General features: G+C 36.7%; 1 protein-coding gene across 5 annotated transcripts; it reads left to right on the forward strand.

Annotated features, from left to right (window-relative positions):
* Positions 1 to 14137: 14137 nt before the first annotated feature.
* On the forward strand, positions 14138 to 197690 carry TUSC3 (tumor suppressor candidate 3). Of its 5 annotated transcripts, XR_009538279.1 has the most exons (12): positions 14138 to 14468; positions 75071 to 75240; positions 91335 to 91452; positions 95823 to 95963; positions 99879 to 100019; positions 120174 to 120263; positions 168422 to 168485; positions 179587 to 179661; positions 183200 to 183290; positions 189985 to 190047; positions 196561 to 196710; positions 197080 to 197690. XR_009538279.1 is itself a non-coding variant. In XM_060136534.1 (11 exons), exons 1-10 carry the CDS (start codon positions 14331 to 14333, stop codon positions 190001 to 190003), a joined length of 1047 nt encoding a protein of 348 aa, XP_059992517.1. In that variant the 5' UTR covers positions 14138 to 14330; the 3' UTR covers positions 190004 to 190047; positions 196561 to 197035. The 5 variants fall into 5 exon arrangements, 4 of the variants coding, with proteins under 4 accessions (XP_059992517.1, XP_059992519.1, XP_059992518.1 ...); XM_060136534.1 differs by lacking the exon at positions 197080 to 197690 and having other exon boundaries at positions 196561 to 197035; XM_060136535.1 differs by lacking the exons at positions 189985 to 190047; positions 197080 to 197690 and having other exon boundaries at positions 14142 to 14468; positions 196561 to 197035.
* Positions 197691 to 288358: the final 90668 nt, after the last annotated feature.

Raw genomic sequence — 288358 nt, forward strand, 5'->3', positions numbered from 1 at the left:
TCTATATTTCTATAAAATCAAAAGAGTCCTATAGGATGCCATGAAACACCCCTTCCTCTGTATTGAATGAAACCGCTGTGTTATATGATAACAAACACAATTTTTATTGCATGTACCTGGAAATACAGAGATATGGAAATAATAGAGAAGATTCATGGGTTTATCACTCCATAATTTTGCTCATGCATTCATATTACTCTCTACCTATTTAATTCTAGCCTGCAACCTGCTATTGCTTCTACTCACAGGCAATCTTCCACAAATGCTGTCATATATTTTTTTAAATTACAGTAAGGTTTTACTATGTGCTAGGCCTAGTAGATGTAGAAATGAATAAATGAAAATTCCTGTTCTTATAGTCTTGTTGGGGGAGAAAAAAAGTAAACCAATATTTACAATAAGATGATGAAAGCCATTGCCAAAGCAGAACCTGAAGCAAAGGCTATGCGCAGGTAATTTATTTGGGAATTAATCGCAGGAAATGAGTAAGGGGCAGTGGGAATGAAACAGGGAAGAGAGAAATTCTTTACGAAGAATGTGTCCTCCAGTTGGCCCTGTCTCTTGGAGACTGGCACATCATCCCACTGGACCTTCTGAGGTACTTTACAGATGTGTCTCAAAAATGATGTCCCCTTTACTCTTTCTCATTGGTCCCCTTCCTCATTGGCCAAGGCTAATCCAGGGCTTTAACTTCCCTGAACTTTCAAGTTGTGTGTGGCCGAGTGACTACCTGGTCTTGCAGGTAACCCATGCCACTGGGGCAGGAAATGAGAAATGTGTTCTCTATTCCCACCTCCCTAGCCTCTGACTCCTTCCGCAATACCTTGCTAAGGCATTTCTGGAATCCCCACCTCGTTTACTATACACCATTGTTGTGCCCAAGCTTCAGAGAAACATTTCACCAGTTTTCGGACCAGCTCCAAATGGCTTTACTGGGACATTGCACCCCAAGTCATGGGTAAATGCTCTTAAATTAGTAAATACTCCACTATTAAGACTGTTCTAGTTACTTTGGGCCAACATGCTCAAGCTCCACTCTCACATGCGTTCCACATGTTCCTGGCTACCTGCTAACCAGATGGTGAATACTTTTGGTGTTCAAGCTATTTCCTACCAAAGCAGGGGCTATTTCCTATTCCAGTTATGCTTAGCTCTGATCCAGGATATAGGGCTGGAGGCAGTGAGGAAGAAAGCATCATCTTGTGAAGCTCTGGCTTCAGGCAGGGTTTTTGCAATGTTTCCAGGTAACGGAAAGCTGCTTTCCTTTAGCAAGAGGATGACGTCTGCCAAACTCAAGGGTTCTTCTGATGGCTTAAGATCCTCAAACTCATCCACACAAATGTCCTATTTCAGGGCTTATGTGCAGGCCATTATCTGCGAAATTATTTCAAGTAGCAGGAGAGAGGGACAGTGGAAGTGAAAAGGGAAAGGGTGAAAAGAAATACAAAGATGCATCACCTGGGAGACTGGTGCTCAATCCTCAATCCTTAGGATTTTTATGAAAGACTCAGAATTATCTGCCAGGTTGATGTAATAGGGAACCATCTCTCCATTGTCTCTCATCTCCTGGTTGTCAAGGGTTACGCCATGCTACTAATCCTCCTGCATCTGTGGGTATCTCTACCACAGTATCAGGCAAACCCTGAGTCAGGAAGTGAGAATTATGTGAGACAGTCTGAGTTGAAGCATTGCCCAGTGCATCTGTGTAAACCTGGAGTAAGTAATCACTGAGCGGGGGAGGGTGTGAGGAAATGGAGTGGCACACAGAGGTGTCTGAGTGTCCTATAATAAAGGCATGGGCTCACGTTTACCATTTCCCACTACACGATATACATTTGGCAGTATCACTTGTATTATTACTTATTCCTTACATAACTTTCATGAGTGCTTGCTTTGTCTTCCAAAAAATATGTAAGCTCTCTGAGAGACAAGACTTATTTCATTTATTTTAAATGTAAGATCACCCATCAATGTGTCATGTTCCCTAGAGTAGCATGTTAAATAATTGTCAATTAAATAGTAAATGTATTTCAGCTTCTCAAATATTTTGCTTCTCAGATAATTGACTTTAAAAAGCTGGGTTTTTTAAAGTGTATTTCCTAGTAAACTAACCCATAATCCTAACACGTCAATAAAAAACTTTTTTCTTTGCCTATGTTAACTGCTGTGATCATACCACATACTTAGTATTATGCTCTTGAAAGTAGAAATATTAAATAGGAGTTAATTAGCATTTAAAATAATAGTAAGCCTATTTACTATAAATAATCCCTTTCAACAAATTTATAACCATCCAGCCATAATAATAGTGAACACTGTGGGATAATTAATAGACTTAATTCTCAGTTACCATATGTAATGGAAAGGAGTAAGTTGTGACTTAATTTTTAAGATCATTTACCTTTGAATTTGGAATATATTATGACTTATAACAAAAATAATGTCTTATATTTATGTAAAATCAGTGGCTTTTGCTTCAACTTATATTAAACTTTTTTTCCTTAAATTAAGAATAGACTTTGTGGAAGTTATACCCAGCATTAGTATTGGAAGGAAGTTTATTTGAGATTTAAAGCCACAAAAAGGGTAATCTGTGTTTAAATAATTGTGACCATATATGACTTCTCTTTTCCTTTTACTTTTTTGCAAGTAGATATAGACATAGACAGACCCAATGAAGGACTCATTTTTAGATACCCAAACTTATGCTTAATTCTGAAACCGACAGAATGCATCTTGGGACTTAGCAGAGTGTAGGTTCTGTCTTGGCACAGAAAGAATTCAGAGAGAGGCAGAGTGATAGATAAGCAAAGAGTTTATTAGTATAGGCTGCTTGTGAGAGGTACAACTGGGTGGGCAAGGGAGTGCTGCCCTGAGAACTTAGTGGGCTACAGTTTTAATCACTTAAAGGAATCACTTTATCAAAGGAAAAGTGGGGAAGGGGAGAAGACCACCTTCTTCCTCATTCTCGAGTAGAAGTCATGCTTCCATCATCAGTTCCTCCTCTGTGTTGGGTGGGGGAGATTTCTTCTCCCTACATGGTCAAACTGGGACTGTGATTGGTGCAATGGAAATGAGCAAAAAGGCGGTAACGTATACTAAAATATGGTAAATCATCTCAGGTTTCAGTATAATGTCACCTCTTCCATATATATATATATATATATATATATATATATATTTTTTTTTAGAAGATGTTGCGGGTAGGAGTTTATTAATTAATTTATTTATTTTTGCTGTGTTGGGTCTTTGTTTCTGTGCGAGGGCTTTCTCTAGTTGTAGCAAGCGGGGGCCACTCTTCATCGCGGTGCGCAGGCCTCTCACTATCGCGGCCTCTCTTGTTGCGGAGCACAGGCTCCAGACGCGCAGACTCAGTAGTTGTGGCTCACGGGCCTAGTTGCTCTGCGGCATGTGGGATCCTCCCAGACCAGGGCTCGAACCCGTGTCCCCTGCATTAGCAGGCAGATTCTCAACCACTGTGCCACCAGGGAAGCCCTTCCTTATATTTTTGTTTTCAGTGTGCACGGAGGACCGTGTCCTGGGAATCATTAACTTACTGAGCTCACTGGGCAGGATGTGGTTCTCATGCCACCACTGTTTTATTTTTTGGGGGCATGTCACATGCTTCTATGCATGGCTTTGTTGCTAAGCAAGCCTGCTTGGTTTTGTGGGCAAGCAAACCTGCTTTCTTGAGTGATTCTTAACTTACAGGGGTCTCCCATACTTCTTTCTCTACTTACAATTCCCTAGTGGGATTAACTCTTTAATCACCTACTGTCCCTTTACTCTGTCCCTGTCATTCCATAGCGAAACTCTTTTCACTACCATTCTCTCATGAGTGTGCAGTGGAGTTTTCTAGAAGTTATATGATATCACATCATATATGTGATTTGTGATATCACAACAGATTAAATGTAGAATCAATGTGAGAATACAGCTCTCTTTTATTAAGCCAGACAGTAAGATTGGCAAAAATGTAAAACAATGTCACCCTTTTCACTACTGCTTTTTAAAATAAAAACGTTATTTTATGTTAACAAGCGATTGACTTACTTTTATTGTTAAATAAATTGTTTAAATTTTTTCTCAGCTTTAATTTAGAACATGGCAAACATTGATCAATACAGCCCACATAATCAAAAGCTCTTTGGTTCTGCAATCATTTTCAAGAGGGTAAAGTTATCCTGAGTTCAAAAAGTCTGAGAACTGCTGCAGTGTATCAATAATTGTCCAATGATAGGACTAGGCAGAGAATTCAGAAAGTGAGTTCAAGGTGGACTAGAAGATTCTGTGAAGGCTTTTTGGGGAAATAGGAACTTGCACTGGGTCTTAAATGATAAAGGGGAATTTGAGCTTTGTAGAATAGAAAGGGTCCCCAAAGTCGGGGAGCCAAAGACAGAGGTGCAAACCATGGAGTGGGCGGGGGTAGAGGAATTAGATGTGTTTGGCTCTAAGGGGAAAGCAAGTGGCAGCAAAGTAATGAGAAAAGTAGCAAGAGACAGGTAGGAAAGACAAAGGCTAGAACACGGGACTAGGGGAATTTAAATTTAATCATATTGGCTTTAGGGAGCCAATGAAGGTTTCCAAGCAGAAGGGTGACACATATAATTTTGCTTGGGGGAAATTCATTTTGGTGGTGTATTAGATTCTACATGGAGGGAAACTGGTCAAAATGTAATCTTAGGGGTCCCTGTATAAAATGATAAGGACCAGTGCTAGAGTTTCAGGGTCTGAAGCCTGAGTGATGGGTGAGAATGGAGTAGCATTAAGGAAAACAGAGCACACGGCAGGGATTGGAAGGAAAGATAAAATATTGATAATGATGATAAATCCACCATTTGATGTTGAAGACGCTTCTGGATCATAACTACTAAATGATGTTTGATACAATTTACATATTAAGTCTATTTTTTATCATAATGGAATTTTTAACTGTGTGAATTCATAAGCAAAGTGTGTGAAACATTTAAAAATTAATTTGAGGGACTTCCCTGGTGGCGCACTGGTTAAGAATCTACCTGCCAATGCAGGGAACACGGCTTCGAGCCCTGGTCCGGGAAGATCCCACATGTCGCGGAGCAACTAAGCCCGTGCGCCACAGCTACTGAGCCTGCGCTCTAGAGCCCACAAGCCACAACTACTGAGCCTGTGCTCTACAGCCCACGAGCCACAATTACTGAGGCTGCGTGCTGCAGCTACTGAAGCCCGCGCGCCTAGAGCCCGTGCTCTGCAACGAAGAGTAGCCCCCGCTCGCCGCAAGCAGAGAAAGCCCGCGCGCAGCAACGAAGACCCAACACGGCCAAAAATAAATAATAAATAAATTTTAAAAAATTATTTTGAATAACTGATGATTCTCCATTTTAATCATGCGAGGTCACTGAAAGTTTACTGTAATTTCCACATTGATATCAACTATTGGTCTGTTTTACTTCATAATCAAGAAAATATATTTCTTGTTGATTTAAAGTTGTTAGTTCACGTATTATCAGCCCCTTTGTGTGAGAAGCATGAATGTCCCTGCAGCTTGCTCCTGAGCTACAGCTTCAATATCATTGCACAAAATAAATCCCTGCGTTACAATGCTTTTTGTCTCCTTCTTTAGAAGTTCCATATGCATTCCCCTCATCCTACCCTATATTCATTTACATATAATTTAATGAGTAAAATGACTTTTAGTAATAAAACCAGTGTGGATTAAACCCCATTAACTAATAAATTGGGGTATTTACATTTTGAGCTTTTTGATTAGTCCTGGTTTTAGTCCAGGAAATATCCTTTGACATATTTCTTAATAACTAATTTAGCCCCTAGAATAGATGATGAACTCTTGCAGGAAATCAACTGAATGTGTCATAATATTCTACAAATAAAACTTAATGACTGATTATAATTTCAGCTAAATACTTAATTTTGCCAATATGAAAAAATATATACTTAGCTCAGCATTCGTGGTGTTTTAAAAAAAAAAACTACCCGTTATTTCTTTCCTTGAAAAATGACAGGGTTAAAAATGAACATTTATTCAGCGAAATAAAATTATTGGCATATGAATATTGGCATATAAGGTGCCTTATTTGGTGAGTTTAGGAAATAAATTAGGAAGAAAGCCATGTACCTGAAGATTCAGTATATAGTTTACTCATTACATTTTAAAGTTCAATTTAACCTTTTATATATAATTCAAAAGAAGAGATAATTGAAAAGAGGTAAAAATAAGTTAACTTGGCCACTTGTATCCTAACAAATTACAGCATTTTTAAACCATGAAAACTACAAATCAAAATAATCCTGTTAAGTATTCAGCAGCAAACTCACATCTGTCCATGCTCAGACAATATGTTTGCCATAATAAGGAGAGTGAAATTATCTCTTCTGCTCACCTGGCTTCATAGATTCCTTTCCAATGTTTTCCTGGCTCTGTAGAGCACTTCTTCAATTATTTCAGAATCTCTGAGATACTCTCCACGCACTCCTGTGACCCTCTTGGATTCTTTTCTCTTTAAAAGAAAATTGCTACAGATTGCATGAATTCAATAGCTTCAATCATTTGTCCATATCCCTATCTTCCTTGTATATAATTTCATTAAGATGAATTGCATTGTCTTAGTGAGTCTAGAATACTCTGGAAGCATTCTGCCAAAAAACAGCCAGATTTTGGACTTTGACCTCAGGGCATCTGATTTATAAGAATTTAAGAAAGTGATGCCCTCCCCATTGGTCCTCACAGTGGCCCCCCAGTTACTAACCAATGCACCGTTCTTTGAAATTATATTTCTTGACCCTACCATATGCTCCACTGGCCCCTCCTGATACATGAAACATGCTGAACAAATAAGTGAAATGCTGCTCGAGATAACCAGACAGTCAACATAATTAAATCATGTGCCGAGGGATGTTTCTGGAAACATCCCAAACAGAAACATTAGGTTCTAAAATGTAACTGTACAGGCGCATGCTCTTTAGTACCATAATTCCATTTGGTGGCTCTTGTACTCGACTATTCCTTAACACTGTGTTTTACATATGAATTTATATTGAATTTGATAGATATTCTAGGGCGGAAATCTAACAACCATGAAACGATCATATGCAAAGGATTTTTATAAATGCTACTAAATTATATGAATAAAAGGGAATATTTTAATGCTATGCGAAGTAGCACTAGGTTGAGGTTTAACAATACCTATAAAAATAATCTAATTCCTGTTGATTATGTAGATATAGTACTTCAAGATTTTAGTTACTAAGATAGAGTTTAAAAATAATTGAGTATAATTTATCATAACATAAAAAATATTTTTATTCTAGAATATTTCTAAGAAACGCTCAGCATAGAAAACTTGTTTTAAATAGCCAAGTGTTTGAAAAACACTAAAATTACTTAGATATACTATCTGACGAATGAGTATGTTTAGGAAAATGAGAAAAGGCTGCTAGGATTAAATATTAATGCCTAACGTTTCCAAACTGGTTTTCAAACTGTGTTTCTTGGAGTTCTAGGTGTTTTCTCTTTACACTGTCCTCTGTGTAACATAGCGGCATCTGTATAACAGATCTGGGGGAAAAGGTTTTTATTCTCCTGTATTGCATCACAGTGTTAGGAATAGGGGGCTGAAGTCTCTGTTCACATTCTTGCGCCCTGGTAGTCTATCCTCCACACAGCAGCTAGCGGGATGCTTTGACACCACACTGATCAGCTCCTCTCTCCAGTGGAAACCTGCTGGATATCTAGCCAAGTTTCTTTCTTTCTTTTTTTTTTTATATCTTTATTGGAGTATAATTGCTTTACATTGGTGTGTTAGTTTCTGCTTTATAGCAAAGTGAATCAGTTATACATATACATATGTTCCCATGTCTCTTCCCTCTTGCATCTCCCTCCCTCCCACCCTCCCTATCCCACCCCTCTAGGTGGTCACAAAGCACCAAGCTGATCTCCCTGTGCTATGCTAGCCATGTTTCTTAGGCAAGGACTATGCCTATAGTATCTAGTAGAGTAGAGTTCATATCTGGATTCAGTTAAATATTTATTGAGCACCTAGGACCACAGTGGGAGATAACATAGAGTTTATAATGTTTTAGAATTTACAAAGTTTTAGGTACTGTTCTAAATTATTGGCATGCATGCACTTCTTTCATCTTCATTGTCTTATTCTTATCCTCATGTTACAAATAAAGAAGCTGAGACACAGAGAGGTGATGTAATCTGCCTAAGATCACACAGCTAGTTAAGAAGAAGAGGAAGGAGTCTAGCCCCAGCGCCCATGCTCCCAGGGACTCCACTGTAATCAGTGCAGCGAGTACAAAGGTAAATTAAACACAGTCCTTGTCCTCAGAGTATTTACTATTCAGCAGGAGGGAAACATATTTGCAATGTAATGGTAAAAGATAATCATGACACTAGCAAATATTTATTAAGAATTTATATATTCTGAGCTTTGTAATAATTCCCTTATATGTATTGTTTAATTTAGCCTCACAAGAATCCTATAGATTTTTTTGATTAGGAAATTAAGATAATTTTGCTCAAGATGAGAAGAACAAATTAGCTCCTGACTCCAGTCAGCTTGGATTCCTCTGGTTCTAACAGGTCTTAGTTTTCCTCTGTTGAATTATAAAAAACTTCACAGAACACACCAACCTTGCACAAGGCCACTCTGTGACTGTGACAGAGAAAGACAAAAATGAGTCCCGTTATAATCTTGTCAGAACATAGACACAAAGAAGAGCACATTACAAACCACAAAAATGACCAAACGTTCCCTATCTCAGCTGATGTAAGTGACTCATCCTTTTCTGATCAATTTTGTCTTTAGCTCTACTTTGTTCCTCTAACCTTCTAAACAGAAATGATTAAGACACCATCATGGACTTGCCCCTGTTTCTGACAGTTCCTAATCCAGTGCAGAAACATATTTTAAAAATCCTTCCAAAAATTTTAAAAACAAGCCTAAATCCTATAGCAGTTTCTTCTAACAGTCTTACTGAGATTCCCCCAGTTCCTCATGATGAGCTATCTCCTTTGTTTGCAATGAGCCAATAAACTCAACTTAGTTCCACTTCAGGTGTGTTCTTTGGCTGGAGGATATTAACAGACACTCAGGTTCCACTAAGGTTGGGCCGAGACCCTCACTGTTGGACCAGGACTCTAGACTCAGTAATAAGGTACACACTGGGCCCCTTTGAAATCTCTACCTGCTCAAGTGTTCAAGGTGTCACCCTGGCCACTTATGGGAGGTTAATTTCACTCTGAACTAAGCTCTGATTATTATTTCATTATGATTCTTCAGCATTGGGTTTTTTGTTTACTTAAGAACAAGTTCTCTTGGGACTTTTTTGGTCATATGATCAGATTTATGTTGTTTCTCAGTGAATTGTTTTCTGGCCTTGTCATATTCACTTCTATGGTCTGCTTGTTTATTCTATAAGAAGAAAAGTCTGTAAGGAGGGGATAGACATAGACCTGATAAGTCCATCTTTCAGCCAGTGCTGAAAAAGGAGTTCAGAAGGTGTCAACAGACTAATGTTCTTTGAGTAAAAATGCATTAGGTCACCATTTCAAAAACTTGTAAGGAGTTTTCCCTCAGTCTTGTGAGAAATAATTTATGTAGTTTCATCCCCAGAGTCGGGGGCGGTTTTCTGGCTCCTGATCAGGGCAAGTTTTAGAGATACAAGTTTGCACAAACACCAACGTTACTGACCACTGGAGTTCTCATGGGGCCATCTTGATCTAACTCTGCAACTCTTTCAAGCCAAACCCCTCTTTCCTTTATGTTCTCTAAATATAAGATAGACTTACTCTCTGACTGGTGAAATTTCCCAGAGACGATGTGAAACTGCAATGACTGCTGGGGGAACTTTTGACATTAGCAAGATGTTCATTTGAAAGCTCCCTTGGAACAAAAGAGGAAGAAACTCTCATGGGGAGATTGTCTTGACTACAACAAAGAGATTATTTTATTCAATGTAGAAGACTTATCTTTCATTTCATTTCTTCAGGGTACAATAATCCCTGGCTTTTAAACTGAATGGCTTGATAAAATTGTCAAACACTCTTTCTCTCTTTTGTGTATATATGCCAAAATGTGTTTTCCTGCATCTAAACTTTGTCTCCTCTCCTTGCAAATGAGAAGACAATTAGCTCTTTTCAGTGATAATTTAATATTTGTTGGAAGTTGGCTTCTTCTCACTTATTTTTCTATTTCTGTTATTCTCCCTCTCCTTTTCTTGTGCTTGGGAAATCTAAAGAGTAACAGATTAGAAAAATCATATTTCTTGTATACATGCACTTTGGGGATATCTAGTGCAAACACTAAAAGTTGTTTAAAAAAAAGAAAAACATTATGGTGTTACATTTGTTTTAAAAATTGTAGAGGCTTCAGTGTGCACTTACTAGCCTTCATTACTATAATTATGAGCTTAAAAAAAGATATTAGTTCCAATATGTGAAATAACTTTTGGCATTATTTAAAGGGTCTGTTAGATTTAGTTTACCATATAAAAATAATATTAGCACAATATTTAGATTTATACAAATCAGGGTTAAATTTCACACAGTTTAAATTCCCTAAAATGATTTATGATTTAAGTAATTAAACATATATGTGAAAATATATATGTTTATATATATATTTAATACATAATGAAAACATATGTGTGTATACATATATGTATATATACATAATGAAAACAGTGGACATCTTTTTAAATGTTTAATTTTATGAAATTCTTACAATGTTGCCAATCATGAGGACTTAATGTATTAACTAAGATTATATTCCAGGTTCTTAACGAACTTCAAGACCTTGGACTATTCAGGACAGTAGTGACTATTATAATAGCCACTGTAGCTACTGAAATTTAAATTGCTTAAAATTAAATAAACATTCAGTTCCTCAGTTGCACTAACCACAGTTCAAGTGCTCAGTAGTCACATATGGCCAGTGGCTACCATATTAGACAGTACAAATATAGCACATTTCCATAACCAGAGAGTAGCATTAACAGCAGACTTAGACATATGATTAAGCTACTTAGAAAATAATCTTCGGGTGCTGGGTATTTTTAAGTAAGAAAGATAAAGCAACACTGATCACTGAAAACATTCTGCACCCAATTCCAATGTGTGGCAGGATTTTTCCATAGCACCAGGAATTCTCAAACACTACCCGGGTATCCTACAGTTGAACTCAATTTTGGCACTATTTACCCCAGAGATAGGAGATAGCCTCAGATCTCACAAGTTAAGTCCTCAGCCCTACAAGACTGCACACCTCCCTTCCTCTCTCCTCACACTCCCACCCCTCCTTAGACTCCAGACACAAACCCAGGTTAACACCTGTGCTTCTGACAGTCATAAATTGGAAGTTCCAATGACCTGGGTTCTATTAATTTGCTAGAGTGGCTCAGAGAATCAGGGAAACATTTTACTTATTAGGCTATTGGTTTGTTATAAAAGGATGTAACTCAGGACCAGCCACATAGAAGAGATGCCTAGAGAAATGTATGAGATAAATGGTGCAGAACTTCCATGCTATCTCCCAGTGCATCATTCTCCGCCCCGCCCCCCGCCCCGAGATCTCCACCTGTTCACCAACTCAGAAGCTCTCTGAACTCAAACATTCATTACATAGGCATGATAGATTAAATCATTGACCATCTGTGATTGATTCAACCTCCAGCTCCTGCTCTCCCCTCCCCAGAGGTCAGGTGTTGAGACCGAAAGCTTCAACCCTTTCATCACCTCATTAGTTCTCCAGGTAACTAGCACCATCCTTAGGTGCTTTCCAAATCTCACCTGATCAATGTTACAAAAGACACTTTTATCACTCTCATCACTTAAGAAATTCCACGGGTTTTAGGAGCTCTGTGCCAGAAACAGGACAAATATGGTCTTCAAAATGCTTTGATAACATCCCTCTAAAAGAGTATGGAAGACTAGATACCCTTTTGTGCATTTTAAAGCAAATATCTAAAAATTCTCATCATAAGTTTAAACAGCTGCAAAGAATAAAATTTCCAACAAGTTATAAATACTGACATTTAAAAAATAAGTCACAGCATTCTTTTAAATATTCCCAAAGTATGGAAATGATGGCCGTCATTATCCATTACAAAACTAAAAAACAAGAAGGAGCTCTTCTTTTTAACGGTTGAATATTTTATATTACATTTGTACCCTCCTGAACTTGTATTTCCATTCTATTGCCTCCAAGGATTTTAAATATGTGCTTTTCATAAAATTCTTTATTAAAAAGTAAATTTTGTATTGAAATATAATACACATAAATACATCATAAGTTTCTGGCTCAATACATTTTTACGAAGAATATACACTCATCTAATAGCCAGCATTCAGATCAAGAAATAGGTTGTAAAATATTTTTAGCACCCCAGGGTTCTCTCTTGGGTCCTCTTCCACTGTCCTGACTTCTAATCTGGGATAATAAATATAATGACCAACAATGGCCAGATCATATATAAAAATAGAGCTTGGATCCACAACCTGCAGCAGCCTACCCAGGAAACCAACCCCTTATCTATCATAACCCAATAAGCCAGGCTGCTGTAAGTTGGACTAGTAGGAAGTCAGATTGCTAGCTTTAATAACAATCTAGGAAACCAAACAATAACTTCTGTAATAATTGATCCTGAATGGCTAGGGCTTGATTAATAACTGACAGCTTCCCTAATTTTTGTCCCTGCGTCCAGCTTAAGACCAATTAGAGAAAGCTAAATATGTACCCCTAGACAGTCACATAGGTGCCCCCTTCTGATTAGCCCACCTACAGCTTCCCGCATGTCCACAGCCTCCAGTCATAGGACAGCTGAAGCCTTCCTCTTTTTCTACTACTACTGTTTCCTACCTTTCTGCCTATCTTTGAGTCTTTGCCCAAACTCAGGTGATGGCAGCTGACTCACTTGTTATTGCAAGTTCTGAATAAATGGCCTTTGCCTGTTCTCATTTGGTTGATCTTTGTTTATTTCTACAAATCCCAATATATTTTGTGTCTGGATCTTTATGCTGTAAAATTCATTCATATTATGTATAAGTGTCATTAGTTTGTTTTTACTGATATATAGTGTTACTATATCACAAATTATTTCTCTATTTTACTGTGATGGATATTTGGTCTTTTTCCAGCTTGGGGCTTTTATGAATAAAGCTGCTATACAAATTGGTACCTATCATGTGCTGACTGTATGTTTATGTGGAACTTTTGGGTCTTGGGTAGGTGTATTTAGCTTTAGCACGTACTGCCAAACAGTTTTTCAAGGTGGTTAAACCAATTTACTCTCCCACAGGCAGTATAATCTGATAGAATTTTATCCTAATATATACTTTTTTATGCTTGGAAGTCTTTTATTGATCTTTTTATGCTTCAGAGTCATTCTTCTATGCAGACAAAGAGTTGTATAAATTGAAATTTGATATAAACAAACTTGTGACCATGAGGCTATATTAAAATTTATGTTTTGCACTGAGTTATCGTTATTAGTAGTACCACATTGATCAAATCAAAATAACGTGTTATGAATTTGAGAAAACAGTAATACACAGGAAAATCAAAATTGTATTGGGAAAACATTACTTGTAGAAATAATTAAAGTTTTTAAAAATGAGTTTATGCATCTGTGGATAAGAATTATTTCTAGAATGAGAATATTCGGTATCACTTTCTTCTTATTTTAGATTTTTGTTTATGTTAAGTGCTAAGAAACTATGTTCACAATAATTAGACAGGCATAGAAGATGTCTATTATCACAATATCACTCAGTTCTTTCAACTACTGTTGAGTAAAAATGTCCCAATGGGATCAGATTGCCATTAGCTAGAAGGGCCAGATCCTTACTAATTCCTTAAAGCCCTTCTCCATCATCGAAGAAGGCAATTATGTCTGTCTCTGGTTCCAGGTAAAGTGTTGGATAAACAGGACCCTCGCATATTCCCGAGACCCGGTGTTGGCTTCAGTGGCAGGACAGCCTACGGTTCAGATCGGCGAGGTGGAAAGCCGCGCCCCCCGCTGCCGGGGTCTCCGGATGGAGTCCGGCCGAGGGCGCAGCGCGGCGTGCACGGAAGCTCCGGCTCCCTCGCCACGCCCACTTCCTGCCCCATCCCGGGCTTTTCCAGGTCTCCTCTTCCAGTGAACCGGATGCTCCGTCAGTTACCTCCTCCGCGTACTCCGGTGCTTCCCGGCTCCCTGGCAAGGCCGCAGGCATCCACGCGGGGACGGTCAGGGGGCTCCCGGCGGCTGGCCTGGCAGGTGTAGGGCGCCGGTAGGAGCTGGGCGCACACGGTTACCGAGCGTGGAGGAGACACGGCCCTGCGGCGATGGGTGCCAGGGGCGCTCCTTCACGCCGGAGGCAGGCGGGGCGGCGACCGCGGTATCTGCCCACCGGGAGCTTTCCCTTTCTCCTCCTCCTGCTGCTTCTCTGCATCCAGCTCGGTGGAGGACAGAAGAAAAAGGAGGTAGAATGAATCCTCTGGGCATTCCCGGGAGGGCCAGGACGGGTCCGGGAAGGCGGGCCGCGTTCATAGGCAGCCTTCCCGCGTTGCTAGGCAGCCGGGCCGCCAGGTGTGGGCGATGGCTGTTTTGGGGAGAGGTTGGGAGGCCTTTGCGCAAGTCCTTTGGGCTCCACAGTTTCAAAAGTGGGGTTGCCCAGTGCTTTCTCAAAAAACAACGAAGCATCGTCTTTTGTGCGCCTAGCACCTCACACCTTTAAGACACGGAGCGTTTTTGACCCTTACTTGAAGGCAGAGTTTCGGGGCTGTCGAGTCAGTAAAAAAGAGTGTGTTGGATGTGAAAATACCGTTTAGGAGTATTTCAAACCTATAGGAACGAGTTGTCCTTTGTGTTTATTACCCTGCTCTCTTCGTTATCCGTTTCAGGAGGCAACAGCATATTGAGACCGTGTTTAAAGTTATTTTGTATTTTATATACATTTTTAAAGCTGTATATTTTTCTTTATATTAAACTCAAGGTATAATTGTGCGAATAACCTCATATTTAGGTTGCGCAAGTTTATTTGTGAAATTCAGATCACCTGATTTCAATCTTAGTCCTATAGTAACTCTGATGAGCACGCGGATTGAAGTAACTGACCGTATTTAAAGTAGTTGTAGAGTTATTTGTGAATTTCAGTTATCCATCTCTACCTTGGATGGTTGATCTAGTGGGATTAGAAAAAAAAATACTTTGGAAATGTAAGGTTTCTAATTGTACGTCATTTTAGTGAGAGTGTCTCTCCATATTAATTGCAAGTAGTTTTTCCTGGTGAAGTTTTATTTACATACACGTGGCTCTAATTCGGGTTTCAAATATTACCGCAACTTTCTTGACAGCTGGGTGGAAAGAGTGAAAAAACAGCCTCACACACAAGTAACTCTGATTCTCTTTCTCTTTACTCCTTGCCTGAAACAACTCTGAACTCAGTATTTTGCCTTCAACTTTTTTATTTTAACTTTTTTTTACTTTAACATAAAAATAGGCCTTAGTGAAATTAGTGGTGTTATAGTAAGAGGTTTGATGAAGAACCACTGTTAAATTAAGACTGTATTTACAAATATAACGATTTTTTTGCCTAGCATTTGGTATTTATATACATTTCTTAGATTTCATAGTTTTTCTCTTTTTAAATTTTTTTATCTTAGAACCTTGCCAACATATTTAAAATTTATTTTTATATTTTTAAATTTAATTTTATTTATTTTTATACAGCAGGTCCTTATTAGTCATCAGTTTTATACACATCAGTGTATACATGTCAATCCCAATCTCCCAATTCATCCCACCACCATCCCCACCCCTCGCCGCTTTCCCCCCTTGGTGTCCATACGTTTGTTCTCTACATCTGTGTCTCAATTTCTGCCCTGCAAACTGGTTCATCTGTACCGTTTTTCTAGGTTCCACATATATGAGTTAATATACGATATTTGTTTTTCTCTTTCTGACTTACTTCACTCTGTATGACAGTCTCTAGGTCCATCCACGTCTCTACAAATGACCCAATTTTGTTCCTTTTTATGGCTGAATAATATTCCATTGTATATATGTACCACATCTTCTTTATCCATTCGTCTGTTGATGGACATTTAGGTTGCTTCCATGACCTGGCTTTGTAAATAGTGCTGCAGTGAACACTGGGGTGCGTGTGTCTTTTTGAATTATGGTTTTCTCAGGGTATATGCCCAGTAGTGGGATTGCTGGGTCATATGGTAATTCTGTTTTTGGTTTTTTAAGGAACCTCCAGACTGTTCTCCATAGTGGCTGTATCGATTTGCATTCCCACCAACAGTGCAAGAGGGTGCCCTTTTCTCCACACCCTCTCCAACATTTGTTGTTTGTAGATTTTCTGATAATGGCCATTCTGACCAGTGTGAGGTGATACCTTATTGTAGTTTTGATGTGCATTTCTCTAATAATTAGTGATACTGATCAGCTTTTCATGTGCCTCTTGGCCATCTGTTTGTCTTCTTTGGAGAAATATCTATTTAGGTCTTCTGCCCATTTTTGAATTGGGTTGTTTTTTTAAAATTGAGGTGCATGAGCTGTTTATATATTTTGGAGGTTAATCCTTTGTTCATTGATTCATTTGCAAATATTTTCTCCCATTCTGATGGTTGTCTTTTCATCTTGTTTATGGTTTCCTTTGCTGTGCAAAAGCTTTTAAGTTTCATTAGGTCCCATTTGTTTATTTTTGTTTTTATTTCCATTACTCTAGGAGGTGGGTCAGAAAAGATCTTGCTGTGATTTATGTTGAAGAGTGTTCTTCCTATGTTTTCCTCTAAGAGTTTTATAGTGTCTGGTCTTACATTTAGGTCTTTAATCCATTTTGAGGTTATTTTTATGTATGGTGTTAGGGAGTGTTCTAATTTCATTCTTTTACATATAGCTGTCCAGTTTTCCCAGCACCATTTATTGAAGAGACTGTCTTTTCTCCATTGTATATCCTTACCTCTTTTGTCATAGATTAGATGACCATAGGTGCGTGGGTTTATCTCTGGGCTTTCTATCCTGTTCCATTGATCTATATGTCTGTTTTTGTGCCAGTACCATATTGTCTTGATTACTGTAGCTTTGTAGTACAGTCTGAAGTCAGGGAGTCTGATTCCTCCAGCTCCGTTTTTTCCCGTCAAGATTGCTTTGGCTATTCGGGGTCTTTTGTATCTCCATACAAATTTTAAGATTTTTTGTTCTAGTTCTGTAAAAAATGCCATTGGTAATTTGATAGGGATTGTATTGAATCTGTAGATTGCTTTGGGTAGTATAGTCATTTTCACAATATTGATTCTTCCAATACAAGGACATGGTATATCTCTCCATCTGTTTGTGTCATCTTTGATTTCTTTCATCAGTGTCTTATAGTTTTCTGAGTACAGGTCTTTTACCTCCTTAGGTAGATTTATTCTAGGTATTTTATTCTTTTTGTTGCAATGGTGAATGGGATTGTTTCCTTAATTTCTCTTTCTGATCTTTTGTTGTTAGTGTATAGGGATGTAAGAAATTTCTGTGCATTAATTTTGTATCCTGTAACTTTACCAGATTCGTTGATTAGCTCTACTAGTTTTCTGGTGGCATCTTTAGGATTGTCTATGTATAGTATCATGTCATCTGCAGAGAGTGACAGTTTTACTTATTCTTTTACAATATGTATTCCTTTTTTTTCTTTTTCTTCTCTGATTTCCATGGCTAGGACTTCCAAAACTATGTTGAATAATAGTGGCGAGAGTGGACATCTTTGTCTTCTTTCTCATCTTAGAGGAAATGCTTTCAGTTTTTCACCATTGAGAATGATGTTTGCTGTGGGCATAGTTTTTCTTGAGAAAGGGAGAAGATTTGAAAAGTAGTTTTTTGTTGTGTAGTTTACCAGAGCAGAGGGCATTAAAAACAATGAGGAACTCCATGCAAATTCGGATGATTTATCTCCTAGAGAGATCATTGTAACCATGGTAACTTTCAGTTGGGAGGAAAAAAAAAAAAAGCCCCAAAAAGTCTAAAAAGTGTACATCTTCAAAGCGTCTTAGCATCTCCAATTGTAAGACTACTTTAACATGTGACATTTGTTAATTTAGTGTAATTATAAATTGTGATACACCTATTTCCATTAAATGTATTTTATAAAGGTTATTTTAAAAATGCAAAATTAGGGAGAAAATTGTTGCGGATTTAAAAAGGATGTCTTCCAAAACTTTTATTTCTGTTAAATAGGAGAGCCTGATGATACTACATGGTGATATTGTAGAATACACATATTTTATTTAAGGAAAAGAGCAAAATAACATATAGTAGAAGTTTAATACTTTATGTTAAATATGTTTAATACTTAATTAATTTATTAACATATTAACAAATTAATTTTTAATTAATAGTTAATTAACATTTATTAATTAACATATTAATATGTTATTAATCATATTTAAGTATTAAGTAATTTAATAATTAAATATGTTTAATACTTTACTTTATGTCTCTGAAATGCAGTCTAGTTCAGTATCTGGTACTCAGTTCAAAAACTATGATCTCGAGCTTCCCTGGTGGCACAGTGGTTGAGAATCTGCCTGCTAATGCAGGGGACACGGGTTCTGGGAGGATCCCACATGCCGCGGAGCAACTAGGCCCGTGAGCCACAACTACTGAGCCTGTGCGTCTGGAGCCTGTGCTCCGCAATAAGAGAGGCCGCGATAGTGAGAGGCCCGCGCACCACGAGGAAGAGTGGCCCCCGCTTGCCACAACTAGAGAAAGCCCTCGCACAGAAACTAAGACCCAACACAGCAAAAATAAATAAACTAATTAATAAACTCCTACCCCCAACATCTTCTTTAAAAAAACAAAAAAACAAACAAAAGAACTATGATCTCTTCCAATACCGGAAGAAAAACATTCTTTTTTGGAAATATTGGTCACAAGTGTGTTACTTTTCTAGGGATATTCCAGAGTTGTTTTGATCATATGTGGCGGCTGCTGCTGCTTTTTTTTGCTTAGTTTAGAACCTGTTGCCCAGTATAAGATTTGACACAATTGAGCCAGAAAATATAATAGCTGGAACTTAATTTACTACAATAAATATTACAAACATAAGTACTGGAATAGTTGACTTGGCATGGATTGTGTATTCTTTTGTTCTGGGGAACCCAAACGGAAATCTAAAGTTGAACCTGGAATCAGGAATTGGACATTAGTTGCTTTTAAGGAAGTAACATTTATGACAGTAATAGTTACCACCATAGATTTTTGAATAGAACTGATGGTCCAGTTACAATTCATATCCTATCTAATTGACATCAAACCACTTAACTTCCCTGAATTTTAGTTTTGTTTAAAAATACAGGTATAGGGCTTCCCTGGTGACGCAGTGGTTGAGAGTCCGTCTAACGATGCAGGGGACGCGGGTTTGTGCCCCAGGGTGGGAAGATGCCACATGCCGCGGAGCGGCTGGGCTCGTGAGCCATGGCCGCTGAGCCTGCGCGTCCGGAGCCTGTGCTCCGCAACGGGAGAGGTCACAACAGTGAGAGGCCCGCGTACCGGAAAAAAAAAAAAAAATTAAAAATACAGGTGTAATACTTACATCTCAGTGTTGTCATTGGGATTAAATAAGACTGTATTTAAAGTGTTCAGTGCAATGCCTAGAGCATAACAAATGATCAGTAATTTGGTAGCTGCTATTATGTATTCTTCATTCAAACGAAAGATAGGCATGATAATGAGATCCTAAAATGTAATAAAAAATTTTTTCAAATTAAATTTTTTGCCAAATAAACTGACTTTATAATAATTGTAAATTGTATAGTTTATGGAATAAAATGTTCATTACTTATTTTATTATGAAACACTGAGAATTCCAAACTCTAACATTGCTTGAGAACTTCCCAAGAGGAGATTTTACCTCATGGAAGAATTGGTAGTATTCATGGATTTGTGTATGTGTGTCTACATATATAGGTATATATCTGTTTCTAAATGAACACATTTTCATTCATCAAAAAATAATTTTGTCATATTCTTTATTTAAGAATATAGTCAAGAGAAATAGTTAAATAGGCACAGAAAATTGACGGGAGATTTTTATAGTCAGTTTCCTTAATTACATTGAATAAAGTCATGTTAAGTGATTTTTGAATCCTCATGTTAAGTGATACAGATTTGTGGGAGACTTTAGCTTCTTAGTAGTATATCATTTGCATTTCTGATGCATCATGGGTTTCCATTATTTTGACAGTTTCTCTATTTCTTATATTGTTAACACTTACCAGAATTGTTTTAATCTCTAATGACCTCTTATAGTAGAATAAAAGCTCAAATTCTGTAATGATTTCCAGTGGACTTAATGACTTTACCATCATCAAAAGCAGCTACTGTCAGCCCTTCAAATCCGGGGGTCTTGTACCTGCAGACAGAGAGGGCCGACTGTACCACACTATTTTGTAGCATGAGGGACTCGAGCAGTTTCAGATTTTGGTATCTGCTGGGGTCCTGGAAGCAATCCCCCTTGGATACTGAAGGACAACTATAATATAATAATTTATACTTTCTGCAAAGAAAATGATTAGCGAATAGGCTACAACATGTAGGTAGCAGCTCATAGATATATTTTAAGAGAGAAGTAGTGTTATTAGTTGCCTCTGAGATAACTTCTATAAGCACACTTTACACTGAGATGTATATATCCAGTTACGCTTTAGTGACACAGCCTTGAAATAGAGACTTTAGTGTCTTAGCAAATGATAGGGAGAGGATGGAGGTAAGAGATGGATTTTGATTTTACCTTTAAGCAGAGAACTTAGGTGGAAGAAATAGCTTGTAAACATATGAGCACAACTTAAAGAAACACATAGTAATTATACTTTGATATGTATACACATACACCTGTCATGCTGATGTCAGGCAGCTGTGTCAGCTAAGTTAGGTTTTTGTGTACAGTAACTCCTTGAAGAGTAATTGGGAATGACAGGTCTTACTTAAAATGGCCAAAACTGCTTGTCAATAACTTTGAGGCTTAGCCTGCCGCAGTTTCATGGATAATGGCAGAAGGCATGGGATTCCTGGGTCACAGGCGGACAGGTTATTACAGTAATAGAATTGCCAGAGTATCAGCGTTTGTGCTGGTGATGCAGGCCAGCTGACACCTGCAAATGTAGTGAATTTCAGAGCAGGAGAGGACCTTGAGCTTATGGAACCCAAATCTTTCATGATGGGCAGTAAATGTATTTGACTTCAGCCTTAGAGGGAGTCACTATCTTTATTAAATTGGGAAGTAAACAAACCTGATCTTTGTTCTAGAAGGGACAGTGTCTAGTAGAGCTGTGTGCTACACAAACATCCTTGAACAGATAGCCTAGAACAAAGTCAGTCAGTACTTGTCCTTGCAAGTTTTGTAGAAACCGTGATGAACCGTCTGCCTACGCAAGGGATCTAACCTGGGTCAAAAGGGAACACTTCAGGATATTTTCCTCCACATACACAAAACACCAGCATGTTCAGCCCCTTCTATATGTGTTCTCTTCTACGTGGAAGACACAGAGAAAGGGAAAGGGCAGAAACATGAAACTTGAGCCACAGATTCATCAGCTATTTGTTAACTGTTTTGGGCTGCATTTACTTGTGCATATTCTCTTTAGCCTTAAATAGTCAGTGAGTTTGGATGTGAGTGTGATCAGTATGCCTGTGACTACCTTAGTAGTCTCCAGGTTTGTTTGGTGTATTAGACCATGTGACGATTGCTTCTTTCCATAAGACTCCACCTGGAGCATCATGCTAATTTCACCAAGATAGATTTACCTTTGGCTAAGTATAGGAGTAACTCTTTTCCTGCTAGATCATGAACAAATGTAACACTGGGTGCATGAGTATGTGTGGACCAAATAGGTAGTATTTACGTCAGTCTCTATCCAGTTTTTATTCTGTCCGTTGGCAAGATTTCTGCAGCTTCTCAAATTGAGCCTAAGAACCTGCTGTATAAAAAAATAAATAAAATAAAATTCAAAAAAGAAAAAAAATTGAGCATACCTAAAAGGGAACTCTCAATCCTTTCCTCTGCCCATCTGGCCCATCTGTTTTCTCATTGCTGTCAGCAGTGCTGTTTTATGGGGAACAAATTTTAACCTCATTTTTTTTTTAAGTAATCACTTGCCATATATAATACTATATCTTTGTAGCTCTTATGTTTTGCACGTTGTACACAGAGAGGCTGACTTCACATAATTTCTAGCAGAGTCATACATAGATTTAAGGAGAGCATCTTGCAAAAATATGATTCCTCTATTATATGTAGATATGTAAAACATAAATATTTAGTTTGAATAGTAAAATTTCAAATATATTATTCAGAAAAATAGACAGTATTTTTTTCATAGTAATTGATATCTGTCTATCTCTCTGCCTGCTTGCCTGCTTGTCTCTCTGTTTAATGTCAGAAGGAAAAAGGTCAGTGTCAACAGTGAACTTCTGTTACAGAGTGTTTCACAATGTGATAAAAGTCCTAACTTAGAAGTATAGCATCCTGAAGCCATTAATGAGTTGAAAAAAGTTAAGAATAAAAGGAAGTCTTTACTAGCATTTATTGTTATTACATTTTTGGTTGCTCATATCAAGATACCTAACTAGTTTGACGTTTGGAAGTTAAAAGGAAATTTTCTTTCCTCTGTATGTTACTATGAGAACTCAACCATCTTTAATGAAAAGGGGCACTTGAGTATAGGTTAGATAAATTGTGGTACTGATTTTATTAAATGGAACTGTTTATTTTAGATGTATATTTTTAGAGATGGCTTAATATTGCTGTCAATATGATTTGACTCAACTTTTGGAGAAATATTGTGGTTCAGTGTCTTCTCTGCTTAGAAACAAAGCAAACCATTGGAAAGTTAGTTCGTATGATTTTTGTGGTAAAACTTAAGGTACAAGATTGATTACAAATTGTAAGATCTGTTTACTATTCATATTAAATTTAATGAGATACTGTCCTGTAATTTAGTGAATTTAACAAACTTGGGAGTTGGAAATAAGGCTTATTTCAGGAAATGAAAAAAAAACATAACAGGAGAGTTGATAGAAGATAGACTGCCAGGCATTTCACCTAAATTGTTTATAATCATCAGAGTATCTTGGTGATTGTGACAGAGTTTTGTTTGCCTTACCTTTGTCTTTGTTAACAGTATACCTTGGTTTTATTTAAGTAGTAGGAGCAATTGGGACTATCCCAAGCCCCAAGCAATCATTTTTATTAGTCAAAGATTATCATGATTATCCAGTACCCTGCAAATTATTGGTTTAGGAGTGATCACATGATACAATTATGTGGGGCTTTTGGAAGTTTCCTCCTTCTTCATAAAGGACCCAAAGTGGGGTAATTCTTTCTTCCTGTCTTTGGATATGTGTATGAGAATGTGATGCATTGTTGAACCCATCTTGTAATCACAAAAAGTACAAGCCTGAGGGCAAAACCAGTAAGTTTATGCTGGCAGAGTAGAAAATTGGGAAGAACATGGGTACTTGATGGCATGACTTAACTAGCCTTGTAAATGCTTCAACTCTGGACTCCTTGTTATATGAGTTAATAAGCTTTCTTATTGTTTAAGACATTTCAATTTGAATTTCTGATTTTTTGTATTTGAAAGCGTTCTACTGAGGAAGGTCCTCTTGGATTAAGGGTTTTACCCATGACTGTACAACTTGTTAGTTTACAGCCTTACCCCAAAGAACTCTTTCTACATTATGTTTTAGTAACCGGGCCCTCTTTGTGAATTAGTTATTAAATATTAGTGGAGGACCACTTAAGTATGTATAGCTGTCCCCAGTCTTTAAATATCAGTTGTTAGTATTAGAAGTTTGTGTATGTTTCGGTGTCATTGAAGTGCATTTTCATGTTCCTCTTATTAAAATAACTTTGTTTTTATTGTATGAATTGAAATTCTCTATTCAAAAGTTATGTCCAAAACGTTGTAGGAAAGAAATTGGGCATAAATTTATTATGTGCTTTAAAAACTATTAGCCCAAGAACAGAGTGGAAGAGAGTAAGTATGCCCAAGGTGTATTTGCTGTATGCTTTTTTCTGTTTGAATGTTTTTAAGAAATACTTATTCCTTTTGCTTTTGTGTAGGTAATAGATTGGTACGTAGTTTCATTGTAAAGACATGCGAAATAAAATTCAGGAAGGTACTTAATTTTATTTTTAAAATGATCATGTTTTAATAATGTTCTTTTAGTTAACATCTGAGTTAAGATTAAGCAAAAGAAAAACTGGGACCTTCCTCAAAGATCAGGCTTTGTGCAATGCTTTGTGGAGTGGCTTTGCTGTGTCTTGCTCTTGTTTCCTGTGCATTTTTCCTCTTGGAGCCTTTATGGGGAGAAAGAGTGGCTGAGTCAAGGTGTAACACCATCATCATGGCACTCATTCAGCATAGCTTCCTACGGAGAGCAGCATGAGTCACAGGCTTTGATGTTGGAGCCTATTCCAAACCATAAAGCGAATGTCGTGTGTGTGTGTGTGTGTGTGTGTGTGTGTGTGTGTGTGTGTGTGTGTGTGTGGTGTTTAAACACTGCGTTATAGAATGATAGAGCAGGAAAGTCAGATTTCAGGCTAAATAACAAAGCTGGGACTAGGAGGGAGTTTTCCTGCCTCCAGAGTTGCTATTTCTGCATCCTCGTGCTCAGTAATGCTGTCTTGTCTCTGCCCCTCCCCTCTTTATTACTTTAAGTATACTATCATTTCCTCTGTCTTTTCATGGCTGATCTTTTCTGAACTTCTTCATGGGTACTTGTTTTGTAAACTTCAAAATGATTACTGGTTTGGCAGCTCTAAAACAAACCTATTAATACTGCTTAGACTTGACCCCTTTGAGAACATAATTTATAAAATTAGGCCATCTGTTTCTTTATGAAGCTGTTTAAATAAATGAAATTAGTCTAAGGGAAGCCTAAGTCACAAGAGTCACAACTCTGTAACCTACATGGATGACGAAAGTATGTAAGTTTCTGTTCCACCTGTCTTCCCCAAATAGTGCTTCCTACAGTTCCTAATGCTAAGGAAAGCCTTGTCATACATCTCTTTGCCAGAGCCAGAAATCTGGGCACATTCACTTAGTTTCAAACGTTTACTCAGTCGTGACTTTCTTCAACGCCCCTTCCTTCACCCCAGCTGAAGACGTCCCCTGGGACTTCCTAGCCAATGCTGTCTTGGGGGGTGCTCTTTACATGGCTCTAGGATGCAATCCAGCGTTCTTTGCATGCTCTTGAGTGCTTTTCCTGAGTGAGCCTTTGTCTGACTCTCCTATTTTCTATCTCACCACTGTTACATGCTTCCTTCCAGTGTTAACTTAAGCAGGGTACCCCTTCCCCGGCTCAGATAGATAGATGTCTGTGCTTATTCTTTATGGCACTTAAGTGAATTATTGCCTATTGTCTCTCGTTACTGTTGTTCTACAAGCCCTTTGAGGAGAAGGGTTGTGGGTTTATTTTTGTATCTGTATTTCCATATTCAAGCATAGTGCCTTGTACTTGGTAAATGCTTAGTAAAGTTACTTTGGTCGAGATACTTAATCTCTCTAAATTATCTGTAAAGTGGAGATAGTTTGTTAGTCCCTACTATAGAGTTGTGAGCCTTACATGAGATAATCCTCTAAAGTATACTTAGCATAGTGCCTGGAACATAGTAAGTGCTTATTGAACGTTAGCTTTGGTGCTGATATTGGTGAATCACTGCAGGATGTTCTGTGGTTTGTTTTATGTTTCCAAAGTGAATTTTCATGAGTAGCATAAGTTGATTTGGCATTACAAAAGAAACTTTTAAAGGCATTTGATATGCATAATTTTTCATGAATACTTAATTTTCCTATGTGACAGATTCTGCTACTAAATTGGCTCTTGAGAAAATGTCATCGTTCCTTTCTTCAGATGATTAAAGATTTGGCAGTAACCATTTGATCATGGTTACTTTTCCTATTTGACTTCTTACAGCATTTGACAGGTGCTCAGTGTAGCCCTGTTTGGGGTTAACCTATCTGCAGTCCTTTGGACCTCTTGGAACTAGAGGTCTATTTCTCTCCCCAGGTTTGTGAAGTTTTCAGCTATTATTGCAGTAACTGTACTTTTTGTCTCTTTTTCTTTCTCTTCTCCTTCTGGAATTCCCATAATGCAAACATTGTTCCTTTCATTGTGTCCCATAATTCCTATAGGCTTTCTTCACTCTTTTTCATTCTTTTTTCTTTTCGTTTTTCTGACTGGATAATTTAAATTGTCCTATCTTCCAGGTCACTGATTCTTTCTTTTCCATTGTTGAGTCTGGTTTTGAAACTCTCTATTGAATTCTTCTGATCAGTTATTATATTTTTGTACTTTAGGATTTCTGTTTGGGTTTTTTTTTTTAATTTGTTTATTATACTGCTTGTTTTGTTGATGCATTGTGTTCCTAATTTCCTTTAGTTGTCTGTCTGCATGTTCTTGTAGGTCACTAAACTTCTTTAAGAGGGTTGTCTGACAGTTCATAGATCTGCATTTTTTTAGTATCCATTATTAGAGCTTTATTAGTTTCCTTTGGTGGCGTCATATTTACCTGATTTTTCATGTTCCTTGATTCCCTACATTGGTATCTGCACATTTGAGTAAGTGGTTTCCTTTTCCAGACTTCGCACGTTTGCTTTGACAGATGTAGTACTTCACCAGTCAGTTCAATTTGGGTTTCTGGATCCCACGACTCCTACAGAGGTACTTTTGCTTTTGGATGGATGCTGAATTTTTGTTGTTGAGGGGAGGGAAGGATAAAAATGAGGGCTGACTTATGCTGACATGTTGTTGACTTCACTCCTATATCTTTTTTTCAAAAGCTCACCACGCTTGACATTTGTGACTTGACCCTTACATGGCTTTATACCAGAATGATGGATAGCATAGATTATTAGAACACCACTATTACCTCTACTATTTTTTTTGCTATTGATTTTATTTTATTTTTTATTTTATTTATTTATTTATTTATTTTTGCAGTACGCGGGCCTCTCACTGTTGTGGCCTCTCCCGTTGCAGAGCACAGGCTCAGCGGCCATGGCTCACGGGCCTAGCCGCTCCACGGCATGTGGGATCTTCCTGGACCGGGGCACGAACCTGTGTGCCCTGCATAGGTAGGCGGACTCTCAACCACTGCACCACCAGGGAAGCCCTATTTTTTATTTTTTTAAATTTATTTGTTTTATTTATTTATTTTTGGCTGCACTGGATCTTCTTTGTGATGCGTGGGCTTCTCATTGCAGTGGCTTCTTTTGTTGCAGAGCACAGGCTGTAGGCATGTGGGCTCTAGAGCACAGGCTCCGCTAGTAGCTGTGGTGCGTGGGCTTAGTTGCTCCGCTGCATGTAGGATCTTCCCGGACCAGGGCTTGAACCCTTGTCCCCTGCACTGGCAGGCAGATTCTTAACCACTGCGCCACCAGGGAAGCCTTTTGCTATTGATTTCAGTTGTCACTTTTCTTTGGCGTTTAATGAAGCCTGTGACACTCTGTATAATTTGGTTTGGTCATTTGCTTTCTCATTGTCTTTTTTCTTATTTTACTGTTTGGTAGTCTTATAGAATGGAATTAGAATGAGAAAAGCAGGTAATGTGAATTCTAGCCCCATTGTTTATCTTTACAAATTATCTATTTGGACCACAATTTCCTTCTTTATAAACTAGAGATAATTCCTCGCATAGGGTTGTTTTGAAGATGAAATGAAATAAAATGCGAACTTTACAAAATGTTAAGGGTTTTATGAAAGTTAGCTCTGAAAAATGATACGTGGGTTCCAGTTTCTTTGATATAAACTCTGGGCTCTTGGGCAAGGCACTTAACCTTTTGAAGCATCAGTTCGTTCAACTGTAAAATGAGAACATTGAACAAGATCATGATGTCTGAATCTGGGGAAAATAGGGAAAGTTTCCCATTGACTGTCTGAAATTATAAACGTTTTTCATTTATGGCATAAATGGATTTTTCTGGCATGAGCATCTGTAACGTATATTAGATTTTTAAAATGTTAAAAACTATTGGATTAAACGTTTGCTTAGATCCTTTCTAGATCGTATGATTATATGAAATATCGTAGTAGAATGATTTATGGTAGTTTCTTTGTATATCAAAGGTAATTTTATGTCTTAGAGGTTGAATCTTAGTAATAGTTCTGCTCTTATTTGATTACAGTGTCCTTATCATAAAGAAGCTTAACTAATACTAGTTTTCAACAATTTGAGTTATATGATCCACAGAGGATAACCAAAACTAATTGTGGCAGAGCTATTTCAGTTCTTTTTATTTGCCTATCAGATAGCAATTAGATTTATACTTGCTTTATATTTGCCTGTTTCAAATATGTAATCTACAAAGCCACAAATTAAAACAATAAGCTATTTTTGTACATTGCTGTAGTATTCAGAATACAGCATAGGTGCTATATCTGCAGTAATTCATATAGATAAGAAAACTTAGAAAAGTAGTAATTTGAGTACAATCATTAGCACTGGCCTCTAGTGTTCAAGATACATATTAGCAGAATAAAAGAAACCTATTTCATTATCTAAAAAAGGAATTGGTGAGGGAAATAGGGTGTTGTTTTCCTTTTCTTCGTATCTCTTTTCTTTGTAAAGCTACTAATGTAAAATTAGGTTAGGTTAGCCCTATGGCATTTTCTACACAGATTGCAGTCCTTTGGTTTATGTATTTTCACAGGATTCCATCCTGTCGTGGTAAGTAGATGATCCCAGGGACCTTTCTGTATTGTTTTCCTGATTTGTTACTAAAATCTAAACTTCTTTAGTGTGGGAAGTTCCTAGTCTTACTTGTCTGTGTCATCATAATCATAACAGAAGCCCAAAGTAGATGAGTCTTTTATGTTTTATGATTGTTCGTCGCTTATTGGTTTCTTAAATACGTTGTAAGTGTTTTTCATATTACGTCCATTTTGATTGTTTTAAATAGAAATAATAGTATTGAAATAAATGGTAGAAAATAAGTGTATTTGAGTGTCATCTTCCTAAAATACAGCACCTTACTGAATAAAGGGCCATGTCACTGACATTTCTCTAAAATGTGATCTACCATTCCTTTTTTCCAACAAATATTTGTTGATGAATACTACATGTCAGACACCATACTGGATTTTGGAGGTAAAGTGGTGAACAAGACAGCCACTGTCCTGATGTATCCTATAGCTCATAGTCCTGTAGGAGATTCAGACAGGAAAATAGGCAATTATAGTATGGTGTGAGAAATGCATAAACTGGGAAATGTTGGGTGCCGTGGTGTTATGTTAGCACATTGGGGTCAGCTGAAAACTGAAGATACACATAGGAAATGGCTTAATGAAGGGAGAAGTATTCTAAGAAGAAGAAATAGTACTAGTAAAGGTCAAGAAGTATGAAAAAACACAACAAGTTCAGGAAACTCAAAGTAGTTCGACATGGCTCAGCTTAGAATGCACAGGGTGGGGGAGTGGCAGGTTTGAGGCTGGAATGGAAGTCAGAGTCAAATCCCAAAGGACCTTGCAAGCCATGTTAGAGTCTAGACTTGACCTTGAAGTTCCTGGGAGAAACTGAAGGGTTTTATCTTGGAGGTGAGGATGAGGTTTATATTTAGGAGGGTTGCTCTGGGCCTGCTGTGGAAACTAGCTTAGGTGGGGATGCGAAGTTGGAGGAAGGGCAGCAGTCTGCTCAAGAGGCTACAGCAGAACTGGATGTGAGAGGCAGTGATGACTTGTCGAAGGTTGTGGCAGTGAGAATGCAGAATGATCACTGGAGTTTTGAGTTCTGGGAGCCAGGTGAGGCAGTTCTTGGTGGTTGATTGTGTGTGGGATGAGGGAAAAGGAGGTAAGAATAACGACTACATTTCTTGGTAAAAGGGAAATTCTATTTACTGAAACGGGAAACAGGAGAAGGAAGAGATTTTGGAAGGAAGATAACATGTTCACTTTTAAGGATGTGCGCGATGCCCATGTGAAATCTAAACAGGTGTTTGAGAGGCGGTGGAATGTCTGGATATGGACCTATGATCTGGGCTGAAGATGAAATGGATTTGGAAATCATTAGCATCAATGGGAATTGAGTTTTTGGTGGTGGTTCAAAATCCCCGCGCCAGAGTATACAGAGTGAAAAGGAAGAGCAAATGCAGACCCTCAGGGATGGCAGTATTTCACTGTCCTTCAGAAGGCAAGTTTGCAAAAGAGACCAAGACTGCGCTGCTGGAGAACTAGGAAGAAACCCAGCAGATTGTGGATGTCACAGGAGAGGAATGTTTCAACAAGACAGAGGTCAACAGAGACGAATGGTGACAGGCTAAAGAAAAACTGTAAAGAGTCCTTTGGATTTAGGCGGAGCAGTTTAACTGTAGTGCAAGGGTGGAAACTAGAAGGGAGTGAGTGGGTTAGTGAATGAGTGGGTCGTGAGGAAGCTCTTCTCATGAAGCTCTTCTCATGAAGCACTTTTGCTGTGAATGGGTGGTGAGTTAAGTGAGTGGTAGCTGGAGAAGAGGTTGACATGGAGAGGGAAGATAACTGAAGTAGAGCCAGGTGGCTGAGGATGGGAGCAAGGAGTGGGAAGCGGAGACCAGCAGGTGGAATTAGCTTCATACACGAATGTGGTGGTAGTTCTCATCGCTGTTCACAGGTAGTTTTGGGTTTTCTTCCATGCCTGTGATGGGATTGCACTTTCCTACTCTTGTGAACTCAGGCATGGCCCCAAGACTGACTTTGGCCCATGAGTTGTGAGCAGATGTGTCACATGTCAGTTCTAGGCAGAAGCTCCGAGGGTCATTACATGCCTTGCCATTGTCTTTTTCCCTCTGGCGTGGTGACTGGGAATGTTTGACGCAGTGGGTGCTGTGTCAGCCTGGGTCCTCTAGTGAATAGGATGCGCAGAGTCTCCCTGCCAACCCATAAGTTGGAGAAATCCACCATTATTTTTTTAAATACTGAGATCTGGAGCTGTTAGTGCTCTGTAATTTAAGCTCTTTGGATTGTTCCAAGGAGTATTGACGTCTCTTGCCTTTCAGTGGGAGAAATGGATAAAAGAAGCGGGTGCAGTTGCAGGCACATTTGTTCTTTCGTTGGCAGAGATGGATGTTTTCTCTGTGAAATGGAAGGTAGACTAAGAAGGAGGAATAAGCTGGTAGGGTGGGGAGGTCTAGAACAGTGAATACAGTCTTAAATAGCTAGAAGAGGTATTAGGTAATTTGCCTAGAATTACCCATTTTAAATAGCTAGAATAGGTAATTTTACTCAGAAAACACAGAGGCACTGCTATTATAAATACAAAGGTGGTTTGTGAATGTATTAGTTTTCTATTAATGCATAGTAAATTATTGCAAATTTAATGACTAAAAATAACTCATTTTTAAAAATCTCCTAGTTTCTACAGGTCAGAAGTCTGGGTTCTCTGTTAGGGGCTCACAGGTGTGGCTGGAGTTCAGGTATGGCTAGGCTGCATTCTCATCTGGAGCTCTAGATCCTCTTTTTGGCTTACTCAGGTTGTTGGCAGAATTCAGTTCCTGGCAGTTTTAAGGACCCAGTTGCGTATTTTCTTGCTGGCTCTATTCTCTCGGCTCTTTAAGGCCACCCTCAGGTCCTAGCCGTGTGGCTCTCTCCATGGTCAGTTTAAAACATGGCTGTTTGCTTTCTTCCAAGCCAGTAGGCTCATGTCTCTGACTCTTCACTTACTTTGGAAATGCTCCTCTAATTTGGTCGGGCCCGCTCAGTATAATCTCCCTTGTGAGTAACTAAAAGTTAACTGACTACATTTGTACATCTTTGCCGTGTAAGGTAACATACTTATAGAAGTGCTGTTCCGTCACGTTCACAAGTCTTGTCCATACTCATGAGGAGGGAATTATATAAGGGTTATGGGTCTCTGGGGATTTTTTTAGAATTCTACCTAGTAAAGTAGGTGAGCTTGCACTTTTAGATTTTTCCGTATTTTTAAGTGGTGGCTTATAAAATCAACATAAACAGTTATGGTAGTCAGTGTATAGGACAACATTATTTAATATAAGACTTCTGGTAAGGCTGTAAAGTTGAAGTGATAAAATTGAAGTGATAATAAAATGGAAGTATCAGAGTTCAATCAGAAAAGCAGGAGCTCAAGAAGATGAGCATGCATGTATGTATGTGCATGTATCCATATCTGGATTTGTTACAGGAATCTGACTTTATGTAATGGTGGAGGCTGGTGAAGTAAGGATATTGTCTGCGTGTTTGCTGCTGGAGTTTGTGGTCCAAGAGCAATTGGGAAGGGAGGATGCTGTACGGTGGGAAGAATAAGAACAAGCTGAACCTCTGAGGATGGAGTGAAACCATCAGTGATTTTTAAAGCTCATAGTTCTGAAATTGCATAGTAAGGAGAAAATGGTTATTCACAAAAATAAGTAGTTGGAAATGATGAGAATTACTTTATAAACAGCTCACTCATCTTGCAGCCTCAGGATACCAGTTAAACTGATAAATAAGTTCAAAGAGTAACAGACATTTTATTTTCTTTTTCACATGGGAAACTTACAATTAAAATTAAAAATTAAAAAGAAATTTTCAATCTGCCTAAAACTTAATTGTTTAGTGGAATATATTTTTAAAATAAATTTTCTTCCATTAACTGCTTTATAGAAATGTTTCCCTCCCACTCACCCCATTATAGGATAAATCACTGTTCCTCTCTCAGATATTTACTCAGGGTTTCAAAATAGAAAAATTATTAAGTTCAGATGTTTCTTCCACTTTTATGGCTGTTACTTTATATATCTTTGTTAGCCTCATAGCAAGGGACCCTGCATTTATAAATTGCACTTAATAATATTGTAGAGAATATTGGGAAGATACCTAAATTGGGATAGTCATGTTGTTTCAATTTAACTATCTGCTAAAACATAAAATAAAAGTGATTTCTTGTCTCATTTGAAATATTCATACTAGCACCTTACCTTCATTCAGCTGCTAACAGACTGGTATTATAAAAAAGTAATACTAGGGAATCCATTGTCTACTTTCTCATTACTGAGTGAGAATAGTGTAGAATATCAAGATAATGCCTTAATAAAATTGACAATTTATATGGTATTATCCTATACTGTTTTGAGAGATACATATATCTTTTTAATAGTGACTTGTGTTTGTGCATATACCTGAGCATAGTTGTCAACAGCTTTTAGAGAGCTACTTCTGATCTTGCTTTCCTGCTGTGGCTTTCATATTTTTATCAGATTTTATGACATTTTTTCTAAATTGTTTGTTGTGCCAGAGCTGTTTACCATATCAGTTCTTTCTTCTTCATAGACACAAGCTAGACTACATTTCCCAGCCTCCTCTACATTTACTTAGGGCCATGTGACGAAGTCTTGGTGAATGGAATGTGAATGGAAGTGATGTCTGTCATCTCTAGCCTGGCCTTAAAGATTGCCCCTTGGCTTGTGCTGATCGTCCACTACCCTGTTTGGAAGAGTCATCAGGATTGTATCACAAGCTTCCCTGTGAGGGTCTGTGTTACTTTGCCTCTGCGAATTGAAAGGTAGAAAGGGGGAGAGGCCACTGTTCTTTAGAAGTAGTTGAGGCAGATTCATGGGCAGATGTTTGCAGCATCAGCCAGGAATGTCCTGGACACCATTGGGTTCACTTACTATTGTTACTGTAACAAATTATCACAAACTTACTGGCTTACAACAATACAGATATAGTTCCGGAGATCGGAAGTCTGAAGTCAGTCTCACTGGGCTAAAGTCAAGGTGTGGTAATAAGAATTGTGTTCCTTCTAGAAACTCTGAGGGGAGAATCGATTTCCTTGTGTTTTTCAGCTTATAAAGGCTGCTTGAATTCTTTATGATTCTTACCTGTATCACTCCAACCTCTTGCATGTATCCTTACATCTTATATTGACTGATCCTCTTGCCTCCCTCTTTTATAACCCTAATGATTATAATGGGCCCACTCGGCTAATGTAGGATAATCTCCCCATTTCAAGATTCTTTTTTTATTTGAAGTATAGTTGATTTGCAATGTGTTAATTTCTGCTGTAGAGCAGTGATTCACTTATACATATTGAATATATATGTATATATATTCTTTTTTATAGTCTTTTCCATTATGATTTATCTCAGGATATTGAATATAGTTGCCTGTGCTATACCGTGGGACCTTGTTGTTCATCTCAAGATTCTTTACTTAATCACATCTGCACAGTTCCTTTTACCATGTAAGGTCACATGCTCTGAGTTTCTGGGAATTAGGATGTGAACATCTTGCAGGGATTGGAGGGGAGCACACTGTTTAGCCCATCGCAACTACTCACTTAGCTGTTACAGATGAAGAAACTTGGTGGAAGCCTTCAAGAAATAAATCTAAGAGCTCCAGGTGAGCTCTTGAGAGTCCCATGCTCTGAGATTGTCGGTAGCTGCTTTTCTTACCTTAGTTTCTCCTGCACTTCTCAATGGCATTCTAAGCTTCTTTTTTTTCTTTTTTAATAGATTTATTTATTTTTTTATTTTTGGCTGCATTGGGTCTTTGTTGCTGTGCACAGGCTTTCTCTAATTCTGGTGAGTGGGGGCTTCTCTGTTGTGGTGCGCAGGCTTCTCATTGTGGTGGCTTCTTGCTGTGGAGAACGGTCTCTAGACGTGTGGGCTTCAGTAGTTGTGTCACACAGGCTCAGTAGTTGTGGCTTGGGGCTCTAGAGTGCAGGCGCAGTAGTTGTGGCACGTGGGCTCAGTAGTTGTGGGTCACGGGCTCTAGAGCACAGGCTCAGTAGTCGTGGTGCATGAGCTTAGTTGCTCCATGGCATGTGGGATCTTCCAGGACCAGGAATCAAACCCGTGTCCCCTGCACTGGCAGGCGGATTCTTAACCACTGCACCACCACAGAAGTCCCTAGTCATAGTTCTTTTAACTCTTGACCCTGTCCTTTTGGTTAAGCCACTCTGACTTTCTGGGTCACAGTACTTTTGTTAGTTAAAAAATTAGAGTTGAGCTAGATCAGATATGCCTTTCAGCTTTCACATCTTATCATTCCTTTTAATGAAAGAATTGAAGACTACTTCAGGGCAGTAGGGGAAGCTTTATTTTCAAAAGAGCACTAAATTTAATATTTTTTCAATTAAAAAGAATATTTCCTAACTTATTGTTTCTTTAGTTAGCCACCACTGATCACTCTCCTAGTGCTATCACAGCACACTTTAAAATTCTTCTCTCAAATATTAGCATACTATCCTTTATATTACTCACCTTCAAATCTCCCGTAGAACTTAGTCTAGTATCTTGCTCAGATCAGGTGCTTACTTAAGTATTTGTTTAACACTCTAAGTAGTGGCAAGCATTAGGTATACAAGGTCTCTCTTAACTGAAATTAAATAGTAATTGAAAAGAGGCCAGCTTATTAATCTAGTTAAAATGATGAACAGTATTTTAAAGATGGGAAATTATAAAATTAAAATTATAAAAATTTATTCAATTGATCATATGCTTAAAATTTAGCTTTTAATTGAAAGTAGTCATGATTTATTAGAATGAACAAGGAATGAATAAGTGCTCATATTTTTTGTTGTGAGTTTTCTCAATAAAATTATATGATAGCATAGTCAGACATCTTCAGTTAATGCTTGACTTTTGGAGTATGATTCTGGAAGTCATTTTCATAAAAATATTTTCAGGTTTACCACTTTTCTCAGGGGTGCCTCTCAGTTCTTTGATATTCATATCATTCTCTTTTGAAGTACCTAATGTCATCCTCCTAGTTGGTCTTCTCTTTTCATGTGTTACTCATTATAATTTTGACACTCATTTGTCAGTGGTTTTGCATATAATTTGAGTAGTTCTGCATCAGTTTTAAAAATCAACTTGATGAAATCTTTTGACATTTATAAGATTGCAGTGAATTGTAATAATGACCAAAAAAATAGTGTGACATGGTGTGTTGGGATAGGTGCTGGGGTGAAATGAGGATGGACGTCTGCATGGGCATTACTTTTGTAAACGGATGGTTCATTAGTGAATATACCGTAGATCTTTTTTGCCTCTCTATGCAACTTTGTATTTTTTGTGTGCACATATTGAATACTTAGGTAAGGAGGAGCTCCTGTGGCATACATAGAACAGAAAACTGCTGTGAAATTGCTGAGATGAAGGGCTTGCTTGTCTTTGGGTTGCTGGTAAGAAAGGACATAGTAAAGAAGGTGTGGTGCCTATTTTTTTTTGTCCTCTGTAGGCTGTCCCTCCTTTCCCTCCTCTTTGTTTTCATCTTAACAATCCCCTCTTTAAGGGCCATAGGGGTGAATATATTACCAGGCCATGATGGTCATACCACTCATCCCACTTGTTGTATTTGCCACAGGCTTGGGCGAGTGACCTAGAGTCATTTACTGAGATTTTCTAAATGGCACTGGTAGCTTGCCTTGCTGATTGTGTATGAAATTGGAAGGATGGGATTTTAGGTTGCCTATCACTGCTGGCATGAAAAATGCTAATATACAGAAGCTAAGCAGATAAACAAAGAGATTTTCACAGATTCACTAAATATTTGAACGCTAACTCAGTGCTGGTCTTTGTTCTAGATATAAAAATTGTTGCCCTGCTGTGGCTGGAGGGAGTACCCACAACACGGTCAAGTTCTTGGATGTAGTCATTACTGAAACCAAATTTATCTCCATCCTTCCTTGTTATATGTACTTATACAGTCCCTTTTTGTCCAAGCTAGATTGAATTAGGTTTATGTCATTTTTAGTAAAAGTCATTTTGGTAAATATGAAAGCCATGTATAATTTCAGCTTTCATTAAGAAGATGATACAGATTTTAAAATATATGAATAAATTCTAATTTCTGAATTTGGGTAAACTTTTGTCATGTATTTTTATATTTTTTTTCCCAGTTTTCAGTAAATGGAGATTACCTTATCCTTTACTTTTTTCTTATATTCCGTTCCAGACTTTAACCTCATGGTTTTCTGGTAAAGCACTCTGGTTGACTACTTTCTTTAGTCATTCAGGAAGACGTAACTATTTGTTTAGTAAATATATCCAAGTAGACCTGCTTTAGACTCCACAGTTTTCTTTTTAATATCTTTATTGGAGTATAATTGCTTTACAATGTTGTGTTAGTTTCTGCTGTACAGCAAAGAGAATCAGCTATAAGTATACATATATCCCCATATCCCCTCCCTCTTGAGCCTCCCTCCTTCCCTTTCTGTCCTACCCCCTCCCTATCCCACCCCTCTAGGTCTTCGCAAAGCACCGAGCTGATCTCCCTGTGCTATGCAGCTGCTTCCCACTAGCTATCTATTTTACATTTGGTAGTGTATATATGTCCATGCCACTCTCTCACTTCATCCCTCCCCTTCCCACTCTGTGTCCTCAAGTCTTTCCTCTACATCTTTATTCCTGTCCTGCCCCTAGGTTCATCACAACCATTTTTTTCTTTAGATTCCATATATATGTGTTAACATACGGTGTTTGTTTGTCTCTTTCTAACTTACTGCACTCGGCATGACAGACTCTAGGTCCATCCACCTCACTACAAATAACTCAATTTCGTTTCTTTTTATGGCTGAGTAATATCCCATTGTATATACGTGCCACATCGTCTTGATCCAGTCATCTGTCGATGGACACTTAGGTTGTTTCCATGTCCTGGCTATTGTAAGTAGAGCTGCAATGAACATTTTGGTACATGACTATTTTTGAATTGTGATTTTCTCAGGGTATATGCCCAGTAGTGGGATTGCTGGGTCATATGGTAGTTCTATTTTTAGTTCTTTGAGGAACCTCCATACTGTTCTCCATAGTGGCTGTATCAATTTACATTCCCACCAACAGTGCAAAAGAGTTCCCTTTTCTCCACACCCTCTCCAGCATTTATTGTTTGTAGATTTTTTGATGATGGCCATTCTGACCCATGTGAGGTGATGCCTCATTGTGGTTTTGATTTGCATTTCTCTGATGATTAGTGATGTTGAGCATCTTTTCATGTGTTTGTTGGCAATCTGTATGTCTACTCTGTAGACTCCACAATTTTTTGGTAAATCATTTTTGAAGAGTACTGTATGATTACTTATGTATTGGATGAGCAAATATTGAGAACTAGGAATACAAATTAAATTTCTTAATTTCTTTTATTGCTATTATATATGATTAAGAATAAGTGAAACAGAAGTGTATTTGCACCATTACAATTGTTGAAATATTTTTGTCCTAGATGCCTCTGTATTTTGCACAAGTACTATATGATAGGTAAGCAACTTAATTCTTTCAGTCACTAATTTCTTACCTTCATTTATATAGTCTTTCTTGGTACCTATTGGAAAATGTATGGGCAATTTATTTTCATACAAAATATATACTCCTTAATAAGACTACTAACTGAGGTGAGAATCAGGAAATTTCACTATATGAATTTGAGATAACAAATTATAGCATAATGATAATGAAACAACATTATACATACTCACAAAGTTGAGTTTATCTGTCTCAGAATATCTGTGTAATCATCCTGACATCTGCACCAGGGCAAAGGTAATAGCTTATGGCCAGAAGGAGCCAGGTATTTAGAAGTAGGGTAATCATATAATTTATTGTCCAAACCAGGATACTTGTGAAAAAAGGTACAATTAATAATTTTGGTGAGATAACAGGAGTAGACTGGGACTGTCCCTGCGCTAGCTATGACATGTGTCACCTCACAAGTGGGATAGGGTTTTAAAGTGGATACACAGTTAATGTTTTCATCGATTGATTGGAATTATTTTATAGGAATTTTGATCAAAAAGTTCTCTTTCTCTCTGTATTTAAACACGGTTTACACTCCTGTGTATGATTCATTATCTGTTTTGTGCTGCACAAGGATTTTGTGTATTGATCTGGTTGCTTTAGTGCTGCTTATTTCTCTAATTTTTAAACTCAGATTTAAAATTTTACCCTACTAGTTCTGCCTTTTCATCAGTTAAGCAACTGATTTTCATTAAAAATAGAGGTTTATTTGCATCCATGTATTTGTAAATAATGAACTTTAGATTATATATACAAAATACTGGTGGAAAATTTTTCTTGAAAAGGCCCATAGATATAAAAATGTACCCACATTATCATTACTCATTTATTGTTTATAGCTTGTCAGTAACACTGAAGTCTTCGTAATTTTCTTAGTATGGTGAAACTCTGATTTTGCACATTATATGTCTTCCCTGTAATTTATTTATTTCACAAAGCATGGTAACACATGTTTTAGTCTTTTCCTAGTGTTAAAACAATATTTTACACAGACACACACACACATATTGAGTGCTGAAACACATCTATTGAATGTTCACTCATCTTCATAATGATGCTTTTCGGAAATTGGTTAAAAGATTGTATTCTCTGGTTTGCAGTCTGTCACCTATACTTACAACATATGAAACTACATCAATTAAAATACAGCCTTATGTTTTTTTCTCCCTCCTTTATTAATCTGAAGAAATCTCAAACTTTTCATTGAGCAGCAGCTACTAGTAGTTTTGAGCTTGAAGAAGAAATTTGAAAATTATTTTAAAAACATGTAATTGTTTAGATTTACTTAAAACAGACACTAGTACTTACATTTTGTTGGTATGTTTCAACATAATTTATAATAAAGCAATAACAACTACCGTTTATTAAATACCCACTATATGCCATGTTCTGTTTTTTATATGTATTACCTCATTTAAGCACCACAACAACCCAGTACAATTTTATTTTACAGATGAGCTTAATAGAGTTGAAGTCATTTGCCCTGAATAATGCAGCTAGCAGTTGTGCCAATGTTGAAATTCAGAATTGACTTCCAAGCTGTTCCTTTTAATTAACTATGACTCTATCTGTACTCCTCATACTGAGGCAGAAGAATGGATGTGTTCCTCTGGGGATCTATAGGTGCAGCATGGAGCCACCTGATTTTTCAGTTTGTTTTTGTGATCTTATGTTTTATATTAAAGCACTCTGCAAACTTTGCTTTCTATTCCATTATCTATTAATTTTTTTATTTAAAAAATGTAATTGTCTCTTTTTTGTACTCTCAGTTGAATGTAACTACTGCTTTAGGATGGTGTGTCATGTTTTTCTTGGCATACTGTCGAGTCACCCCTGGGGTGCTTAGGGTTATTCTGTTTGAGAACCAAGAGAATCTGAGCTATACTGCCTTCCATAGCAGCCGCGTCCAAAGTTATGATAGCTTCAGCCATGCAGGGCTTGTGTATGTCAAGCAATTAAATGGTTTCTAGAGAACAGTGTAGTGACAGCTGCTAGGTTGCCACAGCTGCTTGCCACACACTTCCATAGATTCTTCTGGAAGGAGACAGGGAGCTCAAATGGATTTAGGTAGTTTATTACTCCAGCAGACAGTATGACCTTCAGGTTTGAATGGGCTGTCCGTCCCCTTACATCCCATGGGGTGATGCAGAGGTAGGCCTTGGTGGATGCTGTGTACTCATTGGGGCTGTGTCACAGTTGAGGAACCCTGAGTTTAGGAAACTTCTGTCTTTTAATGGGGGAGCTAGCAAACCTGTCCAGCCTTTGCTCTGTAGGAGAAATATCTTTATTATTCTGGTTAGGAAGCAAATCTCTCCTCTGACCCAGAGGGAAACTCTGTCTCTAGCTTCCCAGGCTATTTGTTTTACAAACGTTATTGAAAAGATAGTCTAGAAGAAAAGCTGTCCCAGGACAGGATATACAGAAATTTTGGAGATCTTTCTCCCAAGTGCATGCCATCTTGCAACTTCTTGGAAATTCTAAATATAAGGGATTAAAAAAAAAAAACCCACTTATCTTCACAGTACAAGGTAGAGAATGAAGAAGCTGGCTAAACCAATTCTTAGGTAATTTATCTATTTCCATTGCCATTTTGGGGTGATATTTTGTTTCTGGAAGTTTTTCCAGTCCTTTTTTTTTTTTTGGGGATTCATTTATCTGGCATAGGCGGACTTAGGAAGTTCAGCATTCTCCTGTGAAGAGAGCCTCACTGGCATTCTAGCTGTTAACCGCTTCCTAGTCCTTGTTAGTTTTTTGTGCACTCACTTGATAGCTCTTGTGCACACTCCACCCCCACCGTCAAGGTTTACAGAGATTTAACCTCCTGCATTCCCACTGTTGCTACCAAAAGTGTACGATTATGATTATAAATAAATTTGGTGAGCATGGGAAAATTGCATAGGTTGTAAAATTGTCAAGAGGCATTGTTCTTTCTCTAGTACTCGACTTCTTTTCTTCTGTGTTTCATTGTCATCCTGTTCTCATTTCTTCCCTAGGGTAGTTAGTGTTCATCAGATTGTCTCTCTTGCTCAGGCCCTTTCTTAAAACTGGAGGTTCTTTCCTACACTTAGCAGGTAGGTTAAGGTGGGCCTGGATAATAGATGTGATTTAATGCAGCATTTCACTGCCTCAAGAGTAATTTATATGTGGATAATTCTTCTGGTAACTCTGCCTCACAGAGCTTACTTTAGAGTTTTTATTCACAGTTTTTTCCATAAGAGCTGGAGCTCGTTTTGTGACTAACGTTGTCTCATTCCTCTTGAGAATTTGGCGGATTTATACCACTGCATTAGTCGTTTTGGGGTGCTGTAACAAAGTAGCATAGACTAGGTGGATTATAAGCAACAAAAATTTAATTCTCACAGTTCTGGAAGCTGGAAGTCTGAATAGGTGCCGGAATAGTTGGGGTCCTGGTGAGAGTCCTCTCCTGGGTTGCAGATAGCTGACTTGTCATTGTATTTCCCACGGCAGAAAGAGGGTAGGAGAGCTCTCTGAGGTCCCTTATGTAAAGACACTAATCCAGTTCCTGAGGGCTCCACCCTCATGACCTAATTACTTCCCAAAGGCTCTGCCTCCTAATACTATGGCATTGGGCATAAGAATTTCAACGTGTGAGTTTGGGGGCAGGGGGCACAAATATTCAGTCCTTTGCAACCACCATAGAGAAGTAGATCAATCAAATATTTTAAGCTAGATGTTATACTTTCTGTCCAAATGGGTTTTCATCTAGGTGTAAATTACTTGCAAACAGATGGATCAGCCAGTTAGAACCTAATAAGCATGTCTAATTTCATACAGCCCCCGACTTTCAGTGGCTTGACTTCCGACTTTTTGGCTTTACAATGGTGGAAAAGCGGTACGCACTAGGTAGAAACCGGACTTTGAATTTTGGTCTTTTCCTGGTCTCATGTTACGTGGTAGGATACTCTCTCGTGATGCTGGGCAGTGGCCTTGAGCCTCAGCTCTCAGGCAGCCACTCGTGATCTCCAGGGTAAACAACTGATATACTTACAACCATTCTGTACCCGTACAAACATTCTGTTTTTCACTTTCAGTACCCTATTCAATAAATTATGTGGAATATTCAATACGTCATTGTAAAATAGGCTTTGTGTTAGGTAATTTTGTCCTACTGTAGGCTAATGTAAGTGTTCTGAGCACATTTAGGGTAGGCAAGGCTAAGCTATGATGTTTGGTAGGTTGCGTGTATTAAGTGCATTTTCGACTTATAATATTTTCATTTTAGGATGGGTTTTTTTGGGGACATACCCCATAATAAGTTGAGAAAGGTCTGTACTTCTAGTTGTAAGGATTGTTTCTTGCTCTGGAACTAACTTTCCTAGTGTTATTATATTTTAAGGTTATTTTGAGGTAGAAAAGATAGTTTAACTTCTGGGAGTTTTTTTTCCTACAGAATATTTAGTTTTTATTAAACATTTTAAAAAATTTATTGTTTAGAAAATTTTTATATTTACTGTAAGCTTACTCATCAAAAGCAATTAGTGATTTTTAAAATATACTACATTGTCTTTAAATGCACATTTTATGGGACAGATTGAATCAGCTGAATAATTTTTGTGTGTATATATATACATATCTTTTGTATATAAACATATACTCTATATTAGGAAATAACAGGAATTTTTAACATTCTTTTTTTGTATTTGATTCTTAACACTTTTTAAAAGGACTAAGGCTTCCTAGTAAGTGGCCAATGCGGTATTTAAAAACTGCTGAACTGGAATAATTTGATTTTATTTTGCAGCGCTTATTTAAACTTGTTATCTTCTTAATGGCAATAATCTTTTCATGGCAACTAATTGAAATATTAAGAAGTTAAATATCTAATGTGTGTGTGCATATATTGTTTCATTAAATAAGGGAATAATTTATTTCAAAAATTCCTTTGAGATGTACTTCTTTTACAAATACATAATTTTTGGTGGAAATGATACATATTTTAGACTTTTAAAATATACTTTTACACCCAAGGTTAAAATGAATTTAAAATCTAAGAAAGGGTTATAAAAGTGAATCAGAAATTTATGATTTATGTATTTAAATGGATACTACTTATAAATGGATATAATAGCAACTGAATAAGATTACAAATTTCAGATTTTGAGGCTGAGTGTAGTTTTTCTTTTCCCTGTTGAAATTTAAAAATTATGATTATACTTTGGTTCTTTATTTATTTGAACCTACTTAGCACAAAAGTTGCCATTAAAGCAGCCATCAGAGTCTTTGAATGATATGTGCAGAACTCTTGCTTGCTTAACTGTGGAAGACTGAAGTATAAGTTCGTTTGTTGATGGACCAGCTTCCTTTTGCTAGGTAATTAGGAATCCACTGCTTTTTCTATAAGGGTGTGAAAATGGAGCTAAATTAAATACCCTCTTTTTCCTGAAGAATGAGACTTAAACCAGTTTTTATAAATTCTTTTTTTGTTGTTATCCTAACACATTTCTGTTTTGTTATCTGAGTACCCAAATTGGTTGAGGATATATCTTCATGCTATAAGGAGGAGCATTTTGAACACTTTAAATATCTACAACTCTATCTTAAGTTTCTAAAAATTCATATTAACATTTTAAATGGCAATTAAATAATGAAAGATTAAACAGAGTAAAGTTAAAGATGCTATAAATAACTTGTAAAGGTACCTATAGCTAGGTGACCATATAAGTGAGCATCAGAATTGGAACTTGTTTGGGAATGAAAGGAGACGCTCACAGTAGTTACCCATGGCAACAGAAGTAAACCAGGGCTGTCCCAAGCATGTCTAATGCAAATAGCCTGAATGATGTTATTTCTTAAGGACAACATTAAGTGGTATATTTTAGTTTAGATGCTTTTAAGAAGCAAATTTACCATCTTACACAGTGGATCCTGGAGTTAATAAAGTACTGTTTTGTTTGATGTTAATCAAGTCAGGACAGTTTGCTCCTGCTTAGATTTTTGGAGGTAGAAAACATTCTCTGAACTCTGATGTTCATTTGGTTCTGTTTTAAAGTTTGTTTCTTTATTCTTTATTTGATGAGTTATTGTCATCCTCTTTTTCTTTAATTCTTCAAATGTGTTTTTTTAGTGCTTTGAACATACTTATATAGTTACCTTGACACCTTTGTTCCCACTCAGAGGTGGTTTTTCTCTCACCTGCTTTTTTTTTTTTTTTTTCCTGTTGTGCAAGGGTCACACTTTTCTGTTTCTCTGTATTTCTTCTTATCGAAAACTAGATATTTTAGCAGTTCTGGATTCTGACTACCCCCCATGTCCCCTAGCTTATTCTTGTTCTTTTAATTTTTTTTGCTTATTTATTTAGTGGCTTGCCTGGATTAATTCTGTGGAGTCTCTTTCCCCTGCAGTATTCAACCTCTGATTTTAATGCTTAGTTTTTTTCCTCCTTGTTTTTAGTTTTAAGCTTGGCTACCTAGGAATTGCCAGTGATTGGTTAGAGGTTGTGATTAAGAGTCCAGACCCAGTAAGTCTTCCATCCTTTGCCAGTGGATCTGTGTGTGGTTTGAGGAATGTTTTCAAAGTTAAGGGAGTTTTCATGTCTTCTTTGCATTTAGCCAGGGGTTAGCAGCTGGCAAGTTCTTTTTCTAATGGTTCCTGAGCATGTGCAGTATACTGTACAGGCATACCTTCCTCGTTTTATTGAGCCATTAACTGACAATGAGCCATTAAATGACATTGTGGCAATGCTGCGTCAGATAGGTCTATCAGCGATTTTTCCATCAGCATTTGCTTTTTTTGTGTCTCTGTGTCACATTTTGGTAACTCTTGTAATATTTCAAACCTGCTAGCAAAAAGATTATGACCTGCTAAAAGCTCAGATGATGGTTAGCATTTTTTAGCAATAACATATTTTAAAATTAAGGTATGTGCATTGTTTTTTTTTTAGATATAATGCTGCTGCACACTAAATAGACTACAGTATAGTGTAAACATAAATTTTCTGTGCACTGGGAAACCAGAAAATTTGTGCGACTCCCTTTATTGTGATACTGTATTGCGATGGTCTGGAACCAAACGCACAATATTTCTGAGGTCTGCCTGTATACATGCAGCTTTCCAGATGGTTAAAAGGTGAGTATAATCTTTGCAGGGCTTTTTTTTGGCTGCCTCTTTCCTTGAATCCCTCTGTTAAATTTCTGACCAGTGTATTATTTTTCTCTAATTGCTTGCCAACGTCATCTCTGTCGTCTTACATAATACCTCAGGCTGTGCTGCAGAGCTGGCAGTTCTCACATCTGGCTTCTCTTCCTGATTGGGCCTCTGTTTTGTTGTCTTGGAGCTGGGCTTGGGGAGATGGAGCCTGTTTCTCCCTGAGTAACCCCTCTACCCATGAGTAGGAATTAGTAGGGGAAGGTAGTCACTGGTCTTCTCAGTTTTTCCCTCCTAGTGTAGAACCTTCACCTCATGCCCTGTGAACAGGGCTGGGCAAGGGAAAGGGGCCTCTTCCTTTTTCTTCTCAGACTCGTCTGCCCGGAATAGAACTTTTGCAACACGTAGCTGGAATGGGAATGGGAGCATGGCTGGCTCAGATGCCACAAACTCAGCTTTTCTTACCAGGATTCAGTAGATTATCTTGAAGAGATGCTTTTCAATATTTTGCATGCCCTTAGGTCAATTTCCAGAGACTTTAAATGATTGTTTTTGATAATTTTCACCAGTTTCCTTCTTTTTTGCTGAGGAAGAGAGTCTGCCAAGCTCCTTTTCACAGCCATTCTGGAAATCTTGATTCTAGAAAGCATTTAGAAATATTTTATGCATCTGATAGATGGTGAAATTAACTCATGGAAGGCTAAGTGACTAAATAATGCCATAAGCTAGTTGGTGATGAATCTGACCTTTTTTTTCCCCTTGATTTTAGGTTCTACTCATTCTGTAATTCCCGTGGTTTTCAAACTATCGTTAACATAATATCAAAATTCAGCTTTGAGATAGTGTGGGATATACTGAAACCAAACTAGCTAGGCTATGGTTTATACAGCCGTGAAAGCTTTCTTTCCACCGAATACCAGGATTGATTTGCTAGTCTAGATTGATGTGCCCTCCTCTCCTCCTCTCTCACTGTTCCATGTATACCTGGAGCGCCAAGGTGAATTTTCTCCCAGGTAAGGGAGGTCAGATCTTTGGCAGTTGTATGGCCCACTAAAATGGCTCAACTGAAACTAGTAGTATGTATTAAAATTATTTTAATTGTTTATTAATAAATGGCATAACAATATTAAAAAATTAAAAATAGGAAAGTAGGGCTTCCCTGGTGGCGCAGTGGTTGAGAGTCCGCCTGCCGATGCAGGGGACACGGGTTCGTGCCCCGGTGTGGGAAGATCCCACATGCCGCGGAGCGGCTGGGTCCGTGAGCCATGGCCGCTGAGCCTGTGTGTCTGGAGCCTGTGCTCCGCAACGGGAGAGGCCACAACAGTGAGAGGCCCGCGTACCGCCAAAAAAAAAAAAAAAAAAATAGGAAAGTAACATCCATAATCTGTACCCTCTTACAGTTGCCCTTTTTTTCACATAATATTTCTTGAGTTTAAAGCATACACAGTTGATATGTTGAAGTTAAGATTTTTAACTGTTCTTGAAATTCAATGTAATAACATTTGAAAGACAATCAAGATTACTGAATATATTATTCAAATAATATTTGAAAGACAATCAAGATTACTTTCTCAGGATTGATTTGACTCTGTGGTTTTCTGTGGCTCCATTTACATTGTAGAATTGTTTTTTCTATTTCTATCAAAAAATGCCATTTGGGATTTTGGTAGGGATTGCATTGAATCCATACATCACTTTGGGTAGTACGGACATTTTAACAATATTGTCTTCCAATCTGTGAATAAGAGGTATCTTTCCTTTTGTGTCTTCTTTAATTTCTTTCTTCAGTGTTTTGTAGTTTCCATTATGCAAGTCTTCCACCTCCTTAGATAAGTTTATTTGTAAGTATTTTATTCTTTTTGGTGTTATTGTAAATGGGATTGGTTTCCTAATTTCCTTTTCAAATGGTTTGTTGTTAGTATATAGAAATGCATATTGTTGATGAGAATGCAAAATGGTGTAGACACTATGAAAAACAGTATGGAGGTTCCTCAAATAATTAAGAATATAACTGCCATATGATCCAGCGATCTCACTTTTGGGATTTTTCAGAACAATTGAAATCATAATCTCAAAAGAGATCTCTGCACTCCCATGTTCACTGCAGCACTATTCCCAAACACAAGGTGTAGAGTCAGCCTAAATGTCCATTAACAGATGAATGGATAAAGAAAGTGTGGTGTATACAGTCAGCCTAAAAAAAGGAGTATATAACAACATGGATGAACCTTGAGGATATGCTAAATGAAATTCTGGTCACCGAAAGACAATTACTCCATGATTCCTCTTATATGAAGTATCTAAAATTGTCAAATTCATAGAATCAAAGAGTGAAATGATAGTTGTCTGGCACTGGGGAGAGAGGGAGAATGGGGAGTCACTAATCAATGGGCAGAAAGTTTCAGTTAAGCAAGATGAATAAGCTCTAGAGATCTGTTGTACAACATTGTGCCTGTAGTCAACAGTAATAGAATTACAATTTGTGAAGAGGGGAGATCTCATGTCAAGTATTCTTACAGTAATAAAATTTAAAAAAATTACCCACCCCAACCCCCCCAAAAAAAGATTATTCCGTATACCAATTGCAAACAATTATGAATGAAACAAAGCCTGATGATGATACTGTATTAAGATACATCCTGGGCTGTGCTTCCTCACATCCTTAAAACGGGTTTTATGACTTCCTAGTCAGGAATCATTAAGTAATGTCAACTGAGTAGGTTAACAGCAATGACCATATCTGGTAGGAGGAGAGTCACTGCTGATGTGGTTTCCCTTTTCCTGTGACCATACCATCCTGGGAAGTTGAAGAGCAAAATTTTTTTTTTCTGAATATGCTTTAGAATTTCTCTGTAACATCTCTCTCTGTAAATCTTGGCTTAATTTTTTATTTATTTTATTGAAGTATAGTTGATTTACAATATTGACAATCTAATTATTACTCAAAGTGTCCACCTGTGGTGATCAACTGTCGGGATACTGTATATGCCTTATTGTGTGGGAGTTTTAATTAAATTACATCTACTCCAATGCCAGTTATATTCTTTAGTGAAGGGGAATGGTAATGGATTTTCAAAACAATGGATTTTTTTTTTGTTATCTTTCTTGGACAGTTCTTTAAAAAGTATGTACATGAAGTACGAACCATTTATATGTTCCAAACCAAAAATAAAATTTAAAAAAAGCCCCTCTTAATTGAGGAGAGACTCCTCTTAAATGAGGATACAGTTTTAGGGGGAAAATCAGGAATGGGATGAAGGAAGGGGAGTATTACCTTAGTAAGCAGGTGAGCTGAATTAAATCTTAAAACAAATGATGTAACTAGATTGCGCTCTACTAATGGCAATATTTTGTAAGGAAATGTTAAAAACAGCTCTTCATGGGAAGTGTGATCAGACACTGTGGCATAACTAGTATTTTTGTGGGAATTAAATATACTTAGATGCTTAATTGATGCTAACCTTATTTAATATTTCTTTAACATATTTTTAATTGTGAACCTATTTTAATTGTGAACATATTATAGTTAATTTGAGTAGAGGACAAATATATTGATGTATTAGTGAATAGTTGTAAAATTGTTAATCTCAGAAAAGCATTGACCTAAAGGCAAACTGATCAAGAATAAGGGTGTGTTTTCTTTTTATATTGTAAAAGTGGGAAAAGATTCCAATTACATATAAAATTATATTATAATTCTTTTATTTGTTTTAATTTATTGATCATTCATTAAATGTGTACTAGCACTCTTACAGGAGTTTACAGGTTGAGGGGGAATCTAAAGGTACCTCCCATTCAGAGACTCTGTTTAGTGAGGGAGACATATATAAAAACTAACAAAAACAATATGGTAAGTGCTAGGTAGATTCACTTTATGACCTCGTAAGAATAAGTCCATGTCTCTGCATGGTAATTGAATTTAGTCTTGACTCATAAGGAGGAGCTAGACAAGTTGATGAAGGCTGCAGGTTGGATATGGAGGGAGGGAGTGAGTGACTGAGAGAGAGAGAGAGAGTGTGTGTATGTGTGTGTGTGTGTGTGTGTGTGTGTGTGAGAGAGAGAGAGAGACGGGAGGTGAATGGAGAATCCCGGGTGGTGAGAACAGGATTCACAAAGGTACGATCTGAAAATATAATAAATTCAGGGAATTTCAAATGGTGGGGCCTTTTGCATGTGCAGAGTTAAGAGTTCTGTTGGGATTAACATAGGTGAGGCTGGACAAGTATGAATGGAAACCAAGGCTTTAAGGGTCTGAAATGTTATTCAAAGCAGTTGAAATTTGTATTGTAGGAGATGTGGAGACATTGAAGGATAATATACAGATATGTGAGATACTACATATCTACCTTTAGAAAGATAACACACATTAGTGGAGGAAGGATTTGGGGTTGGAGATGTTTTAAATATAAGACTTTTGGAACAAAGGCCAATCAAGGTTATGAAAATATCAGTTTGGAAAAGATAATGAAAGGCCGCTGGTGTTACGGTAAAAGGAATGTTACGGTATAAGAGTCAAACATTTTAGGAGGTGGAATGGGTACCAGGATATAAGGAATGAAGGAGAATGGGGACTGTGTAATGAATTCTGTGTTTCTGGCTTAGGCAACTGGTGAATTCACTGGCATTAAGAATACAGGTGTGGGAACTGTTAGGATCCACATGGGTTCAACTTTAGACACATGGCAGTTTAGGTCCTTGGCAATTTCATTTAAGGTTGAGGAGAGCAGTGTATAGACTTAGGATCCATAATAGGTGTTATAAATGTTTAAGCTGATAGTTAAAGCCATGAACGTAGATGGACTCACCCAGATGAATTCATATAGAATGAAGAAAGCAGGTGGCCAGAGGAAGCGGCATTCTGGGGCGGGGGGGTGGGAACCAGTGGTGAAGAAGACTGAGAAGTAGTGAGGGGGAGGCATGAGGAGAGCTAGGAGCGTGGGGTGTCTCAAACTAGGAAAAACATCTGAAGGAGGGAATGATTAATGGTGCTAGATACTGTGTTCAGGTAAGGTAAAGCCAGAAGAGTGTCCATCAGATTTGCTCGTTCATCTTTAGTTTGCTGGGACCTTTAAGTGTAAGTATGGGGATTGAATGTTGTGGGTTAAGGAGTGAGGAGTTTTGTTGTTGTTATTTTAAATGGGAGAGGCTGGAACTTGTCTGTAGGGAGAACACCAGAAGGAGCCAGTAAAACAAGATGAAGATGTGAGGGTGGGGTGGTAGGGGGCTAAAGGTCAAGGTCCTGGGATGATTAGGTTCCTGGAACCCAGGTGATTATTCGGTGGCTGCAAGTATTTTGACCCTTGCTTTTAAAGTGTGCCACGTGGTTCTTCATGACATTTTTTTTTCTTAAATTCCATATATATGTGTTAGCATACGGTATTTGTCTTTCTCTTTCTGACTTACTTCACTCTGTATGACAGACTCTAGGTCCATCCACCTCACTACAAATAGCTCAATTTCGTTTCTTTTTATGGCTGAGTAATATTCCATTGTATATATATGCCACATCTTCTTTATCCATTCATCCGATGATGGACACTTAGGTTGTTTCCATATCCGGGCTATTGTAAATAGAGCTGCAATGAACATTTTGGTACATGACTCTTTTTGGATTATGGTTTTCTCAGGGTATATGCCCAGTAGTGGGATTGCTGGGTCATATGGTAGTTCTATTTGTAGTTTTTTAAGGAACCTCCATGCTGTTCTCCATAGTGGCTCTAGCAATTCATATTCCCACCAGCAGTGCAAGAGTGTTCCCTTTTCTCCACACCCTCTCCAGCATTTATTGTTTCTAGATTTTTTGATAGAAATAAATACACAGACCTACTAGAGAATTGACTTGAGGATACGGGGTGCGGGAAGGGTAAGCTGTGACAAAGCAAGAGAGTGGCATGGACATATACACTACCAAACATAAAATAGATAGCTAGTGGGAAGCAGCCGCATAACACAGGGAGATCAGCTCGGTGCTTTGTGACCGCCTGGAGGGGTGGGATAGGGAGGGTGGGAGGGAGGGAGACGCAAGAGGGAAGAGATGGGAACATATGTATAACTGATTCACTTTGTTATGGGGCAGAAACTAACACACCATTGTAAAGCAATTATACTCCAAGAATGATGTAAAAAAATAAATAAAGTGTGCCGCATGGATTAGCAACATCAGCTTCACCTGGGAGCTTAACTGTAGCATCTGAGGCTCACATTCCAGACATTTTCAGAATCTGCATTTTAGCGAGATCCTGAGCACCTTATGCGTCTTAAAGTTTGAGAAGAACTTGAGAGAATAGAATAGGACATGATGGGAATGTGGGCTGATTTTAGTAGACTGATCAATTAGAAATATAGGATGAAGTTTAGGAGGGAAGAGTGTAGTATGGAGCAGAGTTAATTTAACATAAGATTAAAGTGGGTAATTAAAAATTAAATTTTAAATTAATATTACATTTACCATGAGATAGAAAATAAGCCTGCTGTTTCATTGAGATTCATAAGTAGTATGCTGGTTCAGTAAGCTTAATGTTATTACAACCTATATTTATTAGGTCCTACTCAGATTCTGTGTATAATGCCAAGCTCGCAGCCTTAGATCACTTGGACAATACGTGTAAATTTGAATTTAGCTCAAAAGAAAAAATACAGATGTATTTTATTTGCCTCTCGTTAGGTCACTTATCACCATCATCATTATTATCATCTTACAAATGAGGCAAATAGCCTTAGAGAACTTAAGTAATGTAGTTACTGTTCCACTGTTAGTTCATGGTTGAGCCAAGGAATGATTCAGATTCTTCTGGTTCTGGAGCCTCTTGGGGAAAAGCTGGGGGGAAACTTCCATGTCGAAGCAAATGAGTATAAAATCTCACTGTCTCTAGTAAGGAATAGGAAAGGACTAATAAACCTTCGTTAAGGTAAACTTGCTCTTGTTGGTGGGATAGCTTTCACTTCGCAATGTATCTCTTAATTTCTGATTACCATTTAAAGTCTGGATTAGACCCCAGTCTATTAATGTTCTGTTAAAAGCCTCTGACTTAGTACTTAGGCAGTCACATATTATTGTGTCATCATAAAGTAGATGATAGATGACATTCATGGATATTTGAATTTTAAAATTAGTCATCCTGGATTTTCTTTTCAATTTATACAAAAATGTTTTATTACTTATCAGTTCAGGTTCTTGTAAATGTGGTTCTCTAAATCTTGAGAACTTTGTTATGTAATTACTAATTTAGTATATGAACTATGTGTACTAGATGGGGTAGAAAATGAGAGCTACCTACCCTCCAGGTGGTAATTTAAAAAATTTTGTCAGTTTTCCTTCACCCCAATGGTAGTTTTCTTTGTTATTTTTCACAGCTGTTTTCTTTAGATTTTGATATTTTGTTTCTTCAGCTGTTATGGTGATACTGATATGGGAAACAGTCCCACACTCACTCTTTTGGGGACCTCTACTCCTTGACTATATGTGGCTGATTTCTGTATGCCTTTTGGTAGTAAATTAGGGGTATGAAAAGTTACATACCCTCACCACTTCCAAAATACTTCTAGATTATTCTGTTGCTTTCTCCTCTGCAAAGATACATCTTATTATTGATTGATCAAATGAAGAAGCTTGAGATTTTTCCCCCCACCGTTATTAGTGTTTATCCTGATATCAAATTAAAAAGAGTAGTAAATTTTGCCCTTTGAATTAGTTGCATGTGTATTCTGAGAGAACTGAAATTACACATTTTTAATACAAATTTGATTTGGCTGAAGAAGAATTTGTTATTTTTATGGTGGCAATGATAGAGGCAGGACAGAATCTTGGATTTTGTTTAAGAAGCCTGAGCTTGAAAAATGGCTTTGCCATTAACTGACAATGAGGTTTTAGAAAGTTGCTTTTCGTGGTGATGGGAAAACTGGACAGCTACATATGAGAGAATGAAATGAGAACATTTTCTCATACCATATTAAAAAAAATAAACTCAATATGGATTAAAGACCTAAATGTAAGACCAGAAACCGTAAAACTCCTAAAAGAAAACATAGAACACTCTTCAACATAAATTGTAGCAAGGAAACAGAAGCGAAAATAAACATATGAGACTTAATTTAAAGCATTTGTACAGCAAAGGAAACCATCGACAAAATGAAAAGATAACCTTCTGAAATGAGAGAAAATATTTTCAAATGCTATGACCTTTAAGGGGTTAATATCCAAAGTATATAGACAGCTCATACAACTCAATATGAGAAAAACAAATTGAGTTTTGCTGAAATAAGCTCAACTTTTAATATGTCTCAATTTTTGAGTTTGGAGTTTGAGGAAAGGTCAGACTCGGAGATATGGACATTTGGGGATTTATTAGCCTATAGATAATATTAACAGAAACTCTTCATTATGTATTAATGTGCTTTTAAACAATGTTTATCACTTATTAAAATGGTGTAAACTACATTTTCACCAGGCCAGTAGCATGGTCAGAGCATTATTATATACTTCCATAGACATATTTTCTAAAGTTATTAATAGTTATGTATACATTATCATCTGCTCTTTGAGTTTCATTATTTGTTTAAAACCAAAAGCCACTTGAGTTATGATTTGCCACATGTTGTTCCCAAAGGTTAATTTAATAATACAGTTACAATTCCAATGGTTAGATAGATAGATATATATGTATTTTTTACCATAGCTCTACTATCCATACCTTCCTAACTTCTTGCAGTCTTTCCTCAGTTTCCACCATTGTATTGAAGTCACTCTGTTGCTTTTCATTGGTTTTCTTCTTTCTCTACCCAAGATCCTTTTCATCCTTTTATTCTTTATGCCCTGGGCACTACTGGTTATCATTATTTACTCCCTCCTTTTCTGTTCTCATCCTTGCCTTTTAATGACTGTCTCTTTTTCTTTTCTTCTCCATCAGTCAAAATGTTACCAATTCTGAAGATGTAGTGAAAGCATTAAACTACTCTGTGAAGTTGCCTCTTACTACTATAGCCAATACTGATCTTCTTCTTTTCATTATTCAATATTACTAACTTTGTCATGTGCTAATAGTACTATGTTATGAGATGTTTTTGTACATGTATGTTTTTTTCTCCCCAACTTGTATGATTCCTGAGCCCAGAAACTGTAATTTTTTAACTTCCAGAATTTGGCATAGTACAGTATTGTATCCATTGAAGGCACTCGATGAAGAACTTTTGTTAAAGTGACTTATGAAAATACAATAATCATTGGTTACATGTACATATATTTTAATATAATGTTCTGAATCCAGGTTTCCCAACATGGGAAAGCCCTTTTTAAATTCCCCAAAATCAAGGCATTTGTTTATTTTCAGTCGTTTCATGTACTCAGGTAAGAGAAACTCAAGAAATCAAAGCCCTAAATAGCTATGCTGGTATGCCAGGTCACACTTTAGTGATACGTTATTCTTGAAAGGTATGAATGTTAACATGCTATTTTTGTGCTAATGATATTTACTTCAGAATCAGAGTTGATGTGTGTCTATTGACTCACATGTTAAAGATAAGTTTGAGGGGTGAAGGACAACAAACCTGAAAACATTTTTTTAATAGTGAGCTTCATTTTAGAGCCATAAAACTTCCTGATTTGGGAAATTTGGCACAAAGACTTTGGGATTTATTATAAGATCTATATATAAGAAACATTTTGGATGATCATATATATTGTGTCAGTACTTTAGAGATGTCACTCTGCTGTTTTCTCACTGGCATTATTTCCAAACAGAAATCTGCTGTCATCCTTATCTTTGTGCCTCTGTATCTAGTGTGCCTTTCTTTTTCTCTGGCTATTTTTAGGATTTTCTCTCTGATACTGGTTTTGAGAAATTTGTCCTGCGCTTTGGTGTAATTTTCTTGGTTTCTTGTGTTTGGGATTCGTTGCACTTCTTATATGTGCATACGTGATCTTGCACTTCTTAGAATGCATGATTTCATCAAATCTTGGGAAATTTCAGCCATTTATTTCTTCAAAAATATTTTTATCCTTAAAACTATTATTATACAGTTATTGGGCCACTTAAAGTTGCCCCACATCTCACTGATTTTCTGTGCAATCTTTGTTACTTTCTTTTCCCTGTTTCATTTTAGATAGTTTTGTTTCATCTTTAAGTTCAGTAATGTTCTTCTGCATGTGTAATCTGCCATTAATCCCACCCATTGTATTTTTCATCTCAGATATTGTAGTTTTCATCTCTAGAAGTTCAGTTTGGGTCTTTCACATCTAGCATTTTGAGCATGTTGAATACAGTGTAATGTGCTTTTGTGCTAATTTTAACATCTGTGTCAGTTCTGGGTCAGTTTTGATTAATTTCTCTCCCAATTATAGAATGTATTTTCCTGCTTTTTTGCATGCCTAGAAATATTTGATTGGATTCTAGACATTTAAAATTTTACCTTATTGGATGCTGTTTTTTTTGTATTCCTATCAGTATCATTGAGCTTTGTTCTGGGATGCAAGTGTTTTTGATCCTTATGGATCTTGATTATAAGTTTTATTAGGCAATACCAGAACAGCATTCAGTTTAGGGATAATTATTCCTCACTACTAAGACAAGACCCTCTGTGACCCCACCCAGTGCCTTGTGAATTAGGAGCTTCTCGGTGTGGCTGGTGGGAATAGGCACTATTCTGGGCCCTTGTGAGTGCGGCATACTGTTTTCATTATCCTTTCAGATAGATCTTTTTTCCAGGTAATTTCCTCACATGCAAGTTTTGATCAGCCCTCAGCTGAATACTTAGCGGGGCGGGGGCACCTGTAGATCTCCAGGGTTCTCTCTTTGCAGCTCTCTTTAGCACTCTAGTCTGCGATTCTAGCTGCCTTGGTTACCTGCACTTGCAGCTCCTTCTCCGTAAGTCAGGGAGTCACCTGAGCTCCACCTATGTGCCTCAGCCTTGGATCTCTTTCAAGGCAGTGTGGTAGAATAGTCATAGGGCTCACCTTGTTTGCTTCCTGTCCCATAAGTATCACTGTCTTATTTCTTGATGTCCAGTGTCTTAGAAACTGTTGTTTCATATATGTGTTTGCCTTTGGTTTGTTTCAGGTAGGTGGGTAAATACAGTCCCTGTTGGCTTATCTTGGCCAGAGATGGAAGTATTCCATTTGTTATTGCTTTTTGAAAAGCATGGTGAGGTTGATAAGAGAAATTTTTAAGAGAGCTGGTCATTTTTAAGCTGAGTGCAATACAGTGTAGTTCTCACTTTAGCTTTATATTTCCCTAAAGTTATCGAAAATAAGTAGAGGTCTTTTCTAGTATGTGTATGGAAATCAAAGTAGACTTAAATTCTTTTATCCTTACAAGTTGTACTTTACCTATCTTTGCTGTAAGAATTTAAATGACAGTTATAAGTTTAAGGTATGCTTTAAAGAGTTACTGATTTTAGTGAATGACTGTAATTTGACCAATTGGATATTAAAGGCTTCAAGTGTATATCTTTAATATATTTCTCAGGATCTTTAGAATTTAAGTTCTGTGTAAAGTAGCTCTAGGATGATAGTATTCTCTAGACTTAGTTCCACAGTTTTCTAATCTCTCACCTATGGTAATACAACATTTCTTTTCTCAGAAGGAGTTTACAAAAGGCATTTAAATACCTAAGTATTCCTTTCCATTTTATAGTCACATGTTCTAATTGGGAGCATATAATCTATCTGTAATAATGAGATGAAGTTTCTAAAATAGATGCCTTTTTAGAAGTTGATTTTATTTGCATAATTGCTTACAGAAAGAATAATATACCATGTTTTTAAAAGTGTTTTGCTAAAAAAGTATTGACACTTCAATTAATATGCCCTATAAATTGTAACCTTAATTTTATGTATTCTGTTATGCTAATATCTTCATACATCAGTTATAGTTATATTTCCCCTATAAAATCCCAAATTTCATTGACTTGTAAAGAGATTTTGAAAGTGCGATATAGGGTGTGGGCATTGGGAGGATTTACATTACTTTAAATGAGTGGATATAGTTTTATGATTGGGATTGAACATAGTTTTATTATTCATAAATCTTTTTCTCCTGTCCCTGAATGTTTCATGAAATAAATATCTTCTAATTATACTCAATTATCACTTCAAGTAATAGAAGATAGTTTTAAATTTAACATAGTGAATTGGCCTACAGGTTGTGATGGAGACTGTGCAGTAGGTGACAGGGCTGATAGTCCAGTTAAAAGCTTGCTCAGTTAGCAGCAGTTGAAAGTAAATAATTAGTTGTGGAAGGCTAGGAGAAACTGCATCAGTTCGGTTCCGTTCAGCAGAAGAAAGAATTGTTGCCTGAGAATATCACCAGGGGTAGCACAGTAGGAAGAGGTCCAAAACATAATGAAAAGTGACATACGGAGTTGAGGTAGCACCTTGCTCAAGGTCAGAATTATGACGGTGGGAAGAGGAGCTAACTCAATAATAGAGATTTGCTGCAGATTTTAGTGGTGGTAATTTAAGCCTCTCTCATCCAGCCCAGGAGTTGTCTGTACTGATATCGGGGGCTCAGGGGCCCTTGGAGCCTAAGAGATCTGAACCAATATCATTTGGTTTGTCTGCGTATAATCTGGATAACTTTTTTGAAGGTAAACTCTGTACTGTTCTTGAGCCAATTAGGTGCTGGGTTCCTGACTAGTTTCAGTTCGTCACTATGCTTGATATTACTGGATAAATTCATGTTTCTTTTTTTCTTTATTCTCTTTAGCACAGTGAATTCTGAGTTAAATAAAATTCTCTGCTAATTATTTCTTTAAATGATCAAGCCTTATAAAATTGAAATTGAACATTGAAATTACACTGATAGCAGTTAGAAAAACTTTCATGAATGTGTTCTTGGAAAATGAAAACCAGATATCTGACATTGGAATTAAGGACATGTATTGAAAGTTTATGTCTAAATCCTAACTTCTTGCCATCTATTTCATACTTTATCATTTGTCAGAAATAAGTATGACCTAGATTTTTAAAGCAATTGACATTTTAATTTGGTAATGGGGGAAAAAACCTTTAGTTGATACTGAACATTGTTTTTCAATAATAATATATAATTTCAATAATGTTTATTGATCAACATTTATGTATGTATATATGTACACACACACACGTGAGCATGAAATGCTGTGGCCCATCGTTGATAGTTTCGACGTAGTTTTCATATAAGGTTGTTGGTTTTTCTCCGTTTAAGATAATTAATTGCTGTGAGCATCTAGCTATTTCCAAACTTCAAGAGTTTCTGGTTGAAGAGGGGATTCAGAGAGTATAATATAAATTGAGACTTTATGTAATTCTTGTTATTATAATCAAAACCTCATCCCCTCCCCCCAACCCTCCAAATACTAATTAAAAAGTTTTTCTTTTGGCTTTTCTTGCTTGTATGTGTTTTAGGTTCATGATAATATTCCTTTTTTTACTGAAATTTTGATTTAGATGACCTTTACGTTTATTACAACCTAGAGATGTGATATTCTGTTATAAATTTTGCCCTATTTTATAGTTAATCAAAACTAACATTTTGTTCCATTGCACGTTGGACCATAAGTAAAAGTACTGAAGTAGATTTTCCATCCTCTTTTATTTCCATATTTTGAAATAGCTTTGCAGGGTTTTCAAAGTCATTTAATTTAAAGTAAAATACTCTTAACCAGTACACAAATATAATTCAGGATTTTACTGTTGATTTGATATTTAATCTATGCTGTAGGATTTAGGACATCTCATCATGTTAGATGAAATAATCAGTATTTTCCATTTTTTTATGACTTTTTTTTTTCTTTTTGTTATGACTTTTTTTTCTTTTTGTGGGATCTTCCTGGACCAGGGCTTGAACCCGTGTCCTCTGCATTGGCAGGCGGATTCTTAACCACTATGCCACCAGGGAAGTCGGGGTTTTTTTTGTTTTTTTGTGTTTTTTTTTTTGGCTGCGTTGGGTCTTTGTTGCCGTGCACAGGCTTCTCATTGCAGTGGCTTCTCTTGTTGTGGAGCACGGGCTCTAGGCGCGCAGGCTTCAGTAGTTGCAGCATGCGGGCTCAGTAGTTGTGGCGCACCGGCTTACTTGCTCGGCGGCATGTGGGATCTTCCCGGACCAGGGCTCAAACCTGTGTCCCCTGTCCTGACTTTCCTCTTAAAGATGTATAATTTTAGTACGCTAGGACAAGATTTCACACATCTATGCAGGATATATACATCTTGCAAATGTGTTTGTTTTAAAAATTGTTTTGTTAAGCATTTGAGCTATAAAATTCTAACTTGTTGTCTAAATATATTTGCTATTAGAAAACTATAGTTAAGCTGGGACAAAGTGAGAGAGTGGCATGGACATATATACACTACCAAATGTAGAATAGATAGCTAGTGGGAAGCAGCCACATAGCACAGGGAGATCAGCTCAGTGCTTTGTGACCACCTAGAGGGGTGGGATAGGGAGGGTGGGAGGGAGACGCAAGAGGGAGGAGATATGGGGACATATGTGTGTGTATAGCTGATTCACTTTGTTATATAGCAGAAACTAACACACCATTGTAAAGCAATTATACTCCAATAAAGATGTTAAAATAAATAAATAAAAATTTAAAAAATCAACTATACTTTAAAATGAAATAAAAATTAAATTAAAAAAGAGAAAACTATAGTTAGTCCATGGAAGAACATTTAACTGGCAATGGGGGAGGGGAACACTGACATCTGCAATGAAAGTAAAAGAAAATAATAGTGCTGTAGCAATAGTATTTAAGAAAAATGCTGAATGATGGAATTGGGGGAAAAATCCTTGTATTTAAGGATAAGCAAGTTTGATTAGGATTTAGGTAGCCTTAGAGAATATAAAAAGAATGTTATTAATAATTAACTTTAAGGACAATTAGAGGTGGATAATGATTCTTATAGTTTATTTTGTGTATAAATTTGTTTTCCTTATTTTTTATCATTTTTCTTACTCTTAAGTTTGTTAGACATATAGAAGGTATAATTTTATTTCTGTTTGTTTTATCTTAATGGATTATTTTAAAACGAATTGGATAGGCAGTTAGGAGAGAGGGATAAAAACATACATGAATATTTGAGGAGGTGACTCAGCAACGGTTGTGAGATATGAGGTATGGGATATTGTTTTGCTATTTGAGAACTGAAATCACATTCTTGAACCTTCTCAATGAGGGTTCAGCTACCTGCTGTATATTACAGATTCTGAAATTTTTTTGTGTTTGTTAGCATTGTTGAACTTGCTAATAAAGGAATTGTGTCCCTGGTAGATTAGATAAATGGAATATCAGTGTGAAATTGCTTCACAACAATAGAAATGACTAATCTGAATTTCTTAATAATTATTCATATTGAGAGTTTATGTGTGTGGCACTGTGTTAAATACCTTATGTGTTTAGTGGAAATACCTTTTTTTCCCCCCATTTCAGCAGGAAAAACAGGTTTACTGAAATCAAGAGAAGTAATTAAAATTACAGGTCTGTAACACTACAGAATTCTAAATTATAGGTTAACTTTGCAGGAGGTCATTAGTGGATTTGTTCCCATGGTATCCATGGGTAGCAGGCCTAAAGTGGGTTCATTAACTGAAATATTCTTATGAGGATGAGGTCTTAATCTATTTCAGAGGACTATTTTAATAAGCAGTATTTGTATTTATTCATTAATTATAGTGGCTGTCTATATTTGTAAGTGTATAAAATATATTACCCCCCATCCCCCCCAAAAAAAACAACACACAAATGTTTCCCCAAACTATTCTCTGACCAATGTATACTCATAGTAGGGGTGGAAGGTCTAAGTGCTTAAAGAGGTTAGTAGATTGAAGGGATCTGGGGAGAGATGCTAGCCCGTTGAGCAAGAAAGCCCATAGTGGTGATACTCCCCCCTAGTGGTGGAGCCTGGTAACCCAACACTTTAGAGCGAGGCTGAGGTCCCATTCTATGGAGAATTTTTTGTTTTTTTAAAAAATAAGCCACAGGCCACACAACTCATCAGAACTAGAACTTGGGTTGCTTCTGTAACAATTTAGATTTAAATTCAATACTTCCTCTTTAAATTTATTATTGTCCACTTATAAAACCTGTGGTTCTGTAGCAGTGGGGGGCATTGCTTTAATGTTAGCTTCAAGCTAAGTCTGAGGAGACTTTATGAAGGAAGTAGAGAGGTGCAGAGTGGTATTTTGAAGGTAGTGGTGATGTTTGTAATGGAGTTAAGGCTCCTGATGAAGAGAATGCCTGAATTTCTGAAGGAATGATGGCTTTTGAGACCTTGGGAATGATTTTTCTAGATTTGAAGATAAAAACATACTCATATTTCTAGTTCCAGTCATTAAAGTATGAATTTCTTTTAGGATTCATTTATATTTTTTTCAACTGTGATACACAGTATACTAACTGAAACATTTGATTTTAATACACGTGTGAACATGATGTTGGAATTCTTTCAATTTATTACATTGATGTATGCTTTGGGCCAGTTTTTCTCTCTGAAAAATTTGTTTTTCTACACGCACTGTGACTACCTGTAACCTTATAGGAATTGCATTTTGTGGCTTGCTTCATACCAGTTTTTATGAATATATTTGCTTTGTTTGCATATACTTTGTAAGAATTTATTCAATGATAGGTTATTTTTATTGTGGTTTGTTTTTTAGTTTCCAGAATTAACTGAAATGCAGTATCAGTATTTACTTTTACATAACACCTTGGATTATACGGGACTTCATTTACTAGTAATTTTATTGTTTTGTTGCCTGCTGTTTACACAGAATGACTTATTTCCTGTGGAGTCTGTGTGGAATACATGATAAAATTTGATTTCTCTGGAAAAAAACTCCATTAAATGAACTTTAATACAGATATGATGAAAAATATTTACTAGGTTTTATCTCCCCACAATTTGTCAAATGGATTGTAGTTTTTACAGCTTCACATTTTACACTCACTTGTTAAAAGTATTGTTGAGCTTATTAGAGGCAGTTTCTCGTGGTGGAATGAGGAGGTGATGCAGCGTCTCTGATACGCTGTAGAGTTTGCAGTCAGTCAGCACAAGTAGCTGTCTCTGTGGTCTCCTGCAAATTGCCTCATCTTTGCAACAATACACACACACAGGCAGTTCGTAGAGGAAACCTGAGTGGTTAGTAAACATACTAAAATATTAAAATGCATATAATATCTTTGATCATGAGGGATATGAAAACTACAAGAGATGCTATTTGTTACTTACCAGCCTGGAAGAAATTTTTAGAAGTCTGACAGCTGTAGGGTTGATAAAGATGTGGGAAAATAGGAGCTCATACATTGTCGGTGGGAGTCTAAATTGGCATAATTAGTTTGGATAAGCCATTTGGCAATGCCTTACGATTGGTTACTAACTTTTTTATGTGCTGTGGGCGAATTTGACAGTCTGGTAAAGTCTATGCACTTCTTTGCAGAATAATTTTTAAATGAATAAAATACGTAGACATACAAAAGATAATAACCTCACTGAAATACTGTTATCAAAATATAAATGTGATTCAATAATGGTTTTTTTTTGTGAAGTCATTTTATAACAAGAATCTAATGACAGGTCTTATAACTGAGTTCAAAGTAGTGAGGAGTATAAACAATATCTAGAGCTATCAGCAACAAGCAGAATGAAAGAGGAAAATATTCCTGATTTTTATTGGTTACAAAGTCACAGATACTGTTAATTCTGTGCTGTTTGTTGTCTCTATTTATAATTGAAATCATAAATTTTAGTTAGAGATTTGTGAAAATGAAGATATGTTTTCCGTCCTTTCCAAGTTCATGGTTTCCCTGACTTCTAATCAATGGAAGCAGTGGAGACCCAGTTTAAGAACTCTTGCAGAGAGCGTTTATAAACCATGAACGGTGTTCATTGTTTATAAGAATTTTTTAAAATCTTATAAATGGTTAGAATTCTTATAAATGCTCTCCAGCAATGGAAATAAATAGATTACACCTGTATGGGTCAACAGGCATAGGTTTTTAAAACAAAACTTCGACTTAAAAGTTTCAGTATGAAATTGGAAAATATTATGCTAATTTAAAAAACATATAAAACTATATTGCATATTGCTGATGATTTCATGTACCTGTTTTTGTGTGTGTCTCTGTAGATAATAAAGATAGGTTTAAAAGAAATAACACTTTTGCCTAAATGGGAGAGAGGAGAATAAGATGGGATAAAGAGTTCAGATATACCTGCAATGTTTTAAATGTTTAAGTTAAAAAAAAATCTCAAACTTACTCAATAATAATCAGTTACAGATGGCGGGTACATAGGTGTTTGCTTTGTTATTCTTTGTACTTTTCAGAATTAAAACAGTTCTCAAACATTTTAAAATAATGATTATGATGAAATATTTTATTATAGTATATAAATAAACATTGTAATAAAAAAAGAAGTGGTACAGAGACAGATTAGTTGAAAGGGGATTAACTTCTTTCATTTGCTTCAGGTACATATAGCTTATTCCTGTACATAATTGTACTATTGATATTTTGTGACTAATGCAAGTATTTGGTTGCTTTTTGCTTTTCTATTTAGATTGTAAAAGTAAGCCTTTAAATAGCAGTTGATGTTTATGGTAGCAGAATGGAAACTCAGTTAATGTGGTTAGGACTGTGCTACTCTGCAATAACTTAATAGCCCTTAATTTGTCCATTTCTGGCATGTTTTTCACCAGAAAAGCTCAAAATTTTATCTTTCTAGACCCAGGAAAACGGTTTTATTTGTTGGGCTTATATTGGTTTCTTGTATCTCTTCTCTCTAATGGTTCACTAAGTTAGATCAGAAATATCTGGGATTGCTTTCTTCACTTTCTTAGTAAAGAGATACATAAAATCCTGGTTATTGAAGAAGAACTTTTGATAAATACTCCAGGTCATTTTCACTGAAATGAACTAAGGTGTTCGTCAATAAGGATGAATGTAATGGTAACTGCACAAGTTAGAATATAATGAAACGTCTTCATTTTCTCAAATACCAACCTGACCAAAAAGTAAGGATTAGATTGAAGTGAAGTGAACAGAGCTTCCAAGAGCATGGACTCAGTCCATAGATAGGAAGGTTAGTAAGGAACTGCAAAGATGCACAGGGTAACCGAGGCAGTCCCTGGCTGTGTTGCACATTTCTTCCTAGAGAAATCAGAATTTCTTGTCTTTTAACTATTCTTTTTTGGATATCTCTTTCACTGTCTCTTTCCAATTGGCAATAACTGTTGTTTTATTGTTTATAAAGTAATACAGGTAAACATTTCAAATAACATAGAAACTAATAAAGTAGAATAAATACACCCCTGTAATCTTCACCTCTAGAAATAAACCATTATCAATTCACTATATATCCTTTAATATTTAGCATGTATGTAAAATTAATGAGTGAATAGCACATGTTTATTTTTAAAATATGAAATAGTTCTTTACGTAATGTTGTGATAAGTAATCCTTTTGGATTTACTTAAAGGTAAGTTGTGACTATTCCTTTAGTAAGTTTGTCTCATCTTGTTAATGACTATAATATGTTCCATTTCATACCATATTATGATCTAACCAATCTCCTTTTTATGGGCACACATATTATTTCCAAATATTTGCAATTATAAACAGTGCTGCAGTGAGTATCCTTTTGAATAAACATGTGTGCCTTGTCTGATTCTTTCTGTAAGATAAATCCCTAGAAATGGTATTGCTGTACTGAACGGTACATGCATTAAAATTTTGTATGTATTATTAGTGTGACCATGAAAGATTGTACCAATGTATGTCTATATTGTTTACCTTAATATCTTACAGTGGTGTTTTTAATATAACATATTATATTCATATGTGAAGTGGAAACAAAATGTTTTTATAGTATTTTTACCAAATGAATATTACCACTAAACATATGGGACCTTATGTACATACCACTTCCAAGTCTTAGTGATCAGCTTTCATCTTGGGTTGCTGTCTCTGATCATAATAGCAAATGTTTTTAAAAGAGTAATTCTCCTGCCACAAGGGGATGGGGAAAGAGTGTCTGGACCAACGACTATGTTAGCCATGAGAGAGCTATGTTAATTCTGTTTCTGCATTTCCAGTAAATTGTTCCATTACTTAAGTTATACAAGTATTTGTCTATGAGGCAGGCACCAGGCTGGGCACGGGGGACACGATGAATGAGACACAGTTCTGGGCTTTAAGTTCTGGGGTTTATTTTAATAATTTAGTGGTAGAAACTGATAAGTAGCTGATAATAGGCAACTATTTAAAAAACTAGCATTGTGGTTATAAAATGACATTTGTAAAATAATACCCTGTAACAAAAAGCAAAATAGAAATGTTCACAGATGAGAGCAAAAAAATTTCACAAAACAATTTAACCACCTAAAAACAACTGTCATTAATGTTGGATGAATTTCATTTTCCTCCAACATTATGAGTATTTTTAAACCTTTATAAAAGTTGAAAGAATTTTACAGTGAATACTCAAAAATACCCACCACCCAGATTTTACAATCAGCATTTTACTGTGCTTGCTTTATCATGTGTCCAATCCTATCATTTATCATCCATCTTTTTAAAGTAAGTTGCAGAAATAAGTATCCTTCTTTGCGTCTACATGCATAGATTAACTACTATTTTAAATAGTACTGTGTTTTAAAGTCTATATTGATTAACTATGTGCTATAGAAGATGTAGAAACTTTGTACTCTTACATTCCTTCCCAAATTCCCTTTCCTGTCTCCAAATATTTGATAAATTACTTTGTTTAATTTTGGAACATAACGCAAGTGTTATAAATCTTGAGCAACCATATAACGTATCCAGACAAGGATATTTGTGAGAGAGAAAGGAGGTACTATTCATGATTACGCAGGGACAGCGAGTACAGCTTGGGTGCTCCTAGGCAAATGAAGATGATCAGACTGTCTATAACAATAGCTGCTGGAGTTGTTTATTATTCTTAGTTTTATACTTAAGTGTATTTGTATTTAATAAATTAAACACTATAGTCAACATTTAGTTTTTTACCACAGTTTATTTCCTGAGTTCTTCATTTTGAGTCACCTCTGGTTGGATTTTATCCATAGCTTCTCCTTTCCTGAGTTCTTTATTTTGATGTATCTCTTGGTTGGATTTTATCCTCAAGTAGTCCCCCCACCTCTGTGACTGGGTCTAATTTGTACTGAATTCATTAATTTTTTACTTGCTTTGTTACCTTACATTATTTTTATACTTTTAATAAACAATATATTTCAATATGCTATTGTTCTTTTATTATCCCTATAATAATAGGGATAAATGGAACAATAGTAGAGGTATCCCTTATCTGGAAAGGGAGGCACGGTGTGAGGTTAGAATATTGTTTCTAATACTACTCAGTGTTTTCTACGTAAAGCCCCATGTAATTAGTTTCTTTGGAGGTTTTAATGCCCCCAGTTTTGGGGTCTCTGCTAATAATACAGACTTTGGTTAGTAGGTAGCTGTTATAATTTTGATAGTATACTGTTTATATGAAATGACCAAACCCGATCTTTTGTTCTATCCAAAAACTTGGCTTGCTCCTGCCATTTGTAAGTAATTTGGTAGACGAAATTCTACTTAGGAAAGCTTTAAAGTACATTAGAAGCTTTGATTTCCTCTTGGCTTGCTTTCTGTTGGATTCTATTTAATTTTTTTTGGTTTTAGTAATTTTACCATCACAAATTTTACTATCAAAAATTTATATGACTCAAGAATAAACCTGCTGAAAAAAATCGTCTCTTCATTTTGCAATTTATGGAATAATGTTTTTATTTTTCCATATTCTTGTAATAAAACTTTTCTTCAGCTGTAACACATAGTATGTTGCTCTCAATAGTGAAGAGTTGTATACAACCACTTCTAGAACAGAGCAGATTATTTTATGATATAATGCATTATTATAATAGGGTATCTGCTATACTTGTTGATGCTGGTAGTGACCATCCTGCCTGGATCTTTGCTCTCAAGGCAGTAAGGCCCGATGGGTATATACAGTCTCAAGTTGATTTTCTTCTCTGCTCATACAGCTACTCTTATTCTTTGTATCTGGTACCTGTTTTACAGTGGGATATTGATACAAGAATAAATGTCTAACAGAAGGATATGAAGGAGTTCAGGAAAGAAGGTCTCAGAAACTAATGCAATAGTGGAATAAAAATGGGATGCTCATTTAGCCCTTGTCATGATTGTTCCATATTAAAATGACTTCATATTTTGATCCTTCAAGTGAAAACATCATGGTCCCCATTTCTAATGATGTTGTCTCTTGACAGGAGAGTATTGTACTTCAGCAGTTTTACAGTGAAAAAGTCACAAAGACAACCCACGTGAATTTAAGAAAACCTCCTCCCAAACCAAAAAAAACCAAAAAACAAACTGTGTTCACTTTATAGTAAAAAATAAAACAGAATAACTCCCGATTCTAAAAAAGACAGTTTTTGACTATTTACATGACTTTGATTTATTTATCTGTAGATAGTTAGTAGTTATTTAGTTGTAGTTAGTATAAACTTTGCCTTCTACCTTTCCACTTAATGTTATAATAGAATTTTTTCACTAGTTACAGACCACATATATATTATTCTAGTCCCTATTATTTCATTGTTTTAATATGCTCTTTATTTCCTGGCTTTTTTATTTTTATTGCTGTTAATCACATAACTATGTTCAGATTTTTTCCTTTGGAATTATTTTTTAGGGTATGTTAAAGTAGATGTGATTACATCACACTGATAATAATTTATTATTTTGTATCAATGTTTTTGTGTAGGGCCTTACTTTTTGGGGATGAGATGTATTTCCTAGTATACCTGAATTTATATAATTCCATACATTCATTAATCTAGTGTTGTTACTACTACTAGTATCAAATACAAAATATTTCAAAACACCGTGTGATAGTCTCTGTGTTTTCTCTAATAAAATTAAGGTATAATGGCATTTAACGTTAGGAATCTTAAAATTTATTACTGCCATGGGATAAGTTTTTCATGGAACAAAACATTTTGATATTTTTCATTGTAGAATTCATATTCATGTGTTTATGTAAATGCACTACTATTTTTGTGAATTAGGAAATCCTAGAATAATTAAAATTGATATTAAATTCTTGAATTATTAATTTTAAATTTGACCACAGTACTTTTTAAGTTCTTATGGTTATGTCGATTATATATACTATAAATATGCAAGTTCGGGAAACAGTTGCTTTTATAATACTCTTTGCACTTTCAAAGCAGTGAAAAAATAGAGCAAAGAATCTATGATAAACTGAAGTTAGAAATCCTTTTTTTTAAAGTTACATTTGAATAGGAATAATAAATTATAGATTCTTAGTTTATAGCTTAAAAATTTTACAGATTCCATTCAGTAGATACACAGTGTATGTAGAGGGAGCTTCAGGGCCAATCAGGAGCTAGCCATTCTCAGGATGCTTTGAAGGATACAAAATCATGGAAATGTGGATCTTTTCCTAGGGAAATTTTCTGGGGAGAGTTCAGGTTAATAAAGTCACTACTTAAAAGAGTGTCACTGGAAATATTTTTACTGAGTCTCTAGAAAAAGTTCACTTAATTGAATATTGTAGCACCATCAATTGAAGTTCTATCCTTTCTACAAAAGCATGAACGTTTGAAAAAATATTTTCACCAATAACTTTATTTCTACATTTCTCATTCAGCTCTGAATTGAATTAGATACTGTCTTTAACATGTTGGACTTAAAAACTTATGTAACACTCTCCCCCATATAAACTTGTAGCTGCGCTGGTATTGGCCTTAGGTAGCCGGCTGGGTTCCCTTTTCTGTAGTTACACAGCCAGGTTCTCTTTAGGATCTACACTGAGGAAGAATTGGTCTGGGGTTTTCCAGTATTTCTTTCTTTACTTTTAAAGAGCTTGATATTAAATACATCAAAGAACTCTCAGTATGATTAATGTATTTTTGAATCTCTCACTTTTTCACCTTTGAAGTAATGATAGTTGAGGTTTTCCTGTAAAGTGTAGATTACATTTCCTGCAGAGGTACGATGATTTTCCGAGTTCTTACCTAACCCTTTGTTTGAATCTTTGCTCTCTTTATGGCATGTGTACTGTATGCATTTTTTATTTTTGATAAAAATGGTGTATTTGTCCTATTTATTGTGTAGCTCATTGAGGTCTTAAGGCTGAGTGCCCTTAAGGCTGTTGGTGATCTTTAGTGAACACTTTGTAATTATCAATACATGGGGTGGTATAATCTCTGATATTTTGATTTCTGGAAGCATTCATTGCCCCTTATATTTTATTCAAATCTGAGAAGAATGGCATGATATTAAGAAAATGAGTAAGGATTTTGGGGATCAAATAATTGTAGAAATTGAAGCTAACTTTTCTCCCAAATGCAAAAATATGCATCTGGCTGCTTCTCTTTGCCTTGTCAGTGGGCTTTGATTGAACCTCTTGGATATTCAAGTTGTGAAAAGTACAGCTCTCTTTTCCTCTCAGAGACTTTCTATAAAATACAAGGAAGGACAGAAGGGTCATGAAGTTTCTGTGGGTCACTAAGAGATACCTTCAACATGTACTTCTTATTCTCATTCCAAATTTATGTCCTGTGAATTATTGTAAGCAAGTTAGTGTGGCTATTTTTTCCTTCCATTTTTATTGAGATATAATTTACACATGGCACTGTATAAGTTTAAGGTGCACAGCATGATTTGACTTATGTGCATCATGAAATGATTACCACAGTAAATCTAGTGAACATCCATCATCACGTATAGATACAAGATAAAAGAAAAAAAAGTTTTTTTCCTTGTGATGAGAACTCTTAGGATTTACTCTCTTAATAATTTACATATAGAACATACAGCAGTGTTAATTCTATTATGTTGTACATTATATGCTAATACTTGTCTTTTTCTTTTTTTACAGTTCCCTGTGCTATACAGCAGGTTTTCATTAGTTATCTATATTATACATAGTAGTGTATATGTAGGTGTAAATACTACGTAGGTGACTAGAACAGACACATGAATAGCTATCCCTCTGGCAGATGTTTTTTTAAGACAAGAGACCACATACATATCTTTGTTTTGGTGCATCTGGTCATCATTAAAATTTACCTAGGGATAAAATGCTGGAAAAAAATATGAGTATAAAAGTATTAGATTTTTTTTTTCCTGTTTAAGCTTCACTTTGGAATGAACAATTTCATTACATATTGTTTAGTGAAATGTACCATTTCTTTGTATTTTTGTTATGAATTGGTTAAAAAAACATGAATTGAGAAAAAAATTGAGTAATGTCATATGTTGGGGACTGGCATATGTCGATTATGCCAGTTTATTAATAGTGAATTGCCTTACAATTCAGTTTTTATAAAAACATTAAGATAAAAATAGAGGGCTGGGCACCTATAGTTAGTGTGACTGAGTATCTTACCTTCATTAATATGTGGGACCTGCTGGCCCATGATTTTTACAAGGTAACAGGTAAAGACAGGGTTTCTTCCTTGAAGATTCTAAATTTTAGATTTCTTTTTCCTTTTAGAAATGGTAGATATGTGGCATCTGTGTCTCTATTTCCCAGCCTTGTGGCATCTGTGTCTCTATATATGGCATCTGTGTCTCTATTTCCCAGCCTTGTGCCAGCAGCAGACAAAACTCAACGGCTCACTCCCTCTTTACTGATAGTATCAGTGTGGATTTCAAAACTGTGCTTTGTACTGAATTTAAATTAGCTGCTACCAGTCAGTTAGTGTTCACAGAAATAAGATCTTGTGTGTCATCCTTTCCTGAGCTGGCACTAAGCCATTTAACAGCAGAGCCACAGCCGTAACACATCAGTATAAGCAACGTATATTTTTTAAAGCTAGAGCTTATTTGCTGTAAAGCCTTGAGAGTAGGATCTGTTGTACTTTCATTTGCCATAAACTTAGCATAGTGCTGGTCATGTATTTAGTAATCCACAATGCATGTTTAGAAATTTAGCACAATGTTTGCTATATACTAAGTACTCAGAGAACATTTGGTAACTCTTGAGATTAAAGTACTAATAAGATTAAAAAAAACACTCCCTCTGTAGTCATTCTTTTAGCAGCCTGATTGAGGTTGCTGATAGAAATTAACCCGAGGAGAAGGGAACAGAATTTGAGTGCCTGTACTTTTCCGGATGCTGTGCTAGGAGTTTTCCATACATTAACTCATTTAATTTTACCAATTTGTGAGATATTATTTCAATTTTATAGATGAAGATGAGATTCAGAGAAATAATTTGGTCAAGTCACACTGCATGCAAATACAGAATCACCATTTAAACTTGAGCCATTAAATTCTATTTTTAAAATGAACATACGGTGCCTTTTCAATTTTTAAAGGTTGCACTGTGTTCCATATTATGGATGTTTCCATGCTCCCTTCACTACACAGAATTCCCTGGGCATGATTTTGTTTCAGGTTTTATTCTCCAGTGGGAAGAGAGATTCATGAGCATCACTCTCTTCAAGAGACCAAAAGGGACACACAGAGAAGGTGGGGAAGTCTTAAAGGTAGTCCTGGGCAAGGGAAACTGTAGCATGAAGAAAAATTCCCAACAAAGAGGGGTACAAATGGCCCTGAAAAGGGAAATACTTTGAAGGAACAGATGCACCCAACCTTCTCCTTAAAGAAAATCACATGCCTGTCACAGAGAAATGCAACATAGAATAAACCCTATTTGTGGACTGTAGCTCAACCTGTGATTCTTTCTTAGTAGATTTTAAAAGCATGAATTCACATTAATCAGATTTCTGTTCCTTACTGAATATTTCTACTCCATCACCTTGTAACATTTTCCTTTGAGAATTAACTTAACCTTCTTTACAAAAAATGCTCTTGAAAGTTTGAATCAACCATGATGCCCTAAAAACCTACCTTCCTAGACCATTTATTTCTTTTTCTGTGCAAAGGTGACTAGTTCAAGATGCGATGAGGTTTCTCTTTCCTTATGTAGTAGTGTTGTCCCTTCTTCATTATGTAGACTCTTACTTTTTTTTTTTTTTTTTTTTTTTTTTTTTTTTTTTTTTGGCTGTGCTGCTGGCTTATGGGATCTTAATTTCCTAACCAGGGATTGAACCCTGGCCCTTGGCAGTGAGAGTGGAGTCCTAACCACTGGACCACCGGGGAATTGCCTTAACATTTTTATTTTGAATGCAATGTGTTCATTTGAATATTAGGCTATTGGTTGCAAGAATTTTTCTGTAACCTCTAAAACCTGTAAGATTCTGCAGTGTGTATAGATGTTTAGAGTATGTACTTTGGAATAAGACTGGGAATCCCCAGTTCTACCATTTACTAGCTTTATAATCTCGGACAGGTTACTTAATGTCTTGGTGCCTCTGTTTCCTTGTCTCTAAACTTGAAATGTCAATGATTCCCCCATCATAGGATTGTTATGAGGATTGATGAATTCATTATACAAGAAAAGCATTTCGTACAGTGCCTAGCACATAGTAAGCACACAATAAGTGCTAGCTATTGTTGTTATTACTACAGATCTTTAAGGTGCATGACTGCTATGTTTTACAATACCTTTCCCTTTTTATTTTTTTGTTTCTAGACCTGATTTGTTAATATAGTTGAGTATCTTCAGAAATTATTGCTGTTTATATGTTTTTTTCACATGGAAAGACATGTATTTGGTTTATTAAGACTATTTTCTCCACATATAGAAATTATTCATTTACCTCCTATTTAAAATTAGAATGTTTAAGAAAAAAAAAACAACAAAAACCCAAACTAATAAACCTCTGTACCACTTACCATGGTAAGATGTTTTATCTCAAACAATAGGTCAGCAGTACCTTTTCCTCTAATAATGGGGGATTTGAGGCTTGTCAGATGAGTAAAAGTGAGAGCTCACTAGAGATGTCAGTTGCTGGTTTAAGGTAACTGGTGTACTTTTTAAAGTCTGTTGCAAGTAAAACCACTTCAGGGTAGGGCAGTGGCGAGAGCTACCGTTCCTTAGACTTCAGCTTCATCCTCTGTGGATTAAGCTTATTATCGCTGTGCTGCTATGGTTGCTATGTGAGTTTAATAAGATAGCATATGTGATGTCCATAGCATGGCGCTTAGCATGTCTAAAGCGCTTAATATTCTGAGACTGTAACTAGAGAAAGATAGACTTTTATTTGAAAATATCTGATTATTTTTTGTCATCTAATATTTAATCTGAATATAATGTTCTTCACAAGTTCTCCAGTAATAGCCAGAATTAAAACTGTGGTTCTCATGTGTTTTGATCTATATTCAGAATATGTAGGAAATTTGACAGGAAAAGAATTGTAGACTACATATAGGATTATAGTGGTAAAATCACCCTTTGTTATCTAACAATAGTGAAAACAATACTTCTACCAATACTGCCTTGTATTTTATAGTACTTTATAATTTACAGAGGTTTTTACCTATCATCTCTCAGTATATCACCTAGGTATTTCATGGAAGGTCAGATGTTAATAGACGAGTCCCTAGGTTCTGAGAGGTGAAGTGTCTTGGCCAAGCTTTCGTGTGTAGTGACCAGAGCGCAGCCCTTTTTCTTTTCATACAGGACTCTTAGACTGTGCTTGGTGTGCTCAGGTGTCATACGTCTCATCAATTAAGATTTCGTCTGTGCCTAGGTCCTTAGTCCTTCTTGAATGGCACAGTTGAAGCCCTTCTCTTCTGACCACTCATTCTTTCTTGATTTTCCAAGGCTAACAAATTTCTTATAGGAATACAACCCTGTAGAGTTTTTTACTTCTCAGACTTTTTCAGGTAAGATGGACAACCTAAAGATTAAGAGCATTTTGTGCAGAGGCTAGAGTGTTACTTTCACTGTCACCCCACCCTGGAAGAGAATCTTCCTAGCCCCCACCTCCATGGTACCGTTTCGCCTCACTACACCTCCCACCATCCCAGTGCCTGCTGCAGTAAGCCACTATTCCTGACTTGTAGCACAGTAGATTTTTTCCTGGTTTTGATCTTACTATAAGTAGAATCACGCAGTGCTCTTTTGTGCATATGTGTCTTTCGCTCAGTTTCCTCTTCGTGAGATCCCTCCAAGCTGTTTGCATGTTGATGCTTGGAGGGGAATTGAGAGTTGGGTTGAGGCTCCCCATTCTGCCCTTGCTAGCGAGGGCGGTGGTGGAAGGGCAGTGTTTCGTCTGTGGAGTTTGGCTAGACCAGAGCAGTTCGTTTTTGTCTTACTAGGTCACCCTTTTTTGTCCTTTGGGTAAAGAAAGCAGGCTTTTCTTGGTGTTTTTGTTTGTTTGTGTCCATTGGTGTTCTTGGATTGCCAATGTTTCTGGCTACCAGTCTGGGATGGGTGAGGCTGAAACACAACTCAGGGCACTCACCACCACGGTCTCTTCATTTTGGGGTCGCCAGCCAGCCTTCCTTCTTCTTCCCACTTTTCAGAGCCTTCTTATGCTTGTCTTTCATATGACCAGAGTTTTTAGCTGTCTTTAGTGGGGGATTAGGGAAAAGCATATCTATTCCATCTTTCTGGAAGTGAAAGTCTATTTTACTTTTGATATCTATTTTTATAAACTTTTACAATTGTTAGGAAAAATAGATGAAATATTTTATGCATATATGGTCAGTTAACAATGACTGTTCACCAAAACAAGAACTTTTAGCAGAAATGAATTTTAGGTAAAATATAATCCCATGTAATTCTTTGTACTTGAAGTACAAACTGAAGAATTTTAACCCTGTGTAAATTTAAATTCCTGTGTTTATTGCAGAATCTTTTAGCTGAGAAAGTAGAACAGCTGATGGAATGGAGCTCCAGGCGCTCAATCTTCCGAATGAATGGTGACAAATTCCGAAAATTTATAAAGACACCACCTCGAAACTATTCTATGATTGTTATGTTCACTGCTCTTCAACCGCAGCGGCAGTGTTCTGTGTGCAGGTAATGTATGTATTTAAAAAATTAAAAACTATTATTGTATGATTATATGTTTGTTAGAGTTAAGATAAAAGTATATAATAGAATTAAACATTTGTTCAATGTTGTAGTGAACTATAAGTGCATTTAAATGTAAGCTCAAAGTCATTGTTTTCTAGGAAATGACTTTGATAGGCTAATATTTTTATATTGTATAAAATATTTAACCAATCCACATGTAATCATAAAACAGATTTTTTTAATCTTTATGTCCTGTATAAAGGTACATATGTTATAGAATTTGGTTCAAATATTGCCTTGTAGGTCACCTACATATATCTTAGGGGCAATGAAGTAGCCCCCTTAAACATACTCTGATTAAATAGTTTAATCAAGAGGCCATACTCAAGGAAGTCTGTTTACTTTTCAGTACCTCTAATGATGAGAAATTTCTTCCTATGATATAGAAATTTCTTCCTATGATATGATTTGAAGTGAATGAAATATTTTTCAGTGGGAACATACCAAAGAAAGTTTTGGACAAGTATAAATATAATATATATACAACAGTGCTTATTTTAAATTAAACTTTTTAAGTTTGAGATAATTGTAGTTTCACATGCAATTCTAGGAAATAATACAGAGAAATCCTATATACCTTTTACTCAGTGACCGCCCCCCCAATGCTAACATCTTGTAAAACTGTAGCACAGTTTCACAAACAGGATATTGGTATTGATACAGAACAGTTCCATCACAGTAAGAATCCCTCCTGTTGCCCTTTCTAGCCACACCCACCCCATCTCCCCACCTCCTGAATTTATTCTCTATTTCTGTAATTTCATCATTTAAAGACTGTTATGTAAGTGGAATCATATAGTATATGACCTTTTGGCTTTGGCTTTTTTTACTTATCATAACTCCTTCAAAATCCATCCAAGTTGTTGTATTTGTCAGTACTTCATTCTTTTTATTACTGAGTAATATCCTATGGTATGGATGTACTGCATGCAGTTTGTTTAACCATCCATCTGTTAAAAGACACCTGGATTGTTTCCAGTTTTTGACTATTACAAATACAACTGTTACGAACATTCTTGTACAGGCTTTGTGTGAACTTAAGTTTTCACTTCTCTGACATATATGGCCAGAGAGTCCGATGGCTGAATTGCAATGGTAGTTGCATGTTTAGCTTTATCAGAAACTGCTAAAATGTTTTCTGGAGTGGATGTATCATTTTACAGTCCCACCAGTGGTGTGTGAAGGACCTAGTTTTTCCATATCCTCACCAGCATCAGTGTTGTCATTGTTTTATTTTAGCCATTCCATGGGTATATAGTTTTAATTTGAGGTTTTATTTTGCATTTCCCTAGTGTAATGGTGTTGAACATCTTTTCGTTTGCTTTTTTGTCATCTGTGTATCACCTCTTTAGTGAAATATCTTTCATTCTTTTGCCTATTTCTATTTGAATTTTTTTTTACTGAATTTTGAGAGTTCTTTATATAATGTAGATACTAGTCCTTTGTCAGCTATGTGGTTTTTAAATATTTTCTCCTAGTCTATGGTTTGTGTTTTCACTCTCATAACAAGGTCTTTTGCAGATTTTAATTTAGTGAGTCCAATTTATCAGTTTCCCCTTTTACAGATCTTACTTTTGTTGTCAAATTGAACTCTTTGCCTAGCCCTAGATCACAAAGTTCTATTTTTTTCTCTTCTGTGTTTTTTTTGTTCTGTTTTGTTTTGCGGTATGTGGGCCTCTCACTGTTGTGGCCTCTCCCGTTGCGGAGCACAGGCTCCGGACGCGCATGGCTCACAGGCCCAGCCGCTCTGCGGCATGTGGGATCTTCCCGGACCGGGGCACGAACCCGTGTCCCCTGCGTCGGCAGGTGGACTCTCAACCACTGCACCACTAGGGAAGCCCTTCTCTTCTGTGTTTTTCTGAAAGTTTTATAGTTTTATGTTTTACTGTTGATCTGATCTTTGGGAGAAAGGATTCAGTCTTTCATCACTAAGTATGATACTAGGTGTAAGAGTTTTGTAGATGTTCTCTATCAGGTTGAGGAACTAGTTTACTGAGAGCTTTTGTCATGAATGGGTGTTGGATTTTGTCAGATTTGGGGGAGTCAATTGATAGGTTCTTTCTTCTTTAGGATGTTGATATGGTAGATTACATCAATGGATTTTCAATCGCTGAATCAGCTTTGCATTTTGGAATAAATCCCACTTGATTGTATTATATTATTTTTATGTATTGCTGAATTCTATTTGCTAATATTTTGTTGAAGTATTTTATATCTAAGTTCATGTCAGATATCGGTCTATATTTTTCATTATTTATACTGTCTTTGTCCAATTTTGGTATCACGCTGATACCTCATAAAATGTATTGGGAAATGTTCCCATCTCATTTATTTTCTGGAAGTGATTTTTAAAATTACACAGTTTTAGAAATTATGTTAATTCTTCTTTAAATGTTTGATAGAATTCTCCAGTGAAGTCTTCTTGACCTGGAGATTTTAAATTATGTATTCCATTTCCTCAGTTGTTAAGGACAGTTCAGGTTTTCTGTTTCTTCTTGGCTGAACACTTTATCTTTTCAAGAACAAACCCTTGTAGCTCCACATTCATACTCTTCACATTGTATAATCATCTGTAGACTTCAGATTTCTAAACCATTTTGAACTTTAGTGGAAACCAAAATTATTAGTAATATGGGCCAATGAAAACAATAAACCAATTTCTCTCAGACTAGCTTGCAGAAAGGTAATTTCAGTATTCTGAAATTTTCATGAAAGATTTTATCACAATCTAATAATGAGTATATGTTGGGACATAGCTCAAAGTGGGTAGAAAAGATGAAAAGCAAAATATTTTGAAAAACACCATTTCAGATGATTCTGAGTTCCCCTCCTATCAATTTGAGGACCAGTACTTAAGTGGACATTAACATTTATCAGAATTAGGTTAGCATTAAGGACAGGGTATGTTTATGTTTATCTAAGGGGTGCTGAAAAGCCCTCCTGAGGCAAAAATACCATCTTAGTTGGCATTTGGTGTAACAGTTCAGATTCCACAAAAATATAAACCGACCTCTGGCATCCTACAATACCTTATATATTTTAGGGAGATCATTTCTTTGCTTCTAAAAGTTGAATATATTGATTTCCTGTATTCACCACTGTTATGAAGAAATCTATTTAATTGATTATTATATTTTTTGCAACTGTAACCTAGAAAGACTTTATTATCCAAGTATTTATTTTACAGTTACATATAATTGTATATATTTTGATAACATAAACCACAGCATACTGTTAAATGGTATATCCTTTAAGTAATAATTTACTTAATGCATTATGTTGTTAAATGGTTAAATATGGACCCTCAATTTTTTAATGACGTTTAGCTCAAAATAACCTTTATTTGTTTATTACAGCCTTTTTTGTAATAAACTTCTAAATTTTAGAGTACTTTTAGATTTACAAGAGAAAAAGATTGAAGTTATTAGGAAAAGTTAATTCATGGATCAAGATGATGGTGAAGTTGTTAGAGGAGAAAGGAAGAGCCCATGAAGGTTTAGAGGCAAATAAAAAGTGTAGAGCAGATAATGTGCTTCCCATACCTAGACATTCTAGTTTAATTGGTTTTCTTTGCGGGGGTGGTCAACACATTGACATTTTAAAAAACATGCTCTAGGTAATTCTACTGTGCATCCAGTATAGAGACAGGGAAGCAAAGAAGCAGGTTCATGATTCACAGCTTTTTAAAATTTAATTTCGTTGAGGAACAATGGGAATGGATGAAGCCTTATTAGTTATTTGGATGACCATATAGCATTGACAAGGATCCTTTATGAAACTAGAATACTCAGATTTTTAGTGAAGAATCTATAGAATTAAATGATTTCTTCCCCAATACTCAGCAATTTAGGAGCAAGAACATCCTCCATAGGGATTAACCTGTTTGCTTTATTCTACGAAGTGGATTAATCGGCACATATTCTGAGAATGCTAGTGAGAGTATATCTGAAATGTATAACTGTGGGTTAAAAGTTGGTTAGGGGGTCAAAGAAGCCAGGGGACAGCTGATAAACTAGGTGTGATACAATTAAGCTAGATTTTCACAAGAGTGAAGGAGAGGTTTTGTGTGAAAGGAGGACGGGGTTGAAAATTAGGAAATTGTAAAGAGTTGATTAAATAAATGAGTAAATTGCTAAAGTATAATGTAGATGATTGTGGATATAATAGAGAAGCTTTAGGAATGATAAGGCTGGGGTCTCATCTAGATTATAAACATGTATGTCGAAATAACTCAGGATTTTAATGGAACTGGAGAGGAAAAATATTAAGTGAGCTGAAAGAGGGATGTCTTGGAGTTTATTGGATGAGGTTGATAGATTTACATTATAGAGTAATATAAATTTAAAAGGAGGATCTGTTAAATAATTGTGATTGAAAAGTGGTCTGAGATCTACTGTCATTGAGCCAAGAGAGTACTGAATGTGACCCATATGAGCAGAGTGAATGAAAGAGATCTCAAGGGGACAGCCAAGATGGAAAGGTAAAGAGGAGTTTCAAGAAAAATTTTCAAGAAAAAGTATTCATATTATATTCTGTATTATAAATTAAGTGCCTCAGAGGGAGTTGTAGATTCATTGAGAAAGGCACTCTATCATCAGCAGTCATTTTTGTTTAAAAACTTGAATTCTCCTGGGTCCTTCTGTGTCAGTGTAATTTGGGACCACTTCTATAATACTGCTATAATTTTTTTATAATTCTGTAGAGTCATTGAAATGTTCATAGCTATAAGTTTAAAAGATTAGTGCTTTCCTTTGTGAGACTTTTTCTGCTTTTTTCTTTTCTTTAAGAAAAAGTGAAATTTTCTTCTAGAGCTGACACACTTAAAGATTCTCCAGTTGCTTTTCTTTGCTGAATGGCTGATGAATGAGCTATTGGCTTCCTTGTAAGCCCTCTTAGCAAATCATTCTGCTCTTCTTTCACAAAGTCAGTTTCTTCACAAATCTCAGAATTCAATTCTCACCTTCCTCAGTGCACACATCAAACTCCCTGGCCAAATAAAGTTGTTAAATTAGGACTACTCAATATAATTCTCACCTCCCGTAAGTGTTAACTCCAAACTTCCTTTATCTAATTGTACTGTAAGGAATATTCCCCATAATTGCTAAATCTTTTAGATGTATTCTACCACAAAGTTACTTATCTCTACCAGAATTCGCTAAAAATTCTAAGAACAAAATAACCTCTTCTAAGGTTATTACTGTCATTCAATAGATGTAAGAAAAAACATCCAGATGAAGGAAAATCAAAAAGTACATGTGGAGTCAAGCAGGGTGCACATACAATCAAAGCTTGGTAACGTATTGGAAGTTAATATGTTGTTGGACTTCAAATAAATGAAAAAATGATTAGTAATTACAAAGGTATTTTAAAGAGGAGGGAGAATAAATTTTTACGTTGATATATTAGATATTAACTGGCTAACATCTTTTCTTCTCTAACTAAATAAAATGATTGTTTATTATGTGTAAACTATTTGGGCAGTCCTGTGTTAGGTCATTTATATATATAATATCTCATGTCATTCTCATTACTCTAAAAGGTAGGACTGAGAAAAATCCATGTTTTAGATGACAACATCAAAGCTGAGAGGTTGTATAATTTACCCAAAGTCACAGAGCTGATACCTGTCAGGGTTGGGATTTGTGACTCCAGAGCTAGTAAGTTTAATGCTTTCCTTAAGTGCACATATTCATTATTGTTCCTACCCTGTGAACTGTAATTTGCATTTTGCATTCCCAACTAAGATTATTAATCTTTTAGTGCAGGGATCCATCAGCCAGCATTCCTTAAACTATTAGATCATGAAAAGCTTTCGTTCAGATTAGCATTTCATAGCAAGGGTTGGTGAGTTGGAGATAGCTGGCCAAGACCATGTGGAAGAGCTCATCAGCCTTTTGTTTCATTACACTGAAGTCATATCTCTTAGGAGATTCAATTCTGAAGTTAGCACATAATGTGAGAATCATTTGTAGATAAAATTACCGTGTCCATCTCTTAATGCACTGGTAAGTGCTTTCTAAATGGTTTTGGGATTACAACCCTTATCATTTCCTTTAATCCTTGGATAATATTTCTCTATGGCCTTAATTCTTAAGTTTTTCTAATATGTCTGGCTACCTGGACAAAGTATTCCACTTCTTTGTCAAAGACTGGCAAACTCTCATGCCATTCACACATTCTTTGCCTGGCTTGGCTAATACGTGAGGACTGTTTCAGACTTGACTGAATCCATGACCAGTTTAATATAAATGATGTTTTAGGGTTACTGCTGAACGCTGTCTAGTTTAATTATTTTTTTAGGTCGAAGGGATGTGATTTGAGTTCACTGTATTAAATTTCCTCCTAGGTGTGTCTTCCTCAGATTGGATAATCCCAACTCTTTTACAATGAATAAATGGATGTTTTCAGTGAACTTTAATTATCTGTGTGACACTGTAGCGTTCTCTGAGTTCTATTTTCTATATTATTTGTATATAAAGTCCAGATTTAGTCACCCATCTTATAATTTCAAACCTACAGAAAATTGAAACAGTAGTACAAAGACACCAGTCTACACTTCACCAAGATTTCACTAATTATAACATTTTGCCACATTTGATTTTGCTCATTGCCTTCAAGAAAGACACATAAGAGTTGTGAGTTTACATTTTATTCAGGGTCTTACTGGGGACTATATATAGCCTGGGAGACAGCCACTCAGTTAGACCTGAGGAAACTGCTCTGAAGAGGTAGGGGAGGGGCCAGTTTACAAATTTTTTTGGTTTGGAAATAACATGCAGTCTTGGTAAAAGCAATGACACACATCTTGGTAAAAGATCACTGATAATTCCAAAGAACAGGTGTATGTTAATGATTTAGTGCTTTGCTATGTCTGGAAAGATGCAAGCATCTTGGGTCATTGAAATTCTTCCTGAGATATGTGTCTAACTATCTAAGGGCCTGTTTATCCAAAGCACAGAGCGCCTCACCTGTTTTTCATCCTGAACTCCTCTTGGTACACTGTCTGTGGGTGACTGCAATGGTTGTGACTTAACCCCTGTGGAGGTGGGTGATGAGAGATGCTCTTTGTTATTCTTTGTTCACATTCTTTTAAGTATAAGTAAAAAATGAGTCACATACCAGCAAACGTACTTTTAACTTGTAGACACCATGAAATATCACTGCTAAATATTTCAGTTTGCATATTTTAATAAGACATTCTTACCTAATCAGAATACCATTATTACTTTTAAGTGAAATGGCATTAATTCAATGACATAATCTGCTTTTTTAAAAGTACTATAGCAGTTATTTGTGTACTTCTTATTGCATCCTATCAGGAGGCACATATTGTTCTTTCAAACACCAGTGATGAGATTGATCACTTGATCGAGGTGGTGATCATTACATCTTTCTGTTGTACAAGTATATCTTTCCCTTGTAGTAAGTGTTTGGGGAAGGTGAATGGGTTAAGAGGGGGGACACTTTGAGATAACGTGACTATCCTGTTTCTTGGCTCTCTTTTACCCAGTGATTGTAATATCCATTGATCATCTCTGCCTGAATTTGATATTACATTGATGATTGTGAAGGGGTGATTTTTAAACATTCTGTCATTGCTTTAACATTAATTAGTTGGTATTCTTCTATAAATGAGAGCTTTTCTTTCCTCCATTTGCCCTTCTGAGTATCTCAATGCAAAGATTCTTTTTTTTATTTACTAATCTGTTGCTGTGATTATTCTTCTTCAGTGTTCAAGTTGCCCTAAATTTGATCAGTGGAAACCAACTCCTGTGTCATTTACATGCCTCTGTTAGTCTTTGCTTTCTGGCTCAACAAAATATTCTAAGCCTACTTTATATACTTTCCCTGTCATGGAACTGCAAGAAGCATTTTTTTTTTAACATCTTTATTGGGGTATAATTGCTCTACAATGGGTGTGTTAGTTTCTGCTTTATAACAAAGTGAATCAGTTATACATATACATATGTTCCCATATCTCTTCCCTCTTTCAAGGGGTCCTTCATCTTTTTGGTAGGAAGTGATATTTAGAAAGCAAGAACTGGGCAAGTTATACTGTTTGCTGCTGGGATAGTATCATTGCTTGCAGCCTTTTTTAGTAGATAGAGCTAGGATGTGTGTATGTGTGTACCTACACACACATACATACATACATACATATATAAATTATGACTTTAACTGGATCTCTCCTATTCCAAGCTAACACTGTAGGGTTTTTCCTCTATTTTCCCTATTCCATAGTTTTATCTCCTTTCTCCAAAATGAAAACCTGGATCCCAGCAATACTGGTGTATTTGCTCGTTTGCTCTCCCTTTCAGTGCATATAAAATAGTTTTAGAATTACAACACCAGTATGATCTCTGAAAACAAATCATGAACTAGACTTCCTAATTTCTGCACAGTTCCTTTCTTCTTTTAGCTATGTGTCAGTTTTCTTAGCATACAACCTGTTAAGCTTTTTTGTATGTTAGTATTATCATTTTTCTTAAGAGAACAAAAATTCTGCTGACTCATAAACTGAGTTGCTACTATGCATGTTACATACAGTTTAATATCTCTTACGTTCATATACATTTTTGCTGTAATATATGTGTTGGAATCGCAAGTTCACGTTAGAATTGTTTTCCAAAGAAAAAGATAGATGCTCAGAAAACATAGGTGTGATGGACACAGTATCTTTATCTGGCAAGTAGTGAATTATACAGAGCCAGTTACAAAGTGGTAGTTAACTGTGGATTCTTCAGCTCTTCAGAGGCATTGGGTCTATTTAATATATTTCAGTATATTCAGTAGGGTCCTGAATATTTGTAGCACAACCAGAGAGAAATCACTGTTGAAATCTTTGTGCAGGGTGTTGTTTACCAGTTTTTTTCTCTTCAGGGTATCAGAACTGTAAGTAATGGATGGTTCCACTCATACCAGATCTCTCTCTATATATATCACTATCTATAGAAATTGAATAATTTGAGGTTTTATGAAGATACACTTTGGAATATCCATGCAATATATAGTTATATCTATATATAATTTATCATAAAAATATAAATAAGAGGCATACATAGAGATTTTAATATGAATCTTATTTTATAGGAAGTTTGATTAACATTAAAAAGAGAAACCATATTTCTTTAAAAATCCCTTCAAGGGCATAAAAGATAAAAACTATATTCATCATGGGAGCTATATTAAATATATACAACTATGGATGAGTTAATAATCCTTTTTAGTTTTGCATAACCCTTTAAAAAGGATTATAAACTGCTGTAGCATTTGGATTGATTTTTTTCTTGTTTCCATAACAAAAAATTGAGAAGATTTAATAGAAGAGTTTTCCCAGAACCGTGCCCTGCAGTTACTGCTTAGGCCTTCCTGGATGCTTTGCTGCAACTTGACTGCCCTCTTCAGGCTGCATGTTAATAGATTAGGAAAATCTACAGTGTTCCTTCCATTCATAAAGTTACATCTCTAATGTTCCTATGAACTATTAAAACAGAAAGTACTTTTTTAGCTAACAGTGTTGGAAATGTGCTTATTTAAGTGCTAGGAGCATTTGTGGTTTTCAGCTTTCAATTTCAGATGGCAGTGAAGTTTGAAGGGTTCTAATAAGCGTTAATGACACCTTTGCTCATTAGTCTAAGCTGACACAAACATATGCAAGAAGCCAGTCACTTTCTTTGTCATTAGTTAGGCTTCTTCTATCCCCTGTTAAGCATGAAGAAGTTGGAATATGGAGAGATAAGACATAATGGAGTTAAGTTTAGAGAACAGGGTTTATGTTATTGGGGCATATTCCTTCTAACAATCTTTTTTACCCTAAATAGATATCATCAACATTGAAATATGTTTTTCTCAGGCTTATTGAATTATTTCTAGTGACAAACATATCTGGTCTCTAGTCCTATTGCTACTAAATTACCTTCAACGGAAGCAAGCCCCCATTTACCTTGTCAGTAGTAAGTTTTCTCTGAGTATTGTATTTGTGTTGAAAAAATGTAATTTGCTTAGCTTCCCTGGAATTCTTTATACCAACAGATAGATTCCTAACTAGAAGCAAGATGTGTAGAAAATTTTGCTTGTTGCTTTGGTGCTCTAGATTCTAAAGGAGAATATGTAAGAAATAGGTCATATCTTCATTTATATAGTATTTTAATAGCTGCATATATTTTCCTAACTAGACCAGTATAGTAACGTTCTGAGTGGTTTACAAACATTTATTTTCTCCTCCTCTAATACATTATGCACACTGTTGCCAGATACAGCTTTCTTAATTAGTATTTTGCATAATCTACTTCTTTCAAAACACTTGTAGTAGTTATTCACTATTTACAGAATAAAGTCAAGATCTTATTTATCTTTCTCCTGGAAGAGAGCTTCCAGTCTATTCTTTCCTTATTTTCTAATATGAAACTTAGTTGTTATTTGACTACATAATATACATTTCAGACTGGGTAGTCTTTGTTTATACTGCTTCTGTTGCCTTCATATTCTCTTCCTGTCCTTCCTTGATTATTATAATTTTAGTCCTTCCATTCTTTTCTGAATATTTTCACATTCACACTTTGTCCAGCTGCTCAATCCACTGTGATCCCATTCTCTTCTATATGCTGTATAGCATCTACAATCTGCATTCTTTTTTCAATATATGTATCTTACTTGTGTGTTAGTGTGTGTCTATTCTGTTCTCTGACAAGCTTCTTAAAGGCGGAGACTGTGAGGTATACTTTTTTATTATTATAGCATATATTAAAATGCTGAATAAACATCACTGATGATTACGATCTAGATTTTATATTTCATATGAAATTGATTTAGGAACATGATGTTAGGAGATGATTTAGTCATTATAATCTTTCAAATCAAGACCACTATTCCTTTGACAAATAGCATATATTTGTGATGGTACAAAGATTTAAGGTGTTTCTTTTTTTCTTCCTAAGACCACCTATACCGTGAAGCAAACTGGCCTTAAAAGAGACATTAACCTGTGACATAAATGTGACTAAGTGGGCTTTTAGTCAGACTGTCCAGCATTCAAAATCTCTAATTTAGTATTATTTAGTTTTAGGGTATATGTAATATATTGACTCTTCAGGAAAGTATATTATTCATCATCAAACCTTTATTAAATACCTATTCTGGACTAAGGCCTAGCCACCGAACAATCACTGCATAAACCTAGTATGCATAAGCAGAACAGTATATGCATAAAATAAACAGCGCTGCACGGCAGCTGAGAATTTCCATTTCTGACAGTTGGCCGAAGTATTACAGAGAATTGAAGTGGCTTCTGAGGGAGGGGCTTTTTTGAGCAAGCTTTTGAAAGAAGGGAGGACATTTTAAGCAGAGGATTTAATGATTTAAAGCTTAAAGAATGAACACAGGGTGTCACAAAACGGAGAGACCCTTTGAGCATGTGGTATGTTCCTATGGATACAGACTGTAGATGTAAATTGTGGCCAGGGGATAGGGGCTTTTGTCTTCTCTTCTGCCCATGGTCTTCGTTATATAGGCAGTGGGGAACTCTTTAGGACTTTGGAACAGAGGATAGAACCCACAGCTGATTATTAGGAAATTAAACTGAGGAAGTGGATGGTGTAGAAAACAGAGTTTGAAGGCAAAATGAATTCATCCTCTTTGACCCCTCAATATCACTTATCACATTTTCTCGTTTTATTTTCTTCAGAGTATTTCCAGCTATCTGACATTTTGTGTATACTTGTGTGAGGCATCAGTTTCTCACTAGAGTGTATTCTCCTTGAAGTCAGGGCCCTTGAACTTATTATTCAGTCCTTCATTACCTGACACATTGTTGGCACTAATATATATTTGTGGAGTGAATTAATGAGTGAATGAATGTATACTTAGTAGATTCTAATAGGTCTGGGGTAGGTTATAACATTATAAGGGAAAAAAGTTCAAGATTATCCCAGTCTTATGTCATTCCATAAGATACTATACACAGATGTTGAATACTAAAATTTGATAGTATTTTTCCTGTGTTTTTTTCAAAATGAAGCATTTTCATTTCTCAGAGCATCATTATCATAAGAATGCCAGTTTTTGCAGATGTGCCATTTCCCTAAGTTTCATTTTAAAAGTTAAAATGTGCTTTTGTGTAAGATGTCCTTTTGTGTAAAAATAAACTGCTTTCTTAATTGTTATGCTATCATTTTAACGATTTTTTTTAAGGCTGTACTGGTCTCTTAAGGTTCATTAGTACAGAGATGTTCAGATCTACTTAATCGTCAGTGCCAATTCACCGTGTGACATTACTATACATTTTTTCTTTGAAAATCAATGATGAATAATTACCTGTAACATTATATTCCATATGACAAAAATCAACTCAGATTTTAGGGCTCATATTGGTCCTAACTCTGCTTTTATTTAGGGTTCGAAGAAGAGCCGTGAGGCACTGTTTTAAATAGATGAGGGAGGGTGTGAACCATGTAATCCGCGTGTATCCCTCCAGGAGACAGAGAGCATGTTCCCATTTACATCACAGCTTCATCTCTCCAGTACCTTGAAGTCTTTCCCTTCCCAGCCCTCGTGCTTGCTGTTCCTGCTCTCCGAAATGTCCGTTCTCCAGCTCTTTTCAGCGATGGCTTTTTCTCATCCTTGGGATTTGAGCATTAGTGTCGCTTCATCTGAGAAGCCTTTTATGACCGCGTCATCTGAGTAGATCCTCCATTGTTTTCTGTAATACAATTCCATGGAATTTTTTTTCTCAGTGTATATCTTACCTTTTAATGATTTTCATTTGTTTATTTGGTTGTTTATTATATGTCTCCTCACTAAAACGTCAACTCCATGAAAACAGAGACCTTGGAGATTAGCTCACTTCTTGCTGTTAGGTGCTCAGGTTAAATCTTATTTAACCACCAAACTTTTAAAAGTTTGTAATTATTTCATTTGAACAGATTCAGAATGTATACAGTATAGTTTTCTGCCTAGGGAGCACAGTGCAGTCTCAGGCTGATCTTTACAATGGTCGGTTTTTGTACTGTGCTGTCTTAAAACGTGCCCTTAAGGCCTTTATGCTAAGTGACCTCAGATTATAGCCTTGTTCATATTTAGCCCACTTAAATATATTTTAATCATAGCACTGTTATGTGCTCCTTGTTAATAAAAAAGGGCCTAGAATGTCCCTAGCCCTTGCACTCACTTATTTGCAGACTTAGCCACAGGCAATCACTGTTATTCCTTTGTGTTTTTTTCTTCTGGTGTTTTTTTTCATACCTCTAAGTGTTAGTCTTATATATTTCATGCAGTAGACCTGATCTTTACATTTCTGGCTCTAATAGGTGAGGATTTAACTCATCTCACCCCTTACCCTTTTTATAGTTTTTATTATTGTAAACAGTAAATAGCGCTCTTCTATTTCTTGTTCATAAGTGTAAGTGATATCTCTTGATTTCCTAAGTCGAAGATTAGCAAGTACACCTTCTTCCTCCCTTTTACCTACCAATCCTGTATTGTCATAGTTGATAGCTCTTACATTCTGTACTGTAACCATCATTACATCTGTGCTCTGTCTGTAGGTTGACTTATTGTTTCTACAGAAATAGCATCAATTGCAAAGTAGTAGGTTTTTATTATGGTTCCTTTTCCACAGTGCTGTTGTTTATGACCCCCTCCCTGACGCAAAAGAAAATGTTCAAAATGACTGCCTTTTCCCATCACCTAGCAATCAAGATTATGATACATTTTAATTTTCTTCTTCTTTGGACCTTGCCTTTTAGATTCATTTTGTTGTTGTTTTTCCTGTCGCAGGACCACACGTGCCTTAATGATAGTCTGGGCATCGTGCCACTCTTTCTAATTGTAATGGTTGCTTACAATCGGTTCTCTTCATCTTGAAGTCCAAGTAAATTCCTGTCCTGATTTGTATTTCATAGCTTCGTAGTTGGATCACAGCTTTCTTACACATCTTCCACCTTTCCTACTGCATCATATTTCTAGTTGCCCTTTTATCTTCCTTACAGTTCTTCTATCACACTCTCATTTTTACCATTTCTATAAATTATAGCCTAAGGTAATTTCATATGACTTACATTTTTTCAAACGTGTTTATTTCAAACTTAATCGTTTGGCTTGATATACAATTCTAGATTGAAAATAACATGCCCTCAAAACTCTGAAGGCGTTATTCTGTTATCTGCCAGCCTCTAGTGTTGTAAAATATCACAATATGTTGGTCTTTTCTTATTCCTCTTATTCAGAACCTGGGAAGTAATTTTAATTTGAATACCTAGTCTCCTTTAATTGTATTATGTTTCCAGAAAATTTCCTTTGTCTCTTCTCTTTTTGGGTCTCCTTCTATGTGAAGTTTGGGCTTATTGGATTATATGCCTAGGTACCTCTCTCCTTCCTCCCACCAATATTGTCCACCTGTGTCCATTTTGTTCTTTGAATTTTATTTAACTCTACTAATATTGGTGTTTCATTTGAGAAATCATATTTTCTATTTATAAGTGCTTGCTCTTTTACTTTCCTTGTTTTTTTTTTTTTTATATGGCATTGTTATTTTTTTGTGAATACTGTTGGGAAAAGCAACAGTATGATCATCCTGCCACGGGCTTTGATGATCCTGCATGTTCTTGATGGGCATGCCAAGAATGCCAAGGGTTGTGTGTGCGGTGACAGGCCTTAAGGAGTGACATTATGTGTTTCACTGAACAAAGCATGGGGTTTATCATCATGTGCTATAAAAACAGTAAGTCCTCCAAACTCAGTATGGCTGTCCTGTAACACAGTGAACTGTGTGTGCAGGTATTCAGGAAGGGCCTTTTGTGCTACCCCATGAAGTTGGGGGCATGGGGAACTGATGCAAACAAACATGAAGAATAAAGTCCATAAGGTCTCTAACCCAGGAGTCTCATGGCTTCTGCCAGCATCCATGAAACAGTAATAGGCTAGCTCGTTAGCAAGATGAAATCTCAGAGCCAGCATCTCTGCTGCTTCTAATCCAGTACTTTTCCTAGCTTCTCCTTTTACTGCAGTCTTCTCTGGGATTGTAACTTCCTCCATCAAAACTTTTCCACTAGCCTTATGTTTTCCAGATAGTTCTTGAACTCGTTTATCTGCTGCTGACTCCACTCCAAGTCTTTTTGTGACTGTGGGGTTATACCTTTTTATATCTATACTTCTTTTGGGAGAGACTCCCCAGATCTCCTGTGAGTAGTCAACCGTATGGAAGAAGCCCCCTCCCCTGTTTTTAAAATTAAAGTTTTAGCAATCACTGTTGCTTCTTTTTCCATGACTATACCTACATCCTTCTAGCAACACCGTTTCTTTATTTCTACTCCCTGCCTTCACCTAACTATAGAGCTTTAGTATCTGGCATATCAACAAAATGTCCAATAGAAACAAATTCAAAATAGGAGTAAATATGCTCTTAGAGAAGAGCTTGTTTGTGGCATTTGGTTTAGCTACTCAAATTTTTGCTTACTTTTAGGTGTGAATGTAAATGCATTTTTAGATAGATGGAATATATAAAGGTGCAGTACAACTGTATTTACAGTTTTAAAACATATATCCATGATTTTTATTTCTCCATTAAAGTGAATTCCAAAATTCTTAAAAATTGCTCTGTGCCTGTTACTAAAAATCATCAGAAGATTTAAGTTATATGTATAGGAGACGGCACAAAATGATTTTATCCCCTGTAATAAGAGTTGTCGGGCTTCTTATTTAAAGGGTCAGGATGGGCTTTTTTGCCCACACGCTTTCTATTAGAACTCCTCCACTCTGCCCTTATGTAGTGTAATAGCAAACATAGCAGTAAGTAAAGGTATCAGTGTGGCTGTGATGCAGTAACCCTTTATTCACGAATGACAAAGTTTGAATTCTGTATAATTTTTACCTCATGGAATATTCTATTTTTTTACCTCCGTTTAAACTATAAAATCTACTCTTAGCTTGCAGTTCATACTAAAACAGACCAACTCTTGTCCCAGAATTACCTGTTTTATTAATAGCTTTGTTAATGTTTCAATACTGATAATGTTTCTACTCTGTCCCATTATCCTTATCAGGCAAGCTAACGAAGAATATCAAATACTGGCTAACTCGTGGCGCTATTCCTCTGCTTTTTGTAACAAACTCTTCTTCAGTATGGTGGACTACGATGAGGGAACAGATGTTTTTCAGCAGGTAAAAGAGTTTTGTTTTAATAACATATTTAATAGAGTTAGTTAAGATTGCCGCATCTCTGTTTGCCAGATAAAAATACAATTCAGTGCATGCAATGAGTAGTTATTAATTATGTGATATGATTACAATAATTACAGTCAATGTTACCTTTATCAGTACATAGTTTTTGCCATTAGTGAGTAAACACATTTTGACTTTTCCATTATAGAGGAAGTATGTTTTTTCAGCATACAGTGGCAGTTTACATGCATTAGCCTTATTTTGATATATTGTATGTGGTTTGGGTGGTATTTTGCATAAATTTGTGAAATTTTATATAAGATTCAGTGTAAGTTTTACTTAACCTTTATGCTGCTTTGGGGGGATATAAGGCCTTTAAGGGGGTAATTAAAGTTATATGCGGTCATAAGGATGGGACCCTAACCCAATGGGACTCACGTCCTGCTTCCTATAAGGATACCAGTCCTATTGGAATTTGTCGTGATTACATCATCATCGCTAACATTGAGTCCTTATAAGTCCAAGGACTCTTCTAAGTACTTCATGTGTTTTCTTTCATTTAGCTTCATAACAGTCCAAAGAGAAATATGTTGTTTTGTTTTGTTTTGTTTTGTTGTGGTACGCAGGCCTCTCACTGTTGTGGCCTCTCCCATTGTGGAGCACAGGCTCCGGACGCACAGGCTCAGCAGCCATGGCTCACGGGCCCAGTCGCTCCGCAGCATGTGGGATCTTCCCGGACCGGGGCACGAACCCGTGTCCCCTGCATCGGCAGGCGGACTCTCAACCACTGTGCCACCAGGGAAGCCCGAAATATGTTGTTTTTATCTCTATTTCATAGATGAGGAAATTAAGGTATGGAGAGGTTAACATCACTTGTGCAAGGTTACAGAGTTAGTATATGGAGATAATAAAATTAAATGGTGATAGAATTTGAGCTCAGCTGTCTGGCTTCTTGATCCCTGCTGTTACCCTGCAGGTATTAATTTCTTGTATTTATCACTACTTGATCATGCCTTTCAAATGTAAAACTTAGTGCCATACCCAGCATTGATTAGTTTGGGTATCTTGGTCTATTTTATTTTTCTCACATGTGACACTCTGGTGCAGTTCTTTACCACGTCATGGAAAAGTATTTAGTTCTGTAAAGACTCAAGCTAATTGTAAATGGTCCATTAGTGAGTGTTTCTGCTTACTTGCTTCCAGATTGATAATTCATTCTTCTTTGACAGTTTCTAGTTGAATAGAATAAATTCTCTCCTTTTGCCTTCAATACCCTTTACCCTTGGGCTTTCCTATTAGTATTCTTCATTTATTTTTTTCTTATAAATTTATTTTACCTTTTGGGCATGTTTCCTTTTGTCTGTCTATTCAGGAAGTATTATTGAATTGGTGAGAAAAACATACATAGTTCTTCCCCATAAGGAGCTTATAGACTAGGGAGCTAATAATATAAAAATAAAGAAAAACACATAAACATAAATGTGTAATTTCAAATAACCTCGTAAAGATAAATTACAGTACTATAACATCCAAATATTTTTTCATGTAATTTATACGTCTGTGTAGAATCTCAGGAGACTTGGCCTTAGAGATCATCAGATGGTAGTGCTATATATATAGCATTTGGTATATACATGAATATATATGTTCACTCAGTATATACATGAATCCTCTCTGCCATCTTAGGAAACAGTCACCCAGGTCCAGTCTGATTGCTAGAGCAGAGGCTTCAAGCCCAAACATCTACCCTGGCCAGGCGTGGAAGCTGAATGAGGGAAACCAGTTACATGAGTTTAGTTTCATTATGGGATCTTTGTTTATGTACATACTTAGTATATTAAAAACATTAGTTCTTCACTTGAATAATTAAATATGTTCCCTCCGATCTTTATTAGAACAAAATCTTTCTTGGTCTTTTTAAAAAATACATATATTTAATGGAAACACTCAAATTTCACTTTTTTCCTAACTGCTGTAAGAAATAAAATCAGCAGAATGCCATGCAGCTGACCGTTGGTTTCACTGGCATGGGTGGGGCTACAGTGGACTGGACAGGACCAGCCGACCCAGTGAGGGAGATGCAGCTCAGCTCTCTCTCTAGTGAAGAAATGCAGGCCAGTGGAGCTAGCTCTGTTTTTCAAGTAGAGACCCAAATAATGAATTTTTATATGAAATTTCCCTATCTTTAAAATGTTGGTAGCTAATTCGAATTAAAGAAAACCAAACAAAATTGTGGGACAAAGTAATCCTTCCTTTGTGCTAGGTACTGACTATATGGGCTGCCAGTATATAAACATATAGATATACTGTTAGATATAATTGTTGAGTTCTTTTATATGCTTTAAACATTTTTTTTAACTTTGGCATAGATGTAAGAGTTGAAGTCAAGGGCTTCCCTGGTGGCACAGTGGTTGAGAGTCTGCCTGCTAATGCAGGGGACACGGGTTCGAGCCCTGGTCTGGGAGGATCCCACATGCCACGGAGCAGCTGGGCCCATGAGCCACAGCTACTGAGCCTGCGCGTCTGGAGCCTGTGCTCCGCAACAAGAGAGGCTGTGACAGTGAGAGGCCCATGCACCACGATGAAGAGTGGCCCCTGCTCGCCGCAACTAGAGAAAGCCCTCGCACAGAAATGAGGACCCAACACAGCCAAAATAAATAAATAAATTTATTTAAAAAAAAAAAAGAGTTGAAGTCAAGATTGTTTTTAATTGAAAAATTTCCTCAGGTTAATTTTGAATCAGCAGAATTCCAAACACAGCACTGCTTCGTTTTTCCAAAACCTAGCCCCTGGCTTAGCAATGAGAGTTTTCATTTTAAAATGCAGCATTGCATAAAAGTTATAGCTGCTAATGATTTTTATGGGGAATTATAATTACAAAAATAGCGAAGTGTATATTTTGTTTTACTTGGGAACTACTAAAAGGTTCTTAATGCGTATGTTTTCTTTCTTGCTAACTACTGAATCGCATTTTGTTGAAGTACTCTCTCTAAACTGATGTTTTAAAGCACTGTCGCTGTGGTGTCTGGATATGATATTAAGAACAAGTGAAGAAATTTGACAATCTCTGGCTTGTTGGAGACTTGTTTGGAAAGTAAATTATATGTGATTCCCGTGTGATGACTGAGGCTAAGTGTCTGACAGCAGGCCAAAAAGTTAATGATGTGTTAGAAGGTGCTCTGCACTAGCAGTCAGGAGTGTGTTGTACCCTGCTTTGTGTAGCCTTGGGAATTTGTACATTTTAATTAGGATGAAAGCTTTGAATTGTATTTTTTTAACTCTAAAATTCTAGGATGTGAAGTGTCTTAGCGTGGAGTTTCTGATTGTTCTAATGCAGGGTACTTCCTCTCCCTTGAATCTTACATTTACATATTGGCTTACATATTGGCTGTAGCTATCTCTTGCGCATCTGTCAGGAAACACATGAACAAAATGTGGAGGGGGAGAAATCACAGGGAAGAGAGGAATTGGTGACTGTGTTCTGTTCAATTTAATAAAAATTACTTAATGTCCGTAACATGCAGGCCCACAGCTGGTACTGCTGTATCTTTACCTTGATGACAGCAAGCATGATCTGATGTTTGTTGTTACTTCAATTTGCTTTTTATTCTCATTATTGGGGAATTCTGAACTATATATTGGAAGTCAGGACCAAAAATCTCTTTGCCTTTCATTTGAAACATTTTTCATAATTCTTGGGCAGCAAGAGTTTAATCTGTATGTATGTTTTGCAGTTTACTTCTCAATGCAAATTAACCTCATATTTGTTTTTAGACATGATATTGTTTATACTAGAGTAGTGTTTTATTCAGTATACTTTTCAAATGGAGCTTGCCTTTAGAAAATAGTTATGAGATATAACCATTTTGAGACAGTTGAAATAATGGAGGAGTTGAACAAAAGTCTTTAAAGTTTTAACAAAGAAGTCAATATACTTGAAATTAATTACATGATATATTGCCGGTCCTTTTTCTTTAATAACTGCTTAAGAAGTGAAAACAGTCCATGTACCACCAAATTACAGTGTTTCTATTTTGCACTTTGAACCATTTCATTCTTTAGTTGTAGAATTCTAGAAAATAAAGATGGAAATGGCCGATGAAATAGATGATGCAGCTGAGAATGTGAATGATGTATGTTAAATGTGAAGGTTCAGCAAGCTTGGCCTAATCCCTAAGTTCTTTTCTATTCAACAATATAGTAAGATGACTAAAAACAGTAGTTAAGCTCTGGAAAGCCACTTGGATTTTCATAATAAACGCTATCTTTCCAGAATTCATGCAGGAAAAAACCCCATAAAACGTCAGATGAAGGATATATAAAGATTGGTGGGATGTTGTATTTAGTATGTTTTATCTCATGTTTTACAGCTCAACATGAACTCTGCTCCTACATTTATGCATTTTCCTCCAAAAGGCAGACCCAAGAGAGCTGATACTTTTGACCTTCAAAGAATTGGATTTGCAGCTGAGCAACTAGCAAAGTGGATTGCTGACAGAACGGATGTTCATGTATGTTCATATTCCCTACCAGTTTTAATAACAGGCTAATTAGTGTGGTTTGGTAGAACGTTGTAATAAAGCCACCGGATTTTTTTTCTTTTTTTCAATTTCTCTATGGAACATTTCTCCTTGCTTCAAGAAAACTGCATCTGATAGCTGTAAGTTAAACTTTGAGTTAGGTGAATTTAAATGGTTTTTAAAATAATGGCTCTTAAAATATCAGGGAACCATTAAAGAATATATAAGTTAGGCAACCATTAAAGAATACATAAGTTAGGCACAAAGTAATTTCACAGGCTAAAAAATATACTGACTGTTGCTCAGCGGTCTTAGTAATCAAAGAAATTCTAATTAAAAAGCCAGATGTATAATTTTTAACTATCCTTTGAGCAAATAAAAATGGGATAATACCCACTTTTTCATGAGCCATGTGAGAAAATGCCACTGACATATACTGTGCTTGGGATATAAATTGGTGTAACTATTCTAATGGTATGTGTCATGTCTTTATTTTATGGAATTTAACTTAATAACTCCACTTGAAGGAATTTAACTTAAGGATATAATCAGGAATGATTTAAATTCTTAACCATAGGAAAAAAAGTTTAAAGTTCATTTTAATGGAAAAAATCGTAAAGAAATCAAATGTGTAAAAGTAAGAGACTAATTAAGTGTGCCAGAGGCTAGACAGTGGTGTGCAAGAGTATCTGATGTAGAAAGAAGCTTAAGGTATAACAAGTGAAAAAGAAAATAGTATTTATAGTATGACTCAGTAAAGCATAAATATGAGTGTAGATGTATAGACAGTTTATTCAGCAAGTAAATGAACAAAAATGTTGATGATAGTTCATGTCTGTGTGGAGCGCTTAATGTCACCAGAATGTTCTACAGTGAACAATTATAACCAGCTACTTTAAAATTATATTTACCTTAGAAGTAATTCAGAAGCATTGATTTTTACCATAAGGTGTAAACACATTTATTCTCAGTTGAGAAAGACGTCTCTCATATTATACTACCGTCATTGTAAATAAAATAATATAGGTATTAATGATATTTCGGTGGCTAAACTTACTTCCTAACTCATCAGTTTTTTGGAAATGTTTTGGCAGATATTCAGCTCTACAATGTATCATTTATTTGGTACAAAATATTAAAGGTAATATGGAAAAGTACTATTAATTCTTTATAAGAAATACTAAATTTTAATCAGAAATGATTCTAACCTATTATCATACTTACGCATTGTTAGTAGATATTTTTTTACAAATGTGGATCTATTTATAAATAATTTCAAATTAAAAAGTTCCACAGATGAAAATAGTATAAATAGTTCCAGTGTATACCCTTTATCAGGATTCACACAGTGTTGACTTTTTACAACTTTTGCTTTGCCATTCTTATTCTTACCTCTCCTCCACCCTGTCTCTCCACACATACTTACACACCCACACACAGTCTTTTTCTGAACCATTTTAAGGTGAATTGCATCTCCTAAGAAATACATGAAGATGGTACGGTTACCACCTTCACAGATTTACACTGGTATAATATTTCTATTTGAGCTATGGTATATATTCTAGCTTTGTCAGTTGACCTAATACTATCCTTTAATAATATTTTCCCACCTTCAGTACAAGATCCAGTCTAGAGTTAGGTATTACATTTACTTGTCCTTTAGCCTTGTTTAACCTGGAACATTTCCATAACTTATCTAAAACTTTGACATCTTGAAGAATATAATCCTCTCGCACTTTTTGAACTGAATGATCCTTATTTGATTTGCCTGATGTTTTTTTTTTTTTTTGACTGGATTCTGCTAATGCATTCTTGACCACAATACCACAGAGGTCATGTTTTGTTCTAACTACATGTATAGCCCATGATGCCCTCTGTCCCTCATTGGTGATGTTAATTTTGAACATCTTATCATGGTGTCTTTTATTTCTCCATTATGTAATTACTATTCTCCCCCCCCCCACTTTCTAATTAGTAAGCTATTCTAATTAGTAAGCTATCTATGTGGAGATACCTTAAGATCATGCAAATATCTTACTCCTCATCAAAATTTTGTCAATATTTAGCATCCATTGATGAACCTTGCCTGATCCAGTTTTTATCATGATGGTTGCAAAATGATGATGTTCCAGTTCCAGCACTTTGTCCATATTTCTAGTTGGCTCATAGCATTCTACTGTAAGCAAGAGTCCTCCCCTCTTCATCACTTACTCATTCATTGGTACAGACTCATGAATTGCTTTTTTTTTCCTCCAGTGGTTTGTAAGTTATTACTGTGCCTAAATGTTTTGGTGCCAAAATTGTTCTAGATTTGACTAGTGGGTGTCCCTTCATGCTGGCTTCCCTGTCCTTGTAACATGTCTCCATCATTTTCTTTTAAACACTTTCTTACTTTCTGACATAATATGTCTCAGGATCATCTTGTATCTACACATCTATTCTACCCAGTGCTCAGTTAGCCATCTCTCCTAGAAGCCTTGGTTTCCTCTCATGGGGAATGTTACTGGAACCAAGGTCTGTGAAAATTACAGCTACTTTAAAAAAAGTAGTCTGTATGCTTTGATAGTCACCATCAAAAACTGAAAATACAACCCAAGAATGGGAGAAGTGTTTGCAAATCATTTTTCTTATAAGGGACTTATATCTAGTATATATGTAGGACTCTTAATAACCGATAAAAAGGCCACCCAATTAAAAAGTGAGCAAAGGATGTGAATAGACATTTCTTCAAGGAAAGTATACAAGTGGCCAGTAAGTACAAAAAAGATGCTCAACATCATTAGTTATCAGCAAAATGCAAATCAAACCCACAGTGAGATACCACTTCACACCCACTAGGGTGGCTAGAATCAAGAAATGATGTCATAAGCAAATACGAACCCACATACACCACTGGTGGGAATGCAAAATAGTGCAGCCACTTTGGTAAACAGTTTGACAATTCCTCAAACCATTAAACATAGAGTTTCTATGTGACCCAGCAATCCCACTCCTAGGTATATACCTGAGAGAAATGAAAACATACACCTACACAAGAACGTGTACAAGAATGTTTATAGCAGCATTATTCATAATAGCCACAAGGTGGAAACAACCCAAATACCCATCAACTGATTAAGTGATTAATGGATAAACAGAATGTGATATCCATACAATGGAATATTCAGCCATAAAAAGGAATGAAGCAGTGGCACATTTTCCAACAAGGATGAGCCTTGAAAAGATGATGCTAAGTGAAAGAAGCCAGTTACAAAAGACTACATATTATATGAAATTCCAGAATAGGGAAATGTATAGAGACAGACAGTAGAGTTATTAGTGGTTGCTTAAGGTTGGAGGGTGAGAGGAATAAGGGAGTGAATGCTAAAGGGTATGGGATTTCCTTTTGAAGTGATTCAGATGTTCTGATACTGACTGTGGTGATGGTTGCACATACCTGTGAATATGCTAAAAAAAAAATTGGATCGTGTACTTTCAAAGGGTGGATTGTATGGTATATGGATTATAGCTCAATAAAGCTATTAAAAAACACCTTTTAAAAAGTTCCAATTCGAAATAATACAAGTATTATACCCCCCATCTCACCTCTACTTTTTACCAGATGATTCCATGTTCCATGGGTGAACCAGAACAGCTCTGGGATGAATATAAGTAGGTTTTGCATATATTTAACTGTATTCACCTAAAAGCGCCTGAAGAGCAAGTCGTGTTACATAGCTATGATGTTTTAAGGCATGTATTTTTTGACTCATAAAGAGCAAAAGGAATGTTATTTCCAGGTATGAAAAGTAAGGTGACACCTTTCTGAATTATTTGTGTTAAAAGACTGGAAGGACTAGAATATGGTTCAGCGAAAAAGATTAATATTTTTCTTTAACTTTAAAAACTTTCATTGTATTCTTGCAGATTCGTGTCTTCAGACCACCCAACTACTCTGGCACCATTGCTTTGGCCTTGTTAGTGTCACTTGTGGGTGGTTTGCTGTATTTAAGAAGGAACAACTTGGAGTTCATCTATAACAAGACTGGTTGGGCCATGGTATCTCTGGTATGTTAACACATTTACCCTATTTCTTTGTGTAATGGTATAAGTTGTATAATATTAACAAAATGAGCCAGATTATTACTATAATGGAAATCAAGTCTGGATGAAAGGAATTAACTTTTTAGGACTGAAGGTGATATAATTTAAGTTCAGTTAGTCTAGACTGTGCTATCTTCCTTCTACGTTTCACTTTTAAAATATAATGTCTTTCCCTGTGTACTTGGCATATTACAAGTGCTAAATGAACGTGTGTTGAATACATTTAGAAATATACTAAGAATTAGTAGTTTGGAGACTCTTACAAACTGAAGCAGTTGGAAATGTACTCATTCAGTTGTTTTTATCCAGCAACTCTTTTCTTGTGTCTCTACTATGTTCCTGATGTTTATTAGGTACTGGAGGTATAAAGGTAAGACATAGACCCTACCTGTACGTAATTCATCGTGGGGATACAAGCTAATCAGAAGACAAATACAGTGTAATGTTACACATGCTGTGATGGAGGTAAGCACAAAATATCATAGGAAGGTCACCTAATCTTGAGTGACGAAGGTCATGACAGGCTTCCTAGAGTGTGTGACATCATTTATGTTTTAGAATGATCACTTTGGTAGCAGTGGGCAATCAATTGAAGGGTATGTCTGGGATCAGGAAACCTGGTTAGGATACTATTAGGAGAATCCAGGTGAACGTGATCCTATTTCAGTTTGTACTAAAAGGATTTTTCTTCCCTTTATGATTGTGCTAAATTAAAAAAAATAATTAGCTAATAAAATGGAAATGTGAACAGCATATAAATAAAATATATTCAGTGATATATCTGATATTTAATAGTTATACTAATTAAAAATATTGGTGTAAAATAATAAATGGTAGCATAATATCTATATTATGCAAACTTAAATTCTTACTAGAAAATGGAGCTTTCCTAATTATAGTGGGTTACTATTTTTCTCTCTGCTTTTTATATTTTAAAGACATATGACTGTTTAAAGCAAAATATAACAGTGCATTGATGGATTGGTGGGTTTGTTGTGTGTGCATGACAATAGCATGTTAAAGGATAAATTGAGCTATGTTGTTGAAAAGTTCCTATATTTTACCTGATGTGGTTCAATATCAACTTTAACTTGACTGGGATGAGTTTAAGATACATATTGTAATCCTCAGAGGAACAACTGAAAACATAATACAACGAGATTAGCTGGAAAGCTAAGAGAGTGATTAAAATGGAATACTAAAAATATATAATTAACACAAAGGAGGAATGAAAGGAGGAACAGAGGAGTAAAACACAAGAAACCCAGTACAATTTAAAAAATGACAGACCTAAATACCATCATATCAGTCATATCCTATCAATATACTTATGTACTTTAAATATAAACAGATTTAGTACCTCAATCAAAGGACAGATATTGTCAGTTTGGATCAAAATGCAATAGCAGACTATGTGCTGTCACACAGAATATGTAAAGGATTATTGCTACTCAGTTATAAGACAGAAATCATGGTTTTAAAAAATGACACTCTGTTTATAGGTAAGATGGCATTATACATATGCCAACCTTTTTCTCCTGGTGATATAACTATAAAACGTGGAGAGAATGCAAGGCTCAAGTATTTGATGTTTTTAAAAAGTGTCAGCAGGTAGATCAGGGAAGAACATCAGCTTTCAAAATGACATCTAATTAGAAGATGTTGAGGGTTGATAATTTTTTGTTTACTATTTTGGTTTTTCTTGACTTAAACTCAGTTCAGCTTGAAAGTTGAAAGTGAGCCATGTGGAGCAAAGATATCTAGAAGATATCTGTGGTTCTGGCTCAAGGAGCAGTAAAGGGAATCTATAAAGCTCATCAACAAAATGAAAAGCTTTTGGTGTCATATTCAAAATATTGCTGTGAAGACTAATGTCAGGGAGCTTTTTCCCTATATTTCTTCTAGGAGTTTTACAGTTTCAGGTCTTATATTTAAATCTTGAATCCATTTTGAGTTGATTTTTGCGACTGGTATAAGATAGGAAGTAGTTATTCACCTTATTTTGTATGTGAATATTCACTTTTCCCAGCACTGTTTATTGAGGGGACTGTCCTTTCCCTGATGTATATTCTTTGCTTTCTTGTCAAATATTTATTGATGGCATATGCATTAGTTATTTGTGAGCTCTCAATTCTATTCCATTGGTTTATGTGATTTTTATGGTGGTACCATACTGTTTTGATTACTGTAGCTATGTTATATAGTTTGATTTCAGGAAATGTGATGCTTCCCACTTTTTTTTTTTTCCTCAGGATTGCTTTGGCTATCTGGGATCATTTTGTGGTTCCATATGAATTTTTGTATTGCTTTCTCTATTTCTGTGAAAAATGCCATTGGAATTTTGATAGTGATTGCATTGAATCTATAGATGGCTTGGGGTAGTGTGGACATATTAACAATATTAATTCTTCCAATCTAGGTAGTTGGATATCTATAGTTGGACACAAGATGCTTCCCATTTGTTTTCTTTAATTTCTTTCATGAATGTCATGTACAGAGCTTTCACCTCCTTAATAAAATGCTTAGGAATAGAATTTAACTGTTTTTGATACTGTTGTAAATGGGATTTTTAAATTTCTTTTTTGGATAATTTATTATTAGTGTAGAAATGCAACTGAGTTCTGTATGCTGATTTTGTGTTTTGTTTTGTTATTTGGCTGTGTTGGGTCTTCATTGCTGCACATGGGCTTTCTTCGCTAATCCTTGTTGCGGTGCGCGGGCTTCTCATTGCAGTGGCTTCTCTGTTGTGGAGCATGGGCTCTAGGTGCGTGGGCTTCAGTAGTCGTGGCACACGGGCCCAGCAGTGGCACAGGGACTTAGTTGCTCCATGGCATGTGGGATCTCCCTGGACCAGGGCTCAAACCTGTGTCCCCTGCATTGGCAGGCAGATTCTTAACCACTGCACCACCAGGGAAGTCCTTGGAAGTCCTTGTATGTTGATTTTGAATCCTGCAACTTTAGTGAAGAAATCAGTGATTAGTTCAAACCCTTTTTTGGTGCAGTCTTTAGGAAGATCATATCATCTGCAAACACAGTTTCACTTCTTTTTCTTGCCTAATTGCTCTAGATAGTACTTTAGTACTATGTTGAATAAGATTGATGATAGGACACCCTTTCTTGTTTCTGATCTTAGAGGGAAAGCTTCCAGCCTATCACAGTTGAACATATTAGTTGGGAGCTTATTGTATCTGGCTTTTATCATGTTGTTGTACATTCTTTCTATACCCAATTTATTGAGTTTTTATCATGAAAGGATGTGGAATTTTGTCAAATGCTTTTTCTATATCAACATCAATTATCATGTGATTTTTGTTAATTGATATATCTCATTGATTGATTTGCAGATGTTGAATCGTCTTTACATCCCAGGGATAAATCCTACTTGTTAATGGTGTATGACTCTTTTAATGTGCTGTTGAATTTGGTTTACTGTATTTTGTTGAGAATTTTTCATGTCTATTCAGCAGAGATATTGATCTGTAGCTTTATCTTTTCGTATTGGTGTAATACTGGCCTCATACAATGAGTTTGGGAGTGTTCCCTCTTTAATTGTTTGGAAGAGTTTGAAAAAGGATTGGTATTAATTCTTCTTTAAATATGTGGTAGTATTTTCCAGGGAAACCATCTGGTCTTGGGCTTTTCTTTGTTAGGAGGTCATTAATTACTGATTCAATCTCCTTACTTGTTATAGGTCTGTTCAAATTTTCTATTTCTTCATGATTCAGTCTTGATAGGTTTGTGTTTCAAGGGTTTATCTGTTTCTTCTAGGTTATCCAATTTGTTGGCATACAGTTGTTCATAGTAGTCTCTTATAATCCTTTGTATTTCTGTAGTATGAGTTTAATGTCTCCTCTTTCATTTTATTCATTTACCTTGTCACTTGCAATCATTTTTTCCTTCACGTCTGTTTTGTTTGATGAGTGCATAGCTACTCTGTTTTTTTCTTTTGGTTTCCACTTGTGTGAAATATCTTTTTCCATCCCTTTTTTTGAAATTATTTGTCTCCTTGAAGCTGAAGTGAGATTCTTGAGGGCAGCATATAGTTATGTCTTCCTTTTTTATCCATTCGTTCACTCTGTGCCTTTTGTTTGGATAACTTAATCCATTTATATTTAAAGTAACTTTTGGTAGATAAGGACTTACTAATGTTATCTTATTAACTGTTTTCTAGTACCATATTACAGTTTTAGAGTATTCTGAATTTGACTATATACTTGCCTTTACCAGTGTGTTTAGCATGAAGAATGTTTTTCAGTATTTCTTGTAAGGCAAATCGATTGGTGATGAACTTCTTACCTTTTGTTTGTCTGGGAAAGTTTTTTATCTATCCTTCATCCCTGAAGGATAACTTTGCCAGGTAAAGTTCTCTTGGTTGGCTTTTTTTTTTTTCTTGTAGCATTTTTAATGCTTCATTCCACTGTCTCCTGGCTTGCAAGGTTTCTGCTGAGAAATACACTGATAGCCTTAAGGGGGTGTATCTTGGAGGAGATGATTTAGGGTTGAAATTTGGTGGTACTATGCTGGGAGAACAGTATTTTGCAAAGTGGAGAAAATAAATTAGGGCAGGATTCTGCACGTTTGTGTTTAGCAAATATGCTTAGAGAGAGTAGTTTTGAAAATAAGTCTACTTTTTAGTAACTTTACTGCTGTTAAAAACTATCTTTTTTCCCTCAATTTTAATTACATCAGGAAGGGACATTCCCTAGGGATAACCTCTAATAAGCAAAGCAATCCTTTGACTTTTTCCAAAGACTTTTATGTAAATATACATATGTATAAGTATTTTTAAAAATATATTGTTCAGTGACAGTTGTATTTGTTTCCTAATTGTGAAAATTCAGATTTAATTCTGTTTTGGGGGTTCTTTTCATCAGGCATTATTTCTTAAACTTTCTGCCCCTTTCTTCTTTTCTCCTGGGACTCCAGTAATGCACAGATAGTTCCTTTTAGAGTTATGTAGGTTTTTGTCACTCTTTTCTATTCTTTTCTCTGTTCCCCCGACTGGATAATTTCAAGTGATCTCTACAGATTCTTTCTTCCAGTTGATCCAATCTGATGTTGATATTCTCTATGACATTTTTTATTTTATTTGTCATATTCTTCAGCTCCCAAATTTCTATTTGGTTCTTCTTTATGAATCCTATCTCTCTGTTAAACTTCTCATTTTGTTCATGTATTATTTTCCTGATTTTATGGAATTATCTTTGTGTGTTTTCTTGTAGCTCATTGACTGAGCTTCCTTAAAACAACTATTTTGAATTCTTTATTAGTTGGTCACTGGAAAATTGTACTCCTTTGATGGTGTCATGTTCCTTGAAATTGAAGTCTTGCATTGCTTTCTTCATATTTGAAGAAGTGTACCTCTTCCAAAATTAGGTGGCTTTGGGAGAGAAATTCCTTTCTTCAGTCATGTTAGGGACTCTGAGGCTTTCTCAGATCTTTTCTGTGGATAAGCCTGTTCCGCCTTGTGGGCATACTCAAGATTGTATCCTTTCTCTCAATCTTGTAAAGCTAGGTCGGGTGCTGATAGCCTCCCATTTGCTCACTTTCCCTAGGGTGTTGTTGAATGCTCTAGTTTGTGTCCTTTCTCCTAGTCCTGCAGAGTTGACTGGCTTTCTGCACGTGCCAGTAGCTGTCACAGAGGCTTACTTTCACCACCTTCAGGGTATGCCATGGCAAATGCTGCTTATGAACATAGAAGCAAAAAGTTTTTTGAAAACGTGTTACCAACCAAATTTAGCTAATTCATGATGAATTAATAAGAAAGTGAACTTTCTTAATTAGGTTAAGGGTATCTTAAAATTTCTAGCAAATATCTTAAAAATGATGCCTACAATCACCTGCTTTTCATCATTTTACGAGTGGTCTTAGTCAAAGCCTAAGAACAGAAAAAGAAATACAGGGAACAAAAAAGTGTAAAAGAGATTTACCTAAGATATGATTTGCCTATGGTATGATTGTCCATATGGAAATTTCATCACAATTTATGGAGAACCAATAATGAAATTAATACTAAGTTGAACAGTTTTCTGAATTCAAAGTCAGTCCCCAAGAATCATTAGTAAACAATTTCAATAGATAATTGAAAATATAGTCTCTTTCCCAATAGGAAGAAGCAAAGTAATGGTACTTAAAAATAAAAGTAAAAATAAAAAGTAACAAAAGAGGAAACTTTAATATATATGCATACAAATGTATATGCATACAAATGTATATGCTAAGTGTCAGTTTGTTCCTTTTGCCTTCTTGTAATAGCCCTTCCTCCTTCCATTTTTCTTTTCAACCAAGAATTAGTGGTGTTTATGACTGAGTTGGATGTGATAGGATAGACTAATAAGCAGCCCAAGCAAATCACCTTAAAGCACTCATCATCTGCAATAATAACTAGAGTCTAGAAATTCACAGAGAACCTCTATGGCTTTGTGGTAGATAGAGAAGTACAAATTTGAAGTTTGGATTTTTTAGAGTAAGGAAGATAAGAGTTTTCAAGGAAAGTGTCTTAATATTTTCTCACTTTTTGATAATTGAGTTAAAAGAGATGAATTAGTTTATACTCTGTTTAGTATAACTGGATACTATGGATGATCTCAATCACCATAGTCATTACGTTTCAAAGCGTTTTGGGTTTTGCTCAGGTTGCTTCATTCAGTAAAACTACCCAGTTTCTTGGTAAAAATACAGCACTTCTTTCAAAGTGTTGTTGGAAAGTTAAAACTCCTTTAGTATTTCAACATCAATATACCAAATTTTGTCACTGTTTCAGTCTACTAAAAAACTGTCTACTTAAGATGTAATCCTGTGGCTGAAGTGGACTCAGATGACATTAGCATGCCTTCTTCATTATTCTCTCTCCTTGAGAAGAGCCCCAGAATTATTGTTGAAAGTTAGTAATAACAGGCATTACTGTTTACTGCATCGCTTCCTTCTTTTGGGGTATGTTTTATATGCTTATTCCCTATAATAACTATGAAAAGGAATTTGTATTATCCTCAAACAAGGAAACTAAGATTCAGTAAACTCAATTTGCAGAAGCTCACACAGCTAGAAAATGGTTAACTGGGATTTGATTCTGTGTGTGTGTCTGACTTCAAGTTCTGTATTCTTTTCACAGTGCTGGGTTCTCTAAATCTGGGCATGTGTCTCGTATGCCGGATGTTTAACCCAGGGCATGCAGTGAGCCATTAGGACTGTAAATAAATGCCTAAGAACATTTATGTGATGCATATATGTTAGTACTCCAACAATCAATTTTCTTGCACCTCTGCTACATCATGCAGATTTGTTTTTCTTCTTTGAATCCTTGAAAGCTAATGTGCTTGGCATAACAGAAGATATTCTAACATTCACAAACACATACTTGAGAAGGAAATCTGGGCAGGTATATCTGCTCCCCAGTGGCAGCCTTTCAGAAGTCAGTAACAGGATGCAGAGAACATACATGTTTTCAAACAATACATTTGAAAACTGCTCTGAATATAAAATGTTCATTTGTGGGGTTTTTTTCTTATGGCTTATGAAACTATTCAAGTCACTTAAACAATGAGGTCAGATAAATAATTTGAATCTCCTTTACCATTTTCTGTCTGATAGTCACCATTACCACCCCAAACTTGCAAACTTGATTTTTGTTTATAAAGAAAAACTATTTTTAAGTGAAAAACTGGATTTGTTCAATTCCAGTCTTTTTTAAAATCCTATTCTTGGGATATCCTTACAAAGTTAAGAGGCTATCCAAAATGCTGAAGCATTTATTCAGATTCTTAAACATCTATTAAAAGCAACCAATATCCCATTTTCCTTTGGAAATGAGAATATATTTTAAAATAATTTTTGGCAAAGTCTTGTCATCTGATTTGTAGAAACTCTGATGAAAGCCTTGGATTGCACAGTAAAATGAAAGCTCCTAAAATAAAAATAGTAATGAACTATACAACAGCAGACCACTTCTGTAATGAAGAAATTTATATGCAAAAGGAAAATAATGAGGAAAAACAATTCGGTAGAGAATTTCTAGCCACATGCTCACTTCTTAGTAAAGAACAAGTCTACCTACAATTAGCAGTTGTGTCTTACCACTGAACCTGTGCAGAAGTACTTCTGGGATTACTTAGACTGTATTCTGTGGCTGGTAATTTTTTTCTTTTTCATTATCATATTCATATTATTGTTTATGACTCACGGGATTAAGAATGAAATGTATACTGGGGAGAGAAGGCTATTCATAGTGCTTTAGGGTGTAGGATAGAGACAAAGCTTGCAATTGCACAGGGGAGGTAACATATGGAAATGTTGAAACATACATAGACATTGGAGCTTCCTGGTTTTGAGTTTTAAAAAAAAAAATAGGTAAAGGAGTATTCGTAAGTACTTCCTGGTCTCATGCTTCCTAAGGGGAAAAAAGTGCTTGTTAACTACTATTTAATAGGTACTGATGATTGCTTATGGAGCTGAATATACATTGGTTCTGTTTTGGTTTAACTTGGCTTTCCAAACTTCCTCCACCCCCTAAAGATGGAGAATGGTGGACAATAAGCATACACAGTACGTGCTTCATGGTGAGTTTAAAGCAAAATGGTTGAGTAAAGTATTGAACTACACCAGTACATAACTTCAGGGAGTGTAGGATAGATATATAGTTTATGGTCTTCAGGAAGAAATGTTGTCTAGGAATATCAAAATGAGTTAAAATGTTATGTTTTGTAGCCCTTGAATGCAGAGCTTCATGGAAGGCTAATGCTCTTCAGAGATGGCTGTCATTTCAAACCAGAAATATGAGTGTGAGGAGTAGTTACATTCATTAAAAACACAAAGAAAAACATCCTAAGAATCTGCGAGTAAAACCATGAAAGATAAAACATCATTTAAAAGGTCTAATAACCCAAACCTTATTATTACAGTAAATCTCAGTAGGATAGAAGCTGTTTTCTGCCTTTTAACACTGATGCTCTGCATTATAGGATGATTCACATACCTTAATGTTTCTTCTGTCTCAAAGAAATTATATCAGTTTAATTATGTTAGTTTTATGAAAAACTACTATATATTATTACACAATTTTCACAATTCCTGAAAGGTTCTTTGGTGTCTATACATTATGGTATATCAGTAGAAATGTATTGTTTTGTGAGTGCTCTGAAGTCAGGGCAGCTCTGACTTCAAATAGAGTGGAATAAGCTCCTTTTTCTTTCAAATTTTTCTTGAATAAAATTATGTACTTTGTAATATCATAAAGGTACGATCTTGTGGCATATTATTTTGTTACCTTTCCAAGTGAAAAGCAAATAATTGCTGATAATATTTGTTTGAATAAAAAGTTTTTCCCATCAGGCAATTGAATCATTTGCCCATTTGAAGACAGGTATGTCCGTTATTTCTGTGTATTTTTGTTTGGGTCAGGAGTATGGCAACAATATAATGAATTAATATCTTCTTAGGGTATATTTTTCTTAATAAATCTAGCACTTAATTTTCCTTCAGGAGGATAGATAATGTTCTCACTAAACTCAAAGAACATTTTAAAATTACTCATAGATAGATGGACCTGCCTTTTTTTTTTTTTTTTTTTGCATTTGAATGTGGTTGTCTGAGTTTTTTGCTTATTATAAAGTCACCAGTAAGCCTCAATGTGAAGATCCAGTACATGGAGTGACCACCTAGCTTCTGTACTCCATTTATCATAAGATTTCTCAATAGAGGGAACATAATAAAGGCCCTACATGACAAGCCCACAGCTGACATAGTACTCAGTGGTGAAAAGCTGAATACTTTTCCTCTAAGATCAGGAAGAAAGCAAGGATGTCCACTCTCACCACTTTTGACATATTCAAAGTCCTAGTCAGAGCAATTAAGCAAGAAAAAGAAATAAGGGACATCCAAATCAGAAAGGAAGAAGTAAAACCATCACTATTTTCAGATAACATAATACTGTATATAGAAAACCCTGAAGACTCCACCAAAAAACTACTACAGTTAGTTAGTAAATGAATTCAATAAAGTTGCAGGCTAAAAAAAATCAATATATAGAGAGCTATGTGGCATTTCCATATACTAATATCAGACTATCAGAGAAATTAAAAAACCAATTCCATTTACAATTCATCAAAAAGAATAAAATACCTAGGAATAAGTTTAACCAAGGAGTTGAGAGAACTGTACACCAAAAACTATTAAGATATTGATGAAAGAAATTGAAGATGATACAAATAAATGGAAAGTTATATCATGCTCATGGATTGGAAGAACTAGTATTGTTAACATGAACTACCAAATATTATACTACCCAAAGCAATGTACAAATTCAGTGCCATCCCTATCAAAATTCACAGAACTAGAAGAAATCCTAACGTTTGTATGGATCCATAAAAGACCCTGAATAGCAAAATCAATCTTAAAAACAAAGTTGGAGGCATCATGCTCCCTGATTTCAAACTTTATTACAAAGCTGTAGTAATCAAAATATAATGGTATTGGAATAAAAATGGACATACAGATCAATGGAACAGAATAGAGAGCCCTGAAATAAACACACACATATGTGGTCAATTAATTTATGACAAAGTAGCCAAGAATATACATTGGGGAAGGACAGTCTCTTCAATAAATGGTATTGGGAAAACTGGACAGCCACATGCAAAGGAATAAAACTTGACCCCTACCCTTACCCTGTACACAGAAATTAAAATGGATAAAAGAGTTGAATGTAAGACCTGAAACGATAAAACTCCCAGGAGAAAACCTAGGTGGTAAGCTCTTTGATGTTGTTCTTGGTGTTAAGTTTTTGTATTTGACATCAAAAACCAAGGCAAAACAAGCAAAAATAAACAAGTGGGACTACATCAAACTAAAAAGCTTCTGCATAGCAAAGGTCGACAAAATGAAAAGGCAACCTGAATGGAAGAAACTATTTGCAAATCATGTATTTGATAAGGGGTTGATATCCAGGATATATAAAGAACTCATACAACTCAGTAGTAAAAACAACAAACAAGTCAATTAAAAAATAGGCAGAGGATCTGAATAGACATTTTCCTAAAGAGATACAGATGGTGCAGGTACATGTGAAAAGATGCTCAGTATTACTGATCATCAGAGAAGTGCAAATAAAAACCACCATGAAATGTCACTTCACACCTGTAAGAATAGCTATTATTAAAATGTCAAGAAATAACAAGTGTTGGAACCCTCGTGCACTACTGGTGAGAATGTAAATTGGTATAGCCGCTGTGGAATAGCATATGGAGGTTCCTTAAAAAATTAAAGTAGAACTACTATATGATCTAGCAATTCTTCTAGATATTTATCAGAAGAAAACAAAAAAACTAATATATATTTACCTCCATGTTCATTGCAGCATTATTTACAATAGCCAAGATATGGAAACAGTCTAAGTTTCCATCAATGAATGGATAAAGACATTGTGGTAAATACAATGAATATTATTCAACTATTAAAAAATTAAATCTTGCCATTTGTGACAACATAAGTGGACCTTGAAGGCATTATTATATTGGGTTGGCCAGAAAGTTCGTTCGGTTAGTGAATACGTTGTTCAGTAAAGTTCTTGGTGAAACTGAAGAATGTGTACTTAAAACCAAACGAATTTTTTGGCCAACCCAATACCAAGTGAAGAAAGGCTTACATGTGGAATCTAAGACAAAAACAAAAAGAGCAACCCCCCCCCCAAAAAAACCCCAACAAAACCAGAGATACAGAGAAGAGGGGGTGCGTGGTGCAAGTAGGTGAAATGGGCACAGGGTGTCAAAAGGTACAAACTTCAGTTATAAAGTAAATGACTATTGGGGATGTAATGTACAACATGGCAACTATAGTCAGTACTGTACTGCATATTTCAAAGTTGTTAAGAGAATAGATCTTAAATGTTCTCATCACAAGAAAGATAGTCTATATATGTATGATGACAGATGTTAAACTAGACTTACTGTGGTCATCATTTCCCCATATATACAGATATCAAACCATTATGTTGTACACCTGAAACTAATATAATGTATGTCAGTTACAGCTCAAATAAAATAAAAGGTGAATTGTGAATCTCAGTGTGTTGTGCATCTCAGTGTGAAATGTAAACATTAACACTTTTAGAAGAAAACATAGGTATTTATCTTTATGATTGCTGGATTGGCAAAGATTTCTTGAAACAGACCATAATGGAAGAAATAACTGGTAAACTGAACTTCAGTGAATTAAGAACTTCTATTTGCCAAAAGATACCATTAAGAAAATGAAAAGGAAGGCAAGTCACAAGCTTGGTAAAGATTATTTGCTATGTGTATACTTACTTATTTTATATATATAAAGAACTTTTAGAAAACAATAAGCAAAAGTCAGATAATCAAATTTTGAAGAGGAGTAAAGACTTGCTGGGTACTTTACCAAAACGTTCAAATTTCAGTAAACATATGAAAACATATTCAACTTTGTTAATCATCTGGATATTCTGAAATAAAACTGCAGTATAGGGCTTCCCTGGTGGCACAGTGGTTAAGAATCCGCCTGCCTATGCAGGGGACACGGATTCAAGCCCTGGTCTGGGAAGATCCCACATGCCACAGAGCAACTAAGCCCGTGCGCCACAACTACTAAGCTTGTGCTCTAGAGCCTGCGAGCTGCAACTACTGAAGCCCGCATGCCTAGAGAGCTCGTGCTCTGCAACAAGAGGCCACCGCAGTGAGAAGCCACACACCACAACGAGGAGCCCCTGCTCGCTACAACTAGAGAAAGCCCATGCACAGCAACGAAGATCCAATGCAGCCAACAATAAAAAAACAAAACAAAACAAAAAAACTATAGTATGGCCTGCCACACCTCTACCAGGATAGCCAAGATGAACATACACACACACACATGCAGAGATAATGCCAGTTGTTGGTATGGATGTGAATGGACCAGAACTCTGAAACACTGCTAGTTGGAGTGTAAATTTGGTTGAAAGTTCTGAGAAATGTTTGGTTAGTCCACTAAAGCCTGGTATACACATACTCTGTGATGCAGCATTTTCAAAAAAATATCCTTACCCCTTTGGAGGGTTATGCAGGTAATGATTAGGAAGAGGCATCAGTGGACACCTGTTTTTCTAACAGTACTCCACTTCCTGATCTCAGTGTTGGTTACAAGGGTATGCTCATGTAAAATTCATTGAACTGTATGTACCCTTATGAATCATGTCCTTTTCTGCATGAATATTTTAGTAAATAGATAAATAAAATTCTAGTTAAGTTAATTACAAAAATTTAAATTTCCAAACTAATGAGAGCAGTGAAGTACTGGACATTTCAGTTGTTAAAATCAAAACAGGAAATATCAGTTATACTTACTTAGAAAAAGAGTTTCTATAAATCTGGGCCGTTTTGCATTTTAGAAGTTTATGCTTGTTTAGTATGTTGTGAGAAGTGCCACAGCTCTGTGTGTAATTATAAATAAATACTGTAAATACATCTGTCACTACTTGAAATGACTCATGTTTAAACACCATGTTTAAGCCGGCTTTTCTTTTATTGAACCATTTCTTGGAATTTTGAATAAATCATGTATTAAGATGAATTTTTTAAAACTTCTGTAACAAACCATAGATAGTGTAGCTATTGCTATTTAATTTTAACATCTCATTTTAAAATTTGAGCATTTTCTCTTATGTGTAAGTAAAATTTATAATATTGGAATATATATATTTCCTATTAATGCATTAAATCACCAGACCTCATGTGGATCTAATAACTACCATAGTTTTCAAGTAGTCTGAATATAAACAATATTTTGAGATAGTTACTCTTATAATATGAAAATGTTATAGTGTGAAGATATTTGCATTTCCCTCACTAACGAAAATCACAGGTGCTGCTAAAACTATTGTGATCTGTCGACTACATTCATAGTTGAAGGAAATGATATATTAGAAGATAGTGAAAATGAAGATTTGCTTTTATCCCATTTAAGTACCCGGATCTCCTTCTGCCACTGCATTCTATGCACAGCCCCTTGGAGTCTGTGTACTGCTGTATTACTTGAACCTTTTCTGCTCTTATCTAAGAATAACACCCCCACTTGTATACTAGATCTTATCGCATCTCATGTATTCAATGACAGTTTTCCAACGATTCTCCCCTCTTTCTTTGTCATCCTAATGTTTTCTTTTATTACTGAATCATTCTCGGTAGCAGTGCAAACATCTCCTTATTCATCCTAAAGGGACATGACACCATTTTCCCTTCCAGATATTGTTCTATTTACCTGATCCCTCTTAGAGCAAAACTCCTTGAAACAGTTGTCTACATTGTTTCCTGATTTTTTCATAAGGCTTTTGCCTCACTGTTCCATTGAAAATGCTCTAGTCAAGGGCACAAATATTTTCCAGGGAAATAAATTCAATTTTTAGTTCTGGGTCTTCATATTACTGCTCTCTCTGTATCTACAGAACTGATGTTTTCATCCAGAATCACTTGTCTTCCAGGAGGCCACACTCGTGATTTTCCTTACTTCTTTGACTGCTACTTCTTAATCATCTTTGCTCATCCATTTTTTATCTTCTGCACTTATTTTGGTGTTAACAGGGGGTTCTGATCTTGGTCATCTCTATTTATATTTACTAAATTGGTGTCCAGCTTTAAAGGTTAAATACTGTCTAACTATTATTGAGTCCTAAATTTTATCTTGGGGACAGATCTTCCCTGTAAACTCCAGACTGATAAATCCAACTAGCTCATGCTGCACCTCTACCTGGAAGTCTACTGGGTGTCTCCAAATGAACAGGTACAGGACAGACTCCCCATCTCAGGCCCCAGGCCTAATTCTCCCATAGCATTTGACTTCTCATGTTCAAGTCAAAAACCTCATAGTCTTCCTTTACCACTTCTTCCCTGCCATACCCCACATCTGATCTTTCAGAAAATCCTGTTGACTCTTCCTTCCAAATATGTCCAGATTTCAACGATTTCTCACCATACCTACCACCCTTGTTTGAGCTCTAATTTTAATTTCTTAATCCACTTATTGCAGCAGCCTTTTAACTATATCCTAGCTTCCATCTTTACCCACCATATGGTTAATTTTCAAAATTCCAACCCAGGAGGCTCTGGGATCTGGCCCTGTACTACTTCACCAACCTTATCCATTTATCCATTTCCCCTCATCAACTGTCCTTCAGTCGTCTTGGCTTCTTTACTCTTTCTAAAAGGTGCCAGACATTGTCCTTCAGTAGAGCCTGGTTCACTGGCTCTTCCCTCTTTCCCCAAGTATTTACATGGCTTTTAGACATCATCAGATCTCTGCTGAAAATGCCACTGCCTTGGAGAGGCCCCTCCCAACCACTCATTAGTATTGCAACCCCTTCTCTCATGAATTCTTTCCACCTTCACTGCTTTACTTTTCCTCAGTTCATTTATCATTGTCTCTCATATAATTTAATTTTTTACTGTCTGTTTTCTCCCTATAGAATGTAAGCTCCAAGAGGGGAGTTTCCCCCCTTATATTTTTGTTCATTGTTTTATTCTTGGCTTCTGAAACAGTTCTTGAATATATAGTGGGTTCTCAGTATATAAATGTTGAATGAATGAATGAGAAATACCTACTTATTTTTTATGATTCAGAGCTCATGTCACTTATTTAGGATTTTCACTGAAGGGCAGGGACTGTCTTTATCTTATTCATTGCTATATTCCTAGTATCCAGTAAATACTTGGTATGCTCAGTTAATAATTGTCAAATGAGTAAATTAAACTGGAATGGCTTCAGAGAGAACCATACATAGACCCCAAGTGTAGAGAGGTTGGTTAGGTAGGAGTCCTAGGCAGGTACGGCATTAACAAGATGTAAACGTAGGCACTGCTTCTTGGATGGAGGGGGTGGAGCAAGAAGAGTGACCTGAATGAAGCATAGAGAGCCAGTTAAGGAGTGTGGGGCACGGTGCTATTTAGGAATGTGGGACCAGGTTGTGGAGGGCACTGGGATAATAATAACTTACTAAACCTCCATAGCTTAAAAAGGTTGATGCTAATATACTCCTAATGTTATAGGCCCAGAATGATGAACCTCTCCAAGTGCTCAAGACAGATCTGAAACTCAAGTGTTCTAATTTAAGAGCCTCCGTCTTTAACTACTATGATATACTGCTGGGCAAAGTACGTTAAACATACCAGTGGTGGATCTTAAGAGTGTTGCAGGTCATTCGATAGATACTACTGTCTTTTAACTTCTTTTTAACTGTTATAGTTTTTAAGTATTTCAGTGTCTCAAATGAATAGTCAAGAAAAAATAAGTCTTTTCAGGTTGTTTTGTATTTGATCATTCCCCAGCCTTTGACCATTTTTGACCACCACATTCTTCTTTTTCAAAATTCTATCCTTGGCTTCTGTTACACTATATCTCCTACCTTCATTTTCTTCCTACTTCTGTGTCCCAGGTTCCTTTGCAGGCTCCTGTCTATGAGTTTATGAACTTACAAGTATTCATCAGTGTTCTAGCCCTCTAGGCCTTCTATTTTTCTCACCCTATTTACTCTTCTTGAGCAATTTTATCCATTCCCATGACTTCAGTGAACAACTATGTGCTGACAATCCCCAGATCTGTAGTTTTTCTTCCCTACACCTCTGTCATTAGATATATATGTAAATGTCTCTTAGACATCTCACTCTCCAAAGATGTTTTGAAATGGATGTTTTGAAAGTACATTAGAGTTAACCCATTTAAAAATGAACTCCCCAAGGCAATCTACAGATTTGATGCAATCCCTATCCAATTACCTAAGGCATTTTTCACAGAACTAGACCAAAAAAAAAAAAATCTTAAAATTTGTATGGAGACACAAAAGACCCTGATAGCCAAAGCAATCTTGAGAAAGAAAAACGGAGCTGGAGGAATCAGGCTTCCTGACTTCAGACTATACTACAAAGCTACAGCCATCAAAACAGTATGGTACTGGCACAAAACAGAAATATAGATCAGTGGAACAGGATAGAAATCCCAGAAATAAACCCATGTACCTATGGCCAGTTAATCTACAACAAGGAGGCAAGACTATACAATGAGAAAAGACAGTCTCTTCAATAAATGGTGCTGGGAAAACCAGACAGCTACATGTAAAAAAATGAAACTAGAACATTCTTTAACACCATACACAAAAAAAATCTCAAAATGGATTAAATACCCAAATGTACGACTGCATACTATATACTATACATAGGCAGAACACTCTTCAACATAAATTGCAGCAATATCTTTTTGGATCCACCTCCTAGAGTAATGGAAATAAAAACAAAAATAAAAAATGGGACCTAATTAAACTCAAAAGCTTTTGCATAGCAAAGAAACCACAAAACGAAAAGACAACCCACAGAATGGGAGAAAATATTCACAAACGATGCAACCAAAAAGGGATTAGTCTCCAAAATTTACAAACAGCTCACGTGACTCAATATCCAAAAAGCAAACAACCCAATCAAAAAATGGGCAGAAGACCTAAATAGACATTTCTCCAAAGAAGAAATACAGATGGCCAAGAGGAACATGAAAAACTGCTCAACATCACTAATCATTAGAGAAATGCAAATCAAAACTACAGTGAGATATCACCTCACACCAGTAAGAATGGCCATCATCAAAAAGTCTACAAACAATAAATGCTGGAGAGGGTGTGGAGAAAAGGGAACCCTCTTGCACTGCTGGTGGGAATGTAAATTGGTACAGCCACTATGGAGAACAGTAGGGACGTTCCTTAAAAAACTAAAAATAGAGCTACCGTGTGATCCAGTAATCCCACTCCTGGACATGTATCTGGAGAAAAACATGGTTCAAAAGGATACATGCACCCAATGTTCATTGCATCACTGTTTACAATAGCCAAGATGTGGAAGCAACTTAAATGTCCATCAACATAGGAATGGATAAAGAAGATGTGGTACATATATACAATGGAATATTACTCAGCCATTAAAAAGAATGAAATAATGCCATTTGCAGCAACATGGGTGGACCTGGAGATTATCATACTAAGTAAGTCAGATAGATAAAGACAAATATCATATGATATTGCTTATGTGCGGAATCTTAAAAAAAATGACACAAATGAACTTATTTTCAAAACAGAAACCGACTCGCAGACTTCAAAAAAAACTTATGGTTACCAGGGGGGAAGAGTGGGGGGGATAGATTGGGAATTTGGGATTGACATGTACACACTGCTATTTTTAAAACAGATAACAAACAAGGACCTACTGTAAAAAAAAAAATAATTAAAACAGAGGGAGCTCCAAATCTTTGTTACCTTCTTCCCTTTCACCCTTAACATGCTTCTGCCTTATTCTGTATCTCATTGGGTGTCACCACTAACTACACACTGTTGCTCAAATCAGAAACCCAGAGGTTAATTTTGACTATTTTCTATCAGATCAATCATTCACCAAAGTCTGTTGATTCCATCTCTTAAATATTTCTCCTGTTTGTCCAGATCTCTCAATTCTGTCACTACCATGGAATTGGCCACTATAGTCTCTCAAGCGTTTTTATACATCAGCCTCCAAAATGATTTCTCTGCCTCAAGTTATACTTTTCTCCAGTCTATTCTCCATACTGTGACTAGTACCATCCTTCTAAAATACAGACTTGATCATGCATTATTTTTCCACCATAGTTGGAAATAGGAATATCAAGTGCAGCAGCAGAAGGCAGAGAAGGAATAGGCAGACAGGTGAAAGTAAAACCAGAAATACACACAGTTTCAGTGCTGATTTAGTGACTGTGAGGGTTAGGTCCCCAAAATGATAGAACTCTAGTATTACTGAGCATCTACTAAAAACAAAAATGTCACTTGCTTATACTATAAATGTGTTTATTCACTAGATATATCTTTTCCTGGATTTTAAAATATACTCTGCCTTTCACACTACTATATTATAATCTAGCTACAGAATAATCAACTTTAATATATTCTCTAAATCACTGACATGATACTCCTATAAATTAGATATACAATTTATTTTTCTCACGTAACAATTTCACATTTTTAAATGACTTTTTAGGTGGTGCATCATTCTCTGTTTCACTTCGGGCCTAAATTCTAATGTACCTTGTAAGTTTAAAGTGCAAATATTTTGTAAAATCTTGACTTTCTGGAAATACCTCAATCTATGCAAAGTCTATGTACAAGTCAAATCTGACTTTTAAGAAGTTTCAGTTTATTTCAGAGTTATTCTCAAGAAAGTGTGGAAAGGATTCAGATTAATCTCTATAATCCTGTTATATCATTTTTATTTTCTTTTGAAATATTGTGGTTCCCAAGAAGTTAAGAAACAGAGTTCAGATTTATTCTCTGGGTTTAAAAATCCTCCATTAATTTGCCTCATCCTACTTTTCCCCTTTTGTATCCTCGTTTCTCCTTTAAAAATTGTGCAAATCTTGTATGTTTAGATCCCCAGTCACACATTGCTCATTCTGACCTTGAATCTCTGTTGATATAGCTACCTACCAGAGGTGGGCAGTTCAAATAAAGAGTGAGCTGGGCAAGTTCTGAGACAGTAGGAAGTGTTTTAACCTGAAGACATATTTCAGTCTAAAGATGTCCATGTTTGTAAATTTAAGCATGTATGATTTAAACAAAATATGCTTACATATAAGTTACAGTGATTGACTGTGACCTCTGGTTCATACTGTTTCCTCCCCCACCATCTCTGTAATGTCTCAGATCTTTAAGATTAGTTTTCCAAATGCAGCCTTTTTTTGCTAGATCTAGCAGGAATATGGCTTCTGTGAATTATTCCTGGCTATATCTAAAACATCATGTTTTACCTGTACTTTTGACTAGCTCTAGTTAGGACATATCAGATTATCAGTCACCATGCCAGATGCTTTACATATGTTACCCAGTTTATTTATTTACCCATTAATGTATGTCATCAGCGTAGTTGGTATCCCCAGTTTATAGATATCAAATCTGAGAAGCAGAAGAAAAGTAACTTACCGAAGGTCCCATAGTTAGTAAATGAAAATGATTTTAATGGATGAGCTGTTACATGATATTTGAAAATAGTTTCATGAGCATTTTTTTTAAAGAATGCAGTATTCTCTTATTTTTCAGTTTACATGTTATAATATTGTACCCTGTTTTTTCAGTGTATAGTCTTTGCTATGACTTCTGGCCAGATGTGGAATCATATCCGTGGACCACCATATGCTCATAAAAACCCGCACAATGGACAGGTGGTAAGTGCATGTTCTGTGCATCAGTATTATGAACTTTCATCCTGTTTACATAGGAATCCGAAATTATGTTTAGCATTTAGTAAGAAAGGATTCTATTTGTAAATCGAAATATATGTTCTTTCTCTTCTCATTTACTACCTTCACCATGTACATACACACAACATGCACATATATATATTTTTTTTAGGGTGAGAACTGCTTTAGCGTGAATTAAAAAAAATTCAGTGTACCTACTTATCAAATATATACACATAAATTATTTTTCCAACTTTGCAGACTGCTATGGCAATAATATGTAATGCCAAAAGAGGAAATAGGAACAGTCTGTAGTGAGTGTCCCAGCAATGATAAATTTAATTTAGCTCAGAAGGTCATTAAGAACCCTGAAGCCATTGTATTAGGATGCCAGGAACTGTTTGCCAGAAAATTGAAAGTGAAATTGGTGTGTAGTTAAATCAGTAGCAAAATTTACATTAGTAACTGCTACTGTTTTGCTGCCTTCCCTTTCCTTTTGGTGGGTGGGAAATATTGTCATAGATTAACTTTGCAGAATACTGTCTTTGAGGCTTAGTATTAGATTACTGTTCTAAAATGTGCCTTTTTTCTCTAGCTTTTTCTTTATACAGATTTTGAGGGAAGAATATAATGACACCCCTCGTGCACTCATCACCAAACTTAATTACCAGTTCATAACCAATCTTGTTTCATCTATTCTCCCATCCAGTTCTCTTTACCGCAGTTGGATTCTTTTGAAATAACTGCCCAATATCATTTCATTTCAAACATAAATATTTCAGTAGGTACCTCTAAAAGATGAGGCTTTCTTAAAAAATCGTAACCACAGTACCAGAATCACACCTAAAATGGTAATAAATTCTTAATTTCTGAATATTGTGGCTCTGAATGGAATAAAGTTATCCCATGGCCAATCATGTTATAATTTCTCTATAAATATAAATGTATAATGTAAGCTTATGAGGTTTGTTCTTCATTGCTTACAGTACTTCAAATATCTTTAATATTAAAAAAGCTAACAAGTTATTTCTTCTTCCTAAATTGTGGCTTTCTTTGAACTTCTTTGTGGAACTGTAATATAGGGGTATAGTTCACTTTACTTACTGTATGTACCCTGATGGCTCAATTAGATTTTAAGGGCTGGTTGCTAGTTACAGTCACTGATACTATATAATAACCATTTTGGTCTCATATTTTTGTCAACATTTTCAGATTTCTTCTATAGGTGTCAAGAATATGGAGTCAAAGTTAGACTCTGGATAATCAGATGCTGTAGTAAATCAGACATGTCTTTTGTTATGTGTACTCTGTATTTTTTAAATCTGTCACTAATTAGAAAAGTGATTTGAATGTCTAATATTCAAAATTAATTTTACAGAAAAAATAATTGGAAGTAATTATCAAGCAATAAATTGTCCCCTTATCTTCAAGTCTTCCTGACCATCCTATTTAAAAGTGTAGTCCTTTTCTCTCATCCTCTTCCCCAATACCCATACTCACTGTCTTCCTTTCCTTTTTAAATTTCTTCTCCATAGCACTTATAACACGTTATATAATTTACTATTTTGTGTTACTTTTGTTTGTCTTTTGCCAGGACCCCAGTAGGGTATAAGCGCTTGACAGCATGCCTTTTTATCCACTTTGGTCCCTGATATGTTCCTATTTCATAAAGAGGGCCTGACACAAAGATTTGATCACTATTGTGTTAATGATACTTAAAAGTGTAAATTTTGGAAATTGATAAAATTTTTATTACTGCCTTTTAATATTCTTATAACATTTCTTAGGCAAATAAACATATTAAGCATTGCTTTTTATTATTTGCTTAAATACATTTGTTAAAGTATATGAAAAATTCATCAACATTCTTGTGAAATGTTTTAGCTTATGTAGGGGAAGAAAATATAATTTTCCCTCTACTGTTCTGAGTCTTTGGCTGAGGCCCCTGTAACAAAAGACAGAATAACAAGAGAAAAACAAAGTGATTAACATGTATACCTCATGTATACATGGGAGATAGGGAAAAATGAATAACTCTCAGAGGTGGCTTAGAGCTCAGGCTTAAGTGCCATCTTCAGTTACAGACAGAAAGAAAGGTATTGAGGGAAAGCCAGTTGTGGAAGTGACCAGGAAAAGTAAGACAAGCAAAAGTGAGGTGTAGTGTGCAGATTTAAGTTTGCGGTTGCCTCCTCCATTGATAAGGATCTAAAGTTGTCTCCAAGGATTGTCTCCACCTGTAGATTGTCTCTACCTATGTCCTTGCTGGTAGAGAAAGGAGGAGGGACACCGTTGTGAATTTATGTCCTGCTTTTAGGCAGATTGGAAAAGGCAGAGAACTTTTCTAGTATCTGCTTCTTCTCAGTGCCTTCAGCTTAAAATAATTCTTAGGCCAAAGTGGCATATTTTAAAGTGTTGTATTCTGTCACTCTTCATTCTCACTGTAATCTTCTTACCATTTCAACCATTACTTTGCTAAATCACGAGACTCTAATCCCCTCACACGTCGTTTACTGGAGTAAGCGCCAAAAAAATTTGCACTGATTACAGTAACAGTGACAACGTGGATGCCACCTCTTGCTCACTGAATATATGCTAGGCACTAGACTTCACAAATGAGTATTTTAGGCCACTAGGTGAATATTCCTAAAGCATACTTTGACTATATTGATAATATTAATATGTGTGGACCAGAGTTATCAGTTAAATTGGAAATCCTAAGTGGCTGTCCATTACTTGCCCATTGTAATTTTCCTTTCCAGCCTAAGACCTCTACTCCTTTGCAGAGAAACTCAGTGTTGGTGTATTTGTACTGTCCCTTGTCCCCTAAATATATGCTTTATTTTGCTGCTTCCATTCCTGGAATTTCTATCAAATCATGCCCATCCTTCAAATACCACCTAATTTGCCAACCCTCTGAAATGCATTCCTTAATTACGTTAGAAATTCTTCTTCCCTTTACACATTTATAAATATGTAGTTAGCCCATTTATGTATCTCTGCATTCCTTTATAATAATTTTTTTTAATATTTTATGTATTAGTCAAATTCTTAACATAGGGAGTTTCTTTTAAGCTATTTTTCATCTTTACACTTACATACAGCTGGTCCTCAATGAATGTTTTATTAAATGATTATAAAGACTCACACTAGGAGATTTTGGTTTCTTGAATTGTATTATCTTAATTCTTTCCATTTATTTTTTGTCACTAGTCTGAATGATAATAGGATCAACATGTCACTGTTAATTCCACATAAACCAGTTAGTAACCTTAATGTGACAGGAACACTTATTTTAAGGTTTAGATTAGATTGGAAAGAAATTTTCTTTATTGATTTAGAAAATGTTTTATTTGCCCCCTCCACATTGTTGTATTACTATTTTGTAAGTAGAGATTGGCATGGCCCTTAGGAAAAGGTACTGTGATGGCCCAGAGGAACACATTAAGAAAACAGAATTTTCTATATTTTTAAAAGAAAAAAACTTTTCCTTTATACGTGCATCTAGTTTTCAGAGTACGTATTTTAGCTTTTCAGCACCTTAATCAAAAGTTACAGAAATAATGAGACTGAAACCTATAACCAGGTTGTTTAAAGAAATGAATTTTGTCCCAAACTCTTCACGAAATGAACTTTGTCCCAAACTCTTCACCCTCATAGTTTATAAAAACATTTTTTCTTACATTTGAATAAAGTATTAGGATTGAAGGAAAAAAATCACGAAAGTCTTGGAAATACAGGAGCTTCTTGCTGCACAATCAATTGCTTGAGTGTGCTCTTGGCCAGAGATGTGGATATGGTTTTGGACTGATCTGTTAATTACTAAGATGTTACTTACTAAGCAGTATAGACAAAAGCAGGTTAAAGGGGCAGGAGAATGTTGCCCATTAGTATATAGCTCTTTTCTTGTTTTGCATTTTAACGTATTTTAGCAAAACTTCCCTTCCTGCTTTTTAATATGCATAATGTCAACATACACTGAAACAGAAAATTGTTTTTGTTTTAATGAATTGATTTGCATAATAATGTGTTTTCATATTACTGGAACAAAATAGAAGATTAACTTTGCTTTATAAAATCAAGTGGTTACTGGTACAGAATTATACTTTAAACAATGACTGTCCATTAGAATAATAATAGTGAATGGTTTTCTTTATAATAGATGTGTTTAAATTTCAAGATATAACTTGAAAATTAGCACTATCCTTCTTTGGTAATTTCTTCATATTTTAACCTGTATTTCTAAAAAGAAATTACCATGTAGGATTTGTGTTTTTGAGAATAACTATAATTAGGCTATTTATCTCTTTCAGTGGTATGGAATAAAATGACAAAGTGAGTATCTTATGAATATTTATAAAGGAATTTTATAATTTGGCATTAATTCTTATGACCAATGCACATTTAGTGGAGTAAGGTATATGAAACAGTAAGTTTACTGTGGTTTTCATATTTGTAACATAATTGAATAACCATTTACATTTTAAAGACTTATTTTTAGGTAGCTATTACACATAAATATCAGCTAAATGAATTCTAATTTTTGTTCATTTTTTCTAAATTAATTTTTAAAATATGTTTGGCTTCAACTATTTGATGTATGTTAGATGATTTAAGAAATTTGTATTAAAATTGTTTATGAAGAAGTATTTCAATGTTAAAGTGAACTTAACTTTGTAAATACTTTAAAATTGTACTATGAAGGTCTGTATGGTTTCCAGAAATAGTTGCGTTGTTCCCCCACCACCCCCCCACCCCCCGGTTTTTCTGAAGTCGGTTTCTAAATAGAATTCTGGATGGTGGTGAGTTCTTTTGTGTCAAACTTTTAAAATTGCCTAATTTGCTGTTTTTCCTGTATATGGGAGTTTTTAATGGATTTGGCGTTGTAACACCTAGTTTTATACCTTTTAAGCATAATACTGTGAGGTCAGAGAGCAGGTATTTTACAAATGAGGAAAAACAATAGTCCAAGTAGTAGAAGCCAGAATTAGAATGGTGGATCTTGTAACATGATCGAGAGTCATTCGAAGACTAAGTTGATAATAATTAGACTAAATATTTAAAATACATATTTAAAGTTTAGACATAAATGTTGTTAGTAACAGTGGTTAATGTTTGGATCTTGATGCTAAAATCTATTTTAAATTTTTGACAGAAATTCTGAGTCTGAGGGCCCTGAGCAATCTATGAATCTGAAATGATACCTACTATTTTCTGCAGGGAGATTGACTAATTAAATATGGGTGAAATGTCATGAAACCTCCATAACCTTGACAAACATAGTCCTTTTAAATAAAGTGACTAAGACCTAATAAGACCCTAGAGGCTTAAAGATATACGTGGCCAGGTGTAATCCTAGAATGTGTCATTAGCTTCCAGGCTGTATTTTTCTATTATCTGGTTCCTCTCATTATTCTTTAAAGTATGATACTTTGACTTCCTCTTTCAACTTTTGCTTTTAAAGTTTACTTTCTGATCATAAAATTAATAAATGCTCACTATGGAAATTTAGAAAATTATAAAAAATAGGTATCAATAAATGCAACCCCTTGTAGTTTCATGTCAAGGAGAAAGAACACACTATGTAGTTTAGTAAACTGTCTCCCTATAGGTAATAGATTACAGAGAATGTCGTTGCATTAAGCTGTAAAGTTATGAGAAGTATGAGATGCAGAACATTAAAAGCTAGGCTAGTCATTCAAAATATAAGCAGAGAGATTAAAAGCCCACTGAGAATTGACTAGCCTTTCTTGCATCAAGCAAATACCGTAGATTTAAACCTACATATACACAGTTTAACAAAGGGGATGGGTCTATGTACATTCCTAAGGTGATGCTATAAAAAGATGACAGTGAAACAGAAGTGAAGAGAGATTTTTCAGGGTTAAGATGGTGGTATGATACACCTCTGCCTTCCTTCTTGTTAAATACTGATAGGGATTCATCAAAATGCAAAGCCAACAACAGAATTACAAAGTAGAGCTAACTAAACCCAAATCCCAAAGCATGGGAGAACTTCTGTTAACATCTGAATTTATTGCAATGGACATTGGCATATAGTTTCTTTGTGCTTGTGAACTTCCTCAGAGTTCTCTTTAAGTTGCCGTCAGTATGCTTACATTTATTCTACTTATTCCCCAGAAACATTGTTTTACTTCCCATGTTGTCCTCTCATCTTACCAGAGGTTTCATGTTCTGCCTCATGCTGTCAGGGCTATATTGAGCTACTAGTGGGAAAGACAAGCTGATAACAGATTCCTTTGTTGGCCCCAAACATGAAAAGCCATGGTTCTTTCTGTGAAACAGCATTAAGTCATGTTTCAGAAGCATAAGCTTCACACGCATTGTTAACTTCTTCCACTCGTGCTAACTTTGGAACCCTATAACGTTAGATAAGTGTTACCAGGACTTCAACTTTTCCTCATTTGTAAAATTTCAAGGTAGGTATAAGTGGTTTCTGTCCCCACGCCACATTAACCCTTACTGCCCTTATAGACTGGCTGTCTCATGGAGTAGTGAAGGGATGTTTGGGCTGTGAAACGCGTATCATACCAAGAGGGATGAATGTGGCTCCCCGCCCCCCTCCTCCCGGCACCCCCGGAGGACATTTGGTAGTTTCCGGATACAGTTTTGGTTGTCACAACGGTGGGGGCAGCTGCCCTCTACTGGCAGCTAGTGGTGGAGCCAGGGATGCCGCTAAGCATCCTACAGTGCAGAGGACACTGCTCACAGCAAGGAAGCACCAGGCTCAGACATCAGAGTCGAAAATGAGAAGCTCCAGAGAATCTTAAATATAATTTTGTTTTCTTATATATTTTGTAGCCAAGAAGGCCATCCCATCTAGCATTTATACCCAAAGGATGACTTTCTTGAAAAAAAATTTTTTTTAATTGAAGCAACCAGTGAGTGCTTCGGATCACACTGACCTGTGGTTTAATGTTTGGGAGGATTGTATATATGGAACACCATCACTAAATATAACTGATATGAAAATGTTTTGGGTATAATTGTTTGCTTTAATCTATCTTAGTAAACGCTATTTAATCTTGGACATTTTATATATGCTTACAAAGAGATGTTTACATAAGAGAGAGTAAAAATGACTCTTAGGCCCACGGAGTCATGTTTATGCCTTGTCCTGAAGTATACAGGCAGAGAAACAGATGGGAAGAGAACGGGCTTGAGTTCTTCCCAAGCTCTGCCTCTTAGCAGTTGTGTCGCTAGGGGTGGAAGTTACTTAGACTCATTTAATGTAAGAAAAGAGGGACTAATACTGCTTTTCTTACCTTGTAGTTTGTGAGATAAAATATAATCATAGATGTATAAGCACTTTTAAAAGTTGAAAACACTCCTGTCTTAGTCTGGGTCCCTCCCAGAACAGACCCAAAGACAACAATTCAGATGAAAGTAGCTCATGCTGGAGGTGAGGCAAACGTGAGAAAGGAAACTGAGTTCAGGAAGGGAAGGCAGTCAAAAAAGATGCCGTATCCAGCCCATGAGCGCTTTGGGCCACTGAAGCTTAATACTGCTTGGGGATCTCTGGGAGCTGGTGTGGAACACATACAGGGATTTTCCCACCCCAGTGGTGAGGGAAACTAAGGTATTGATATTCATATACCAGCTCTCATCAGTCACTCGTTGAGTGCTATTTCTCTGGGGAAGGCGTTACTTTCCCTGCACTGGTGGATTTCAGGCTGGTGCATGGGCAGTGCCCTCCTAGATGTGTCTACTACAGCTTCTCATAATATGCTAAGAGTTTATTCTTTGTTAGCAGATTCCAAAACAGAGGAAAAAAATCATGAAGAAACATACTTTTCAAATGGTGTTAAGATACCTCGCTCTGAAAACAATAGCAACAAGTAGTCAAAATGTCTCACCAATTGTGAATAATTTTTTAAGTCAATATCATATTTGTCTTGTAGATAATCCTGTAGGGAAAATTATAAAAACATATTTACTTAAGAATATCTGTCAGAAATTGTTTTATCCTGTTGTACATTTTAACAATTCTTATATAGGTAAACAGATTATTTGCTCCTTTATAGAAGGTTTGTTACTGATGCTCTGTCAACGGGGCCTGTGTTTTGAATTGTATTTTCGGGAAGGGGTATACATTCCAGTCCTCTCAGCTATCCATCCCCACTCCTCATTCACCTTAGGATCAACACTGGTTTGAGTAGTGGATAGTTTGTGGCCATCAACAGAAGTGATATATAGTGGGCCTGTGTCAGCTCTGAACTTCTGATTCTAGCTTCAGTAGTTCAATTTTCTCTCTGAACTGAGCTAATTGGATCAGACAAGCTTAAAAGACTGTGGAGTATGTTGTTGGGTCTTTACTTAGCTATTAGCTTTAAAAAATTATATATATTTGTAATATCAGTGACTGTTCACATTTTCACATATTAATTGTGAAATAACACATGCCTACAAGGATCTACAGATGTTACCAGAGTAAGTTTCACCACACTGAACTTAAATGTAAATGAATATAGACAATGTAAAGAAAAAATAGTGCAGGCAGTATGTTACTATGCTGATTTGCAAGTTTGTTTGTTACTGTTAAGTTGCTATGTAATGGCACAAGTCAAGTACTAATGGTCTACTTCACGGCGTGAAAGTCATCACAAAAACAGTCATTACTGTGTAGCTAAAGGGAATCTGTATAACTGTGTGATTACATGGGACATAAAGACATTTTCTTTCGTTAAAAAAAAAACATCTTGAATGAGATGCATTCAGTTAAATAAACTTGTGCTTAGATTATAACTCCCAACTAAATAAATATATTGTCCTCTTTTTTAAGATTTGGCTTTTAGCTGCTGCCTGAGAGTTGCTATGGGTTTACCATATATAATCCAAAATTTTTCACTGCATTATACTTCAGTTGTGAATGTAGCTAAGAGCTGTGTTCTACATGCACATGCAAAAGCATTTTGTTGCAAAAATGCATGCTGCTTAATCGAGAATTTATCGTTAATGTAGCACTTGTCTCAGGTAGCCATAATAGTCTTACACTTTCTCCAGTGCTGTACACTCTCATGCCTCAGGGATTTTGCATATACTAGCTCTTTGACGGACATATTTTAGTCCTAAGTGGAAAATTGTATAGGCTTATTTAAACTAAATACAATTATTTTATTTAGGATATTCAGGAGTTTTATTATAATCTTCATACCACCAGCAAAGAGAATGTCAACATATAACAAAAAATTTTAAACAAAAAAAAAAACAGAAAGAGAATAATAATTGGTAAAGGTATGCAAAAATTTTATGGTAGAGTTTGGAATTGAGAGTGCAAAAATTTTATGGTAGAGTTTGGAATTGAGAGTCTGCCTTTTCATTTATTCATTCCTTTATTTTTCCATCCAATAAATGTTTGTTGAGAGCCCATTCAATACCAGGTACTGTATCTGCCCTAGTAGTACAGCTATATCATGGAGCTGATAGACTAGTAGAGAGATGCAGTATGATCTGGGTTTGCCCAAAGTCTCGGTCATTAAATCTCTGCTTATTATTGCATTGTGTGGTATTAGAAACTGAACTGTTTTAAAAGTTTGCCTCAGTACCATGGTTGCTCTGTTGCTATGGCCTTGCGTCTTCTCTCTTGGCAAGCTTTGCCTTATCTTTTTATTTCTTTTGATTTTAAAATTTTTTGTGTCTAGTTGGCCATTGGTAAGACTCTTTGCCTTTATCTCTGGCATCTATTGCTGCTTCTCTCTGCCCTCTACATGTGGTTTTGACTTTCATCATCACTCTTGATCCTAAACTCACTGACCTTTACCAATTCTGAAGCCAACCCAAACTGCTCCTTTACTTCCTTTCAACTGTTTAGCTGCTAACAACCCTGGCAATTAATTAAGAAGGACCATGTAATTTGTATCCTTACCACCTATCAAAACATTTCACACATGGCAGATATTAAATAAAAATAAAGCTGAATAGATGAATAAATCTTTCTTTGCAAATAGGAACTCAAGTTATATTTTTAGCCTTTCAAAAATGTTAACTATGTCTGAAAAACAGCGGCTTCCCTCCTGAGCTTTGTTTGTACTTTGTAATTAAAACCTTGAAGCACATACCCAAAGGGATTATGATACTACAAAATGAGAATGTGTTTTACAATGTCAAATTTAATCTAATACAGTTAAACATTCTGAGAATCCAGAGTAAATGTGATTTCAGAGAAAATAGTAAAAAAGCAAAGGCACGAAGAACTGACCTGCCCACAGAGAAAGGGATAAATAATACAAACCAGTTAGCAAATAACTTTTTTCCAACTTTGGTAAATTATTGAGTACATTGCAAAGAATAATGGACTAAATAGACCCCTATGGTCATTATAAACCAAGGAAATTATTCTCATACTATGAATAAAATTGAGTCAATTATATTAAACATAATAAGCATATACATTCTAATTTTAAAAAAGCATTTTAGAGGTATATCTCCACAACTTCAAAATAAGACCATGTAAATTTCGGTAACTCAGAATATTTCTTATTCATTGCGTATTTTCCAACATCATTATATTTTGATTCTTTAAAATGCTAATCAATGATTTAAATAAATTTTTTATAAACTTGGATGAAATTAGCATTCAAAAATTATTTCAATATTCATATTATCACATCACCTTTAGATATAAAGATTAGGAGCCATGAGAAAATTTGTGTAAAATTTACGTATTAGGTTACATTAAAATAAGTTTTAGGGCTGCTGTATACTTAAGTAACCTTTTTTCCCCATAAAGCCTTAAACACCACATCATATGTGTCACATATATTTATCAAAACAGAGAAATATACTGTGTCCCTCTTATATTAAAAAAAAAATGCCAGTGTGATTTGGTCATGCTATAGACCAAATTATGCTATAGTTTATGAATAATTAATAACCTCAAGGGGAAGAAACAATAGGTCTGCATTGGAGAAATGTCCCATTATCTTGGAGGAGTCATGCTGAATATTTTGAACAGTAGATGTCTTTCTCTCTCCCCTTAGGTACATTCTCTCTTACTCATTTCTTCCCTCCCCCTAAATATTATTAAACTTTTGGTGTCATTTTAGCTAAATAATAAAAATAGCCTAAAGGATGTATTAGAATAGGACTCAGGTAGAAAAATGAGTCAGGTATTTTATTTTCTGTTAATTCTTGTTAACAATGTACACATAATACATTTCCTTTTATTGTAAGTATTATAATTGTGGGGTGACATTCCTCCTTTTCTGTACTTGTAAAACCCTCTTCCTCTCTCATCCAAAAAAGGGCTGCTTTTTTGCATGAAGTCATTTCTTTATGCTCCTGGATGAATATAAAGTTCTCCAATTCTGAATGGCCGTGGTAGTTCTTTGTCGTATTCATTTTTCTCAGTCTTACATAGTTTTTGCACAATCATCTCCACTAATAAAATGAAATTACCTTGGCCACAGAATGAGAATATTATTTATCTGTGTAATTCTCTTTATAAGACTTATACAGACTTGTTGAATTAATGAATAAACGAGCCAAAGAACATACACACAAAATGATCAAACCTGATGGATTATGTACATTTTATTCTGTATTTGGGCTAATAATGTTGTGTGTGTTCTCCTAGCTATTTATAAAGTGTCAAAGTTTTTGTTTTCTTTTTTATTTTCTTGTTCTTAAGTTAATCGGAGAAAATAAGTGCTTTAAATTAATTTTGTTCTGCTCCCTAACTAGGAGACCATTGACCATATACAGTATAGAAATGACTACTTATGAAATTATTTCTAGCTATACAATTATATCTAATAGTCTATTAATAATTTACTTACACAGGTTGTAATTGTTTATTTCTTACCTTACTAAAGTTTAATGTATTTGAAAAGTTTGGACTTGTCTGATTTGGGTTTATCCCGAACTGTGTATTGAAATACAAAATCTACACCATAAAATGTTTTAAAACAATTTTTAAATATTGCTTGCCTCTACTATAACTTCTAATCTTTTCTTTATCCCTGAGTGTAATGTTAAAAAAAACTGTTGAATTTCTAATATTCTAAATAAGCCTCATGCCTAAAGTGAGTTTTATAATGGATGTACTGGCAGAGCTGCTGTGTTAATAATGCAAAGATGCTTTAATTCTCTCCCAAAGAAGCAATTACTCTGAAAAGCCACATTTTATTTCTGCCAAGAAACAAAATTACTGTGTCCTACATCAAATCTCACAAAAATCTGTTGTCGTGTTATGTCTTCATGATATTCTTATAGTGTTTATATTTTAGTTTTGTTGACTAGAAGCCATTATTCCTGTAATAACCAATAAATTAGCTTATTGGTTAATATATTAAGTTCTGAAAGAATGGATCATCTTCAACGTATTTTTAAAAACAGGTTTATTAAAAGACACTGTAAATGTAACTAGCAATCATTTAACTATAATAACTCCTCACTGAGTTATAATCTACACTTCATTACTGATTATTAAGTCATTATTAAAGACATTCTCATTTTAAAGTTTTTTTTTTTTTTGATGTGGACCATTTTTAAAGTCTTTATTGAATTTGTTACAGTATTGCTTCTGTTTTATGTTTTTCGTTTTTTGGCCACGAGGCATGTGGGATCTTAGCTCCCTGACCAGGGATCGAACCCACACCCCCTGCATTGGAAGGTGAAGTCTTAACCACTGGACGGCCAGGGAAGTCCCAAGACATCCTCATCTTAGAGAAAGTTTTTTCTTTGTATATTTTTCCAAACACTTCCTACATTCACCATGATTCTGGAAAGTTTCAAACCTTCATAGCTCCCGTTTTATTCTATTTCATTAACGCTATTAAAAAAAATCCAAGTTGCTTGATGTTTAAGTCTCCAGCTGTCAGTAATCAAAGTCTGTCATAAAATCTAGCATTAATAGGGGTAATATGATCTGAGATAATTAATGACTTAGAAGTGCTAATAGCAACATAGGAGATCCTAGGCTCCCAGTCCCCCATGCGCCTCATAAAAATCAATTATTAGACTGCTATCCACAAATAAAAACCTAGAAAGTCCACTTAGGAAGTTTTAGCCACACAGTGGAACAAAACCCCTGCAAATAATCTCATGAGAAGAGAAGGAAAACAGCTTTGTTTTGCCTGCATCATCCCACCCCCATGCTGGCATTGTTCAGCACCAGGAAGGAACTTCCTAGCTAGAAAGAATTCCCCCGTGCCTAAAAAGGAAGAGTGGGGTGAGCAAACAGCTTCTTCATCCTTTTGGGGCCCTGTGCAACTTCAGCTTCACACCACCCACACCAACAAAGCTGAGACTTACAGAGCCAACTAGGATCAAGGAGGACAAGCAGGGAGTATTATTAGCACATGTGCAGTGCTCATGACTGCATTTCGCAGAGGCCTGCTCGGAGGACAGACTCAGCAGCTTTTGCCACTGATGAAGCCAATGGCCAGCACAGCCACCAGGGACCCCCGGCAAGTTTTGCCATCTTTCACTCCACAGGTGTTTATGTTTGCCGACACTAGCCACCTGAGTTCCTCCCCACCCCTGCTGTAGCCCCAGAACTGCACCAGCAGCCATCACAGTCCTCTGCATCTGCACAAGTGTAAGACACCAGCCGTCTGAGTCCCTCCCCACCTTCACAGGAACCTGGGAGCCATGGTGGCTGTTAGTTCAGGGCTCTGTCATGCAAGATGCAAGTCTAGATTCCTGCTAACCCCGACCTCCATGTCCGGCAACCTGAGCAGAAGCGGTATTATGCCTGAGTCCCACCACAGACACACACACACACATGTGCACACACACATGCATACCTGGTGCCACCACATGCCCCGCACCTGGTGGTCTGGACCACTAGACCCAGGATGACAGCATGCTTTATTATGCCCCACCCACAGGTGAGAAGCTTCCCTTATCAAAGTTAGTTCATAAAGCCTGAAAGAGTGACTGCTGCTTAAAATACTTAGACACCTATGCAAGTCTACAGGGATCACAAAGAATCAGGGAAACATGGCCCCACCAAAGAATACAGTAAACCTCTGTAACTGGCCCCAGAGAAATAGAGATCCAGGAATTGCCAACAAAGAATTCAGAATAATTGCACTAAAGATGCTCAAAGAGCTATAAGAAATCACAGTTAAATAATTTAACAATACCAGGAAAATGATACAAGAACAAAATGAGAAGTTCAACAATGAGATAGAAAACATTAAGTAGAACCAAACAGAAAGGTTGGAGCTGAAGAATACAATGCTGAAGAATTCAGTAGAGAGCTTCAAATGTAGACTTGACCAAACAGAAGAATCAGTGAGCTAGAAGACACATCAATTTTAATTATCAAGTCAGAGGAACAAAAAGAAAAAAGAATGAAAAGGAATAAAGAACTTATGGGACTGACATAACACCATGAAGAGAAATGATGTATGCATCACTGAAGTCCCAGAAGGAGAAGAAAGGATAGAAAGCTTATTTAAAGAAATAATAGGGAATTCCCTGGCAGTCCAGTGGTAAGGACCGCATGTTTTCACTGCTGAGGGTCCAGGTTCAGGTTCCCTGGTTGGGGAACTAAGCTCTCACAAGCCACGCAGCATGGCCAAAAAAAAAAAAGGAAAGAATGGCTTAGAACTTCCCAAATATGGGGAGATATTTGGACTTCCAAGTTCTACAGCTAATAGGTAAACCCAAAATTTCAACTTAAAAGATCTTCTCTAAGATGCACTGTAACAAAACTATCTGAAATTGGAGACAAAGAATTTTAAAAGTAGTAAGAAAAAAATTTTCTTATACATGGTAAGCCCCAGAAGACTATCAGAGATTTGTCAGCAAAGACCTTGCAGTCCAGGAGAGAAAGGAGTGACATATTCAAAGTGCAGAAGAAAGAAACTGCCAACCAAGAATACTTCACCCAAAGTTGTTTTTCATAAATGAAGGCAAGATAAAGGCTTTTCCTAGTAATTCAGGGCATTGATCATCCCTAGACCTACCTTACAGAAATACTGAGAGGAGTTCATCAAGCTTTGCCAAAAGTAACATGAAACGTATGAAAATGTACAACATATTGGTAAAAGTAAACATATAGTCAGATTCAGAATAACACTGTAATATGGTGATGTGTTAGATACTTTTGTATAAAGGTTAAAGGACAAGAGTATTAAAAATAGCTATAGCGGGCTTCCCTGGTGGCACAGTGGTTGAGAGTCCGCCTGCCAGTGCAGGGGACAGGGGTTCGTGCCCCAGTCCGGGAAGATCCCACATGCCGCGGAGAGGCTGGGCCCGTGAGCCATGGCTGCTGAGCCTGCGTGTCCAGAGCCTGTGCTCCACAATGGGAGAGGCCACAACAGTGAGAGGCCCGCGTACCGGAAAAAAAAAAAAAAAAAAAAAAAAGCTATAGCTTTAACAATTTTTTAATGTATAAATAATATAAAAAAATGTAAATGTGACATCAAAAACAAAAGAGGGAGTAAAAGATTAGAGTTTTTGTATGTGATCAAAATAAAATTGTCATCAGTGTAAAACGGACATATATATATATATATATATATATATATAAAAAATGTTTTATATAAGCCTCATGGTAACCAGAAAGCAAAAACCTACAGTAGATTTACAAAAGATAAAGAGAAGGGAATCAAAGCATATCATTATGGAAAATCATCAATTCACAAAGAAAGGCATAAAGACAAAGAAAAGAACAAAGAAACAACAAAACAGCCAGAAAACAGGAAGATGACATTAGTGAGTCCTTACTATCAATAATTATTTTTAATATAAATGTATTGATAATCAAAAAGCATCGAGTGGCTGCATGGTTAAAATAAAACACCAACTATATGCAGCCTACAAAAGATGCACTTTAGCTTTAAGGACACAGGCTAAGCATGAAGGGATGGATAAAAGGTATAGCATGAAATTAGAAGGCAAAAGAGAACAGGGGTAGTTATATCAGACAAAATAGACTTTAAGCCAAAAGCAGTAAAGAGACAAGAAGGTCTTTATATCAATATAATGATAAGGGGATCATTAAGTTTACTAATATTTGAAGAAGTATATTAGTAAACAGATCTGAAGGAAGAAGCAGACAAAAGTACAGTAATAGTAGGGGACTTCAGTACCCCACTTTCAACAGTGGATAGATCATCCAGACAGAAAATCAAGAAGAGATCATTGGGCTTGAGCCATACATTAGACCAAATGGACCTAACAGACATATATAGAACATTCCCTCCAACAGCAGAATACACATTCTTGTCAAGCACACATGGAACATTCTCCAGGAGAGACCATATGATACGTCACAAAACTAGTCTTCGCAAATTTAAGAATACTGAAATCATGCGAAGTATCTTTTCTGACTACAGTGCTGTGAAACTATTAATCAATAACAGGAAAAAACCTGGAAAAGGTCACATATGACTAATAACCAATATCATACTCAACAGTGAGATATTCAAAGCTTTTTCTCTGAGATCAGGAGCAAGACGAGGGTGCCCACTCTCATCACTCCTGTTCAGTGTAGTACTGGAAGGCCTAGCCAGAGTAATCAGTCAAGAAAGGGAAATATAAAAGCATCCAAATCAGAAAGGAGGAAGTAAAACTCTGTCACTGGTATGAAAATGTATAGAAAATACTAATGACTCTGCCAAAAAACTGTTACAACTAATCAACAAATTCAGTATAACTGCAGGATAGAAAATCAACATACAAAAACCAGTTGCATTTCTATATATTCACAATAAAATATCTAAGAAAGAAAGAAAACAATCCTATTAACAGTACTATCAAAAAAATTTGTGAATAAATTTAACCAAAGAAATGAAAGATCTATATACACTGTATACTGAAAACTGAAGATGCTGATGAAAGAAATTGAAGAAAGCATAATAAATAGAAAGGTATTCCATGGCTATGGACCAGAAGAATTAGTATTATAATGTCCATACTATCCAAAGCCATCTATAGAGTCAATGCAATACCTTTTAAAATTCCAGTGGCATTTTTCACAAAATAGAAAAATCCTAAAATTTATGTGGAACTGCGAAAGACCCTGAATAGCCAAAGCAATTCTGAGAAAGGAAAACAAAACAGGAGATGTCACACTTCCTGATTTCACACTATACTACAGAGCTATAGTAATTTTATGCCAGTATAATACTGGCATAAAAATAGACACATAGATCAATAGAATAGAATTTGAGAGCCCATAAATAAAACCGTGCAAATACGATCAGCTAACATTTGACGGAGGACCCAAGAATACTCAGAGGGGAACGGATATTCTCTTCAATAAATGGTGTTGGAAAAACTAGATAAGCACAGGCAAAAAAATGAAATTGGACCCCTTTCTTACACCACTCACAAAAATTAACTTGAAGCGGATTAAAGACTTAAACCTAAGGCCTGAAACCATGAAACTCCTAGAATAAACACTGGGAAAAAGATCGTTGACATGATCTTTGCAATGATTTTCTGGATGTAATACCAAAATCACAAGAAACAAAAGCAGAGTAAGTAGGACTACATCAAACTAAAGAGTTTCTGTACAGCAAAAGAAATCATCAACAAAATGGAAAGACAACCTACAGAATGGGAAAAATATTTGCAAATTCTATATCCAATAAGAGGTTGATATCCAAAATGTATAAAGAATTCATACAACTTAACAGCAAAAACATAAACAACCTGATTAAAAAATGAGCAGAGGAACTGAATAGACATTTTTCCAAAGAAGGCATGCAAATGACCTAAAGGTACGTGAACAGAGACGACTCAGTATGGCTACTCATCAGGGGAATGCAAATCAAAACCACGATGAGATATTACCTCACACCTGTCAGAATAGCTATCATCAGAAATAAAAGAGGTAAGTTGTCAGCGAGGTATGTGGAGAAAAAGGCATCCTTGTGTACTTTCGGTGGGGATGTAAACTGGTGCAGCCACTATGGAAAACAGTATGGGGTTTCCTCAAAAAATGAAAAACAGAACTACCATAGGATCCAACAACTTCACTTCTGGGTATACATCTGCAAAAGCCTAGATAGGGAAACAACCTGCATGTATGTCAGTGGATGAATGGATAAATAAAATGTGATATATATATACATGTATATATATAAAATGGAATAGTATTCCACCATGAGAACATCCTGCCACGTTTGAAAACTTGAATTAACCTTGAGGGTACAATGCTTAGTGCAGTAAGCCAGACAGATAAAGACAAATACAGTATGGTATAACATATGTGGAATCTAAAAAAAGCCAAACCTAGAGAAACAGAGTAGAGTGGTGGTTACCAGGGGTTGAAGGTGGGAGAAATACGGAGATATCGGTCAAAGGTTATAAACTTTCAGTTATAAGGTATGTATCTTATATGTCTACCTTATAAGAATATCTTATATCCTGGGGATATCATTTACAGCAGAGTGAAATGAACATAGTTAACAATACCGTATTATATAATTATATATTGCGAAGAAAGTAGATCTTAAATGTTTTCACCACAGAGAAGAAATGGTAATTATGTGATGTGATGGAGTTATTAGCTAATGCTATAGTGTTAGTCATTTTGCAATATAAGTGTATCAGATCAACAGGTTGAACATATTAAAACTTATACAATGTTATATGTCAATTAATATCTCAGTAAAGCTGGAAAAAATACTGCAGAGAAAATACTTAAAGTGCCACTTACTCCAGAAAGAAGATTAAATTCAGAATGAAACTTACTTCCTTATTAATTATGGTTGGATTTTCTAATGAATTTTAGATGGTGATAATGCATGGCTTTTTTCCCTCTCTTGGACTAGTGTGACACATCACTGGAATACTTTGTGGCTTGTTAGATTTAGTGCGGTTTTCAGAGTATAGACTTTGTATTAGGCAGTAACTAACGCAGTAGGAAAAGCTAATTCTGTGTTTTATAAAGCACTTAGAGGGGAAATAGAACTTATAAAATAGGTGTTTGGTTTTTGTTTTTTCTTTACTAAATGGCTGTCCTTGCAACAAATAGCATAGAAGCAAGAGTTACACAAACAACAAAGCCCATATAAAAGATCATCCCAGCACATTCTTTATAAGCAGGATTTGGGTCAGCATAAAGGGTATTCTACATCACAATCTACTTATAGTGTACAATTTAATAGAATCCATTATCAGTTGTAGAAATCGAATACCTTGTCCTTTGCATGTTCCTGAGATCAAAAAAAAAAGGACAAGATTGCAGTGACAGCAGTAAGCCTAGGTGGTGGTATTTTAAATATCCAAATCCACTCAGATCCAAGTAAACTCGAAGTCTAGGAAACCAGTGGCACTGAGCCAGAAAAAATTGAAGTTATCATGCGATACCACAGAAATATTTACATTTCAGTCATTTCAGTTCGGTTCAACAAATAACTGCTGTGTGCTTTTCACTCTCTGTTGCTCTGGCATTGTAACAATATTCTGGGCTTAATTCTTGCATTCTCGAGTTTCACAGTTTAGTCAAGGATGCAGGAAAAACATAGAGTCCATTTTGTATACAGTGTGACAAGAGCTATAATCATGATAAAGGCAAAGTGATATGTGAGCAGAGAGTAAGAAGGAATGACAGACCTTTCCCCTCAGGCTGAGTACTGTAGGAAAAATAAAATTCTGTCAGTTAAAGGGCAAGTGGAAAATATATTCAAGATAGGACAGAGTGAACAAAGGCCATATGCCTTATTCAGAGAAGAGAAAGTAATTTGATGTGATTAGTGTCTGTGAATGTTGAGAACTGAGACTATAAAGATACCTTGGTGCTGTATCATGGAGGACCTTAAAAGCCTTGTGGTAATTTGTTCTTAATCATAAGAGCAGTAGGAAATCATGGGAGGATGTGCAGAAAGAGTGGTGTGACATGGCGTGAGAATGTCTAAATGATTTTGCACTGTGAGGCTGCCCCTCTCCTCTGTTTTTGTTTTTTTTTTTTTTTTTGGCTAGAAAGAGCAGGCTTTTGTTCTGTCTGGGCCATTAATGTTTCTGGCTTCCCGGCTTCTCCAGTATCATCCACTCCAGGACGTAAGAAGTACAAAGAAACCCCAAGGAACTTGTATTGTTCTTTGGTTCCTGAGGTCCCTAGCCTGTATGTGTTCTTCTCCCTACCTTTCAGAGTCTTATGTTTGTTTTATATATAAATAACATCCAGGGTTTGGGGCAGTAGTTAGCACGAGGAATGAGGAGAAATACGTCCATTCCATCTTGTCCATAACCACAGGTTTTAAAATTGACTTTTACAAATTTTTTATGGAAGTAAAGTGTACAAGGTAGTATACAGATCTTAAATGTACAACTTGATAAGCTTTCATACATGTATATATTCCTGTAACAATCAAAATATAGACTATTGGTGTCCCCCCATGGCTTTCTTCAGGCCTGCTTCCATTTACACCCCACTCCCTCATAGGATGCCACTGTTTTACTTAACAGTGTTTTTGAGATTGAAGATGATTTATGAGTGTCTCTGTGTGTGTGTATATATAGTTTTACTATTAAAATTTTTAAGCCATAGAACAGTATATTAAAAGTAATGTTTTAGGGACTTCCCTGGTGGTACAGTGGTTAAGAATCCGCCTGCCAATGCAGGGGACAAGGGTTCGAGCCCTGGTCCGGGAAGATCCCACATGCCGCGGAACAACTAAGCCCGTGTGCCACAACTACTGAGCCGGCGCTCTAGAGCCTGTGAGCCACAACTACTGAGCCCGCGTGCAGCAACTACTGAAGCCCGTGCACCTAGAGTCCCTGCTCTGCAACAAGAGAAGCCACCGCAATAAGAAGCCCGCGCACTGTAACTAAGAGTAGCCCCCGCTCAATGCAACTAGAGAAAGCCCGCACACAGCAACAAAGACCCAACGCAGCCAAAATAAATAAATTGTTTTTTAAAAAGTAATGTTTTAAGAAGGAAGTTAGTTGTACAGTAGGTGTTTTGGGGGTGAAGGGGTGGTTGGTGCATGGAGACGTATAACCCCCCACAGTGTCAGCAGAGAACCGTTTAAATAAAGCAAAGCTAAATGTATTATAACTTGCTACAGTAAGAATCCCTTTGCAGTATCTCAGAAGTAGGAAATAGAAGTAGGCTATTTATAGGATCTTGCGATTAGAACTCAAATGGTTTAGGGTGGGCTTTTCCAGGCAGGTGGCTGATTTGAATTAACCAAAATTTTTACAGAATAGGTTACCTGGACACCTAGAGGTGAAAATCTTTTCTTTAATTTTTTAACATCTTTATTGGATTATAATTGCTTTACAATGTTCTGTTTCTGCTGTATAACAAAGTGAATCAGCTCTACATATACATATATCCCCATATCCCTTCCCTCTTACGTCTCACTCTCACTCTCCCTATCCCACCCCTCTGGGTGGTCACAAAGCACCAAGCTGATCTCCCTGTGCTATGCGGCTACTTCCCACTAGCTATCTGTTTTATATTCGGTAGTGTATGTATGTCAATGCCATGCTCTCAGTTCGTCCCAGCTTACCCTCCCCCCTCCCCATGTCCTCAAGTCTTTCCTCTATATCTGCGTCTTTATTCCTGTCCTGCCCCTAGGTTCTTCAGAACCTTTTTTTTTTTACATTCCATATATATATGCTAGCATAGTGTTTTTCTCTGACTCACCTCACTCTGTATGACAGACTCTAGGTCCACCCACTTCACTACAAATAACTCAATTTCATTTCTTTTTATGGCTGAGTAATATTCCATTGTATATAAGTGCCACATCTTCTTTATCCATTCATCTGTCGATGGGCACTTAGGTTGCTTCCATGTCCTGGCTACTGTAAATAGTGCTGCAGTGAACATTGTGGTACATGACTCTCTTTGAATTACGGTTTTCTCAGGGTATATGCCCAGGAGTGGGATTGCTGGGTCTTATGGTAGTTCTATTTTTAGTTTTTTAAGGAACCTCCGTACTGTTTTCCATAGTGGCTGTATCAGTGTACATTCCCACCAACAGTGCAAGAGGGTTCCCTTTCCTCCACACCCTCTCCAGCATTTATTGTTTGTATGTTTTTTGATGATGGCCATTCTCACCCATGTGAGGTGATACCTCATTGTAGTTTTGATTTGCGTTTCTCTAATGATTAGTGATGTTGATCATCCTTTAATGTGTTTGTTGGCAATCTGTATATCTTCTTTGGAGAAATGTCTATTTAGGTCTTCTGCCCATTTTTGGATTTCATCATTTGGTTTTTGGATATTGAGCTGCATGAGCTGCTTGTAAATTTTGGAGATTAATCCTTTGTCAGTTGCTTCATTTGCAAATATTTTATCCCATTCTAAGGGTTGTCTTTTTCTCTTGTTTATGGTTTCCTTTGCTGTGCAAAAGCTTTTACGTTTCATTAGCTCTCATTTGTTTTTGTTTTTATTTCCATTTCTCTAGGAGATGGGTCAAAAAGGATCTTGCTGTGATTTATGCCCTAGAGTGTTCTGCCTATGTTTTCCTCTAAGAGTTTTATAGTGCCTGGCCTTACATTTAGGTCTTTAATCCACTTGGAGTTTATTTTTGTGTATGGTGTTAGGAAGTGTTCTAATTTCATTCTTTTACATGTAGCTGTCCAGTTTTCCCAGCACCACTTATTGAAGAGGCTGTCTTTTTTCCATTGTATATTCTTGCTTCTTTTATCAAAGATAAGGAGACCATACATGCGTGGGTTTATCTCTGGGCTTTCTATCCTGTTCCACTGATGTATATTTCTGTTTTTGTGCCAGTTCCATACTGTCTTTATTACTGTAGCTTTGTAGTATAGTCTAAAGTCAGGGAGCCTGATTCCCCCAGCTCCGTTTTTCTTTCTCAGGATTGCTTTGGCTATTCGGGGTCTTTTGTGTTTCCGTACAAATTGTGAAATTTTTTGTTCTAGTTTTGTGAAAAATGCCATTGGTAGTTTGATAGGGATTGCATTGAATCTGTAGATTGCTTTGGGTAGTATAGTCATTTTCACAGTGTTGATTCTTCCAATCCAAGAACATGGCATATCCCCTTCATCTGTTTTTATCATCTTTAATTTCCTTCATCAGTGTCTTATAGTTTTCTAAATACAGCTCTTTCGTCTCCTTAGGTAGGTTTATTCCTAGGTATTTTATTCTTTTTGTTGCAGTGGTAAATGGGAGTGTTTTCTTAATTTCTCTTTCAGATTTTTCATTATTAGTGTATAGGAATGCAAGAGATTTCTGTGCATTAATTAGAGGTGAAAATCTTTAAGCTGTTTGTTCAGGTGTGCAGACTATTGTCTCTGATAAATTGATCTGTAAGAACTACCTGAAGCAAACAGTGAGGTTGTTTTTTTGGTTTATAGTCTTATCTTTGCCAGGCGAAGATTTCTTTGAACAAACTACTAAGTCATGTTGACACAGATGGTCTCAGTTCTCAGGGATAAGTTAAAAGTTTGCTGATGAATTTCAAGTTATTAAGGCTGCAACCACAGTAACAGTGATATGATGAGACCGGAAGAACCATTAGATAAGGAATCAATATGGTATATTTGGAGTAAAAATAAAGAGATTTTGTTTTCAGGGGCTGGTGGTGCTTATTTTTGTAGACTTTTCAGTTTGGCATTTAATTTTCAGACTTTTTATAGATCTTATAGATGGAAGGGATTCTAGAAGTTTATCAAGGCCAGAATCCTTTGAGTAAGAATCCCTTTTATAAGATCCATATTAAATCATAGTTTTTGAGCCTCTTTTTAAACAAGTTAGATGAGAGGGAACTTAGCTTTCTCATGAGACAGCCAATTGTAGCTTTATTTGTTGGGAAGGTATTTCTTATATTGGTTTGAAGACTGCTCCTTTGAAATGCCTAATACTAGTACTCACCGCCCCACCTGCTGAAATCTCATAGAATAAGTGCCTTCTAAGTTCTATATATCAGCTGAACAAATGTGAGGTGGGTTATCATTCTGGACTCTTTTCTAGGCAACCTATTCCCAGTTCCTTCAACTGTTACCATGGGGCAGAGTGTAAGTCCTCACTGTCCTAATTACCATCCTCTGTTTTACTCTCATTTGTCAGTGCTGCTCTTAACTGCAGTATTCAAGTTTGCATATTATTCTTTAGATATGTTCTGAACAGGGAGGAGGAGAAGTATTTATTTCTGGGTACCAGACTTACATACTTAAAGAACAACAACAAAAACAAAACTAACTTTCTCAGAGCTTTCTAACAGCTTCATCACACTTAAACTCATGGCTCATTTGGTTTCACCATTACTAGGGACAGTTGAGGATGACAGGTCATGGGTTACCAGAGAGATGAGTTGAAACTACCTGTTTATGTGCATGATACTTGGAAGTACACTGTCCCTAGTTACTAACTGAAAAGAGAATAGCTACTCTTTGCTTCAGATCTGTACCATCTAAAAGTGAATGTATGTTTTTGTAATGAGTTGGTGTAAGAAGAAACCACGCTTCTTCAAGTTGAAAGAGAAAATCTAGTTGTATTTCTAAAGGAATGCCCCCTCAAAGAGTTAGTGGTTTGAGAAAGAGAGATTAGAAAGCATTGTCAGTAGAAGCCCAAATGAATAGACGGTATTTGGTTTTCTTATATTTTTAAAGAAATCTCTGTTCTTTGGTGATTAACTCTTAGGCAGGGAGAGATACCACACATCTGACTCTGCTAGTCCTTCTTTGAAAACAGCTGTGCAAAGGCAGGAGCACTGATGCTCTTGTTATTTTTGCTCCATTCCAACCCTAGTACTGGGTGGAACTGCTGAGATTCTTGCTTGTTGATTCCCCAAATGATGGCAAAATGTCATTCTCCTTGCTTGGCTTGCTGTTATTAGGGAAGGAAGCATCTTTCTAAACTCTTTTTGAATTCAAGGACTTTGTAGAAGAAATAGCAGGGGTCACTAGTATAGCTGTAAACTTTAAAGAGATATGTGACTGGGGCCTAATTAATTACAGGATATAGTACAATGGAAATAGAGGTTAAAATAAATAATGTATTCCAACTACCCTACACTACTCATTCTTTTTCTGATCTATTTTAAATGGGAATTTCTTCAAATTTCGCATACTGTGGGTTGCACTTGACTTGGAGAGTTTGAAGTTTCAGTCTTGTTTTTAACATTGTGTATTTTATATTAGTGATACTGAAAATAAGTTTTTGCCAGCCTCATTTGTTCACTTGTTTATTCATTCAACAGAAGTTTAAAGAGTGTCTACTAATACTGTTCTAGTCAGGCTGCTAAGTAATCTTGGCTACTCACTACAGTTAAGGGGCGAACAAAATAGATGAAGCTCCTGACCTCTAAAAGCTTCCCACTTAGCTGGGGGAAACAGAGTAAAAAGCAAATGTGTCAGGTGGTAATAAGCCGTTTGAGAGAAATAAAGCCAAGCAATAGGAGGGTCGGGGAATGCTTTTTTACATAACATTCTGAGAAGGCCTGTCTGAAAAGGGGTCATTTAAGCAGAGACCTGAAGGAAGTGAGAACGTGATTTATACTAATACCTAGAAGGAGGAACGGCAAATATAAAGGCCCTGGGGTGGAAACATGTTTAACATTTCTCTGGACTAGCGAGGAAGCCTGTGCAGTTATAGTGATGAGAATGAAGGAGAGCATGGTGGCTGAGGTTGGCGTGACAGCAGGGGTAGGGCTGGTGGTGTGGGTTGGCTCGCAGACCTTGTACGTACCCTTGTAGGGATATGTGAGCCATGGCGAGGACTTTGGACTTCCGTCTAAGTGGGGTGGAAGCCACTGGAGGATATTAAGCAGAGGAGTGAGATGAACTGACATTTTAAAAGAATCACTTTTTTTGAAAAGACAGCCATGCAGCTTTACTGGTTCTTGGTTTTCATTCACTTTAGGGCTACTAATAAAGTGGATTCTAATATTGGTCCTCCACAAGACACATGCAGAAATGTGTCCTCCTTCCCCACACAAAAGTGCACTTTGGAAGTATCGGGTGGTATTTTTGGTTTCAAAGTGACTAGGGATCAGAGAAGCAAAATGTTCTGCAGCGTGTAGGACACTAACAATCAGAATTTCCCCATCACAAATGGTGTGCCTTCATTCAGAAACACTCTAAGAACAGTACCAAGGTAGGCGTGAATGCCAGCTAGAGGACATTTCCTTTCCTTTCCTTCCTCTTCCCCTTTGCTCCTTCCTTTTTCTTACTGCACTCACCCTCTATCCCAGTCTGTCCCTTTTCCTCTCATCCTCCATCCTTCTCTTTTTCTTTTGCAGATTTATGATGCTTAGGAATAGAGAGAATGAACATTGTTTGTTCCTATGTAATTTAACTCTTTTACCATAGAATTTTGTAATGGGAAGGATCCTTACTCCAGTCATTTAAACTTTAGGTAAGAATCTGGGAACCAAAGACGTTAAATAATCTGCCCAAAGCCACATAGCAAGTTGGCAGCTCATAGTTTATGGCTTTGTTTCATTAGTGTATTATTTACATCTTTATATTTTCATGACCCATCCCTCCAGAGATCATTTAAAATGCCCTGGTTGCATGACTTTTTTCTCAGAATCATGCATTACTTCTTAGAGGCAGGGATTAGAGCCATAATCATCAAAATAATTATTCCAAAGAAGGAGGGCAGAGACAGTATTTTGATGATAAAAAGCAATATTGCTGGAATATTTTCTTTGGCTTTTATGGTGAGTAGAGCTTCATAGTGGTGTAAATGTTTTAAAAAACAAAAGATTTACTTTGAACAAAAGCAAACTATAAATGTTTATATTCTAAACATTAATATATAAGCAAGAAGTCATCTTAAATGGTTGTAGAAAAGTAATCCAGAATTTATTCATTTTTGTGAAACTATTTTTAGAAATCAAGATGAATATTTGTTACATTAGATTTGATCACCTAACACTACTGCCATATATATTAATTTACATAAACTTTGAACAAAGTCTTCATGTAACCATTTCTTGGGGTAATATTATAGAACTGCCAAACTGCCTTCAAGTGTTGATAGCTTGTTCTGATAAATCCTTCTCAGAAGACTGCACTCTAACCTCCTTGAGCATGACCGTGTGATAGATTAGGAAAAACAAGGTCTTCATGCCTCTTCTGTGTAGTACTGCTTCACTCCAGTGGTGATGGCAGGTGGGTCATGTTCAGTCAGTCATATTTCTTAGATATGATAGCTTCTCTTGTTGCTGTCATCCCCTCTGTCATGTTCCACATCTTATTAATAATGAGGTAAAACTCCATATGCACTTTCTTACTCATAAAGCTTGAATCTCCGTGCTGTGACTCAATAGAGATGAACTTCAAGGCATTCCATTGCCTACTGTTTTCTTAAATGTCGTTAACTTAAATTTTAGATGACAATTAAGTACACTTTTTTCAGATGCTCACATTGTACATGGTTGAATCTCTCCCAGATTTCAGTACTGAGTCTAACAGAAACAGTTATCTTTTGTACCTAAATGAACTGGATTCTCTGCCTATTGTCTCAATTCCCCTGACTGAGCATAGGAGTACACAGTGTGCCTCTGAATTTTCAGGACAGCAGGGATGACTATTAAAAGATAGAACATAGCTGATAAAGACAAGATGGCGGAGTAGAAGGACATGAACTCACCTCTTCTTACAAAAAACCCCACCAAAATCACAACTAACTGCCAAACAACCATTGACAAAAAATGCTGGAGACATTAGGAGGGACGAGACAGTAGGAGGGACGCAATCGCGATAAAATCAAGTCCGATACCCACCAGGTGGGTGACCCACAAACTGGAAAATAATTATGTCACAGAGGGTCTCCCACTGGAGTGAAAGTTCCGAGCCCCACATCAGGCTGCCTAGCCTGGGGGGTCTGACAATGGGAGGAGGAGCCCCCAGAGAATCTGGCTTTGAAGTCCAGTGGGGTTTGATTGAAGGAATTTCACAGGGCTGAGGGAAACAGAAACTCCACTCTTGGAGAGCACACACAAGGTCTTGTGTGCACCAGGACCCAAGGGAAAAAGCAGTGACCTCATAAGAGCCTGGGCCAGAACTACCTGCTTCTATTGGAGGGTCTCCTGTGGACTTAATTGACATTTATAGAGTATTCCATCCAAAAGAAGCAGAATACACATTCTTTTCAAGTGCACATGGAACATTCTCCAGGATTGATCACATGCTGGACCACAAAGCAAACCTCAGTAAATGTACGGAAATTGAAATCGTATCAGGCTTTTTTTCTGACCACAATGCTACGAGATTAGAAATCAACTGCAAGAAAAAAAACTATAAAAAACAAACACGTGGAGGCTAAACAGTATTCTACTAAACAACCAATGGATCACTGAAGAAATCAAAGAGGAAATCAAAAAATACCTAGAGACAAATGAAAATGATCCAAAACCTATGGGAAGCAGCAAAAGCAGTTCTAAGAGGGAAGTTTATAGCAATACAATCTTACCTCAGGAAATAAGAAAAATCTCAAGCAAACAACCTAACCTTACACTTAAAGCAACCAGAGAAAGAACAAAGAAAATCCAGTTAGTAGAAGGAAAGAAATCATAAGGATCAGAGCAGAAATAAATGAAAGAGACAAAGAAAACAACAGAAAAGACCAATGAAACTAAAGCTGTTTTTTTTTTAAAAAAAAGATAAACAAAATTGATAAACCTTTAGCCAGACTCATCAAGAAAAGGGAGAGGGCTAAAATCAATAAAATTAGAAATGATAAAGGAGAAGTTAGAACTGACACCATAGGAGTATAAAGGATCATGAGACTATTACAAGCAACTATATGCTAATAAAATGGACAACCTGGAAGAAATGCACAAGTTCTAAGAAAGGTACAAGCTTCCAAGACTGAACCAGGAAGAAATAGAAAATATAAACAGACCAATCACAAGTAATGACATTGAAACTGCAATTAAAAATCTTCCAATAAACAGAAGTCCAGGACCAGATGGCTTCACAGGTGAATTCTTTCCAACTTTTAGAGAAGAGCTAACACCCATCCTTCTCAAACTCTTCCAAAAAATTGCAGAGGAAGAAATACTCCCAAGCTCATTCTGTGAAGCCACCATCACCCTCATACTAAAACCAGACAAAGATATCACAAAAAAAGAAAATTACAGACCAATATCACTGATGAACATAGATACAAAAGTCCTCAACAAAATTCCAGCAGACAGAATCCAACAACACATTAAAAGGATCATACACCATGATCAAGTGGGATTTATCCCAGGGATACAAGGATTCTTCAGTATACACAAAACAATCAATGTGATACACCATATTAACAAATTAAAGAATAAAAACATATGATCATCTCAAGAGATGCAGAAAAAGCTTTTGACAAAATTCAACACACATTTATGATAAAAACTCTCCAGAAAGTGGGCATAGAGGGAACATACTTCAACATAATACAGACCATATATGACAGACCCACAGCAAACATCATTCTCAGTGGTGAAAAACTGAAAGCATTTCCTCTAAGATCAGAAACAAGACAAGGATGTCCACTCTAGCCACTTCTATTCAACATAGTTTTGGAAGTCCTAGCTACAGCAATCAGAGAAGAAAAAGAAATAAAAGGGATCCAAACTGGAAAAGAAGTTAAACTGTCACTGCAGATGACATGATACTATACACAGAAAATATAGATGCCACCAGAAAACTACCAGAGCTCATCAATGAATTCAGTAAAGTTTCAGAATACAAAATTAATACACCAAAATCTGTTGCATTTCTATACACTAACAACAAAAGATCAGAAAGAGAAATTAAGGAAACAATCCCATTTACCATCATATCAAAAAGAATAAAATACCTAGGAATAACCTACCTAGGGAGGCAAAAGACCTGTACTCCAAAAACTATAAGACACTAATGAAAGAAATCAAAGATGATGCAAACAGATGGCACAATATACCAAGTTCTTGGATCAGAAGAATCAATACTGTCAAAATGACTGTACTACCCAAGGCAATCTACAGATTCAGTGCAATCCCTATCAAATTGCCAATGGCAATGTTTTGCAGATCTAGAACAAAAGAATCTTAAAATTTGTATGGAAACAGAAAAGACCCTGAATAGTCAAAGCAATATTAAAAAAGAAAAACGGAGTTGGAGGAATCAGACCCCCTGAGTTCAGAGCATACTACAAAGCTACATTCATCAAAACAGTATGGTACTGGCACAAAAACAGAAATATAGATCAGTGGAACAGGATAGAAAGCCCAGAAATAAACCCATGCATCTATGGTCAATTAATCTATGACAAAGGAGGCAAGACTATACAATGGAGAAAAGACAGTCTCTTCAATAAATGGTGCTGGGAAAACTGGATAGCTACATGTAAAAAAAAAATGAAACTGCATTCTTTAACACCATACACAACAGTAAACTCAAAATGGATTAAAGACCTGAATGTAAGACCTGATACTATAAAACTCTTAGAGGAAAACGTAGGAAGAACACTCTTTGACATAAATCACACCAATATCTTTTTCAATCCATGTCCCAGAATAATGGAAATAAAAACAAAAATAAATAAATGGGACCTAATTAAACCCAAAAGCTTTTGCACAGCAAAGGAAACCATAAACAAAATGAAAAAACAACCCCACAGAATGGGAGCAAATATTTGCAAATGATGTGACTGACTAGGGATTAATCTCCAAAAAAAAAAAAAATTCAAAAATGGGCAGAAGACCTAAACAGAGATTCCTACAAAGAACACATACAGATGGCCAAAAGGCACATGGAAAAGTTGCTCAACGTTGCTAATTACTAGAGAAATGCAAATCAAAACTACAATGAGATAGTACCACACCAGTCAGAATCGCATCATGAAAATGTCTACAAACAATAAATACTGGAGAGGGTGTGGAGAAAAGGGAATCCTCCTACACTGTTGGTGGGAATGTAAATTGGTACCACCACTATGGAGAACAGTATGGAGGTACCTTAAAAGACTAAAAGTAGAGCTACCATATGGTCCAGAAATCCTACTCCTGGGCATATATCTGGAGAAAACCATGGTTTGAAAGGATACATGAACCCCAGTGTTCATTGCAGCACTGTTTACAATAGCCAAGAAATGGAAGCAAGCTAAATGTCCATAGACAGGAATGGATAAAGAAGATGTGGTACATATATACTGTGGAGTATTACTCAGCCATTAAAAAGAATGAAATAATGCCATTTGCAGCAACATGGATGGACCTGGGAATTATCATACTAAGTGAACTTCAAGTCAGACAGAGAAAGACAAATATGATATGGCTTATGTGTGGAATCAAAAAAAAAAAGACACAAATGAACTTATTTTCAAAACAGAAACAGACTCTCAGACTTTGGAAAAAAAAAGTTAACAGTTACCAAAGGGGAAAGGTGATGGGGAGGGATAAATTGGGAGTTTGAGATTGACATATACACACTACTATATTTAAAATAGATAACCAACCAGGACCTACTGTATAACATAGGAAATTTTGTTCAATATTCTGTAATAACCTAAATGTGAAAGAATAGTTACATATATATGTGTAATTGAATCACTTTGCTGTACACCTGAAACACAATATTGTTAATGAACTATACTCCAGTATAAAAATTTTAAAAAGATACCATGTATATACCTTATACCATATATTTATGGTATCTTTTGATGTATAGTTGTATATGTGCTGCTTATTTTCATTTTAGAACTTAGTGTATTATTCTTTGCATTTATTTTATCAATAGATCAGTTAAGGAAGCAAATGAAAAGAAAAAAATGTTATTTCTTATGAACAGCATTCTATTTTGGGGTGCTTTTTCCTCAGGAAATGGAACAAATATTTCTTATGATATATATTCTAACAAAAACATTTAATTAGGTAATGAAATACTTGTTCCCAAGTAAGCTTATAAAGAAATTATTCTTCAAACTTTCTTCATGACATTGTACTTATCAAACAGATATCAGAATCATCACGTGACTACTTAAAAAGCGTTTTAAATGTCAGTAGAAGAAGCTTCCATTCTGCAATTATGTTTGCAGGAGTGGAGAAAAGATATCACTATTACCATTGTTTTTACAGTGTAAGCAATTTTACATTGCTTATATTATAAAATGTGGTTTGCAATATGATAGGTGTTAATACAATGATAAATATTTCATAACTTGGCAGTAAACTCATAATTACGCCTTTTGCATGGATGCAACACAAACCACATTGAACCCTTGATTGTGCAAAAATCTGTTCATGAACATCTTCTGAACACTCTTGCACTGTACAACCATTTCAACATTTCATGAAACTAAAGTACTTCTAGAGAAGCATATATTGTCGTCATCTTTATTCTACTCTTTATTCCACTCTTTTGTGCTTTTAAATTTGGGAAATTAAACCGTAGGTGAAGTCACGAAATTGATTCAGCCATCCAAACATTAAACAGTGATAACTAGAAAAACGCTAGTCCTGATCATTGAATCGTATGAATTATAAATCCTAATTTGTGAACTATAAGAGAAGTATATTTCATGAATTTTAGACTCCATATTTTTTCTGCATACTAATTTTGTTTTCAGGTTATGTCTCTGAAAGCTTTAGCACCACTGTTTACTATTACACTAAAAGTCTGTCAGACTAACCTAATTTTATATAGGATGGTGTTATTTTCTGAGATTCAGCTACTTTCACAGTGTGTGCACAGAGTAACTGAACCTAGATAATAGGTTAATGTAAATGCATATACAGCTGAAAAATGCTTTTGCCAAGCTATTCTCAAAAGCTTTATATTTACATGTTAAAAAATCTGAAATTAGGTTTAAGGTGTTGGGCTTTTTCTACCCTGAACTTCTGTAATAAGCATTGTAATGACAGTATTGAATACAATATAAAATTTGTAAGTTGTAGGGCTTATGTTACTTCTTAAAACCTATACTTTTAGCAACCTATAAAGTTGCTAAAGTTAGCATAAAGTTTCCATTATGTCAAGCACCACTAAATACTGGAAATCAATCTCGATATGCTCCCAGAGCCACAGGGGAAATGACATAAATAGACAACAGCCGTGCAACTCAGTGACAGACATAAGCTTCAATATATTTCTGTGGGAGCAAAGATGGAGCAACAGCTTACTGCTTGGATGAATCTGTAGGAGATGAGGAGAGAGAAATGAAAGAGCCCAGATCTTTTAAGTTTAAAGTAGGATTTCAACAAGTGGATAACTGAGTGAATTCATTTTCTAGAACTGCCATAACAAAGTATAACAAACTGGGTAGCTTAAAACAACAGAAATTTGTTCTCTCACAGTTCAGGAGACCAAAAGTCTGCAACCAAGATATTGGCTAAGTTGGTTCCCTTCTGGAGTTTCTGAGAGATAAACCATCCCATGCCCCTCTCCTTGCTTCTGGTGATTCCTGGCAAGTCTTGGCCTTCCATGACGTGTGGAGGCATCACTTCAATCTCTGTCTTCACCTTCACATCACCTCCTTCTGTTTCTCTGTCTCTTATAAGGATACTCTTTTTGGATTTAGGGCCCACCCTAATCCAGTGCGATCCCAGTCCTAGCTAATTACATCTTCAAGGACACTATTTCCAAATTAGGTCATGTGGTGAGTTTCTGGGTGGCCACGAATTGTGTGGGAACACTATTCAACCCACTACAGTGGGCAAAGTACAATAATAAAGAAAATGCCTGAAGGCACAGAGGCATGAAAAGTTATTAGGTGGCTCAGGGTAATCAATTTAGAGTAAATAGAGTGAATTTTGAGTACTGTTCAGGTGATTCTAAGAAATTTGATTTGGTACAGATTTGGAAAAGCCTTGTGTGCTACACTAAGATGTTTAGACAGTCTTCTGTAGGCATTTGGCTGCTAGAAACCTATAAGTCTTTGAGTGGCCAGGGGCAGATTTGTATTTTTTAGGGAAGTGATATGTAAAACTGTTGGTTGGAAGACTAGTTTGAAGACTGAGGTAACAGATGGTGGGTTCCTGAACAAAAAGTGTGGTAGTGACTCTAGACTGGTAATGACAGAACTTTATACCTGGTAAAATGAGTAGAATTAAGAAGCAGGACTGGGGTGATTTTGAGATTGGCTTGGGAGGCAAGTTGATAGCCTATGACGTAACTAAGAATGTTCATGGGGGAGGAAAGATATAACATTAAATTTTTAGATGGAGAATTTCATTGAGCAGTCAATCAGCAGGTTTTTTTAACTTTTTTTTTTGATGTGGACCATTTTTAAAGTCTTTATTGAATTTGTTACAACATTGCTTCTGCTCTCTGTTTTGGTTTCCTGGCCTGGAGGCATGTGGGCTCCCAGCCCCCCTGCACTGGAAGGCGAAGTCCCAGTTAGCGGTTTTTTAGGAACACTTTCTAACATTATCCTAGGTATTTTGGAGATAAATATGCACAACCATGGTCCTGTTTCAAGAACTTTACCAGACATTTGGAGTCATGAGACTAATAAAAGTGAAGCAGAAAATAATTCAAATCAACATATAATCAGGTATAAACTTAGTAGTTCTGACTTAAACATACTACAGAGTTTAAGATTAGAAAAGGATCTATGTCATGTTGAGTGCTATAAGAAGCCTCATTTAGAAAGTGATACTGGGGGGGGATGAATTGGAAGATTGGGATTGACATATATACACTAACATGTATAAAATAGATGACTAATAAGAACCTGCTGTATAAATAAATAAATAAAAATTAAAAAAAAGAAAGTGGTACTGAATTTAGATTTGATAAGTCGTATTTAAGTTGGTTCAAAAGAGGATGGATAGGGCTTCCCTGGTGGCGCAGTGGTTGGGGATCCGCCTGCCGATGCAGGGGATGCGGGTTCGTGCCCCGGTCCGGGAAGATCCCACATGCCGCGGAGCGGCTGGGCCCGTGAGCCATGGCCGCTGAGCCTGCGCGTCCGGAGCCTGTGCTCCGCAACGGGAGAGGCCACAACAGTGAGAGGCCCGCGTATTGCAAAAAAAAAAAAAAAAAAAAAAAACCAAAAAAAGAGGATGGATAGCCTGACTAGAAAAGAGAGGGCAACCAAATACTAGACTGTGTTAAATTTGGAAAGGCATACGTAAAAATCTAGGATATGTAAAACCAACATAAGCTGTCTTGGAACATTAGGTAGGCAGATTGGTTACCACTGGGAGTGGGGCGGGGGAGGGAAAACACGTTTTCTTCTAGTTGTATTATCTTGACAGCCATATACAGTGCTGTTATTTTATTAGAGGGATCAAAGCCAATCTGGAAGCTTTTACCCAAATCCAAGTATGAGAGAATGAGAACAAGTACTACTAGAAAAGTTGTATTTTGTATATTTTTGGCTATTTCACATATATCTTAGTTCTTTGGCATACTGAACTTCTTGCATGTATTTTTATACCTTCTTCACTTTACCCCCTTCTACCTTACCCTTTATTTTCCTCATCAGAATTTAGCTCCAGGCAAACTCATGTGAGCCATCTAAAAATACCATATCTAAGAGCACAGGAAAAACTTGAGTGATGTGAAAAAGTGGATGACGACGAGGACCACAATGACGAACTACCTCTAATGTTAGGAACTTTACATGTTACCTCCTTCAGTGTATACAGTACCCTTATATGAAGTGGTCACTATTATCCCCTAATTACAAGTGGAAACTGTGACTCAGAGAGGTTAAGCGGCTTGATCAAGTAGAGCAGCAAGAGAACCTAGATCTCTCTGTGTAGCCTTGATTTACAGTCACCGTGATACAGCATGTTGACTTACCTTCATCTTGTCGTGGTGCATTAAATCTGGCTTGCGGATTCAGCTTCCTGAAGTGACTTACAATCACGTCTCCTTCCTGTTCAAAAGTCCTCTGTGACCTTCTCATTCCTATAAAATTAAAATTAGGCATAGTTATTTCTGCGTTTTATCCAAGACCCCTCTAAAGGTAGGGACCGCCTGCATTTCTAGCCTCAACTTTAACTACTTTCTTCCCAGTAGCCCATATCCAGTCCACGCTGTCCTTACCATAGTGCTCCCCACCTGCCCTTTCAGGAGAGTTTCCTCTTTTTTCTCTTGTCTGTGGACATTTTACTTTAGGTTTTATCTAGTTTTGATGCTATCTTCCAAGAGGCCTTGTTTGCTTCTCCATCCTTCCTCTTACTTTTATAGTGCTTTGTTTGCTGCCACTTACGCCACTTAATTTTTTGCTTGTTTTGTATGTTAGGTAATGTATAGTTATTTAAACTAGATTATAAACTTCTTGAAGGCAGAAGCTATGATTTTCTCATTTTTGTGGTATCTAGTACAGGGCCAGGTGCATCTTAAGCCTAGATAAGTAAAGAGTAAGGATGGAAATGAGTTCTGACCCCAAGTCTATAGTCAGTAATCCAGCTGCTTCCTGGCCAACTAGAGTAGAGGGGTTTCAAATCAGCAGGTTTGTTGAATACCCAGAAATGCCTGTGGCTGGAGAAAGCAGTTGCTGAGAGGATGAAGAAATTACTTTTGAACCTCTCAGCTACTGTTTTTCCAGTTATGTTCTGGAATGGCTGCATACCCCAGGGTACTTGTTAAAATGCAGATTCCAGAAAATGGTATCCAGAAATGTACCTTGTAGCAAGATTCCCAATTTATTTACTTATCATCTGAGATTTTTTAAATAGAAACATTACATAAATTTAAGGAAGTGCACAGATCATAAGTGTGTGGCTTAATTTTCATGAAGAGAACACACCTACATAACCAGCACCAGATCAGGAAATATAGTGTAGCCTGCATTCCAGAAGCTGCTCCACTTATTCACTAGTTAATCCACCTCAATCCACCTGTCAAGGGTTTCCTGTGTTTTATGTACAGGAAGTTTCAGAACTTCTGCCTCAGTCCAGGCCTGCTCCTGGTCATGCAGATGTAACAAGCATTATTCCCCAAGGTACTTCCTCCTTTTTCTTCTCCCTCCCTTTGTTTTCTTGTCATCTTCCCTCCGTACCAGCTTTCCCCTTCCATAATAAAAATTCATAAAAATTTTCTTCTAAAGAATTCTTGTAAGTTTCTCCTCAGTGTTGAACTCCTTAAGCCCTAAGATCATATTTTGGGAGTCTCCCCCGTCTATTGTAGGGTTCCAGAATTAGTCCACTAGGCATAGAAGATTCTTCTTTTTTTTTTTCTTATTTGGAAGATTGAAAGGATAAAAATTTCAAAGCATTTTGCCATTGATAATTTATTTTTTTCTGAACGAAAAGGTTATCTTATAGCTTACTACATTTTAAAGAAAAGAAAGGTACATATATTTTTAATTGCTTTAAGCATTAATTAAGGACTCAATATATATGGAATTCATATATACAAACTACATAAAATAGATAAGCAACAAGGATTTACTGTATAGCACAAGGAATTATACCCAATATCTTTTAATAACCTATAATGGAATATAATCTGCAAAAACCCTGAATCATTATGCTGTATACCTGAAACTAACACAGTATTGTAAGTCAACTATACTTCACTAAAAAAAGGACTCAATTTTAGTTTGTGATCATTTAACATTATCTTTAGATAAGTACACTACTGTATGGTGCAGACCTGGTTTACTAAGCAAATTAAAGCTGTAAACAGTTTTGACTGAGTTTTTAGTTTGTTCAAGAAAATATCTTTAAGTGGACAATAGTACCTTGATTGTTTATATCCATAAAGATGATGCTAATTGCCAATATATTTTATCTTTTACTGAGTAGGTTTTCTGCTTTTGAAATTTTACTTGACAGTTAGAGTTATTCTATTTGAGAATTTGTTTTTAAATTTATACCTTCCTTCTCCCCCCAGTTTGATAGTCAGGTTTTCACTATATTTTTAGGAACTGAAAGGAAACCATAAATAAGAAACTAACTTTATGAATACGTGTTGTTGTGATTTGTTAAAAAAAAAAACATTGCAATAGCCACCAGATGATATATTAATTCCAATTAAGTAGGATAAATTAGAACTGTGCAGCCCTTGATTTTTTTTTAATATTTTCAAGAGGAAAAAAATCCCAGTAAGTTGGTTTGTAGCACTTATGTAAATTATATTTTTATTTCTTAGGATTGAATATTCTTTGTGTCATTGATATTCTTTTTGGAAAATATTTTTTACAATATTGAAGACAATCACGTAGTAACTTCATTGAAAAGTAAGATTAGAGGGTCTTAAAAGACTTCAGAGGTTATCTAATTCATTCTTCTGCCTTCAGACATGATAATTTTTTTTTTTCAGTCCCTTTGTTCAGAACACCCATGCTGTCGATTCTTTTAGCACACTGGCCTCATATGATCATTTTTTTCTCTTTAAATTCTATAACCTACCTATTCATTCCACTTAAACTGCTCATTTGGGAACTATTTACTTGAAACCTCATCAAAACTTGTAACATTTCCCAAAACCAAGCTCTCAAACTTGAAATTAGTATCATTGAATTCAGTTTCTTCTATTCTCTTAGGTTGTCTGTGCCCATGAACTCACTTCATTTCTGGTCACTCCCAGCATGCTTCTGTCTGGCTCCTGTACACCCATCACTCCCCTCAAAAATCACACCAAGTTCACCAGGGCTTTTCACGTTGTTAAATCAGATGGACATTTCCACAGCATTTGCAAGCAATTCATACTGTTCTAGAATATTATAAACTACTTGATGACAAGAGTAAAAATTTTGCCTTTCTTTAAAAGAACTTATTGTTCTCCAAATAATCCACAAATATTTTTGTAAACGTTGTAAAAGATTCAAATAATACAGAACTATATAAAAGAAAATATGTAAGCCTCCTTTTTTAATACTCCTCTCTCAACTTGTAAAATTTGTTCCACAGTTAACAGTGGTTTACAATTTTGTGCAGATCTTTCCAGTTGCTTTTCTAAGCTTTTCCACACATGTCCACTTGTACAAAAAATATATATGTGTGTGTGTGTGTGTGTGTGTGTATAATTTGTGTTTGTAAAAAGTCATTTCAAATTTCTCCCAGCAGTGCTGGCTGTTTTTGAAAAAAAGTACTTCCTGATTATAAGTGAAAAACTCATGGAAGAATTTTATTACAGATACGATGGAAAGACTCTCATTTGTTTCTGCTTGTTTTTTCCAGATAATGTTTCTTTGAAAATATAACTCTTTAGAATTGACAGAAAAGTGCAAAAGTCTTAAATCTGTAAGATGAGTTTTGACTGGCCTTAAATAGCCAAATACAAAATTTGTGAGTGCCTTTTTCCCCTTATTGTGTATTTCTGATTAAGAACAAATCTGAAGAATTTCTTATGAATTAGCCAGTTTTAAAAAAAGAGAGAAAGCACAGTTAGAAGAAGCTTTAGTCTTTACATAATGTATATATTTATAGTGTCACAAACTCTCAATATGTGAAGGTAAGTTCACATTTTGATATTTGCAAGCTCTCATGTAAGATTTTTTAAATCTATAAAGAAAAAGCCAATGTTTTTAAAATGGAATTATATACAACAAAACCAATTTATATGTAAAAAATTCATTAAGTGTATACAAATACTCCCTTGTAATACTAATACACAAGTACATTTGTAATACATTAATTACTAATGATGGAATACACTTTCAAAATATCTGGAGAAATATGATTTTTTAAATTATATGCTTATAGTACATACTGATAACCACCAAATATCAATATTTTTCAGTCTCAATCTGAAAAGAGTAAACTCTGATTTTATTAATTTTAAATAACATTCATGCTACATAGCTGTTTAAAGCATCACTTTTTCTCTAAGATTTATATATAAAATGTCCAGAGTTTAACTGTTCTTTATGCTATTTTGAGGAATTTAACTTCATATGTTAGCTTCATCTAAGATGTTAAAAAATATGGAGTTATTAATAGATGCTCTAGATTTTTAAAAAATTCCTGAATTACACTACATATACAGAGTTCTAAAATCATTTTACATTTCACTTTAGGGTTTAAATACGTTTTGTATTTAAATTGCTTTAAAATATGTAGAAGCAAGTGTTTGAAGCCTGTTCTCTTTTTTAAAAATAACAAATATTCTGTATTCTATAAATGATATATCCTTTTTCCTGATACAGTGTTATTCATGTGAGTTTTAAGTCCAGAATCCTAACATTCTAAATCCATATGTGATTAAGATACAGATTAAATGTTATAGACAGTAAGTATTATAATAGTTTAAGAGCATTCACTGTTTATTAATTAATTATTAAATTTTATTACAAGAGGTAGAATTTGAGTTGGCATTAAGTCAAGCTGAATTTTGGTTATCCAGTAAGAATAAAGATCATTTCTTGATATGGGTCAGGGAAAAAAAAACAATGGAACAGCCTTAAGAACCCATATAGAGGTGGAAATGAGGATAGGATGTTTGGGGGCCATAATTTTTTTTTCACTGAGGTGTAATCTTTTTTAATAGAAATAGTGTGAGAATAAATGGACTTAATGTGGCATCCCAATCATGTCTACCTCCATACCCCTTCCCAGTAAGATTAAACTCCTTCCCCATCCTCTGTTAATTTCCTTGTCACAGTCTACCTGATTAAAATCCTCTCCCAGTGTTCCTAATTTATCTCAACATAATCTCCATCGAAATACCCTGTTTACAGTTAACCATCTTTGGAGTCTTTTCCTTCCATTTCACCCTACAGTAATTTTCACCTTTTATATTTCTCTAGAATTCACTGAACACATAGCTAAACTGATAGCCAAAATTATAGTCCTTACTAAATACCATGTAATTTAGTAGCTAATTTTATTAACTTCTGATCTGTTCAATCCTATAGCAGTCCTCAGTAAGAAAGATTCTATTGTTATCCCCATTTACAAAGGAGGCAACTCAAGCCCAGACTCAAATCTTGGTCTACTAATTCTAGAGTGTTTTAAGTACACTGCCCTCATTTTATTTTATCTATATGGTTAGAGATCTCTTTATACAAATGTTACTGTGTTTCCTTTTGAGCAAAAACACCACGTTTTATATTTACTTGTTTTCTCATTTTATGGAATACAGTATCTCTTTTAAGTACTGAGTAGACAGTTGCTGGCTTGATTTCTTAATTGGTTGATTCAAGTGTTTGACTTAATTGCCAAGGGCTTTGGCCTCTAAGCAATTTTAAATTTTCAAAGCTTTGTGGGCAGTAGACTGATGAAAGTGGTGATTTTCGAAGATTTAGCTAGAAGTGAGAGATTGGAGTGTAAAGATTAGAGCATCTGTAATCCAAGCATGATATAATAAACATTCAGACACAATCAGTTGTATCAAGGTAACAGAAAAATGGCAAATGTAGAGTAGGAAGTGTTCACTGGCTGTATGATTGATGCAGACATAAATGCTAAAGTTGAAACTTGGTCATTAGAAGAATGGTTGCATTGTTGACAGGAACATAGAAGTCTAGCAAGTCTGGCAAAGATAAATTATTTTGTGTGGAGAATACTGACATTTGTTTGAAAAAATTTTGGTTTTAGAGTGTTAGGACATTCAAGTGGGATATTCAAGTAGATATATCCAATTAGTAGTTACTCCATAAAATGTGACACTATAGACCTGTCTGAGAAGGAGTCTTTCATACAAAAGAGCTATTGAATTTAAGAGTATGAATCATCCAAAGGAGAAAATGTGAAAAGAGAATAGAATGTCATGGACAAACAATGTAACTTTTCTATATTTCAATTATAGAGTCCTTACTAATTAAAGTACATGTTACCATTTTTAATGACCTCTTTATTTTAATAAACCCATGAACACCTAGATTTTGTTTTAGATTCATGTATTCCCAATTGAAGGTAAATGTTCTATATATTAGTATAAATACTGGACTATATATATTTACTATGAATTTGAAATAACTAAATTTTTACTATACATTATATCTGTTATAACGTTTTGATCTCCTTTTGCGTAAGAACACACAGCAAACAAGAAATGCTGTTGTTCTTCCTTCAAAATATATCCAGGGTCAGATCACTTGTTATCACCTACCATCAACCTGCTTTACACTACCAGCATCTTCCATCTGGATTACTGTAGTAACCTCCATCTCATCTCTTTGCTTTTATCCTTGCTCCATTATACTCTATTCTCAGCATAGCTCACATTACTCTTCTGCTCAAAACTTACCTATTAAGGCTTCCCATGTGACTCAGAGTAAAATCTAAGGTCTCACCAATACACTGACCTTTCTGGTCCCTGAACACATTTCTACCTTAAGACCTTTGCGCCAGCCATGATTTCCCTTTGCCTGGTGTGTGCTTCCCTCAAAATCAGTATCGCTAATACTGTATACAATTAATTTTATATTATTTATATATACATATGTGTATTATGTACTTATGTTGTTTTTTTGTCTTTCTCTGGCTCTCTCCCCAACACACACATGTGTGCACAAACACTAGACTGTAAACCCCATGAGGCCAGGGATATTTGCTCTGTTCACTGTTATCTCAAGTGCCTAGAAATGTACCTATCACATATTAGACAATAAATACCAGTTGAATAAATAAATATAACAGCAGCCAACACTTAATGAAGGCTTACTTCATGACATACTTTTCTAAAGCTTTAAATTATTCCAGCATCCTTGCTTTACTGATACGGAAACTGAACCATAGGTCGGTTAAGTAACACGCCCCATCTCACACCGCTAGCAGCCTGGTTTCTAGCTAGAGTTCCCAGCCATCAGTGTGGTACTTCTGTTGAAGATGATCGCTGTGTTTGGTGCTATAAAGTTTTTATGGAAGAACCAGAAGTTGTATATTAGCCTCTACATGCAAAATACTTCTCATATACCTGGATTCACATTGTTAGTATACAATGATTAAATATACAGATGAATGCCATTACTTTGAAGCCTTGAAATATTAAGCTTAAAGAAATAGAGAATCACACCAAGAATTTGATATCTCATTTGCCAAATGAGCAGGCTCAACCAGTTGCATCCATCATTAGTTAAAGCCAATCTCAAGGCCTGCAGAGCCGTGGTACTGTCAACAGTGTTATATGGATCTAATATCTGAATCCTTATCAGCATCATTTTCATTTTTTAGACAGGTTTCATTTATCATACCATTGTGCTATATTTCACATCAAATGTCAAGATAAAGTCTCTGATGTCAAAGACATAGAGGCAGTGATTTTCCAGGCTTGCTCATCAGAATGCAGTGATCCTGGACATTCGGAGAAAATGGATGACACTGGACTTTTAAAGCAGTTGGCATTAGGTGAACTTTAGAGCGAGTATCATTCTTAAGACAATATAAGAGAAGTTTCAAGGACTAAAGCTATCCGAAGAACTGGACTAGAAAAACTGTCATAGCAGGTAGTCCAGCATGACTGGGACCCAGACTGAGCAGTGTTTTACTCATGTTTCAATCAGTGAGGCAGTGACAGGAAAAAGTACCAAGTACAAACAGTGATCAAAGGATGATCTAATAGATATGCTAAAAGATTCATAATTAAGGAAAAATTGCCTAGCCACCCAGGGTACTTTCATCCATGTGAAGATGCTTCCATATATAGGATTATCAAAGATTATCATGTGAGCACTAAGAGTGAAAATGTGAATGTCCATTTTCACAGATAAGCCAAAAAAGAGGAAAAATATAAGAGCCTATGCTTCAAAAGACAGTGGTCCTTTTCTTGTTTATTTTTTGTTTAAATGCATTTTATAGATTTTTCTTGATAATACCATCTTTTTATCACCTAGTAGCCCCATAAGTAACAAAAAATGATCTGTACCAGGGAAATGAATTAAAGAGAGGTTAAATGGCTTTCCTGGGGGAAAACATTTATTTGCAAAGCTAGAATAGGGCAAAAGAGAAACTCTGTTCCTGATGCATTTCTTACACCAATCACAGATGATGCAAAATATTCAGTGATATGAAATGAGTGATTTTATTTTTAACACAGAATCATGTAAATTTTAAGCTACATTAGTTGTTTTGTTGTTGTTGTTCTTGAATTTTAGATTACATTTACAATAATGACATGAGAATAGTAATGTTCCTTGCTGGTTGATTTTTTTCCCCAAAGATAAAAAGGAAAAAAGCCCACATATTTTTTTAAATTATACTTTTCATATATATCTGATATGACAGAGTTACCAAAACTTTTGCATTGTAGATTTACATATTCAGTTCATCTCACATCAAAAGCTGTTCTGTTGGATTTTAAAATGAAGAATATAACATAACTTTTCATTTTGAACTTACTACTTTAGTTACCAAAAAAATTCTATGAGAGTAATTATACTGTGCATTTCAAATTTTCTTTCATTAGTGAATAAAAGAAAATCTATAATAAGGCTAGAAATGTGTTCTCAGGAAAATATTAATTACTAAAACTGCTTAAAAGCTGAGTCATAGGGCCTTTCAAGTTTTTGCCGTACACTTGGAAGAAACTTAGTCTTACTGCGTTGTCACATTTTTTACCTCTCAACATTTTGAAAGCACAGTGAATATGAGAAGCTCTCTCATCAGTCATATTATCAGTTTTGTTCAAAAAGTAAAAGGTGCTTCTCCAAACATAGTTTATCCCCAGTAGCTATCTTACTAGTGTCTGGGGCTTAGGGTTGTTTTGTAGTATCTGCAGAGTCTTCCAGTTCTGCACTCTGTGTTCTCATTGGCTGACCTTCTAGGGAGGGCCAATTATAATGAACTATTTCAGCATATTCTGCTGAGGATTTCCTTAGTGTCGATTGCTTTTTGTTCTTGGTGTTCTGTTTTATTACTTTTTCTCCCCCTCCCCTCCCGCCTTTACAATATGTGAACTACCAGTCTTATTGACACTGTAATTCAGGTCAAGCTCATAAGGACAGCCATTTCTTCACTGTACTAGCAGGGCTGACAACTTTTTGTAGAGAAGGGTTTGATTAAGACCAATCATACCCTTCCTAGCCTGGGGAAATCAAACACAGTGGCATTCTTGGCCACCAGGATATAGATAATACCTATTTATATCTCTTAGGTAAATCCAGGAGGACTTCGCCTAGCTATTGTATGATCTATATCACATCTGCCATTTGGTGTAGCAGCCTAGCAAGAACTAGTGCTACCTCAGAGAAATTTATGTAGTTTGATGAAAAAAAAGAGGACCCCTAAGGAAAGGGCTAGGAATATGTAACTGTCAAGAAATGGAGAAATCTTTTATTAGGATGTCAGAGTGCTAAGTACCTCGGGATTTCCACTCGTTTTGTGCACCAGCAGGTGACCCGGATACTCCCATTTGCCAGCAGAAGCCCACCTGCCTGCCCATCTGCCTACCTGCCTGCTCTCACACTTTGTTTTTACTATAAGACTCAAGTAATTGGTTCCATCTTAAGCAAGATTATAGTGTCATATAGTGGGAAGATCATTATAGTGTCATACAGTGGGAAGATCACAGAATGCCTTTAAGTACTTCTATTAAATTTAACACTAAATAAATAAGATAGTATATCTTAATAGTTCAAAAGAATCTCTTCCTGGATGTTAGTATTCTCAGAAAGAAACTGAGAAGGAAATAATAAAGATGATTTCATTTTAGTTCTGGGTACCTCGGCATACCAAGGAGCCTCAGGCCTAGGGTGTCATTACTGCATTCCTACTAACTAATATATCTTAAAATAGCATCTTCTTTATTTAGAGTTACATGGTTAAAAAAAAAAAAGGATTGATTCTATCATATATAGAAAACGGATCCCTCATTGTCTATAGGCTTTGATCAGGAAAGCAGTGGCTCTTCTACTGGCAAATCTTAAATAGGCAAGATTAACTTTTTTTTTCTTTCTTTTTAAAAAGACTTTATTTTTTTAAGATCAGTTTTAGGTTTACAACAAAGTTGAGAGGAAGGTACTGAGATTGCTTATATATCTCCTGACCTTACACATTTATAGTCTCTCCCATTATCAATATCACTCACCAAAATGGTTTTGTTTTTTTGTTTGTTTTTTTTACCAAGGACAAACCTACACTGACACATCATAATCACCCAAAGTGTATAGTTTACCTTAGAGTTCACTCTTGGTGGTGTACATTCTATGGGTGGAAACTTAGATTACTGATTTCAGATCTTTCTTCTTTTCTAATATATGCATTCAATGCTATGAATATCCCCCAAGCACTGTTTTCATTACATTCCACAATTTTGATAAGTTGTTTTTCATTTTCATTTAGTCGAAATATTTTTAAATGTCTCTTGAGATTTCTTCCTTAACCCATTTGTTATTTAGAAGTGTTTTGTTTTTTTGTGTGGGAGGGATGAGAATTAATTACTTAAAGACATAAGTTTATTTAAGAGCAATGAGGGAACTCTTTTGACTTCTTGGAAGTGTTGCCAAAGAAAATACAGGATTTTCATCCTACATTCTGATTTTATGTTGATAATAAATCATCATGTTTTCTTCTTTTTGCTATTGCAGTACTTCTGTTGCAAAGAATTAGAGTCATATGCTAGACGAGTGAGAGATTATCACTTAAATATTTTCTTAAATTTCAAGTGTCTGCTCTTCTTGTACTGGGAGATAGTAAATAAGGGACTGAAAAAAGCTGAAAGGATTCACACAGGTAATTTTTCATGACGTATGCAAGAAGGGGGAAAGAAAATGAGCAAATAAAATTTCATAACTAATTTGAGTCAAACTGCATGAAAAGACTGGACAGAAAGAATTCATGTAGATGGTAAATTATAATCACAACAGCATTTCCTTTAGCTGTTGACAAGCTCTTGGTTCATTCTGCAATCATGTACTTTAAAAATGAAAGAAGGGACCAAAAGTGCTTTTGTGGATTTGACCTTGAACTGAAACTGTCATTTGGGTAACAGCATGCACTATCAAACCTTAGTCTTCATTTGCCATTTTCTTGGTGTCATAAATGCTTCTTTTTAAATAAGTTACATTTTTTTCAGTGATCAGAATTCAGAATCACATCTCTCTGGGATTGGTGTGAGCACTTTTTTTTTCTTGTAAGGAACTTATGCCAAAGCATACCTACTTTGTTACAGTTATTAGAATTAAATGATATTGCATGTAGAGCTTGTGTTAAACACAATGAGTGCTTGATAAATGGTAGTTGTTATTAGCACTTGGTATGGTTGTATTTGTTATTATCTATGCCGTTACAGTTATTAGAATAAAACCTTCATTTCTTAGTTCTGAAGATCTTAGTGTTTCTAATCAGATGAAGTAATGTCAAGCACATGGCTTATAGTATTTTATTTGTCTTGCTACACTACTGTCATTGATTGGTAAATATTTAATAGAATAAAAAGAAAACACACATAATAGGATTCCTCAGAAGCTATAATGTGAATAAACCAGAAACAGCTATTTTTTAGTCAGTTTGCTTGAAGCTGTGATTTAAAAATATATCCAAACACAACTTTGGATGAGGCAGCTGCACTACAAATGACTGAGAAATTAGAGATGGAAACAAAGACAGTTTAGATCAGAGTATCGAGAGTAGCCTTTGCACGGAAATACCAAGACAGAATTGATGACAATACACACAAGACCGTATATGCTTCTGCAAGATCGTAGGAATCATTTAATCCAGTTCCTAGTTTTCTAGATGAGGGGATATTGAATATCTGAGAGATTTGGTGACATGCCCAGGGTTGAGGACAAGATGGAATAACTTTCTGACTCCTAGTTAAATACTCTTTCCATTAAAGCAGAAATACTGTGGGAATCAGCAAAATATCCTGGATGGAGATTTTTGTCAAATTTCTATAACTGACTGGTATCAACTAATAGAGTTCTTACTAGGTATAGGACACTGTACATTTCTCAATGGGGTTAAATGATTATAGTAATTATATTTTGAAAAAAATCAGTTGAAATTCTCTAATAAAATGAATGCATTGATAAAGCTATCTTCTTATTTTTAAAACTTTGATAATGTGGAAAAGAGTCATATAACTTTTGATAGGTCATTTTCTACTTACTTTGAAGGATGGAGAGTCATTAGACTTAGTTGCTCTAATTTGTACCTTATGCTTATATTAAGTACATTTTACAGTAACTCTGGAAGAATCATTACATTGTGCGTATGTGTTTGTGGTAAAACCTTTTAAGAAATTATATTAAGTTTACTTCTGATGTTAGGTTGCTTTCTACAGTTTATAGTTACATCAGCCAGCAACATTTTCATCTGTTATTTCTAGTTAACTATAATTATTTTATTCAAAAACTATAAATAAAGGCTTAATTCATAGATTCATCCATTGTCTATCTTCAAGGCATAAAACATACAATACAAAGAAAAAAATCTACCCAAGATCTGCTTTTGCCCGGATTGTAATTTTCGCTTCTTTGTCTTGTTTTATAGAGCTACATCCATGGGAGCAGCCAGGCTCAATTCGTGGCAGAGTCACACATTATTCTGCTACTAAGTATCCTTTAAAACACAGATGGACTGAAAAGGACAAAGCAAAGCTGCATGCTATCAAATTGATTTTTTTCTAATATCAAGACTTTCAAGACATTAAATTTTAAACTTTACCATTTGACTAATTTTCTAATTCCTATGCTGATTATTTTTTCTTGCATTGTAATTTTTTAAATTCTGAATCATTAACAGACTGTAATTTTCTCTTTTTTTTTAACTGACTACTGAATTATGAAGAATAGCTTTTGCTCTGCATTGATTATCTCTGGCTAGAGTTTTTTGTGACGTTTGTATGGTTTTCCCCTTTAGGATCTTAATGGGGAGAAAAAAGTGTCCTATGATATAAAAAGCAGGATAAAAAAATTATCTTAGTACTGGTTCCCTTAAATATTATAGTAAGTGAGAAGAGGGAGATTTAGGATAATTCGACATCTTTTTGGAACATGGCAGACTAAATGTTATGAATCAGATAACAGTACAATTTATGGTTTAGAGGTAGAAGGGTAAAGAAGATAGCAGGATAGGAAAGAGGTAAGGTTCATGTCTAAAAACTAAATATTACTAGAATGAAGTAAGGTTACTTTTGGGGCAAAAGACTGTACTTTGGGGGAACACTGACATTTGTGTGAGTCCTGTGGAAATATTTGTATGTTAAATTTAGTGTTGAAAGTGTTGAGTCATTATCGGGATTTAGAGTGTGCCTTATAGTGTCATTTATAAAATTTGATTACTCTCCTGGTTACTGAGATTCATATTCAAATGAAGCAGTCTAGACCAAATTTTCCAGTATTTGATGTAACCATAACTATTTAAACCTTTAAGGATTCTTAGGACTCACCTAGGCCAAAACTTTATTTTATAGCTAGGAAAACTAAAACCGACAAGATTTAATAGACTTGCCTTAGGTTGGAGGAAGAACTAGGATTAGAATTGTTTTGTTTTTAATAGTCTACTGGTTGTACAGGTTTTATATATATTATTGTATTATTATTTATAGGATTTCATGAATAAGTGTCAGTCATGACATCTTGGAATTTTAAATTTTATTCTGGGTGGAAAAGACTATCTTTTAATAGCATTAAAGCTTTGTATTTTATTACTTTGTTGTGCTATAACAGTGCACTCTTTAATCCACCTAGCAAATATGTATATGCCACCTTTAGTTCTCTTTTACTTGCATAATATGTTCTGGACAGTGCATCAGGTGCCAGGATATACTGAGACTTGTATTAACTATAGTGGAGGAAAGGAGTGGGAGGTTCTTAAAAGCACTCCCAATTCTCAAGAAACTCACAAACTTCCTCATTTGTAACACCAGGTTTAGTAAACTAACCGCACGGGCACCTCTCTGTGGAATATGAGATAGCTAGCACAAAGAAACCATCTAGCACTCACTAAAGGCTTTGGTTTTTCCTGTTGTATTTTTTCCCATCTTTCTCACTCAAAACTTTGCTGGTCATAGATACCATGCATAAACATTTACTGGTTGATTCTTTTAACATTTGGCAAAGGCGTAGATGACCAGAAACAAAACAAACAAAACAAAAACATAGTCCTATGGTATTTATCAGAATTCTAAAAGTTATACTGGGAACATAATGGATTAATTTTTCTGGAGTGTGATTCACTGAGCCCATTAATCATGTGTAATTAACAAGATAGTAAAATGATACCTTTGGAAGATCTGACCTTGGAAATGAAGCTTTAAATGAGATTTTAAGACTCCATTTTCTATTAGAGGGGAACTAAACATATCTTTTTGAAACTCAACCAAACAACATCGACCATCTTCTTCCTCTGTATCAGTTCTCAACATTTTTATTTTCATCCTTGGCTACTCATACTTGAGTGCATTTCATGGAACTGTGCATATCTGTAACCCATTCCTTGCATTTACTTAATTACCTATGTGCTTTGTGGCTTCACAATTAAGAAGGTACTATGATGAGTATTTTTTGCTCTAGTCTGTCTCAGATTGTTTACTTAAATGTAGGTATTTCCAATTCCATTCTCAAATTTTGTGATCTTGATAAGTTAACTACATGGTTTCTCTTTTCCAGCTTTCATAGGATAAGAGATTAATACTTTCTGCACATTTAGAGGGAATTGAGGTGAGGAAATAAAATATTTGCAAATACATTTCTAGGAACATCTCATTCTTATTAAAAAAATTAAGGGTAATGCCATATTTGCTCTTAATTTATCTTTTAATTATATAAGTTAATTCATGAAGTAAAACACATTTGTGTTAAAACACAGTACAGTAGTCCCCCCACAAGTCCATAGGAAATACGTTCCAAGACCACCCCCAGTGGATGCCTGAAACTGTGGATAGTACCAAACCCTACATATACTATATTTTTTCCTATACGTACATACCTATGATAAAGGTTAATTTATACATCAGGCACAGTAAGAGAATATCCAAACTGCCAGCATCACTACTCTTGTGCTTTGAGGCCATTATTAAGTAAAAAGGGTCACTTGAACACAAGCACTGTGATCCCACGACAGTTTATCTGGTAACAAGATGGCTACTAAGTGACAAATGAATGGGTAGTGAATGCAGCGTGGATACTCTGGACAAAGGGATGATTGACATCCGGGTGGGACAGGGCAGGAAGGTGTGAGATTGCATCATGCTACTCAGAATGACATTTAAATCTCAATTTAAAACTTACGAATTACTTTGGAATTTTCCATATGATGTTTTCAGACTGTGGGTAACTGAAACCACAGAAGAGAACCTCCAGAAAAGGGGGAATATGTACTGGAGGTAACTTTTTGGTTCTTATTTGTATGGACTTTTTTTTTTCTTTTCTATCTGATTTCAATCCATGATGTGGCATTTTAGCAGTATACTTTATTCCAAACAGCCTATAAATACATCAGGAGTACCTAGCAAAAGGAATGAAAAGGTGTGTTTGAGACCATCATTCCATTGTATGGCAGGAATTCCCCAAGGTTTCATTTCCTGGCTCACTGACATCAAGCTGAGATTTAGGATGCAAAGAAATTTCACAAACATTATGAAGTCTTCCATGTAGATTTTTTTTTTTAACATCCTTATTGAAGTATAATTGCTTTAACAGTAATACACAGAATTAAAAGCCCCTATTTTCTTTCTGCTACTAGTAACTATTTGTTGCTTTATCGCTCCTGTTATTTTTATTTACAGATATCTATGAAAAGAGAAAATGTCTTTCAAAATGGTGGACTCATGAAAATTATCAGTGAAAGTTTAATAGAAGCCAGTATCTAATAATTTCTTTTTTTATATATACTTTATGATTTTACTTTTCTTTGGCAGAGTCTACCGATATTGTTTAAACTTATCATGTAATTTTTTTGTAATTTGCATGTATATTTTTTCTCTTTAAATAACAACAACAAAAAAGGTAAATTCCAGGTGGTTGCTTTTTGTTTAGAGAACATTTATGCCTTTTGGTTTTCTCTTCCTAATTTAGTAAGCAAGATCATTAGATGCAATTGCTATATACAAAATTTTATTGAAAAGAAACCTAAGAAACAACAGATGGATTCATTTGCTATCATAGGTTATTGATTCACATTTAGTAAAAGTAAGATTTTTCTCCCTTTTAGTGGTGTTTTATTTCAGTACCTTATGGGGGTGTGGGGGGAGAACAGTCCTAGGTAGTCTTTGAGAGAAAACTATTTTAAAAAGGAATAAAAAAATGTTATGACGTTTTAATAAGGAATATATGAACTAAGACTAACTCATATAATCCTTTATATTTTTCCAAGTAAAATATTTTTTTAATTTTTAATTTAGTTATGTAATGAAAATATAAGGTATTTGCTGTTTGCAAGAAGGTAGACTGATAGAGAAATCATTTTAATCTGGTATGCCAGATCCTATAATCAGTGCTTGGAAGGAGCAACTTGATGCCTGCAGAAGTTGAACGGACTTTTCAGCTGGGTTTTGATACAGCAGAAAAAGGGTTTCTCCCCACGTGGAGAATGAGTGAGCGAGAATATTCCAGTGGAAGGTGCAACAGGTACAAAAACATAAAATGAGAGAGTATTCTCAAACTGTGAAGGGCAGATTGATGAAAGGTTAGTTGGCTAGATAATGAATATCTTCCCATACCTTGCTAAGAAATTTCAATCACCAAGATACGTTATATGTGCTAGGTGAAACAAGACACATGAATGAGTTCCAGGATTGGCTTTACTGTCAAGTATACAAATTCTGACCTGTCCCTTAATTCTGCATATCCTCTAAGTTCTGTAATCTCAAGAAGATGACATGAGATTAGTGTCAATTGGAAGTAAAAGTTCTGAAATAAAAGGCAAAGGTTTTACTAGCAATAATAACAGTTTTAAAATATTTAAAAACATGTATTCTTACATGGCTCATATTTGCTTTTCCTATGAGAAAAATATTTGTTTTCCATTTATTATGAAAGAGTATGATTTTACTCTGATTTGTTTTCAATCTATGATAGAGAGCAAATATTTCTTTTATTTTAATGTGTTACATCCAAGGAGAAACATACTGTAGAAGAAAATTAGTGACGGATGCAAGTTGATATTTTAGATTTAGATAGAAGACCAAGTCTTCTATAATGTGCTGACTTTTTTCAACATTTGTTTGCATTTATCTTTAAATTGACAATCCTGATTCTCTTCCTAGGAGCAACAGTAAACCCAACATCATGTGCAATTGAGATTGGATTATAATGTAATGCAAATGTATGTGTCACCAGTTCAGTAGGATGCTCACTGCCTCTGGGTTTTGTATATAATTTACACAAACAGCAACTTCTGTTTTATGTAGGATCATATCAATATTTTGACTTTTTTCGTGGTAAGAAGGTGATTGACAGGATAAAGAGAGAAACTGGGGAGTACACAGTAGTTGAGTGTATATTGCTATGATATTAATCAATGCAAATGTGCAAAGTAATACATGAAGTAGAACAAGGGCGCGCGCGCGTGTGTGTGTGTGTGTGTGTGTGTGTGTGTAGGCATAGGCATTAACAATCTCAGAGCAATAGAAAAAGTCTCAGGAACATTATAATTTATCTAGTGTATATTTACATCTCTTTTATTCTCTTTTAACGTTGAGACTCTTTATAAGCATAGTCAAATGGTTACACCCATCAGTTTAATGACAGAAAAGCATCTGTTATTCCAGAGTCAGACATAGAATCTCTTAGAGATTTGTAGGACCTTTCGTTAGTCATTCAGCCTTCCACCCAATGAAGGAAGACCTACACATTAACTCTGACAGATAATCTTCAAGCTTATTCCTCTGTCTATAAATCAGTCCTTTATCTAAGAATGTTTATGTTACCAATGTGATTTTTTTTCCCGAAATGATAAGTATTATGTAGGCTCTCTTTTAGCCAAAACTGTTTTCAGTGATACAGTAGAACTTAAGCTAAATAATTCTCAATACTCAAAGTCCGTAAGTTTAAAAGTATCTTTAAATAAAAGAGGAGGGGTTGGCAAGTTTAAAGCCATTTTAGTTTAATTCATATATCTTAATTACAGCCATCAAGTTTAAAGTAGGTTCACAGCTCATTCCTTGTTAAAGCCTACTCACTTTTGCGGGAAACATTCTGAGTACAAACTCACACTTGGTTCCTGACCCTGCTGCTTTCTAATAAAATATTTTATCTTGGAGTTGTACATAACACCTGTATCTAGTAATCCCTTTGCTTTAAAATTCCTACTTCAAGATCATAACACAAGGGTTTACTAAGTTTTTCATTTCTTTATTTTCACATAAAAGCAAAGCTAACTTCCTCTCAGACATAATAGTTTATAGTATCTTTGGCATGGTCTTTTAGATCCTCTATAGCAAGGGTTGGCAAACTAGGACCAGCAAGGGCCAAATCCAGCCTGTTTTTTTTTTTTTTTTTTCTTTGCGGTACGGAGGCCTCTCACTGTTGTGGCCTCTCCCGTTGCGGAGCACAGGCTCCGGACGCACAGCCTCAGCAGCCATGGCTCACGGGCCTAGCCGCTCCGCAGCATGTGGGACCTTCCCGGACCGGGGCACGAACCCGTCCCCTGCATTGGCAGGCGGACTCTGAACCACTGCGCCACCAGGGAAGCCCCTGTCTACTATTTTTATAAATAAAGTTTTATTGGAACACAGCCACACCTTTTCATTTGTGTATTGTCTATGATTACTTTGCACTACAATAGCAGAGTTGAGTAGTAACAATACACCATACAGCTTGCATAGCCCAAAATATTTACTTTCTGGCCCTTTAGATAAAAAGTTTGCAAACTACTGCTATGTAGAATATGAATAGTAGAAAACAAAAACCCACAACAACCTCATTACCCCAAGACAGTTGCTTTCAACTTTTTATTATCTTTCTTTCCCTGCATTTCTCTTATTTATTTTTAAAGAGATGAGATTATATTATTTTTGAACATTTTCACTTGACATAAAATTTTATGCTTATACATTATGTTAAAATAGATTTAGCTATTTTGTTCCTTTGCTTCTCCCTCATTATTTTCATCTAACCCTCTCATCATCCTTACTTCATTCCTTCTATGTTCTTTTGGTTTCCAACTTTTAGACACTAGCTTTGTGGCTTTGCACAAGTTATTTGGACCTCTCTGGTGGCTTCAGTTTCCTTATTTGTAAACCAAGGATAATAATGATCTTCCAATATCTACATCAAAGAGTAGTTCAAAGAGTAGTTGGTACTGGGTAAGATAGTGAACAAAACAAAGTTCCTGCCCTTTGGGGGCTAACATTTGTAGTGACAGGACAGAGACAATAAGTAAATAAAAAAGATACGGAATCTAAAATTTCTTTAAAAAACAATGTTAATAGAGAAAAGCAAAGCAGGAAAAAGTAGTACAGAGTTCAAGGGAGGCTTCTCTGATGTCACTGGAGCAAAAACCTAAAGGAAGTGAGGGAGTGAGTTACATGGACATTGGGGGGAAAGAGTATTCAAGCAGTGGGGTAGCAGTTGCAAAGATCCTGAGGCAGAGGGGTTCCTCTTGTTGGCAGAATACCAAGGGCATAAGTCAGAGCAATCAAGGGCAGAGAAGTATAGGAAGTGGGTCAGGATATAAATCAGGTACAGCCTTGGTGTCATTTTGAGGTCTTTAGATTTTACTCAGAGTGAGATGGAAAGCTATTAGAGTGCTCTGAGGAGAAGAATGGCATTACCTGACTGACTTTAATGATATATTAGAAAGTCCATACTATCTAAGGCAATCTACAGATTCAATGCAATTCCTTTCAAAACACTAATGGCATTTTTTCACAGAACTAGAACAAATAATCCTAAAATTTGCATGGAACTGCAAAAGACCCTGATTAGCCAAAGCGACCTTGAGAAAGAATGACAAAGCTGGAGGTATCATGCTCCCTGATTTCAAACTATATTAAAAAGCTATGGTAATATTATAAAAACAGTATGGTATAAGCACAAAAACGGACACATAGATCAGTGGAACAGAGAGCCCAGAAATAAACCTGTGCACTTATGGTCAGTTAATCTACAAAGAAGACAAGAATATACAATGGGGAAAAGACTACCCCTTTAATAAATGGTGTTGGGAAAACTGGACAGCTACATGCTAAAAATGAAACTGGACCACTTTCTCACACGATATACAAAAATAGATTCAAAATGGATTAAAGATGTGAAACTATAATACTCCTAGAAGAAAACATAGGCAGTATGCTCTTTGACATAGGTCTTAGTGTTAATTTTTTGGATCTGTCTCCTCAGGCAAGGGAAACAAAAGCAAACAAGTGGGACTACATCAAACTAAAAATCTTTTGCACATTGAAAAAAAACATCAACAAAATGAAAAGGTAGCCTACTGAATGGGAGAAGATATTTGCAAATCATATATCCAATAAGGGGTTAATATCATAATAAACAAAGAACTCATACAACTCAGTATCAAAAAGCAAACAACCTAATTAAAAAATGGGCAGAGGACTTGAAGAGGACTTCCTCTTTTCTAAGGAAGACATATGATGGCCAACAGACACATGAAAAGATGCTCTACATCGCTAATCATCAAGAAACCGCAAATAAAATCCACGATAAGATACCACCTCACACCCATCAGAATGGCTAAGTTAATAAATAACAAGTGTTGGTGAGGATGTGGAGAAAACAGAACCCTTGTGCGCTGTTGGTGGGAATCTAATTTGGCACAGCCACTATGGAAAACAGTATGGAAGTGCCTCAAAAAAATTAAAAATAGAACCAGCATATGATTCAGCAATTTTACTTCTGGATATTTTATTTACCTGAAGAAAACAAAAACACTAATTCTGAAATATATATGCACCTGTGTTCATTGTAGCATTATTTACAATAAGCAAGATATGGAAGCAACCAAAGTGACCATCAATGGATGAATGGATAAAGAAGATATGGTGTGTGTGTGTATGTGTGTGTATGTGTGTGTATACACACACACACACCATATATATATGTGCATATATATATGTATATATACACAATGGCATATTACTCAACCATTAAATAAAAAGAAATCTTGCCATTTGCAACAACATGGATGGATCTGAAGAGTATCACACTAAGTGAAATAAGTCAGAGAAAGACAAATACCTTATGATCTCATTTGTATGCAGAATCTAAAAAACAAGTGAACAAAACAGAACAAATCAAAAACAGACTCATAGATACAGAGAACAGGGTGGTTGCCAGAGGGCAGGTGGGTGATGGGTTGGGCAAAACAGGTGAAGGAGATTAGGAGGTACAAGCTTACAGTTTTAAAAATAGTCATGGGGATGTAATACACAACATAAGGAGTATGGTTGATAATATTGTAGTAATTTTGTATGGAGGGGATAGTTACTAGATTTACTGGTGGCAATCATTTCCTAGTGTATTTAAATGTCCAGACACTATGTTGTATACCTGAAACTAACATAATATCGTATATTTCAATTAAGAAAAGATAGAGAATATTTCTAAGACTTAGGGGTAGGAATTTCATAAGCAAGAAACAATAACCAAAGCTCATAAAAGAATAATAATTTTGACCATACTAAAACGCAAACCTTCTGCATAACTAAAAAATTTAGAAGACAAGTAGAAGAATCTATATGCAACACTTCAATCAATTCATATCCAGAAAAAAGTGAAGCATTTTCTAAGTTAATAAGAAAAGTATGCTTTTGGAAAAATGGACAAATAAGCACTACACAAAAGATTAAACAAAAAAGAATTAACATATCGAAAGATACTCAGACTCACTATTGATACAGATCCCCACTCAACAATTTGATAAAATCAGTAGTTCAGCAATACCAACATAACGTTTCTTCGGCAATGTTAAGAGAAATGGAAACTCTTAACACTACTTGTTTTACAGAATATGATCATACCTAGTAAATTTGAAAATACACATATCAGCCTCTCAAAAACTCTACCTCTAGGTGTAGACCCTAGAAAAATATTGCATGTGTACATGTAAAAAGACAGTCTTTGTAGGAGTATTTGAAATAGCAAACATTGGGAAACAAATGCCCATCAGTAAGATGAAGCAATAACGTGGTACACTCTTATGAAAATCTTACACTTTTGTAACAACATTGTTTGAATTTGTATGAAGTTCAAAAGCAATCAGATGAGCAGCATGTAGGTCACATAGTTTACATCATAATAATGCAGCAATTTACAGAGAGACAGTAGTAAAAATAACACATATGAAGATATATTAACAGGGATGTTACACTTGAGTGACCATAGTTAATATCCAATAAAATATAATTTGCTTAATAAATAACTTCTCGCTAAGTGCATATTTATGTCTATGTGTACTAATAATACACACACACATATATTATGTACACATGGGTGTTCATGTATTCAGTTTTACCCTGAGAATATTGAATATATGGCTTTACTCTCATTAAAATTTTAAAGCATTTAACTTTTAAAACTTGTTTTCCCCAGAAATAAAAATAGTGTGATTTTCCCCAGTTTTATAAAGGAATTTTGGAAGCTACTGAGCAGATGGTGTCATAAAAGAAATATTTGTTTCGTTTATATTATCTATATAAAATCATTTTTAAGTGTCATTTGTATTTTGAATATTTATAAAAAATGTTTCTGTGATAGTTAAAATAATCCAGAACTCTATGAATTTTCAGTAGATCAAATATGTACATAAATGTATAGATTAGAATTTTACATGAATATAAAAGGGTGTTGGCAAAAAAAAGATGAAAGGAGAACCCTAATTTAATTCCTTATTAAGGATCTACATCAGCCCTATCAGTCTGCTCCAGAGAACTAAGTTAAGCAGTCAAAATTCCCTGTGTATCCGCCGTTTGAGTGATACAAGCTTTTAATTTTTCGATCATTATTGGCAACCTCCTATGACTCTGGACTCGAGGGAGTTTATAGCAGTAAATTGTCCAAAACACCTTAAGAATAATGAATCCTTAAAGTCCACAAACTAACATACTGCAAAACATACTGTTTTGCTAGTGCAAAACATTCATTCTGTTACCTTGTCCTTTCAGGCCATGACGACATGATTGAAACACAAAGAACTTAGTAATTATCTAAATTTCAGAGGTTTTCAAACTGTGTTATTGTGGATTTCCTAAAAGTTGAGTGGTATACATGTGTGTCGGGCAGGAAGATGGTATTGCATGGGGCTGGTAGTGGCTTCTTCTCTTGGATGCATTATGCGTCCAACAGAGGTTGGTTGGTTGGACCCATGCTGAATATATTCTAATTTTCTATGACTGCCAATAAATGGTCATTCTAATTGTAACTGGTGTATACCTTTATGTATAATGTGAAATATCATTATTGCTTTTGAGAGTTTATAATTCATATGCACTATGAAAGTTCTGGAATTTAAAGGCATTTAGAATTAGAACTTTAAAATCTCAAAGTTTCAGGTTATACAGTCTAAAAATTAAGGCATATTTAAATACACAAAGAGCGGTAATCTTATGTTATATAAAGAGAATAAATTGCATTTACCTCTGTGTGCGTTTGTAATTTAATCATTCTGGGACAGAACACATTGTGTTCAGATCCAGAAAAATTAATAGATTTTATTTGCATCTATTTCTGCTGTTTCCTTGACAACTACTATAGACGCTGCTATCACCATGGGGATGGTTCTTCTAAATGAAGCGGCAACATCCAAAGGCGATGTTGGAAAAAGACGGAGTAAGTCTCTGTGTTGGTATTTTTCTAAGTTTGTTTTAGTCTTAAGCTTCATTTAAATCAAATGGGAAATAGATAAAAGTCCTTTGTAAATGAACTTCTAAAGAAATGTTCTGGTTTGAAGAGAGTTGTGGTGTTCCTTACTTTTTTCTGTTTCTTGGATGTGTGTGTGGCAAATACTTAAAAATACATTTCTTCCAAAATGGGACTGGGTGATTTTCTGTGGAACTGGATATAAAGAGGAGCTCTTATTCACCCTTGGTTGGGGTGCTCTGACGCATCTCTGCTGAAGCTGTAGTCTCTGTAGTCATGTCCACCCTACAGGAAGGGTGGAAAATTCTGTGGGCAGAGTCTTCAGAGGTTTTACTGGCTAATGATATGTTTCCCTGTGCCACACGAATCAGGTATGCATTCAAGGACTGACTCAGAGAGAGAAGTTTTTGCATAGGTCTTGTACCCTGAAATACTATACTTCCGATTACCTCCAAAACCTCCTTTTAGCAACATTTAGAAAGGGGGCATTTCGTGATACCATGTTTTCCAGTGTCTTTGCCTTTTCCAATGATATTCCAAGATTTACAACTCTACCAGCTTCCAGCACTATGTCTTAACAAGGTGACTACATTTTATCCTTTGACAGAACTGTTCCTCGAAGGGAGTTGTAGAAAAAGAATACATGTTTATAAAGTAACATATTTTTGGCAGGAAAAGGGAAAAAACACATGGGAAAAATCTTCTGCCCTGAGGAGCAGAGGTTAGGAAAGGACAGACAGCCTTACATTCAGTATTTCCCGCCACAGATCTTTCCATAATTAATATAAAGTCCCCATGTGAGCTTACGATTATGCTTCCAGAAACCTAAAATTAAAATTTTTCTCAATATGCTTTGCATTTCTGAACCCTTTTTAAAACCCAGAATGTATGCGTGAGGAACACAGGCATCTGGAAAAGACTCATAATTTATTAAGAAGTTAAAATAAAATCCAGACTTATTTTTTATGGGAATTTTAGTTATGGTGACATGTATGTAAATCAGTCATAGTGATTTCTAAATGTAATTCTTAGGTATCTTAAGTGTTGAAATGTTTTGGATGTAACAGACACTTTAGTCTACCCTCTGTTTTCCCATGATGCCATCTATACACTGTTAGAAAGAAACTACACAAGCGACGAACGCATTACTTTCTTTAGTTAATCATTGCTCAGAACATCATTTTATGATTTATGTTTTGAATAAAGAATGTGACGTTCTTGGGACTGGCAAGTAATATTTATAAGGACAAATTCTTATGTGTTTATATATTTATCATGTATCCTTCATATTAAAATAGTAAGAAATATGTGATTTTTTAATTGCAGGTCTATAATTATATATATATAAATAATCACTCCAGCCCCCACCCACTGCCAGTTTATTTATTTGTGTGTCTGTGTGTGTGTGTGAGTGTGTGCGTGTGTGTGCGTGGGGGGGCAAGAAACAGAAGGGGTGGAGAATGGGAAATATATTTTTTAAATTATCCCTTTTGACTCCAGTGTGATTTTTATTTTTGATATAATACAAGTACTGTGATTATTATTGCCCAGGTCAGAATGCGTCTGTGTCGTCCTAGCATTTTCTTCTCACAAGTATGTTATCTCGTATGGGCTGCAGTGGTTTGTTGGGTCATTACTGACTCCTGTCTCGGGTCCTCTCCCCCACGTGCGAGTACTTGAGTAGCATCATTTTGTTCCACTGCATAGAATCAAGTAATATACTCTGTCTTACTTGATCACGTTTTGAGGCTTATTTCCCATCAAACACAATCAGATGAGGCTACCAAAAGCGGCAAAGGGAGTGAAAAAGTGTTTTACTCAACTTCTGGAGAAAAAGAGGAAAGGAAGAAGTATTTGGTAATGCCAAATGTAGGAAGTAGAAAGTAAAGCATCATGTCATTAATTCTGGGTTTACTAAGATTATTGTAAGCACAGTTGCTATGTCTAGTGGCTAGTGTCTGTCATACTTGGACATTCCACAATCTAAGGAAAAAAAGGTGTTTTTCATTTCTGCGGTATTCAGCAACTGTTTTTGCTTTGCTTTCTGCCAATATTCATTTGAAGTTCACCTTCATGAGTGTTACCTGAAATGAAATGCCACAGAGGCTGCAGCTCAATGCTATTAAGCACTTAGGACTTTTCGCAATTTGTTCTCAAAACTGAGAGAATGGTATTCCTACAGAGTTGAAAGAAAACTGACAGATTTCTAGACCATGTTTTAACAATGCCATACCTTACCTACTCCCTGATTTCCAGGATTGTAATTAAACCTGGTCTAATTTATATGCTAGAATAATTTAAAAATCGTATTTCATCACTATAGCAGCATATAGAACCGTTTAACCTTCCTTGTTTCCGTCTGTCTTAGTGTGTTTAATCTCTTTTGTCTTCCCCTTTCTTTTATAATTAATTATATTAGATATTTCAGTGTTTTTAAAGAATTCCCTGAAACTAACGAAAGGATACAAGTATCGCACAAATGTTTTATTCTTAAGAAACGGTTAGCTATTTCTTATTAAGAGAACTAATTTCTACTTATTTACAGAACAGATTTAAATAAATTTCTATTTCTCTAAATATACCTGTTTTCTTTTATTCTAAACATACTTGCATTTAATTGGCTCAGATTTTTAAGCATTTGTTTTGTTTATTTTACTAATAGCAATGTATCTTATTTAATTAAAATCCAATATATGTATTTGCATACATTTTTATTATGTATATTATATATATTTGATTAGTCATCTACTTTAGAGTAAAATCTTCCTAACCATAACAGAAAGGAAAAGAAATTTCCCTGTTGTCAACTTGCCTTGGACAAAGTGACACTGAAAACCTAGACCACAGCCTAAGCACATTCTGCTGTAAAATACACCGTGTGTTCCTTTGTAAAACAAACAAACAGTAATACCAAGACACTATTACCAGCTATTTAGGGGGATTTTCTCCTGCTTTGACTGTCACAGAGTTCATATTTTCTCACTCCCCAAGCTTTTGTTCCTAGCCTTCAGTGTGCTGGGACGAACTGTTATTTGTAAGCAACAGGCTTTTACTGAGGCAATAATCTAGCCAATAACCTAAAATTACATTTCTCTGTAAATATTCCATGGCATCTGAAAATAAAATTATATTGCACATTCTAATAATGCAAATGTCTCTGCTAACATAGCCAGTGGTTCACAATGCAGGGGCTGATAATCTTGTTTGCGGTTTATCACGTTTTGTTGTGTTTTGTTTTGATCCCTCTGGGGGCATTTTAGTACTTGTAGGAATTCTGTAAGAGAAGAAAACCACCAGAAGACTTAGATCACTTTTGTTGTTTTCGTACCCCAAATAGTACATTTTCATTGAGAAGAATGTGGAAAATAATGATTATCTGGTTTGTTGTACCTGTGTGTGCCATGAACTGTTACATGTAAGTATACTGTGATTAACTGAATGCATTTAAAAAGTATAAACATTTGGGTTGTGTGTGTCTAGACCAATGGAGTTTTCTGTCTCTTTCTAGTCATTTGTCTAGTGGGATTAGGCCTGGTGGTCTTCTTCTTCAGTTTTCTACTTTCAATATTTCGTTCCAAGTACCACGGCTACCCTTACAGGTAATATCATTATACTAATGTGACTGTTTTCATTTTTAACTAATAGAATAAATAGAATTTCATTGGTTAATATATATTTAAGGATTAATATAAAGTAGCTAACTTATTTGCCAAGTGACTTTAAACTCTGTTAAGCAAGTTTTTGAGCACCTGCCATGTGTTCTGCATAGACCATATGAAGGAGATATAAGGCATGGTTCCTGCTGCCTAGCATAGCATAGTTTTATTTTAGAGATACATGTTATATGCATATTACATATGTACATAAACAGATAGCAAAATGTTTTAAATTTTGTGGAATTTATCAAAATTTCTTCTTGTCTTAGTTTGCCTGTCCATCATGATTTTTACTTCATTTGCAAAATTTTTTTCTCATAAAAGCTACTGTTCAGTGTCCAGTAACTTGCATCTTTTGAATTCTGCAAAGTTTTAGCTTTTTTTCCAATAAAAGCAAACTTGAAAGGGAAAATTAAATGATAAAATAACGTCTGGTCACTGGAAGTTGTATAATGAATATCTCCTAAGATTTTTACCAACATATTTTCATAATTGGGGATGGAAAGATGTTGAAAATTTATTCCAAAATGATGTTATTATAACCAAACTATACTTTTCACTAAAGCAAAATACAACTGATGGGCCAGATTAGAGTTGTCCAGGTCATGAATTAGGCAGATTCACTTCTTGACCACATTCCTCCCTCAGCTTCTCTGAAAGGAATAAATATTCCACTTTCTCTTTCTCTAGGGAGTCCTTCTAATAACCCATCCTTCTCTCTAATTAATAAGTAAAGGCTCTGTATTTCCTTTCTTAGAGATTCTGAAAACTCTTTTCTGTTGAGATAGTAGAACTAATGATATATTGATAGAAAATAAAATCTCATACCTTACGTCCCTTTTGCATGTGAATTGAGCAATTATATTAAGAGAATGTTTCTACATAGGTGATGGCAGCAATGTATAGCTTTTTCTGGGGCACAGAACTATTCCCGTGACAGAGATCTGATTCTGGGCTTACAATGAAGAGCAAGACGCTTCAGCCCTACCTCTCTGTTTTCTCATACAGACAGAGGCACATTTCCAATCTCTTCTTCTCACATCCATTAAAAATAAATGTACTAAAGGAGTGGAAGAAATGTGAGTATCAGATCTGAGCTGTGAGGCCATCTACCTTTAATCCTGCCTGCAGCGTAAGTGAATTTTTAAAAAACATTAGTTCTGAGGGCAAGAAGAGTAATAAGAAAGGCAATTAAAGCCTCCAGTTTCTTGATTTTATTCTTGACATTGGCTATCTAATTTTGGTTTTGAAATGTGAAGTCAGACTAATCAAATCTCAGATTAAGTAACGCCCAGAAAAGATGAAGTTCATGTTCTTCTTTTTCCCCCTGCCCTACGATTGAGAATCACGGTTCTGTATGACTGGAGCCTTAGTTTGACTTGCATGTTTTCTGTTGATGCAATTTGTAGAAGAGTATTTCTATTTCTCTTAAGTTTTTATTCAGCGTGTCAAAAACAGTTAAATTAACTCATTTCAACCTACAGTATTTACAGTGTCCATGAAAGGTGTCTACTTTAATAAAAGGTGAAGTATAGTAAGGGATGTCGTGCGATTCTTAAAACCTATTTAGTTGACGGTCAGAAAATAGGGGAAGGTAAAGAGCAAATTCCAGCTTTCCTTATACATCAGAGCATCAAAATCTAACAAGAATATCATCCCCTATCTAGATCTTCCTAGTCATTATATTGCTATGTTAGAACAAGTAGAGAAAAGTTGTTTTTCTCATTCCACAGAATAATGTTACATTTGACAGCACTATTTTGTTATGATATGAAGAGTTTAAGTTTGTCCTTTTTTCCCAAAAAGTAATTGTCATTTAGTAGTATAAATCTCTAATCCTCTGATTCTTTACCAGGAGTGGACATGTAAATCACCTGGGAAGCTTTTCAAAATACATATTCCAGGCCTCACCCTAGATATTCATAGTGAGCATTTCTGAACCAGAGTATATGCTTATTTCTTTATGAGTGTGGCATCAACCATTCTTATTGTGTCACAGTCACAGTCCCTTTCCAAGGGCCCACCAGGCTAAACAAGGACTGGGCTTGCCGTTAGCTGGCCTCACGGGGCTGGAAGTGGAGATGTAAGGAGTCAGATGGAAATCACGCCCAAGAGTGGTTTGTGAATATGAAATTTGACATAGTTTAGATGAAAACCCCTAAGAGGAGCTGCCAAGAAACAGACTCAGAACAGAGCTCAGCAAAAAAGCCTGGGAAACCCAGTGCACCGAAAGACTGTGACATGTCATTACAGAGACATGAAGGCAGGATCCTGGCTTTGGCCTCCACTCTTGCAAACTCCACTGTTTGCTGCACTGTTCCAGCTCTTCCACGGCCCACTTTAAATCATTCTCTTAGTTTATTCATCTCTTCCCATATCCCTTCAAAGCTTTCTAATATTTCTCTTCAGCCTCTTAAGAACTTCTGTTTGTCTCTGCTTTCCTGCATTCTACCTTTTCCGTGGATATAGTGATGCCTCGTTCATCAAGCTTCCATAAATCCTTCTAGCCCTCCTACTTCATAGCTCTCCAATCATTCATCATCAAATTCTCTTGCCTTGTCAGGTTGATAGAATAGGTTATATGTGTTCCCTTCATTACATTTACAGCATCCCTCTGAGCTAACAAAATATGGTAGAGGGGAGCATTATGAGAAAAAATCCCAACTTTGCATCTGGAAAGCTTTATTCTCTTATTAGTCTAACACGTGCATATATGCCAGAGTTACTTTAGTAATGGTAGGTATTGCTTTGGGGTTTGTTTTTAATCCACTGCATCATTTTCCTTCAGAATAAGGTTTTTTCTCAGAAATTTTATCAGTTCTCTTGCGAATGATTATGATAATAAATAGATGATTAACATCAAGAGCAAGTGTTGCCAAAAGGACTGGAGGGAGTATATATACCAGAGATTTGGATAAATCCTCAGCTAAGTTCTAAAAACCTGGCAGTATAGTGAAAACAGTTTCTGTCCAACTAGTTCCCTGGAGAGAAAGCAAAGGTGATGGCAAAAGCCAGAGTGAGAGAGGGAATAAATGAAAGAAAGGACAAGAGAAATAATTCTGGGAATAGTTGAAAGATGACACGTTAATAAAAAAAGAAAAAGAGACGATTTCCCACTGAATTATCCTATGGGAGAGGCTTGGTCAGTTATGAACATAGTACCACATTCTGAAGGAGCACTTTGCATTCCCAGAAGCACGCGTCTGTGGCACCAGCATTATAGTATTTGATAAATAAAAAACAAACCAAATCTTGCTCCTATCGGATAAAAGTAGTTTGTAGGGAATGAGAAAATGAGATACTCGACACCATCATTATAGCAAGAGGAAAGGTATTCCATATTCCAGAGGTATGTCTTGGCCTGGGTACTTCTGAAAAGACATTGTGGATGCCCATCTTCAATGAGAGCTAGTGCCTAGTATAATGAATCATAAACCCTGGTGACCAAGAGCTAAATCAATCCAATCCTTTGTGCCAGACATACATTGAAGTAGGCTTGCAAAAAAAAAAAAAAAAAAAAAACTTTCTCAACCAAGACCATTTCCTTGACTTTGAGATGAGCTGCCAGGACAAATAAACAGTTTTCTTCAAAAAGAATGGAAAAACCTCCCACTTCTGCCTACTTTAGATGATACCAGTACTTTGGATAAGACGAGAGATGTCCTTTACTGAAAATGCATATTTGAACATAACACCATCTACTAACTGAAAAACACCTTTAGCCAGGGGCTTTGGCTCCAATGCCAAAGTACTCTCTTGGGCGTAATGCCCCAGCCTTTGGTAGCCTTTGATATCTGTGTTTTAGGTTTGTGAATTATAACTTTTGTACCAAGAAATGCCTCTGATGCACAGAACTATGTCCAGAATTATTTTAAAACTAATTTTTTATTTCCTCACAATTTTGAATTGTCTGATATACAACCTTTAATTTCTTCTATAAGGAATGATCTTTTTTCTTTTCATTTTTATTTTAATTTTAAACCTCACAAAACCTTAAACATTCATGCGCTTCCTATTTTCTGAGTACTTCACACTGCTATTTTTTTTTGTTTTTGGTCTATATACTTGCTGAAAGGGATAAAAGTCTGTTACATGTTTACTCTATTTCCTTAAATCGTCCCCACATTTTAGTCTTAAGGGTTTTTTCCCCACAGTATCAACATGTTTCATGCCATCACTAAACTCTCCCAGATCATCTTTAAGTTTCAATAAGCAAACTTCCCTCATTTAAATCCCTGATCTACCTGTTACTAGCTCAGTGACTTTGGGAAAGTTAAGTAACTTTTCTAAACCTTGGTTTTCTCATTTGTAAATGGGAAATGTTTACATATTTTGACATTTGTAAAGATTATATGATGTAAATCACTTAGCACATTGCCTGGTACTTAGTAAATGGCACATAGTATTAATTACTCAATAACTCTTTGATGCTAATTATTCTCATTAGTTCTGATATAAAGATTTTACACATTTATATTTAATTTTTCCTAAGCAGGATTTTTTTACGCTAAAGATTAAGCAACTGTTGTTTTGGGTTTTTCTGTTGTTGTTTTGAGGTTTTTTTTCTCTTTCTTTTTGATGTATGGTTGACGTACAATATAAGTTACAGGTGTACAATACAGTGATTTACAACTATTTTTTGTCTTTTTGTTGTTGTTGTTAGGGAGTTTGAGATTGGCAACTGTTGTTTTTTATTTGCAGGATTCAGTTGGTGAAGAACAGATTTTCCCTGAACCTTTTGATGAACTTAATTGGTCTCTCGAATCCCCTGAAATTATCAGTGAAATATCAAAGATTATTAAGAATTTGATGTAATTACCATCTGAGCCATAGTTCAGAAAAAGAAGGAATTTTATTCTAGTGATAGCACTGAATTCATCTTGTGTATTAAATAAAGATTAACTTTCGGGCTTATTCCATTTTCTAAGAAGAGTAAAATGCTAGTGGTCATACATGAGAGTCTTCCATTATGGGTAATTACTTTCCCACTGTTTTCCACTGACACACTGATTCAAAGTTTTCTTCCAAAAATTTCTATAAAACTATTTGACATATCAAGTCTGTTTTAGTAGGAAAACAGCATGAAACATTCTCTAGTAATTCTATCATTTTGTTTCCTGTTTACGAATCTTTGGTTGTCTTTGAGAGGTATGGTATAATGGAAAAATAATGTTTAGAATCACAAGATCTGAGTTCAAATTCAGTATATAATTTTGTATGTTATAAGAACTCTGGCTCTGCAGTCACACGGATCCAAGTTTGAATCTTCCATTCTCTCTTCACTAACTTTGGGACTTGGAGTTACTTAACTTTTGAGTCTCATTTTTCATCACCTCTAAAAGTAGTGTTATTATGGGGTTGGGTAACAGCTTTGTTAAGCTTGTTTCTTCATCTGTAAACTTGGCGTAATAATTAATACCTATCTGAGAATTTTGAGGGGATAAATTATATAATCAATTTGTAGTGCCTGAAAGGTAGTAGGTTCTCAGAAGTAATTACTTAACCTACCTCTTGCCTGTACTAGCCATTTCAGCACTTGGTTATTCAGTAGCACCTTACCACGTTTCATTTTTCATTAAGTATTCATATGTAACTTTTGTGTGTTGCAGTTCTTTTCATTCTAGAGTATCGTAAGGTATTTTAGAGAAGGTCCTTGGAAATGCCTTTTTTATATCTCCAAAGTGTTGTGCACATAGTAGGTGCTCATCATATACTTGTTAAATTGAATATGTTTATTCAAAAACATTTTTTATGTATTCCTTACCTAACTGCAACAGGAACCATTAAGATAGAAACATAATGGAGAGGAGAGTATTGGTTTGCCACAGTGCACAACTCCAGAAGGTGGAATTCACATCACATGATACGCCATGGAGTTGTCAGGTTGTTCCACACACCCAGAGGGGTGTGTGGAGTGTGTAAACATTATTCCAGACACCTGGGCTCTAAAGATACTTATTGCAACCTCAAAATGATCCTGAGCTGGCTGGCATCAAAAGTAAATATAAAAAATGTGTATTAATTAAGCTTACAATGGACATAGAAACTACTCCATTGTCTTAACAAGATACTTATAATTCATGATGGCTTTGGTTACTTTGAGAGATGATAACCAAAAAAAGGATTGACATTCAGTAAGGGAAAGTACAGAATAATAGGTAGACATGAAAGATATTCCTAATGAATTTTGAGAAAAGTATGCTAGTGAACAAGCACAGCAAGGCAAAAAATCCCAGGACGTACACTATGTAACAATATCACTTTCCTTTCTACATCTTACTTAGATGTAGATCTTTCATTTGTAGGGAAAATATAAAACACAATCTTGAGCCATACGAAAATAAAACACAGAAATGGTGTGGTGATCAATCCACAATATGTATCATTGATGAGAATTTCACTGGGATTGCCTTTCTGATGCTGAGTTCCAGCTTTGAAGAATGACGTAAAGGACCAAAGACTTAGAGGTGATTCAGAGAAGAGCTGGAGTGCTATAGCGGCACTTCTGTGTGTGTCCTATCTTATCTACATAAAGAATACAGTGCTAAATCTTTGTAATACTATTGTACAAGTGGAAATCGAATCTTAAGGACTATTTTCTCCATATTGTTGTATTTCACTGTGGTGTATTGGAAAGTGATCTGGACTTTGAGTGAGAAGATGTGATTTGGACCGTGGCACTTTAAAACTGTAACCGCAGGCAAGTCTTTTCATCTTCTCTGAGCCTCAGTTTTCCTCATCTTTCGGATAACAACCATAATATTTATCTCATAAGTAAGACAAGTTGTGGCCAACTATTGTTTTACAAATGCAAGATAACTTAGAACTATGAGAGCTCGTATCCCAGCCTTACGCTGTTGTACTTAGCTGCTACAGGGACAAGCCCTCAGATGAAGTTTTCCAGCAATAGACTTTGACCCATGGACTTAACCACTGACAAATTTTTTTAAACAATAATATTCGTATGCATGCGTATACCCACCACTTCAAACAAAATTTAATTCGATTTGGCTACTTCTGTTTTATTACTTGAGGGAGGAAAGCAGAACAGTTGACAGAAATATGTCTAATTCTGCTGAGGAAAAGTATAGTCAAATGCCTTTTCCACTAACAAACAATATAAGCTTTAATATCCAGAATATCCAGAATAATAAAATACAAGTCTTCTAAACACGGACTGATTTTTTAATATTTGATATTGCAGAAATAGATACCAGGAACCTGCATATAAATCCAAAGTGATTTTTATAGAACACTCAGAGTCCAGGTTTTTTGATTTCGCACTGCAGTCCCTCAAACCTCAGAACACATGGCCTGAGCAGAGACACACACAGCAAAGGAAGCTCTAGAGGGTTATTTCCATTGTGCAAACACAACTTTCTTACACCGGCAGAAACTCCACCACTCAGCAACCCCCGAAAGGAGGGATAGAGTAGGAAGCTCCTGTGATCTAGAAGTTCTGTTGTTCACGTGTCCCCCCACCTTACTCCACATACTAGCTTTATTGGTCTTTTCCCCCCAGACCTAGCATCCACGTCTCTGACCACACCTAGTTATAATAATAATGTTATCCAGACTCTTCCAAAGTGCCCCGCTGTGTAGGCTGTAGAGAAGAGGCCTCAGCAGTCGTTAAACTTGACAGCTCTCACCGTGCGTAACTGTAGGTATATCAATAGAAAGGTTTCCATTCCCAAAGATCCCTTTCCCAACTCCTAATAAAGTCCTGAATTTCTTTAGGGCTTTATTTTAGATCATGTACTTCAGACCTGAAGACTTTTCTGGATTTGGTAATTTTCTGTTACAAAGAAGAGAGCCCCAGGGCTTTTGGCTGAAGAGGCCTGGCTGACAGCTGTAACTACTTCTCCCTCGCATCCCCTTAGAACACTTGTGAATATAAAGGTTAGAAAATCCTGAGAACAGTGACTCATTAAGTTCTACTAGCTACAAGGCCAGGGGAACAGGAGTGAGTTCACTTCTTTGGCTCCAAGATGAAATCAGAGCAGCTGCCCCTTATCCACACAAGTGATTTCTGTGCGACCGAGTGCCATTACGTAACCATGAGGTCTGACTTCTTTCCCAGTTTGAGAACAGCAAGTGAGAACATTAGACAAGAAAATTCTGTCCAGCTGAAGATCTTGGTAGAGAACTTAACCTGCTCCCAATTGGACAGAATTCATTCATTCAAGAGCACCGCATACATTCTGGTTTTTTAAAACACTGGGGAACTGATAAATTAATTAAGAGAAGTCAAAACAAAATGCAAACCACTATTTGGTGCCTGTTCAGATATTTCACAGGAAGAGAAAAGGAACAAACATTACATATTACATGTAATATGGGTCTCCAGTAGCCACTCAATAACCAAATCCAGATGTCTCTTCTCATTCTGCAACCCGTGTAACCTTTCTAGGACTTTAGTTAACTAGCTCCTCTTGGACAGGCTATGCCCTGGATTTTGTAACGCTTGGACCTTCCTTTTTCCTTTTAGATTACTTCTCAGTCCCCAATATACATGTTAAATCCTGATCTTTCTCCTGAGATCTAGAAACAGACCTTAATACCACATTAACACCTCACCCTCAACCCCAAAGCCAAGCTCATCTCTGCTCCAAACCTGTGTCTCCTGCCCTGCCCATTTTCCCTACAACACTGTTATTCTCATAATCATACAAGGTAGAAACCTTGGAGTCAGTTTGGTCTCCAACACTTGCTATTCCCACTGCTGCTGTCTTAATTTATATACCTAGTATCTTTTTCAGAATATCACCCAGCCTCCTAATTTATCTCCGTGTTTAGTCGTTATCGATAAGCCATCACTTACTCGAGAATAATGCAGAATCTTTAAAGATATGCACAGATTATGCTGCTGCTTCATCAAAATCCATTGATGGCTAACCAGAAAGAAGGAAAAGTTAATACATGTTCCTTCTAGAAAATATCAAGAAACTGAATAAAATTTTTTATAATCCCAGCACTCAAGTTGGGATGTCAGCAGTTTGACTTGTATACATTTTGAACGTAGGGAAGGGTTATATTAAAGTTTGGTTCCACCTGTTTCATCTTCCAGCACAGTCTTCACTGTACCTTGTGGTTTAGAGCAGGGTTAGCAACTACTGCCTTTGGGCCAAATTTAGCCCACTGCCAATTTTTGTGTGCCATGTAAACTAAGAAAGGTTTAAATCATGGAAAAAAGGGAATACTGTGATGTGACAATTATATAAAATTCAAAGTTCAGTGTCCATGAATAGAGTTTTATTGGCACACAGCCAGATTCATTTGTTTATGCCTTGTCTTAGGCTGCTTTTGCCCTAGAGCAGCTTAGTTTAGTAGTTCCGAGAGAGACCTACGGCCCGCATAGTTTATTCACAGTGTGCTGACTCCTGGTTTAGCCGTAAGGCGCACACGGAATCTGTTCTCATAATTTGTCTTTCCTCCATCAGCTCCTTTCGCTTAGGCTGTTATCCCTTCATTTCACTTGTTCCCAGTTTTTTCCTTTGTTTGCTTGTTTAAATTGTTCTTTGCCATCTTATCAAGTGTGTCGCTGTGTTATACTTTATTGTATCCAGGTCTCTCTCCTCTAGAGAAGAAACATAACGGCCATGACTTTCAATCATTCCTTTTCTTGCAACACCCTTCTATTCATAATATTCTTCTACACAGTAGGTGATCAGTAAGTCCTGTTGAATACTGACTGAAGCTGACTTCTGGGGGCCCTGAATTTGAGGAAATAGTTACTACTTTAACTAATCTTTCTCTAGAAAAACTTGATTTCAAATAATAAGCTTGTTTATGAACTTTTGGAATATCACTCCCCAGCAAGTCAGGGACTGCATTTTTATCTAAATCCTGAATATTTGCTATTGTTAGGGAGCATTAGCAGAGAGAAGTGCTTTGACTTTGTATATACAAGGCCCCTCGGCATCCCTGATGTACTTTAAGTAGTAATAAAGTTACACACTAGAAGGGAATATTTGCATCCCTTCAGCCTAGGAGAAGGGGAGCTTCTGGGGCATATTTGCTGGTCCTGGCCTCTACCTGTTCTTCCTGGGTACAGGTCAATACCCTTGCCAAGTAGCATGCATCTTATACTGCTACCTGAGTTAGGGTTGACCAGGCATGTATTCACTTGAGAATAAGCCAGCCACGGTAGTCAGTGTTATAACTGTATAGACTACCATGTATAGATTACCATGAACTGTCATGAGATTCATTCATGACAGCAGGTGGACAGAAGTCCAGACAGAAGTTGATTGTGGTACCCAAGGCAGCTTCTCCCTCTGAGGAAACAGACTGCAACACTGAAAAAATACATTCCAAATAAGAGGAATATATTCAGTTTTTAGCATTCAACCGTTTTTAAGTATGATACAAAAGGATTGTATATGTTTTATAATAAGCCTTATTAGGAAAGTTATTATCCAAACAGTATTAGAAGCATGAATCTATGAGAACCATTAGATGATACATCAACATTAGACAGGTAAATGTGAGAAGAGCAAAAAGTATGTCAGACCCTGATACATAGAAATGAGGGAACTTATTTCTTGAGTGATGAAATCAGTATAAAACATTCATACTGGAATACAACTTGGACATTTATATAATAAAAAAATAAAACCAAACATGAACTATTGAATGATTACCTGGAGAATAATAGTTCATACTTTTCTAAGAAACATTTTAACAAAATATTTGACACTTTTGTGCCTCAGGTATTTCCGGTGTCTTGAACAAATGCTTATAACTCTTTATGAAAAAGATTATTTTAAATATAAATTAGGTAGTACTCTGCTAGATTAAACTTTTATTTTAGTACAATAGAATGATTAGTTCAAAATTAAATATGTATTTCTCATTTCATAATAATATATAAAAAAAGATTATTTTAACAGTTTTCTAAAAATATTTCAGTTTGGAAAAAACCCTGGCGTAAACAAATACCTTGGTAACTAAGGATTCTCAGTCTATTTCAATATTAAGAAAATACAAAGTTCCTTTTACCCTGTGAATGTAGCAACATATAAAAAGTTGTAGAACCTTTTTAACCTTTCCAGCACCAGAAAGTTAGCAAGTATAAAATGACCATAAAGGTCATATTACTATTCTTGCTTTTATGATGGTAATACTTTTAGCAGTGCTAAAAGGTGATCTTTAGTATTCCATCGCTGGAAATGTGCGGACTATTTTTAACAAAAAAAAGGAAACTATAAATTCTCAGGTTTCTTTTTTTGTGGGGGGGGGGCGGGGTATGCGGGCCTCTCGCTGTGTGGCCTCTCCCGTTGTGGAGCACAGGCTCCGGATGCGCAGGCTCAGCAGCCATGGCTCACGGGCCCAGCAGCTCCGCGGCATGTGGGCTCTTCCCAGACCGGGGCACGAACCCGTGTCCCCTGCATTGGCAGGCGGACTCTCAACCACTGCGCCACCAGGGAAGCCCTCTCAGGTTTCTTTTAAGTTATAAGTTTTTCAACTTTACTTATAGTTTTAAATATTTTGTGATCAGGTTTTCTTTTTTCATTAACCCTTATTCTTCAGTCAGCTTTATCTTCAGGGCAGTCTTTTAATTGAGGACAGAGAAAGCCGAAGTGTTCATCTACACATGACATATATACCTGCTTTGCCATCAGTGTTGTTAAGGATTATACGGATTGAACAGCATCTGTATCTTAATGTTCTGAGGAATTTTACTTCTGACTCTTCATGGCATTGGTTACCCTTGCAGGACTTAAGTCATAACTTGTTATCTCAAAAACTAGAAGCAATGTCTAGTTGCACCTAGATATCAGCACAATGATTTCTGTCTTGTAATTTAGTAATTCCTCAGAAACAGATACAGGGTAATAAAAAGGTTAGTTTGTATTGCATAATTACTTTATTATATAATGTAAACCAGTATAGATAACATATTTAAAATATGTTTAAATGTTTCATGTAATGTTTTATAATACATATATTTAATTTTAGCATATAGTATCACCAGGATTATAAAATATTAGCACTGGAAAGAACTTTAGAAATCATCCAAAACAACCGTTCTTTTCACTAATGAGGAAACCGAGGTTCAGAAAGATGAAGTAACGTATGCCTAGGATATTATAATTTAAATGTTCAAGTATTAAACTTACTAGTTTGAACTTTTTCCCAACTACATGGCTTTTCAACTATAGTAACCATTAATATATTTTTTTAATATTTAGTTAAGAATTGGTTTATCTCTGGTTGTCCTAAAATTATGTTGTCAAGACTTTAGAAGAAAAAGTTGCTACCTGTTAGCAGAAAGGTACAAATAACCAACAAAAGCTTGAAGAATGTTATTTAAATTGACTCACGATTTTACAAACTTAAATAAATCTCTTTTCATAGGTTAAAGTTTTGCTTAGGGAAGTTAAGAAAGGAAAAATAGTTACTTTTTACTTGTATTTCTATATGTACATACAGAAATACATATTTGTGTTGTTTCATCAGAATCTGATGATATTTTTATTATGATTTATAATATATTCTTTTTTGGCTGTTCAATATAATGAAATTATAAAATCCTCAAAAGTCTTTAGTTATTTTAAGAAATGCATTGTAGATTAAATAACCAGAAAAAAATATTTTGTTTAGGACGTTGAAACGGCCCACTCCAAATATGTGTTTCAATCCATTCCCTTTTGTTCCCCTACATTGTCAGTTTAAATGCCGATTTAACTAATGGTCTAGCTAACAATGAGAACGGCTCACAGAAGTTACCCATTGGGAGATTAGGATTGACATGTACACACTGCTATATTTAAAATAGATAACCAACAAGGATCTACTGTATAGCACAGGGGACTCTGCTCAATATTCTGTAATAACCTAAATGGGAAAAGAATTCGAAAAAGAAGAGATAGCTGTATATGTATAATTGAACCACCTTGCTGTACACCTGAAACTAACACAACATTATCAACTATTTAAAAAAAAAAAAAAAAGAAGTTACTCAAACTTAAACACCACAAGTTCAAGTTCTTATGAACAACTTGCTTCCACCCCTGACCTATTCTTACCACAAGCCTGATCCCATTACAGGAACTAGTTCAGATAAATTGCCCTGATAAAAAATTAGAATGAGGTGAAATAATGTAACTGTGACATTTTTATTTTATATTTACATGTACTAATTTAGAATGGGATAAAAAGCACTTGGTGTTTTCTTTATTTTCAGCCCAGAATTTTCTTTCTTTTTCAGCTTTTTAATTAAATGAAGCCGAGTGGGATTTGCATAAAGTGAATGTTTACCATGAAGACAAAGTGTTCCTGACATACTAGTTCAAATTCTTGAGTTCATTTCCTTGCTGATTGTGATAATCCAGCTGTTTCTTGTACAGTTTTTTTAAACGTGAGTTTTCCTAGTAAACTTAATTCATAGACATGGATGGTTAAATTTAATATGGAAAGAACAAAGGCATCATCGAAGTGTTTTTCAAGCACATTATATTCACTGTATGCAATAGGTTGAAATAAATGACAATGCAGTTATGAATTCATGCTTTTAAACTGTTCACTCACTAGGAAAGAAAACCACAATGTTAGTAAAGGAAAACTATGAAATGTATCTTCATTCTTGGGATTGCACAGACATAGATGTATGCATGAAAATATGTCATGTACTGAAAAATTATACTTTCTGCAGTTTCAGTATAAAGGACATGTATGGTTACAAATAGCGTTTTGTTCTTTTTTGTTTTTTGTTTTGTTTTGTTTGCAGTACGTGGGCCTCTCCATGCCGTGGCATCTCCCGTTGCGGAGCACAGGCTCCGGACGCACAGGCTCAGCGGCCATGGCTCTCGGGCCCAGCTGCTCCGCGGCACGTGGGATCCCCCCGGACCGGGGCACGAACCCACGTCCCCTGCATCGGCAGGCGGACTCCCAACCACTGAGCCACCAGGGAAGCCCGCGTTTTGTTCTTATTCATCATAATTAGGTAAAGGAAGTAGGACAGGGAGCTGGATGAATACTACACAGATACCTACCCTGGGACGTGGAGGTCCTTCCCAGAATAAAAATGTAAAGCCAACATGACTAAATCAACATGCCTCAAGGCATCAGGCAACGAAAGCAACACACCACAACTAGGAATTAATTCTTCTCCAACTTTAGAAGTGTCACACAAGAATCCAGACTTAAAACCACAAAACTAACCCACTATGGACACTGTGCCCTTGTGTTATATGGAAGAAGCATGCCATCAAAACCTTATTCCCAGACCTAGATATAGATTAGTTATCCTAATATGAGGGACTCAATGATGCTTTCTTGAAAATCAAATATAGGCGTGTAACCATTATTATGTTTGTATATTGCATTTTAGTTTATAAAGCACTTTCCCATACGTTACGGTATTTTTTTTCTTCACATCAACCCTGTAAATTAGACAGGAATTTAGACAGGAAATGTAAATTTTATCTGACTTATTTAAGTACTGGAAGCTGAAAGCCACACAAAAAAAATAGAGCTTGTAACTGGGCTTTCAAACTCTCAAACCTGAATTTCTATTTTCTGTGGTGCTTCCTAAAGAAGGATTTAGAAACACAGTTATTTAGTCAGCTCAATAAACTTTTTTTTTAGGCTTTGTTATCTAATTTTCATTAAGATCTTAGTAATAACCATGGTGAATTTTGTTAGTTGAGAGTTCCACCTATGTAGTCTCAAACCAGGACCCAGGTGTATATCCAGTGACCCTACCCGTTTTGTATCTATGAACTTCAGTAAAGAATGGGAAATATAAAAGCCTACAAGGGTATATGAAGTTAAATCCCAGGGCAGTATGTGTGCTAGCAGGAAGAAAGGTATGTTTTCAAAACACAATTATATTCAGCAAAAATTACGAAGTAAATTCTGCACTATGTTAACATTATTACATATTCCCAAAATCTATTATTAAAAATCACATTCATTCCCCTAGTTCCTGTTCACAGATTGATAAATTCAGTATTGCAGTGGCATTTATGGAAAAGCCATAAGTGATCATAATAATTTGTTTAATGTCTACATCTAGGTAGCATTTGACCTGTAAATCTTAATCCATTTAGTACTTTTCTGTTTTCTAAAGTTTATTCAGCACAAACATCAAAATTGGAGCTTGAGGCCAAGTTTTACATCGAGTAAATGTTTATTAATTACAGTTACTTATGTTTGTCTCCTTAAAGCTCAAAATTCTTATTAACAACAAACATCTAATCTCTCTGTATAAAGCCTAATAATGTTTAATCATGACCACAGTCAGAGAGTTCTCAGACACTGTGACTGAGGTAAGGAAAACTTCCCTATCTCAGATTAGTAAAATAAAAAATTCTAGCCTATATTCCGTAATTTTCTCCAAATATTAAAAATATGCCAACTATGAAAACAATTTTTTTTCAGAATTTCAGTTTAAAAAGATGTGGTTTCTCTATAGACAATTATTACTTTAGGGAAAGGGAAAATTCTGCCTTAAAATAAGTTGTTACTGGAAAGTGCTACAGAGAGTGGCTCAAATATAGTTTGCTTTCAGAATGTAGCATGTGGAAAATCACATACAAAATATATTATCTTTACCTTTCCCAAATATTTTAAATTGAAAAATTAATTTGTATGTGCTGTTATATCCTCCAGTGTCACTTCAGCTAGATTCACTGCATGCAAGACTCCCTTAAAAATGTATTATATGGGGGCTTCCCTGGTGGCGCAGTGGTTGAGAGTCCGCCTGCCGATGCAGTGGACATGGGTTCGTGCCCTGGTCCGGGAAGATCCCACATGCCGCGGAGCGGCTAGGCCTGTGAGCCATGGCCACTGAGCCTGTGCATCCGGAGCCTGTGCTCCACAACGGGAGAGGCCACAACAGTGAGAGGCCCGTATACCGCAAAAAAAAAAAAAAGTATTATATGCTTAATGATCTCCAGTTACAATAAGAGGAATTAACTTTCCTACTCAGTTGGAGAGAAAAATCTTAATATAAAATTCCATCTAAAGGAGTAAAAATCCATTTAAATCTTAATATAAAAATTTCATCTATAATAACATCTGATGAATAAAGTGTTCCATTTTCCTTAGCACACTCTTCCTTGCATTAGATATTCACAAGAGTAAGCCCAATAGTGTTGTGTGTTTACTGTAATTTTTTTTTTTTTAGCACATGAAATAATATCCTTGTCAGTTACAATCCAGCAAGCATGGTAATTTGGGGAGATAAGATCTTGTAACCAAAGAGCTTGCCAAGTATTCCCTTTCTTGCTATCATGAGAACCTCTCTAAGGGTACATGAAGGGAGTGGTTATTCTAAATAAGGCATGACATACCAAAGACGTTAAACATCATGTTTTAAGAAGGACTGGTGACAGGGGCAAACACATTAGCTGTAGCATCTAGGGACAAAACATCTGAGTGGCCTCTCAGAAACTTAATGAACTCCATGGACTCTGAGGAACATTAAGTTTAAAACATTAAAACAAGATGCTTTTCATACGCCAGCAGTAAGTTATACTGGGTCTGACCAATAATCTAATAGTACTTTTTCTAATAGTGGGAAAGGATGAGCATAGTAGCTAGTTACACTCAAAGGGTATAAGTATGTACATATAAGCCCCTAAATTTCCTTATGTAATTCATAAGCATCTGTCATTTTTTTAATTTTCCATACTCTTTATCTACTTATATTTCTGAAATATATGCAAACGTTTATATCTTAACTAGAGTGTAAGTACACAAAGTTTTAATAAAGATCACATATTCAGACTATAATAGGAAAATCATTCACCCAAATGTTGGTGCATTACTTCCATTAAAAATATGCATATATGTCAACAAAAATGGCAGAATGAAGAACTCTAGGGACCTACCCCCTCCATAAAAACACTAAAAAAACTGGCAAAAACTGATAGAAATCAGTTTTGTTCAAAGTCTGGGAAATAGTTAAAGGCTTACAGAAACCAAATAAATGCTAAAACAACAAACATAACAACTGAAACCCAGGAGGATAGCTTAATGGCATTTCATCTTACTCTTCCTCCACCCTCCTCCTCAGTCAGCATCTTAAAAATGGCAGCCTGTGTTCCTAGTGTGGGTGCCTGGTTCTGGAGGAAACAGAACAGACCTTGTTCCCAAAGAACAGTGTTTATTTTGACCTGTCTGGAGGGTCCTGGGAGAACTGATGCAAGGGTCTTGCCTTTGTTTCACCCAACTCAGAAGTTACTCAGGGCAGCAAAAAGGATACACACAGAGGGTGTTTCTCTAAAACTCTGAAGGTAAATGAACATGCTGCTGCCTGGGCAAAAGATAATAGCTGGGACAAACAAACAACAGACACAGCTGAAAGCCTGGGAGGAAAACTGGAGAGTGACATACTTTGGGTAATAAGGGCTTTGAAAAGCACCCACATATTCTAAGGAATCTAAAACAAAAAACCTGCCAATAACCCAGGGCAGGATGCATCCTCATAAAAAATCTGGAAAGACCTTAAGTTTTTACCTCTTGCTGATCTTTACACCCAAGCCCAAGCAGGAAGTGAAGGCTAAAGCAGAATTGTAAACACCCTAGGTAAGTGTTGAAGGGGCACCACAACACAGCCCACCTGCAAAGACCAGGATAGTATTTTCTTTTGTTTCCTTTTATTTCTTTTTGTCTCTAGGCATTTAAGGAAAGCTGTCACACCACTATCTGACCACTAAGCTAATGAAATAGAAACTTCATAGGCCACGCTTGATAAAGAATAGAGTTTTTACGAAAACAATTTTGAAAAGTCACCAAACTACAACCCACAGCGAGCAACAAAAACTCTGAAGAGGGAGCAGAATTCAATTTCCAGAATTGCCATATTGTAGTATTAAGAATGACCAGTTTCAAAAAATAAAAGCATACAAGAAAACATAGTCTGTTCACAGGAAAGAAAAAAGTTAGCAGAAACTATCCCTGAGGAAGCACAAACATTGGACTTACTAGATAAAGACTATAACTGTCTTTAATATACTCAAAGAGGTAAATAAAACCATAAACAACTAAATGAAACTATTTGAAACAGTGTCTCAAAAAATATCAATAAAGAAATAGAAATTATAAAAGGAATCAAATACAAACTCTGAAGCTAAAAAAATGCCATAAATGAATTGAAAAATTCATTAGAGGGAATCGACAGCAGAAAAGACAAATGTAAGAATCAGTGAATTTGAAACTACATCAATTGAAATGATCCAGTTTGAGGAACAAAAACAAAACAAAAAGAACAAAGGAAAAATGGGCAATGCCTATGAGACGTAAGAGACCTGTCAGACACCATGAAGTAAAAAGTACTGATTCTCAAATATAGCCAGAGGCAGACCAGGTAAAAGAAACAAGTAACTTGTGCTATAGGGCCACCTACTGGAAAACAAAGAAAGGCCTCTAACTACCAACGTGTTCAATTGTTAGAATCAAAGTAAAAGACAAGCTTTACCTAAAGAAGAGAGGTATTTGCTACTTCAAAATGTGCCAGCAGAGGAACAACTCAGCAAGCACCGTGAAAACCCATGGTAACAGTCACAAAAATAAAATGACAGATCTCCAGAAACCAAACGTCAAGTCACAGAACACTGCAACCGGAGAGAATTCAAAACGGCTATCATGAAGAAACAAGCTACAAAAAAAGTAAGAAAGGCAGTTCAGTGAGCTCAAGAATCAGATTAACAGAAGGAACCCTTTACCAAAGAGATTGAAACTCTAAAAAGAAGAACCAAACATAAATTCTGGAGCTGAAGAACTCAATAAATGAGATGAAGAACATATTTGAAAGCAATGGAAACTTGAGGTTGCTAATTTTCTCTTTCACAAGGTCTGATCTAAGACAGAACTCCAGAAATGATTCAGGTAGAACAAGAGAGAGTATTTTTTTAAAAACTGAAGTTTTGTATAAACTATTTGACTCTATTAGTAAAGACAAAATGAGAATAATGGATATCCCAGAAGGAAAAGAGAGGGAGAAGAAGGGCACAGAGAGTTAAGGTAATATTTGCTGATAACTTCCCAATCCTGGGGAAGTAATTGTATATAAAATCCATGAAGCTAAAAGAATACCTCATTATCTCAACAGAAAAAAAGACCTTCTCTGATACACACTACAACTGGCAAAAGTCAATGGCATAGAAAACATTTTTAAAGCAGCAAGAGAAAAAAAGACAGTAACCTATGAAGGAATCCCCATTAGGCTGTCAGCTGATTTCCCAGCAGAAACTCTACAGGCCAGGAGAGAATGGAATGACAGACGTGAAGTATCAAAAGAAAAACCCGTCAGCCAATAATACTCTGTCCAGCAAAGTTATCCTTCGATGTGAAGGGGAAATAGAGGATTTCCCAGATGAACAAAAGCTGAAGGAGTTAGTCTCCACTAGACCCGCCCTATAAAGAAGTATTGAAAGCAGTTCTACCTGAAATGAAAAGGCAAAAGTACATAAAACTTTGAGTAAAGTCATAGATGGACAGATTCCGAAAATTGAAACTCTGTATCAGGATAGGTTGTTAAACAATTATAGCATAAAAATTAAAGGAAAAAAGCTATAAAAATAACCACAGCTACTTCAATTTGGTAACAAACTCACAAAATAAAAAGGGATCGTTTGAAACAACAAAAACATAAGGTGAAGAAAAGGACTGAAGTCACATAGGCAAATGAAGATGCTATCAGCAGACAAAGGACTAGTTTATTATTTTATACAAACCTCTTAATAACCACAAAACACACTTAGAGCAGAGGCACAACATACTAAAAAAGAAGAAACTGACAAAAAACAGAAAACCGCCAAACTAAAATGGCAGAAACACAATGAAAAACAGTGGAGTTTTAGAGCAACCATAAAATAAAATGACAGTACTAAGTCCTCATTTATCAGTAATCACCCTAAATGTACATGAGTTGAACTTGCCAATCAAAAGACATAGGGTGTCTTTATGGATTAAACAAAAAAAATTAGACCCAACTATAAGCTGCCTCTATGAGACTAATCTCAGCTCTAAAGACAAACATTGGCTCAAAGTGAAAGGATGGAAGATGATCCTCCAAACAAATAGCAGCCAAAAGAAAGCAGGTGTAGCCATACTCGTATCAAACAAGATAGACTTCAAGCCAAAAAAGGTAACAATAGACAAAGATGGACATTATATAATGATAAAAGGGACAATTTATCAAGAAAATGTAGCATTTATTACCATATATGCACCTAACATAGGAGCATCAAAATATATAAAGCAATTATTAGCAGTCTTAAAGGAGACCTTGGCGGCAACAAAATAATAGTAGGGGAATTTGACACCCTACTTAAATCAATGGACAGATGATCCAGACAGAAAGTGGCCTTAAATGATACATTAGACCAGATTGACTTAACAGACTTATACACAACATTCTGTCCATTCTGCAGTAGAACACATTCTTCTCAAGTGCACATGGAACATTCAGGGATAGACCACATGTTGAGACACAAAACAAGTATCAATAAATTTAATATATTGAAATTATATCAAGCATCTTTTCCAATAAACCTAGAAATCAACTGCATAAAGAAAGCTGGGAAAAAAATCACAAATCTGTGGAAACTGAACAATATGCTACTGAACAACTATGGGCTCAAAGCAGAATTTAAAAAGTACCGGAAGACAAGTAAAAATGAAAATGTGGTACCAAAATCTATGAGATAGAGCATAAGTGGCACTAAGAGGGACGTTTATAGCTATACAGATGTACCTCATGAAACAAGAAGATCTCAATAATCTAACCTTACACATAAAGGAACTAGAAAAAGAACAGCAACAAAAAGCCCAGAGTTACTAAAAGAAGGAAATAAAGACCAGAGCAGAAAAGAATGAAATAGAGCCTAAACATATAATATAAAAGATCAGTGAAACTAAGTGCTGGTTCTTTGAAAAGATAAAATTGACAAAGTTTTAGCTAGACTCACCAAGAAAAAAAATGAGAGAAGGCTCAGATAAATAAAAATCAGAAATGGTAGAGGAGAAATTATAGTGAATAAAAAAGTAACATGAAAGATTATGAGGAATACTATGAACAAATTGGACAACCTGGAAGAAATGGATAAATTCTTAGAATTATACAAACTTCCAAAACTAAATCAACAAGGAATAGAAAACCTGACTAGACCAATACTAGTAACGAGATTGAAAGAGTAATCAAAAACCTCCCCAAACATTAAAGTCCAAGATCAGACAGCTTCACAGGTGAATTCTAGCAAACATTCAAAGAAGATTTACTACCTATCCTTCTCAAATGTTTTCCAAAAATTGAAAAGGAGGGAATGCTTCCTACTCATCTTACAAGGCCAACATTACCTTGTACCAAAACCAAACAAGGACAACACAGACATCAACACCGATGCAGAAATACTCAAAAGAAATTAGCAAACACAACACAACAATAAATTTAAAAGATCATACACCATGATCAAGTGGGATTTATTCCAGTGATGTAAGAATGGTTCAACATTTGCAAATCAACCAACATGATATACCACAAAATGAAACAAAAGCGTATGATCATCTCAGTAATGCAGAAAAAGCTTTTGACAAGATTCAACACTTATTTATGATTAAAAGACTCACAACAGGTATAGAAGAATAACTAAACATAATAAAGGCCATGTATGACAAACCCACAGCTATCACACTCAACAGTGAAAAACTGAAAGCTGTCCCTCTAAGATCAGGGACAAGAAAAGGATGCCCACTCTTGCCACTCTTACTCAACATAGTATTGGAAGTACTAGCCAGGCCAATTAGTCAAGACAGAGAAATAAACATTGAAATTGGAAAGAAAGTAGTAAAATTGTCACTAAAGATGACATGATCTTATATATAGAAAACCATAAAGTCTCCACCACAAAACCAATAAAAATAATAAAAGGATACAAAGTTTCAGGGTATAAAATTCAATATACAAAAAGATGTTTCTCTTCTATACACTAAAAGTGAACTCACTGGAAGAGAAACTAAGAAAACAATCCAATTTACAGTCACAGCAAAAAAGAATAAAATAAATTGGACAAAGGTGGTAAAAGACCTGTCCACTAAAAACTCTGAGACACTGTTGAAAGAAACTGAAGACACAAAGAAGCAGGAAAATATTTTGTGTTCATGGATTGGAAGAATTAGCATTACTAAAATGTCCATATTACCTGAAGCAATCTACAAATTCTGTGAAATTGCTATCAAAATCCCAATGACATTTTTTTTTTTACAGATTTAAAACAAAAAATCCTAAAATTTGTATGGAACCACAAAAGAACTTGAATAGCTAAAGGAATTCTGAGAAAAAAGAAAGCTGGAGATATCACACTCCCTGATTGCAAATTATACTACAAAGCTATAGCAATCAACACAGCATGGTATTAGCAAAAAAAAAAAAAAAAAAAAAAAGACATAAAGATCAATGGAACAGAATTGAGAGCTCAGAAATAAGCCCAGACATACAGCAGGACAATTAATTTACAGCAGAGGAACAAAGAACATACAGTGTAGAAAGGATTACCTCTTCAATAAATGGTGTTGAAAAACTGGACAGCCACATGAAAAATAAGGAAAATACATTTTTTTGTACCATACACAAAAATTAACTCAAAATGGATTAAAGGTGAATATAAGACCTAAAACCATATAAAATTCCTAGAAGAAAACATAGGCAGTATGCTCTTTGACTTAGGTCTCAGCAATATCTTTCTGGATATGTATCCTCAGGCAAGGGAAGCAAAAGCAAAAATAAACAAACGGACTACATCAAATTAAAAACTTCTGCACAGTAAAGGAAGTCATCAACAAAATTAAAAGATCTACCAAATGAGAGAAGATATTTGCAAGTCATATCTGATAAGGAGTTAATATTCCAAATATATAAAGAACTCATAACAAAAACAAACCAATCAAAAAAATGGGCAGAAGATCTGAATAAACATTTTTCCCAAGACACAGATGGCTAACAGGCACGTGAAAAGATGTTCAGCACTAATTATTAGGAAAATGCAAATCAGAACCACAATGAGATATCACCACACCCCCATCAGAGTGGCTATTATCAAAAACGCAAGAAATAACAAGTGTTGGCAAGAACGTGGAGAAAAGGGAACCCTCATAAACATAATGTTAGTGGGAATGTAAATTGGTGCAGCTGCTATGGAAAACATTATGGAGGTCCCTCAAAAAAGTAAGAATAGAACTACTATATGATCGAGGTATTCAACTTTTGGTTATTTATCCAAAGATACAAAACCACTAACTTGAAAAGATATATGCACCTCTATGTTCATTGCAGCATTATTTACAACAGCCAAAATATGGAAAGATATGGACACAATCCAAGTACCCACTGATGGATGAATGGATAAAGATGTGTATGTGTGTTTGTGTGTGTATACACACACACATATATACATGCCTATATACAAGAGAATACTAATCAACCATAAAAAGCATAAAATCTTGACATTTATGACATGGAGCTTGAGACTATTATGCTAAGTGAAATAAGTCCAACAGATAAGGCAAATACCATATAATTTCACTCATGTGGAATATAAAAAATAAATGTATAAACAAAACAAACACATAGATACAGAGAACAGATTAATGCTTCCCAGAGGAAAAGAGGGAGCAGGGTGGGGGAGGGTGAAATGGGGTCAACTGTATGGTGATGGATGGAAACTAAACTTTCGGTGGTAACCATGCTGCAGTGTATATAGAAGTTGATATAGATGTTTCTTGTGTACATTATATAATGTTACAAACCAATGTTACCTTTTTTTTAAAAAAAAAGGTATGGTACATGCAGAAAAGTACTTTTCTGAGGCTGATATCTAATATTCTTCTACTTAGAGGCGCCAAGTTTATATATATAACCCAATATATTCAGAACGGTTTGAGAGACATAAAAATGTTGTTCATTCATGTATACCTTTGTCCATAAAATGTTTTTAATATTTAAAAAAATATATCCAACTATATGCTGTCTATAAGAAACTCACTTTATATCCAAAGACACAAATATACTAAAATGAATACGTGGAAAAAGATATTCCATGCAAATGGTAACCAAAAAGAAAAAGGCAAATAGAGGACAAAAACAATGCTATAAGCCAGTAAATTCTAACATATATACAACACTCCACCAATACCAGCATGATACACATTCTTCACCAGTTCACATGTTAACATTCTCCAGTACAGACTATTTTAGAAAGTCTCAGTAACTTTTAAAATATCAAAGTAATACAAAGTATCTTCTCCAACCACAATGGAATGAAACTAAAAAAAACAAAAAAAACACAAAAATTCAGTAACAGAAGGAAAACTAGAAAACTCACAAGTACAGTTGACACTTAAACAAGGCAGTGTTAATCTGCATATAACTTATAGTTAGCTCTCTGTATCTACGGTTCCTCTACATCCATGGATTCAACCAACCACAGGCCATGTAGTACTGTTTACTATTTACTATGGAAAAATCTGCGTAGAAGTCGATTTGTGCAGTTCAAACCTACATTGTTCAAGGGTCAACTCTATGTGGAATTAAACAGCACACTGTTAAGCAACCAATGGGTCAAAGGAAAAAAAAATTACAAGGGAAATTAGAGAATACCTGGAGTTGAAAAGAAGAAAAAGACACTTTTTGCCAAAACTTATGGGATGCAGTGAAAACGATACTCAGAGGAATATTTATAGCGATAATGCCTATATTTTTTAAAATCTCAAATCAGTATCGTAACTTTACATCTTAAGGAACTAGAGAAAGAAGAGCAATCTAAGTCCAAATGTAGCAGAAGGAAGGAAATAATAAAAAACAACTAGAGGAGAAACAAACAAAATAGAGAATAGAGAAACAGTTGAAAAAGTCAAGGAAACCAAAGCTTGACTCTTTAGCTAAAGGTTTGTCAATTTTGATGACCTTTTCAGACTCACTAGGTTAAAAAAAAAAAAAACAATTCTAATTACTAAAATCAGAAATGAAATTGGGAATGTTAACACCCTACAGAAATTATAGAGTACTATAAACAACTGTACAACTACAAATTAGATAACCTAGATGATATAGATAAATTTGTAGAAATATAACTACCAAAAGTGAATCAAGAAGATAACAGAAAATCTGAACAGACCTATAACAAGAAAATCAAATCAGTTTTTAAAAAGCTCCCAATAAATAAAAATGCAATACCAGATGGCTTCAAACATTTGGTAGAATTCACCAATGAAGAAGAATGAACACTAATCCTTCTTAAACTCTTCCCCAAAAAATGGATAATGGAATACTTCCTAACTAATTTTATGTGGCCAGCGTTTACTCTGATACTAAAACCAGGAAAAGACACTATAATAAAATTATAGACCAGTATCCCTTATGACTGCATGCAGAAATCCTCAACAAAATATTAGCAAATCTAATCCAACAGCATATTAAAAGTTTTATACAGCATGACCAAGTGGGGTTTATTCCAGCAATGTAAAGGTGGTTTAACTGATAAAAAAAATTCAGTGTAATAGACTACATTAATAGAATGAAGGCAGGAAAGCTACACAGTATTATTAGTTGATGAAGAAAAATCATTTGGCAAAATTCAGTACATTTTCATTCTTAAAAAGTCTCAACAAACTACAAGTTAGAAGAGAACTTCTTCAGCTTGATAAAGGACATTTGTGAAAAATATACAGTAGCATCATACTGAATAAAGACTTAAAGCTTTCCCCTTAAGGAACATGAAAATACCCCCTTTCACCACTTCTATTCAACACTGTACTAGATGTTCTAGCCAGAACAATTCAGCAAGAAAAACAAATGAGACAGCAAAATTTGAAATGAAGACATAAAACTATTAACAGATGACATGATCTTTATATATTAAAAATATCATAAAGAATTTTTAAAAAGTAAATGATTGCAGAGCTACAGGATACATGATCAACATGCAAAAATCAGCGGTATTTCTATACATTAACAATGAACAATCTGAAATGGAAATTAATAAAAGTTCCATTTAAGGTAGTATCAAGGAGAGTAAGATACTTTCGAATAAATTTTAATCAAGGACCTAAAAATATAAAACTTTGCTGCGACAAGTTAAAGAAGACCTAAATAATGGAAAAACATTCTGTGCTCTTATACTGGAAAACAATATTGTTAAGACAGCAATATTCTCCAAAGCAATCTGCAAATTTAATACAATCCCTATTAAAGTCCAGTGGCCTTTTTGCAAAAATAAGCAAGCTGATTCCAAAATTCACATGGAATTGCAAGGGGCCCTCAATAGCCAAAACAATGTTGAAAAAGAGGAACAAAGTTGGAAGACTCACATGTCCCAATTCTGGAACTTACTTCAATGCTTCAGTAATGGAAATATCGATACTGACAACTAACTACAAGGTCCCCCAAATAGGCACTGGCATAAGGATAAACATGCAGATGAACAGAATAAAATTGAGAGCCCCAAAATATAACTCTAGTCTCTGTTCTTTTAACTTTTGACAAGGGTGCCAAAATCTTTCAATGAAGACAGAATAGTCTCTTCAAGAAGTGATAATGGGACAGCTGGATTCCCACAGGCAAAAGAATGACGTTGGACACTTACCTCATGCCATTTACAAAAAACTAACTCAAAATGGATCAAAGACCTAAATATAAGAGCTCAAACTTGAAACTCTTAGAAGAAAGCATAGGCATTAAATCTTCATGATCTTAGATTTGGCAATGGTTTCTTGGATATGACACCAAAAACACAAGCAAGAAAAATAAATTGGACTTCAGCAAAATTAAAAACTTTTGTGCAAAAGACATTTTCAAGGGAGTGAAGACACAATCCACAGAATTGGAGAAAATATCTGCATATCAAATCTAATAAGGATCTAATATCTAGAATAAAGAATTTTACAATAACAAAAAGATAAAGTCCCAAATAAAAATGGATGTTGTGGGTTGAACTGTGTTCCACCCAAGAAAGATAAATGAAAGTCCTAAGAACAGTACCTTGGAAGGGCTGGTTTGGAAATAGAGTTTCTGCAGATGTAATTTGTTAATATGAAGTCATACTGTAATAGGGTGGACCCCTAATACAATAAGGCTAGTGTCCTTAGACAAAGACAACTATGTGAAGACAGACAAAGGGAGAATTCCATATGGAGGATTGGCAGGATGCAGCTACAAGTCAAAGAATGCTAAGCATTGCCAGCAAACCACAAGAAGCCAAGAAGAGACAAGGACAGATTCCCCTGAAGATTTCAGGGGGAACATGGCCCTGCCAACACCTTCATTTTAGACTTCTAACCTCCAGAACATGGAGGCCATGAATTTCTGTCATTTTTTGCCATCCAGTTTGTGGTACTTTGTTGCAAGAGCCCTAAGAATCTAATACAATAGGCAAAGACTTGAGTAAACATTAGGACAAAGATACAAAACCAGCCAACAAACACATGAAAAGATGCTCAATGTCATTAGTTATTTGGCAAATGCTAAATCAAAGTCAAAATGAGATACCATTTCACACCTACCAGAAAGGCTACAATTTAAAAAGAAAAAGAACAAGTGTTAGCAAGCATGTGGAAAAGTGGGAGTGCACATTCACACATTATTAGTGTGAATGTCAAATGAATAAGCTGCTTTGGAAACAATTTAATGGTTTCTCAATGTATTAAACATATAATTACCATATGACCCAGCAATTCCACTCCTAAGTATATACCCCCAAAGAACTGAAAACAGATGTTCAAACAAAAATGTGTACACGAAGTTACATAGCTGCACTATTTATAATTGTCAACAGATGGAACAGCCCAAATGGCCATTAGCTAATGAACGAATAAACAAAATGCGTGTATCCATGCAATGAAACATTACTCAGCCATAAAAAGGAATGAATTGCTGATACACGCTAAAACATATGAACCTTGAAAACATTATGTTAAGTCAAAGGATCCAGACACAAAAAGCCAATTCCATTTATACGAAATGCCAACAATAGAAAAATCTATAGAGATAGAGAGATTAGTGGTAGCCAGAAGCCGGGGGGCAGGAGAAACATGGGACATGACTACATAATGGGTTTAGGCTTTTCTTTTGGGGTGACAAATACTCTGGAACTAGATAGTGGTGATTGTTGAACAACATTGTGATGTAATTAATACACTGGATATACTCATTAAAATGGTTAAAATGGTATAAAATGGTTAAAATCGTAAATTTTATGGGGTTTTTTTTACCACCACAAAGAAATTACACATGTAACTATTTTAAAAAAATTTTTTTTGGCAACCTAAAACCAGTGCTATTCAAGAAGACATGGTCCCATCACCTGGACTTTCAGAGTCTAAATTAGGTACATAATGACCAAAAAGGTAGATTTACAGATATACACATATGTATATAGAAATAAAATATCCTTAATGGTAAAAAGGCAAAATTCTTTTATACAAAAGAGGCATTGCTTCTGAATGTGCCTTTGTTTCCCTGTTGTATTGTGCCTTTGTATAGGGGTAAAGAGGTTGATCAGTGTGGAAAACATGAGAAAAATGGGCAGAAAACAAGATAATCAAACCAATGTAGAAAAAGGAAATCAAGTTAAATGGTGGGGAGGGGTGTGAGATTGTTTTTCAATTCTTTTTCTTTAATTCTTCTGAAATTCTACTATACCATTTTTAGATATAGAAAAGATGTGCCTGTCTAATTCACTGCTTTTCAAATGCCTGGTAGTTTCTGTACTGTACAACACATTTAGTGTATCACTATGCAAGGGACAGTAGCCTTGAAGAATATCTTCACTGGTGATTGCTTTTATATCAGCATCTTTTCAGCTGATTATGAAAAACATTCATTCTCATAAAGAGAAGCTTTTGAAAGTTCTCATAAAGCTTTTTAATTTCTGGTGCCTCATTTTCACCTATGATCATGTAGCTACACTTTTTTCTATGACCCCTAAGGAAGAAGGCACTTCTATATTCAGCACATGTTTTTAGATTTCTTTATGAAAGGACGAATTCCTGAAAGTGTGAGCACGTGGCTTGCCACTCCTCTGGGAGAGGAGGCTGTTGCTTGATACTTACGGAATACTATTTCTGAAGCATCTTTGCAATACTTGATGTGTCAATATACTGTTTTCAGATTTCAGTCCTAACTCAAAACGCATGGATTTAGATTTGTTATTTGCCCGTGTATTCATATTTGCAAGGTTCAATGCAGCTTTTTAACCTTCTCTGTATTATCAGTATTTGGTGTTTAAGAAATTTTAACATTTAGTGTCACTGTGCTAGATATTCAAATCCATTTTTAACATTCTTCGGGGGCCTATTAGTAGTCCTTTTTGCCACATTCCTATTGTCTCTAGTTGGCAATGAGCTATATTATCATTTAAATATTTCTTCTTAATGGTCTTACACTCTACCATTGCAAAATACATTATTTTAAGGCCTTCTTTGGGTATGATAATCATTTAAAGTGATGTCTTCCAAAAGAATTCTATAACTCTCTGTGAGATTAAGCCTTTATTATGTGAAAAAAATCAAGGTAACAGGATTACCATCACACACTTATTGGAGGGTGAGAGGTTTTACCAAGCTGTTCCCAACATGAAGAAAGGCATAACTTGCCTCTATGGCTTTCCCACAGTCCCTATTCCCTTTACTTCAATCCTCATTACTTATGAAGGGAGATTTAATTTTATCCTATCTTGGTGACAGGGCACAAAAATTAATGGGTAGAAGATCTTACATCTCTACGTATGCTGCTTAAATATAAGCTTGAACATCTAAATTCAGTCTTGTGCTGTGCTAGATGTTAGTGGATCAAGGAGGAAACACAGAGTCCCACAACTCGAGCAGATTCAAAGTATATAAATAATACTAACTTTTGGGACTTCCCTGGTGGCACGGTGGCTAAGAATCTGCCTGCCAATACAGGGGACACAGGTTCGAGCCCTGATCCGGGAAGATCCCACATGCCTTGGAGCAAATAAGGCCGTGGGCCACAACTACTGAGCCCACATGCTGCAACTAGTGAAGCCCACGCACCTAGAGCCTGTGCTTTGCAACAGAAGCCACCGTAATGAGAAGCCCACGCACCACAATGAAGAGTAGCCCCCACTCGCCGCAACTAGAGAAAGCCCGTGTGCAGCAACGAAGACTCAGCGCAGCCAAAAATAAATAAATAAATTTATAATAAATAATACTAACTTTTTATATGGCACCTCTAACTCCTTGAAATGTTTGCACATATATTATCTTATTTGAGGCTTACAGCTTCTTATAGTTGATAAGGCAACTATAACTACAGATTCTGTATTGATAGTTGCCTACAGCACAGAGGAATATAAATGCTCCAAGACTGATGGGCTGTGATGCCTACTGGCTAATTGTTCCCAATTCATCCTCTTTTCTTCTCTCTGAAATTCCCTTTTAAAGTACCACATACACACATATATAGGGACACAGGAAGTGTAAATTCATGAAAGTTCTGAAAAAGTAAAGCTACTGATGTACAGTTTTGTCAGTTTCTTGAAGGAATTCACCTAACTTCAGTGTAGATGGACCAGATTAGAAATGATCAGCAAGGAGTCTGTGCTTAAATCTCAAACAAAAAGAGCATTTGAAGAACACCATTTCCTTCTCCTTCACCCACCAATCCCAATGTGTGCTCACTTTGGAGATTCAGAGCCCAATACAATGAGGCAAAAAAATGTGGCTAACAAAACTCTTGCTCCCACCCCGTTAAGAGTCACTGCTCAGGTACCAAAGCTACTGATTTCCATAACAAGTCGGTTTATTGTACTCATTCTGGAAACTATAATTAGCACTAAGGTAACAACCTTAAGTGAGAAAGAGAAAGTGTTGCCAGTAACAAACAATCTTCCTCAATGGTGTCTTTTTAGGGTTCTGGGAATAACAGACAAAAAGATAAGGCAGAAATATTTGGGCTCTAATATTGTATTAGATGTTACTGACTAATTATCTACTACACCAAGGGACTAAATTCAGGTCTGACTCAAAGAAGAAAACTATGAACAAAGATTTTATAAATTCAACCATCTTTTCTCTTTTATTCTACTACCAACATTTATCGTTACCACACTGAGCACAGTATAAAAGGTACCTTATGCCATTCACCTAAAAAATCATTATTTACCTAGATTTTTATACTAAATAAGAGACGTGTGTATTTCCAAAAGTACTTTTCCCAAAATATACCTTCACCTTATAGAAAGGGGGCTATAAGTGGCCTCAGAAAGGTGATTATCTGGGAATGCAAGTTATAGCAAGACATTTTTTTTTGGCGGTACGCAGGCCTCTCACTGTTGTGGAGCACAGGCTCCGCGGCCATGGCTCACGGGCCCAGCCGCTCCGTGGCATGTGGGATCTTCCCACACCGGAGCACGAACCCATGTCCCCTGCATCAGCAGGTGGACTCTCAACCTCTGCGCCACCAGGGAAGCCCAGCAAGAAACTTCTTATGCATGTTATTCTGCTTTGGGTTGTTAGATATCAAACAATGAATACAGAATGAGGCATTTAAAAGTTTTGTTTTTCTGAGTTTACATTACTTCTATTTGAATCTTAAACCCCCAGGGCTCTAGAATATTACCTCTCCAAAAAGCTAACTTTAATAATGTTTCAGGATTAGGGCTGGGGTTGGGATATTCTGTTTCAGTTATGCTCATGTGCATCCTGGGAAGTTACTAGAAGTAGTCCACCCTTAGCATTATCTTTTTTCCATAATACTTGTAGAAAAAGAGTAATGGTATATACTATTTGCGATTTTCCATAAAGAAATACCATGATCCGTGGGATCAAGGAAAAAACACGTATGTCTCCAGCGTGAGAAACCAGGACCTTGGATAAAGGCTATATCCTTGGAGTGTGAAAAGGACAGAGAAGAATAGGGTAGCAATCCTAGCAAAACCCTGTAATTAGAAAATGTACTGCCAATAAAGAACCTTGATTTCTATTATTAAATCAGTAGAAATTTAATGATATTTAATAATATGGAGCCTAAGAATAGCTTCTGTTACACAGAAAGAACTATTACATCAAATTTACAAGGAAAAACCGTCCATTAAGAAGTATACTATCACAAAAAAGTGAAAAGGCCATATTGAAACATTGGGAGTAGTAGTTTATATAAAGTATTATTACTCACCTTTAGATAAGCAATTCCAAACACATACAACTATCATCTATTTTTAAAGATACTCAGAAGAGTCACTTTTATATTTGAAAGATGTAATAAAAGCCACACATAAAAAAGTATGTTGTAATATTTAAACAAAACATTTTATTCTCTAAGCCAATTTCATTTACCCTTGTTCTCAACGGCAAGGGAGAATAAATCATTTCTTTCTAATTATTAAATTCCCTTCCAGTCTTCTCTTATCCATGTGCAATCAGTTTTCCTTAATAAAGTTTGCTTTCCAGATGCTAAAAATTGTTAGAATGCTCTGTCTTTTGTCTCCTATTCCTGTTTATACTTGAATGTGAGTGTCTAGTGAGCACCATCTTTGCTTTGGAATTCATAGTCTCTATGGGTCCAAGAATTTCTCTCAGGTGTTGGGAAGGAACATTTCTGGAAGAGTTTCAAGAGACAGAAGTATCTTTGCCTTCCATATATTTCCATCAATCTTGGCCTTTTGCCACTCTTCTTTGTACGCCAACAGGTATAAACTACTGTGAACCTGTAATCTCAGCATCCCCTAGACAGACTGTGAGACAGATTAGAGGCATAAAGAATGCAAGTAGTGGTGCAGATTCTTGAATAGGGGATTCATTATTTCAGTGACATGCTGATGGATCTTCTGGAATTTAAGAGTGGTAGTAAAAACTTTCATGATATTGTTGTAGATTACACTCTGACACTAGCTAGATCCTTGACATACTCAAGGAATTTGTCTAAAGAGCTGCACAACTTTCAATTTAGTCAATTTATTAATTGAATTTTGATGCTATACTGTCCAATATGTTCACTAGTAAATTGAATAAAAATAGAAAAATGAAAGCTGATTTGTGTTTTCAATAAGATGCAGACAACAAAAAGGATCATATCCATAGCAGTGTAAAGTAAGATGAAAGGGGACATGATTAAGATAGAGTATAGGATCAAAAGGAGATGGCAGTGGTGAGACTATGTAGGAAAAAAATTGAAAAAAAACAATTATAAACTAAAAGAGATTAATAGAGGCAAATCTGTAGGAAATTAACTCAGTGTGGTAGAGAAAAATTTGAGACTGTAAGAGTTCCCAAGGGGAATGAAGACACTAAAACAGTGAGCAAAGACATAAAAAGAAATGAATATTCAGTCAAAAAATAATAGACACTCTTAAGGAAGATTATTATAACTGAAATTGAAGTAGTAATCAAATATATCATAGAAGAAAGCTTTCTTAAGGAAGATTATCGTAACTGAAATTGAAGTAGTAATCAAATATATCATAGAAGAAAGCTTTCCTAATAGAAAGATTATTTCTATCAAAGAAATAATCTGGGGCTTCTCTGGTGGCACAGTGGTTAAGAGTCCGCCTGCCAATGCAGGGGACACGGGTTTGAGCCCTGGTCCGGGAAGATCCCACATGCCACAAAGCAACTAAGCCCGGGTGCCACAACTACTGAGCCTGCACTCTAGAGCTTGCAAACCACAACTACTAAGCCCATGTGCCACAATTACTGAAGCCCGCACGCCTACAGCCCACGCACTGCAAAGAGCAGCCCCCGCTCACCACAACTAGAGAAAGCCCACATACAGCAAAGACCCAATGCAGCCAAAAAAAAGGACTTTAAATAATCTGAGTTTGAAGGCTAAATGATTTAACATGTTACAGAATAAGCTAATAGAAGAAATTAATCCCAAGATATATCCTCAAGAAATCACTAATTTCAAGACAAACGTGGGGGGTGGAATTCTATAGTCTGAAAAGAAAACTAATTAAAATGAACAGGTAACTGCAAAGAATTTTAAGACCTGATAACATTAAGAGATGAAATTGAACTAGTATCACTCTAGAGTTTTAAGGAACATGTAGTTACCCTAAATTCTATGCCTATCTAATTGTATGACAGTTTTAATTTCTCTGTGAGGGCAAAATGTATTGCCTATTACTCTTCATGGAAAAAATTACTCAAAAAATATTCTTTATTCAACCATATGATTAATCAAATATAAGAACTTGAACAAAAAGGAACAAGAGATCAATAAATATTGATACCAGTGAAATGTAAAAAGTTGTGTGAACATTGTTGTAAATAAGTAAACCAATTGATTTTTAAAAATCCTTAATACATTTAAAATTTCAGTAAGTACATTAAAATTTTAGTTATCACAATCTTAATACATTATCCCTACAACTCACATTGGTAATGACTAAGAAGAGGAGGAGTGGTAAAAAGTGCTCAACTCCCAGGGTTAGATAAAATGGTATTAAAAAACCTTATTTTTTAAATTCAATATTTTTAAAGAAGATAATGATTTTTGAAAAACATAAAAGTCATTGTATATGGGACTTCCCTGGCAGTCCAGTGGTTGAAACTTTACCTTCCAGTGCAGGAGGTGTGGGTTCGATCTCTGGTCAGAGAGCTAAGATTCCACATGCCCTGTGGCCAAAAGAACAAAACAATACAGAAGCAATATTGTAAAAAATTCAATAAAGACTTTATAAAAATGGTCCACATCAAAAAAAAATCTTAAAAAAATTATTGAAAAAAAGTCATTGTATGTTTTAACATCTGTAAATTCAAGATCACTGGGGAAAAAAAAATCACACCTACTTCTGATTAGAACTCTCACCAAACTAGGCTGAAGAGAACCTCCTCAACCCGGTCAAGAGTATCTGTGGAAACCATACAGTCAATGTCATACTTACAGTTAAAGTTTTAATGCTTTCCTGGTAAGATCAGAAACAAACAAAAATGGTCTTTCCCACCATTTATCTTCAATAATACACTAGAGAGAGGTCTTAACCAATACCATTAGGTGAGAAAATGAAATAAAAAGGCATTCAGATTAGAAAAGATTAAATGAAACTATCTCCAAAGGTCATATAATTGCCTAGGTAGAAATCCAGAAAATTTACCACAAAAAAGTTATTAGAACCAAAGAGCTTAACAGAGCCATAGAATGCAAGACCGATATACCAAAATCAGTTGTACTTCTACATATAAGTAATAAAAAAAGACATCAGAAATGAGGCAAAAGGCCATTTACAATACTATCAAAACATGAAATACTTATGAATATATCTTGTGAAAGGAATACAAGATTTTTACACTAAAAACCCTAAAATGTTGCTGAGAGAAATTAAAGAAAATCTAAAGAGATACACTGCATTCACAGATTGGAAGACTCAATATTGTTAAGATGTCATTTCTCCCAGATATCTATAAATTCAATGCAATCTGAATCAGAATTCCAGGAGGCTATATTTTTGGTAGAGCTAATTACAAAATTGGTATAAAAATGCAAAGGACATAAAATAGCCAAAAAAACTTTAAGAAAAAAAAAGAATGATATTGATTCTAACACTTAATATAAAACTACAGTAATCAAAATAGTGACACATTTGGACAAAGATAAAGATATGTATCAACAGAACAGAATGGAGTCTATAATTAGGGCCACAGATATGGACAGCTGATGTTTGACAAAATTGCAAAGGCAACAGAGTGGAGAAAGGATAGTCTCAGCAAATGTTGAACAACTGGATATCCATACGTCTAAAAATTAATTTATATGTAAGGTGTGAAGAATGGATCAAAGTTAACTTAAAGTGGATCACAGGCCTAAATTTAAAACCTAAAATATAACTCTTTTAGGAAAAAATCTTTGTAATTTTGGGTCAAACAACAATTTCATAGATATTGCACTAAGTATGATCTATAAAAAATGAAATTAATAACTTGGACTTCATTTAAAATCAATGTCTAGGAAATCATAAACAAAATGAAAAGAATTTACAGACTGGCAGAAAATATTTGCAAACAATGGAACTGACAAAGACTTAATTTCCAAAATATACAAAGACTTCATACAACTCAATAACAAAAAAACAAACCACCCAATCAAAAAAGTGGGCATAAAACCTACACTGACATTTCTCCAAAGAAAACATATAGATGGCCAATAGGTACATGAAAAGATGCTCAACATTGTTAATTATCAGAGATATGCAAATCAAAACTACAAAAAGGTATCACCTCACACGGTCAGAATGGCCATCATTAAAATGTCCACAAACAATAAATGCTGGAGAAGGTATGGAGAAAAGGGAACCCTCCTACACTGTTGGTGGCAATGTAAATTGGTGTAGCCACTATGGAGAATGGTATGGAGGTTCTTCAAAAAACTAAAAATAGAACTACCATATGATCTAGCAATCCCACTCCTGGACATATATCCAGAGAAAACTAATTCAAAAATTACATGTGCCCCAACTTTCATAGCAGCACTATATACAAGAGCCAAGACATGCTAGCAACCTAAACGTCCATCAACACAATAAAATACTATTCAGCCATAAAAAAGAATGAAATAATGCCATTTTCAGCAACATGGATGGACCTAGTGAAGTAAGTCAGACAAAGACAAATATCATATGATTTCACTTATGTGTGGAATCTAAAATATGATACAAATGAACTTACTTACAAAACACAAACAGACTTACAGACATAGAAAACAAACTTATGGTTACCAAAGGGGAAAGGAGGGGGAGGAATAAATTAGGAGTTGGGAATTAGCAGATACACACTGCTATGTATAAAATAGATAAAACAACAAGGTCCGCTCGAAGGCGGAAGATGGCGGAAGAGTAAGACGCGGAGATCACCTTCCTCCCCACAGATACACCAGAAATACATCTACACGTGGAACAACTCCTACAGAACACCTACTGAACGCTGGCAGAAGACCTCAGACCTCCCAAAAGGCAAGAAACTCCCCACGTACCTGGGTAGGGCAAAAGAAAAAACAGAGACAAAAGAATAGGGACGGCACCTGCACCAGTGGGAGGGAGCTGTGAAGGAGGAAAAGTTTCCACACACTAGGAAGCCCCTTCGCGGGCGGAGACTGCGGGAGGCGGAGGGGGGGAGCTTCGAAGCTGCGGAGGAGAGCACAGCAACGGGTGCGGAGGGCAAAGCGGGGAGATTCCCGCACAGAGGATCGGTGCCGACCGGCACTCACCAGCCCGAGAGGCTTGTCTGCTCACCCGCCGGGGCGGGCGGGGCTGCGAGCTGAGGCCGGAGCGCAGGGAGAGGACTGGGGTTGGCGGCTTGAACATAGCCTGAAGGGGTTAGTGCACCACAGCTAGCCGGGAGGGAGTCCGGGGAAAAGCCTGCACCTGCAGAAGAGGCAGGAGACTTTTCCTTCCCTCTTTGTTTCCTGGGGCGTGAGGAGAGGGGTTTAAGAACGCTGCTTAAAGGAACTCCAGAGACGGGCGCGAGCCGCGGCTGAAAGCGCGGACCCCAGAGACGGGCGCGAGCCGCGGCTGAAAGCGCGGAATCCAGAGACGGGCGCGAGCCGCGGCTGAAAGCGCGGAATTCAGAGACGGGCGCAAGCCGCGGCTAAAAGCACGGACCCCGGAGGCGGGCGGCAGACGTTAAGGCTGCTGCTGCCGCCACCGAGGGGCCTGTGTGCGAGCACAGGTCACTCTCCACACCCCTCTTCCGCGGAGCCTGTGCAGCCCGCCACTGCCGGTTTCCCGGGATCCAGGGACAACTTCCCCGGGAGAGCGCACAGCGCGCCTCAGGCTGGTGCAAAGTCACGCCGGCCTTTGCCACCGGAGGCCCGCCCCGCACTCTGTGCCCCTCCGTCCCCGCCGGCCTGAGTGCGCCAGAGCCCCCAATCAGCGGCTCTTTTAACCCCATCCTGTCTGAGCAAAAAACAGACGCCCTCCAGCGATCTACACGCAGTGGCAGGGCCAAATCCAAAGCTTAGCCCTGGGAGCTGTGAGAACAAAGAAGAGAAAGGGAAATCTCTCCCAGCAGCCTCAGAAGCAGCGGATTAAAGCTCCACAATCAACTTGATGTACCCTGCATCTGTGGAATACCTGAATAGACAACCAATCATCCCAAATTAAGGAAGTGGACTTTAGGAGCAAGATCTATGATCTTTTCCCCTTTCCTCTTTTTGTGAATGTGTATGTGTATGCTTCTGTGTGAGATCTTGTCTGTATAGTCTTGCTTCCACCATTTGTCCTAGGGTTCTATCCGTCCATGTTTTTTTTTTAATTTTTTTCTTAATAATTAATTTTAATAACCTTATTATACTTTACCTTCGTTCTTTCTTTCTTTCTTTCCGTCCTCCCTTCCCTCCTTTAGACAACGAATCATCCCAAATTGAGGAGGTGGTCTCTGACAGCAAGATTTAGGATTTTTCCCCATTTACCTCTTTTAGTGAGGGTGTATGTGTATGCTTCTGTGTAAGATTTTGTCTGTATAGCTTTGCTTCCAACATTTGTCCTAAGGTTCTTTCCGTCCCTTTTTTTTTTTCTAAATAAGAAGTTTTTAATTCAATAACTTTATTATACTTTATTTTATTTTTACTGTATCTTCTTTCTTTCTGTCTTTTTTCCTTCTTTCCCTCCTTCCTTCCTTCCTCCCTCCCTCCTTTCTTTCCTTCTTGCCTTCTTTCCTTCTTTGCTTCTTTCTTTCTTTCTTCCTTCCTTCCTACCCTCCTTTCCTTCTTTCTTTCCTCATACTTCTACTAATTCCCTCTACTTTTTCTCCCTTTTATCCTGAGCCTGTGGATGAAAAGCTTTTGGTGCTCCAGCCAGGAGGCAGGGCTCTGCCTCTGAGGTAGGAGAGCCAACTTCAGGACACTGATCAACAAGAGACCTCCCAGCTCCACATAATATCAAACGGCGAAAATCTCCCAGAGACCTCCATCTTAACACCAGCACCCAGCTTCACTCAACGACCAGCAAGCCACAGTGCTGGAAAACCTATGCCAAACAACTAGCAAAACAGGAACACAACCCCACCCATTAGCAGAGAGGCTGCCTAAAATCATAATAAGGCCACAGACGCCCCCAAACACACCACCAGACGTGAACCTGCCCACTAGAGAGACAAGATCCAGCCTCATCCACCACAACACAGGCACTAGCCCCCTCCACCAGGAAGCCTACACAACCCACTGAACCAACCTTAGCCACTGGAGACAGACATCAAAAACAGGAGGAACTACAAACCTGCAGCCTGCAAAAAGCAGACCCCAAACACAGTAAGATAAGCAAAATGAGAAGACAGAAAAACACACAGCAGATAAAGGAGCAAGATAAAAATGCACCAGACCTAACAAATGAAGAGGAAATAGGCAGTCTACCTGAAAGAGAATTCAGAATAATGATAGTAAGGTTGATCCGAAATCTTGGAGATAGAATGGACAATAGATTGGACAAAATGCAAGAATCAGTTAACAAGGACCTAGACGAACTAAAGATGAAACAAGCAACGATGAACAACACAATAAATGAAATTAAAAGTACTCTAGATGGGATCAATAGCAGAATAACTGAGGCAGAAGAACGGATAAGTGACCTGGAAGATAAAATAGTGGAAATAACTACTGCAGAGCAGAATAAAGAAAAAAGAATGAAAAGAACTGAGGACACTCTCAGAGACCTCTGGGACAACATTAAACGCACCAACATTCGAATTATAGGGGTTCCAGAAGAAGAAGAGAAAAAGAAAGGGACTGAGAAAATATTCGAAGAGATTATAGTTGAAAACTTCCCTAATATGGGAAAGGAAATAGTTAATCAAGTCCAGGAAGCACAGAGAGTCCCATACAGGATAAATCCAAGGAGAAACACGCCAAGACACATATTAATCAAACTGTCAAAAATTAAATACAAAGAAAGCATATTAAAAGCAGCAAGGGAAAAACAACAAATAACACATAAGGGAATCCCCATAAGGTTAACAGCTGATCTCTCAGCAGAAACCCTACAAGCCAGAAGGGAGTGGCAGGACATACTGAAAGTGATGAAGGAGAAAAACATGCAGCCAAGACTACTCTACCCAGCAAGGATCTCATTCAGATTTGATGGAGAAATTAAAACCTTTACAGACAAGCAAAAGCTGAGAGAGTTCAGCACCACCAAACCAGCTTTACAACAAATGCTAAAGGATCTTCTCTAGGCAAGAAACACAAGAGAAGGAAAAGACCTATAATAACGAACCCAAAACAATTTAGAAAATGGGAATAGGAACATACATATCGATAATTACCTTAAATGTAAATGGACTAAATGCTCCCACCAAAAGACACAGATTAGCTGAATGGATACAAAAACAAGACCCTTATATATGCTGTCTACAAGAGACCCACTTCAGACCTAGAGACACATACAGACTGAAAGTAAGGGGATGGAAAAAGATATTCCATGCAAATGGAAGCCAAAAGAAAGCTGGAGTAGCAATTCTCATATCCGACAAAATAGACTTTAAAATAAGGACTATTAAAAGAGACAAAGAAGGACACTACATAATGATCAAGGGATCGATCCAAGAAGAAGATATAACAATTGTAAATATTTATGCACCCAACGTAGGAGCACCCCAATACATTAGGCAAATACTAACAGCCATAAAAGGGGAAATCGACAGTAACACATTCATAGTAGGGGACTTAAACACCCCACTTTCACCAATGGACAGATCATCCAAAATGAAAATAAATAAGGAAACACAAGCTTTAAATGATACATTAAACAAGATGGACTTAATTGATATTTATAGGACACTCCATCCAAAAACAACAGAATACACATTTTTCTCAAGTGCTCATGGAACATTCTCCAGGATAGATCATATCTTAGGTCACAAATCAAGCCTTGGTAAATTTAAGAAAATTGAAATTGTATCAAGTATCTTTTCTGACCACAACGCCATGAGACTAGATATCAATTACAGGAAAAGATCTGTAAAAAATACAAACACATGGAGGCTAAACAATACACTACTTAATAATGAAGAGATCACTGAAGAAATCAAAGAGGAAATCAAAAAATACCTAGAAACAAATGACAATGGAGACACAACGACCCAAAACCTGTGGGATGCAGCAAAAGCAGTTCTAAGGGGGAAGTTTATAGCAATACAAGTCCACCTTAAGAAGCAGGAAACATCTCGAATAAACAACCTAACCTTGCACCTCAAGCAATTAGAGAAAGAAGAACAAAAAAACCCCTAAGCTAGAAGAAGGAAAGAAATCATAAAAATCAGATCAGAAATAAATGAAAAAGAAATGAAGGAAACAATAGCAAAGATCAATAAAACTAAAAGCTGGTTCTTTGAAAGGATAAACAAAATAGATAAACCACTAGCCAGACTCATCAAGAAAAAAAGGGAGAAGACTCAAATCAATAGAATTAGAAATGAAAAAGGAGAGGTAACAACTGACACTGCAGAGATAAAAGAGATCATGAGAGATTACTACAAGCAACTCTATGCCAATAAAATGGACAATCTGGAAGAAATGGACAAATTCTTAGAAATGCACAACCTGCCAAGACTGAATCAGGAAGAAATAGAAAATATGAACAGACCAATCACAAGCACTGAAATTGAAACTGTGATTAAAAATCTTCCAACAAAGAAAAGCCCAGGACCAGATGGCTTCACAGGCGAATTCTATCAAACATTTAGAGAAGAGCTAACACCTATCCTTCTCAAACTCTTCCAAAATATAGCAGAGGGAGGACCACTCCCTAACTCCTTCTACGAGGCCACCATCACCTTGATACCAAAACCAGACAAGGATGTCACAAAGAAAGAAAACTACAGGCCAATATCACTGATGAACATAGATGCAAAAATCCTCAACAAAATACTAGCAAACAGAATCCAACAGCACATTAAAAGGATCATACACCATGATCAAGTGGGGTTTATTCCAGGAATGCAAGGATTCTTCAATATACGCAAATCTATCAATGTGATAAACCATATTAACAAATTGAAGGAGAAAAACCATATGAGCATCTCAATAGATGCAGAGAAAGCTTTTGACAAAATTCAACACCCATTTATGATAAAAACCCTGCAGAAAGTAGGCATAGAGGGAACTTTCCTCAACATAATAAAGGCCATATATGACAAGCCCACAGCAAACATCATCCTCAATGGTGGAAAACTGAAAGCATTTCCACTAAGATCAGGAACAAGACAAGGTTGCCCACTCTCACCACTATTATTCAACATTGTTTTGGAAGTTTTAGCCACAGCAATCAGAGAAGAAAAGGAAATAAAAGGAATCCAAATCAGAAAAGAAGAAGTAAAGCTGTCACTGTTTGCAGATGACATGATCCTATACATAGAGAACCCTAAAGATGCTACCAGAAAACTACTAGAGCTAATCAATGAATTTGGTAAAGTGGCAGGATACAAAATTAATGCACAGAAATCTCTGGCATTCCTATATACTAAGGATGAAAAATCTGAAAGTGAAATCAAGAAAACACTCCCATTTACCATTGCAACAAAAAGAATAAAATATCTAGGAATAAACCTACCTAAGGAGACAAAAGACCTGTATGCAGAAAATTATAAGACACTGATGAAAGAAATTAAAGATGATATAAATAGATGGAGAGATATACCATGTTCTTGGATTGGAAGAATCAACATTGTGAAAATGACTCTACTACCCAAAGCAATCTATAGATTCAATGCAATCCCTATCAAACTACCACTGGCATTTTTCACAGAACTAGAACAAAAAATTTCACAATTTGTATGGAAACACAAAAGACCCCGAATAGCCAAAGCAATCTTGAGAACGAAAGAAGGAACTGGAGGAATCAGGCTCCCTGACTTCAGACTATACTACAAAGCTACAGTCATCAAGACGGTATGGTACTGGCACAAAAACAGAAAGATAGATCAATGGAACAGGATAGAAAGCCCAGAGATAAACCCATGCACATATGGACACCTTATCTTTGATAAAGGTGGCAGTAATGTACAATGGAGAAAGGACAGCCTCTTCAATAAGTGGTGCTGGGAAAACTGGACAGGTACATGTAAAAGTATGAGATTAGATCACTCCCTAACACCATACACAAAAATAAGCTCAAAATGGATTAAAGACCTAAATGTAAGGCCAGAAACTATCAAACTCTTAGAGGAATACATAGGCAGAACACTCTATGACATAAATCAAAGCAAGATCCTTTCTGACCCACCTCCTAGAGTAATGGGAATAAAAACAAAAATAAACAAATGGGACCTAATGAAACTTCAAAGCTTTTGCACAGCAAAGGAAACCATCAACAAGACCAAAAGACAACCCTCAGAATGGGAGAAAATATTTGCAAATGAAGCAACCGACAAAGGATTAATCTCCAAAATTTACAAGCAGCTCATGCAGCTCAATAACAAGAAAACAAACAACCCAATCCAAAAATGGGCAGAAGACCTAAATAGACATTTCTCCAAAGAAGATTTACAGAGTGCCAACAAACACATGAAAGAATGCTCAACATCACTAATCATTAGAGAAATGCAAATCAAAACTACAATGAGATATCATCTCACACCAGTCAGAATGGCCATCATCAAAAAATCTAGAAACAATAAATGCTGGAGAGGGTGTGGAGAAAAGGGAACCCTCTTACACTGTTGGTGGGAATGTAAATTGATACAGCCACTGTGGAGAACAGTATGGAGGTTCCTTAAAAAGCTACAAATAGAACTACCATATGACCCAGCAATCCCACTACTGGGCATATACCCTGAGAAAACCATAATTCAAAAAGAGTCATGTACCAAAATGTTCATTGCAGCTCTATTTACAATAGCCCGGAGATGGAAACAACCTAAGTGCCCGTCATCGGATGAATGGATAAAGAAGATGTGGCACATATATACAATGGAATATTACTCAGCCATAAAAAGAAACGAAATTGAGCTATTTGCAATGAGGTGGATAGACCTAGAGTCTGTCATACAGAGTGAAGTAAGTCAGAAAGAGAGAGACAAATACCGTATGCTAACACATATATATGGAATTTAAGAAAAAAAAAATGTCATGAAAAACCTAGGGGTAAAGCAGGAATAAAGACGCAGACCTCTTAGAGAACGGACTTGAGGTTATGGGGAGGGGGAAGGGTGAGCTGTGACAGGTCGAGAGAGAGTCATGGGCATATACACACTAACAAACGCAGTAAGGTAGATAGCTAGTGGGAAGCAGCCGCATGGCACAGGGATATTGGCTCGGTGCTTTGTGACAGCCTGGAGGGGTGGGATGGGGAGGGTGGGAGGGAGGGAGACGCAACAGGGAAGACATATGGGAACATATGTTTATGTATGACTGATTCACTTTGTTATAAAGCAGAAACTAACACACCATTGTAAAGCAATTATACCCCAATAAAGATGTAAAAAAAAAAAAACAACAAGGTCCTACTGTATAGCACAGGGAACTATATTCAATATCTTAATAACCTATAATGAAAAAGAATCTGAAAAAGAATATATATATGTGTAGATATAGATATATAGTATATAACTGAATCACTCCACTGTATACCAGAAACTAAAACATTGTAAATCAACTATACTTCAACAAAAAAATAAAGATTTTTCTTACTATTAATAAAAATAAAACAGAAAAATAATGTCTACTCTTCAAAAGATACTTTAGAGAGTGAAAACATAAGTCATAGACCAGAAAAAAAGTCTTTGCAAAGCATGTATCTGATAAAGGACCTGTACCTAGAATACAACTCATTAAGAGGGGTGGGATAAAGATGGTAGAGTAGGAAGACGCTGAGCTCACCTCCCTCAACAAACATCAAAACTACAACTGTACCTATATTGAGTCTCATTAAAATCAACACAAAGACTAGCAGAACAGCTCTTCTACAACCAAGGTTATAAAGAGAGAACCACACGGAGTCTGGTAGGAGAACAAAAGTAATATAGTTGAGACCCACATCCCCAGTGGGTGATCTGGAAGAAGAGGAGAATATCACAGCCTCAGGGATCCTCCCTAAAGACCAAGGGGTTCAAGCTCCACGTTGGGCACCCCAGCCCTGAGATCCAGCACTGGAGAGACAAGCCTCCTTCGTTGGTTTGAAAACCAGTGAGACTTACAGGAGGATTGCAGGAAACTGAGATTCTGCTCTTGAGTACACACACAGACTTGCTTGCTCCCAGTTTTAGCACAGAGGCAGCAGATTAAAAACTGCCTGGTTCTCTGGTTGGCCTGCCAGGACTACCCCAGTGCACCCCCAACCTGCACTGGGTTCTGGCTCCAGCTCCCTGGGCCCTGGCTCTGCCCTTGGCCAAGGCAGCAACTACCATTGTGCCAGGGAGAAGAGGCGTTCACTCAGGACAAGGTGAAGACTGCTTTTGCACTGGGGAGAAGCTGCAGCTTGCTCCTGATTGTTGCCTTGTCACTACCCCCAATAGGGCAATGACCACCATCATATCAAAGGAGAAGCCCTGACTTGCAACAGGTTCTGGCTCTAGCCCCTGTGGCTCCAGCCTACATTTGACCAAGGTGGTGGCCACCAGCACACCCTGGGGAAAGATGCAGCCCATGCTCACTTTAGATCCAGCTCTCCCACCAAAGCTACTGGGCACATGGAGACTATATAAGGATGCTCCCACACAAAGACATGCGTTCAAGAGTGGGATAGGTAATTGCTTTGCTTAATTTAATAGAGACAAAGGAAAATGTCAAACAAAATGAAAAGTCAGAGGTATATGTTACAAACAAAATAAACAAGATAAAACCTCAGGGAAAAAACCCAATGAAATAGAGGTAAGTAATTTGCTTGATAAAAGAATTCAAAAAATTGTCATAAAAATACTCATTGAGCTTAGAAAAAGAATAGAGGAACACAGTGAGAACTCTAACAAAGAACTTGAAAATATAAGAACGAACCAGTCATAGATGAATAATAGAGTAAGTGAAATGAGAAATACACTAGAAAGCATTAAGAGCAGATTAGGTGATACAGAAGAACACATTCGCAAACTGGAAGATAAAATAGTGGAAATCACTCCATCAGAATAGCAAAAATAAAGGTTTGTTTTTTTCTTTAATGATAGTTTAAGTGATCTGTGGGATAACATCAAATGTACTAATGTTTGCATTATAGGGGTCCCAGAAGGAGAAGAGAGGAAAGGGCAGAAAATGTATTTGATGAGATAATGGCTAAACTTTCCCTAACCGAAGAAAATATACCAAGTCCAGGAAGCCAGAGTCCCAAACAAGATGAACCCAAAGAGATCTATGACAAGACATATCATAGTTAAAATGGCAAAAGTGAAAGATAAAGAGATAATTTTAAAGACAGCAAAACACAAAGAGTCACATATAAGGGAACACCCATAAGGCCATCAGCTGATTTTTCAGCAGAAATTTTACAAACCAGAGACAGTGACGTTATATATTTAAAGTGCTCAAAGGAAAAACCCACAACCAAGTATACACTACTCACAAAGTTATCATTCAGAATTGAAGGAGATATTGAATTTCCCAGACAAAGAAGAACTAAAAGAGTTCATCACCATCAAACTGGCCTTACAAGAAATGTTAAAGGGTGTTCTTTAAGTGAAAAGGAAAAGGCTTTAACAGATGAAGGAAAAAATCTCACTGGTAAAGGTACATATATAGTAAAGACAGTGGATCAATCGCTTAAGCTGGTACACAGGTTAAAAGATGAAAACTGTAAACATCAACTATAACTACAGTCAACAGTTAAGGGATACAAATAAAGATGTAAAATATGACACAAACAAAATGGGTGTGGGGGGAAGTTAGTAAAAAATGTAGTGCTTTTAGAATGTGTTTGAACTTAAATAACTGTTTAAAACAGGTAGATTATATGTACATAATACATATATACACACTCCTCATTGTAACCAAGCCAAAAACCTATAATAGAAATACAATAAACAAAGAGAAAGAAACCCAACTATAACACTAAAGAAAACTCAAATCACAAGGAAAGAGACTGAAACAACAGAGAAGAACTGCAAAAAACCAGAAAACAAGTAACAAAATGGCCAAAAGCTACATACCCATCAATAATCACTTTAAATGTAAATGAACTAAATACTCCAATCAAAAGCCATAGGGTGGCTGAATGGATAAAAAAGCAAAAGCCATCTATATGCTGCCTACAAGAGATTCAATTCAGAGATAAAGACACAGACTGAAAGTGAAGAGGTGGGAAAAGATATGCCATGCAAATGGAAATAAAAATAAAGCTAAGGTAGCAATATTCATATCATACAAAATAGACTTTAAAACAGATTCTTTAACAAAAGACAAAGACAGCATTACATAATCATAAAGGGGAAAGAAGGCATTACATAATCATGAAGCGGTCAATTCAGCAAGAAGATATCATATCTATAAATGTATATTTATCCAACAGAAGACCACCAAGAAAAATGAAGCAAATATTAATGGATATTAATGGACTTAAAATGAGAAATTGAAAGCACTACAATAGTAGGAAACATTAACACCTCACTTACATCAATGGATAGATCATCCAGACAGAAAATAAGTTAACAGATTTAAATGACTCATTAGATCAGACTGACTTAATAGACATATACAGTACATGTCATCCAAAAGCATCAGAATACACATTCTTCAAGTTTACACAGTGCATTCTCCAGAATAGATCACAAGCTAGGTTACCAAACAAGTTTCAACAAATTCAAGAAGAATAAAATCATATCAAGCATCTTCTTCAACCATAATAAATATGAAAGCACAAATAAATCACAAGAAAAAAATGGGAAGAAAAACACAAAAATGTGAAGATTAAACATGTTACTTACAACCAGTGGGTCAAAGAAATCAAAGAAGTAAAAAAAAAAAAAAAACTCCCAAGAGAGAAAACACCAGGACAAAATGGTTTCATGGATGAATTCTACCAAGTTTTAAAATAATTAATGCCAATTCTTCTCCAACTCCTCCAAAAAACTGAAGAGGAGGGAACAATTCAAAAGTCATTTTATGAGACCAGTATTACTCTCATATGAAAACCATATAAGGAAACTATAAGAAAAAAAATTACAGACTAACACCCCTGATGGATATATAGGCAAAAATTCTCAATAAAAAATGAGTAAACTGAATTCAACAGTACATTAAAAGGATCATACACCATCATCAAGTGAGTTTCATCTCTGAGATGCAAGGATAGTTCAAAATATGCAAATTATTAATTGTGATACACTACACTAATACAAATATCACATAATCATTTCAATAGATACAGAAAAAGCATTTCACAAAATACATTTTTCATTATAAAAACCCTCTACAAATGAGATATAGAGAGAACATACCTCAACATATAAACTCCATATAAAATAAACCCACAGCTAACATTATACTTAATGGTAAAAAATTGAAAGCTCTTCCTCTAAGATCAGGAAAAAGATAAGGATGTACACTCTCATCACTCTTATTCAACATAGTACTGGAAGTCCGAGCCAGAGCTATCAGGCAAGAAAAAGAAAAGACATCCACATCAAAAAGGAAGAAGTAAAATTATCTTTGTTTGCAAATGATATGATTTATTTACACAGAAAATCTCAAAGACTCAACCAAAAAACTATTGGAACTAAATCAACAATTCAGTAAAATTGCGGGATATAAATATCAACCTGCAGAAATTATTTGTATTTCTATATGCTATCAACACATCTAAAAAGGAAATAAAGAAAACTATCACATTTCACAACAGCATCAAAATAATAAACTGCCTAGGAATAAATTTAACAAAGTAAGTGACAAATCTGTATACTAACAAAAACTACAAGGCTCTGCTGAAAAAAAATGAAGAAGATACACACAAATTAAAAGACATTTTGTGTTTATGGACTGGAAGAGTTAATATTGTTACATGTTCATATTATGCAAAGCCATCCATAGATAGGGATTACGTTCAATCAAAATTCCAATGGCATTCTTCACAGAAATAGAAAAAACAATCCTAAGATTTGTATGTAACCACAAAAGACCCTGAAAAGACAAAGCAATCCTGACAAAGAAGAACAAAGCTGGAGGCATCATACTTCCTGATTTCAAACTATACTACAAAACTACAGCAATTAAGACAGTATGGTAGTGGCATAAAAACAGACACATTGAACAATGGAACAGAAGACAGCCCAGAATTTAGATTCAAATAATATTTGACAAGGGATCCAAGAACATCCAATAGGAAAAGAACAGTCTCTTCAACAAGTGCTGGAACAACTTGTAAACACATGCAAAAGAATGAAATTGGACCCTTAGCTTACATCACCCACAAATTTAACTCAAAATAGATCAGAGGCTTCATCATAAAACATGATTCCAAAAACTCCTAGATGAAAACAGTGGGGAAAAAAAATTGCTTGACATAGGTCTTGGCAATGATTTTTTGGATACCCCACATCCAAAGACAAAGGAGAAGCCACAATGAGACAGTAGGAGGCATGGAATCACAATGAAATCAATTCCCATAACTGCTGGGTGGGTGACTCACAAACTGGAGAACACTTATACCACAGAAGTCCACCCAATGGAGTGAAGGTTCTGAGCCCCACGTCAGGCTTCCCAACCTGGGGGTCTGGCAATGGGAGGAGGAATTCCTAGAGAATCAGACTTTGAAGGCTAGTGGGATTTGACTGCAGGATTCCGACAGAACTGGGGGAAACAGAGACTCCACTACTGGAGGGCACACACAAAGTAGTGCACACATTGGAACCCAGGGGAAGAAGCAGTGACCCCACAGGAGACTGAACCAGACCCACCTGCTAGTGTTGGACGTCTCCTGCAGAGGCAGGGGGGGCAGCTGTGGCTCACTATGAGGACAAGGACACTGGCAGCAGAAGTTCTGGGAGATACTCCTTGGCGTGAGCCCTCCCAGAGTCCACCATTAGCCCCACCAAAGAGCAGGGTAGGCTCCAGTGTTGGGTCGCCTCAGGCCAAACAACCAACAGGGAAGGAACGCAGCCCCACCCATCAGCAGACTAAAGCGGATTAAAATTTTATGGAGCTATGCCCACCAGAGCAACAGCCAGCTCTACCCACCACCAGTCCCTCCCATCAGGAAACTTGCACAAGCCTCTTAGATACCCTCATCCACCAGAGGGCACACAGCAGAAGCAAGAACTAAAATCCTGCAGCCTGTGGAACAAAAACCACATTGACAGAAAAACACACAAGATGAAAAGGCAGAGGGCTATGTACCAGATGAAGGAACAAGATAAAATCACAGAAAAACAACTAAATGAAGTAGAGATGGGCAACCTTTCAGAAAAAGAATTCAGAATAATGATAGTGAACATGATCCAGGACCTGAGGAAAAGAATGGAGGCAAAGATCGAGAAGATGCAAGAAATGTTTAACAAAGATCTAGAAGAATTAAAGAACAAACAGAGATGAATACAATAACTGAAATGAAAAATACACTGGAAGGAATCAATAGCAGAATAACTGAGGCAGAAGAATGGATAAGTGACCTGGAAGACAGAATGGTGGAATTCACTGCCACAGAACAGAATAAAGAAAAAGATATGAAAAGAAATGAAGACAGCCTAAGAGACCTCTGGGACAATATTAAATGCAACAACATTCACATTATAGGGGTCCCAGAAGAAGAAGAGAGAGAGAGAAAGGACCTGAGAAAATATTTTAAGAGATTATAGACGAAAAAGTCCCTAACATGGGAAAGGAAATAGCCATCCAAGTGCAGGAAGCACAGAGGGTCCCAGGCAGGATAAACCCAAGGAGAAACACGCCAAGGCACATAGTAATCAAATTGGCAAAAATTAAAGACAAAAAAAAATTATTGAAAGCAGCAAGGGAAAAATGACAAATAACATACAAGGGAACTCCCATAAGGTTAACAGTTGATCTTTCAGCAGAAACTCTGCAAACCAGAAGGGAGTGGCATGATATATTTAAAGTGATGAAAGGGAAGAATCTACAACCAAGAGTACTCTACCTGGCAAATATCTCATTCAGATTCAATGGAGAAATTAAAACCTTTACACACAAGCAAAAGCTAAGAGAATTCAGCACCACCAAACCAGCTCTACAACAAATGCAAAAGGAACTTCTGTAAGTGGGAAACACAAGAAAAGAAAAGGACCTACAAAAACAAAACCATAAGAATTAAGAAAATAGTAATAGGAACATACATATCAATAATTACCTCAACTGTGAATGGTTTAAATTCTCCAACCAAAAGACACAACCTCGCTGAACAAGACCCATATGTATGCTGTCTACAAGAGACCCACTTCAGACCTAGGGAGACATACAGACTGAAAGTGAGGGGATGGAAAAAGATATTCCATGCAAATGGAAATCAAAAGAAAGCTGGAGTAGCAATACTCATATCAGACAAAATAGACTTTGAAATAAAGAATGTTATAAGAGACAAGGAAGGACAATATATAATGATCAAGGGATCAATCCAAGAAGAAGATATAACAATTATAAATATATATGCACCCAACATAGGAGCACCTCAATACATAAGGCAACTGCTAATGGCTCTAAAAGAGGAAATCGACAGTAACACAATAATAGTGGGGGACTTTAACAACTCATTTACACCAATGGACAGATCATCCAAACAGGAAATTAATAAGGAAACACAAGCTTCAAATGACACAATAGACCAGATAGATTTAATTGATATTTAGAGGACATTGCATCCAAAAACAGCAGATTACACTTTCTCCTCAAGTGCACATGGAACATTCTCCAGGACAGATCACATCTTGGGTCACAAATCAAGCCTTGGTAAAGTTAAGAAAACAGAAATCCTATCAAGCATCTTTTCTGACCAAAATGCTATGAAATTAGAAATTACAGGGAAAAAAATGCAAAAAACACAGACACATGGAGGCTAAACAATATGTTACTAAATATCCAAGAGATCACTGAAGAAATCGAAGAGGAAATTTAAAAATACCTAGAGGACTTCCCTGGTGGCACAGTGGTTAAGAATCTGCCTTCCAATGCAGGGGACACGGGTTCAATCCCTGGTCCGGGAAGATCCCACAAGCTGCAGAGCAACTAAGCCCATGCGCCACAACTACAGAGCCTGTGCTCTACAGCCTGTGAGCCACAACTTCTGAGCCCACGTGCCACACCTACTGAAGCCCATGCATGGAGAGCCCATGCTCCACAACAAGAGAAGCCACAGCAATGAGAAGCCTGCGCACCAAAATGAAGAGTAGCCCCAACTCACCACAACTAGAGAAAGCCCATGTGCAGCAAGGAAGACCCACCACAGCCAAAAATAAATAAATTAAAAAAAAAATACCTAGAGACAAATGACAACAAAAACACGATGATCCAAAACCTATGAGATGCAGCAAAAGCAGTTTTAAGAGGGAAGTTTATAGCAATACAAGCCTACCTCAAGAAACAAGAAAAATCTCAAACAATCTAACCTTATACCTAAAGGAATGAGAGAAAGAAGAACAAACAAAATCCAAAGTCAGTAGAAGAAATCATAACGATCAGAGCAGAAATAAATGAAATACAAAGAAAATGAAAGCAAAGATCAATAAAACAAAGCTGGTTCTTCGAGAAGATAAACAAAATTGATAAACCATTAGCCAGACTCATCATCAAGAAAAAGAGGGAGAGAACTCAAATCAATAAAATTAGAAACAAAAAAGGAGAAGTTACAACAGACACCACAGAAATACAGAGCATCCTAAGAGACTACAACAAGCAATTCTATGCCAATAAAATGGTCAACCTGGAAGAAATGCACAAATTCTTAGAAAGGTATAACCTTCCAAGACTGAACCAGGAAGAAATAGAAAATATGAACAGACCAATCACAAGTAATGAAATTGAAACTGTGATTAAAAATCTTCCAACAAACAAAAGCCCAGGACCAGATGGCTTCACAGGTGAATTCTATCAAACATTTAGAGAAGAGTTAACATTCATCCTTCTCAAACTCTTCCAAAAAATTGCAGAGGAAGGAACACTCCCAAACTCATTCTATAAAGACACCATCACCCTGATACCAAAACCAGACAAAGATACTACAAAAAAGGAAATTACAGACCAATATCACTGATGAATATAGATGCAAAAATCCTCAACAAAATACTAGCACACAGAATCCAACAACACATTAAAAGGATCATACACCACGATCAAGTGGGATTTATCCCAGGGATGCAAGGATTCTTCAATATATACAAATCAATCAATGTGATACACCATATTAACCAACTGAAGAATAAAAACCATATGATCATCTCAAGAGATGCAGAAAAAGCTTTTGACAAAATTCAACACACATTTATGATAAAAGTTCTCCAGAAAGTGGGCATAAAGGGAACCTACCTCAACATAATAAAGGCCATATAAACAAACCCACAGAGAACATCATTCTCAACGATGAAAAATTGAAAGCACTTCCTGTAACGTCAGGAAGAAGACAAGGATGTCCACTCTCACCACTATTATTCAACATAGTTTTGGAAGTCGTAGCAATGGAAATAAGAGAAGAAAAAGAAATAAAAGGAATACAAATTGGAAAAGAAAAAGTAAAACTGTCACTGTTTGCAGAGAATCCTAAAGATGCTACCAGAAAACTACTAGAGCTAATCAATGAACTCACTAAAGTTGCAGGATTCAAAATTAATGCACAGAAATCTCTTGCATTCCTATACACTAATGATGAAAAATCTGTAAGAGAAATTAAGGAAACACTTCCATTTACCACTGCAACAAAAAGAATAAAATACCTAGGATTAAACCTACTTAGGGAGACAAAAGACCTGTATGCAGAAAACTATGAGACACTGATGAAAGAAATTAAAGATGATACCAACAGATGGAGAGATATACCATGGTCTTGGATTGGAAGAATCAATATTGTGAAAATGACTATACTACCCAAAGCAATCTACAGATTCAATGCAATACCTATCAAGTTACCAATGGCATTTTTTCACAGAACTAGAACAAAATCTTAAAATCTGTATGGAGACACAAAAGACCCTGAAGAGCCAAAGCAGTCTTGAGGGACAAAAATGGTGCTGGAGGAATCAGACTCCCTGACTTCAGACTATACTACAAAGCTACAGTCATCAAGACAATATGGTACTGGCACAAAAACAGAAATATAGATCAATGGAGTAGAATAGAAAGCCCAGAGATAAACCCACGCACCTATGGTCAACTAATCTATGGCAAAAGAGGCAAGGTTATACAATGGAGAAAAGACAGTCTCTTCAATAAGTTGTGCTGGGAAAACTGGACAGCTACATGTAAAAGAATGAAATTAGAACACTCCCTAACACTATACTGAAAATAAACTCAAAATGGATTAGAGACCAAAATGTAAAACTGGACACTATAAAACTCTTAGAGGAAACATAGGAAGAACACTCTTTGATAGAAATCACAGCAAGGTCTTTTTTGATCCATCTCCTAGAGTAACGGAAATAAAAACAAAAATAAACAAGTGGGACCTAATGAAACTTAAAAGCTTTTGCAAAGCAACGGAAACCTCAAACAAGACGAAAAGACAACCCTCAGAATGGGAGAAAATATTCGCAAACCAATCAACGGACAAAGGATTAATCCCCAAAATATATAAACAGCTCATGCAGCTCAATATTAAAAAAACAAACAACCCAATCCAAAAATGGGCAGAAGACCTAAATAGACATTTCTCCACAAAAGACATACAGATGGCCAAGAAGCACATGAAAAGCTGCTCAACATCACTAATTATTAGAGAAATGCAAATCAAAACTACAATGAGGTATCACCTCACACCAGTTAGAATGGGCATCATCAGAACATGATCTACAAACAACAAATGCTGGAGAGGGTGTGGAGAAAAGGGAACCCTCTTGCACTGCTGGTGGGAATGTGAATTGGTTCAGCCACTATGGAGAACAGTATGGAGGTTCCTTAAAAAACTACAAATAGAACTACCATATGACTCAGCAATCCCACTACTGGGCATATACCCTGAGAAAACCATAATTCAAAAAGACACATGCATCCCAATGTTCATTGCAGCACTATTTACAATGGCCAGGTCATGGAAGCAATGTAAATGTCCATCGACAGATGAATGGATAAAGAAGATGTGGTACCTATATGCAATGGAGTATTACTCAGCCATAAAAAGGAATGAAATTCGGTCATTTGTTGAGACATGGATGGATCTAGAGACCGTCATACAGAGAGAAGTAAGTCAGAAAGAGAAAAACAAATATCGTATATTAATGCATGTATGTGGAACCTAGAAAAATGGTACAGATGAACCGGGTTGCAGGGCACAAATAGAGACAGAGATGTAGAGAACAAACGTATGGACACCAAGGGTGGAAAGCCGCTGGGGGTGTGTGTGTGTGATGAATTGGGAGACTGGGATTGACGTATATACACTGATGTGTATAAAATTGATGACTAATAAGAACCTGCTGTATAAAAAAATAAAATAAAATTCAAAAATGCAAAAAAAAAAAACAACCTGCAAGGATATACTGGGTAAATAGCCAATATTTTATAATACCTATAAATGGAATATAAACTTTAAAAATTGTGAATCACTAAATTGTATACTGTAACTTACATAATATTGTACGTCAACCATACTTCAATAAAAGAAACTTATCCATGCCAAATTAAAATTTAAAAGAACACTTGGAATTGATCCTAAACAGAATTATGTGGGTCCTTTGTAAGGAGAAATTATAGGAGAATAAATGGAGAGCCCTTGTTCCTGGCTAGGAAGAGTAGGCAATATAGAGAAGTTAGTTATTCCTAATTCCAACTAAAATTATAATTAGATTATTTTTAATATAAAGGATAATAGAGCATTTGCTTCGATTAGTATTTAAGAATTTCTTTAAAGCATTTAACAAGAGAGTTGTCCATATGCACATATGCAAAAGAAAATAGATGAAAATGTTAAATAATTGTCACAGAGTAATGGAATTAGGATTTTTTTGTTCTCTTTTATGATATGTTTTTTACTTAGTTTTTTTTAAGATGCTCAAGGTCACAATACTATTTAATGATAAAAGGATTACTTCAATCATCCCACAAAATACCAATTTTTATAGAACTACTTTTTAGACCACAGTCTCTCAAAATCAGCCCTTGAATTATTTTGGCTCAGATGTATTGGGGACTAAAAGAGCCAAGTGTCAAAGGCCACAGACACATAGAGCTAAAGCAAGCAGTACTCTGGTGAAGACCTGATGACACTGAGTTTTACTGAAAGGAAAAGATGGTGTTCTCTTGCATCCCATTCACACAGTCTTCAACTGTCATCTGAGTGCAAGGCAACATACCCAAAGCGGATTTTAACAATGCCTCAGAGAGGCAAATAAGTGCGACAGTGCAGTCAAGGAAGCGATCATGTGTTTGGAAAGAAACAAAGCCATGACTATGAAGGGTAAGAAATAAAGACACAGTGACTTTTAGATCCTGGGTTTGCTGTTGCAACTGAGTAAGACATTTTATTACAGAAACTCTTTGAACAAAGTTCTGTTATAGTTCACTGATCTACAGAGTAGTAATTCCTCTGTTTTAAGGTGCTTCAATAGATCTAGTAGATGCTGTTTCTAAAAGGCACCTAAATTACTGGCTTCAAAATTAGTATATGGCAAAAATTCAATGTAAAACCCAAAATAATCTCCATGGTTTAACAAGAAAGTAAACATCCTGACACAGTTTAGAATGATACTCTTCTAAATAAAAGGATATGTGTTAATATAAATATTGTATATATTTAATATATAAAATACCTTGAAATATTTAAAATATATATATTAATCTGTGAGCCCTTGTGATTATATCTCACTAAATATCACCATTTGCCAGGTATAAAAGCGGATGGGACGGCCACATCCAGTCAGTCACCTAGTCCCTGATAAATGGCTCCCTAATCTATATACTACTGTTCATCCCTAACTCTCTCTACAGATATTTTTACTTATCCTTGTAGTATATACCCAGTAAATCTCATGTGCCTGGCATACAGTAGGTACTTCAACATTTAATGACTAAATTAGTTAGAACTCCTAGAATTCAGGTTGTTCAGTTTTATTGTCTACATCTTTTTTGGCATTCTAGTATTAGAATAAAAGAACAGGTGAAAAGTTGATACTAAAATATGAGGATCTGAATTTTTATAAGGAGTTTTTCTAATTCAAATATAAACTTTTGCTTATGACACTAATGCTGCTTGGCATTTTTACTGTCAACTTCAACCATTCCTCTACCCCAAATATTGCACAAGCAGAAGTGTTTAATTAAAATTACCATTTTATGGAATTTCCCTTTAATTATACTCATTTTTATCCTACTGTCAAAGAAAGCTGCATTCTCAAGTGGCATAACCAAGATGAAAGAAAATACTGACTAATCAACTTATCTAGTACTATTTGCATAGAAAAATGTAAAGAGTTACAATATTTCAATTTTAGTTAATGTTTGTTGTGATTAACATTACAAAGAGCATAGTTTCTACCTTCTAAGGAGAGAACATGAAACAACTAAGGAACATTATTTTTAGAGGGTAAATTTGGATTTTCTAAAGACAACAACAACAACTACCACCACCACCATCTGCCCCTGGGGCAGGGGGAGGGACCCCAAACCCTCAACGTTCCTTGAATTCTCTTCATTTTACTACCTCACACGAAATTAGCACTATTTTATACCATTCCAAAAAAGGGATAATGCTAATCTAGTAAGGATCTAATTTCCAACACCAGTAGCTAAAATATTTAATGTTACTACATGAATTACAATCTAATTTCAGTGGTAATTAAGTGTTAATTCTTTACATATTCCTGAGCTTTTAAAAAATTAATATACGTATTTTAATTAACACATAATTATTTCTGTATTAATTATTTCTGTAATTACACTGGCCACCAGCACTAATAAGCTTTTTATACAATAAAATGGTTATAGTTTAAAAAATTAATATTGTACTCCAGTTTATGATGGTGGATTAAGCACATGTCTTTCACACCTCTCAAAAGACCCCTGACACTTCATTACACGCAGAAAAAAATAAATCTGAAACAGGCTTGATAACCAGAAATGATATCACCAACAGCAGAGAAATATTTAAAAACTGATTTCAGTAAGACAGAAAGTTGTCAGGATCTTACTAGATTAACAAGAGCAGAGACAGTTCAGAAGTGGGGGAGCTTTTCTCTTGATACTACCTCAAGATGACCAATCAATAACTAGAAAATAAACTCGTTTAGAAACATGGTGGTAATCAGGAAAAAAAAAATTCAACAGGCAATGATTAAAGGATTTTAATGGGAATGATACTTGGGACACAGGGTGAAGGTTGACAGGGGAAGAAGAGTAGGAGAAATTTTACATTTTTTAATACTATTCATTGTCTGAATGGGTTTTTGCCAAATTCTTTTGCTACTCTAAAGTAATAACTGCAATATTCCACCTAAATATATTTTTCAAAGGTTTGGGAAGGTATATACCTACCAGGTAGTTGATAATGGTTAGTTGCGTCCATTTTTGAATTGGCTGAAATTGTTATAAGGAGAATAATTTTTATGTGTTTACCTAGCTATCTTTCTATTTGCAAATGTACTAAGTTCTCATGTAGAGTCCCGTCAACGCAGAGCAACTTGTAGTGAGGAGTGAAATCCTCTCCTGTTTACTACTCCCCTTCACTAGGTAGCCCTTGTTGATAGTTTGGTGGGTATCCTACCTGATTTTTGTCAATGCACATTCATATTACTTTTACAATGCTTATAGAAATAGATTTTCATTAAAAAAGAGAAAACCTCATAAAGATGTGAAATATGTTCAAAAACTCTGCTTAGATGAAAAAGGATTAAAATAAAAAATTATATGTGCATAATTATTACAACCAAGTAAACAGAAATAACAAAACATCTATGCAAAGAGAACCTATAAAGATAATTCCAAAATGCTAAGTGTGATTTACTGGACAGTGTCTTTAGAATAGTAATAATAAGAAAATCCACCACCACCAATTCAACTCTAGACTAGAGGTTAAAAAACTTTAATCATATTTCTATCATAACCAGACACATGTGACCTTGGAAAAAAAATCAGATAGACATTTGAGAAGCCATTGATCTAATCTGTAAAAGGAAAGATTTCATTGGGTAATAGTGAAGGTCCCTTCTAGCTCTAAACTTGCTTTCCCGTATGATTCAGAATAAGCTTCCAAAAATTTTTAGTGCATTATTAAATGGGATGAGAAGAAAGCACACAGTCTAGCTCTGCTGGACTCCTGAAACTTTTTCGGAAAAATGATACTGTTCTATTTTAAAACTCCTGGCTGGTATTTACCCAGCACATTTATCTGGTACTTCAAGTTATTCTCATACTATTTATAATGTCTCATTTATATCCTAAATTGAAAACATCTGTCTTCATACCATGTCTGAAATGTTTCTTCATGCATATCATATTTTTGATCCAGGTTTTATCAAGAGCCAATGTAGGCCCTGATAAAAGTGAACTATCTTTGGAAACAAAACTTACTCAGACCTTATGACACTATCTTAATGAAAGAGTAAGTTACTAAATGTTACCCCCAAAATGTTTATGAATTGGAAACATTTATCTTAAAGGCATACTATGCCCCTGTGCAGACCACTTTTAGGGAAAAATATTTTAAGGTCCTTAAGATGAAAGATAATAGAATGTAGAAGTTAAAAATGGATGGAAGATATTCAGAAGGATGATAAGAAAATAGGTGATTCCTGTTTCATCACAAGGATTTCCAAGAGTAAAAATTTCTTCTTTCTTTTGTTGATTTATAAATAGAGAAAAAAAGCATGATATATTTCTATATATATCATGAATAGACTAGTCTTCACACACACAAACACATATAAATACACTCAAAATATACTAGAAACCAGTTAGAGATTAGACTAGGGTAGAATGATATGGTATGGAATTCAGAGAAGGTGTAAAGGGAGTCACGAAGCTTAATGGATTTTGGTCTCTTGTTATTTGCTGCATTCTTATGTTTTGCTTGTCTTTTTATCCCGTCACCCCACCACACTGCATCTCAAGATTTAGAACTTTGGCATTCTCCAGATATTTCAGATTTCATGTAATTTTTATTTCATCCTTCTGTGGCTTAATTTATTATTTTCCTGAGGTAAAATCAGGCTATCAGTTATGTCTCAGAAAAATTAATTACCTTAGAAATTATTAATCCAGGTAATGTTAAATTCTGAGATATTTTTTCAACATGGTTTTAAAAGTAAGATAAGCAAGTTGTTTTCATTATCAGCATCATACACACTAATTATAGAATAATGAAACATCAATGCACTGGTCAATAATGGATTAGAACCAATCCTTGACAATGAAGCTAGGCAAGAAATATGAAAGGCAATGGACAAAGTAGATGGTGATTTGGTCTGTGTGAAATCCTGCCAGATTATATATTTGTCACTGATTATATTTCCTGTTGTATTGGGGTCAAAGCCTTGTAAAACTGTCGAGAAATTACATTAAAGGATTTTATACTGCCAATGAAAACCTTTCTTAGAATAATGAGACCAGTATCAGTGACTGCTGTGTATTTTTCTCACTATAACCAATCCCTTCTTTCTCTTGTAATATGTATTTCCAAAATATTAGAATTTGATGCTTTCACCTCATAAGAGCTGCTTCCTGTATTAGATCTTAACACACAACAAAAATCAATCTGACCGAAGAATGTCGCTCACTAGACTGGTCATTCCCCTTTATCCCAGACTGAGAGTGTCTGAAAATAGAACCCACTTCCCAGGTTTAATACTAAAAACACAGTTTATATAATTCCTTCTCATTCTTCCAAGAATTAATGCTTGGTTGAATTAAGGTTGAATTTTACTCATAAGCCCTAGCATTTGTTAAGGAAGGTCACCATTTACCATTCAGAGAGATGAATGGAGTTATATAGTCACAACAGGTAAATCACTGTTCCGCGAATGTTCCTTTTCTCTCTTCTATAAAGCGTAACTCAGGAGGGGTACGTACGTTCCAGGAGAACGCTTCTAAACTCCCCTGAACCGTCTGACCTGTCCCCTTCTGCCCTACCCAGTACCTGCCTTCACGGGATGATCAGGGCTTGAAAAGACCATGGCTGCAGGGACCTTTGAAAACCAGCCGAGCATACGTGGGAGAAAATTCTGATTTGAAAGAACTTAATCTAAACTAACTCCACTAAATCCAAATAAACTAGACACTAACCTAAATCATGATGACTTCACATCAGGCCTCCTTCCACTCTGGTGGGGAGGCAAATGCTTACCTAGGAGTTAAATTTTAAAGCTGGTTAAAAGCTAATCAGCTCTTACCAAGCCCGCCTATCTGGAAACGGATAGTAATCTTCACTGACGTTTCTAGCAGGTCAAAGTTTCATTTCTCTCAGATGCCTGTTTAATTAAATTGATTTCAGAGTGTGCCAAGAATGCTGTAGGCACCCAAGAAACGCTGAGAGATAGGCATCCTCATTTTAAAGCAAATAGGTAAGTTAGAAAGTCAGTCTCCTACAAGAGAGTGAGAGGCCTGAAAGAAGTTGTTGTTGGGTGTTTCTACAATTTTCAGCTATCTGGGGAGACGAGATGAGTCTCGCTGGCAGGTGTTAGATTATTAGGAAAATTAAGTAGATGGCATCAGCAAACCAAGCCTCCTCTTTTCCTCAGCTGCCAGGAATTCCTACCCTCAGGCTTAGCTTCACATATGCTTGTCTAATAAAGCTCCTGCCATTTCAAGGAAACAGAATTGGTGTCATTCAAGCACTCCCGGAACTAAGAATAGCATCACCTCCATCTTCCCCGAGTGTTCGGCAAAAAACCTCTTTGTGTTTTCTGTGTCACTCATACCTGCCACCACGGATTCCACTGAGGTGCCTCGTGTCACTGGCTCAGAGAAGGAAAGCACCTGTGTCTCAGTGGTTGTCTGCAGTATTTAGCACACTGTAAAATGGACCTGGTACCCTATATGATCACATGACCAAGAACAGGCAAGCCTTAGGTCTCTGCACAAGGAAGTAACAGAAAATACCACTTCCACGCACAGTGTTTCCTATTGTCTAAACCTATCCACTTCGGTAATGTTATGTTTGCCTTTTAATTGTAGACTCATTTGATTTATCAGCCAGTCTTAAGAGACAGCTCACAAGTTTGCTGATAGAGAATCTCATGCAGATACCTAATTAAGGCCATTAACATAATGAAGCCATGAAATTTTATGAATTAAAAACATTCTGAAAATGCAAATCATCCTAACAAAACGAAAATAAAGATCACCTGTGACAGTATCATATATTAGATATGCAGATATATAATTAAAACATAATCAACTTCAAATCTATTACAATGAGCAAAAATGCATTCATTCAACAAAGGTACACTGTACATTTACCATGAGCCTATGCTACGACAGACATTGAGGCTACAGTAAGGAACGTGACAAATACAGTCCCTGCTCTTGATGAGCTTAAAAATGACTAGGAAAAAGAAAAGCAGATGGCAATGAAAAAGAAAATTATAGGCCTACGTGAGTACACGAGAAGGACACCCAACATGTAGAAGGGCAGAGGTGCTGGTGAAATGCCTTGTGATTCCTGAAGCATGGTGGGAGTTTTCCAGGCAAGGCACATAAATGAGAACTCCTGGAAGAAACCCAAACCTGAGGAGAATCAAGGTAAACTTGAGGATATGAAATTAGTTGAACATAGAGGAGATCTCATGAGTGAGAAGAGGAGGGACCAGGGATGTGAGTGGAGACATCTGTAGTGTTCATATCATGAGGGTGCCTGAAAGCCTTTCGGAAGGACTCGATACCGAGTCTGTTGGCACATCACTGGAGGTTCTTAAGCAGGGGAGTAGCACAGTTAGACGTGTATTTTAGAAACAGCTCTTTAACTACCATATGGAGAATTGATCAGGTTGGGGCAGGCATGGAGGAACCTACAATACTCAAGGCAAAAATATGAACTAAAATCAAGGTGATGGAAGCGGGGATGCAAAGAACAGTGCTTTTATCTTAGAGAAAAGATCCACAACCTTCCCCCAACCCAGTACTTTATGAGAATCACTAGAAGAACTACCTTCACCAAATCCATCTGCCCTTTTCTTTGTCCATTTGCTAGTATAGATGCTAACTGAATGATAAAAACATGCAAACTGGGTAACTAGCCCTTTCTTTGTTACACACATGTACATACACACACACAAATCTGCCTTTAAATGTATGATTGATTATATGTAATGGTGAGCAGTGGTAATCCTGTCATTTATGTATAAAGTGGTAGAACATACTTTTTGAGTTGTTTTTACATTAATATATATACACAGATCTGCCCACCTGAATACCTGGCAAGGATTGAACTGTAAACCTGGACAAGATCACCTCATCTGGTTCGTGTTTGGATAACAGGACCGGGAAGCCCAGTATTTTGAGAAATACCGTTCTGCTGTTGACCAGCTCTGTTAGAAATTTTTTCCCCTTTACATGAGGCCTAATTTTCTCCCAATAACTTTCACACCATTGCTAATGCTGAAATACACCACCATTCCCTTTCCTCTTGTCCTACACACACGAAAATAAAAATGAAGGTAATACATCAAGGAAGCTCATTTAAGCCCCACCATTCACAGTCTAAAAAATTTACTAGTTTGACCTCTTGACAAAGTCAAGATTATCATAAGACAATTTGACATTTTTTTGATATTCTTTTTCTTACCTTCACGGTGAGATCCATCCACGCTGTTCTACCACTCTATAAACTACTTTAAACAACAAATCTGGTTCTATGGCATCACCTATGTGGCCAACCTTCATAACCTCTTGTTTTCTAGTATGAAAACTCACCTACTGAATGAAAATATTAAATACTGAATTGTGTTGTCCAAGACTTTCCTTTCTTGAAAGCTATAGAGGTTTTCCATTTGTGTTATCAATCCTGTTTGCGTGAGAGTTGTGGTTCATGGACTAGATGTCTACGTTCCAGCTTGGACTTATGATTCAGAAAACAAGTGGGTCTGCTATTAGCCAACCTCTAACGCACACACACGCACACCTTTATAGCAAGTGACCGTTTATTCAATATTTATTGAACACAATATATACCAAGTAATGTTTAATACTTGGCAGTGAATGAGGAAGAAAATACGCCTGCTTTCACATTTTCCTATGAGAAATAGTAACATCCAGGCAACTAAATCAACAAGAAAAAGACACAGTGGCACATGCTGTGCAGAGAATTCAAATAGGCTGACATCACGGAGTGGACAATATCGAGTGGGGAAGAGAGACTTCTCTGAGGAAGTAACATTGAAGTTGAGGTAAGAACGATGACTAATTACTTCACATCTGTACCCACAGCTGAATTTAGCCTGGAGCTAGACATGACCATGTGTAGGCATCTCATTTGAAATTCATGATCACAGCCCTCTATGGGGCCCTTGACATTACTGCAATCGTATGATCTTTCCCTATTCCATTTCATACCTACTGTGTCTTCAAATCCCCAATACATCCTTTTCTTACTCTCTGCTGAGGCCCCTGCTGCTTATCTCACTGAGGAATTAGAAGCTATCACAAGAGATATTCGCTAGGCCCCCAGCTTCTGTGTCTACCCATTCAGGCTGTCTTCTCTCCTGCTGCTCTAGATGAACCTTCTGGGCTCCTACATAAGGCTACTCCTCCCCCCCTGCAGGAGATCAGTTGCCCTCAACTTTACCCTAAGACATGGCTTCAGCCCACCCCCGTCTCTCCTCCATCTGCCACATTTCCTTCTCTCCCTGATCAGTCATCATCCCAATCTGCCACATGTGGAAACGCTGCTTCCCACCATACAGAGGAACAGCCCATGTCCTTATGCTGACTGTAAAGCCCACCAAGATCTGGCCTTGGTACTTTTATGACTTTCTTTCTCCTCCATCCCCCTCTCGTGCTGCTCCAGCCACAGCGGCCTCTTTGCTGTTCTCTGAACCTGGCACAGCACACTTCCACCTCCGGGCCTTTGCACTTCTGACTTTTTTTTTTCTGCCTTGACCTAGCTTTCTCCAGATCTCTCTGTGACTCACTCTCTCACTTCCTGAGTTCTTTATCTCAGTGTTTCTTGTGAGATGTTCCCTACACCCTATTTATAACTCTGGTACCCACCATCTCCCTTGCAACTTTCATTCTCCTCATCTCCAATTTGTCACTTGAAACACCAAATAGTTCGTTTATTTATACAGTATATAGATAGTCTGCCCTTACACACTCCACTAGAATACAACTTCCACAAGGACAGACCTTTTCTAAATAGTTTCCTGTTTTCTGTTTGGTTTTGCTTTTTATTGCTTTATCATCACAGGGTAGGGAAAAAACTGGTACATATAGAGTGTCACTAAATGTTGGTTGAATGAACGGAATGCAGGGAAGAAGGAACTAGTCTTACAAAGGTCATGGGAAGGAATATTCCAGGCAGAAGGAATAGGTCGTACAAAGGCTCCTCTAAAGAAAAAAAGCTTGGTGTGTTAGAGGAAACCAGAGAAGACCAGTGTGGCTAGAGCCCAGCGGGAGGGGGAGGATGGTCCAAGATACTTCCTCCTGAGGAAGTAAGAGTCAGAGAAGGGACAATGGTGTTCCCCAGCCCCTGAGTGATGCCTGCCATATCCGGATGCTTCTCTCCCTCTGCTAGATACTCAATGAACGGTGTGTTTCCACTGCAGCTCTTCTGGAACACTCTTCATTCTGCTGCATAAAGGCTCTTACAGAATCTGGGTAGGACCTCAACGCTGGCTCGGTCCTTTAGAATCACACTCTCCTTCGTCCTGGTCTTTTCCCCGCCATCTTGGCCCATCACATTTTTCTGAGGACCCAGCCTTTTTGTTGCGAGTAAATTTTGTCTATTTAACAACACAGCCAGTATAAAAGTTTTGTTTCTTCTAACAAACTCTGTTCTAGAGAGTTAACTGTTGGGTCTTCCATGTTTCCTCTCTAACTGGAAAATCAGGTTACACTTTTATTATATAAAATTGATGATTCCTCTCAAATAAAGGAATAGGTCTAACACATAATTTGAGTTCACTGGAATGCACTGTTAAGAACGGTGAAGATATGGGGATATATGTATAGCTGATTCACTTTGTTATAAGGCAGAAACTAACATCATTGTAAAGCAATTATACGCCAATAAAGATGTTTAAAAAAAATAGAAATTGTGAAGGATTTGGAATTTTATCCTGCCTGCAAGCTAACAGGTAGCCTGCCACAGTGTCATGGATGTAGAAGACGACATCAGATGCCTCATCATAGATAAAGGATGGTTTATTAATCAAAGCAATAGCAGTAGCCACAATAGCTGGATTTGCTGCTGGTTTCCCAAGCTTCAATTCCCAGAAAGCAACACAAAGATGGCCGGATGATGCCTGTACATGCAGTGGGTTAAATTACAGAACTCTAAACTTTGGAAGCCCGTTTGAAAAAAAAGTGCGGTAAGCATGTTTGCCCTTTGCTCCAAATGGGATCATCACCTTTACTATACTGGTCAGTAAATATGCCTGCCCTTTGCTCCAGAGAGACAAACTGTATCTTCCATAGCTGCTTTCTGTACAAACATCCTTTAGAAGAGTCCAGAATGAAAGGAAGTCGGTGCCTGAGTCACAAGATGTGCAGAAATGAGAGAGACCAATGAGGAGTCCTCTCCCAACGATACCTGCCCCTCGTTTCTATACCATCCTGGCTTCTGATGAATTTTCCATATGCCACTCTGATAGCTACTCTGCTATGTGACTGACAGGCTGGGACAACCCCTTTCATGTGTCTTAGGCAGCGTTTAACTGAGACTATTAGCAACAGAACTCTAAGTGTCAGTAATGACCTTGACCATGGCCCCCAGAATCCCAGAAACAACCGTCTGAACAAATCCCACAGGCCATCAGGGTTTACATTAGAACATCAGATAGCTTTCTAGGTTTCTGTATTGACCTTTCCACTTGGCCCAAGCCATTAAGCCAACTACAATGAGTTGCATTAGAATTGGCACAAACCCTGCCTTGATCTATGAACAGAAAAGTACAGGGCAATTTGGTCTTTTGTAACAACCCAGGCCAGTGAGCTGAAACTGACGCATGGTCTTCCAGGGTCAAGTTTGCAAAACTGGTCACTTCAGCTAAAATCAGAGACAAATTCTCCTATTTCTAAATGGAAGATCCCCAATGTACAGTTAACTCCTTGCAGGTTGCATATAAATAATGTGTCAGTTACCCCTCCAGGAAGCTCCTTTGATTAACCAAGAACAGCCTAATTTTGACAAGACCTGAGGTCATGTGAGAGGTCTCATGTCCACTTTTAAGGTGTGAGTCCACCTCTAAGGTGTGTCTTCAGGAAGGAGGTAAGAAATTCTTGTCTTCACCCAAGAAGCATAGACCTGGGAGGACATGGTACCTCTAGAAGGAAAGTGTGTTTACATTACTCAGAATGTTGCTGAGTGGTACCTACTCCAGTTCTGGGGCAAAGGTTACCAGGCTCCGCAATGGGGCCTCCCAGTTGGCTGGTGGACACTAGGGTTTCCAAACAATCCTTGTTTTGGAGGGACTGCTTGAGGTCATGAAACCAAGCAGGACCCTGCGGGGCTCTCCTGGGTACAAAAGTCTTTCTGTGTCCTCCATTTCTAGTTTGTAGAAAAAGCCCTTAGGCTTCTAGACCTTCCCTGAGTTCCAAAGGGCAGATTTAAGCAGTTACTAATTAGGGAAGTGAGGGAATGTGGGAAGAAAGGAAAAGCAATCAAGGAACAATAGTTTGGCTACAAAACACAGTCCTAGTTCCTCTTCAAGGGATACACGTGGCAGTCTTTGAGTTCTGCAGGAACTAAGACCTTGACCCACATGGAGGATGGTGACTATATGCTGACCACCATCACTAGACGCCAGTCTGGTTGGAACCAGGTTGATGACGGTGATGCCCAAAACACGCATCAATCAGAGCCGTGCACAAGCTGGTCATGCACCCCCAAGCCCCCCCACTTTCACCCCTTTTGCCTTAACAAACCTTACACCCCGGCCAGCCTGTGAGATGGATCTGAGACAAACCTACGTCTCCCATCTTCTCGGTCCAATGCCCTCTCAATTAATAAACCTTTCTCTATTCCCAACTCTGACGTATTGGTGTGCTGGGGCTCACTATGCATCAGACACATGAACTTGGGTTTAACAGTGAGTTCAACCTGTTGAGTGAACAAATGTTGCCTGCAATGTCAGTAAACAAAGGATGTTGCAGCCATCAAGCCATCCCATTACAGCCATCCCAACTGTGAGGCCTGATGGAACTCAGGATAGAAACAGGATGCCCACCAAGCCATCAGCCACTGCAGGCATTCCCCCCCCACCCCGGCACACACACACGTTGCACCCTGAGGGGATTCAGGATGAGAAAACACAGGATACTGGCCACAGATAGCTGAGGTGCCTATCAAAGGAATGATTTCAGCTGAGCCCAGACTTTTGCATGTTCCCATACATAGAAAAGCACTCAATTCATTAACTTGATGTCGGGTTCTCTTTAACAGTCTCTGAAGTTCTGACTACCTGATCTTTGTTGCCGAAACTCCTAGATATCCTGCTCCTCCCTACCTCTTCAGATCAGCCCCTCAGAGCCTTCTGAGAGGCTGTGTCCCCGGCTTAAGTCCTCAGTTTTGTCCACCAAATAAAACATAATTCTCACCTTTTAGGTTGTGCTTTTTTTTTTCCAGTTAACAAACCTGTCCCTTAGGTTTATACCACCAACTGAGTGGCACTTATCTACCCTACAGGGTCAGAAGAACAGACTGGAACAGCAACAATGCAACCTGAAAATGTATCAGCAGTACTGAAGCACCACCCATAGTCCCAAGAGGTCCAGAGTTCAGTGTAGTCAGCCTTTCAGGAGTGGATTGGAGCAACACACCAAAAATGTGACCTCCCTCGAGACAAACTGTTTAAGTTCCGTAAGTCATGAGCCTGGCTCCTATTACTTGCCTCTGCATCAGAAAAGTGTTCTTTCCCTGGTACCCAGTCTCCACTGGTGGCTGTGTTATCACGCCTGGTATCACAACGGATCTAGGAAGCAAGGGTGACAATCTGGTGCTTGATTGCTCTTGGTCTCATTAGAGAACAAGCTGTACTGTGTTTCTGTATGAGTGACCCAGAAGGTCTGATTAGCAGCTATGAATTATTTCCTCAGTTCTTGAGCTCAAAAGGGCTATCTTTAATCTGCCAGTCTATAGTTTTCCAAGTGGCAAACCAAACGGCTATGTCATTGGCAACAGCCTAAGAGTCAGTAAAAATATAACAAAGTTCACCAAGTATTAGAGCAGTCAGAGCTCCAAGAACGGCCTTAAGATACGCCCACTGACCACAGTGGCCACACCTATTTTCTGCATAATCGTCACTGAGATGAAACAGCCGCAGCAGCCTAGTTATACTAGTGGGTTTCAGCTCAGCGAAACCATCAGTAAACCAGGCCTAGACATTTAGTGGACAGGACGCACCAAGAGCTACCAATCTGTGTAAAGGATTCAACGACTCTCCCAAAGCCAGCAACTGGCCAGCCTAGGGGAGGAACAGCTGAATTCAATTGGTGATAATTGGCCAATTATCGTCTCGCTTTCCGCAGACAGCGTAAGGCTCTTGTATGCAGCTACTGCATCTCTCCCTACCCTTCTTTGCTTTTAAGTCCTTGGTCAAGCCTACGGTTTTCCTTTGTCTTTCTGAAATGCCACCCTATTTCTTCCAGAGCCGGGGAGGACAAAGGTGAAGGCTGGGGGCAGTTTTTATGTTGCACTTTCAGTCCTCTACCCGCGACTGCTGCCAGTCTAGCGCACTGCCCCCAGCCCTGCGGGACAGGAAGTACAACGCTCACCCATCAGTGACTAGACATTCAGACACAGAACCATCAACAGAACAGGCTGGCAAGTTCACATCTGCTTCCCTGTCCCACCCTGAACTCTTTCCGAACCTGAGGAGCTGATTCTAAGCACTTTTTCCTTCCATGGGTCTGGGTAGAACAGTACCTGAGACACCTTTATCCAAAACCTCGTAAAAGTTTGAATTCCTCCCCTTTCAACACCCCCAAGCACACTCAGGTGGGCCCGAAGAGTCTTCGCTTCCCCCTTGGGGGCAGGGAGACCACAAGTCTACGTCTAACCTTCTTTCTGCTTAAAGTAGCTGAGGTCGGGGCAGAAGGAGTGAGGAATGGCGGGCAGAGAAAGAGAGGCCCCGGGCCATTACTCGAGGCCTCGTACTTACCTTCAGCTCCCAGCAGCGCAGTTGCCGCTCTGGTTCGACAACGAGAACCTCGGGTGTTTTCGGCCGGCCCGGGGCCCTGTATCGGGGGACGAGACCCCCGGACGCAGCCTGGCCGGCGGCCTGCCTTGCAGCCGGGACTGACTGCGCGCGCGCGACCGACTCCCACTTGCTTCCCGCGGCGGCCTTTAAGGGCGCCCGCTTTAACGCGGGGCACCTGCGGCCCCGCTGCCGCGCGAACACCTCGGCCTCTTGCCTCATTTCAAAGTACCGGCAAGTTTTCCTTGGTGGTGAGATGACCGCAAGAATTTACCTAAATTTCTTGGGGTCAGTTTCTCATTCTCCAGCGGGGCTCTGGTATCGGTATCAGAAAGCCACACCGGGCAGTAAGATCCAGAATCCTAGTCGGCGTCGCTTGTATGGTTTCCCCAGGAGTTTCATTGTCTCAGAGAAATCTGCTCGGGAGGGATAACATTTCCTCATCGCAGCGAGAACCCACGGCAAAAAGACAAAAAGCAAACGTCTGGGTCCTCGCACTGCTGCCCTCAAGCAGCCCTGCAGTTGCCGTGAAGGGTTTCAGAGGTGATTGAGCTTAAAGAGGCCCAGCTGCTGCCTTTCTGCCTTAACGAGCTCCACCCCGTCAGGGTCCACGGGAAGCAGCTCAGGTTTTAGCAGTTAGCTGTCTCTCGAGTAGTCTTAAATCTCTCTCCTTTCGCACTCGGCGTACTCATACTCGTCTGTAACTATTTTCTGAAAGAGTCAGGAAACTTTGCCTGCCAGGATGACTCCTAGCTGCCCTTGTTACGATGCAGTGGGCCTGAGCCGACCACCAGGTTCTCAAGGAAGTTCCTCTGTCTGCAGGAAAGTTAACTACAAAACGACATACCACTCAGGCAGCGGTTCTTAAACCTGCTTCCGGGTACTCATCCTGTGACCACCTCTCCTCATTAATGAACAATGGGGGAAGGGCCATTTATTGTCCAGTTACTCACATGATTTGGTCAACAATCTCACTACCAATTCCCACGGACCCCCGTTGAATCTTGTTAATCAGCCCGTGAGGTCCTCACTCTTCATCTGCTAGAAAGGCATCTATTTCTCAGCATCCCACCCTCATCGCCAGAACTGTCGAGGACTGTGAAGGGTCTGAAATGTTACCCTACTTGCAAGTTGACAAGTTAGCCGGCCACAGTGTCACAGATGTTGGTGGTTGCCCTGAAACTCTCAGCCAGAGATGAAAGACAGTGTATTACGTAAAGCAACAGCTGTAGCCAGACTTTGCATTTCCATGCCAGTTCCCTTCCAGTTCCCACAGGGCGACACAAAGAGGGCCAGATGACACCTCCAAGTGCTGTGGGTTGTACTACAGGAGAGGACCCCCGAGCCCCAATTTTGTATAACGGGCAGTAAGCATGTCTGCCCTTGGCTCCAAGGGGCAGACTGCACTACCTGCCAAGGTTGTAAGCAAACGTCCTTTGCTGCAGAGACCCTACCTCTCTCTCTAAGGCTGTCCCTTGAATAGATGGTACAGAACAACCCACGCCTTGCTCACAAGACTTACAGAAATGCAAGAGTCATGGCACACTAGCTCTTTGTAGCTTTTCCTTGACAACACCACTTGGAAACTGCATAACAAATGCTTTCTCCTGGGGATGAGGCTACTTCAGAGCAATGCTGCTTTTATGACTACTTATCCCCAGCCTGTACTACCTGCTCCCTTGCCAGCCTGCTCTATAGAATGTAGAAATATTTATTTTTATTTTTATTTTTTTGCGGTACGCGGGCCTCTCACTGTTGTGGCCTCTCCCGTTGCGGAGCACAGGCTCCGCACGCGCAGGCTCAGCGGCCATGGCTCACGGGCCCAGCCGCTCCGCGGCACGTGGGATCCTCCCGGACCGGGGCACGAACCCGTGTCCCCTGCATCGGCAGGCGGACTCTCAACCACTGCGCCACCAGGGAAGCCCTCGGGGTATGTTTTTAAAGGACCATGGAATCTAGAATGTTGGGAGGGAAGGGAAGGCCTGAGGGAGCAGTCCAGCAGGACTAAGATGAGAAAGAAAACAAGCCGTGCGCTGCAGGTTTCGATGTATTCATATTTAGTTCTTTCCTTGCTAGGGAATAAATAATTCCCGCTCCATTACCCCCTCAGTAATGCTAATGACCTTCTCAGACTGAATTCAACCTCTCTTGAAGGGAGCACTGACCCTGCCGCCTTTTCCTGGGTCAGGGAAAACCATTCCCCGGTGTGAGCCTGTGCTGAGCACTCTGCATCCTTCATCAACTCAATTCCCACAGAAGCCTGAGAGGTAGACGTGTGTACTGCCATTTCCATTTAACAGATAAACAACAACCAAAACGACATGGAGCGAAGGGGAAACCACTCACCCTGTGTCGTACCCGTGCAACCAGCTCTTTCTCTTTCAAAATCTATGGCTTGAAACACTACACTTTTTTAAAAAAACAAAATTCAACTTGAGTAAATTTTAAAGATTGTATTGTCTTTGTTCAATGATTCATGAATTGGGCAGCCTTCAATCTAGCAGAGAGAGAGGAGCTCCGAAGAGCTATACAAGGCAAGAGATTTTATAGGCAGAGAGCAGCAGGCGAAAAAGCAGGTCGGTTATTGCAAGGTTATTTTCCTTCCAGGAGATGGCAGGGGTCTCTCCAGCAGGTGGCCTTCCTAGAGCCGATCAGGTAATCAGCATAGATCAGTCCTGATTGGTATAAGATTCCATTTCCCAGAGATCTGAAACAGTAATTAAGTCTCCGTTTGGTGACATGGGGCTTAGCAGACTCCATTTTGGGCCTGTTATCTTGTTTTTAACAATTCTGAGTCCTTCCAAAATACTAATGTCAATAACAAGTTCGACTTAAGCCACAGCTTATTTTTAGAAGCCTGTAAGTCTGGTATATCTCATCCTTCTAATATACAACTAGTTTGATTTCAGTACCGATTCACAGTCAGGTTGTCCCAATAATAAAGATGGGGTTGCATTTATGTGTCACAGAAAAGACACAGTTTGCTTCTGCTCTGCCAGGAAACATCATTCCCACAAAAAAAAATTTACTTCCATTCCCACATGAGGCTTCGGTGTCTTTTAAAAATCCCGGTGCTTGAGAGATGTTTAAGGTATGCCATTCCCGTGTTCACCATCTAACCTGGAGGGTCCCAGGATGAAGGAGGAGGACTCGCAGGTAAAGAAAGAGGAAGACGGAGGAAATTAAAGGCAACAAAGACACACTTGCCAAATTCACAAATTTGAAATGCACAGCTTTGCGAGTGTTCCTTCTAAGTAAGAATGTTTCTGTCTTTTCAAGTTACGTTTCCTGTATGAAGGGAATAAAAAACTTAACTAAATGTAAATATTTGCATTGAAGGGTATGGCTAAAAAAAGTCTGTTAAATCTGGCTGGTAAGATCCTGAAAGCACAGAACAAGTATCAAGCATTTCCTGTAAATAATGCCTAACAGACTAGTGTGTACCGTTAGTGCAGGATGGCAAGTGTGTGCTCTGAGCTCATTTCCTAGATTAAGATGCAGAAAAGTTCACAGCAAAGTTGCCTGAAAATGGAGGTGGGGGAAATATAACTCTAACCCCCAGCTACTAATAAAATTGTAGTTACGATTATTCCTGATGGTTCACAAAGCTGTCGTAGACTCCCACATTGCTGCAAAGAGAGGCATTTAGTGAAGATAGCAAGTCAATCTGTCCATTAAACCCTTCAGTGAGTCTGATACCTGTGGTGTTTCTTAACTTTTCAGGGATACACTTTTACTATGTTGTTTAGTGCTCTAAATCCTGGTGGTAGGGAGTTTGGGGGAGTGAGGGGGACAGTTTAAAGAAAATGCCACAAAGCACGTGGTTGCCGAAAGCGTATTTACCAAAGAAATAATATTTGTGTGATGAAACAGCTTCACAAATTTTATTGTAGGAATTGTCGAGCTCTGCTACGATTTCTTGTTAAGTCCTTTTAACTCGCTTTCATCAGGAGATCAAACAAAATGACCTGTCCATTTTGGGATCTTGTAGCTTTTAGTAAATATGACAGCTCGGGATGTGTAGATGGCAGGGTAAATTGGAGGCAGGCCACTTGGTCACAAACACAGAGAAAGTCAAGTACTCTCAGGGCCCTGAGAGAGTCGTGAAGGCTGCGTGCAGTGGTCCGTGAAGGGCGAACCCTCTTCCTGCCTCACAGGGTTCAAGAGCTACAAGAGAACCTCCAGATGAAAAGTGGGGTGGCTCCACGAGGAGCCTGGAAGGACATGGCCAACTGAAGTTACATTCGCTCTTAGTCACTTAGCAATTCCCATCTGTCCCCTAAGCCTTCAGCTCTGATCAAATGCTCTCCCTAGGGAAAAATCTTGAATAATGTCTGCATGAGAAGGTATTAGAGCCTGAAAACTACAGTGCTATTAAATGTGATTCTCACCCATCCACATAGTTTTTTGAAGACACATCACATAGGAGTAGAATGAGGAATGCCTCCGACCTCAGTTTAACTTTAAGCACAACATTCGTTAAAGGTATTTAAATCTGCAATAGAAAGAGGCGGGCAACTACGGGAGACACTGGGTAAAACCCCATACTCTACTCATGAAAAGCCCCAGAAATCACCAGGCATTTAACACGTTTCTTCTTTCTTGTCTGTGGTTCTCAAGCCAATTCCACTAAGATTCAGGTGCCCTTTCTCATAGATGAATTGTACATATTGTAATATGGAAAACAATATGAATAATGTGAAATTCCTATAAAACATTTTCCTTCCCCAGAAATTATACTTGTTTATTGAATACTTACTATCTCTGTTAGACTATAGAGAGGAACTAATCCCTCATGCTTTGAGCGAGGTTAAATGAAAGTGTTTAGAATTGGGAATCTTCACTGAACTTCAAATTTGTTAAGAGAGTTGGGATTGGATGGTGTCTTAGTCTGCTTGGGCTGCCATAACAAAATGCCACAGAAAAGGGGCCTTAAACAAGAGACATTTTTTTTCTCACTGCTCTGGAGGCTGCAAGGCTGAGACCAGGGAGCCAGCATGCACAGGGTCTGGTGAGAGCTCTCGTCCTCACTTGTAGACAGCCACCTTCTTGCTGTGTCCTCACATGGCCTCTCCTTGAGTAGAATTGTTTAAAGAATAGTGAACTTTTATAGAGCAGAAGCGAGCTGAGTTGGACATCTAGAGATGCTGAGGAGGGGAAGAAGGGAAGATCATGACCCTGCAGCAGGAAACATGCTGGTTTTCCTGCACCATGTAGATGAAAGTCCGTGTGGTTCCCTGGATGAGAAGAGAGTGATAGGACATTCTTGTAAATGGTGTTCCCCCTATTTGGAGGCCTATCTGGAAAATCCTATTTTTCCTCATTTGAAGCATGGCTATGATTGCATCTACTGAATAAACACAGGGTTAATCACTTTATTTTTTTTTTTGGATCCAGAAATATATCTCCATTGGTCAGATAATCCACCCTGTCGTCGGTCTGAGAAACACTAATCAGACAGCAGATATACTTCTCAGGTAACTCAAATGAAGCATAGCTTCTCCAAAGAAAAGCTATTTGTATAACCACATAACCAGGATTTGGCTAAACGTTGCAGAAAATTGCTAATCACAGTCATGCTCAGTAGTCATTCAGCATTATAATTTTTTTAAAAAATTAATAAGCATAAGCAAGTATTATGTGTGTACTATGTCACTTGTAAGTAATTGCTGGATTAAAAACAATATTCACTTTATCTTTAGATAAATATGTGATCCTTACAAACAACTCATGGAAATATTGGCTGGGAAAAGACAGAGAAAAATTAAATAAAAGATCAAGGCCAATGTTGATGTTCACTCCTTTCTTCCAAAATTTACCCTCATTAGATCCTCATAAACACGGCAGCAAGTGAACAATGAGGGGTTAGTCATTTTCAAATTGTTCAAAAAGTGCTTCGTTTTTGAAAATAAGATTTCTCTTTCAGGCTATGCACTTTTTGTGGCTATTTTTAATCATTCTTTTCCAGGAAAGAGAAGTAAAGCCTAATAAGAAATATTTCATTGAAATGATTTATGTCTTAGTAAATTGAATATTAGTATCCTAATTTATAGGCATATACAAGGCAGTTTAAAACACTATGAAATCTGTTATTGTTACTAAGGCTATTAAATAACTTTATAAGCCTATATATGACTGTAAAAATCTGTAACTTCTTTCAACATACATTGTAACTTCTGAAATCAAGTAAAACATTTCTAATTAAAGAAAGGTCACATTCAGCAATGAGAACTGAAGAATTTAATATGACAATACAATATATTTTCCTTTATTTATAATGAAATCTTTGACCTCAGTGGAGGTTGGCAAAGACTGAGTGTTCAAGCTACTGTACATTTTTTTTCCAAATGCTAAAAACAAAATTAAACCAAGCAGCTTAAATATAAGCAAATAATAAAATCCAAAATAAAAATTGGCAGGAAATTTCAGTAGCACAAAAAAATAGATAAGTTTAAAAACTGTTTAGAGTAGTATCTTTTTAAAGCCTCCTACACATACTAGCTTACCCACATACTATTACAGTACTAGCCCATATTTTATTGTAGAGATTAGGGATGCTTTCTTTTCTGACCTGCATTAGAAAAGAAGTGAGCACATAACAATTATCTACTATCTTTAGTGTAAACTTCCTCTACCTAGTAAACCATGTCCCCTAAGGAACTTAATAGCTTTGCACAGGCTTCTTGTCACAAGCTTTGTCCCATTATCATTTTAATACTGAATTTTATATTAAAATATTAATCATAAAAAGAACATAATCATTTTGAAAAAAATGCTGTATCATAAGCAGCAGGGGATAAAATGGATACATTTACTCAGATATTTAAGCCTTTCTTGAGAGTCTTTTATGGTTTATTCCTATAAATAAGAGGTTTTTTTTTTTGTTTTTTTTTTTTGCGGTACGCGGGCCTCTCACTGTTGTGGCCTCTCCCGTTGCGGAGCACAGGCTCCGGACGCACAGGCTCAGCGGCCATGGCTCACGGGCCCAGCCGCTCCGTGGCACGTGGGATCCTCCCAGACTGGGACACGAAGCCGTGTCCCCTGCATCGGCAGGCGGACTCTCAACCACTGTGCCACCAGGGAAGCCCTAAATAAGAGTTTTTGACGTTGGACAAAGAAAAATCAAAGGGATAGAAAACATCTTTCTATATATACCATTCCTTGGTCATTTCTGCCCCCAGCCTGAGTTCAGATTGTTGAGAAATATTCTTTAACTTATCATTTTCAGACCTGCCATTATTACTTCTTTCATGCAACTAAGAACATGGAAAACAGAAGCAGTCCATGCAGAAGTCTTTTAAATCCCCCAAGAGATAGAATGCCAGAGATGGGAGATGGAAGTTTGCCAGAGCTTCTCATTTGTAACAACTTCTAGGCATGTGGGTGTTGGCGTTGGCTGGCTACTGCCCCCAGGATCTCTTCCTTGTTTCTGATTGGCCTGTCGCAGGGGTTGCTAATTGTGCTTTCATGGAAGCTGAAGTTCCTCCCCACCTGCAGCACACTGTCTTTTTAAAGAATGTTTTTGTAGACTACAAAAAAATGTGTGTGTGTGTGTGTGTGTGTGTGTGTGTGTGTGTGTGTGTGTGTGTGTGTGTGTGTGTGTGTGTGTGTGTGTGTGTGTGTGTGTGTGTGTGTGTGTGTGTGTGTGTGTGTGTGTGTACTTAGAGATTTGCACCATTCAGGTTTCTTTACAACTGGCAGTGCTGGACTTTGCCCAGCCTTTCAGAAAACATTCAACCCTATACCCCTCCTATTCTTTAGAACTTTAATGTTTTTCCAAACTCTAATAGGAATAAGGATCATCTGGAGAATGCACCTTGTTAAGTCATCTAGTTAAAATGCAAATTCTTATTAAATGGTACTGGGATACAGGCCGGGCTTCTGAATTCCTAACGTGCTCCCAGGTGATGCCTGTGCTACTGGCCCATGGATCACAGTTTTAGTAGCGAGCCTTAGAACAGTATTCTCAAGGTGTGATCCCTGGACCAGCAGCGGTAGCACCACCTGAGAACCTGTTAGGAATGCAAATGGTCAGGTCAGGTCTCAGACCTACTGAATCAGAAATTCTGGGAAGGGGGCCCAGAAACCTGTGTTTTAATAGGTCCTCCGGATGATTCTGATGCACACTATGGTTTGAGGGCCTCTGGCTTACAGTATTATCTTCTGAAATATTTCTCCCGTACCAAGTCATTATATAGAAGATGTTGAATATCATGGCAAAAACTTACTTTGCAGAGCATGAAACCAAAATACACCTCATATTCAACCATTAAGCTACAATGTGGGATAAAAGTAATCTGCAGGGCTTCCCTGGTGGCGCAGTGGTTAAGAATCTGCCTGCCAGTGAAGGGGACACGGGTTCCATCCCTGATCCGGGAAGATCCCACACGCCGCGGAGCAACTAAGGCTGTGCGCCACAACTACTGAGCCCACATGCCACAACTACTGAAGCCTGTGCGCCTAGAGCCCATGCTCCCCAGCAAGAGAAGCCCCAACGATGAGAAGTCCACGCTCCACAAGGAAGGGTAGCCCCTGCTCGCTGCAACTAGAGAAAGCCTGTGCACAGCAACAAAGACCCAACAAGGCAAAAATAAAAACAAATAAGTTTATGAAAAAGCAATCTGCAATCTTCATTTTCTCTATGGAGAATTGATACATGAATATTTAGCTATGCTCCAATGTCATGAAAACAGATCATTATGTTCTGGAATATCTCACTCAACACAAACAGGTTGTACAGTTGACCCTTGAACAACGCGGGTATTAGAGGCACCAACCCTCTGCACAGTCGAAAATCTGCATATGACTTATAGTCAGCCCTCTGTATCTGTGGTTTTGCATCCTTGGATTCAATCTGGTGCAGATTGTGTAGCACTGTAGCGTTTACAATTGAAAAAATTCTATGTGTAAGTGGACCCACGCAGTTCAAACCTGTGTTTTTCAAGTCAACTGTATAAGGTATCTAAGCAATGGAGTATTCAGAGAACACGAGAAGCATTTTTCCATCCACTAGGGTATGATAGTAACCAAAAGACAAAAATGCCTCATGACCATCATATTGTAGAGGGGGTAGACATAAAATACACAAATTACAAAAGAATATATATTACATAATTTATGTATATAATGGCATATGTACGGTTGGTCCTGAGTTAGAAGCAGGTGGGTAAAAAATAGGGAACTTCTCCGTCCTTGAGCAAGTCCTGACTATTCTGATCCAATTGCTACAGAGGCTGTGGTATGGCTTCCTGGATGGGTTACTGCAGAACCTGTGGTTTGGGCTCCCTGGGCAGTTGCTACAGAGTTTTTAGGTCAGAGTTCTATCATCATACATGGTCTGCCCATGTCCTCTTATATATTCAGCCTCTCACTCTGAGAGAGATGGAAAGCCATCATAGAGTTTTGAACCCTACAATGAAGGGTTCAATGAAGAGAATTTGGAAATTTTATTTATATATTAAAACGGTCACTCTGGCTCTTATTTGGGGAAGAGATGGTCAGGAGGTAAGGATGAAAGTAGGGAAACCTGCTCTGAGGGTATTAAAATAATCCAGGCAGATGTGATTCTTACTGGTATCAGAGGGTTACAGGTGGAGGGTGAGAAGCAGAACGATTTCAGAGAAAGAAGAACCAACAGGATTTCCTGAGAGACTGAACATGAGGTAAGAGAAAAAGGGAGGCATCAAGAATGACTACAAAACTTTGGCTTGAATGAGTGGAAAAGATGGAAGTGTCATCAACTGAGGAGAAAGACTGTGTGTGGAGGAGGTTAATGGTATGGAAGATACGAAGTTCAGTTTGGACATACTCAGTTTAAGATGTTTACAAAGCATTCACGTAAACATGTCAAGTAGGGAGTTGGATAAAAAGAGTTCAGGATAGAAGTCTAGATGGCATGTAAACTTGGGATGTGTCAGTAAAGTTACGGCTGTATTGGACTTCCAAGCGTGTGAGTGTAGACAGAGATAAGGATCAAAGACTGTGCCCCCCAAGTGACCCACAATAAGAAATCAGAGTGATGAGGCAGATCTAGGAAGGCAGGCAGTAAGGTAGAGAGAAAACCATGAAATTGCAGGGGCCTGGAAGCCAAGAGGAGGAACCAACCAACCATGTCACATGCTACTCCTTTTCCAGCTAAGCTGAGAGAACTGACCACAGGTTAGAACATGGGGATCAGAGAAGAGCAGCTTCAGTGAAGCAGAGGGGAAAAAACAGTGACTGGAGAAACTTTGAGAAAATCTGAAAGAAGAATTGGACGTTGAAAGCATAAGTACCTACATTTAGGAGTTTTCCTGTCAATATGAGAGAAAGAATAGCATGTTATATGGTTAAGAAAAAATTAATAGAAAGAAATTGATTTTGCAAGAGAGATGGGAGACTCTCACCTCCTTGGGCAGGTGACAGGGCACTGGGGCCAGTGCACACTGGAGGGAGATCTCAAATGTGAGCACTGACGCTAGGGAAAGCAGCTGAATACAGATGCTAGCAGGTCAGTGTGATAGGGTGAGCTTAGTTCTCCTTTGATCGCTCATCAGCAGAGAATGAAGGGAGAGGCGTGCTGGAGATTTGAGGAAAGAGGAGAAGGTATAAAAGAATCATTTCGAAGACTGGAAGTGTAGGCAGTCTGGGAAAAGTAGCTTAGTTGTCTTGAGCCATTAAGGACCTGTTGTTTGTGGTAATGGTATTAAGGGTAAGCGGATGGCTCTAACAAACAGCTCCCTAATCTAAGAACTAAATAAAGGCTTTTTGTTTTCCTCTATCTTATCACATTCCAGAGAGGTCAAAGGGCAGGGGGTGGGTGGGGGAAAGAGGTGCTTTGTATGATGGATCTTTCTAGCTTGTGTCTTCAACCACTCCCCTCCCCAACCCACTTCCAACTTCGAAGTCCTTCGCTAAAATTTCTTCCTGTATCTGGCAGAGGAGAAAAGAAAGAGGACCTGGTCAATTTCCTAGGTTTTTAGGAGTCAGAGCTGTAAGTGGTTTACATACCATGTGCTCACACTCCAAAGGCTAGAAATCAGCCCCAAATCTTCTGCTAGCTGCGGAGGAGATTAGGAGATGGTCAAGCTATGTGCCCGGGAGAAAAAGGAAAGGAAACTGTGATCTGGTGAACACGTAAAGTGTTGGCTGTAGACGTGGAAATTAGAGTGATACCAGGCAGCATAGTTGCGTGTTTCTCTCCAGATACATTCATTCAGCTGCATGGTGTGAAGAATGTGCAAAGAGCTGGATTTGACCAATACTTGGGGTTTGCAGAGAAGCACAAGAAAGTGAGGCAAGGAAGTAGAGGGTGTGAGCCACCAGGTGAATATCATTATTGACCTTTGAATTTAAGTATGAAAAGAAAGCAAGTGACAAGGTGGGGGGTGGAGGAAGTGAACACACAGCTCAATGAACTTTTTTTTTTAAAGCATATAGCTCTTCCATGATGTTGTAAAGGTTGTTAAAAGAACTATCTGGGGTAAATTATGTTTTCAAGTTTCATTGAGGGATGTCACATATGTCTAGCAAAAGCCTTCATAAAATGGCCAAACCTGTTCTCCAGTTACTGATTTCAGCAAGATTAAAAATAAAAAGAAAAGAAAAAAAGCAGCAATAGGTATTTGAAGAACAGAGGATTTATGTTCTCTTTGATGATGATCCATTAAAATATTTTGCCCATGGTTTCTCATCGACTTAATTTGCATTGCTTTTGTTCTCCAAAGAAATAGGACATAAGATGCAAGACTACTTTTATTGGTTTTCTTGTCAAGGTTTTGGGGACATCCAACTTAGATGAGAAGTTTTAATTGTATTGTCAGCAGGCATTAAAGTGCATCTTAAGTTGAAATGTATTTGCTGCCATGAATATAAATCTTATAAACAAATAAGTACTCAGCGTAAATCATCTGAGTTCCTTCATCTAGAGGATTGTAGAAGAAAAGTTTCCAAGGAGTCACAAACAGCAAAAACACTTAGAGGGTGTTGTAGAAAGTAGCAACATTCAGAAGACTTTTTAATGTCTGTTTTACGATTTCTATAGAAATCAAAATCTGAAAGAAATGAGAATGTACAAATTGACATAACTTGCACAATTTTATAAAATAGTTTTTTATTCTAATATATCTATTTTTTGTTAAAGAAATAGACTCAGAGATAGCAATAGGTAGATTTGTGACTGCTATCATTTCCGTAAAGTACTTAGAACAGTGTCTGGACATATATGCCTTTGTTTTATTTTAGTCCTATATTAGAAAACGATGTGCATAGTATCTGTACCTTTGGTACGTCTTTTAAAGAATTTACGCTTCAATTTTATTTAGTTTAATATAGCATTAGTTGGTTTCTCTTGCCAGAATTGAGATTAAGAACTCAATTTACTTTTTGACTGACGTGGTTATGTTTAGTTTTTCTGTGACAGAGTACGTGTGTGGTATTTTTGAGTTTCATGATAAAAGCATCTTTCTTTCAGACACAAGTCCACCAAAATAAATGTTTTTGTGTTACCTGACCCTCTGCAGGAACAAATTCACATTTGAACATGAGTAGCAAATTGGAGAAGTGATAAGATGCAGTTTTCAATCAACTAAGATGTTAATACCAATGCCTCATTTTTAACCACCTCCATGCAATGCATCATTAATAAATATACTTTTTAAGGCAAAAGTTAGTCCATTTTCAGGGGATTTTGATGCTGGTGGACTTTAAGTGATTGAATTTATTCAAGTCCACAAATATCCATTTGCCCAGAAGCTGAATGAAAATTTTACACATGAACACCCACATAATTTGTCTTTTCTGTTAGTTTGTTTCCGTTACCTGAAGAGTTGCCTTAGCCAGTTTTTCCCTTGAGCAAACCCACAATTCTAGGTGACCTTTGGACTTAGAATTTCAACAGTGTTAAATATAAAGAGTGGGAAATTTTGTCAGAGAAGTGATTGTACAAAAATATTCATGAATACCTAGAGGTGTGCTGAAAACCCAATGGCCCAGAATTTGAATATATATTGCGTATTTACTATAAACTTAATGATAACAGTAAAGTTAGCTCTGTGCTAAGGATTACTGAGGAGGAGAGAAATATAAGACATATTGGTTACCCACAAATTGTTTATCATTTAGTTGATAAAAAAGTAAATCATGAAACAAATGGTATATAAAAACACAAATTAAATGCTGCTATAATTAAAGAACTATTGCTATAAATAATGAGATTATGTGGTATATTAAAAAAGTGTTAATTGAATAATAAACTGTCAATAAATGCTTTGTACATAAAAATCTCAGGAGGAAAGTGATTGTGAAACTTCAAGCAAGATATAATGCAGGAGGTGGATCTGAAGGATGGATAGAATATTAATAACTCAAGAGACAGTAGAAAGAATTCTCATAGGGGGAAGAGCAGGACCAAATCCAGAGACATAACCATGGAGGGTTCCTGGAGGTGAGGGGGAAGGGACAGTAAAAAAGTCAGTATCCTGAATCAAATGGAGTTTCTGGAGGGAATAATAAGATATAATATTTAATATGAAAGACTGAGTCAGATTCCAGAGAGCCTTAAAAGAGGTAGGTGTGCTTTCCCTGAGTACGGTAGACCATTAGGGACAATTATAAACTTTTGAATGGAACAATAGTATAAAAAACTTGTGTTTGACGCTTAAGCCAATAGCAAAATATAGGAGAAATTCAAGCAGGGAAAAGGAAGGCCATAGGAAGAGCAAGTAGAACCAGTATCTGTCAGCAATCTCGCAGGTTAATCTGTAACTATCCCCGGAGCAAACCTTAGAGTTATCTTTCTAATGTTCAGTGAATCCCACTTCTTTGGGCATTCTGCCTTTCTTTTCCCTGTCCTTTGAACAACAGTTCAAATCCCTTGATTCAGATAAATTGCATCTCAGCCCCTTATTAAAGAACTCGCAAACAGTATCATTAAATGTTTTTTTAAAGGTGAGCACTACAAATTATAGAATAGCAAACTTGGCATTGTTTTCAGGGAAAACTCCAGAATAAATGGTCTTATATGGTGCTTAATGTGGAGGAAGTGCTCCTTAAGTGCCAACACTGGCCCATAAATATCAAGTCATGGGACAAACCTCATTGCCTCTTCTGGCAAAGTTGTCACAATAAAGAGAAAGAGGGACTAGATATACTGAACCCAAATTTCAGTTGAGGCAATTCACCCAGTGTATCTGGTGAGCTTACAACATGAATGGCAGTTAGGACGAATGACTGCATTTCTCCAGTTAGCCGCCATCTTTGGAAAAATATAACCTGGAGGGAGGTCTCTGAGAGCTTCTATAAACTTGTCTAGTTCATGAGTCAGATTCCAAAATTATCTCAACAGATTTAGATCATGGAGAGGATTGAAGATGGTTTTAAGAGGCATAATGGAAAGTTCCATTCCTTGATATGGGCCAACCACCACTCAAGGACAGGCTGGGAATACTTGAATAATGAGAATATCATGGAAAAGATAGCAATACATTTTATTTTAACTATTCTCCTGAGAACAAATCCTCAATTTATGCCATCTGATAACTTATAATTCTCACAGTGAACATTCAGATAATAAATTCAGAAGGGAGATATGATAGGACAAGATAGATCTGGGGAGCACCCTGGCATAGGTAGCTACTGGCAATGAGCCCTGAAGGGCTGACTCTTCTATCCCAAGGGTGATTTTCCCCAAACAGTTCACTCATACAACTCTTTTAAGTGAAGGATTTTATCTGCATTTTAACCTCTCATGCCTGGAAAATGACATACTTATTCACACACTTGCAATTCCCACTAACTAAAAGCCGTCGCAGAGTAGCTGCATGTTTTGACGCTCAGTGTGTAATTCCATGCCATTCAAATGATATATAAGGAACTTACAACCATAGTTTAGACTAAGTTTGTGCTTCCAGCAGAACTGGAGATTTACAGTACCTAGCAGTACCAGCTCTCTGATGTTATACATGAAAAGGAAAAATTAAATTTTTTATTTCTGTTTTTGTTGCTCCCAAATGTTCTTCTCATTTATTTTGCTGGAGAATAAAATCTAAGAGGTGAAGGCCAGAAACTGAAGTTACTAATTAGTAATTTCAAACTCTCTGTTATAAGAAACATATTAAGTCCAACTATAATTCCCATATAATCTTGTTATTAACTGAAAGGGACCCTCAGTCGCTGCAGACTCTTTCTTTTAAAAACTCAGTTGGGCTTTTCTCTGTTTGTTATTTGGAAGCATGAGGTAGTGGAATAGCACAACTGTGAAAACATTAAACAGGATTTAGGTTGTTCACGGTATTGGGTGGCTGGCTCGCCTACTTTCTCCACAGCATTAGCACTTCGGTTTCCACACAACCAGAGAACAAAGAAACCAAGTCTTGAAATGTACACACTCAAAGATAACAATATGATACATTTAGCAAACACATACAATGAGCAGAGTCATACACTGTATGTATTGTAGTCAGAATTTTGGGTAAGTCTTACTTACTATTGTAGATTCTTCCAAATAAAAGATACCATTATGTGTTTGAAGTATATGCTTTATAAAAATCTGAATTCACAAAATTCTTAGGCACATATCTAGAGTACAAAAGCAGTCTTTGACAAAGTAAGACTTTTCCAATGTAAACTGTTTGGAATGCTTCTAATATTTAGAGAGAATAATAACTTCTATGTAAACACTTCTATTATTTAGAGAGAATTAACAATCAGATCTGAAATAACAGTGCAGAAATCAGGTTTCTAATCCTACAGCCAAATCAAACTGAGACTGGAAAGTTCAGCTCATTAAAGAATAAACCAGCCCACGTTATTGGTATATGAGCAGTAAATAACCAGAATCTTTCTATTACAAATCTTTTCTGTACAGTGTTATTTATTATTGTGGTTTCCATTAAGGGAGAATATAATCTAGATCTGAATATGATGCCCTCCTCATACTGATTTAGGATTAAGAAAAAGTAGATGTAAGAAGCAATGTTTTCTAAAGTTATAAAGTTTTGGTTCTCAAAGAATTTAAAATTATAGAGCAAGAAAAGGTTTTTGCAATCAACTAGTGTTACCCTGTGTTTTAGAAGGAGGAGGAAGGAGTTCAATAGTACATGGTGGCCCTAACTCACGGCAGAGCCAAACTGAGAATTGATCTGTTGTCTCACAGAACTAAATAAATCACAGGAGCAAATGATATCTAGTTATTATTAGTGTTCAACTATTATCTGTTACATGAATCACCCCACAGTCTCCCGAGTAAGGTACTTTCCATACGTCTGTTCATACAGTGAATGCAAGTGAACATACTTAACTCCCAGCAATGTTTTCCTAAAGAAGGTAAATCCGTCAACAAGGCATGAGGATAAACTAATAGTCTTCATATATATAATCTGTGCTCTGGGGCACTTAAAAAATCTATGGAGATGTTCACTGATTTTATTTATTTATTTATATCTTTCCTATGTAATTATCACAAAATTTCCAACACAATTTTAAGCCAATCTCTTAATTCTCCCAAGGTGTAGCATTTCCTGCCTCTCTTAAATTGAAATGAAAAATTTTAGTACCTGTTGGTGAAATGCACTTAGATTGCCATTTCTGCCGCGCTCAACTACAAGTTTGACTCTCACTATGTGAACTAAAAACTTGAAACACAACTCAACCTCTTTGCAGTTTATTCACTTAAAGTTTCAAGGCTAATATTCACTGGACTGGGAACTCAGCTTTTACCAAACAAATAGCCATGCTATTATGTTCTCTCAGGCACTCCTTATATCCACTGCCAGAAATTACAGTCAGTACCAAGGGAGGGAAGTAAAGACAATGACAATTTCATTCATTCATTCACTCACTCTTTTATTCCACATTTATTAAGAACCTACTATGTTTAGTCTGGCAGCCAAGTGCTGGGATACTCAAGCACTCATAAGACACAGTCTTTATTCTTAAGGAAATTAAGGTCCACTAGAAAAAGGGAGACATGCATACAGATATGTGCCTTGAAGTATTACAGATTCTGTGAGATACACACACATCAAGTTTACAAGGCAGAAAGAACCTCTTATGTGTCGTTTGCCCAACTGTTTTATTGGTAAAACCCTAGCTATTTTACCTTAAGCTCACTGTCTTTAATGTATAATGATTCTGATGAAATGATTCATAGTGATCAATTACTCAATCATTTAATAGTTTTTTTTTTTAAACTCTTCAGGAAAGATTGAACACATTTAAAGAATTCTTTGCCTGGGAAAATTCACTTACAAACTTGAACACATTAAAATGAAAATGTGACCCAGTTTTAGCTGCTAAGAAAATGTCATCAGTGTGATGTTTCCCACTTCACAGTGTATTTCTAGGTCCAGGTACGTTGGCTTGTGAACGGAGCTCAGAGTCTACAGTGTATAAACATGATGCATGACTCTGATTAATTTAAACAGAGTTCATGTACCTTTGTGAAAAGTTTTAGGGATCACTTAGGAATGTAGCTCTGGAGCAACAGGGGTGCGGAGGGCAAAGCGGACAGAGTCCAGCGCAGAGGATCGGGCCGACCGGAACTCACCAGCCGAGAGGCTTGTCTGCTAGCCCGCCGGGGCGGGCGGGGTCTGGGAGCTGAGGCTCCGGCTTTTGTCGGAGCGCCGGGAGAGGACTGGGGTTGGCGGCGTGAACACAGCCTGCAGGGCGTTAGTGCACCGCGGCTGGCCGGGAGAGAGTCCGGGGAAGGGTCTGGACCTGCCGAAGAGGCAAGAGACTTTTACGTCCCTCTTTGTTTCCTGGTGCACGAGGAGAGGGGATTAAGAACGCTGCTTGAGAGAGCTCCAGGGACGGGCGCGAGCCGCGGCTAAAAGTGCGGACCCGGACTTCCCTGGTGGCGCAGTGGTTGAGAGTCCGCCTGCCGATGCAGGGGACACGGGTTCGTACCCTGGTCCGGGAAGATCCCACATGCCGCGGAGCGGCTGGGTCCGTGAGCCATGGCCGCTGGGCCTGCGCATCCGGAGCCTGTGCTCCACAACGGGAGAGGCCACAACTGTGCGAGGCCCGCGTACCGCAAAAAAAAAAAAAAGTGCGGACCCCAGAGACAGACTTGAGACGCTAAGGCCGCTGCTGCCGCCACCAGGAGGCCTGTGTGCGAACACAGGTCACTAGCCACACGTCCTTCCGGGGAGCCTGTGCAGCCCGCCACTGCCAGGGTCCCGGGATACAGGGACAACTCCCCCCGGGAGAACGCACGGCGCGCCTCAGGCTGCAACGTCACGCCGGCCTCTGCCGACGCAGGCCTGCCCCACACTCCGTGACCCTCCCTACCCCCCCCCCCCCACCCCCGGCCTGAGTGAGCCAGAGCCTCCGAATCAGCGGCTCCTTCAACCCCGTCCTGTCTGAGCAAAGAACAGACGCCCTCCGGCGACCTACACGCACAGGTGGGGCCAAATCCAAAGCTGAGCCCTTGGGAACTGTGAAAACAAAGAAGAGAAAGGGAAATCTCTCCCAGCAGCCTCAGAAGCAGCGGATTAAAGCTCCACAATCAACTTGATATACCCTGCATCTGTGGAATACCTGAATAGACAACGAATCATCCCAAATTAAGGAGCCCTGTGGATGAAAGGCTCTTGGTGCTGCAGCCAGGAGTCAGTGCTGTGCCTCTGAGGTGGGAGAGCCAACTTTAGGACACTGGTCCACAAGAGGCCTCCCAGCTGCACATAATATCAAACAGCAAAAATCTCCGAGAGATCTCCATCTCAACGCCAGCACCCAGCTTCACTCAACGACCAGCAAGCTACAGTGCTGGACATCCTATGCCAAACAACTAGCAAGACAGGAACACAACCCCACCCATTAGCAGAGAGGCTGCCCAAAATCATAATAAGTCTACAGACACCCCAAAACACACCACCAGATGTGGACCTGCCCACCAGAAAGACAAGATCCAGCCTCATCCACCAGAACACAGGCACTAGTACCCTCCACCAGGAAGCCTACACAACCCACTGAACCAACCTTAGCCACTGGGGACAGACACAAAAAACAACAGGAACTACGAACCTTCAGCCTGCAAAAAAGGAGACCCCAAACACAATAAGATAAGCAAAATGAAAAGACAGAAAAACACACAGCAGATGAAGGAGCAAGATAAAAACCCACCAGACCTAACAAATGAAGAGGAAATAGGCAGTCTACCTGAAAAAGAATTCAGAATAATGATAGTAAGGTTGATCCGAAATCTTGGAGATAGAATGGACAATAGAATGGACAAAATGCAAGAATCAGTTAACAAGGACCTAGAAGAACTAAAGATGAAACAAGCAATGATGAACAACACAATAAATGAAATTAAAAGTACTCTAGATGGGATCAATAGCAGAATACCTGAGGCAGAACAACGGATAAGTGACCTGGAAGATAAAATAGTGGAAATAACTACTGCAGAGCAGAATAAAGAAAAAAGAATGAAAAGAACTGAGGACACTCTCAGAGACCTCTGGGACAACATTAAACGCACCAACATTCGAATTATAGGGGTTCCAGAAGAAGAAGAGAAAAAGAAAGGGACTGAGAAAATATTTGAAGAGATCATAGTTGAAAACTTCCCTAATATGGGAAAGGAAATAGTTAATCAAGTCCAGGAAGCACAGAGAGTCCCATACAGGATAAATCCAAGGAGAAATACGCCAAGACACATATTAATCAAACTGTCAAAAATTAAATACAAAGAAAACATATTAAAAGCAGCAAGGGAAAAACAACAAATAACACACAAGGGAATCCCCATAAGGTTAACAGCTGATCTTTCAGCAGAAACTCTGCAAGCCAGAAGGGAGTGGCAGGACATACTGAAAGTGTTGAAGGAGAAAAACATGCAACCAAGATTACTCTACCCAGCAAGGATCTCATTCAGATTTGATGGAGAAATTAAAACCTTTACAGACAAGCAAAAGCTGAGAGAGTTCAGCACCACCAAACCAGCTCTACAACAACTGCTAAAGGAACTTCTCTAGGCAAGAAACACAAAAGAAGGAAAAGACCTACAATAACAAACCCAAAACAATTAAGAAAATGGGAATGGGAACACCCATATCGATAATTACCTTAAATGTAAATGGACTAAATGCTCCCACCAAAAGACACAGATTGGCTGAATGGATACAAAAACAAGACCCATATATTTGCTGTCTACAAGAGACCCACTTCAGACCTAGAGACACATACAGACTGAAAGTAAGGGGATGGAAAAAGGTATTTCATGCAAATGGAAACCAAAAGAAAGCTGGAGTAGCAATTCTCATATCAGACAAAATAGACTTTAAAACAAAGACTATTAGAAGAGACAAAGAAGGACACTACATAATGATCAAGGGATCGATCCAAGAGGAAGATATAACAATTGTAAATATTTATGCACCCAACATAGGTGCACCTCAATACATAAGGCAAATACTGACAACCATAAAAGGGGAAATCGACAGTAACACATTCATAGTAGGGGACTTTAACACCCCACTTTCACCAATGGACAGATCATCCAAAATGAAAATAAATAAGGAAACACAAGCTTTAAATGATACATTAAACGAGATGGAGTTAATTGATATTTATAGGACATTCCATCCAAAAACAACAGAATACACATTTTTCTCAAGTGCTCATGGAACATTCTCCAGGATAGATCATATCTTGGGTCACAAATCAAGCCTTGGTAAATTTAAGAAAATTGAAATTGTATCAAGTATCTTTTCCGACCACAACGCTATGAGACTCGATATCAATTACAGGAGAAGATCTGTAAAAAATACAAACACATGGAGGCTAAACAATACACTACTCAATAACGAAGTGATCACTGAAGAAATCAAAGAGGAAATCAAAAAATACCTAGAAACAAATGACAATGGAGACACGACGACTCAAAATCTATGGGATGCAGCAAAAGCAGTTCTAAGAGGGAAGTTTATAGCAATACAGTCTTACCTTAAGAAACAGGAAACATCTCGAATAAACAGCCTAACCTTGCACCTAAAGCAATTAGAGAAAGAAGAACAAAAAAACCCCAAAGTTAGTAGGAGGAAAGAAATCATAAAAATCAGATCAGAAATAAATGAAAAAGAAATGAAGGAAACGATAGCAAAGATCAATAAAACTAAAAGCTGGTTCTTTGAAAGGATAAACAAAATTGATAAACCATTAGCAAGACTCATCAAGAAAAAAAGGGAGAAGACTCAAATCAATAGAATTAGAAATGAAAAAGGAGAAGTAACAACTGACACTGCAGAAATACAAAAGATCATGAGAGATTACTACAAGCAACTCTATGCCAATAAAATGGACAACCTGGAAGAAATGGACAAATTCTTAGAAAGGCACAACCTGCCAAGACTGAATCAGGAAGAAATAGAAAATATGAACAGACCAATCACAAGCACTGAAATTGAAACTGTGATTAAAAATCTTCCAACAAGCAAAAGCCCAGGACCAGATGGCTTCACAGGCGAATTCTATCAAACATTTAGAGAAGAGCTATCACCTATCCTTCTCAGACTCTTCCAAAATATAGCAGAGGGAGGAACACTCCCCAACTCATTCTACGAGGCCACCATCACCCTGATACCAAAACCAGACAAGGATGTCACAAAGAAAGAAAACTACAGGCCAATATCACTGATGAACATAGATGCAAAGATCCTCAACAAAATACTAGCAAACAGAATCCAACAGCACATTAAACAGATCATACACCATGATCAAGTGGGGTTTATTCCAGGAATGCAAGGATTCTTCAATATACGCAAATCAATCAACGTGATACACCATATTAACAAATTGAAGGAGAAAAACCATATGATCATCTCAATAGATGCAGAGAAAGCTTTTGACAAAATTCAACACCCATTTATGATAAAAACCCTGCAGAAAGTAGGCATAGAGGGAACTTTCCTCAACATAATAAAGGCCATATATGACAAACCCACAGCCAACATCGTCCTCAATGGTGAAAAACTGAAAGCATTTCCACTAAAATCAGGAACAAGACAAGGTTGCCCACTCTCACCACTCTTATTCAACATAGTTTTGGAAGTTTTAGCCACAGCAATCAGAGAAGAAAAGGAAATAAAAGGAATCCAAATCGGAAAAGAAGAAGTAAAGCTGTCACTGTTTGCAGATGACATGATACTATACATAGAGAATCCTAAAGATGCTACCAGAAAACTACTAGAGCTAATCAATGAATTTGGTAAAGTAGCAGGATACAAAATTAATGCACAGAAATCTCTGGCATTCCTATACACTAAGGATGAAAAATCTGAAAGTGAAATCAAGAAAACACTCCCATTTACCATTGCAACAAAAAGAATAAAATACCTAGGAATAAACCTACCTAAGGAGACAAAAGACCTGTATGCAGAAAATTATAAGACACTGATGAAAGAAATTAAAGATGATATAAATAGATGGAGAGATATACCATGTTCTTGGATTGGAAGAATCAACATTGTGAAAATGACTCTACTACCCAAAGCAATCTACAGATTCAATGCAATCCCTATCAAACTACCACTGGCATTTTTCACAGAACTAGAACAAAAAATTTCACAATTTGTATGGAAACACAAAAGACCCCGAATAGCCAAAGCAATCTTGAGAACGAAAAATGGAGCTGGAGGAATCAGGCTTCCTGACTTCAGACTATACTACAAAGCTACAGTCATCAAGACAGTATGGTACTGGCACAAAAACAGAAATATAGATCAATGGAAGAGGATAGAAAGCCCAGAGATAAACCCACACACATATGGTCACCTTATCTTTGACAAAGGAGGCAGAAATGTACAGTGGAGAAAGGACAGCCTCTTCAATAAGTGGTGCTGGGAAAACTGGACAGCTACATGTAGAAGTATGAGATTAGATCACTCCCTAACACCATACACAAAAATAAGCTCAAAATGGATTAAAGACCTAAATGTAAGGCCAGAAACTATCAAACTCTTAGAGGAAAACATAGGCAGAACACTCTATGACATAAATCACAGCAAGGTCCTTTTTGACCCACCTCCTAGAGAAATGGAAATAAAAACAAAAGTAAACAAATGGGACCTAATGAAACTTCAAAGCTTTTGCACAGCAAAGGAAACCATAAAGAAGACCAAAAGACAACCCTCAGAATGGGAGAAAATATTTGCAAATGAAGCAACTGACAAAGGATTAATCTCCAAAATTTATAAGCAGCTCATGCAGCTTAATAACAAAAAAACAAACAACCCAATCCAAAAATGGGCAGAAGATCTAAATAGACATTTCTCCGAAGAAGATTTACAGAGTGCCAACAAACACATGAAAGAATGCTCAACATCACTAATCATTAGAGAAATGCAAATCAAAACTACAATGAGATATCATCTCACACCAGTCAGAATGGCCATCATCAAAAAATCTAGAAACAATAAATGCTGGAGAGGGTGTGGAGAAAAGGGAACCCTCTTACACTGTTGGTGGGAATGTAAATTGATACAGCCACTGTGGAGAACAGTATGGAGGTTCCTTAAAAAGCTACAAATAGAACTACCATATGACCCAGCAATCCCACTACTAGGCATATACCCTGAGAAAACCATAATTCAAAAAGAGTCATGTACCAAAATGTTCATTGCAGCTCTATTTACAATAGCCCAGAGATGGAAACAACCTAAGTGTCCATCATCGGATGAATGGATAAAGAAGATGTGGCACATATATACAATGGAATATTACTCAGCCATAAAAAGAGACGAAATTGAGCTATTTGTAATGAGGTGGATAGACCTAGAGTCTGTCATACAGAGTGAAGTAAGTCAGAAAGAGAGAGACAAATACCGTATGCTAACACATATATATGGAATTTAAGAAAAAAATGTCATGAAAAACCTAGGGGTGAAACAGGAATAAAGACACAGACTTACTAGAGAATGGACTTGAGGCTATGGGGAGGGGGAATGGTAAACGGTGACAAAGCGATAAAGAGGCATGGACATATATACACTACCAAACGTAAGGTAGACAGCTAGTGGGAAGCAGCCGCATAGCACAGGGAGATGAGCTCGGTGCTTTGTGACCGCCTGGAGGGGTGGGATAGGGAGGGTGGGAGGGAGGGAGACGCAAGCGGGAAGAGATATGGGAACATATGTATATATATAACTGATTCATTTTGTTGTGAAGCTGAAACTAACATACCATTGTAAAGCAATTATACTCCAATAAAGATGTTTAAACAACAACAACAAAAAAAAGAATGTAGTTCTGTAAGATTACATTTTTGGCAGCAGTGGGCATTTGGAATTTATGGGGGCACTCTGGATCACTGAGATTTTTTCGAGCGCAGATAGGATTTGACCTGTCACACTTCAACCATAGTCATTCTTCAGCTTCCAAATAGTAAATACGTGACAAGTGAATACTTCTAAAATATTCTCATTGCTTTTTCAGTATGTTCTATCCTGAAAAAGCAAACAAAAAAATAAGGATCTTCTAGCTTTGTAATTGTGCACAAGGCATAAATATAATAGTGCTGCTTAGAGAACACTGCTCATTTGTGTGGGGAGGGGAGGTGTGTCCTGATGCTCTCAAGAGTAAATGATCCCAGGACTGGATTTTTATCTGAGCCATTTTCCCCTGCTTATAAGGTGAAGTGTTCTGTGGAAATAAGTGAAGACCACTCAAGTAAAAACAGGCAGGGGTTATGTATTCAGAGATTGCTATAGCACAGAAGTCAACCACTTGCATTCGGCAGAGATTCAAAGGCAGTGAGAGCAGTGAGAAAGCTTTGTGGTGAAAAGAGGTAAGGCTTCGGGTACCCTGCGACGGAAGACTGTTGGCCTGGGGAAGTTGAACATGGGCTAACTAGAAAGGGCACATCTTATGTGATTGGTTGAGGAACTACTTGGCTTTCTCTAGTTGGTCCTGAGTAGGAAGTAGTGGTGAAAAATAGAAAAGTCCAAGTCTTTGATCAGGTCCTGACCATTCTGGGCTGACAGCTGCAGGGCTTGTGGTCCGAGTGCTGTTGTTATTATGGCCTGGTCTGGCCGTCGTCCATTTGTCTATTCAGTCTCTCCCTTTTAATTTGTCCCCACACTTTTGACACTAGCATGCTACTGTCTCTTGTCTCTTCCTGATACAAAGGCAAATGAGGCACCCTGAATACACCCCTCTGTACGATCATAACTGATGGAATACCACGGGGCTTTAGGGTGAACATTTGTAAAATGAGCATGAGATCTTGTGTGTAATACTGAATTCTTTAATTCTCACTTATGTAAGACTAAAAAAAAATACTGTTTATGGAAGAACAATGTTTACTTAAGATAGATTAGAAAAATATTTATCTAATTATATTCCACCAAACTCTAATGTGATACCTGGTATTCACAGATATTCTATTTTTAAAAAGAAGAAGGGAATTTCTTCTGTAAAAAAGCTTGAAGACCACCGAGTGCAAGTTTGAAACAGCCTGGATGGAGTGGATTGAGAGGGGCTCAGTGAATATTGCTAAGAGTTGGAGGTGGGTTTTGTTGTGTGATACTTAGATAGATGACATTTTTCTCATTGATCTCATTGATTAGTATACAGATAAAACCTTGTTTCTAGGTTAATATGAGTAAAAAAACGGCCTCTGAAAACTAGAACGTGATAGGTTTCATCTTGATGAAAAGAGTTTAGGTTTGAAATTGTTGCTACGGCTTCACCATTCTAGCACTTAAAACATATTTTTTTACCCCCAGAATTTGCTAATTTGTACATTTGGTTTTTAGGCTTAGTTCTTCTCTAAGCCAGACTGTCCTTCATAAGTTTTATCAGTAAACTTAATCATTTGCCTCAGGACCAGTCATACCCTGATTCTCACCCATACCTGATTTGGATAATATAGATGATGAAATGTGGGACTTCGAGCTGATGATGTTGATAAAGTTTAGATATGAGTTGATGCTGGAATGATGGAGACTTTTCAGGATGTTGGAGTGGGGTAAATGTATTTTGCACATGGGAAGGACATGAATTTTGAGGGTGGGGGGTGGGTAGACTATTAGAGATTGAATTGTATCCCCCCAAATATATAGTTAAGTCCTAGAACCCAGTACCTCAGAATGAGACTTTATTTGGAAACCGGGTCTTTAGAGAATTAATCAAGTTTAAATGAGGTCTTTAGGGTAGGCTCTAATCCAATGTGACTGTTGTCCTTACAGAAAAGGAGGAAATTTGGACACAGAGGCAGACAGGTACTCCAGGAAGGATGAGGTGAAGAGACACAGGGAGAAGACAGCCACCTACAAGCTAAGGAGCACCCGAGGCTACTAGAAACCAGACAAGAAGCCTGGAGCAGATCCTTCCCTGGTGCCTCAGAGGGAGCAGGGCCCCACTGTCAATTTGACTTCTGGTCCCCAGAAGTTCTGTTGTCCTAAGCCACCTAGTTTGTGATCCTTTGTTATAGCAGCCCTCCTGGAAACTAATACAGATTTTGATACCATTTTTGAATCTACAATTCAAAATCAGTAGGTGCCCATAGACTCTTAAACCTTTTAGTTAATGTCCTGGTTTCCTTTACCATTTGATAGAATGCTATTTGACTCTGGGCTGCTGACGAGATTTCTTTTTCCCCGCAAATGCTGCTCTTGCAACTTTTCCAATTGCTGAAATATGCTACCAAGTTTTCATTTTATTAAATAGTGAACAAATGAGAACTGTATTTTTTTACTTATTTCCTAGAGAACCTAAATTACACAGGCATGCATTTCCCGTTGCTTTGGGATCAAAAAAAGAATAAGACGTTAGCAAACAAGAAATATTTTCCTTAGAAAAATTTAGGAAAACAAAGTATAAGATACTATCTGATATCTGACTTTTCAGTTCAACTGTGATACCAGAGACAGAAAGCTTGGCCCACTCACTTGTCACTTATTCTGTCTTGTCCTGTCCCACTCTTTCCCACTACTTCTAATCCAGATTTCTTCTTGAAAACTTTGAAGATTCCTTTGCTTGACTTTGCAGGGCATATTAAAGTTTTAGGTTTTAAAACTCTTTTAGTTGACTTCTTACGGCATATTAATATATTTACTTATATTCTCCTTCCACCATTTAAATAATCGCATTTTATTTCATTTTATAGTCCCAAGTATTTACATTTTTATTGTCAGATTTACTTCCACCTTTATTACTTGATTTACTAACTTTAATCTATTTTTCATTCCAGTTGTAAAAGATTAATAAATTTGTATATTTATATTGACTCTCACTTTCTCTCTCTTCCCCACCCCATTTTTTATCTACACCACTTCTAGATCAAAAAAGTTTATAAGACATGCATTCTGTTATGCAACTGTAATCTACATTTATTTGAATCTTAGAACTGAATTTAATATTAACAATTAGCATTTGTCATAGTTACTCCATTCATTTCTTGATTCTGGAAGAAAGAAGGGTACACAGACCCAACTTTTTTTGTATGTTCAATAACTTAGGTCTTATTTTTTTCATTCATTTATCATTGTTTCTCTGAGTCTATGAGGAATTTTCTTGAGAAATACTTAGGAGCTATTGTTCTCTTGCCTTCTAGCATTGAATGCTGTGATGGATAAGTCTGAGGATGGCAATACATTTTTTTATTGTTAGTGACTTTGATTTTAACTGAGATTTCAAAAAGGATTATATCTTTTTTTAATTAAGTAACTTATCAAGATATTTATTGAAGTCATTTTTCTCATGCACTTTTTCCTTAGGGCACAATAGTCTTTTCCAAACTGTAAATTTAAGCCTTGTTCTTCTTCTTCTTCTTTTTTTGGAGAGTTTTATTGTACTACATATTTAAATATATATTCTTTATTATTGTCCTTATTTCTTTTTATCAGATCAATTATATATACATTGGATTTCATTTGCCTGTCTTCCAAATCTATCATTTTCTTTTACCCTCTTAAATTCTTTATTAAATTCTACTTAATTTTGCTGATTCTCTCCTTTTTTCCTTCATGCTCCTTACTGTGTTCAGCAGTGTCAATTATCCTTTGGTTGCTTCCAATTTCTCCCTTAGTTCTGTGATTTTTTTTCCCCCTTTTCTACTTCTTTTTTGAGATCTGCCAGCCCAGCCTACATTTAATCTTTTTCTGGTGTCCTGTTATCACTTACTTGAAATACTGTTTTTACTTGGTACTCTTGCATCAGAGATATTGTTTTTAAATTCATGAGAAACATTTTATTGCAATTTTTATCTGCTCAGTAAAAACCATTTTTGGGTGAGTGTTCTTTGCCTGCTGTTTGTTTTTGCTTTTTCAACCCTCTTCTTTTTCTGTAGTATCTTGGTTGATATCTTATTTGGGGGTCATTTTATTGTTCATCTTTGAATAAAATCAGTGTTTCTTTAGCCAAATCTTTATCAGAAGTTTGTATAAAAGAAGAGTCTAGGGTTGTGTTCCAGACTAGTGGGAATTTTAATCATGAGCTGCTATTCCTTTATGTGTTACTTCTTTGCCAGTGGATAGATTTAGTCAATTCTATAGTTGTTCATGATGTAAAGTCTCTGTCTCTGCCTCTTGCCTCATCAACAGACTACCTCCTGCAAATGTGGATTGTCTAAAAGAACCCATTGTTTGTGCTCTGAAAATATCCTGTTGGCCTTTGCACTCTTGTCTATTATTATAAACAAAGAATTTGGTTTAGCACCTCAGAGTGCATTACTTACCTCTGAGACTTATACACTTTCATGCATTTGTAGGTACATACAACCAGTGTGTCCTCTCTTGGATCATATAACCCCATTTAGATTATCAGTACCTGGAAGCCATCTCAGATATTTCGTGGTTCAGAATTTTAGATGATTTCTATGTTAATCAAAGCCACAATTATAATGCCAAGATAGTTCAGTTTCCAGACTCAGCTGTATATAATGACCATGAACAACTTCCTTCTATCACCTCTCTTCAGATTTTTGAGTGATAAAGTCACCTCCACATTCAGACCCAAATTTTGACCCATTTACAGCTTCAGGAAGTTGACATGTCATCCAATGGGAACCTTTACTTAAAAACAAAATTCAGGAGAGCAGAAGCAAAGAATGAAAAATGTTAGAGATTTGGTAAGAGATAAGCTCTAAGTTCAGGAGTAAAGAGCATAGAAAGTTGATAGACAAAATTATTTAAAAATGTAATTACAGTGAAAGCAGAAGATTGTAACAAGGCACAGAAGAGGAGAAAGGTAGAAGAGGTTTCTAATTTTTAAAGTCTCGTAAGGTTATTTTTAGTTAACACTCAATAGCTTTACAATCTGGAATTAAGAAATAGATCCAGCTCAAATAGAATCAGAATAAATGTGATAATAATTTTAGAATGTTTATCCAGAGAAAATCCCATCATGCCCATGATTTTCACTATTTGAAAGAAGCAGTAATGGCTCTGTCTTTCTAAATTAATCATACATCCAACTGGATGCCAATGCTAAAGTGATCATTAAAAATGTATGTAGGTCCCTGAGCTTAGTTAAGGATGTAATTAATAAGAAGCAAGTTTACTAACTTAATGCAATTACAGTGGGCATATATGGGTTAGGTTGAAGCAAAAAATTCTTTTTGGTCTGCTGTTTTATTGAAAGTGGTTGCTAGAAGACATTTATTTTGTGTGTTTCAAGATCCATTACTAACAGTGCTAGGAGTCCCTTTAGTACAATTAAAACCTCTGTTTATATTTTTATTAGCTGCAGTTGTTCCCTAGTTTAATGATCACAGCCATGTAGCCAGTGTCCCAATTTATTGTTCATCTGCTCTTCAGCTGCTGTAAATCTTAAAATTGCATGGAGCTATACCTTATTATTCAAAAAATTTTTAAATCCATTTGTTTCAGTTTCTATATGTCCAGAGATATGGTTCCAAACTCAGGATTCTATAGGTTGACTAGACTGGGGATTGGATTACACATTTTAACACAATTCACTGTAGTAATTAATGGATTTACATGGAAATGTGCACTAAATAAATTTACTACCCAAGGTCCAAATCCTCCCTTTAATTCTATTTGTATGTAAATTTTGTTCATGTAAGTTTTATTCTAATATAATTAGACAAACTGAACTAAATTTTATTACTTTTAGAAAACTGTTATACTGATTATGATGAAAAGAAATTAATCTTTACTCTGGTATGAGACAACATTGTTCTTTGGTGTGTAATGCAAATGCTTTTTCTTTACTCCATTTGGAATGAATTCAGTTTACACAAAAGCCATGTACACCAAATCTAAGTGTTTTCTACCTGTGGCTTATTTTAAGGTCTTAAACATTTTCCTAATCTTTTCTGAGAAAACTGTAAAAGAGTGTGCATAGTTAAATTAAATCATTATCCCGTAGGATGGCTGTAAGCGAATTGCCACCTGAAATTTCGCTTTTCAAGAATGTTACCCACGTTCCTAACTCCTGACAGCAATGGAGCAATCATTCAACAAATGTTTCTTGAGTATGCACTGAGTGCCTAGCACTCTTCTAGGCATTGGCAATACATGGATGAACAAAACAGATAAAATCCCTGCTCTCAAGAAGCTACATCCTAACAGAGTGATTAAGCGTCAGTGTGACTTAAGTCCATCCCAGTTAATTAAGAGCAGAGTGACCTTAGGCTGATTACATATTAGTTCTGATCCTCAATCTTTTCATCCGTAAATCATTCCTAATACTTACCTCATACAGTTACTGTGAAGATTAAATACAATATTTTCCATAGATCACTTAGCCCAGTACTGTGACATAATAAAGGCTTGATGCCTTTTATTATCTATATTTACTTATTTTATCTTGACAGTAACCACAAGCTTTCTGGATCAGAGGCAGGCTGATTATTTACTTATTGGTGATCCTAGCATCGGTTTCCTGTGCTCCGGTCTTCGTAGGTCAACATGATGAGGGCAGATATTGTGTGTGCAAAAGCAGGCTTTGCGCACAGGAGAGAAGCCCCGAAATTATCAGTCTCAGAATTTATGTAGGAACTAGATGCCCTCCTAAGAGACGGAGAAAACCTTTCTCTAGAAAGTAAACAGATCCCCTCTAGGAAGAAAAGAAGGGAAAGTCCTTAAGAGATTACAACCCTTTGGAATGTAAACAAATGGCTCCAGGAGAGACAAACCTGTATCTCTCCCTAGGGGACTTAACTGTCTTGAATTTTCAGGGCTTTTGTCATTTACTTGTCCCTTCAGCCAGGTTGCCAGCAACGTGTGATCAGAAGGCCCTGACCAAGCAGAAACAAGAAAAGATTCATACTGTTTTTTGACACTGTTCATAAGCTCTAATGGTTATTGTTGTTAACATTATTAGCAGTCACTGCAGCATAGGAACATTGGCATATGTCCCAGGAGAGAGGGCTTAGGAGAAGTGATCCATCCTCTGCAAGATGATGGCATTTATCCTCATGATATTTTTCTTTCCTTTCCTTTCACTATTTCAAATACATCATTATGTGGTTTCCCTACATACTAGGCATTCTCCTGCCCCAACCTTGTTATAGACATAAAACTATAATACATTAGAGTGAATTAGTTCATAGTATCCATTACCAAGGGGTATTCTGTACAAACTAGTCAAAGAAATAAGTTTCTTGAAAAATGATTCTGGGTCAAATAAACCTGGAGAAAGCTGTGGCACATTATCTTCACTCTTAGACAGTCACGAGACAAAACCACGTTACACATGCTAAGTTTTTCAGGATTATTTTCTAACTAATTATTAAAAAACATTATGAGTGTAAGAAGCAAAACTTATAAGAATGAACGAATAGCAGTGGAGTCTCAGATTCTGAGGGGCAGTTGCATAGAAGAGATAAGGCCTTCTCAGCACCCCTCCAAAATCACCTGACACAGGTAAACACCAATTCAACACCATATCTATCTATCTATCTATCTATCTATCTCACCTATTAGGTGCCAGACTTCACACTGAACATTGAGGATACCAAAATGTCTTATGAGAGACGGCTCTACCCTTGAATATCTGAGGTACTCGTAAGACCTGTCTTAAACCGTTACTCAAATCTTCCATAAACACTGCATAACGTCTCAGGATAATCCTCTCTTAAGCACTACTTATGGTGTTTGTGTTTAGTAAATAAATTTCTTTGTTTTGTTGGGGCGTAGAAAGGACATCTAATTTCTAGTATATCTTCTCAAATGTCCTAATCAGTTTCAAGGAATCTGTAAATGTTTCATCTTCCCAATGTATTCTATTTCTAAAGGAGCAATACTCTCTCTCTTTTTTTTTTTTCTTTTTCCCAATTTAGCAGAATCCTCCATGATCGGGATAAAACAGGGAAGGTGTGATGAACCCAGCTGTTGTCCGACAAAGAACATGAGAGAGGAAGGAAGTTGGAGGAAGGTAGACCACATGCCCATAACTCAGAACTCTGTCTCTTTTTCCTGCTCATTGATGCTGCTAAACTAGCAGAGATTATGGCTACACATTATTATACTGATAATCTCCATTATTTAAATGATTCCTAACTTTATAACCTCCAGTTGTCTACTGGTCCTAGGAAAGTCATTCCTTAAATCTGTTAAGATAAGCACACCTCCCTCTCAGAAAGCCTGACAACATCAACTTTAGATTAGCATCCTATGAATTTCAATATACGTGATATCAGTTCAGATATTTTAAAGCCTATTTATTCTAGAATCTCATTTTACTTTAAAGCAATAACAGAGCAGTATGAATACCTAAAACCCTGAGAACTGTCCCTGGAGTGATCAGAGTGGTCTTAAAGAGATACATTACCTTAAAGAGATATATTATCTTGACATTTCAAAATAACCAAAAATAAAATAAAATAAAAAATACAAGGGAAACAGCAGATCAGAATATCTAACTTAGGAAATGGAAATTAGGGCAACTAATTAAAACTCTCTTATAATTTGAACTCATCTAGAAGGTTAAAATGGTGTCAGTAGGGCATAGTCTTGAATTACAAGAAGAAAAAGTCTGATGGTTAATTTATGAGACAACTTTACATCCCTCAGATACTGCCTTCCCGTCATCTGCGTGGTAGCTCTAATTAGATGTGCGCTAAGTATTAGGTTACTCTGCCCCTCTCCTGCTCCAGCACCAGTTACCCGGTAACCCTGGGAGAGGCACTTCAGCTCTGAAAAGTGAGGGGTTCTAATTTAACTGAGGGTTCCACAAGCTCAAGAATTCTGCCTCTGGTAACAAGGGCTAAAGAAATCCCTGAGCTCCCTGAAATTGCATGCAAACTGAATTAATGTGCATTTGTGGGTTTTTTTTTCCCCAGGGAGTGAGTCCCCAAATTTTATCAGATTCTCTTCTTCCCCTGAAAGGTTAATAACCACTGCAGCAGATGATCTCTAAATCCGCCTTTCTGTCTAAACTACTTGAAGCTTCTGTGATTCTTACAGTTTCATACTCTAGTCACATTTTCTCAGGGCACAGGATGTGTTTGGAGCGAATTGGATCCCTTGAAATAACTGATCCATTTGAAGTCTTGACGTGTCATTGTTTAGTGGGGAGCAGTATTTTGTTCTGCTCTAGGAGTCTGGAAAAGTGGACACAATACCCACGAGCCCTCTACTCTTTTCCATTTTCCTTCTTTCTCTACACGAATGTATATATTTGAACATTATAGGCCAGTGTTTCAGTTAACATCTGAGAGAGTTACACAACTGCCTTCAGGACAAGACTCCTTTTTCACGGTGGTTCTTATGGACACAGCAATTGAAACCCCTGCCTTGACATCCGACATAAGTTCACAAGCTCAGTTTTTTTAAAGAGTGCGTCACCTAAGCATAGGAAACATCAGCAGACAGCCTGTGAGCTCACAAATTTAAGCCAGAGTTGGGGGAGGGAAATGATGTAATCTGTGCTCTTTCCTCCACAGTCCACAGACCTGCTTAATTCTCAGACTGACAGGAGAAGGCCCTGACCCCTAAGAGGAACTGCTGGGGTACCCCAGTGTAAGCCCCGGTGTAGACCAAGCCCAGAATAAGGCCCATGATTTTTGAAAGTCAGTATATCCTCATACCTCATTCTATCCCATGCATTTCAAAGAGATTTCTAGACAGGTTTGCCTGGATTGCCAGGGATTGAAGGTAGGACGGAGAAATAGGAAGAATTGTGAATCGTCGGGTTCTGGCATGTATGTGAGGTATGTATGAGACAGGGGAGAAGAGAATATGTTTTTATATCAATTTTGCAGCAAAGAAAAAGTTGCCTTGGGTATGCTTGATTCACTTCTCTTATTTTGGGGCTGCTAGAAATAGTATCCATTGCTCTCCCAGCCGCTTCTCATTTTCCAACCTTCTCTCTTTGGGTACAGATGTCTCACTCAAGGTGTTCAGGTCTGAGTCCTTTTTTTTTTTTTTTTTTTTTGCGGTACGCGGGCCTCTCACTGTTGTGGCCTCTCCCGTTGCGGAGCACAGGCTCCGCACGCGCAGGCTCAGCGGCCATGGCTCACGGGCCCAGCCGCTCCGCGGCATGTGGGATCTTCCCGGACCGGAGCACGAACCCGTGTCCCCTGCATCGGCAGGTGGACTCTCAACCACTGCGCCACCAGGGAAGCCCAGGTCTGAGTCCTTTTAAGCAGCTGTCCCTATGTCCTTGTCCTGGACACAGTATGTATACAGGCTATTTCTTCCTCTGTCCTCTGTGCTCCTGTCCCCACTGACTTCTGTTCTTCTCAACTGCATTTTGTAACACAAACTGATTCTATCTGCTGCCCTTTCACGGGGCATGCTCTGAGTAGTAACAGAAAGAGCAGG

Source organism: Lagenorhynchus albirostris, chromosome 21 (assembly GCF_949774975.1).
Source record: "Lagenorhynchus albirostris chromosome 21, mLagAlb1.1, whole genome shotgun sequence".
In the NCBI taxonomy this organism is placed as follows: Eukaryota; Metazoa; Chordata; class Mammalia; order Artiodactyla; family Delphinidae; genus Lagenorhynchus; species Lagenorhynchus albirostris.

Coding starts and splice junctions, on each gene's coding strand:
- TUSC3 (XM_060136534.1), top strand. CDS start 14,331: ATGGGTGCCAGGGGCGCTCCTTCACGCCGGAGGCAGGCGGGGCGGCGA. Junction 14,469..75,070: donor GAGGACAGAAGAAAAAGGAG/GTAGAATGAATC, acceptor TGTTTATTGCAG/AATCTTTTAGCTGAGAAAGT. Junction 120,264..168,421: donor ACCCGCACAATGGACAGGTG/GTAAGTGCATGT, acceptor CTTGTTTTATAG/AGCTACATCCATGGGAGCAG.